We start from the raw sequence: 269,845 nt of genomic DNA on the forward strand, positions 1-269,845 counted from the left end.
GGGTAAAGAGGCCTTCATCTCCCACTTTATTCCCCCCTCCCAAGCCAAGCATATTTTTTCCTAATCAGTTAGCAGTTTTTATCCACTAATAGATTCAACTTATAAATATGGTAAATCAGTTCTCTTAAATATTCAAACGCTGTTTATGAACTTAGATTCGTTTATATACTATCTCAGTTATCTTTTGCTGCCTCAATAAACCACTGAAAACTTAGTGCCTTAAAATAACAACCAGGCCTTTGAATCAGCAGTCTGGGCTAGGATAAGCAGGAAGGTTCATCTGCTGGTCTTGCCAGGGTCCCTCATGTGACTGGCAGTGGGTGCTGGCGGTCAGCAAGTTCCCTTGGTTCTGTCCCACTTGGCCTCCACGAGGCCAGATTGGGCACCTTCACAGCACGCTGGTCTCAAGGCCCTGCTCCTAGAGGACCACAGCAGAGGCTGCAAAGTGCCTCTTGAGGCCCAACTCAGAAGTCATACTGCCTCGCTGACATCACATTCTGTCACACAGAATTCACACGGTCGCAGCATTCAACACACGTCACAGGACCAGCCCAGAATCCAGGAAGTGGAGAAACAGACCTCACGTCCTCATGGGAGAAGCAGCCAAACCCCGTTGTCACGGGTGGGCACGCTGGGATGTGTGCTCAGTCGCCCAGTCGTGTCCGACTCTTGCGACCCCATGGACTGTAGCCTGCCAGGCTCCTCTGTCCATGGGATTGTCCAGGCAGGAATACTGGCGTTACAGGGGGCACTATTACAGTCACCACTGCAGGCTGTCTCCCACCCATTCCTCTCTGATGAGAATCACAAATCAAATAGGGCAGGCTGACGAAAGTGTTTCAAAACACTTAATACACTTGGGTATCTGCACAGTGATGACAAAACTTCCTAAACTGGCACCAAGATTCTGGGTTTGCTTTCCTGGCTTCCACCCCATGCAGGATTGTAAAGCTACCCAGAGGGACAGAGTCCCCATCTCAGCAGGGCTAAACGTGCAGCAAGGTGCAGGACCACAGAACAGTGAGAGAGTTTCCTGCTTCTGGTCTGAGATTTAAGACCAGAGCAGGACCCAGGAGAACTGCCAGATGTAAATAGACCTCCAAGGCAGCGCACGCCTCTCCCGAGGCTTGATTTTAAAGCCCAGTGCGTTACGGTTTTTGCCCTACCCCATCTCACCTCGCCATCTTTCTTCTTTATACTGCATCATTCAGGTAGATGAACCCCTGCACCTCCCGGGTCCCCTAACATCTTTGCTGTGTGATCACAATTTTGCACCTCCCTTCATCCAGGTTGTCATGCGATCTTCATATTTTATCACCTGCCTAGTTTCATTTTACTATCTGCTTCAGTGGCCAATATTGTATAGTTGTTCTGTTGAGAGGTGTGAAGGGGAAGGATGGGTTATAAGGTATTAAACGTCCAAAGTGTATACCTATAAACTATGGGCCTGCATGGCAGAGGCCTCTCCATCTGCCTCCTCTCAGGGTGGGTCTGAGGACCTGGCCAGTGATCCAGAGGGGCTCACCCTGTCTTCCTCAGGGACAGGCCTCAGAGAGCCCTGGAGCTGGCTGGGGGAGGGCATTGGCTGCCCCTCTCTAACTTCAGAGAAGGCCTGGAAAGGGGTGGGTGCTCTGGGGACATTTGTCTTGAAATATACAAAACCCTCCAATAGTAGTGTTCGTTGTAACAAATTTTAACACCATAATAAAAATTGAAAACCCCTGTTTTGGGCTGAATTGTGTCCCCTCTCCAAATTCACATTTTAAATTCCCAACGCTCAATACCTCACAATGAGACAGTATTTGGAGACAGTTTTTAAAGGAGTGGTGAAATTAAAATGAGACCCTCAGGGTGGGCCCTGATCCAATCTGATTTGTGTCCTTATCAGAGCAGGAAAGTTTGGGAGTTCCCTGGTAGCCTAGTGGTTAGGATTCTGGGCTTTCACTACCTTGGCCCAGGTTCAACCCCTGGTTGGGGAACTGAGATCCCACGAGCCACGTGGTATAGCCAAAAAGAAAGGAAAGTTGGACATACACCCGGAATGCATGCTTGCACAGAGAAAAGACCACGTGAGGAAACAGTGAGAAGACAGCCGTCTGCAGGTGAAGGGGAGGGACCTCAGAAAAAGCCAGGTCTGCCAGCACCTTGATCTTGGGCCTCCAGAACTGTGAGAAAATTTCTGTGGTTCAAGCGACCAAATCTGCACTATTTAGTTATGGCAGCCCTACCGAACGAATCCAGCACCCCGTCCCCTTCCCCATCCACAGGAGCAACAACTTGAGTAGCTAGCTGTGTATCTGTCTAGACTTTTCCCATACACATCCCATGTATATGAAGACCTACACCTTTTTTTCCCTCATACACACTGCTCCATGACTAACTTCCATCATTCCACAGTACATCATGGGCATATTCTCATGTCAGTATCCACCAGAGTGTTCTTTTGAACACGACTAATACTCCATCCCAGGGATGCAACACTGTGGTTCCTGGTATCCTCCACGGGTATATGTGGGGTCGGGTGCTGTTCCCTTTGCCATCACAAATAGGACCATACCATAAAGAAGGCTGAGTGCCGAAGAATTGATGCTTTCTAACTGTGGTGCTGGAGAAGACTCTCGAGAGTACCCTGGACTGCAAGGAGATCGAACCAGTCAATCCTAAAGGAGTGAAAGTTGCTCAGTCAAGTCCAACTCTTTGCCACCCCATGGATAGTCCATGGAATTCTTCAGGCCAGAATACTGGAGTGGGTAGCTATTCCCTTCTCCAGGGGATCTTCCCAACCCAGTGATCAAACCCAGGTCTCCCGCATTGTATTTGGATTCTTTACCAGCTGAGTCACCATGTAAGCCCAAGAATACTGGGAGTGGGTAGTCTATCCCTTCTCCAGTGGATCTTCCCAACCCAGGAATCAAACTGGGGTCTCCTACATTGCAGGTGAATTCTTTACCAGCTGAGCTACCAGGGAAGCCCATTCTAAAGAAATCAACCCTGAATACTCATTGGAAGGACTGATGCTGAAGCTGAAGCTCCAATACTTTGGTCAGCTGATGTGAACAGCTGACTCACTGGCAAAGACCCTGATACTGGAAAAGACTGAGGGCAGGAGGAAAAGGGGGTGACAGAGGATGAGATGGTTGGATGGCATCACTGACTCAATGGACAAGAACTTGGGCAATCTCTGCTAGATGGTGGGGGACAGGGAAGCCTAGTGTGCTACAGTCCAGGGGGGTGGCAAAGAGGGTCTTGGTGACTGAACAACAAAATACTTCCTTGTGCCATCAGGCTAGGCCCAGGTGGAAGAAATCTGTAAGCCTGGAGTTGCTTTCTGTACTTTAAATAGATGTTACTCAGTGTGACTTCCCATCAGTAGGATATGACAGGGCTGGTTTCCCCATGCTCACACTCTGGAGCACTTGGTATTTCTCAATAAACAGATGTTGGAAAGAAAATAATGGGACTGGGACGTTTGAATCTGAAGACCCAACCACTTGACCCAGAGAAGGTTGAACAGAATCAGGAGCAAGGAAGTCTAGAGATGGGGAAGGCCAAAGAGCCTCCCTGGGAGGGACTGAGGGCCCCATGAGGGAGTAGACAGATGATAGCTCTGTTTACTCATTCACCAAACTTACAGGTATGGACTAGGTCCTAGGCCTGAGTGCCCACACAGCAATGGATCACAGGTCCCGCCCACTGGAAGCAGCATCTCATGTGGGAGGTCTGGATATGACCTGGGAGCCCCGGCCAGCAGTCCCTTCTGCCTCTGGCCACCTACCTGCTCAGGGAGCCAACATTCCTTTCCCCTTCCCAAGGCCCGGAGATGGATGGGGACTTGGAGAAGGGTCCCTGTCGATCCCTGATGAACTTTGCTGAAATGGACATGGCTGTAAAAGATGGGAGTCAAGGACACCTCCAACATTTTCAGCGTGAACCAGCCCAAAGATAGCGAGGCCCTGACGAAAGGGAAGTCAAGGGAAGAACAGTTTCAGGGGAGTATATTGGGAGCTCCGATTTGAACACATTTTGAAGTCCATTTGCCATCCAAGCGGAGACGTCGAGGAGGCAGCTGGGTAGACAAGTCTAGAACTTGGGAACAGATCTGATCTGAAGATAGAAACGTGGGAGTCATCCAAGATGGTATTTATAACCACGAGGCTGGCGGAGATCACCCTGGGATGGCCCGTGGACAGCGAGGTCCAGGACTGGGCTCTGGGGCTCTCTGATGAATACTTATTAGATAATAATTACCATCGTTTTATTCCTTGAAGTGTCTGGCACAATTCCTGGCTCTATGAGTTCACTGAATTGAGCAGAACTCTATAGCACTTTATTCTCCCCACGCTTTTCCTGCTATTCAGGACTTGTGTTAGTGGGTAGCTGAAAGTAGGAATCACTCAGTTAAATGGGAAATGAAAATATTCTTTAGGAATTTCTCAGAACCCAGAATGGAACTTCACTCTCATGTGGAGAAGGAAACTCAAGGTTAAGTTTCCACTCCAACAGTGCAAGTTCTTATAAAAATGAGACTTCCATGTTCTATGGACCCCAGAATTCTGAGCCGAGACCTACCCTTGACCCCCACTCCTCACTCCCATGTCTAAGCTTCCTGACCTCCAGCTGCTTTCTTTTTCTGATACTGGGAGAACTTTTTTGTTGGCTGCGCCTCACTGTATGTGGTATCTTAGATTTGCCACCAGCGACAGAAACAGCTCGAACTGCACTGAAAGCGTGGTGTCTTAACCCCATCACCACCAGGCAAGTCCTCTGGGAGAACTTTAAAACTAAGAATTTGCTCCGCAGAGAATTTGGTTGTATGTGGTGACTCCTCCTGTCTCTCGTTCGCGGCAGGATTTACAGCCTCAGCGTTGACTCCGGATTCAGCCCTTGCCATCTTGCTCCCCACCTTGAGAGCAGCAGCACCAAAAATAGCAACATGAGTCACTGAAGCGTCGGGCATTGTCGTCAAGGGCCAGGAGGCCTGCTGTGGCGGAGCTTCTGCTTGAGTTCCAGGGACCTGGGCAAGGGGACCCTGGCCAACTGGCCCCCATCACTGCCTCCTGTACCCCAGGGGGAGAGCTGAGTTCACTGAGAAATTTGAAGCCTGAATTGGTGGAAATGTTAATGTTCTGAAGTGGCTTTACCATGACTGCATAAGGACCTCAGGGTCCCTCATTTGCATCCGTTCTAAGTTCTATACTCCTTTATTAATTTTTTTTTTACTGTATTTTATTTTTCTTTTCTGAAAGAGGGCTTTCCAAGTTTCATGTTTCAGGTCTGAGAAAACAAGCATGTGTTAATTTTGTTTAATTCTCATTGTGACCTTGGGAAACCATTGTCATGTCTTTTTCATTTACAGACAAGGATACAAGAGCGTAGCAAAGCCTTCCTTGGGTTCCTGGAAAATTCCAGATTTGTTTCAGCCTCAGGGCCTTTGCACTTCCTATTGCCCTGTCTTGAACTCTGTCCCTGGTTTGGGGATTTTACTAACCACCAACTGCTAGGCATTCCTTCCTTCCCTGCCTCCCTGGTAACTCTTTATTCTTACTTTTTGTTTTCTTTATATAGCATTCACCACTCCAAAATTATCTTCATTTGTGTATTTACTTTTATTTAACAAATGTCTATGGTACTTATTCTGTCATCAGGCCCTGTTGTCAGTGCTTTATAAATATGAAATCATTCAATCCTCACTACTCTGACACGTAAACTTGTTGATCCACATTTTAAAATGAAAGCAACTGAAGAATGGAGAGCTTAAGCAGATTGCCAAAAGTCACACAGCTGGTGAGTTACAGTCCCACCTGTCTCCCCCACTGGAAGACAAGGTTCACCTGTGCAGAGCCTGCAGCTGAGGCCTGCCCTGCTCACTCCTGAGCCCCTGGACCCAGAGCAGTGTGCCACACACACAACCGTACAAACAGGCTGGGAGACAGCTGAGGCCAGCTCACAGAGGAGGAGGGACGAGAGAGAAGCCTGGAGAGAGGCTGTGGGGGAGATGATGGAAGGCCTCAAAGCGCCCCCAGCGGTGGGGGACAAGCCGGGCTGGGGGCAGCATTGAGACTGGCAGGAGTACGGTGGTCTGGGCCCAGTGCCAAGAAAGGCAAGATCTCGTTGACAGACTCAACTTAGCAGGTTGGTGGGCAAACGCCTTGGAGTTAACCTCCTTCCTTCATGCCCTGCATCCAATACATGAACAGACCCTGTCAGCACCTCCAAAACGCATTCCTAACCCCATTTTTCTCACTCAAATTCTGCTCCCACCTGGCCCACCGCACCATCACAGCTCTCCTGGAATCCTGCCACTGCCAACTAGGAGGTCCCCCTGGCTTTCATCCTCTTCACTGATACAGCAGTCAGGGGGATCCTGATAAAACTGTCAGATCACATCACTTTCCTACTTAAAATCTGCTGGCATGTTCCAAAGTGAACACAATGGCGTCTCATACTGCAGGGCCTCCTTCCCACCCCTAGTTCCTCTAGTCCCCCCTCCTTCCTACCCCTGCCATTCTGGCCACCCAAGGCCTTTGCATTTGACCTTTCCTCTGACCCGCAAGCTTCTTCCCTAGGAGTTCCATGAATCTCACTCTTTCACTTCCTCAGTTTTTTCTCAAGTATTAGCTTCTCACTGGGGTCTGATCTGGTCCCCCTGCTGAAAATGCAACACTACCCACTTGCCCAGTGCTCTGTCTCTACTGCAGATTCTACATGCAACCTTTTTTTTTTTTTTAAGCTTATCTCTCTCACTGAGCACTATAAAAAGTGATTTTTTTATTCCTCACTGCATTTCCCCAGTGCCCACAATCATACCTAAAACACTACAGGGCATATTTGATTAATTAAGCTAGGTGCAAGACACTGTATAATGTACCTGGAAGACAAGGATATAAACGAAAAGAGACATAAGGCCCTTGTAGGCCGTACAAAATACGCTATGGATATTCACAGCAGCAAAGTTGCTGCTGTAATTGGACACATGTGTGGCCCATGGAGTAGTGAAAGCAAATAAATTGGGGGACGGAAATGAGTGAGCTGCTTGCAGGCAGGTCGCCAGAGAACCTTGACAGCTCTTATCAGCCTGCAAGACCTGGCAGAGTCGGCGGCAGGGGGCTACCAGCAGAGGCAACATCCTGCAGGCAGGCCCAACGTGAAGGAGCCCGCCAAGCGCAAGGGACAGGAGGGAGAGGGCGCCTGGAGTTTGGTGCTGAAGGGGGAGAACGGGCAGAGACAGATGGGAAAGTAGGCCTGCCATGCAGGCCCAGATCCCCAGTCTAAAAGCTTCCAAAGGGCCAAGCAAGGGAGGGGGTTATCAAGGGAGGCATGCTATCTGCAGTGACCTAGGCTGCAGTGTCTGAGAAGCGGGTCACACAGCTGTGATGGAAGAGGACCCTGTGACAACCTATTAGCATAAAGGGCAGCTAAAACACAAGGAAGGGATGGCATTACCCAGCTCGGGGTGAGGAGGTGGGGCGGGCACAGTAGGGCCCAAGACCCTCATCCAAGCTCCCTCGAGACCCCAGACATACGGGGCCTTTGTTCCGTTGTTATGCCCGCTGTCCGAATCCCTGAGCGGGAAGAGAGATGGCCTCCAAGACAATGCAACTCGCAAAAGGGGAAGTTTATTGCTGATTCAAGTCAGGGCTCCTGCTGCATCCAACACAGTGGTGTGGGGTCAGAGAGCCCCGAGCCCAGGCTGTTACACAAATTTATAGGGTGAGCATAAGCGGTTGGTAGCTGGCTTAAGCGGATTGGTTACATGTTTGCAAAGCAATATTATTGGTCCAAACTTTCGTGGGCTTTTTTCAAACTTGGGCGTTCACTGGCTTTTCAGCTTTCCCCTGATAGGTTCCCTTTTTCTTACTGGGCACATGTTGATTGGCTGGCTCCAGGTGGCCTGATGGGGGTAGGAAATCTTACCATTTTGGGGGAAACCGAAACTTAGGTCTGGGCTGCCTGTCATGGTGTTAGCCCTGGCAGCCTCACATTGCCCCCTCTCTTGTTGTTTCTGTAGAGGAAACTTTCTCTTCATCCGGGGCTACCATCTGATATTGTTGTCTCAATACCATAATCTGAATGGTGTTTAGACGTTTTTTAATAAATGATACTAGCCAATTTAAAACACAAGGGCCAAACGTGAGTATTAATAATAGCACTATAAGTGGGCCCAGAGGGTGGAAACTAAGGTGGTCAGCCAGGGGGAGCGTTGAAACCAAGACTCAAACCATCTCTGCTGGGCCCCCCATTCCCTCTTTCGTTGTGCCAATCTTTCTCTCACTTTTGCCAGAGATTCTCTTACCATTCCTGTATGGTCTGCATAGAAACAACATTCTTCTCCCAGAGCTGCGCAGACCCCACCCTGCTGGAGAAAAATCAAGTCTAATCTTCTCTTATTCTGCAAGACCACCTCAGATAAGGAAGTCAGAGACCTCTCCAAGTGGCTGATTGATTCTTCTATGCGAGTTATATCTTCATCTATAGTGGCTCGTAGGGAGGAAAACCCTTGGCCTTGCAGAGATAGTGAAGCTATTCCTGTCCCTGCTCCTGCCAGCCCAAGACTGAACAAGGCTGCCATGGTGATCGCACTGACTGGCTCTCTCTTTTGTCTTAACATTTCCCGGTCCCAATGTGAGTACATAACCTCTTCAGAGTGGTATAAGATTTTTGGCATTACAGCAACCAGGACACAGAACTCTTGACTCTGGTTAAAAACCTTCACATTTAAACATGGGGTTAGCCCAGTATGTGAACAAATCCACCAACCCCCAGCCTCTGGCATAATCCAATTTTTGCCGTGTAAGCATAGGTTACCAATAGTCTGGGCACAAAGGGGAGTTTTATCACATGGCACTGTGCCCAGAGTCCCTGTCCCCAAACCTCATTCATTGTGAGGCCAACCTTGCGTTCTTCCCATCAGCATTGGAGTGGGTTCTGGCCTGAAGACAAGTTGTAAGAGACATTGAGGCCTATGGCCTCATAGAAGGGGGGTGAAGATTATAACAAAGCCAGCAGCATTGGGTCGCATTAGGGTTGGCATGGTTTAAGACTGTAAAGGCTGCATTCACTAAGGCCCATAGGGGGTCCTGAATTGCTGAGTTAGTGGTAACAGTCAGAGGGCCAGGGGTTTCCATCAGGTTGCCTCCAAGGCTCGGGGTAGAGATGTTAAATGTTCTCGGCGAGCTTGGTCTGGAGGTGGTTGGCTTGGGGGTCACCTTGTGCCCCTGTGATGTTTTGACCAGATTGGGACCTAAACTATGTACCTGCACCAGCTCAATAACCTGTTTAATGATTAAAACTCACCTGGGTAGGGGCCGAGCCAATCTACGTGAAGCTGAAAACCCCAAGTCAGTCCTGAGGTCCAGCGGTTTTCCTTTTTCGCCCATTCTTGGTTAAATTGTACTCGTACCTGAGGCCCCTGGTGTCTGTGGTCATTGAAGGTGAAGTTAACTAGATCTCTGTTTCCGACATCCCACCTCCGGGGTCCATCACAAGAGGTCACACAACTCAAGCTCCTGCAATAATAGCTTTCTATGCCACCACAGGTTTTCCAGTTATTTCTTATGTTGCCCGGGCAAGCCCAGAACCCCTCTGTTCATGCCCCCTGGGCTCGACCCCAATGACTAGCCACGGCTCGTTTTTGTACCTTTTTCCCTCCCACCACCCCTATATGTCTGAAGAGTCCCCTGATGTCAAAATATAGATCTGGCCACCAGGTGTTTGGAGGGTGGATTCCTGAGGTCTCGTTGAGCAGCTCATGAGTCTGCCCGTCGTTGAGTTTCCAGGTGATCTTAGCAGGTTGATGGGGGTTGTGACTGGTCACTCCTGGGTTGATGAGAGCGGCCATCAGCAGGAGAATTAGGAGGCCTCCCGGCGGGCAAGTTTCAATTTCAAAGGATTTGACGGGTGAGGACTCGCCTTCCATTCTGCTCGAGCTTTTTCCTGTTCTTCCGGGGTGACTTGCCACACGTGATTGCAGTGAACCCAGGGTCCAATCCCGTCGACCTTGACAGCGGTAGGAGTAGTAAGGAGAAAAACATAAGGGCGTTTCCATCTAGGTTCTAATACTTTAGATTGGTGCCGTTTTACCCAAACCCAATCACCTGGGCCAATGTTATGTGAGGGGATGGCCCCCTTATTTTGACTCTCGTGTATCTCTTGAATCAATTTCCAAACATGGTTATGCACCTTACTTAATGCCATCAGAGTTTGCTGGAATTGTCCCAAAGTAGGGGGTGGCAGGCATTTTCCTTCGAAAATAGGACACACAGGAGGGGGTCTTCCATACAGAATCTCAAAAGGGGTAAGATTCAGCTTATAAGGGGTGTTACACGCCCGAAAGAGTGCAAAGGGAAGGAGGGTCATCCAGTCCCCGCCAGTCGCTATTGCAAACTTTGTCAAAGTTTCTTTTAGGGTCCGATTCATTCTCTCAACCAGTCCTGAGCTCTGGGGATTATATTCACAATGTAACTTCCATTTCATCCCCAGAGCTTGGGCCAGCCCTTGTACAATCTGGCTCACAAAGGCAGGTCCATTATCAGAGCCCATAGTCACCGGCAGCCCGTACCTAGGCACTATCTCTTCTAAGATCTTTTTAGCAACCACTATTGCTATCTCTCCCTTAGCAGGGAAGGCTTCCACCCACCCCGAGAAGGTATCTACCAGAACCAACAAATAGCGATACCCGTACTTGCCTGGCCTTACCTCAGTGAAATCTATCTCTCAGTGTTGCCCTGGCTTTTCCCCTCGGTACCTCGTTTCCGTGTGCTGCTTCTTCCCTGCCCTCATTAGCTGGCATGCTTTGCAAGCCTGAATTATCTCTCGTACAGTTGCATTTTGTCGAGGGAACCTCAGGCAGGCCGTCTGGAGAAGTGTCAAGGTCTTTTTTTCTCCCAAGTGTGTAGTTGTGTGCAGGTGTTCACAGAGCTGACTACCCAGGGTGGCAGGCAATATCAGGTTGTTGTTTTGATCTCGGTACCATCCATCTTTGTCATCCTTCTGGAGGGTGGTATCCTCATTGATCCAGGCGAGATAAGGGAGGGAATATTTGGGAACTGGTGGCAAGGCCCCCATACCAGGAGGTGGAAGACCCACGGCTAATATGGGGGCAGCATAGTCCCAGCTAGCCGCTTCTCGAGCGGCCGCATCAGCGGCACTGTTGCCCCGTGCCTTAGGGTCTTCTCCTTTCTGGTGACCGGGGACATGTACTATTGCTACTGCCCGGGGCAGTTGGACAGCTTTCAGGAGCCTGCGAATCTCGGGCAAATTTTTGACCTCCTTTCCCTCAGCTGTCCGAAATCCCCTTTCTTGGTATATTGGACCTTGAACATGGGCAGTGCTGAAAGCATATCAGCTGTCAGTAAAAATGGTGACTTTCTTCGCTTTGGCTTGCTCCAGAGCCTGTATTAGGGCAATCAAGTCTGCTTTTTGCACAGAAGTGTTTGGGGGAAGTGTCTCAACCCATATCGTCTGTCCTGAATCATCAACTATGGCGGCTCCCGCCTTCTTTTGCCCGTCTTTTACAATGCTGCTCCCATCACTGAACCATACTAGCTCACTGTTGTTTAGGGGTACATCAGTTAAATCTTTTCGTGCCGCCAGGGCCTCAGCTAGTATCTCACTGCAATCATGGAGAGGGCGGTCTTTCTCTGGGTTAGGTAGGAACGTGGCTGGATTCAGGAAGCAAGGGGTCTGAAAACGCACCCGTGGGGCATCGAGCAGCAAGGCCTGATAATGTGTCAAGTGGGCATTGGAGATCCACTTACCCGGCTGCTGCTTCAAAACCCCTTCAATGGCGTGGGGGGTGTAAACCAAGAGTTGCTGTCCATACGTCAATTTGTCAGCGTCGCGGAAGAGGAGGGCAGTGGCTGCGATGATGCGAAGGCAAGGGGGCCACCCAGCGGCCACTGGGTCCAATCGCTTTGAAAGGTATGCCAGTGGCCGCTTCCATGGTCCCCATTGTTGCGTCAAGACCCCCTTTCCTATTCCTTGCTTCTCATCTACAAACAGCTGGAATGGCTTATTTGGGTTAGGCAGGGCAAGGGCTGGGGCTTCTAGTTGGGCCCGTCTGAGTGTCTGGAAAGCCTGTTTCATTGGCTCAGTCCAAGTCCAGTTTGGGGTCTCTTTACTTCCCTCATACAAGGGCCGGGCCTTCTCAGCAAACCCCATGATCCACAGTCTGCAATATCCAACAGTCCCCAGAAACTCTCTCACCTGGCGGGGGGTCTTGGGCTCTGGTATCTGCAATATTGTTTCCTTCATGGCCTGGGTTAGCCACCTTTGCCCCTGCCTGATCTTATACCCCAAATAGGTGACCTCTTGCCGGGCTATTTGCACCTTCTTTGCGCTAGCGCGTACCCCAAGGTGCCCAGGGTCTGTAAGAGGTCCCCGGTGGCACGGCTGCATGCCTCCTCTGTGGTTCGAGCCAACATAAGGTCATCTACATATTGTAGCAGAATGACCTCTGGGTGGCAAGTTCGATATTCATAGAGGTCCTCACTCAGAGCCTCATTAAACAAGGTAGGGGAGTTCTTGAACCCCTGTAGGAGGCAGGTCCAAGTTAATTGTACCACCGGTTGGCCTTCCCCCTCAGTCCACTCAAAGGCAAATATCTCCTGGCTCTGGGCCACCAGGGGTAGGCTGAAAAAGGCATCTTTCAAGTCTAACACAGTGTACCAAGTGTACTCAGGCAGCAAACTGCTCAGGAGGGTATAAGGGTTAGGGACAGTGGGGTGTATGTCACTCACCCGTTTGTTGACTTCTCGCGGGTCTTGGACAGGTCTGTAATCTGTCCCCCCTGGCTTCTTCACCGGCAGTAAGGGGGTGTTCCAAGGGGATTGGCACCGCTTGAGAATTCCGGCATCCATAAGACGTCGAATGTGGGGAATGATCCCCTGCTGAGCTTCCTGGCTCATGGGGTACTGTCTCACCCTCACAGGAATTGCCTCAGCCTTCAGCTCGATGACGACCGGATGTCTGTTTTGCCAGTCCTACTCCTGCCGTTTCTGCCCAGGCCAATGGGTATTTATGGACCCAGGGTTGTACATCTGGTGCTATGACCTCTGAGGGCTTAGGTGCAAAGAGTCAGTATTCATCTCTTAAGGCTAGGGATAAGACATGTATCAGCTGTCCAAGTCCATCCGTGACTGACATTCCCCCAGGGTCAAAATGGATCTGAGCATTAACTTTAGTCAACAAATCTCTTCCAAGTAGAGGGGCTGGGCATTCTGGTATCACCAAAAACGAATGGGACACCTGGTGGGTCCCCAGATTTACTTTTCGTTCTGTAGCCCAACAATATCTTTTTGTCCCCGTGGCTCCTTGCACCAAGCTGGTTTTCTTAGACATTGGTCCCAGTTTTTGATTTAAAACAGACTGTTGGGCGCCAGTATCTACCATGAAGCCAACGGGTTTCCCCTCCACATGTATGGTTACCCAGGACTCGGGGAGGGGTGCCGAGTCTCGACTCCCCTAGTCACTGTCTTCCCCCGCATATAGAACTCGAGTTCCAGGGGAGATTTTCTCTCTGGGTCGTTCCTCCCCACGGGTCCCTCTTAGGGCACTCGTTTTCCCAGTGTCCCTATTCTTTGCAGTAAGCGCACTGATCTTTCTTTAAGGCCTGCCTCTTTGGCCTCTCTTTTTCTCCCATCCGGGGGTCTCGAGGTTCCCTCAATTCTGTTCCGGCCTTTATCCCCGCAAAAAGAATCTGGGCTAGCTCCCTCTGGTTCTTCCGGTTTTCCCTCGCCCTATGTTCCCTATCTTCTTTCCTGATCTTCTCAGCTAATTCCCTTTCCTCCCGTCAAATTCGTTCTTCTCTTTCTTCTGGGGTCTCTCTATTATTAAATACCTTTTCAGCTGCTTTCAGTAAATCCTGTATTGTCTGTTCTCCTAACCCCTCTATCTTTTGTAATTTCCTCCTAGTATCTGGGGCTGCCTGATTTACAAACGCTAACAGAACTGCAGCGCGTGACTCCTCAGCCTGGGGGTCCATAGGTGTATATTGCCTGAAAGCTTCCATCAGCCTCTCTAGGAAGGCTGCCAGGCTGTCAGTGGGCTCTGGCCTTACTAAATTTACCTTCGCCAAATTTGTCGGCTTTCTAGCTGCGGCCCGCAGGTCGGCCATTAGGGTCTGGAGGTACACTCGGAGATGCTCCCTACCTTCCACCCGCTCAAAATTCCAGTTAGGCCGCAACAGAGGAAACCCCTCGTCCATGAGATGAGGCTGCACGGTTGGCCTCCCGTCGGCCCCCGGGACCCGTTTCCGTGTCTCTGCCAGAATTCGCTCCCGCTCTTCTGTGGTGAAGAGCACCTGCAACAGCTGCTGACAATCGTCCCAGGTGGGGTTGTGAGTGAACAAAATGGAATCTAAGAGGTCAATGAGGCCTTGGGGTTTCTCTGAGAAAGGAGGGTTTTGGGTCTTCCAATTGTACAGGTCACTCGTGGAAAAGGGCCAGTACTGATAGGGTCACTCTCCATCTGGGTTAGCTGGTCCCACTCGGATGGGGAGCACCTGAACAGTGGATGAAGGTAATTCTGGGTCCCCAGGGTCTTGCCCACCCCTATCTCCCCTAGTTCTCCCCTGGGTCCCCAATGCAGCCCCCCCCCCATGGTCGGTTCCGTTGGCCCTCCTAGTCCTCTTGGTTCACCCACGGCGCAAGGGGGGGGGCACATATGGCGGAGGCCTCATCTCCATTTCTAGATCTATCAGGTTTGGATAAGATGATTCCTGAAAGACTAGTTTTGGGTCCTTTTTTTGGTTTCCTCCGGGGGGGGGGGGGGTCTCCATCACCAAGACCTGTGAATTAGAAGAACTAGGAGGTTTGTGAACGAAAGGTTTTAACCACTTAGGAGGATTTTCCACTAGATCCTGCCAAGCCATGACATAGGGGACCTGACCTGGATGGCCCCAGGGATCAGGAGCCATAATCTTCTCCTTCACAGCCTGTATGATGGATGGTTGAAAGGTGCCTTCCGGAAGCCATGCAACGCGGAAGGTGGGCCACTTTGCAGAGCAAAGGGTTATTAATTTACTTTTCTTGACTAGCAAAGACAAGTTATGGGCCCTGGCCCTGACATCCAAAAAATGGTCAGTCATGAGGGAAAGTGGGGTAGATTCTCCCTGACCCACGGTCAAAGAATAAATGGTAGGTAAGAGAGAGAAAGAGAAGAAGTCACTGAGAACGACCACCAAAAATCCAACCGGAAGTGGTGGCGGCCAAGAGGTTGGGCTTATGGTATGCTTTTGGAACTGTTTATATGCCTGTGTCATTGCACAAAAGTTTTCTTGCTGGGGGTGGGCACCCTAGGGGTTTCTAGCCTGTCCCGTGACCCCCTTATCCTCTCACAGGAGTCTTCAAGTGGCAGGCGCCCTAATGGCCTTTAAGTGCCTGACCCGTGCCCACACGAAAAATGTTAGGCCAACATCAGTTAAGAATGTTAAAGGAGAGTTTCACCCGGTCGGGCTCTAGTTACTGAGGCTTACTTATTGTAGGGCCTTCAGAGTCCGCCAGAGTGTAGCCCTGGCCGGGACTCATCAGTTGCCCCCACAACCGTTCTCCTGTTTACTGAAACTCCTGAAAAGAAAAGGAGTTGAGGGCAGATCAGAGAAGAAGAGGAGGAGAATAAGTCAGAAGAGAGAGAAGAGAACGATGCACCAGAAGAGAACAAGACCAGAGACAATGCCGGCACACACACAAACACGGAGAGCCGAAGACACGGACAGACAAACATTGGCCGACAACACAGCGCTGGGTTTTCAAGCTCCCTGAATTTTCTTGCCCCCCCCCCCCCACCCCCGCCCCCGGTACTAGGTTCACCTTACCGAATGGCGTCCACTGCTCACCAGACTCGGGATCAGGAGAGGAACTCTCCTTCCCACAGAGCCGGCTGCCTTCCAGCACATCCGCTGGCCTCGGTCTTACGCCGGCTGGAACGTCCCCCACCAGACCTAATGTCAGGGTGAGTTCCTAACCCCCTATAGAAAGCTTTCTCCTGTGCCAGATAACTTCCTGCCTCACAGCAGGGCCTCGGATTTACACTGGACTTCTTGTCCTGCCTGAGCACCGGTGCTATTATCTGTCCTTCCCCTCTGTCCTGGAAGTGTTCTCTTCCCCCGGTCAAGGGATCCCGGACGAGCCCCCAAATGTTATGCCTGATGTCTGAACCCCCGAGCGGGAAGACAGAAGGCCTCCAAGACACTGCAACTCGCAAAAAGGGAAGTTTATTGCTGACTCGAGTCAGGGCTCCTGCTGCATCCAACGCAGTGGTGCGGGGTCAGAGAGCCCCGAGCCCAAGCTGTTACACAAATTTATAGGTTGAGCATAAGCAGTTGGTAGCTGGCTTAAGCGGATTGGTTACATGTTTGCAAAGCAATTTTATTGGTCCAAACTTTCGCGGGCTTTTTTCAAACTTGGGCGCTCACGGGCTTTTCAGCTTTCCCCTGATAGGTTCCCTTTTCCTTACTGGGTGCATGTTGATTGACTGGCTCCAGGTGACCTGATGGGGGTAGGGAATCTAACCATTTCGGGGGAAACCGAAATTTAGGTTCGGGCCACCTGTCATGGTGTTAGCCTTGGCAGCCTCACACCGTGAACCACACACTGACCCAGAGCGAAATAATTTCTCTCTGACCCTCTAGCCCTTTCTGTTTTTCTGCGGGTACCTGTCCTGCCTTTTGCAAGAGGGCAGCGATTTTAAGGACCACTCAGGCCGCCGCCGCCCGCCAGGGGATCAAACAGCTCAGTGAGGTGTTTTTCTTTCTTTCATCCCCTTACTTCCGAATAACGCAGGCAGAGCCCCTTCATTAAGAGCTAAAAACTCTACTGCACAAATGTGAACGATCCCACGCCATGGCCCTAGATTACCAAACTCTCTACCTGAGAAGTTCAGGGAGGGTGTGCGTCTCCACCGAGGAAATCGGCCAAGATGAAATCCCAAGCCTGTACTACCCGAGCCCCAGCGCCTTCACCATCACGCGGGATTTTGGGACACCCAGAGCCCAATATTGGGATTCAGGGACGGGCCAGGGTTCGCTCCCGAAGCCGATCCAAACGGTCACCCCCACTGGCTGGGACGCCTGAGCCTGACACTCCGGTGAAGGACCAAGACAATGCCGCCGGAGAGAAGCGAACTGCTTCAGACTGACTCGCCGCAGACCGACGGAGGAAGCGGCCCGGGCGGACCCACCAAACCCACACATCCCTAGAAACCACCACCGCACAGGGTGTCTGCGGCCTCGGACTCCCATAAGCCACCGCTGCTATTTAAAAAAAAAGAGGGGGGGGGAAACCCTGCTCTTTGAAAGGCAGCAATTTAAACCTATCAGAGCAAAGTGTCTGCAACTCACCGACCAGTTAAAATTTTTTTAAATCTGAAGGCGGTTCTGTCACGGAGTGTGTCAGTCCAATGGGAGAGGTGGAAATTTCCAGAAAGAACAGGACCAATGGGCGCGGCCAGCGCGGCCATGATTGGCGGGCTAAGTGACCAATCGGTGCCGCAGAGGTCCGCCCCTCCCTCCAATCGTAGAGTATATGATGGGTGGGGCTTTCAGAGCAACGTCCAGTCTCGAAACGCGGGGGAGGCAGTAATCTCCTCACTGTCCAATGAGAGAGAAGCAAATATGATGGGCTAGACTTCAAGCCAATAGTAGGAAATCTTAGAAAGCCATCTAGAGGAGAGCGACCAGTGAGCCGGCGAGGAAGAGGCGGGATCTGGGGGTCCCGGCAGCTTCTAGTAGGTTCCAGAAGGCGGCGCGTGCGGTTGGGAACGCCGAGCAGACGGAGTCTATTCAACGGGGTTCCGGACCGGGCTATGGAGCAGGTGAAGGGGGAGGGGCGGGCTGAGGCCCGTGGCCGGTCTGGGACCCGCCAAGGCCCGGCCGCGGGTGGAGGGGCGGGGCGGGCGCCCGATTGTTGTGGCCTGGGCGGGGGCCGGGGTCGGCTGGGTCGGCGGAGCCGTGGGGAAGGCGAGGGCGTAAGGGCCGCGGCGGGCGGACGGGGAGCGAGGCCTGGCGGCGGGGAGCGCGGGGTCGCCTCAGTGCCCGTAGCCACTTCACTCGGCGAGATGGGCCTGGGGAAGCCCCAGTTCGGGTTAAGTCCGCCCCGCGGCGGGAAGAGGAGCCACGGCTTGGGCCCCTGAGGCCTCCCAGGACGTGTGTCCAGGTTGAGCAGGGGGATGGCGCCCGCGGCGTTCGGAAGGCTGGAGGTGGGCGAGGGCCCTTGGCGAAAGGCGAGAGGGATCACGGTCAACCTCTGGGAATTCGTCTTCTGGGAGAGAGGTCAGAGATTGCAAAGAGGTTACCCAGGACTTGGCCCCAGTTAACTTGGAGGAACGCGGGGACGGGAATATACTGTAAGTAGCTGATGGACTCTGTAGCCAGTTGCGGGGAAACCCTGCTTCTCTGCATGGAAGGCCGGGGTGGAAGAGTGTTGAGTGAAGGTATGATGAGCAGCAGGCCGACTTCTTAGCCTGATTCGGGAAAGGAGAGGGTGCAACATAAATCCTTGGAGTGCATTTCATCTCTACCAGGGTTTTACAAATCGTATGTGCAGCATCTCCCCCTCTTCGTTTTTTCTTTCTGTGCGTGTGATTCAAGAATTAACCGAGGACTGATTCTCCTAAAACGTGGATTTTTCATTGCACGAGGAGGAATTAGTTGCTGAAGAAAATTTAGAATATGTAGTTAAGCAGCGAGAAGTAAGTTGACTCCGTTCAGCGTTACTGGGAGGCTGAGTTTGAGGCTGTTGTGGGTTACTTCTGTGAGTTAATTGTGTCCTCTGTGGCCTGAGGGTTGTGAGACACCTAGAGAGGTTTTATTGAATTGGAACCTGTTATTGGGCTATAATGGTTGATTGGGGGATTGGTGTGATACAAAACTGAATCTTTTACCCTGGTATACCTTTTGCTCCCTTTAGCCAAATTTGGAGCCTCTTTGCTAAATTTTTAAAAAATTAGAGTGGAAACTGAGAGTTTAAACATTTTGCACCCTCATGATAACCAAATTGTGTCTGGAATTGAATAGGCTATGATATAGACAAGAAACTGATTTTAAGTTCAAGAAGAGCTCTCATCCTGAAGTTACCAAAATACGGGGAAAAAATTTTGTTTTATCGCACTTGCCCATAGTAGAAGTCTACATGCAGGTAGACTGAGTAAACTCAGGGACTGCATAGATGGCCAGGTGTGTTAAAAACTACTGTCCTGCACCCATTAAATAGGTAACCTTTTTTCCCCCTCTTAGATCCATGTTTCAGTTTTAGGAAATACTCAAATTGGATAAATATGAGTGTGTAAAATTGTGTTTTTTTAAATTAAGTACCTTTCAAATAAAAATCTCACAGTGATAAAACTTACATTTTGACCACATACAGGTATACAGCTGTATGAATTATGTGTCAGATGATATAAATTTATTTACCAGTTCAAATGCACGCGCTTCAAAACTTTAGCGCACAGTCATTTTGTTTAGTCGCTAAGTCACGGCGGACTCTTTGCAACCCCTTGGACTGTTGCCTACCAGGCTCCTCTGTCCATGGGATTTTCCAGGTAAGAATACTGGAGTGGGTTGCCTTTTCCTTCTCCATCCACTTGATGTTTTCAAGTGCTGATTTCCTGCTTACAGAAGAGGTTCGCTCAGTTTGGAAAATGTTCCCTAGGATAGGCAAGAATGTCACCAAGGTATTCTCAGCTGCCTTGTGGAACTATGTGAGTTTAACTTCTCACCTTCTGGCCTTCATTCTGTATTCTAAGATTTTTTTCCTTGCTCGTTAAATTTGGTAGTCTCTCTTTTCCTCTTGGAGGTTGTCTTAAGATCTTTCTGGCTTGTGGAGGGCCCCATTTGGTGTCCCTCGGGGTTCTGAAGTCATTTCTTACGGCAGAATTCTTTCTTGCATCAGTACACTGGATGGGCATACCAAGAAAGAATGGCTTGTATCCTGAGTGACACAGCTGTTCTCACCCGTGTGTGGGCATTTGAGAGACGGCCCTCCCCTCTTGTTGGGCTCCCTGATTTGGAGAAGCCTTTTCATTAGGACCCTGTTTTGATGTGGCCGAGGTCCATTTCACACCAGTTAAACTTTTTGGTGTGTTGCTGCTGTTTTCGTTCTGGGTGTTTGAGAGAGTAGGGAATGGAACTGCAGTAGTGTTTCTTTATCCTCCTTCCATCTGTTTTGTTGCCGTTTAGTCACTAAATCGTGTCCGACTCTCTTGTCACCCCATGGAGTGTAGCCGGCCAGGCTCTTCTGTCCATAGGATTCTCCAGGCAAGACTACTGGAGTGGGTTGCCATTTCTTTCTCTAGGGGATCTTCTTCACCCAGGGATCGAATCTTCCTCTCCTGCATTGCAGGTGGATTCTTTACCACTGAGCCACCAGGGTAGCCCCTTCATTCGTTTAAGTATGTTTAATACTTAAACATGACAAAAACTGGTTTTTATCCTAGCTTCATTTTTACCTGTTAAGAAACAGCCATAATCTGCCATGTTGTGACATCTGCCAGTGGAAAACAGATTGTTCTCTGATATTAGGTGAGCATCCTGATGCTCCCGAAGGCCATCCTGGCGCCAGCAGGTTGCTGGAGCATGTACCAGTGCGTGCTTAGTCCTCTCTGTTCCTGGCTCCCTCTTCAACTAGGCCTGTGTTCAGTTTATCATTTGAACTCTGGAAATCCATGGCAAAGAAATTTTTTTCCACAAAAGGAATTCATGCATATGTCCTAGAGTGGTTTCATCAGTTCAAAGTTGAGACTTTTGGAAGAGTGGCTGGAGTTGTTAATCCCCAGGGGAGCCAGCAAAGAGCAGAGACAGGCCACTTCTTCCCTGTTATTTTATCTTTTCCTTGCTGGTTCCCACAGGTGTGGGAACTGTAAATTAGTTAATCTGTGATTTGTTTTTCTGATCCATAAAGTGACCAGTTTGTCAACAGCTACAGAAAGGAATGAGTGTCACCTAAGAAATAGTTACTAAAGAAGGATTTTATGGGGAGAAACTGTATTGGTTCCTCTCTTCTCAGGTAAATGAGCTCAAAGAGAAGGGCAACAAAGCCCTGAGTGCTGGCAACATTGACGATGCGTTACAGTGCTACTCTGAAGCCATTAAGTTAGACCCCCAGAACCATGTGCTGTACAGCAATCGCTCAGCGGCCTATGCCAAGAAAGGAGACTACCAGAAGGCTTATGAGGACGGCTGCAAAACCGTTGACCTAAAGCCTGACTGGGGCAAGGTAAGCTGTGCGTGAATGGGGGCTTTTCAGGTGCCCAGAAACTCCTTTGGGGATAGTTCTGGCCTGCCTGGTACCTATCCTGAGAGACTCATAGTTGGTTACTGCCCTCTCGCCAGTCCTCCTACCTGTTTGAGAATGTTCCTCAGAGTGATGACATGTTTTGTCAAATCTGAGGTACTTTCAGTTAAGACGTTTTATTTTCTGTACTAAGAGAAAACTGCTCAAGAAACTAACAACACTTAGCGTCATAAGATGAACTGGGGTGAAGCAGCCATGTTCTTCAGGGTCAATAGATACTACTGTTGTATCGTGGTCCTCTGTTTGTTTGTTTGTTTTGTGGCCTTCATGTGAATACCCATTTTGTTCCATGAATTGTGAAGTAGATTGTTTAGAGTTCATGTTTGAAATTTATCTCTGAGTGTCTTTTATTTTTTGTCTGTCTTTGCTGGTTTAAGGGCTATTCACGAAAAGCAGCGGCTCTTGAATTCTTAAACCGGTTTGAAGAAGCCAAGCAAACCTATGAGGAGGGTTTAAAACATGAAGCAAACAATCCTCAGCTCAAAGAAGGTTTACAGAATATGGAGGCCCGGTTGGCAGGTAGGCCCCAGAACACTGCCCTGCCCCTTTTATTTACTGTTGTTCTATAGTTGGGGTAATATTGAGGCTCCCCCCCGCAATGTTGCTTTAGTAGGCTATGGGGGCACAGTGACCAACTTCCTGGTGGTGTGTTTTCCTTTATTCGAAACAGAAAGGAAATTCATGAACCCTTTCAACATGCCTAATCTGTACCAGAAGTTGGAGAGTGATCCCAGGACAAAGACTCTGCTCGCAGATCCTACCTACCGGGAACTGATAGAGCAGCTGCGGAACAAGCCGTCTGACCTGGGCACGTAAGTTCAAGGGGGCAGGTTTGTCTCTAGAAACGAACATGAGCGTTGTGGTTTCTTCCTAGGATCCTGTGGCAGGGGTTCCCTAGACCAGACTGGGGTTTCTGCCTTTGTTTTTTTCCTCCAAAGAGTAGTCAGAGTTTACTGCTTTATTGTTTATCTGTATTTCTAGAAAGGGTCAGGGGAATCACGTATTAGAGTAATCTGGAGTGTTTGTTCTAATTCTCCCCACCTTCACTGCACTTTTGCAGTGCTGACTTAGCATCAGCTCTTTCCTTTCTGTATACATAGGTATACATTTTCACATAAGGGATATCTTTGTGCCGAGTGTATGTCAATAGCCCATTGATTCTGTTTCACAGAATACCTTGATAGTGATAAGACACCATATCCCTCCCTATTGGTGTGTTGGAGTGGAAACTCATGGTTGAAAGCACATCAAATCTAAAGATCGGCTTTCTAAATCTTGTGCTGGTGTCTGTGACTGCCTGGGTGCCTCTGACTCCTGAGATCAGACAGAGTATATCTGTAACTCACTCCTTTGTGTGTCTGCTGGCCTTGAGGAAAATCCCATCTGCGTTCTCATATTTTATGTGGATTTTTGAGGGGTTGAGTATTCCACAGTTGTAACTCCTGGGTAGTACAGAATCTAGCAACCTTCCCATGGGTGAGAATCTTTTCTATACAGTAATCCGAGCTTTAATAGTAAGTGGGGTTTAAGATGAGTTGTGTTGAAGACTTAAGTGCTGTTCTGTTTTTCCTTTTTTTAACCAACACTAGGAAACTGCAGGATCCCCGGATCATGACTACTCTTAGTGTCCTGCTTGGAGTTGATCTGGGCAGTATGGATGAAGAGGAGGAAGTTGCAACACCTCCACCACCACCTCCTCCCAAAAAGGAGACAAAACCAGAGCCAATGGAAGAAGACCTTCCAGAGAATAAGAAGCAGGTTGGTGTGTGTCTGTCTGTCTGTCTCTCTGGAACACTTTACGATCATGCATTTAGAAACTGCCTAGTAGCCAGAAATATGTGTCAGGTGGGACCATCTTTAGACTTCGGATGGCTGTGGTGGTTTTCTGAGTGCTCAGTGTGCGGTCCAATTACTGTTATTAATAATTAAAATGTTTAGTATATTAAAAGGTCCATGTAACAAGCAGTTCCATAGGAATTGTGTGTCTCAGCGTCTCAGGCAGTGAGTGCTACCACAGGGTCCCACGGCCACTGTGGTTCTGGCTCATGGTTCTGGCAGTGTGGGCATCAGCCAGGGTCAGCCTAAAAACTGTGTGGTCCTTGTTCTTGTTGTGATCTAGAAGAATGTTGTCTGTTACCTCATATGCTTCTGTTTCGTGGCTGATCGGACAACTTTCAGTCTTTGAGAGCAGCAGCCCTGTGCTGAACAGTTTTATTTCCCTTCTTATAAATGGGAACAGCAGATTGTTGCCAAATTTAGTACCGTTAAATGGGTAAGCGTTGGTTGCTCATGGTGTCTCAAAGCTGGAAAAAGGCCCTACAGTGTGGGTGGTCGAGAGTCTGCCGAAGGCTCCTGCCGCCAGGACAGCCCCTCCCCCTCTGCCGATACTCCCTGGCGGCTGGGACCCTGAGAGTGTGTGAGAGAGCCCGAACTTGCTTAGCCTCTCAGAATTAAACCCAGCGCAGAACTGTGCTGTCCACTCTCAGGTTGTTTCAAGCTGAGGGGATTCCTCTTCCCTGAGGAAACCCTCACTTTCCGACAAAGATCCAGGAGAGTAGTTGGGATAAGGGGGTGTCTCGGAGGAAGCAGAGAGGAAACCAGTTTTCCAGTCTGACAGCTGGTAATCCCCTGTGGGTGTGGAGAACCTGCTCCCCGTAGCCTCATCAGAGGTGTGTGCTGTGCGGGAACTGTGACATCCCAGGTGCTGGCTCCCTTTGCTGTCTGGGTTAGATGTGCTCAGCCCTCCTTCCACACCTCCTCTAGGCGCTGAAAGAAAAAGAGCTGGGGAATGAAGCTTATAAGAAGAAGGACTTTGACACAGCCTTGAAGCACTACGACAGAGCCAAGGACCTGGATCCCACCAACATGACTTACATAACCAACCAAGCAGGTGAGGCCTGGGCCCGGGCGCGGGACTGGTCCCAAGGTCCCCGGGAAGAGGCAAGGGCTGACTCTTCGTTCTTGATCCTCTGCTTGGCAGCTGTGTACTTTGAAAAGGGTGACTATGGGCAATGCCGGGAGCTTTGTGAGAAGGCCATTGAAGTGGGGCGAGAAAACCGAGAAGACTACCGACAGATTGCCAAGTACGATTGACCTTGAGTGCCTTGAGTAATGGGGAGGGGGCTGGAAAGGAGACTGCAGGAGCCGAAACAGAAGGTGTTAGAAGGGCGTGGTGCCGGGGGCAGTGATGTGGGCCTTGTATCTAGATGTTTTTCCTCTGCAGAGACTGACCTTGTCTGTGCTCTGCCCTTAGCAAATTCTGTTTCCTTGTGTCTTTGTCAGAGCTTATGCACGAATTGGCAACTCTTATTTCAAAGAAGAAAAGTACAAGGATGCCATCCATTTCTACAACAAGTCTCTGGCAGAGCACCGAACCCCAGATGTGCTCAAGAAATGCCAACAGGTGGGTAGGGAATGAGGAATGTTTTCTTAATTCGATTTATTGTAGTCATTTTTATTTAGTAATGAATTGTTGTCTTTGGTTATTTTATATGATGCATCCCCTGTTAATGATGACAACACATAGAAATAACCCAGTTTTTCTGCTGTGTTTCTTAGTTAGCAAGGGTTTTGACCTTAAATTTGTTGAGGGTCAGTGCACTGACAGTGTTGTGGTTTTTATTGTAAGTTAAGACCCTGATGCTGGGAAAGATTGAAGACGGGAAGAGAAGGGAACGACAGAGGATGAGATGGTTGGATGGCATCACCGACTCGATGGACATGAGTTTGGGTAGACTCCAGGAGTTGGTGATGGACAGGGAGGCCTGGCGTGCTGCAGTCGATGGGGTCACAACTGAGCAACTGAACTGAAATTTTTTCTTACTTTATACAACCAAATTTTGTAGGAGGGTGATTTTATTCACAGATTAGCCAGAAAAATAAGAGCTGTTAATCCATCATTTTCACATAAGGCATATCTTTGTACCGAGTGTATGTCAATACCATTTCTTCTGTTTCATAGTACATGTACCTTGATAATAAGAAATATAGAATTCTTTAATTGAGGTAAGGTTGATTTACAACATTGTATTTCAGTGGTATAACAACGACTCAAAACTTACAAACTATAGTGTGTATTTAAAGTTACAAGACATTGGCTATATTCTCTGTGCTGTACTATATATCTTTGTGGTTTGTATATAGTGTAAGGAATATAAAATTATTAATCCCCAAATTAAATCTCACCAGCAGTACCTCATAGTTCAGTCGGTAAGGAATCTGCCTGCAATGCAGTAAACCCAGGTTCAATTCCTGGGTCAGGAAGATCCCCTGGAGAAGGAAATGGCAACCCACTCCGGGATTCTTGCCTGGAAAAGTCCATGGACAGAAGAGCCTGGCAGGCTACAGCCCATGGGATCGCAAGAGTCAGACACAACTTAGTGACTAAACCACCACTACCAAGCAGTACTTTCTGAAAATTAAATTCTAATCAGACTTTTTATTAGCCCAGTGTTATGAGAATTTAAATTACTATTCCGAGAATTTTTTTTAGGCAGAGAAAATCCTGAAGGAGCAAGAGCGGCTGGCCTACATAAACCCTGACCTGGCCTTGGAGGAGAAGAACAAAGGCAATGAATGTTTTCAGAAAGGGGACTACCCGCAGGCCATGAAGCACTACACGGAAGCCATCAAACGGAACCCCAAAGATGCCAAATTGTACAGCAACCGGGCCGCCTGCTACACCAAGCTCCTGGAGTTCCAGCTGGCGCTCAAGGTGAAGGCAGGGCGACCTGTCCGCGAGGAGTGTGTTCTTCCTCTTCCATGTGTTCATCAGCATCAGCTTGATGTTCTTACTTTGATCATAGTTTCAAGGTGGTGGTGCATGTGTGAGATTTGTGAAAGTACAGGGCCTGTGTGTACCCTGTCCTGGCCCATGCGGTGTTATTTAGCATGTAGGAAGTATTTGGGAAAGTAGATCCTTTTCCCTTCCCACTGCGTTCCTTCATGTGTTCATTGTTTTGCCTTTTCCGTTTTAAATGCACGGTTGAGCGCATGGAGTCCATGCGCACTGTTGTACAGCCGTCCGCACCCTGTGCTGCAGAGCTTTTATCTTCCCAAGTGGAGCTGCGTCTTCTAAACACTAAACTCCCTCCCCCTTCCTCTCTTCCGGCCCCTAGCAACCAGTGTTCTGTTTTCTGTCTTTGAATTTGATCACTCTAAGAACCTCCTGTAAGGGGGGATCATACAGTATTGGACCTTTTGTGCCTGGCTCACGTCACTTAGCATAGTGTCTTCAAGGTTCATGTTGTAGCATGTGTCGGCATTTCCTTTTTCGTGGCTGAATAGTATTCTGTTGTATGGATGGACCACGCTGTTTGCTCGATTCATCCATCAGTGGAGATTTGGTTGTTTCCACTTCTGGGCTATGCTGAACAGTGCTGCTGTGAACGTGGGTGTACAGATACCTGTTTGTCCCTAGTTTCATGTATTTTATGCAACAGTGGAAGTATTGCAGTTCTGTGTTTAATTTGGGGGAGGGGTGAACTGCCTCGCACTCTATAGGAACCTTACCATCATTCCTTTCTTCGGTACTCCGTAATATAGGTCTGCTGTTGTAAGTCACATCGCACATGGTCAGTTATGCTAATGTTCAACACTGGAGGAGTTCCTCTCCATTGCGCCCTTGAACATGAGCTAATCTGTGCATCTTGGCAATTTGATCGATCTAAAGACCCCAGTACCTGAGTCCATGATGGTTTTTGTTTGCTGACCCAGATCTTTTGGGTCTGTCTAGCCTAGAGACATCACTGCTGCTAGTAGGACTGCAGAAGGGCCATGTCAAAAGCAAAGAATAACACTGTTAATCACCTGAGAGATAGCGTAGGACTTTTCTCAAACTGCAAATGGGAGGAAGGAATGAATAGAATTGCTTCTTGTCTTAGGGCTTCTTGGCAGCTGTTGATTGGACTGCAGTGCACACGGTACACTGCATAGCATTTTTTTTTTAATATGGATACATATTTTCCTTTATTCAAAACAGGGTTTAATACAATGTCTATGGCACTCAAAATTAGGTTTTCATTTTAAGAGTTTTGTAGATGTTCTTTCTCTCCTCACTGTGCATAGCATTCTTTGTCCTGTAATTTTATGTTTTGAAGATACATCGAACAGGTATACAGAATACCTGTGTTTTCCTTCATTTTTCAACCGTAAACACTGACGCTTGCTAAACTGTTTGTGAAAGGAAATGATACATTTTGACATTTGATCTCATAAGTTTTTGAGCATACATTTCCTGAAATGACTCTCCTTATCCATTCACAACATTATTAGCACCTATTAATAGCAAAGCTAAGGCCATAATGTCGTCTGATGTATGTGTTTATTATATGTATGTATGTATGTGTATATTAAGATTTCCTCATTGGTCTGAAAGTTTTGGAGTTGTCAGTATCAGGGTCCATTCATTTCCTCTGGTGATCATTGTCCTCTTTAATTTTTCAAAGTAGAAGTTTCCCTACATTTTGGGGTTTTTTGCTCATCAACATCAGCCTTCTGAGGAGTCCACACCCCTTGCCTTGTGAGATGGTTCAGGATCTGGTTTGTAGTGTCTTAAAGTTCTCCGTACTGTGCTTCTCTGCTCCCCTTGTGTCCTTTCTCTGGGCCTGCTATTGAATCACCATGAGGCCAGAGTTAACAGAAGTACTGCGGTAGGGGTAAATAGGAAGATTGGGACTGACATACACACTATAGTAGATAAGGTAACTAATAAGGACCTGCTGTGTAACACAGGAAGCTCCACTCCATACTCTGTAATGGTCTATATGAGGAAAGATCTTAAAAGCAGCGATTGTATGTATGTGCGTGACTCACTTTGCTGTACACCTGAAACTAACCCAACATTGTAAATCAACTATAATTAAGTTTTAAAAATAAAACAAGGGGCTTCCCTGGTGGCTCAGTGGTAAAGAAACCACTTGCCAAAGCAGGAGATACGGATCCAATCCCTGGTCCAGGGAGGTCCCACATGCTACAGAGCGCCTAAGCCAGTGCACCACAATTATTGAGCCTGTGTTCCAGAGCCCAGAAACCACAACTGCTGATGCCTTAGAGCCCGTGCTCTGTAAGAAGAGAAGCGCAGCAGTGAAAACCCCATGCAGCCAAAAATAAGTAAAAGTAGCACTGGAACAAAAGTTGAATGTTCTGTAATGGCCCTGGGTGAACAGTTAGGTTTGTGATTCCAGGTGATGAGTCACCTGTGGGGTAGCAACTCTGAAGGAATGAGCCTGATTCATTTCTGCTTTTCCTTCCTAGGACTGTGAGGAGTGCATCCAGCTGGAGCCAACCTTCAGTAAGTGTCTTCCTGTGCTGCGCTTCTGCCCCGTCTGGCCAGAGGGTTGAGAAGAGAGCGCATACTCTGCCTGTGTATCTTTGGAGGTTACAACATCTTGAAGCTAGTGTCAGGCTGAGGACTGATGGTGTTCAGAGGAGGTGAAAGCAGGCTTCGGAAGTGTGTTCTGGGTGATGCCTCACCTCTCCTTTTCTGTCTCCAGTCAAGGGTTATACTCGGAAAGCAGCCGCCCTGGAGGCCATGAAGGACTACACAAAAGCCATGGATGTCTACCAGAAAGCACTCGACCTGGACTCCAACTGTAAGGTAGGGCTGCTCTGGCCTTCAGGGATCTCTGCCCTGCCTCCCTTTCTCTGATTCTCCCGTCTCACCTTCCCCCTCAGTGACCCCTGTTTCCTTGGACCTGCTGCAGCAGTGAGCCAGATAGCGCTAATGCTCTCCCCTTCTGGCTTTGCCGGAATGCAGGAGGCTGCAGATGGTTACCAGCGCTGCGTGATGGCCCAGTACAACCGACACGACAGCCCCGAAGATGTGAAGCGGCGGGCCATGGCCGACCCGGAGGTTCAGCAGATAATGAGTGACCCGGCCATGCGGCTCATCCTGGAACAGATGCAGAAGGACCCGCAGGCGCTCAGCGAGTGAGTCGAGCTGGGGGGTGATGACCTTGGAGGGAAAAGGGGGACAAAAACAGAATGCACAACTTTGGCAGCAGTGTGATCCACCTAAGTGGAATGTGTACCGTCTAATTCTTAGTTAAAAGGTTAGCAGGTGGTGGTGAGCTGGAAGGGCTTTGTTGGTGATAATGGTTAGTTAGAAAGGCCAGTTTTGCCGGGAAAAGGTCTCAGCTTATAGCTGTGTACAGTGAGAGTGGTCAGGTTCTGGCTACTGGCAGAGGAGGCCCGTGCGGTTCTTCCACAGGGCAGTTTCCGCCAGGACTCCCCTCACCACCTCTTGCTGATAGTGTCCAGGGTGGGTTGCATTGGGGCTTGCTCTGCGAGCAGGTTAAAATTTTTAGGGGTTAAGTCTGATTTCAGATAACTTTGCCTCTTCTTTGTCAGACACTTAAAGAATCCTGTGATAGCACAGAAGATCCAGAAGCTGATGGATGTGGGTCTGATAGCCATCCGGTGATGACTTGCTCATCATCCCCTTCCCTTCGCCCTCACGTGGAAAGAGGAGCTGGGACCGCGGCACGCAGCACGGAGCAGAAGGAAGAGAAGGGGAGACCAGCGAACAGCTTATCTATATATTTATACAGACCTACATGGAAGATTCAGAGACTTATACTCGCGTACTCGTGCAGCTGCTGCCTCTGGGCCCTCCCAGCACACGCATGGTCCTTCCCCTGCCCCCCAGGCGCTGTCTCAGCTGCTCTCCCATAGTTGGTTATTTTTTATTTGGGGCAGTGGGCTTGTATGGGGAGGGGAGGGTGTTCTTCCCAACCTCAGGTCCCAACTGTCTTCATTCACATTGTTAACTCCACGTCCTCTTCTCCAATAAAACAAGCCAGTCAGGCGTGGTTATACATTGTTATGTCTCTGAGCGATTTTTTTTCTTTTACCAAAAGACTGAAGCAGCTGTCCTGCAGGAGTCACAGCCTGGGTTGGAAGAGGTGCGAGTGCCAGCTGACTACTAGGAACCAGGCACGCTCTGTCTCTCTTCCTAAATGGTGGGGCGGCTGTGAGCTTTTCTCGGTTCCACCGCCCGGCCTGGTGGCTCAGATGATAAAAAGTCTGCCTGCAGTGAGGGAGACCCAGGTTTCATCCCTGGGTCGGGAGGATCCCCTGGAGAAGGGAATGGCAACCCACTGCAGTATTCTTGCATGGAGAATCCCATGGACAGGGGTGCCTGTATGGTGGCAGGGTCGGACATGCCTGAGCGACTCACTGCCTCTTGAGCTGGCCACTAGGTGGTGGTGTTGCCTAGCGGACAACTTGAAAGGAGATGACCTGACTCAGAGTGGCTCCTGCTCCAGAGGGTCCCGTAAACATCCAGGTGATTCCCATGCTGTCGGTTCTCCACACTCAAAGCCAGAAGCCACTTTGATCAGAGAACAGTGGGTCCCATCCAAGAACCAAAACCAATTTCCATTGCAGGAGATGCTTCAAACTTCCCTATTGGATTGAAAGCCCTCAGCTGCTGTATGTTCTGCTCTCAGCTGAGCTTAAAGTAGGTTTTAATTAAGTTTTCCACAGCTGCAGGAAATTTTCTAAAAACCCTCGACTTGGACTGGGGTGGCTTATGGGGCTGGAGTGAAACTTCCTCATTTGCTCCAAGGGTGAAGCTTTGGGGCTAGCAACCTGCTGAGGCCAGCAGCTGGCTGTACTTCCTGCTGCATAAACTGAAGCTGGCCTTCGCCAGGAATTGCCCCCGCCCCCCTCACCCCTGCTGGTGGCCTCCCCTGTCTGGTTGGTGCAACCCTCCACGGGGATTCTGCAGCATCTTTGGTACTACGGTCTCTTCAGGTTCTGGTCAATTTCCATCCCCAAATTGATTGCCTAGAAAGGCTGAATTTCTGTGGGAGCCAGGGGTGAATATAAGGCCCTGCTCTCCTGAAGCTTACATCCTGATGCACCAGAAAGATGGGCCCCCAGTAGCCCTCCAAGTCACGTTTGCATAGGGGTGGAACAGGAGTGAGCCTCATGGGCACTGGCCCCAGACGAACATGATGCAGGTGGAGGAACAGAGGGAGGTGGCAAGTCTGAAGACTTATAGAGTTCAAGGTGTGGGGGCAGTCAGGCCATGAAACATTAGCGGCCCACTGGCTCAGAGTAAAGCGTGTGCCTGCAATGTGGGAGACCCGGGCTCGATCCCTGGGTTGGGAAGATGCCCTGGAGAAGGAAATGGCAACCCGCTCTGGTACTCTTGCCTGGAAAATCTGTTGGGTGGAGAAGCCTGGTAGGCTACAGTCCATGGGGTTGCAAAGAGTCGGACACGACTGAGCGACTTGACTTTCATTTTCTGTTCAGCTATTCCCCTGGTTAGCTCTGAGGTTAGCAGGAAAATAGGCCCTTACTGGGAACAGGAAAGACAAAGTTGTTTCACTTGGGGCCTTTAAGGCTCTACTTTGTGGTGATAAAAGGCATCCTTGGGCTTGAGCTGACTTGACCTGCGTGTATGCTCAATTGTATCCGACTCTGCGACCCCCATGGACTGTGGCCTGCCAGATTCTCTCCATGGAATTTTCCAGGCAAGAATCCTGGAGTAGATTGCCATTTCCTTCTCCACGGGATCTTCCATTGCAGGTGGATTCCTAGCTGCTGCACCACTTGGGAAGCCTCTGGCTTGACCTGCCAGGTCCCTAAATAACCCAGATCTCATCCTTTGAATGCCTCCGCTATCGCTCTTGGCAGCCGGAAGACCCTACCTCATGACAGGCCTGAGAAGGAAGATGGCTTCCTACACGGGAACCTGAGCAGGTGGCTTTCCTAGTTTGAATCGAGCCTCGCTCCAAGTGAGGGGACCCTCTGTGGGGTGCTGGGTCCACAGGCCCCACTTGCTTCCTGTGCAGAGGCAGGGCTGTGTTGGCAGTTGCTTCCTGCACCCAGCGCCCGCCCTGGGGAGGGGCGAGCCCGCCCTGCTCGTGATAAGCGAGGGCTGCCCTCTGAAGGAAACTCCAAAGAGAAAGCGGAGGGGGAGGAAGCACGCAGCGGTCTGCAGGTGGTGTTGGTGTGCGGGCTGCGGCCAGGAACGGCTGACGCGCCGACCCGCCCCTGCAGCCCCAGCCCCTTGCAGGCAAGGTAAGCCGGCCGGCAGCTGGAGGCCCAAGGACCCTCCTCGTCCTCGCCCTCTGGCAGCCCCCTCTGCCCAGCAAGCCTCTATCAGTGCGGCAACCTGGACTTTCCACAGCCTTTGAGAGGCGTCAGTGGCTTTGGGGTGGTGGCGCTGAGCTTTGGGCCTGATGGGGACTGTTTTCTGACCTGGGTTCACCATTTCTAGGGTGGGCAGCTGCCAGGGCGGGCTTGGGCTGGGCTGTCGGCTGGGCAAGCAGGCGGAGGGTGGGCCCAGCTCTGGCACTGAGCTGGCTGATGTTGGGGAGCCCCTTCCTACTCTTATGGGGCCTCGTCTTCCCATCTGCACAAAGGGAGAGGGCTGGGCAATGTGGTCTCTTGAGGGGCCCTTGCAAAGCTCCATCATTGTGATGGAGAGAGAGGGGTCTGAGTTTCTCACCTGGAACAACCCAGCTCCCCAGGTCTTGCTGCTGTCGCGGCACTCTGGCCTGCAGGCTTGCCCTCTGGCCCCTTGCCTGCCTTGGGCACCACAGGCCACCTCCCAGCTGCCCACTCGCCTCCTTCCCACCCTCTCCTCAGCGCCGCCGCAGCCATGGCGGGCATGAAGACAGCCACCGGGGACTACATTGACTCGTCCTGGGAGCTGCGGGTGTTTATAGGAGAGGAGGACCCGGAGGCCGAGTCGCTCACCCTCCGCGTCACAGGGGAGTCACACATCGGTGGGGTGCTTCTGAAGATTGTGGAGGAGATCAGTGAGTGCCCACTGCCCCCGCTGCCCACCGGGTACCCCAGGGCTTCCGGGCCGGCCCTGCTGCGCGGCTCTCGATAATGGAGTCACGGTGACTCAGGCACCAGCTTAATCATTTGGTTCCAAAAAAGACATTTCCCCAACTCAACTTCCCCTCCTTCCCACTGTCATCCTGCCCTTCCTCCATGCCAGCTGGTTCTGCTAAGACCCCAAGGACCAGACCCGGCCACGGTCCTCTGGGCCAGGAGAGGCCTTGCCTGGGCTGAGGCTGAGGTCCCATTCTGGGGGTCAAGGGGAGGCCAGAGGGGGCTCCTGGTGGCTCAGGGACCTGCTCCCACGTCCTGTCCCTGGGCGGAAGCCCTCAGCGTGCTGATGACAGGCCCCAGCCTGGGTGGGACGGCCCTGCCCCCACAGGAAGTTACAGCAGAGCCTCCTGTGGTGTCAACCCTGGAGGGGAGCAGGGCCAGCGACAGGGGGCTTCTCATCGCCTCTCCTGCTGGGGAGGGGGGGCGCCCCTTCCTGGGAGGGCGGCGGGCTGGCTCTGATAGCCAGAGCCGGAAGGCAGGCCCACGATAGGCCCAGCCAGCCTGCGACCTGGGCCCCTGCGGGTGTGGGGTGGGGGCGGGCTGCCTCAGACCCATCCAGCCCTGGCCCCGCCACGTGAGGCCCAGGAGGGAGGTCAGTGGCTTGTGGAGAGTGCGGGCCCCCCCGGACCGCCCGGCCACAAGGCTGAGGTAGTGAGGGGAGCCTCCAGAAGGCAGGGCCCCAGGAGGTTGTGAAAGCAGAAGTGGGGAGCAGAGGGTCCCTCAGGAGACTGGGTGACGAGACTCAGGCAGGCCTGGCCGAGCAAGGCAGAGAGGGTGAAGACCAGGTGCCCCCAAGAGAAGGCCCAGCTTGCCCCAGGGGATGGTCCACGGCAAAGCAAGAGGACTCAACAAGGAGCGCGCAGGCTGCGTGCTCCTTGTTGGGTCCAGAGTCAGGCCTGCGTACATGCTAAGTCGTGTCCAACTCTTTGCAACCCCATCGACTATAGCCTGCCAGGTTCCTCTGTCCAGGGGATTCTCCGGGCAAGAATACTGGAGTGGTTGCCATTTCCTCTTCCAGGGGATCTTCCATACCCAGGGATCGAACCTGTGTCTCTTTGTGTCTCCTGAACTGGCAGGTGGATTCTTTACCACTAGTGCCACCTGGGAAGCCCCCCCAGAGTCAGGCAGAGGGAGATTAAGAGGAGCCCCTGGGGGGCTGGGACTCAGTATTGTTGCATTCATAGTCCCAGAGCCGGCACGTAGGCAGGTGAACAAAGGTTTCTGGAATGATCAAAGCCAATGGATGTGCTCCTTCGCCAGTGGCTTGTGGGTTTCTGGTCTGGGGCTCACGGCAGAAAGACGAAGCCATAGATTAGATGAGACCGGCCCCCCTTCACCCTGGGAAAAGGCATGGCCAAGGAGGGAGAAGAAGGTCCTCTTCCTGAACCAATGGGGACGGACAGGGGCTGGCCTGGAGAGAGAACAAGGGCAGAGGGTCAGGAGGAGACAGGGAGTGGGTGCCACAAAACCAAGAGCAGAGTGAAGGCGCCACCACGGGGTGACTTCTGGGCCAGAGGAGGCTGGAAGGACGTGGAGCTGGGGAGGGGGACGGGACCACTCCCCAGGAAGGGCTCGGACACTAGGGGACTCTCATTCGCGCTCACCTGGCACCAGTTCAGACTCCTGGGGGGAGGATCAAGAGGGGAGTGTGTGTCTTCTGTCACTGGCCGCGTGAGACCTAGAGGCGCTCACATCTCTAACCGAAAGCCCGTGCTCTACTGATGCGGCCACATGCCCGTGTCACAGGCACCTTGCACTCACCACGTGGCGGCAGGCCCTGCTCACTGTCCATGGCTGCTCACATCTCAGGAACTAGAAAACTGAGGCTCAGAGAGGTTCAGGTCTTGGCCAAGGTCACAGAGCTAGAAACCACTCGCTCTTTGTGGGGCGCCTGCTGCTGTGTGCTCGGCATAACTCCCAGGCCTCCCGAGCTCCCAGAAATGCCAGAGAGAAGCCATGAAGGCGGGGCTTACGAGAGGACACAGGAGGTGCTGCATGGGGAAGCCCAGTGCCCTGAAGTGTGAGAGGCAGGGCGCTGGGTTCTGGGCTGGGGGCTCCCCCAGGGAAGTGACTCCCCTCCGTAGCAGCTGAGCCGAGGGGACAAGCAGGTTAGCCAGCAAACGGCCGTCCTGCCACGACCTCAGTCCTAGGCCCCCAGCCTGGCCCTGCTGCTGGCCTGGGCCGGGGAGGGGCTGCTCACCACCTCTGGATCCCAGGCTTGTGCTCAGCACTGGGGGCAGGGCCCACTCAGGCTGACACGGTCACCCTTGCCTGTGGCCCCGCAGAACGCAAGCAGGACTGGTCAGACCACGCTATTTGGTGGGAGCAGAAAAGGCAGTGGCTCCTGCAGACCCACTGGACGCTGGACAAATATGGGATCCTAGCCGACGCCCGCCTCTTCTTCGGGCCCCAGCACCGGCCTGTCATCCTGCGGCTCCCCAACCGCCGCGCCCTGCGCCTCCGCGCCAGCTTCTCCCAGCCCCTCTTCCAGGCCATGGTTGCCATCTGCCGGCTCCTCAGTGAGTCCCCGGGTGGTCCCCACGCTGCCCCCTGCTAGGGTCCAGCCAGGGGGAAGGTCCCCTCCCTTGCCAGGCCCAGCCACTGTCACATCATCCTAGCCGAGCTGTCGTTCCCCATCCATCTTGGGGGGCTCGGACCCGCCCCAAACTGCCCATGGTGGGGCGGGAGGTCACAGGGCAGGACCCTGGCGCCCCTTGAGGCCCTGGCTCCCCTCAGGTATCCGCCACCCTGAGGAGATGTCTCTACTCCGCGCTCCCGAGAAGGAGAAAAAGAAGAAGAAAGAAAAGGAGCCGGAGGAGGAGGTGTATGACCTGACAAAGGTCGTCCTGGTCGGGGGTGAGCGCAGGCTGGGGCAGCCCAGGGATGCTGTAGGCGGGGGGCCCAGGAGAGGCCTGGGTGGGTGGGGGGTACCAGGCCTAACTGAACCCCACCTGCACTCCAGGCGTGGCCCCCGCGTCGTTCCGGGGGATGCCAGCCCACTTCTCAGACAGTGCCCAGACGGAGGCCTGCTACCACATGCTGAGCCGGCCGCAGCCCCCACCGGACCCCCTCCTGCTGCAGCGCCTGCCCCGGCCCAGCTCCCTCTTGGACAAAACCCAGCTCCACAGCAGGTGCGTGGCCCGCTGGGTCTGCATGTGCCCTGGCGTCCTATGCCACGTGTCCTGCTCCCCGGGCCCACCCCCTCCCCCGCGGCCTGCTGGCCCTGTCCCCAGCTCCCATTTTCTATGTGTGCACTTGCCCCTGAGCCAGTCCGGCCCCCTCCACCACCCCACTGCCCCCGGCCCAGCCCTGCCCCTTGCCCCTCCCAACCCCCCACCCCATCCTGCTGCCCCCAGCTCAGCCCTGCCCTGCCCGTACCCGCCGACCCCTGATCCCGTCCTGCTGCCCCCGGCTTGGCCCTGACCCCCCACCTGTGCTCTGGTCCAGGTGGCTGGATTCGTCGCGGTGCCTCATGCAGCAGGGCGTCAAGGCTGGGGACACGCTCTGGCTGCGCTTCAAGTACTACAGCTTCTTTGACCTGGATCCCAAGGTGGGCCGGGTCAGGGAGAAGGGAGCCTGGGTCAGTGGGACACGGGGGACCTCGCATCTGAGGTCTGGGCTTCGTGAAGGTTAGACACTTGTGGGAGTCTGTCCAGCTGTCCGTTTGTCGGTCCACACCCCCATTGGTTAGCTCCACCAACGTGGTGCTGGGCCCCCGTGGATGCCAAGGCCTGTTCCTCGAGGGTTATCAGGTAGAGACAGCTCAGGGTAGACTGTGGTAGGTGCTGGGAAGCCTGCTCCGGTGAAAGACGCCTGCACCTGGGCTCAGGGAAGGCTTTCTGGAGGCAGCGGCACTGGGACCTGCAGGAACTAGGCCAGGTGAGGGGTGAAGCTTTGCAGGCAGACACGTGTGTGTATCGTTCCCTCCCTGCCTGCCGAAGGCATGGAAACAAACAGGCTCCATGCATCTGGACTCAGAAGCCCCACTTCTCTGTCCCCCCTTCCCTGCAAAGCTTGCAAGCATCGTTGTCTACAGAACCCTGGGGTGCAGTGTCCTTGCTCCCCGGAAGCCTTTCCTGTGGGTACTCCTTGATGCCCTCTCTCTCCTCAGCCAACTCCATCCTGGAGTCTTCCTTCCCCGTCCTGTTGAGGTGAACAAGCCCTCCATGCTCTTTTGTTTCGGCTGTACTGCGCATAGGGCATGTGAGATCTCAGTTCCCCGACCACGGATGGAACTCGTGGCCCCTGCAGTGGAAGCGTGGAGTCTTAACCACTGGACCGCCAGGGAAGTGCCCCAGTCCACTTCTTACTTGATCCCCATGCGCTCGGGGGTCTGCAGCCGCCCTGCCCCTCTGCCCTTCCTCCTGTCTACACAGCCTCTGGGAGTTGCGGGCTCCAGGGCTCCATCTCCAGCCTCCAGTCTCCACCCTCTCTCCCAGGAAGCTCCAGCCTCCTCTCTCCACCCTCTCTCCCAGGAAGCTCCAGCCTCCTCTCTCCACCCTCTCTCCCAGGAAGCTCCAGCCTCCTGGATTTAAGGATCATCTCTGTGCTCTTGAAGCTCTCAGTTTTACCGCCTCCAGCCCAGACCTTTCTCCTTGAGCTCTAGACTCTCATGTCCAAGCCCTAGACTCTCAAGTCCAACTGGCCATCTCTGCTCTGGCACCTAACAGGCATCTCAACTTCTGTTTGAAACAAAACTCTTGATTCCCTGTCTGCCCAGTGCTTGCCCCTACCATGGACTCATGGCAAAAACCCTGCACTTACTCTTCTCTTGTGACTCCCAGGCTCTAGAGTGTAGGCTCAGTAGTTATAGTACTCACACTTAGTTGCACCAAGTAGAATCTTTCTGGACCAGGGACTGAACCCATGTCTCCAGCATCAACAAGCGGATTCTTATTCACTGCGCCATCAGGGAAGTCCCATTGTAATTATTTAAGCTTTAATAACCAGTCCATTATTTTTTATTAAACTTTTGGTTTTGAGGTAACTGTAGATTCACTCACAGACAGTTGTAAGAACCAGTACATGAGATCCCAGACACCTGGGACTCATTACCCAGTTACCCCCCAACCAGTATCACGACCAGGACCTTGACCTGATACAGTCAAGACACAAGACAGTTCCCTCAATCAATTGTCCTGCAAATCCATTTTTTAAATATGAAAAGCAGTCTTTTCTCTCTGCCTACACACACACCATTTCCTACGCTCTTTATCCCAGTGTATAGATTCGGATTTCCAGCTGGTATCATTTTCTGTCTGCCTGAAGGACTTACTTTAACATTTCTTTTCAAGCTGATCTATTGGTGATGAATTCTTTCAGTTTTTGTTCATCTCTATAAGTCATTATTTTGCCTTTGATTTTGAAAAATACTGTTCTTTGGTGTAGCATTCTCAGTCGACGTGTTTTTTTTTTTCCTTAAAAGTACTGCCTCACAGTCTTGTGGCTTGTTCCTTTGTAGGTAATGTGTCTTTTTCTGACTGCTATTATGATTTTCTCTTTACCACTGGCTTTAAACAATTTGATGATCATGTGCCTTGGTTTGCTTCAGGTTTCTCATGTTTGGGGTCCATTGAGCCTCTGGAATCTGAGTTTGTAGTTTTCGTCAAATTTGGAAAATCTTTGACCTTTATTTTTTCATGTATCTTTTCTGCTCCTCCGTTTTATGGGAGTCTGATTACATGACTATTAGACACTGAAAACCGTCCCATAGTTCACAGATGTTCTGTTCAGTTTTTTTCTTTCCCCCAGTCTTATTTTCCTGTTTCATTTTGGATAATTCTATTGCTCTGTCTTCAAGTTTACAAATCTTTTCTTCTCCCTTGTCTAATCTGCCATTAATACCCTGCCTAGAAGTTCAATTTGGACATTTTTAACATTTTCCATCTCTCCTTAACATGCTCATGCTTTCCTCTATCTCCTTGAACATACAAGATATATTTAAAATTACATTTTAGGAACTTCCCTAGCAGTCCAGTGGTTAAGACTAAACCATCCCTGGGTAGGGAACTAAGATCGTGTATGCAGCATGGCCAAAAAATAAAAACTTTTTAGTGTTTTTGTCTACTAATTCTATTATCTGTGTCTTTTCTGGATCTACTTATATTGACTATCTCCTAATTATGAGTTGTATTTTTCTGCTTCTTTTCATGCCTGATAATTTTTAATTTGATACCAGACACTGCAAATCTTACGCTCTTAGGTGCTGGATTTTTTAAATACTTAAAAATCTTATTTGGGGATAAAGTTAAAGACACTTGGAAACAGTTTGATCCTTCTAAGGTTTGCTTTGAACATTAATAATTGTAATTTATAATAATTAATTGGGACTCCCCAGGTGGCCAATTGGTAAAGAATCTGCCTACCAATGTAGGAGACGTGAGAGATGTACGTTCAATCCCTGGGTCAGGAAGATCCCCTGGAGTAGGAAATGGCAACCCACTCTAGTATTTTTGCCTGGAAAATTCCATGGACAGGGGAACCTGGTGGACTGTAGTCCGTGGAGTCACAAAGAGTTGGACACAACTGAGCATGCACAAAGGCAAAGGCAATTATTAATTAGACTGGACAAAAATTTACCCTATTTCTGAGGCAAGAGCCTTCTGAGTATTCTGATGTGTTATATATATGATGTTTTTCTAATCTATGTTGGGAATATGAACTATTCCTACCCTGATATGAGCTCTGGCAAATGTCCAGGTGTGACTTTCAGTGTTTTCTTCCATCAGCCTTGGGTTGTTCCCTTACACACACACGTATACTCATTAATCAGCTAAAGGCTTGAAAGGAGCCCTCTGCTGATTCTGTGCAGTTCCCTCCTCTGCAGCACTCTGCCCTGTGAATTCTAGCTGCCTTGGACTCTCCAAATTCTCAACCGCCCCTGCTCACCTCTCACCTCGGGGAATATGCTGGGCTCCATTTGGGGTCCTCCTCTGGCCTACAGCATTCACACCTGCTCCAGGTAGCAAGCTGGGGAAATCTCACCGTTCATTCACTTGTTTCATAGCGATTAGTCGTTGCTGTTCAGGGTGATCTGTTGTCCAGTGTCTAAAATCCATTTGGTCTTTGTTTTGTAAATTAATTTTTTTTTTTTTTTTGGCTGCACCTATGGTATGTGGGATCTTAGTTCCCTGAGCAAGGATCAAATCTGTGACCCCTACTGTGGAAGCACAGAGTCTTAACCACTGCACCACCAGGGAAATCCCTTAAATTTTATTTTTAATCAAAGTAACAGCTTAAAAAAAAAAAAACACAAAGTAACAGCTTAAGGAGTTGAATAGTCCCAGTAGTAATAACAACAACAGAAAAACAGTTCCTTACTCTACCTCTCCTTATCCCAGATTTCTGATCCCTAGAGACTGTAGGTTTTAAGTCTTTAGCTTTTTATTCTAGTGTTTACCTCTATATGACAAGCTTAGATATGTCTATTCCCTTGATTTTTTTTTTCATTCCTTGAATTATCTATTCACTTTGTGTGAAAGATGAAAATTTAGCTGTCTTATATCCTCCCTCCTTCCCCTACAACATACACCTCTTTTACATCTTCCCAATTGAGCTGTGTTGTAGTTTTTAGTTAAGACAAATGAATGTGATTGTAAATGGTGGCACATATAAATAGCATTCTGAGCTAAGCCACAGAGTGACTATACTTCCTTCCTTGGTTTATTTATTTTCTGTTAATTGTTTGTGCTGTGTTTAGTTGCTCAGTAGTGTCCGACTTTTTGCCGCCCATAGACTGTCACCAGGATCCTCTGTCCATGGAGATTCTCTGGGCAAGAATACTGGAGTGGGTTTCCATGCCCTTCTCCCGGGGATCTTCCCAACCCAGGGATCAAACCCAGGTCTCCCGCATAGCAGGCAGATTCTTTACCATCTGTTAATTGTCTATCTGTGCACAATTAGAAGTGAGACGCCAAAAGGCTCTCTGGACACACTCTGTGAATCTGTGGCCTGCCATGGGAGTTCTTCAGAGTGATGAGGTGGGTGGGATGTTCCATAACCGAGTCCCTCCAACACTGCAACTGGAGCACAATGCCCCTTTCAAAATGATTGGTTACTTTAGGATATCAATCAGTGTTATATCTTGGTGAGAACCATGGAATGGTAGCAATCTAGACCCATTGATTGACTGTTGTCCTTGAACTTCCCTTCACTATTTCCTGGTAATTCCTATAGTTGACTTCTTGATTCCTGGATCTCGTTTTCCTTTTTCTTGACTGACTCCCACATGTCAATGGAGCATATATTTAATGACTTCCCCTACAATGGCAAAATGGTAATAGCTTTCCCTAAGTGATTTGAAATCCTGTGTGTTTGAAAAGGTTGCTGGTCTACCCTCACTCACATGAAAGTTTGTATAAGTCTAGGTTTGAAACATTTTCCTGCCAAATTTTGAAGCAACCTTCCCATTGTCCTCGAGTTTCTATTGAAATCTAAATGTTTCTGTTGAATCTAAATCCATTTAATTTTCAGTCTTTCCATATGTGACCCTTTCGATTTTTCTTGGAGGGGTAGGAGAGGCCCCAGAAACTTAAGAATCTTCTTGGGAGTTGCCTAGTGGTCTAGTGGTTAGGATTCAGCAATTTCACTGCCATAACCTGGATTCAATCCCATGTCAGGAAACTGAGATCTTGCAAGCCACGCAGCACAGCCAAAACAAACAAAAAAAACAAACAGAAAAGAATCTTTTCCGTATCTCTTGATGTTTAAAAAATCTCTCAACAGTATGTCCTCGTATGAATCTTTCTTCTTTGATTGTCCACACACTTGCTGAGCCCTTTCAGATCAGAAGCCTGGGTCCTTGAGTTCGGGAAACGTGGTCTATACAGTCTCTTAAATAATTCACTCCCTTCCATTTTTCTGGGGTTTTTTTCCTCTTGAACTTAGTAAATATTATACCTCCTGGATTTATTTTACAAGAAAAAATTGGACATTTATCTTTTCTTTCCTTTTTTATGTTTTTTGTCTTTTTGTTCTACTTTCTGGAAAGTTCCTTGACAGATCTTCCAAATGATCTATTATTGACTTTATAATTTCTGCAACTGTCTTTTTAAATTTTAAGAGCTCTTATTTTCTGACTGTCCCTTTTTGGTGTTTTTTATTTTATTTTGCTTTTTTACTGTAACATACATTTAGAAATATTCACAAATGTTACCAACATATCAAGCAACAGAACGTTACCAGCGTTCAGAATCCAAGCAGTATCTCCCACAGGGGGAACCATTAACGTTACTGCTAACGCCATAGATTAGTTTTGCCCATATTGAAATTTACATAAAGGAAATCACACATTCTATATACTCTTTTGTGTCTGTTTTTTTTCACTCAGCATTATGCTTGTATGATTCATCCATGTTGCATATAGGGTAGCATATTTCTCATTGGTATGTAATATTTCAGGCTGTCAATATACCACAGTTGATTTTAATTTTCCATTCTATTGTTTTATTATTATTATTAATTTTGGGTTGCACTGGTTTTTCACTGCCATGTGTTGACTTGCGGGCTCTAGAACATGGCCTCAGTAGTTGTGGTGCATGAGCTTAGTTTCTCCATGGCATATGAAATCTTCCCAGACCAGGGATTGAATTCGTGTCCCCTGCCTTGGCAGGAGGTCTCTTATCCAGTACACCAGGCAAGTCCTCCATTCTATTGTTGATGGGCATTGTACAATTTTTAGATTGGGCTATTATGAATAGAAGCATTATAAATATCCCAGCCTATGTCTTTTGGTGAACATATACCATATTATCTGTAATACTGCACCAAGAGGTGGAATTGCTGGGTCGTGGGGCAGGCACTAGTTTGAAAAGTAAAAGTGAAAGTGTGTCCTAATCTTTGTGAACTGCAGCCCACCAGGCTCTTCTGTCCATGGAATTCTCCAGGCAAGAATACTGGAGTGGGTAGCCATTTCCTCCAGGGGATCTTCCTGACCCAGGGAATGAACCTGGGTCCCCTGCATTGCAGGTAGATTCTTTACCATCTGAGCCACCAGGGGTTATGGGGCAGGCACTGGTTTAGCTGTAGTAGATAACTACACCCCCATACACCCCTACCAGCAGTATATGAGAGTTTCAACTGTTGCACAAATTCACCAGTACATGATATTTCCTACATTTTCCATCTCAGCTATTCAGGTAGGTGTGTAATAGTATCTCATATGATATTTTGTTTATTCAAGCAGTTTTACTGAGATATAACTTATATACCATAAAAACCACCCACTGTAAGAGGTTTATTTTTAGCAAGTTATATAGCTATGCAACCATCACCACAATCCAATTTTAGAACATTTCCATCACCCAGAAAATTCTCTAGTGCCCATTTGCAGTCATTCCTTCTTCCACACCCAAACCCAGGCAACCACTGATTTGATTTTTATGTGGGTTTAATTTACATTTCCCTAATGACTAATCAAGTTGAGAACTTTTTCATATGACTGTTAGCCTTTTGGATATCCTCTTTTGTGAAGTTTCTGTCCAATGTTTTACCAGTTTCTACACTGAGGTACTTATCTTTTTCATATAGCTTTGTAGGAGTTCTTCATATATTCTGTATGTAGTACTTTGACAGATAAATATATTGTGAATGTATTTTCACAAAGCACAGAATATTTTGCCTTTTCATTCACTTAGTAGTTTATTTTGAGGACACACGCTCCTAATTTTAATATATTCTGAGTCATACTTTTGTTTTATGATTAATATATTTTGCATCCTGTTTAAGAAATCTTTTATTCTAAAATTGCACAGATGTAGTCCTATTTTTCTCTAAAGATTTTACTGTTTTCACTTTGATATTCAGATCTGCAACTCAACTGGAACTGATATTTTTATGTGGTGAGAGGCAGAGATACAAACACTTTACATTTTTTTAATTAAAAAAAATTTTTTTACCTTGTGGGTATCCAATTGACCCAGGTCCATTTATTGAAAAAAACATCCTTTCCCCAGTGATGGCAAGATCTCCCTTGTCCTAAGGTGAATATACATGAATCTCTCTCTGACTCTCTCTTTAAATATTAAAAAAAAAAAAAAAAATTTATTTGGGAGTGCCAGGTCTTAGTTTGCAACATGCAGGACCTTTGATCTTCATTGCAGTATTCAAGATCTTTATTTGCAGCATGTTAACTCTTAGTTGCAGCATGTGGGATCTAGTTCCCCGACCAGGGATGGAACCTGGGCCCCCAAGCACTGGGAGCAGAGTTTCAGCCACTGGACCACCAGCAGGGTCCCTCTCTCTAACTCCCTTTGATTCCACTGGTCAATTTGTCTCTGTCAATACCATGTTGTCTTAATTACTGTAACTTTATGATTACATTCCTTTTCAAAATAGCCTCCTGTTATTGTTTTAAGAGTGCAGAATTTTGTCTCTGTAAGGATTTCAACTAGTGTTTGAAGTTTTTCTGCTCTCTACATTGTCTTTATTTCCTCCAAGTTCTTTCTTCTCCTTACTGTAGTTCATGCCAGCAGCTTTTGTTAAATGTGGATAATCCCTGCCTGCCCTTTCATATTTAGTAAGGCTCTAAGAAGCCAATTAGAAACCCCGAGTGGATGAATAGGGCTTGGCATTTGGGAGGGTCTCCTGGGGAAGATGGGGCAGGAATGCCCCTTGTTATGGGGGGTTTCTCTTTGGCTTCTCAGCAGTGAAAGCTCTGATCTCCTGACTGGGGAATAGAAGGCTCATTGCCAATGTCTTTGATAGCAAATGAAGGGCTGAGGGTGTCTCATCTTTCAAAATGCCAACTTTCTCTTCATTCAGCTGTTTTCAGTACAACGTACTCCCACCCAGCTGTGCCAGGAGTGCCAGATGCACTGGCTCAGCATCTTGAGAGAGTGAATCTCTGGTTTCTACCAGGTGCCAGCTGGGAGCAGGGACTCACTCGGCTGCAGGGAGTAGGGAGGGACCTTTCCATTTACAGACTTTCTGTGGTCCTCATCTGAGCCCACCCTCGCCTCCCAGAAAGGCTTTCCTGATGGCTCAGACAGTAAAGAACCCACCTGCAAAGTAGGAGACGAGGGTTCAATCCTTGGTGGTTTGGGAAGATCCCCTGGAGAAGGGTGTGGCAACCCGCTCCAGTGTTCTTGCCTGGAGAATTCCATGGACAGAGGTGTCTGGCGGCTACAGCCAATGGGGTCATAAAGAGTAGGACACAACTGAGCGACTAACACCTTCCCCTCCCAGACCTGAGCCTGTCTACCACATGAACTGGGATGCCTTTGTTCAGATCTTAGTTCTTTTTGCTGTTTGCTTTCTGATTTTTTTCCAAACTCATTAGTGCCTTTGCCATAGAACAAGAGAGGGAAAAGAGTGTGAGAACCCAGCTCTCCTTCCCTGCAGCTCAGTCCCTGTCCATGTTTCTGCTTTTCATCTTCCAAAATTTTGTTGGTATCTCTCAACCTGCTGTAGTCCCCTCTCTCTTCTTAATCCTTTTGCCTTTATCCTTGTTATGCCTTTGCTATTGATGTTGGTGGGTTTCAAAGGGAGTGCGGGCTTAGTCTTACTTCTGTGGATAACTGGGGTTGCCCCTTTGAGCGCCCTGCTCCTTCTCTCTGGAATGTTCCTCCTACCATGCTTCTCATCAGCGGATCCTTGTCATTCCCAGATGTCAGTGCAGCAAGCCACCTCCCCAGGGAAGCCTTCCCGGAATGCTTCCTTCTGGGGAGTAGCAGCCCTCCCCACCCTCGCACCCTAGTTCCATTCTCTCTCATCACCATCAAGCTCCTGGGCTTCTTGCCTGAGCACATGAGTGAGCCCCTGCTTTGGAAGTTACTTCCTTTATCGCTTTGAATCACTTATTTATTGAGTGGTTTACTCTGCCCCCCCATCCCTTCACACAGGGCACACAGTAGACGAATAGTCAATAACTGCACAGAAAGGTTTAGAGGGAAGAAGCCTGCCTGGGCAGATGGGGTTGGCAGGCTGGGGTTGGGGTCTGCTGCCCATGTGGAACCACTCCAGGAGCTTGCACAGCACAGGCTGGGCTGAGGCCGGAGGCTTGCGGGGAACTGGGTGCATGGGGTGCTCAGGACAGATGTCACCCAACCAACCCAGCCTCCCCCTCCCTCCAGACAGACCCAGTGAGGCTGACCCAGCTATACGAGCAGGCTCGGTGGGACCTGCTGCTGGAAGAGATTGACTGCACTGAGGAGGAGATGATGGTGTTTGCAGCCCTACAGGTGCCGGGCAGGCCAGGGGACCCCGGGGGCTGGGTGCGGGCCAGGCCCAGGGCAGGGTCTTCCAGAGGGAACCCTGCATCCAGGACAGCCCAGCTGAGGGCACTGTTGGGCGAATGGGCTGTCGGCTCAGCTGTCCCCGGCCACGTGTCCCCTCCAGTACCACATCAACAAGCTGTCTCAGAGTGGGGAGGTGGACGAACCGGCGGGCACCGACGCAGGGCTGGACGACCTGGATGCAGCCCTGAGCAACCTGGAGGTGAAGCTGGAGGGGTCAGCGCCCACGGACATGCTGGTGAGGAGGGGCTCTGGTCAGGGGCTGGGGTCAGGGCAGAGCGCAGGGGCCCGACGCCCCCGCTGACTCCTCTCCTCCCCAGGACAGCCTCACCACCATCCCAGAACTCAAGGACCATCTCCGGATCTTCCGGTGAGTCTGGGTCCAGCCTTGGCAGCCCTGCTGGAGCAGGGCCCAGTGCGGAGAGAGGATGGGAGGGAGGGAGGGGGCCTGTCCTGAACCTCGAGCCACACCCTCAGGCCGCGGAAACTGACTCTGAAGGGGTACCGCCAGCACTGGGTGGTGTTCAAGGAGACCACCCTGTCCTACTACAAGAGCCAGGACGAGGCCCCCTCGGAGCCCATCCAGCAGCTCAACCTCAAGGGTGAGTGATAGCAGTCTGCAGGACCAGGGCAGGGGCGGGCCAGGGGCGGGCAGGGGCCTCACTTGGCCCACCTGGGACTGGCCAGGTGAATGCTCCCACCTGTCTCCAACTAGGGGCTGGAAGATGCCCTCTGACCTGAGGCCGCTGTGCAGGGCTGGCATTCACTCAGGGCCCTCGCACCAGGGCTCCCCTCCCCAGCCCCCTAGCCCATCCCTTCTTCCTCCAGGCTGTGAAGTGGTCCCAGATGTCAACGTCTCAGGCCAGAAGTTCTGCATCAAACTCCTGGTGCCCTCCCCTGAGGGCATGAGTGAGATCTACCTGCGGTGCCAGGATGTGCGTGAAGGGCAGGGACCAGGGCCCCTGGAGGCTAGAGCTAAACCGGCGCTGGGCAGGACCAGACCAGGGGGGCATGGGGCGGGGCCAGGCCAGGGGCTGGGGCGGGCCCGGCCTGGGGCAGGGCCCTCACCTCCCTCCCCCGCCCCTCCCACCCCAGGAGCAGCAGTATGCCCGCTGGATGGCTGGCTGTCGACTGGCCTCCAAGGGACGCACCATGGCGGACAGCAGCTATTCCAGCGAGGTGCAGGCCATCCTGGCCTTCCTCAGCCTGCAGCGGACAGGCGGCGGCGGCGGGGGCTCCGGCAACCATCCCCAGGGCCCCGATGCCTCTGCCGAGGGCCTCAACCCTTACGGCCTTGTGGCCCCACGCTTCCAGAGAAAGTTCAAGGCCAAGCAGGTGCCAGGGAGAGTGGGTGGTGGGACCGACCAGAGGCTTTACCTGGCCAACCTCGGCCCCTGGATCTCCACAGAGCCTTCCCCTGGAGATGCATGCGCTCACTCACTCCTTCTCCCTCCTGGGTCCTGAGACTGAGTGTAACCCTCTGGGAGGGGTCACAGTCCAGCTGCCCTGTCCTCCTCAGCGCCTGGCTCAGCTCATATTGCTGAATGCAGACAGGGCCGGTGGCCCCACGCTGGGCACTGTCCCCACCCCAGGCTCCACATCCTGTCTCCTTGATGGGGACAGGCAGGGGGTCTCAGGGACATTGGCAGCCCCTCACCAGTGTGGTCCTGCAGCTCACTCCACGGATCCTGGAGGCCCACCAGAACGTGGCCCAGCTCTCGCTGTCTGAGGCCCAGCTGCGCTTCATCCAGGCCTGGCAGTCCCTCCCTGACTTCGGCATCTCCTATGTTGTGGTCAGGTAGGAGCCCCACCCCAGCCTGCTCTACCAGGCAGGGCCCTCCCCTGCTGCCTGGGGGCAGCGCCTGAAGCCTTCCTTCCTGTCCTCTGCGGGGAGTCCTTACTGAGGGCAGCCCGTGTGCACCCCCTCCATCCTGCACCTGTGCACCAAACACTAGAGAGCGATCAGGCCAAGAGAGCAGGTGGCCCCCTGCACCCATCCCAGCCCTGCCACACACCGTTCTCTCTCTGGACCTGGGGCAGCTGGTCTATAGGGCAAGATTGGGTGGCTGTTATGAAGGGAGCGCCCCCTTTGACTGCCCACTTTCCAAGCCTGTAAAGACAGGAACAAGTTGAGGATGATGCTAAAAAAAAAGGTCCTATTGAAAGGCATGGCCTATTTGCCTGATGCTGCTAAATGCTATCATTGTGATTACATCAGTGAACCCCCATTTTCCACATGAGGAACTAGAGACCCAGAGAAATTAAGGGACTAACTTGCCAGCTTGCTCCTGAGTGCCACACCAGGCTCTCTGGGTGGGCTCTGGGACCATGCAGAGTGGTGGGGGAGTCCCCCCCTCACACTCTCCTCTTGGGCACCAGGTTCAAGGGCAGCAGGAAAGATGAGATCCTGGGCATCGCCAACAACCGACTGATCCGCATCGACCTGTCTGTGGGTGACGTGGTCAAGACCTGGCGCTTCAGCAACATGCGCCAGTGGAATGTCAACTGGGACATCCGGCAGGTGGGACCAGAGTGAGGGTGGGGGAAGGAACCTGGGACCACCAGGCCAGACCCAGCCAGGGCAAGGTACCAGCCTTCTGATCGCCCGCCCCGCAGGTGGCCATCGAGTTCGACGAGCACATCAACGTGGCTTTCAGCTGCGTGTCCGCCAGCTGCCGCATTGTGCATGAGTACATTGGGGGCTACATCTTCCTGTCCACGCGGGAGAGGGCCCGGGGGGAGGAGCTGGACGAGGACCTCTTCCTGCAGCTCACAGGAGGCCACGAGGCCTTCTGAAACCTGTCTCACTGCCCCCGCCCGCTCACCACCTGCCATGACCACTCCTAAGTCCACACCCACTGGGACTCACTATCCACACACTCTCCAGACATGCAACGACTGAGCTGGGCCCATTCACTCACTGGCACTGGCTTTGTGTAGACCAGGGTCCTGGCTGGGTCAGACTCTGCCATCCCCCGGGAGGGTGGGCCCTCATTTGCACAGCACCCTCCCTTCGCTTGTCTGAGTGGCCAGGACCAACACCTCTGACCCAGCTGAAGTCCCTGAGCACACGAGGAAGACTGGCTGCAGCCACAGGATGATGACTCATAGTTTCAAACAGGAGTTTCTTTTTTATTATCTTTTTACATTTTTTAAAAAATAAATATTTTATTGTTGGGTCATCCCTCTTCCTCTGGAGCCATGCTTGGGGTCTCTCTGATGCTCTGTCTCTTCATTACCAGCCAAGGAGAGGGGCTTTCCTGAGATATAGAGGAGAGTTGGTTAGAGAAGGGTGAACTAAGTCAGTCTGGGGTTGCAAGCTGGGAAAGAGGTGAGGGCAGAGGGCACAGGCCTCAGGTCCAAAGAACAGGGCTGGCTGGGGTGATGGTTCTTACGGGTAGGGCGCAGCTGCAGGGCCTCCTTGAAATACTTGGGAGGCAGGACGCCGTCAGCATTTCCTGGAGTCAGGATCACCCCATTGGCAGAGCGAAAGAAGGGGATTCCATCTGCAGACAGAGCCAGACATGTGACTCAAGCCCTCTCAGAAGGCCTGGGGTGGTCCCTGCTGTGTCCAGACTCACCTGCCAGGGCCAGGGGCCCGTTGATGAACACAGCCACTTCACAATTTGGCCGCATGCCTGAGTGGACAATTGGAGCTGGGGCCTGGGGCGTCTGGATTGTAGTTATGGAACCTGGATGGGCTGGGTCCTGGGCTCATTTCAAGGGGTGGGGAGGGGGTTTATTCCTGCATGCAGGCTATGGGCTGGCTCTGGACAAGAGGCTATGACCCTCGGAGGGGGACCTGAAAGGACAGATTGCATAAGAGTAGCTTGGGGGAGGGGCACTGACCGCTGATGACACCAGGGTCCCCAGGCAGTCCTGGGGCCAGGTGGATGTGTGTCCTTCCCCAGCGGGATAGGCCCTTGAGCAGGATGGACGGCCAGTGCTGCCGGAATGTGCCATGGACGAGCAGCAGGGGCAGGGCCTGCGGGGTCTCCAGGGGCTCCAGCTCCAACTCAGGCACCTGGGATGAATGCGGGGGGGAAGGGCGGCAGTGACCTCCTCTCAGGCAGGGATCTCGCATGGCTCTGCCACTTGTCCCCTTAGTGCCCACCTGCAGGGAATGACCCTGATTGGCCCGGATGAGGGGGCCAGTGCTGGGGTCCCCTGGCTGCAGGGCAAAGCGCTGCTTCCCATTGGTGTCCACCACGCGTTGAATATCTTCAGCTGAGAAGCTGCGGAACTGGGGCAGCTGCAGGAGGGCGTCCAGGGGCACGAAACCATCTGTGGGAAGGCAGGGTGGTAAGGAAATGACCTTGCTCTGGCCTGGGCCAGAGTTCACAGGGGAAGCCTCAGACCGCAAGACCAGAGCCTGTGTGACCTTTAGAAAGTCTCCCCTTTCTGGGCCTCAGTCTCTCACCTTACATGAAATAGGCTCTGTCTCACATGAGACAGGACCCTCCCTGTATCACGGAGGGTCACAAAGATCAAGGGACGCTTTTGAGGACAATGTGGCCCAGAGTGGACACTCAATAAACATCAGTTGCCTCATCACCCCGTGCCCAATCTTGGCGTAAGTGTTTATTGGGCCACTGGGCTGGAGGTATCACCAGGCCTGGCCAGACACAGGCTCCTCTCCTAGTCCGTCCTGGACATGATCCTGGGCTCTGGGCCTCAGCCTTCCCTGTACATGGCGGGGATGTACCTTCTGTGCTGTCCCCACAGGACTGTGGCGGGAGCCGTGGGGGAAGGCGATTACCGACCTGCTCACACTACTCCCTGGGCTCCAAGCACTTCTGGGCCCGGCCCCTAAGACACTCACTTACCGGCCCTCATGGGAAGGCCCAGCTTCAGGGCCCCATGACGCAGGGCGTAGGACAGGGCCTTGGACAGCTGTACATCTCGGTCCTGAAAGAGCCCAGCGGTGACCCTTAGGCCCAGTGGTGACCCCACCTGCCCAGCTGCTCACCCTGAAATCTGAGTGACCTGCTGCAGAAGGAGACCAGAGGGGCAGCAGTCCCTGTGCTCCTGGGAACAGTATGACCCAGCAGCTCCCGCTCCCACACCATCAGCATTTCCCAGGGAGCAGGGCTCAGAGCTGCCCTCCCCTGCCCTCCCACATGGGGAGAAGGGGGGAGGGTGGAGAGGGAAGCACCTGTTCCCTGGGGGGTCTGTGAGCCCTTCTACCCTTGGGCCCAGCTGCTTCCCGCCTCCTTCCTCCAGAGGAGTTCATGGCCAAGACCTGTGGGGAGCAGTGACATGGGAGACAGTTAAGGACCCTCCCACGTCCCAATGCTGCCCAGTGCCACAGAGCTTCAGGACGTGAGAACTGGGAGGGGTATATTCAGATCACTAAACTCACTTCCCACCCCAAACTCCCTGGAGCCGATAGGGAAACTGAGGCCCAGCAGGCAAGACTTGCCCAAGGTCACACTACGTCAGCCACGGGGCCCAGGGAAGCCGAGATCCCGTGACCCAGGCTCGCTGATCTGCTCCGCAAGGCGCGCCTCGCCGGCATCCAGGCTAAGGGGCGGAATTGTTTGGGCCGGCCAGACAGATGGAACAGGGACAGACAGGAAGGCTCACCGATTCCGGGTGTGGGGCAGCTGATTCGGCGGGGCCCTGAGCGCCGGGACCGGCCAATGAGAAGCCGAGAAAGAAGGGGGCAGGCACTTCCGCTCCGAGGAAAGGGGCGGAGCCTGAGGGAGAGTGGGCCGGTGAGTGCCGGCTGGAGGCTGGAGCTTCAGGACCGTGGGAGGGGGTCCCGGCGTGTCTAGGGTTGGAGCCAGGACCTTTGGTTTGAGGAGACAGGGGCATTGGGGGGGAGGCAGGACCTTTGGTTTGGGGAGACAGGGGCACTAGAGGGAGACAGGACTCAGGACCTCTGGGTTGTAGGGATGACGAGGAGTCTAAGAGATGTCTGGTAGCAGGAGCCTTGGAGCTCTTGCTGGGATGATACGACATTTTACTGCCCAGGGAGTGGTCAGGGGGGTGCAGAAGGGCTGGGGGTACCCTCAGGAAGTCTGTGATAGAGGGGACCAGCTGCCGGGCCCAAGGGAGGCTGTGGGTCCCCCGAGGTGACAGGCTTGGCTGTGTCCTCCCCAGAACTGCCCTCTCCAGGCCATGGACCCTGAGGTGTCCCTGCTGCTGCAGTGCCCCCAGGGGGGGCTGCCTGAGAAGCAGGTACAAGCTGAGCTGAGCCCAGCCTATGACCGTCGCCCGCTGCCAGGAGGGGACAAGGCCATCGCCACGATCTGGGAGAGCCGGCTTCAGGCCCAGCCCTGGCTCTTTGATGCTCCCAAGTTCCGCCTGCACTCCGCCACACTGGCGCCCACTGGCTCGCCAGGGCCACAGCTGCTCCTGCGCCTGGGCCTTACTTCCTATCAAGACTTCCTGGGGACCAACTGGGCCAGCTCAGCTGCCTGGCTGCGACAGCAGGGGGCCATCGACTGGGGTGACAAGCAAGCCTATCTGGCGGACCCTCTGGGTGTGGGCGCTGCACTGGCCACTGCTGACGACTTCCTTGTTTTCCTGCGCCGCTCTGGCCAGGTGGCTGAGGCACCTGGGCTGGTGGACGTGCCCGGTGGGCATCCTGAGCCTCAGGTGAGATGCCAGGCTGGGCACAGAGGCACAAAGACCCACAAAGTTCAGCTTTGTCTTCCTCATCTCTTAAAAGGGGAGTTGGCCTGGTGCTTCTCTGAAGTGTCTTCTTAGGGGTAGCCTCTCAGCCTCTCTGCTGAATTCTGCCCCAGACCCATGGGAAGCTAGGGAACTGGGGATGGGAGTGGGGATGGAGAACCTAGCTGAACCTGTGGTTGCCCAGCTGGAAAAAGAGGGCTGGGGTCAGAGAAAGTGGCCCTCAGGGCCAGTGAGTGTGGGGGGAAAGCAGGGCAGAAAGAGGGTAGCAGAGACTGAGCTTGACTTCCTACAGGCCCTGTGCCCAGGTGACAGCCCCCTGCACAAGGACCTCCCTGGGGAGCTGGTGGTACACGAGCTCTTCTCCAGTGTCCTCCAGGAGATCTGTGATGAGGTGAGTGAGGGGCAGGCAGAGCAGAGTAGTGGGCAAGGAGGGAGGAGGTAGGACAAGCCAGAATTCCACAGGTCCAGAGTGGCACATGGCTTGTGGGATCTTAGTTTCCTGACCAGGGATTGAACCCAGGGCTTCGGCAGTGAGAGTATGGGACTCCTAACTACTGGACTGTCAGGGAAGTCCTAGGCATCCGGCATTGAGCAAAGAGCTTGGCTTTGCAGCTAGGCACACTTGAGGTGGAATTCTAACCATTTCTCTATGTGCCTCAAGGTTTTCCTCCCTACAATGGGGATAATGATAAATGTCTTGCCTACTCTGCTGCCAGGTTTGTTGAAAAGAGGGATAAATAGGAGTCCCAGTTACTAAATCAACTTCCCCTGGGTGACTCTGGGCAAACTGTTCATCTCTCCAGTTCTGTTTTTCCCACATGAAATGAACGTGTCCAAGATCTGACTTTCTGTGACTCCTGGCACTTGAACTACAAACTATAAAATGCTGTATTAGGGTAACATGCTGTTCTTCACTGAGGGGGCAGGGATGTGGGCATTGGGCACTGAGAGGTGGTACCCCTGGCCCCAGGTGAATGTGCCGCCACTCACCTTGAGCCAGCCGCTGCTGTTGGGCATCGCCTGCAATGAGACCAGTGCCGGCCGTGCCAGTGCTGAGTTCTACGTCCAGTGAGTGATCTCTGGGGGACAGAGTCCTGGGTCCTGGAGTAGGTGGGTGGTTGAGGGGCATGGCTGAGGGAGCCGGGGCTCCACAGGGACCCTCTGGGGCTAAGCACTCACCAGGCCACTCTCACATCCTGTCCAGGTGCAGCCTGACTTCTGAGCAGGTGAGGAGACACTACATGAGTGGGGGACCTGAAGCCCACGAATCCACAGGAATCATCTTTGTGGAGAAACAGGTTCGAGGTGGCCAAGTGTGTCATTTGGATAAGCAGCTGGGTTGGGGCCTGCAGAAGCCTGGTGATGCACGTGTCTCCCAGGCCTGGGTCAGACAGGGCTCCCAGATCTCAGAGCTTCTCTCCAGAGCCACAAGTCCTCACGGGGTTGCCTTCGGCCCAAGGGAGAGTGCCGGAGACCTGCTCAGGCCCCTTAACATGAGGCTCTGAGGCTCAGGAACTGTGGGCACGGCTCCCCCAAGAAACCTGAGGCTGAGATGTCTGGGTCTCACTGTCTCTCCCCACAGAGTATGCAGAGGTTGCCAGAGACTGAAATGTGGGCTGAGCTCTGCCCCTCAGCCAAAGGCGCCATCTTCCTCTACAACCGGGTCCAGGGAAGTTCCACCTGAGTCTCCTGGAGTTCCCAGCCCTATCACCACAGCTCGGAAGACAATAAAGGACTTTATTCTTGGATTCCTTTGGCATCTGCTGTTTCCATGAGACAGAGGGGGCCACTGGGAGAGCCCAGGGTGGGTGAGAGAGACGGGACAAGTGACTTGGGTTAAAAAAAGGCCCAGCCTCAGTTTTCCCCCCTGCAAGCTGAGGGCCGTGCCCCTTTGCCAGGTTCCAGTGAGGTTCCAGGCTGACTATGGGGTGGGTGGAAGGGTTTCCCGAATCTGCCTGCAATGCAGGAGACCGGGTTTGATCCCTGGGTCTGGAAGATTCCCTGGAGAAGGAAATAGCTACTCACTCCATTATTCTTGCCTGGAAAATCCTATGGACAGAGGAGCCTAGAGGGCTACAGTCCACGGGGTCGCAGAGTCGGACACGACTGAGCGACTAATTTTCACACTTCACTTTACGGGTGGAAACTGCTTTGTGAAATGTTTCTCGGCGCAGAGTGGAGTAACAGCCATGTCCGAAGGAGTGAGCAACAGAGCTGAAAGCCTCAGGACTAGTCCCGCCGGCTCCCCGGGTGGGTCCCAGCGCCTTTCTGCAAGCCCTCCGGCCTGGGTGAGGCGTAAAAGGCCAATGGGCGCTCGGGGGCGGGGCTTCGCCGAACGGACGCCCCTTCGGGCTTGTGGGCGTGTCTGGGTGTCTAAGCCAATAAGAGTGCGGAGGCGGGGCCTGGGTAAGAGCAGGAAATGGCGGCCGCCGCGGAGTCCGTGAGTGCGGTGAGGGCGGGGCTTGGTGTGGCTCCTCCTGCACCCGCCCCCCACAATACTCCCAGGGTGGGGAGGGGGTCTCCGAGTCCCGGGCTAGTGGTCCAGACTCCGAGACGAACGTGGAGGGGGGCCTTGGACGCACGGGACAGAGGCGGGGACCGGGCTAGAACACAGGTCTGGTTTTCAGCAAGAAGGCTCCAAACGCCCCTGAGCCCCCCGGGCCTGCTTCAGTTTTCCTTCGCATTTAAACAGGGCCAGCACGCCCCCGCTCCTCATTCCCTCCGATTCAAGGGGTCCCATCCCACCCCTCTTTGTGGTCTCTTTTCGCCAGCTCCCCGCCTGCCGCCATGCTGCCCCTGCGCCTATGCCGGCTGTGGCCCCTCAACCCTCACTTTTGGTTCTTCGCAGCGGCCGCCCGGCAGCGGTGAGTCGGGCCCCCGGGATCAGGCCCGGTTGTTCAGTAGGTTCTTGTTGCTGGCTTGCCCAATTCTAGGCGCTGGGCTAGGTGCTGGGATAGCTCTGTGTCAGGCGCCTTACAGATTTGTCGGGTTACTCTCACCTTCACTGCTGAAGACACAGTATCAGAGATTAAGGGATAACCCCTAAGGTCATATAGATCTGAAATTTGAACCCAAGTTAAACCTAGTGCCCTTCCTACAACTCAGGTGGTTGTTAAGCACTATTGTGCATAACACAGGCGGGGGCCGGGGGGGTGGGGTGGGGGTGGCTGCGCTTACAAAATTGCAGATTCCTGGGCCCCACTTGGAGATTCTGATTTGCAGGAATGAGGTGGGGCTCAATAATTTTTTCATTTTTTTTCTTTTGGGCGCACTGCAGGGCATGTTCCCCTGACCAGGGATGGAACCTAGGCTCCTTGTGGTGGAAACCCTGAGTCTTAACCACTGGACGGCCAGGGAAGTCCCAAGAATTTATTTTAAAAAACATGATCAAAACAAAAAACAAAATATAATTTTCAGGTGTTTCTGATGCAAGGAATTTGAAAACTACACTTGGAGACATTTTGATCTGCCCCATTCCTGGAACACTCAAATAGGGAGGGATGATTTACAGAGACTATCCTTGGTATCTGCCTCAACCCTGAGCACCAGGATGCTGAGTCAAAGGGTGGCCCAAGTGGGTAGGGAAGGGGTATCCTGTGTCTTCCTTAGCCCTGGCAGGATTGGGCCTTTCTCCACAGGTCTGGCCCCAGTAACTACTACGAACTCTTGGGGGTGCAGCCTGGTGCCAGTGCTGAAGAAGTTAAACGAGCTTTCTTCTCCAAGTCCAAAGAGGTACCCGTGGTTTTAAGTGGAGAGGGGGAAGGGAAGTCTGAATCAGATGGGGTATGCTTCAAATTCTCAGAAATGGAGCTGAGAAGCTCACTTTGGCTGGTGCATATTCCCTCAGCATTCACAGGGAGGGGGAGGTGCCCCACAGGGAGAGATCTGCCCAGTGGGAGGAAAGGCTGGGGGGCAGGAGCCAGGAGGCCTGTCTGATGGGCTGGGCTTGGTTCTCTTGGCCTGCCTGCTCTTGAGAAAGCTGGATCCAGGACTTCCAGTGAGAGCCAGGCAGCAGGTGGGAAGCACTTACACAAGGGGAGGAGGCAGAAGCCTGTGCTTCCTGACTCTGTGGTGTTTTACAGGGATGGGCAGGCCTGGGCCTCTGGGAATGGCATGAGCCCTTGGGGGTGGACATTATCAGGATGGGTCCCGGGAAGGGGCATGGAAAGGGAGATGAGGGGAGTCTTGCTCCACCCCAGCTGCACCCTGACCGGGACCCCGGGAACCCAGCCCTGCACAGTCGCTTTGTGGAGCTGAGTGAAGCATACCAAGTGCTGAGCCGTGAGCAGAGCCGCCGCAGCTATGACCACCAGCTCCGCTCGGCAGCCTCCCCAAAGTCCCCAGGAACCACAGCCCACCCCAGGTCTGCTCACCAGGCTTACAGGTACAGTGGTCTAGCCCCCAGCTCACCACCCCCAAGTGTTGAGCCCTTTGGCATGGACATTATCAGGATGGGTCCCAGGAAGAGGCACGAACAGGGAGATGAGGGGATTGGAGGGGTGAGGCGAGGCTGGGGAGCAGAAGCCAGGAGGCCTGTCTGGATGGACTCATCCTTACACTGTTCCTTCTTCTTCCTCCAAGCAGTTCTAGGGCACCCCCCAATGAACAATACTGGGCCCAGTTTCATAAAGTGAGGCCTCAGGGACCAGAGTCCAGGCAGCAGCAGCACAAACACAACCGGCGAGTGCTGGGGTACTGCCTCCTGATCATGCTGGCCGGCATGGGCCTGCACTACGTGGCCTTCAGGTGTGTGCCTCCCTAGGGCGATGGGCAGGGGGCAGAAAGGTTTGCGAAGCCCAATGTCAGCCACCTAACCACACCACCCCTGTGACCTGCACCTTTGTGTCTCCCAAGCTAAGAACGGCATGAAATAGGTCTCCTCCAGAGCCCCTTCTGACTTGGCAAAGGCAGCTGTGCACTAAGAGCTCATGTCATTTCAGTTTTTTTTCATTGGAATTTAAATCTTTGGTGCTGATCGCCAGAGTGCTAGAGCAAACCAGAAAGCCTGCACAAGAAGGAAATGGGTTGAGCTGGGCCTTACCAGCAACTGCCCTCATTCATTCCTGCCACCCTATCACACATGCCATGCCACTGAGCTTCAACAGTAGAGACACCTAAAGGCTGGTGCCCACTGCTAGCAGTGTGCCTAGTTCAGTGATCAAGTTAGAACAAACCTTTCTAGTCTCCTTCAAGGACTTCTCTGATGCTCAGAGCTGCTGTCATGACCATCAGGGACCTGGGTCGCCATGAGACCCTGGACAAGTCCCGACCACTCTGTGCCCGTCTCCTCACCTAGCACGGGCAGTTCGGCTGAGGTCCCCACAGGTGTAAAGCTGTGAGAGCCTGGAGTGGAGGGGAGGGGACTGAGACTTGGGGGACAGCAGAGATTGGGGGTCCCAGTGTTCTTTGTAACCCCTTTGCAGGAAGCTGGAGCAGTTGCATCGTAGCTTCATGGATGAGAAGGATCGGATCATCACAGCCATCTATAACGACACTCGGGCCCGGGCCAGGTCTGTCCCAGCTCTTTCCTGCCTCCCTTCCCTGTGCCAGCACCACCCCCCAGGATCCTAGTCCCGACCACTCAGATGCTCTCCCTGCAGGGCCAACAGAGCCAGGCTCCTGCAGGAGCAGCGGCAGAAGCAGCAGCTGCAGCCACCACCCGGGCCACCCCAAGGCCCCGGGGTCGTGCCCCCGGGCCCCTGAGCAGCTCACCTTGGAGAGCTCACCTCGGATGGGGCCTTCGGGGTGCCCCCTTCTGGGACGCCCCACGACCCAGAACGCGTGCAATAAAGTGATTCTCAGAGCTCTCGTCTGGCTCCCTCCTACAGGCCCAGCGCCCCCCGCCCCGGCCCCGCCCTCCGGGTTTTGGTGCCGGCAACCCTGGAGCCCGGCCCCCTGGGCGGTGCGTCCCCTTTCCCCTGCAGCGACGGGAGGGTGTGTGTGTGTGTGTGTGTGTGTGTGTGTATGTAGGGGGCGGGCCCCGCCGGCGGCCTCGCCCCCCCCTCCCCCGCCCCGCCCCCGCCCCGCGGCCCGGTGGGGAGCGCGTGTCTGGGTCACATGAGCCGCCCGCCCGCCAGCCCGGGCCCGGCCCCCCGCCGCCCCCGCCGTCCCCGCCGCCCGCCACCACCACCGGCCGCCCGCCCGCTCGGCTCCTCCGGCCGCCGCCGCCGCCGCCGCTGCGTTGCGCTGCGCTGCCTGCGCCCAGGGCTCGGGAGGGGGCCGCGGAGGAGCCGCCCCCCGCGCCCGGCCCCCGCCCGCCGCGCCCGGGCCCGCGCCATGGGGCTCTGGCTGCCGCCGCCCCCCGCGCCGCCCGGCTAGGGCGATGCGGGCGCCCCCGGCGCGCGGCCCCCGCGGGCACCATGAGCCCCCTGCTCCGCCGCCTGCTGCTCGCCCTGCTCCTGCAGCTGGCCCCCGCCCAGGTACGTGCGTCCGCGACATCCCGCCCGCGCGCCGTGCCCTCTCTCAAGGTTGGCGGAAGTGGGAAGGCGCGGGGTTCTTGGGGGTCCACGGGGGCGTCTCGGGAGCCCAGCCCAGGCATCCCCCGGGAGGAGTCCCTCCTCGCCTGCCCGCCCGACTCCGGGGCCACTCCCCCGCCCCACCCCGTCCCCTGGGCGCAGCCGGGGGCGGGGCCGCCTCGGTGACTGCCGGACGCATTTCGGCGCCCACTGTGCCCCTTCCTGATCTGGGTCCTGGAGAATTAGCCCGGACCCCAGGCTTGGAGATTCGAGGCTGCTGCCAGAGCGGGCCTGGCGGGTAGTAGCCGGGGCAGGTCCCAGGTGGCCTGGAGAGAACAGGTAAAGCTAGAGTGACCCAGGGGGGAATTTAAGCCTCCTGACTGCAAGGGCAGAGCCCTGGAGAGAAAGACATTGCCAGCCCTTCCTGGAGTGCAACTTGGGTCCAGCTTTCTTCTCTCCTACAGGCCCCCGTCTCCCAGCCTGATGCCCCTGGTCACCAGAAGAAAGGTAATAGTAACAGAACTTTGCACCAGCCGGCGCTCAGAACATTTGCTTCCAGCCCTGATTGCAGACTCCATGTATTTCTCATCTTGTGTAATCACAGCCTCTCTGTAAGATGCAAACTCTTAATTCTGCCCATTTCACAGAAGAGCAGATAGAGGCAGTGGGATGCCTGGTATCTGGATGAACAGGGCAAGGAAGATAGATTGGGTGGGCAGAAATGGGGGCTAGTGGAGGATGGCTATGATGGGGGAACTAAGAACAGCTTCTGGACGCAGGGGTAGAGGAACCAGGGGGCAGCTGCAGGAAACCCTGGGGGGACTTAACCCTTACGCATCTACCCCCAGTAGTGTCATGGATAGACGTGTATGCTCGTGCCACCTGCCAGCCGCGGGAGGTGGTAGTGCCCCTGAACATGGAGCTCGTGGGCACTGTGGCCAAGCAGCTGGTGCCCAGCTGCGTGACGGTGCAGCGTTGTGGCGGCTGCTGCCCTGACGACGGCCTGGAGTGCGTGCCCACTGGGCAGCACCAAGTCCGAATGCAGGTAGGGGGCAGGGGGTGTGCCTGGCTGGACGCTGGGGACTGAGGGGGTGGTGGCCAGAGCCCTGGGCGGGGGGCGAGGTGTTCTCACCCCTCCAGCCCTGGAGCGTCCCCTTCCCATCTCTCTCACTGTGTCTCTCCCTATTCTCCTGATCCCAGATCCTCATGATCCGGTACCCAAGCAGTCAGCTGGGGGAGATGTCCCTGGAAGAACACAGCCAGTGTGAATGCAGGTGCCAGCGAGGCCCCGCCTGGGAGTTTGCAGAGATCAGGCTTGGGGGGTGCTGGGTGTGGCGGTACACCGCAGCGGGGACAAGGTTTCCAAGGGTAGAGCCGGGCAGGCCTGGGATCGAGGGCAAGAGCGGAGAATGCTTGACTTCCTGATCCTCTCTGTCCTTGTCTCTGTTCGTCTCTCTTACTTTTCAGACCAAAAAAACGAGAGAGTGCTGTGAAGCCAGACAGGTGAGTCTTGGGCTCTTGCTGGGGTGGGGTTGCAGCCCAGGCCCAGTGCCCAGAAAGTCACGTGTGGCTGGGGCAGGGGGTGTTAGGGCGTGTCAGGAAGCTGTGGTCCCCTCCCTTCCTTCTCCTCTCCTGCCTGTCCCCCCTCCTCTTTTTCTCTGCTCTCCAAGACTCTGTACTCTTCCCTGACCCCAGCCCCTGGGAAGACTTCCTTCCCACCCGAGACATGTTGCTTCTCCTCCTAGGGCTTCCACTCCCCACCACCGTCCCCAGCCCCGCTCTGTTCCGGGCTGGGACCCTGCCCCTGGAGCACCCTCCCCAGCTGACATCACCCATCCCACTCCAGCCCCAGGCCCCTCTGCCCACGCTGCCCCCAGCGCCGCCAGCGCCCTGACCCCCGGACCTGCCACTGCCGCTGCCGACGCCGCAGCTTCCTCCGTTGTCAAGGGCGGGGCTTAGAGCTTAACCCAGACACCTGCAGGTGAGGAGTCGGGTGGCGGCCAGGCCCATCCTGGAGCAGGTGGGAGAAGAGCCAGGGAAAGGGAAGCTTTGACCGGGTTGAATAAATATTGACCCAGCACCTAGTTGGCACTGGGGTCAGCAAAAACAAGGCTCGTGTTCTAATGCGGGAGTCAGACACATGATGTCAGCAGAGGATGTTGGGCTGTGGTGAGCGGTACCTGACTTTGTCTTATCGTCTTTGAGAGGACATCTCTAGATGTCCTGGAAGAGGTGACATGGCCAGGAATGGCAATGGAAAGACAGGCTTCCAATTTGTAAAGCTCTGAACTGTCTCAGAAATGTCAATGGTAGACATTGATGTTCTACATTACGGGCTCTGGGAGGCCAGGAGATGTAGTGGAACCCTGGTCCACCCTCATCTTGTTCTCACCACCCCTCCCTTCCACAGCGGGGTCATGGGGTGGCCTTGTGTGGGTCGGGTCAGCTGGGGCTTCCCAGGAGTGTTAGAGGAGAATGGGGTTCACAGAAGTTAACAAGCGGGTGCATCTAGAGAAACAGGGGCTCAGCTTTGGTGCCAGTGTGAACAGATCCCTTCTTCCCTTCTCAGGTGCCGGAAGCTGCGAAGGTGACAAACTGCTTTTCAGACTCAGTGGGGCCCCTAGCCTCACAGCCCTTCCCCCCAGGGGGGCAGGAGGGCAGCCTGGTGAGAACCGTCCAGTCCCCAAGACCTCAGCCTGGGCAGAAGCTCCTCCGGGACCTGGGCCTCTCGGAGGGCCTTCCAGCTGCCCCTTGTCTCTCCAAGGCTGCCGTCCAACAAGGTGGACAGAGTTGGACGAGGAGACCTGGAGGCAGCAAGAGGGGTCACGTGCCAACCTGCAAGAGAATGGGGTCCCGACTCAGCTTTTAACCACCTTGTACAAGTGAGCATCTAACAGCTGGCTCCTCTGTCCCCTCACTAAGAAGACCCCGATCCTCTACAAAAATGTGGGAGTTGGGCTTCAGCGCAGGAACTGTGAACCCCAGTCCTGATAAAAAAAGATGGAAGGAACTGTCCCTGCCTCTGTCACTGTCTGTCAGTGTCCAGGCTGGCTGGTTTGGACATGAACGTCTGCGTTGTACTGCCTCCTAGACATGGAGCTTGAAGGAGATGAGGTCCAAAGACCCCTCCCCCCCAACACACACAACAGGTCACAGTGCCAGAATCGTGCATCCTTCACTTTCATGTTGCGCTAACGGGTCCTGCCCCTGTGTCCATCACAAGGGTTCCTTTCTGGAAGGAGATGGCCAGTGAGCTTGAGGTGGGACTCAGCTCTGCCGAATGCCCTCGGCTGTCACTGCCCCTCTTTCTGAGCCTCGTGTGTACACACAGAGGGAGCAGATGATCACTGTGGTCTGGGCCCGTGGGTGCCAAGAAAGTTAAGAGTCATGTAACAGAAAAGAACACTCATCTTCCCTGCCAGGTTACACTCTGTGGTTGCAACTTCTGCTTCATGGAGCTTAACTCTCTTTTTTCAATTGCAGTCTTCACTGTCACCTCCCTTGCACCTTGAGTTCCCCTCCCCATGCTTTGCTTGGTACTCTCCTGACCTTTATCTGACCCAGCCCAAACTCAGTGGTCAGCTTTCTGCCTGCACTCTCTAGTGCCCCTGGGGCTCAGTTGTGAGGGGAGGGGGTGAACTGAAAGGCAACCTTGGGCACCAGTACTTTGCCCCATCAAGGCAGAACATTGAGGGCAGAGTAACCCAAAGCAGCTACCTAATGGAGGCCTCTGAAGTCATTGAGGAAGGGGTAGTGATCTTGTTAGGCCCAAACCAAGAGTGGTGTTAAACCAGAAGAGATGGTTTCTGACAAGTGACTGCTACTTTGAAATCATTTTCTCAGCTATGCTGTTACCAAAAATGTGAGAGTTCAATTAGAGTGAGACACATGAGGGTTAGGGCCATTAGCTACTACCTCCTAAACCCATCTAGCTTGTCCAATGAGCATGTGCTTCGTATGCGCCTTCTCACCTAACCCTCAATTCTGAGGTCAGTGTTGTGATTATCTTCCTTCTTCAGTTGAGGAGATAAGCTCGGAAAGGCTGATTGACCTGAGGATTTGGCCTCAGATCATCCATCTCCCTAACATTCAACTTAGGTTTAGCTGCCTCTCAATTGCAGGTTGTCTGCCTGCAATGTGGGAGACCTCCTGGGTTCAATCCCTGGGTTGGGAAGATCCCCTGGAGGGCATGGCAACCCACTCCAGTGTTCTTGCCTAGAGAATCCCCATGGACAGAGGAGTCTGGCGGGCTGCAGTCCATGAGGTCACAAAAGAGTCGGACAGGACTGAGCACCTAAGCACAACTGCAGGTTCATTACTTCAGTGGAACCTCCCAGGTGTATCAGTGATAAAGAATCCACCTGCCAATGCAGATGCAGGTTTGATCCCCTGAAGTAGGAAATGGCAACTCACTCCGGTATTCTTGCTGGGAAATCCCAAGGACAGAGGAGCCTGGTGGGCTACAGTCCATGGGGTCACAAAGAGTCGGACGCGACTGAGCGCACACATGTTTATCCCTGGGTGCTGAAGCGACTAGAAATAAGTGCATGGGGAATGGACCCAGTCAGACGGTTACAGTCATGACTCAGGGTCATTATGCCCCAGGTAGAGGCAGGCGTGGATGCTGGAAGAGAAAAAAGCTAAGAGCATTTGCTGTGGGCCTAGCTGTGCACATTACTGGGGGACTCCAACAGGGACCCTGTGGGGTGGATGTTATCAAGCCCGAGTCAGCAGGCCAAGAAACTTGTTCAAGGTCACCCAGTCAATGAGTGGCAGACCCAGGATTCAAACCCAAGGCTCACTCTGAAGCTAGGCTCTTTCCACAGCAACTGAGGACTGTGGATCAGAAGAGGCCCAAGGGCAATCAGGAGCGTCAAGCTGGGGGCGACATAAAATGGCGTCTCAAGACCCCCTCCGGGAACCCACGCCCGCCTGACCTTAACTTCACCTCAAACGGAAGTGCCTTCAGCCCTTTCGGAAGTCACTTTCACCTCACCTTAAGGACTACAAAGCCACCGGACGTGACGTATGGGTCACATGGTGCCCCGGGGGCGGGGCTAGGGAAGAAACATCCCCAGCGGGCGTGTGGCCGCGGGTTTTGCATGGTCCAATGAGGGCGAGCGGCGTGGCCAGGGCTGGTGGCGACGATGATGCGCCTGCGCACAGACGGCGGCACGACTGGGTTGACTCCGGGGGCGCGGCGAGGAGGTGAGCGGGGGCCACAGCCCGGGCTGGGGGGAGCCGGGGTAAACGAGGGAAGGCTGGATCAGGCAGGGCAGGAGCGGGCTGGGGCTCCGAGTGTCAACGAGGGATAGGTCACGAGGAAATTGACTGTTGGGGGGGTCCGAGCTGTCCGGGGATGCCGCAGGGGGAGGGTTCTCACGCCTCACGGGGCGGGGCTCCGGGAGTTGGGGCGGGAAGTCGAACGGCGACGGGTGGAACCTCTCAGCTGGTGCCGGTGGGAGGCGGAGCTCGCGACCTGGGGGCGGGGCTAGGACCTTTGGTGGGTGGAGACTGGCCCTTGGAGGAGGAGCTGGAAGAGGCGGAAGGAGGAGCCTTGGGTTTGGAGGCCGAGGAGGAAGGAACCCAGGCGCTGGGGGCGGGGCTTCAGCCGGTGAGTGGCGCGGCTACGGTCCAGGAAGAGGGGTCTAGTTCTGTCGGGGGCGGGGCTACAGGGTTGGGGGCGGAACCACGCCCTCTAAAAGGTGGGACCAAGGAGCCTAGCGAAGGGGTAGGCCCAGGTAATGACCCGGGGCGTCCACGCGGGGGCGGTCTCCGCGGTGGCCGTGCCTGGGGACGCGGTAGGCCTAGAACTCCCCCGGGAGAGGTGGTATGGGTGGAGCGGGCTCGGCGGCCACCCGACACGGGACCAGTCTGGGTGCCCCGCAGGCCCCCGAGGGCTCAGAGTTGGGGCGGCGCCTCGGGCGGAGGCACAGGGCCAGCTTGGGGGGTACCCCCGGAGGACAAGGGCTCCCCGGAGCCACCCAGTGGCGACGTGTGGGTGCCTCGGGGCCGACCCCCTGCGGCAGCCGCAGATGTGTGGGTGTGTTGGGCGGGAGGCAACTGGGTGTGGCGTGAATGGGGTCGCCCGGTCGGGGCAACCGCTCTGCAGCCAGATAGGGTCTGGACTTTGCGGAAGGGGACGGGTGGGAATTGAAGAGAAGAGCTGGGGACTGGGAGGGACGGAAGGGCAGGGGGTGAGCAAAGGGGCGGGACCCTGGCTGCTGTGGCCTCCCCTGACCCCCTCTCCCCGCTGCTGGGGTCCTCGGGCAAGCCCCCTTCTCACTGGACTGGTAAGTGTGGCCGTGGAGCCTGGGGGAGGGGGCGGTGATCCCGAACAAGGGGATCCCCAGGGGCAGGCAGGGTCCACGGTGGGGTGGAATCCTCCCGGTACCTGCCGGTATTCCATGCCCTCCCGTTCCTCTCCCCCGGTTGGTTGGTCGGGGTCTGTTCCCACAGAGAGATGAGGCTGAGCTGGGTCTTGACAGTACTGTCCATCTGCCTGAGCGCCCTGGTCACGGCCACAGGGGCCGAGGGCAAACGGAAGCTGCAGATTGGAGTCAAGAAAAGGGTAGACCACTGTCCCATCAAATCTCGGAAAGGGGACGTCCTGCACATGCACTATACGGTGGGTGAAGGGGTGGAGCTTTGGGGGGCGGGGCCTTTGGGGACCAGAAAGGAACCGGGAGCCGGGTTTCTCTGCCAAAAGTGGGATCTCTTGGGCAAGTCTTCTCATCTACTATGCATGGTTCTGTCTTGCTTTTCACTGTCTACTCCCAGGTTGGTATCAGCAAGCAGTGACAGTGTACTGTGAGCTGCCCAACGTTCTGTCTCCTGCTATGACTATGGCCACTAATGCTGTGGGGGGGTGGCACCTTGATGGGAAGAGCACTGGGGGTGGGGGTGTCAGAGCAGACCCTCCTCCTCACTGGCCTTCCCATGGTCTCACAGGGGAAGCTAGAAGATGGAACAGAGTTTGACAGCAGCCTGCCCCAGAACCAGCCCTTTGTCTTCTCCTTGGGCACAGGCCAGGTCATCAAGGGCTGGGACCAGGGGCTGCTAGGGTGAGTCGTGGGACCATGGCTGTGGTCCAGGAGGTAATCTGGGAGGCAAGGCCCAGGGATGGGGGGAGGGAGCAAGGAGCCTGGTTGTTGCCACATGCTGAACATGTGTTGTCCTGCAGGATGTGTGAGGGAGAAAAGCGGAAGCTGGTGATTCCATCAGAGCTGGGTAAGAGGCTCTTTCGGAGTGGGGATAGGGAGTTCAGGGTTTATTATCCCTGTAAGGGTGAAGGCTGATTTAGTCTCTGCATCGATCTCCACTCAGTTCATTCAGTCCATGCCACTTCCAAGTCTAGCCTTGTCCAGCAATGAGGACAGGGCAAGACCATCGGGACACTTGGCTCTGGTGCCAACTCTCTGACCTTTTGCAAGCCCCTCCCATCTCCCTTGTGGCTCAAATGGTAAAGAAGATGCCTACAATGCAGGAGATCCAGGTTCAGTCCCTGGGTTGGGAAGATCCCCTGGAGAAGGAATTGGCAACCCTCTCCAGTATTCTTGCCTGGAGAATTCCATGGACAGAGGAGACTGGCAGGGTGTAGTTCATGGGATCGCAAAGAGTTGGACATGACTGAGTGACTAACTTTCCCTTGTTTTTTTTTCCCCCGTTTCCCATTTCTGGCGTAGTGCTAGGATGGGTAGAGGCTTGGCTTCAGCCTGGTTGTCTGCGAACACCTCACTCTGCCTGGCCACAGCTCATTCTGTTTCTTTGTGTTATCTTTGCAGGGTATGGAGAGCGGGGAGCTCCCCCAAAGATTCCAGGTAATAGACCTTTGTGTCCCCCTCCCCATCTACTGCATCCATTCCATCTCCTGGTGGCCCTAGTTCTCATTCTACTCCCACCTCTCCCCTGCAGGTGGTGCAACCTTGGTGTTCGAGGTGGAGCTGCTCAAAATCGAGCGACGTTCAGAACTGTAGCCAAACTGGAGAGGGGCGGTGGAGAGGCCCTCATCAGGGACCAGACTGTTTAAAGAAAAAAAAAAAAACCCTTAAAACCCATGAAGTGAGCCTGTGTTTCTTTGTGGGCCCTGAGAGACTTAGAAACCACAGGTTCAGCCTCCTCTCTCCCTCGACCTCCTCCTGTCCCTCCTTCTCCCTCTGGGCTGCAGAACCTTGGGATCTAGAAGGCTCAGTGGCATCGAGGTCACGATGGCCAAGCCCTGAGTGGCATGGTGGCCCTTGTCCAGAGGGGAAAAGAGTATTCCTGCCTGCCGGCAGCAGCATGGCTCCTCCCCAGCTCCCCAGCCACTTCCAGCTCCTAGTCTGGGAGCCAGCACTGGGCTATCGCCATGGCTACGTGGCCCTCAGGAAGGCCTGCGGTCACCTGGGGAGAAGCTGAGCTGGCAGCAGTCAGAGAGCAGTGTGTCCCCCCAAAAGAGACCAGGCGAGCCTGTGAACTGCACCAAAGGCGTATCCTAGCTTTATTAAAGGGCCCGCGCTGCAGTCAATATAAAAACACAAAAAGTCCCATCAGTTTAATAATAATAAAAAACCCCAAAAATGGAAAACTGAGGGGGCAGGGAAGAGGCCCCTGGGCCAGGGGCACGGGGAGCCCTGCTCGTGGCACCAGGCCTGGCCGCAGGGCCCCCTGGTATTGCTGTTGCTACGAGGTCAGGGGGCAGCGATTGTCCTGTGGAGCCACCATTCAGCTGGGTCGAGGACCCTTACTTCTTCTGGGGTGTGCTCAGCTTCTGCATGCCCCGGATCTTGTCCAGCAGGCCAGAGATGAAGGCCTGGAGGGAGGGAGGACATTAAGGAGGCCAGACCCCATGAGGACAGGACCCCAGGCTCCTCACCCCACCCCTGGGGAAACCACTTCCTTACCTCAGTGGGTTTGTAACAGTCAACCAGCAGCTCCTGGTGGGGCAAGGAGGGGAAGGGTAACTGAGTCTACAGAACACGGACCTAGAGTTCACCCGTACCCTCTTCCAAGGCACTGGACATGCTACTGAACAGCTCGGCAAGTAACTACTGGCCCCCTTTGGTGGACGCCAAAGCTGAGCCCAAGATCACAGAGCTGACTGCCGCAGATCAAGGCAGGCCTGGCTCCAGAGGCTTGCCGACCCAACGACGGGCAGACCGCCCCCAGCTGCCCTCTAGCCCCTGCTCCCCTGACCTGGCCCTGCTGCCCTCCAGCCCCTCTTACCTTGACCCTGGCAGCCCGGGTATCATCGCTCTCCATGTCCAGGAGTTCATCCACGTCGATTTCCAGCTCTGGGATCTCCTCTTCCTGGGGTAGGGGTGGGGGAGGAGGGAGAGACAAGGGCCTGAGTTGGGAGAGAGGGTGTGAGAGGGGCTCTGGCTGAGGCCCCTGCCCTACTGCAGACGGGAGCCAGCCCTCTTTGCCCAGCAGACAGCGGCAGCTGCTCCGAGGAAGAAAACAGATCAGGCCTGTGCCAAGGCAAACTGCCCAATGTGGGGGGGAGCTTCCTGTCCCTGCCAGTTGGGCACCCTGGGTGCCAGACGGCCAGGGCTGGGGATCCTAGGCTGGGAACCCTGCAGATGTGTCTCCCCAACTTCCGAGCCCCCCATCTCAACCAGAGCACAGATGGGGCCAGCTGCCCCAACTCATCACGGCCCCCTTCCCCTCCCCCAAACACCTGTCACAGCTTCCCAGGAGTGGGGAGGAAGTGAAGGGTGAGGGGTCAGTGGGAAGGACCCAGGCCTGGTAAAGGGGAAACAAAGAGCCCATGCTTTGCCGAGGGAGGGGGTGCCTGCCACCCCTCCTCCCCCAGGAAGCATCTCTCCTGTCTGGAGCCAACTGCATTCCAGGGCTGGGCTAGGGTAGGCAGCACAGGGCAAGCCCACTCCTCCACCCTGGCCCCCGGGGCCTGAGTCACCACTTGAGCAAGGAAGGAGTCACAGGGTGGAGAACCAGAACCCACAGAGTGGGCTAGCTTGCCCCCCATGCCAAGATGGACTCCAGATAAGCCCATTAGAAACAGGCAAGACACATAAACCCCAACAACGGGGTTGGCTAGTGCCTTAAACTGGTCTAGGCTAGCAAGCGATAAGTAGCTCTCCTTCCCCAGCCAGCCTAGACTAGCCCCAGGTCTCCTGTCCAAGGCAGCGAATAAGAAAGAAGTGACTTAGGTTAGACAAGAAAGAGCATACATTGGGGGCGGGGAGTACAGAAAGCAAGGGAGCGCGCTTAAGCGGGGTGCCCACTGACTCCGGGTGACAGGCGGGCTCAAGGTGGGGTTTCCAGGAGGCCCGAATCGGAACCGGTTTTAGGGTGTCGGCGCAGGGTGGGAGACACACCTGGCAGTCGTAGAGGCGAGTGAGCTGCTCCAGGATCCACTCCTCCAGGTTGAGGCGCTTCCGTAGCTCCTTGCGGTCGTACTTGACCGTGACCTTCCCTTGGCGCCTCACTGGGCCCTCATCGTCCGCGCCGCCCGGGCCCTCGCCTGCAGCCCCAGGGGGGCTCTGAAAGTAGACGCGGGGCCCTGGGCCGCCACTCCCCGGTCCGGGGGCCGGGGCCGCCAACGCCGCGCCCCCCGCGGGGCCGCTGTCCGCCATGGCGGCCGCCGGGGCCACGTGCGCGCGTCGGGCCCCTCCCTGCGCCGCCGCCTCCCGGACGCCCGCCGGCTGGCTCCCGGCCGCTGGCTCGGGTTAGCTCGTGAGCTCGGCTCCGCGCGGCTCCGCGGCGAGGGCGGCGGCGGGGGTGCCCGGGGGCAGCTGCAGCATGCGGAGCCCCCGGGCCTGGCCTGGCCGCGCCCCGCCCCCTCCCCACCGATCCGCCCGCCCTTTGTCCCCCGCGGCCGCCGCCCGAGCCGCCGCAGCCGAAGCCGCTTTCTCTGTCTGGATCGCTTCCCCCGCCCCCCGACCACACCCCCTTAAAGGGCCAGTCCTGCAGCTTGCCCCTCACCCTTACTCCGCCCCCGGACAGGGTCTAGGGGAGGATCTAGTCCTCAGAGGTTTGGGCCTAGCTGTCCCTTCTCTCTTTTAACCTTCCTGCCCTACACCCAGGCGTTCTAAGCGCCCGGTGCGAGGATTTGCGCTTCCAATGGGGAACCTAGTGTTCTGTCCTCACTGGAGCGAAAACAGGGGCCGCCTGAGAATGGAGGGGAGTGGGCACTGTATACAGGACCGAAGTCCGAGGAGGAGACCTGGGAGCGCCACCCCTCTCCCTTCTGGGTCCTCCTGTCCTCTGTCAGCGGGGGACAAGAAGCTTCTTCGCGCTGACAAACACGTGGACAGGATTCCCGGGGGTAGAGGGGTGGAGAAGACGGGCAGGAGCTGCCCAGGTCACTGGACGCCGCACTCCTTGGGGTTCCGCGCACCCCATAATGGAGGCCTAGGTTGGGGGTGAGCTGAGCCGGCCGAGCGGCCTGAAGGGCTAGACCCCGGGCAGCCACCGCCCACCGGGCAAGATGGCGGTTGATGGGATTGTGGGAAATGTAGTTCACAGAGTCCTGCCCCGCATGGCTGCCCCTCCCCCGCAGAGAATCCCAGGCGGGGAAAACTTGTTTGGAGCGCCCTCGTAGGGCTGGTCTCCACAGGGCGCGGTCCTCCGCACCCCGCAATCTCTTGTGTGTGCAAACTGAGGCTTAAAGAACTGGGAAGTGGAGGAGCCAGTACTCAGGATAACAAAGATAATAATAACTGCTGACCCTAATACGAGTTCCACATAGTCGGTTCTAGCGCGAGGGCATCTCACTGCTCTCCAGTAGATACCAGCCCTAGGGCTTCCTCTGTCCTTCAGAGCTCACAAGCGTCTTATTTGGCCCACCTCTCTCAAACGGACCCTGTGTCTTGTTCCCGCAGCAAGTTTGATTTATATATATATATAGATTTTTTTATATTTTTAAATAGTGTCTCTCATTCACTGGTTCGTTGTCCGTCTCGCATTTCTTAACTATGAGCTCTGTGAGGCTGAGACCTGTCTGGCCCTTGTTTACTGCTGATACCCATGATTGAGTGGACCCGCTCAGCTTCAAACCACATGGATATGGCAAATCAACTGACTTGCTGAACTCTCAGCACCTAGGTCAGACTCTTGAAGTGAAGTGAAGTCGCTCAGTCATGTCCAACTCTGTGCGACCCCATGGACTGTAGCCTACTAGGCTCCTCCATCCATGGGATTTTCCAGGCAAGAGTACTGGAGTGGGTTGCCATTTCCTTCTCCAGGGGATCTTCCTGATCCAGGGATTGAACCCAGGTCTCCCGCATTGCGGGTAGACGCTTTACCATCTGAGCCACCAGGGAAGTTCAGGTCAGATTCATAGTCGGTGTTTAATTGGTTGAACGAATGACTGAATGAAAGGCTTCCTGTGTGCCTCCATTTCCTCCAAAGGTTGTGGCAAAGATTAAATAGGAAAGGACGTGGAAGTTTCAGTGATTGCACCACAGAGGTTAAGTCACACACCCAGATAGCAATGGAGCTCAGCTTGTCTACGCAGGCCCCCTGACACAAAGTCACTGCTCCTACCGCCACACAAGGTTGTGCAACTGTTTCAGATGCTTCCACAGACCACAGAGGACAGGCTCACCCTCTGCAGTCCCAAGCAGAGGCTCCATGTCCTAGAGACACTAAGTCCCAGCCCCTCTGGATGCCAGAGACACCCTCTGCAGCAAATGGGGTTCAGACAGACGTTGACACTGGCCCAGGTTCATACAGCTGGTGTGATGCTGCAGACAAACCGAAACCCAGGACTTTGGACTTACCTTGAGGTTGGAGAGTACAGACAAGGGGAAGGCAGTGGCTGAGAATGATGTGTGCGGTGATGGGATTCATGCCAGCTGGGCTTCTCCCTGAAAGGCCTGAGCAGGGGGCACATGACTCATGTGGCTTGATGATGGGCTGATACCTTCTCCCTCCCTAGCCCCCCCCTCGGGCCTTAGCCTCTCTTCGGTCAGCCTCCGGGGCCAGGGAAGGGCTGACCCTTCTCCTGTGGTTTAGGCAGGACCCACCCTTTCTAAGAGAGTCCCATCCCCAGCCTGGCTTCTGACTCTGAGCTTGCCCTGATGGGAGAAGCAATTTATCAAATCCAAATTCCCCACCACACCCCACCTTACCCCACTGGGGTGGGTTTGCTCTTTTTAAACTGGAGTGCTGATTCAGGCCTGGGGGTGGTGGAGGCCTGCAGTTAAGAGGGAGGCTGTATCATAGTTCGCTGTGGGAATGAAACCTATTGGTGGTGAAGACTTGGGGACAAGTCCCAGCTGTGTCCCTCCAGATGCTATGACCCTGAGCAGTGATCTTCCTGTCCCTCCTCCCCTCAAGGCTGGTCTGAAGGCCTCCTATCATTTCCAAATTTCATGGTGTCCCCTGAGGAGTTTCTAGCCTGAACAGGGAAGACAGAGCCAGGGACGCTCTTCCTGAATCCCTCTCTCCACCTTCTGTGCTACCCCTAAGACACTCCCAGATTCCTCAGACTGACTCCCCTATCTCGTTCATCCCTCCCCATGGCCACCTACTCTTGTGTTAGCGTAGATGGCCATGATGGCCTACAGCCGCCTTGGAGGCTTGACTGCCTAGCACAAAACCTTGGAGTGGAAGAACTAGGTCCAAATCCTGCCTCTGCCCTAGGCTGAGAGGCCCTGGGCCAGTCACTAACCTACCCTGAGCCTCTTCAAAGGGGGTGATTCTGCTGACTTCTGGTGATTTGCGGCTGAGATCGGTGCTCTAAGACCATATCCCAGCCCTTGGCCTCCTATCTGAGTGCTGCGCTGCTCCTCACCCTTTCAGCCCCAGGCTGTAGCTTCCCCAGCCCCACCTCTCCTGGGGTCCTGGCTCCCCTCCCCCAGAGACCAGCTGAGGCTGCTTTCAGTGCCTCCTAAAGCAGAGGCCCTAGGGAGGGTCCTGTGGCTGAGACCGCTCCCTTAATCAAGGGTAGAGGCCGGAAAGACTGCGTTCCTTCCACCGTTATGGCTTGCCGAGAAACCCCATTACCATTACCAAGGCAGGAAGAAAGTGTGCAAGGAGGAAGGAGCCCTCTAATGGGGGTTGCCCTGGCCTCGGGAGACGCGGTGGGCAGGAAACAGGTTCCCATCTTGTTTTTCAAGAAGCTGCCACCTAGAGCTTCTACCCCTAAGCTCAGGCCACAGCTTCAGGCCCTGCTGGCCCTGGCACTGCCTGGCAGGCCCCCTAGCCCAGAGCTGACCCATGTCCTTTCCTCCCTCCTCCCTGGCATCGCCACAGCCTGCTGTCCTTTCCTTAGATATGCAGCTGTCTCAGATATCCAGTACCCAGGGGTCATTTCATACCCATTTGCCTATTTCATCCTCTGACAACATCCAACTTTTGGACAAGGTGACGGAGGTACAAAGACTAGTTTCGGCCAGTAGACCTGCCCCCAAGCTAGGGGGAGCAGAGCCCATCTCTACCCTGCATGGCTACCCAATGAGACCTCGTGGTCCCCGAGTCTCTAAGGGGTACAGCTCTGTTGCTCTCGTGAGAGAGGACAAGGATCACAAATCGGGTCCCGCTTTCTTTGCCTCTTCAAGGGCAAGGAGTAAAGACAGGACAGAGCTGGCCTTCAAGACAGAGGGCTGCAATCCTCCTATCAAGCTGTGTGACCTTGGGCGAGTCCTTTCCCCTCTCTGGGCCTCAAGTAGAGATAATAATCACACCCACAGGGCCTCAGTCAAAGGCTAGGAGATCTGTTAGGTTAGACTTGGTGCCCAACATGGTGGCGATTTTGAGGATGGCCAGTGCCAGGTAGGGTTCCCCTTGGGGGTCTGAGAGCCTGGGGCAAAGGCAGCCTGTAGGGCTGCCTCCTCCTTGACTGACCCCTTCTCGCCCAGAAACAGCTCTGTCTCTTTCTGGGTTTCTAGGTGACTTGGCTGGCCCCTCTGGATGAGTTCTACTTTAAACCTGCTGCTGCTACTGCCTCTGTATTGGGGGGGCTCCCACAGGGGCCCCCAGGCAGGAGCCCCCCCAGCCAAGCCCTGCGGGAGGGGCTGTAGCCCCCACCCATCTCAGTGCCCATGCGCCTTCCAGCTCAGGTCCCTGGCACGCCGCAGATTTCAGGGCACCTGCTGTGGGCCAGGCGTGGCAGAGCCCCTCCTCAACCCTCCTAATTCGTGGACACCCAGGAGGCTTCTGACCCCTCCAGGCAAAACGACCAGCTGTCCCCTTCTCAGTTTGCAGTTGGGAGCCCCACTGGGACAGGTTCCAGGCTGAGCTGGGGGGTGGGGGGTGGTTTCTGCGGAACAAGAAGGGCGCTGTTCCAGGGCTCGCTGTACAAAGCCAGGGTACTTGGGTCCTCAATGGAGGCGGCAGGCGCCGGGCCTCCCCGGGCTAGGGATGGGGGGAGGGCGCCTGCGGCGGGAGGCCCATTAGCTTGCTAATTGCTCCCAGGGAGGGGGACCGAGCTGCTGCAGGAGGGGGTGAGGCAATGTAAGGGCAGGGGGGGTGGGGGTGGGGGTGGGAGTGGCTTTTCCAGCACTGAGCTAAACGCTGCAGGAGTGGGGTGGAAGGCAGGTCTCTTCTCCCTCAAGCCCAGGTATTGCTCTCTGGTAATACCCCCGCCCCTGCCCCTCAGAAACCTCAGTGGGCTGACCCCAGCGCCCGTCTTCAGCAGCGCCCTCTACATCCAGTCCCCTGGGTGGGACTTAGCACGCCCTCTACACCCAGTCCCCTGGGTGGGACTTAGCACCCCAGTCCCTAGGCGCCCTCCCTCCACCCCGGGCCGGTTCAGCTGAGTTCCCCCAGCGAAGCACCCCAGTCCAGGCGCGCCCGAGTCCCATCCCTCCTCTGGCTGCAGTCGCCGCCCCGGCCGCCAGGGGGAGCCGACGCGAGGCGGGCCGGCCGGACGCGGTGGGAGGGGGCGGTCCCGCTGCGGCCCCGCCCCCGCCCCGCCCCGGCCGGGCCCCGCCGATTCTCTGGTCTGTCCGGGACAGACTGGCGGGCGGGCGGGCGCAGACGCCGCCGGGCCGGAACGGGCCGTGCGGTAGCGCGCGGAGGGAGCAGCGGCGCCGTCGGGTCCCCGTCGGGGCTCCGCGGGTCCCCGACCCGCCCCCGGCCTGGCTATGGCGGGCGCCAGGCCCGGCGTCCACGCGCTGCAGCTGGAGCCGCCCACCGTCGTGGAGACCCTGCGGCGCGGGAGTAAGTTCATCAAATGGGACGAGGTGAGTACAGGGGCCCCCTGCTCCGCCCAGATCCGGGGACTCCGTCACGCCTGCTTCGCCAGACGCCGGGGACCCCCGGCCCAGACGGCCTGATCACCGCGCCACCCCCATCCCAGCCTGGCTGCGCTCCGGAAACTTGAGTCCCCAGTCGTCCCCGTAAGGAAGACTTTGTCCCCCACCCGCCAGTCCAGCCCCTCTTCTGCGGAAAATTTGACATTTATTCCTTGGCTCGGAGATTTAGAACCCCAATAAATTCTAGCCCCCGCTTTTTCAGTCGTCCTTCTCACCTCTCCCTGCCCGTCTAATTCTCGTTCCCCCAACCCTGGCCTGGTCACCAGACCCCTGCCCGGCACTGGACGGTCTGGCTCAAGAACCATGGCCCCCACACTGGCTTAGCGTACCCCCATTCTGACTGGGTGCCTCTGGGACCCTGCCCTTCCCCGTACCCTAGTTTGAACATTCTTCTCCATTCATCACTTTTTCACCCTGTTTTGGCTGGCACCCCTTTGCCCTGCTTCTGGATCCCAGCCCAGCTCCTCGCTCTGGTGGGAGTACCAGGTCACCCCACCTGGAGACTTTGCCCCCCAAGTTCCTCCACCTCGGGGGAACTTTGCTCACCACTCATTAGCACCGGGACTTTGAACCCCAATAAATCCTGGCCCCCCTTTATCTGACCTGCCTCTGGTGCATCCCCGAGGCCCCGCTCCCACCTGCGGCTTGGCGACGGGTCCGGCCCCTTACGCTCGTTTCCACAGCGCCCCCTCCCCTGACCCCTGGGCCCCTCCTCGCCGGCCTGAGCTTCCTTGCTGCTCCTTCCCAGCCAGGCCGGAGGCCTGGAAGACTCCCGGCTCCTTTCCGGCTGGGTGGGGCGGGTAGGCGTGAGAGCTGGGGGAGGGGCTGGGGGCGTGGCCTGAGGTAACAGGTGTGCCCTAGAGGGTGTCCCGGCGCCCCTGGGACTAGGGCAGACCCCTCCCCCCAGGCCTGCTTGAAGGGAAAAGTTTCTCCTTTTCCTTACAGTGTGATAAACCCAAATAAGGAAGTGGGAACAGGGAGAGGGCCCTGGGGGTGGGGTGGGGGTTGCTGACGAGGACTTGGGGCCTGAGAGGCTGGGGCTCCAGCTGCCTTTGAAGACCGGGCCCCTGAGGAGGGTCAGAGGGAGGCCCTGGGGGCAGTGCCCACAGAACTAGCCCCTCACACTACTGGGGGCCCCTGAGCCCCAGGGCAGGGTTGGCAATCCCAGAGAAGGGCTGAGGGTGGGTGTCAGCCCACTGAGGTGGGGAGGCCCAAGCACCCCAAAAGTTTCCAAGCTGCTGTCCCCTCTGCCTCCAGCTCAGTCTCCCATCTTTCCTAAGCAAAGCCTGAGATGGGCGGGGCTAGTGCAGTCCCCATCCTCCCGCAGATGGAAACTGAGTCTGGAGAACAGAGGCTAATCCCAGGCCTCACGGTGGCGTGGTGGCTGAGGCCAGCAGCTGGGAGTTTGGCAGAGGTCCTGGTTCCCGGATTCCTAAACCTTGGGACTCGGGAACCATACTTGTTATTGTTGTTCATTGCTCAGTCTTGTCGGACCCTCCATGGACTGTAGCCTGCCAGGCAAGGGATTTCCCAGGCAGGAATACTGGAGTGCATTGCCCTTTCCTCCTCCAGGGGATCTTCCTGATCCAGGGATTGAACCCACATTTCCTGCATTAGCAGGTGGATTCTTTACCGCTGAGCCACCAGGAAAGCTTCTGGAACCTTATTAGTAGTGTTAGTCGCTCAGGCATGCCCGACTCTTTGTGAGCCCATGGACTGTAGCCCACCAGGCTCATCTGTCCATGGAATTCTCCAGGCAAAAATACTGGCGTGGGTTGCTCCTCCAGGGGATCTTCTGGACCCAGGGATCAAACCTGGGTCTCCTGCATTTCAGGCAGATTCTTTACAGTCTGAGCTGCCAGGGAAGCTCTGGAGCCATACTGCCTGCATGCACATCTTGGCTCCTTTTATGACCTTAGGAAAGCTGCATAGTCTCTCTGTGCCTCAGTCTTCTCACATGTAAAATGGGAAGAACAGTAGCGCAAACCTCATAGGATGTTAAGAGAACTAAGTGAGCTCCTAGACAGCGAGTGCTTCAACCTGTACCTGGCAAGCAGAAGGGAGGGTGAGCTGTTGTACTGACCACCGGTGAGCAGTAACCTGGGAGTGGCACCAGGGTGAGTCAGGGTCTTCTGTTGGTCTGGGGCACGAGAGTTCTGGGCTTCCCTTGTGCTCAGTGGTAAAGAATCTGCTTGCCAGTGCCTGCTAATGCAGGAGATGCGAGTTCGATCCCTGGGTCAGGAAGATCTGGAGAAGGAAATGGCAACCCACTCCAGCATTCTGGGCTGGAAAATCCCACGGACAGAGGAGACTGACAGGCTACAATCCAAGGGGTCGCAAAGAAAGACACCACTGAGCAACTAAAGAACCACAGGAGAGCTCTGCCTGTGGCTGCTTGGTCACTTGGGCCCGGGCTGAGTCTGAGCCTCTGGTGACACCACCCCCTCCCCACCGCTGCTAGTCCTGAGTCACACAGGGTGGCTCTTCTCGGAAATGGAGCCAGGGCACTCTTTTGCTGCCCTCCCACCGGCCAGGGCTGTTTGAGTGAGGGCTGAATTCACTGTCTGGGCCTGAGGGCAGGATGCGTACCTGTCCAAGGGTACTTAGTTTGTGCTGTGAGATGGGTGGGGTGAGCCTCGAAGCTGTGGGGCTCCAGTGGGATACAGAGTGGGGGAGTAATGGACTTTGAAGCCGGTATAAGGGGTGGCTGGCTGTCCTGGGGACCCGAGGGACACAGAGGACCATGAAGGTCAGGCTTCCAAACCCTCTTTTTTCATTCCATAAATATTCCCAAGGGGGCTGTGGGGGCTTCAGTCACCGAGGACTTCTCGGACCTTATGAGGAAACAGCCCAGGGTTGGGGTCTGGGGAGGCTTCTCCAAGGAGGCGGATCAGATTTCGTGGGTAGAGAAAGAAGGGAAGATATCCCTGCATGGGGACAATGATGCAAAACCTGGAGATGGGGAATGGATAGTTAGTGGTCCATGTGGCAGAGTCTTAGGGCAAGAAGAAGGTGGGGCTGGGGAGGGGCCTCGGAGCTCAACTCTGTCCTGAGGACTGAAAGGAGCCACGGAGGACCTGTGGCCTGGCTGAGCCGTCATCTTTGCTCACTGGCCGAAAGATTGGAGTGGAGGGGCCCAGGGTTCCAGGGACCAAACCTGGGCAGCAGCCCTCCCTCCCTGACCCCTGCCATCCGCCTCATCCCCAGGAGGCCTCCAGTCGGAACCTGGTAACCCTGCGTGTGGACTCCAGTGGCTTCTTCCTGTACTGGACGGGACCCAACATGGTGAGGACGGCGCTGGCGCGGCTTGCTGGGGTCCAGGGCCCCCCACCCCAAACCCCCGACACCACCCCCTGGCTCTGCCCTTGGGGGCGGGGCCCCGCTGCTGCCTGACCTCTCCCCCAGTTCCCAGGACAGGAAGTGCTAAGAACAGGGGCTAAGGCTGGGTCTGCAGCAGGGGGTGAGCGCTCCCTGGCCCGGGTGGGGAGCTTGGGGGCTCCCGGCTCCCACCCTGGAGCCTGTCAGACCCACCCTGGCACCTGGTCTCCCCAGGAGGTGGACACACTGGACATCAGCTCCATCAGGGACACCAGGACGGGCCGCTACGCCCGCCTGCCCAAGGTGCGTGATGAGGGGCCCAGGTAATGGGTGGGAGTCAGGTAATGGGGGAGGGGGACAGCCCTCTTCACCCTTGGCTCTCACCTACTCAGGACCCCAAGATCCGGGAGGTGTTGGGCTTTGGGGTCCCTGATGCCCGGTTGGAGGAGAAGCTGATGACAGTGGTGGCCGGGCCAGACCCGGTGAATACAACATTCTTGAACTTCATGGCCGTGCAGGATGATACAGCAAAGGTGGGCTGGGATCGATGGCTGGGCCTGGGGGAGCTACCGCCTCATTTGCTGAGTTAGCCATCACGTAGCAGGCACCTGCTGTGTACTAGGCTGTCCTCTGCCCCTTTTTTAAATCATCCTCTGACAAAGCGGTTTTTAAGCATTTCCTGTGGATCTGACAGTGGCTGAGCCAGCTCCTCTGTCCCCTACTCACCCCCTGCCCCTGGATCCTGACCCCTTAGGTCTGGTCCGAGGAGCTCTTCAAGTTGGCTATGAACATCCTGGCTCAGAACGCCTCCCGGAACACCTTCTTGCGCAAAGCGTGAGTCCTGGGCCTGCCCTGGGGTAGCGGGGGGCAGGAGTGCATGGGGGGGCAGGTTCAGGTGGCTGTTGTCCCAGGGCGTGACCCTCCCACCTGTCTCCCCAGATACACGAAGCTGAAGCTGCAGGTGAACCAGGATGGACGGATTCCAGTCAAGAAGTGAGCACCCCTTTCCCTCCTCAGCATCTCCTTTGCTGTTCTGACCTTGGTGACCTTTGCCCCACTGACCCTAACCCCTCCCATCTGCTCAGCATCCTGAAGATGTTCTCAGCAGACAAGAAACGGGTAGAAACTGCGCTGGAATCCTGTGGCCTCAATTTCAACCGAGTGAGGGTGCTGGGGACAGGGGTTGGGGGGTGTCACAGTGGGCGCCTGCTCTTTGAGGGCCGGCTGTCCCTGGCTTCTGACTCTCCACTTCTGGCCCCTAGAGCGAGTCCATCCGGCCTGACGAGTTTTCCTTGGAAATTTTCGAGCGGTTCCTGAACAAGCTGTGTCTGCGACCGGACATTGACAAGATCCTGCTGGAGATGTGAGCAGGGCTGACCTGCCTACCAGCCCCTGTGTGTTGCGTCTGGCCTCTCCCGGCGCTGGTGTCCCTTCCAGTCCCAGGAGGGGAGGCGGAGCTCTTGGGGGTCTCTGCGTGCTGGGCTGTGGCTGTGCTCAGGGCTGCCTGGGGCCCTGCTGTGGACAGTTCTGTGCTGACCCTTCTTGGCCAGGGCTGCTCCTGAGACAGCAGGAGGTCCCCCACGCTGGGGACCAAAATGCATTGGCTCAGATGTGTCGTGGGTGATGCTGGAGCTGAGATTGGGCCCAGGAGCTGCAGGCAGGCATGGTGTGGTGGGCCAAACCCTTGGTGGCTTCCAAAGCCCTTACTGATACTAGCGCCGGCACCAACTGGCCAGGAAGGCGGATGGGGAAACTGAGGCCCAGAGGGGCTGAGACTGGCCCCCATCCCCATCAGAGGGTTCTGGAGCTAGGCACCAGCCTTCCGACTCCTCCCCAGGTGAGGGTTTGAAACGGGCTGGTGAGGCTCCAGCCTAACATGGCGTCCCGCCCCCTCCAGAGGTGCCAAGGGCAAACCTTACCTGACGCTGGAGCAGCTCATGGATTTCATCAACCAGAAGCAGCGGGACCCGCGGCTCAATGAAGTGTTGTACCCACCCCTGCGGCCCTCCCAGGCCCGGCTGCTCATCGAGAAGTATGAGCCCAACAAGCAGTTCCTGGAGCGAGGTGAGCCAGCACGGGAGTTGGGGGCAAGGCGGGAGGGCCCCCCCGATCCTACTGACCCCACCTGTCCCCCAGACCAGATGTCCATGGAGGGCTTCAGCCGCTACCTGGGAGGTGAGGAGAACGGCATTCTGCCGCTTGAGGCCTTGGATCTGAGCGCAGACATGACCCAGCCGCTCAGCGCCTACTTCATCAATTCCTCACACAACACCTATCTCACGGGTGAGCGCACCCTTCCTGGCGTGACATCTGCCCTCTGATCCTGAGACTGCCTCCCTCCCTTTGGGGTGGCCCATGCTGGGGAAGCAAGCTGGAAATGGCGAGCCTGTCCTGGGGAGCGAGCTTCTCTGCATAGGTTTCCCCAGGGGAAGGGTTGAGGCCTGCACCTGCCCTGTGAAGGACAGCCTGTGTATGTTGGGGGGCGGGGAGCTGGATCTGGAGACCACCTGGTGCTCTTAAGCTGAAAGGAGGCCAAGAGGTGGGGTGGGGCAGGGTGGGGTGGGAGTTGGGTCAGGTATCCATGAGAGGGACCCTGGAGGCACAGAAAGAATGGAAGGAATTTGCACTGATCCTGAGTGACTGGGAAGGCTTCTTGCAAGGTGTTGAGCAGGGGGAGGTGACCTGGTATGTTTTTAGAAGGATGACGCCTGGTGCTCCGCAGAGATTGGATGGGAGGTGGGGAGGGGCCTGCTGTCCCCGGGAGGAGGTGACAGAGGCTGTCCCAGGGCAGCTGCTGTGGAGGGAAGAAAGGGAAGCAGGGGCAGTGGGGGTGTTGAGGATAACTCCCAGTTCAGGCCGGTGGGATGGGGGTGATGGGAGTTCATCTGAGAGGGGGTGAGGCTTGGAGGTAGAGGGCCCCACCTGTCAGCCAGTGGTGGTGGGTGCTGACTGCCTGGCTTTGGGGCTTTGGGGAGAGGTGGTGCCAGTTCCACAGTGAGTCAAGGCACGGTCAGCAGCTGGCCAGACAAAGCGAGCCCAGGCCAGGCCTCAACCCAGGCTCTGCGTCCCCGGCGCGGCCCCACCCAGCTCAGCGCAGGCCTGGGGAGAAGGGCGAGGAGCCAGGCTGGCCAGGCACTGGTGGTGATGGAGCCTCATCCCCAGCGGGGCAGCTGGCCGGAACCTCGTCGGTGGAGATGTACCGGCAGGCGCTGTTGTGGGGCTGCCGCTGCGTGGAGCTGGACGTGTGGAAGGGGCGGCCGCCCGAGGAGGAGCCGTTCATCACCCACGGCTTCACCATGACCACGGAGGTGCCGCTGAGAGACGTGCTCGAGGCCATCGCGGAGACCGCCTTCAAGACCTCGCCCTACCCTGTCATCCTCTCCTTTGAGAACCACGTGGACTCGTGAGTGGGACCCCGATCCCAGCTGGGGGGAGTCCCCGTGGACCCAGGGACAGCCATCTCACCATGGCACTGTTGGATTGCTCCTGTGACCTCTGACCCTGGGAGAGAGCGACCCTTTTGGTGACCTTGACGGCCTCTGACCCACTCTGGGGACATCAGCTGCACCCCAGGAACCTCTGACCTCTGACCTTGGCCCCACAGGGCGAAACAACAGGCTAAGATGGCCGAGTACTGCCGCTCCATCTTTGGGGATGCGCTGCTCATCGACCCCTTGGACAAATACCCGGTATGCGGCTCAGAGATGGGGTGGGGCATGAGGGTGAGGGCGCCCAGCAGACGCTGACCTGTCTGTGCCCACCAGCTGGCCCCGGGCGTCCCTCTGCCCAGCCCCGAGGACCTGATGGGCCGCATCCTGGTGAAGAACAAGAAGCGGCACCGACTGGGTAGCGGCGTCCCTGATAGCTCCGTGCGCAAGCGGCCACTGGAGCAGAGCAACTCGGCCCTGAGCGAGAGCTCCGCCACCACCGAGCCCTCCTCACCCCAGCTCGGTGAGATCCTGGCCTGACCTCCGACCCCAGTCCCGACCCTAAGCCCCCAGTTCCCTGAGCCCAGCCCTCCCTGGGGACGTGCCTTCTGCTCCCAACCTGACCTCCCCCCTCTCGAGACACTCGCCACCTGTCGGCTGAGTATGGGACCTCTGACTCCTGACCCCAGTGGGATGTGGTTGACCCTCCTGACCCTCCAGCTAACACCTCACAGAGGTGTTCCCCCTCAACCAGGTTGTGCCTCAGGCCTCTGACCTCTGACCTCAGTGAACCATCTCTCTCCTGACACCACTTCTGAGTGTACCTTCCCAGCAAGTCCTCATTTCAGTTCACCCTGGACCCCTCGCTTTATTGAAGTCCCTCTTCCATCTGACCCCTGACTGCTCACCTCCCTAAGCCCCCTCACGGGGTGTGGCCCTAACTGACCCCTGACTTGGAACCCCACCTTATCATCCTTCACGCCCATTGTCAAGGCTGTTGTATCCCAGTTCTCACCCTTCTGAGCCACCCTACCTATCTCCCTGAGTTACATCTCCCTGGAGTTATATCTGCACCCTGACCTTTGACCTTTGACCCCTCTACACTACCACTGGGTTTGATCCCATTCAACTCCTGACCTCCCCCCTCTCCCCAGCCACGCTGCACTGAGAGTACCCCTGGACTCCATGAGGCAGCTCTGCACCCCCCGGGCCCAACCCTTCCTGGCTCCTGAGCGACTGTGTGCCCTGACCCCTGACTCCATGGCCTTGTCCTCTGCAGGGTCCCCCAGCTCTGACAGCTGCCCAGGCCTGAGCAATGGGGAGGAGGCGGGCCTCGAGAAGCCTAGCCTGGAGCCTCGGAAATCTCTGGGGGAGGAGGGTTTGCAGCGGGGCCCTGATGCTCTTGGACCTGCCTACCGGGAGGATGAGGAAGAGGATGAGGAAGAGGAGGAACAGACGGACCCCAAAAAGCCGACCACGGATGAGGTCAGGCCTGCGAGTGGGATGAGGGGGCGGCGGCATGCCTTCACTTCCCAAGTGGGCTGAGCCCTGACTGTGCCAGGCACAGCCCTGAGTGCTGGGTCCGCCTGCCCTCCCAGAGTTCACATGTGGGGTGTGTGTGGAGTGGGGGAGGGTCTTAGGTAAACAGGTGTGGAAGCCAGTGTGAAACTGTGTTTGGGATGTGGGCTGGGAGGGGTGAGTGAGGGTGCAGAACCAGGGTGAGGAGTGGGAGTTGGACCTCGGCGAGGACGTTAGGTGAGCGGACTGAGGAAGGGGGACTGTGCAAAGGCCCTGTGGCAGGGCCAGAGAGTGTGGAGGAGGGGGGACACTGAGTTCTGGGAAAGGGAGGTGACAGGAAAGGTCAGCGCTGAGACTGGGTTGGGGAGGGGCCCAGAGTGGGGACAGGTGTGGGCAAAGGTGAGCGAACTCAGGTTGCAAGGCTTAGGGACCTTGTGAGGTACCCAAGAGGAGGTGGCGAGGTGGTAGCTGGAAATGAGAATGGGGGTTGGAATTTGGGGGCTCACCCTCATGTGAATAATTGAACCCCTGAGGTTGGCTGAGGAGTTCCAGCTTCCAAGGATCAGGGGGGCAGGCGGCAGACCGGGAAGGTGGGGTCCGGGGTCCAGGGCCCGGTCATCAAGGCCCAGAGGGAAGGTTGTGGGGTGCATGGAACTACAATGGACAGGCCGTGTTCGGGCTGGGATCTTTGCTAGGAGCCCCTGGGCAGTGTGATTGCAGGGCTGGGAAGAGGGTCAGCACCTCTTCTGTGGTGCGGGGGCAGGTGAGGGAACTTCCAACTCCTGGCTGGGGGGCACGGAACCGGTGACCCTGCGATTGGGGGCCACAGGGCACCGCCAGCAGTGAGGTCAACGCCACTGAGGAAATGTCCACACTCGTCAACTACATCGAGCCTGTCAAGTTCAAGTCCTTCGAGGCTGCTCGAAGTGAGTGGGGTGAGAGGTGGGGGAAGGGGAGGCCGTAGGGCTCTGCCAGGCCTGATCCCCTCCCACCTCCACCCCGCAGAGAGGAACAAGTGCTTCGAGATGTCATCCTTCGTGGAGACCAAGGCCATGGAGCAACTGACCAAGAGCCCCATGGAGTTTGTGGAGTATCCTTCCGCGCCGGCTGTCTGGCAGGCCGGGGTGGGGCTGCTCACGGGGAGGCAGGCTCGGGTGGTCCTACCCCTCCTGGCTCTCGAGCACCCCTGTCTGGGTTGGGAGTGGGCCTGGGAGACTGCCCAGGGCCTAGGCTGAGAAGTGGGGATTGAGGGGCAGCTTGAGCCAAGGCCGGGAGGTGGGTTTACAGGAGCCGAGGATGGGCCTGGAGCACTCGGCTCAAGGCAGGACGCGGGGCCAGTACCTGCCTGTGGTCCCTGACCGTCAACCTCAGATACAACAAGCAGCAGCTCAGCCGCATCTACCCCAAGGGCACGCGCGTGGACTCGTCCAACTACATGCCCCAGCTCTTCTGGAACGTGGGCTGCCAGCTCGTTGCACTCAACTTCCAGACCCTGGGTGAGTGCTGCCCTGCCTTGACCTTTGACCTCTGGCCCCCAGCCTCACGAACTTCTGTCCCTTGACCCTATGAGTCTTGACTGCAGGGACCTCTGACTCCAATCCCAGATCCCCACATCCAACTGAGACCTCGTCTAACCCTAACCCCTGATCTTGGCTGATGCTAGACCTGGCCCCTTGTCCTGTCTTCCCAGAGTCTGGATCCTGGATGCCATCTGATCTGACCTGAATGACCCCTGGTCCCCCCACTGCACTGCATGGCAGTGTCCTTCCTGACCCTGACCCTATTCCACCTGCTGACCCTTGCCCTCCCCATGTCGCTCCCCTAGATGTGCCGATGCAGCTCAATGCAGGTGTGTTCGAGTACAATGGGCGCAGTGGCTACCTACTCAAGCCTGAGTTCATGCGGCGGCCAGACAAGTCCTTTGACCCCTTCACCGAAGTCATCGTGGATGGCATTGTAGCCAATGCCGTGCGGGTCAAGGTGGGGCCGGGAAGGGTGCAGGCCAGGGTGTCCCGGGGTCAGGACTTTTGAGCAGCCTCCTCACCCTCCTGGCCCCCCAGGTGATCTCGGGGCAGTTCCTGTCCGACAGGAAGGTGGGCATCTACGTGGAGGTGGACATGTTCGGGCTCCCCGTTGATACGCGGCGCAAGTACCGCACACGGACCTCACAGGGGAACTCGTTCAACCCCGTGTGGGATGAGGAGCCCTTCGACTTCCCCAAGGTGAGCCCCAGACCTGCCGGGCTCTCTTGGTGGGGGAACAGGAGCACCCTGTGGTCGGGGGTCAGAGGTGGGGGTGCCGAGGCTAGGCCTGTCACCCCAGGTCCTGCTTGTCTGCGTGTCAGGCTGGAGCTCCCTGCCCTCTGTGGGGTCAGGGTTGGGGGACAGGAAGCTGAGACGGCAGGAGGTCCCTCAGCCCCCCGGGGGCACAGCCCACCCCCTCTCCCAGGCAGGAGGGACTTGCCGCAAGCTCATCCCAGCTTCTCCCCACCTCCCAGATGGATGGGCCTGCTGAGGATTCGGCCTCAGTCTCAGATGCGTGGCTTGCTCTAGGTGCTAAGTTGGCAGTGACCAGACCCTTCCCACCATAATGATGCCTGGAGGGGGTCTGTCTCCCTGTCCTCTGGACTCAGGGCTCTGGGAGACACTGGCCACTTCTGGCCAGGCTGCGGAGGTGTGGGTCCATCATTGGCTCAGGGCAATGGTGACTGATGGTCTGTGGTCGGGTCACGTGGTCCAGGGGCCCACTCTGGATGGCGGCCTTGCTGGCCATGGTCAGCTGTGGCTCAGACCAGTCTGGGCCCTCAGGTGGTGCTGCCCACGCTGGCTTCGCTGCGCATCGCGGCCTTTGAGGAGGGGGGCAAGTTCGTGGGGCATCGGATCCTGCCTGTCTCCGCCATCCGCTCAGGTGAGGCCATCTGGGCTCTGGGCACTTAGGGGGGCACAGTGTGTGGAGACCTGTGCTCAGCCCCTTTCCCGCCCTCCCAGGGTACCACTACATCTGCCTGCGGAACGAGGCCAACCAGCCGCTGTGCCTGCCAGCCCTGCTCATCTACACCGAGGCCTCCGACTACATCCCCGATGACCACCAGGGTGAGCCACAGGGGGGCTGGAGTGGGGCAGGCCAGGCAGGGAGGGTGGGGACAAGGACACCACCAGGGCCTGGGAGTGGCTGGGACTGGTGGCCCCAGGTGGGTGGTAAACAGATCTGAAGGTGGTTTTGCAGTCCCTGCGTGAGACCAGAGCTGGGGAGGGTGTGGGTCCAGGGGTTTTGTCTCTGAGACCCTTGCCCTCTGCCGCTCCACCTGCAGACTATGCAGAGGCCCTGATCAACCCTATCAAGCATGTCAGCCTGATGGACCAGAGGGCAAAGCAGCTGGCCGCCCTCATTGGGGAGAGCGAGGTGAGCCAGGGCAGGTCAGGGGCAGGCATAGTGATGCCTGGAGGGGTCTGTCTGCCTGAGCTCTTGACACGCAGGAGGCAGCAGGGCTCAGGCTCACCTGGACCCTGGGGGTCAGGGTGGGGGAGTGGTCAGAGCTGACCCCTGGGCCCAGCACTGGTGGGGAAGCACCCTGCAGCCTTCTCCGCTCTCCTCCGTCTGCACCGCCCATGCCAGTCCCAGCTGGCGGTAGGACTCTTCTCCCCGAGGGGCCTGTTCCCTGCTTACTGCCAATGCCAGCTTCAAGGGTTCACCCACGCTGTCCCTTCAGCCCTGGGCTCTACCTTCAGTACCCTTCCCCCACGCTGCATGGCTGGGGCTCCTGGGCTCTCTCGTTCAGGAGGCTCAGCTGCCTGGGCTTACTCCGCACATTTTAAGGAGGTGGAAATCCCTTCTGCATGAGAAAGGCCTTCGGGACTGTCCAGTGCTAGAATTTTTCTGGCTCCTGGCAGGCTCAAAGCCAGGGTGCAGAGCTCAGCTGCTTCACCAGGGCAGTTGGAAGCCCTAAAAGCTTTTCAAGCCTGGTCCTGGGAGCCATGAGGCAGCCGTGGCTTCTGCGGGGAGGGGTCAGGAGCAGAGGCTTGCCGCACATCTAGGCCCGGTCCCCTGGGGACCTGCGGCAGCAGGGAAGAGAGCCGGCTGCCTGGAGTTATTAGCGGGAGAGACTAGTGCCCCCTCTGCGGTCACTTCCTTCGTTGATTTAATCAGGAGCTAAGCATCGAGGAAGATGAGCAGCTGTGGGCAAGGGTGGAGGGGGACTCAGAGACAGGAGGGAACTTGGGGCTGGGCCAGGGCTTTCCAGAACAATCTAGAAGTTCCTAACCATATGCAATAAGGCCTGGCATCCTAGAGACATGATCTCACGTTCTTGTCCCCATGCCCCACGTGCCAAAGGGGGTTAGAAATGTGTATCTTGTTCTCATGAAGTTATTCTCACAGCCCTACATGACAGATGAGAGGAGTCCAGGGCCACGGGCTGAGGGAGGTTGTAAAGGACCGAGAGTCTAGAGAGGGGGGAATTCCCTGGTGGTCCAGTGGTTAGGACTCTACACTTGCACTGCTGAGGGCCCGGGTTTGATCCCTGGTTGGAGAACTAAGGTCCTACACAAGCCTCATGGTGTGGCTCCCTTCCCCCAAAATATTTAAAAAAATAAAAGGAGGGTCTGGAGAGAGTAGCATTTCTAGAACGAGCATAGAGCCTTCTACTTTCTCCACCCCGTCCTCACAGGCTCAGGCTGGCCCAGAGACAAGCCAGGAGACCCAGTCTCAGCAGCTGGGGTACCAACTGAACCCAAACCCCACGCCCAGCCCACTGGACGCCTCCCCGCGCTGGCCCCCAGGCCCAGCCACCTCCCCCACCAGCTCCTCCATCAGCTCCTCCATCAGCAGCCCAGGTAAGGGGTGGCCTGGGGGTAGGCGGAGGGAGGGGAATAGCTCTGTGCTTCTCCAGCTTCTCACAGCCAGCCCTGCCTCTGCTTTCCAGGTCAGCGTGATGATCTCATCGCCAGCATCCTCTCAGGTAGGGGGTGGGCCTGTCCTGGGGGCAGGGCTCCTTCTGGAAGGAACCGGTGCTCCGGCAGGGGTGGTCTGCCCCAGCCCAGCCCGCCTTTGCTGTCCACAGAGGTGGCTCCGGCCCCGCTGGATGAGCTCCGAGGCCACAAGGCCCTGGTGAAGCTCCGGAGCCGGCAAGAGCGAGACTTCCGGGAGCTATACAAGAAACATCAGCGGAAGGCCGTTGCCCTCACGCGCCGGTTGCTCGACAACCTGGCCCAGGCCCGCGCGGGGAGCAGGTGCCGACAGCGGCCCAGTGTCCTGTGAGTGTCCCGCCTGCCCATGTGCTTTGTGCGTGGATGTGAATGTGAATATGAATATGAGGGTTTCTGCACTAGGTGGGCATGGATGGATGGCCCAGGGTTGCCCTTTTGACCCCCAGGAAGGAGGTTTGGTACAAGGAAGACAGAGGACTCTGGTTCCAACCCTCTTTGCAACCCCATGGACTATACAGTCCATGGAATTCTCCAGGCCAGAATACAGGAATGGGTAGCCTTTCCCTTCTCCAGGGGATCTTCCCAACCCAGGGATCGAACCCAGGTCTCCCATATTGCAGGCGGATTCTTTACCAGCTGAGCCGCAAGGGAAGCCCCTTTCCGCCAGGAGGGATACCTTTTTTGAGGTCCCCATAAGAGCATGTTTCCAGGGGCTGTTGCCCAGACAGGCTCCTAACATTTGCATGGAGCTAATGGGCCTCCTCCTTGGCATAACCAATCCCACTTGTCTGGGCTGGTATCTGTCACTTCCAGCGGGCACCTGCTCTGTCCCCCTGCCCTCTCGGCCCAGGTCCATGTGATGACCTGAGTATTATCCAGAGGGGTTCTCCCCACAGAAGCGGGGAGGATGAGAGGGCAGAAGAGGAAGAGGTGAGCAGGTATCAAGAGTTCCAGAAGAAACAGGTGCAGTGTCTGCTAGAGCTGAGGGAGGCCCAGGCGGACACAGAGGCGGAGCGGAGGCTGGAGCACCTGCAGCAGGTGAGGGGCGGGCGGCGGGGGGCGGGGGGCGGGCAGAGCCTGCGCTGGGACAGGCCTGTCAGCCCAGGGTCACCTGTTGGCCACCTGTGTCTGTAGGCTCAGCTGAAGCTCAGGGAGGTTGTCCTGGACGCTCACATGACTCAGTTGAAGAAACTGAAGGAGATAAACGAGAGGTGAAGGCTGGGATCTCGTGGGCAGAGGGCGGGGGTACTCCCTGGTGCCATGAGGTGGGCAGAGAAACACACAGACACACACACACACACACACACGGGTGGGCAGAGACACACACAGACACACACACACACACCCCTGTCCTGCCGTTGACCCTGCCTGTTCTCCCACTGGCTCCTCCAGGGAGAAGAAGGAACTACAGAAGATCCTGGACAGGAAACGCCATAACAGTATCTCAGAGGCCAAGACCAGGGAGAAACATAAGAAGGAGGCGTAAGGGCATCAGGGCTGGGAGCCAGTTGCGTGCTGGGCAGGCCGGGTGGGTCCCTGGGCGCTGAGCGCATCCTCCTTGCTCTCGTGCAGGGAACTGACAGAGATTAACCGTCGGCACATCACTGAGTCGGTCAACTCCATCCGTCGGGTGAGTGAAGCTCAGGTGCCACCCTACCCACCCCTGTTCCTTCAGTCATCCTAAACCGGTATCCTGGGTGCCAACCTGGTGCTCCGTCGCCCTAGAGGGGCTTCCAGATCCTTTCTCTGTGGGTCTGGAACATTTGCTGTTAAAAGTCATCTCAGGACCCTGGTCACATAGTCCCAGGAACCTTTGCCTCCTTGCTCAGAAAGAGGGTCTGCATGACTTCTATGCCCACACAGAACCCTGGGGCCCGGGCCCCTCCCTTAGAGACCCTTGTGTGAACCCTTGCCCCCCACACACGCACAGCTGGAGGAGGCCCAGAAGCAGCGGCAGGAACGCCTTGTGGCTGGGCAGCAGCAGATCCTCCAACAGCTGGCGGAAGAGGAGCCCAAGGTGAGGCCGTAGGTGAGGGGGCAGGCAGGCGGCAGGTGGGCAGAGCACTGGGTGGCCTGACCTGGCCTCTCTGACGCTGCTCCTCCTGCAGCTGCTGGCCCAGCTGGTCCAGGAGTGTCAGGAGCAGCGGGAGAGGCTGCCCCAGGAGATCCGCTGGAGTCTGCTGGGCGAGACACAGGAGGGACTGGGGGACGGGCATCTGGTCGCCTGTGCCAGCAACGGTCACGCGCCTGGGAGCAGCGGGCACCTGCCTGGCGCTGACTCAGAGAGCCAGGAGGAGACTACAAAGCTCTGAACTGGCTGAGCAAGAGGTGGCCACCAGGCCAGGGTGGGCGCTGGGAGGAGGGCAGGAGGCTAAGACACTAAATGCTTTTTTTTTTTTTAACTTTTTATCTTTAGAAATTTTATTTTTTTAAACCAGGGCGAGCACCCCACACTAACTCCCTCCTTTTACCCCCCTGGAGCCCCATTAGTCCCCAGCCCCTCCTTCCTGCCCTCAGTCCTAGGGAAGGTGCTGGGTGGGTCACTCTGGGCCAGAAGGGCCTCACCCCCATGACACCCACACCCTAGAGTGGGAGTTGTCTCCCTCATTTCCCCAGGGAACAGTGGGTGGAGCCTTCGAGCTACGGGAAGTCACATTCTTTCTCTTTCCTTTGGGTATTTTTTTTTTATGTGAATAAACGTGGATTTCAGGGACCTTGTGTGCAGTGTGGTTTGGGGTGGGGCAGTACTGGAGAGGATTCTGGGCCCTAGATCTGGTTCTGCTTTTTCTGGAGCCTCAGTTTTCTCATCTATAAAATGGGCTTGTGGACATTGTGGGTCAGGGCCCCAGCAAAGGGTTTTGAGACATCCTTGCCCAGGAACTGCCTGGTTTTGCCAGTGACCTGACATCAGAGGCCCTCTGGCCTCCCCCAGGCTTTCCCGCCTCTCTGCCCTCTGCCCTGGACTCTCACTCTGCTTCCCCCACCCCTTACTCCAGTTACTTTTCTCCCTCCTGGGCTCTTGTCCTCCCATCATAGAGGTTCAGGCCTCTGCTTCAGGAAGCCTCCCCTGCCCCCTCTTCCTGTAGCCTGATATGACCCAAGCACCCAGTATCTTCCGCCAAGGCTGCTCTTGGCCACACAGGCAGTTGATTCCGTTATCAGAGGATAGACCTGCTAGGGGTGCAGGTGGGCAGCTCAAAACCTGCCCAACATCAGGGGACCCGGGCTCTCAGCAATAGACAGGAAGTAGATGGGCCTGGAAGTGACCCTTGGGAAAGGGGGTGCTGATGGTCACAGCACATGCAAGGGAGACACTACATCCCCCTCCTCCCTGTGAGGGAGATGTTATGCCTGTTTTGCAGATGAGGAAACTGAGGTCACAGCTAAGTCAAGACATCCTGACCTGGAGGCAGGGGGGCCATGGACCCTCTAGGGCAGACTGTCTTCGGCCAGCCTGGAGGACCTGCTCCACGCCTCCCCCTCCTGCCCTGGGACAGCATGGAGTGGCAGAGACCCCGCAGCGAGGGTGCGGCTGGGTTCTACAGCAGGGTCAGGCTGGCACTTCTTCAAGGCCTCTCCCAGCTTCCTGGCGCTTCCCGGGCTGACTGCCTGCCTCCTCCAGAGGAAGGCAGCCTCTTATCTGGGCTTATCTCCTGCCAATTGAGTGTTTTCTTTCTTTGTTTTTGCTGCAGCCTCAGGCAAACAGATGGGGTGGGGAGGCCAGAGAACAGGGCTTCCAGAGCAAGGCCTTCCCTCTTTCTGCAGTCAGGCCTTGTCCTAGCTCCATATCTGCCCCATCTAGGCCCCTCCGCAAGCAACTCCCATCTTCCTGACTTCACACAATAAAACACTATACAGTCCCCAGGTCCTCAAAGACCAGGCTCAACTCCAAACTCCTGGGTGAAAGTGAAAGTGAAGTGGCTCACTCCTTTCCGACTCTGCAACCCCATGGACTGTAGCCTGCCAGGCTTCTCCGTCCATGGGATTCTCTGAGCAAGAGTACTGGGTTGCCATTTCCTTCTCCAGGGGATCTTCCCGATGCAGGGATCAAACTCGGGTCTCCCACACTGCAGGCAGATGCTTTAACCTCTGAGCCACCAGGGAAGCCCCTAAACTCCTGGGTATGACATTCCAGCTCTTGAAAAGCCTGGCCTCCTCTGCAGCTCCCCCATCCTTCCATAGGTCTGCTATTTCCTCTGCTGGAAATGACAGCACCCTCCCTCATGTCTTCAAGTCCCAGGTCTAGCTCACCTCCTCCCTGAAGCCCTCCCTGACTTTCCTCTGCTGGAGGGAGCCGCCTTCACCCTGGTTCCAGGCCCCTGATAGAGCACTGCGCTGGCGTTAACTCCTGGCTGAGGCTGCCTCTCCCCTCGCCAGGAAGCTAGTAATAACGGGGCTGTGGCACAATCCAGATCTGTGTACCTAGTATAAAGCTCTGGCTAGTCTGTAGGGGGCGCCAATAAATCTTTCTGGAATTGAGCTCTCAGCTGGCTCCCAGGGCCTGGTGAAGCTTCTCTGGTTCCCTAGCGATCCCTCTACTCACAGCTCTGGGCCGAGCCTTCCGTCCCCTCCCCCGCCCGATGTGTGTTCTGCCAGTTCCCTGAGGAGCGCTGGCCCCAGGCCGGCCACACAGTAGCTGCTCAAAAGGACTGACCCAAATAGGAGCAAATGACCCTCCCTGGGGGACGGCGGCACGGTTTGCAGTGCGTGGAATTCCAGCGGCCAGCCGGCCTGCAGTTCTCAATTACCATATTAGAGATAAGGACCTGGATGTCCCCGAAGCCCGATCTCGCTCCGCCTCCCGGAGTCCAGGCGGCCGTAGCCCTGCTCGCCGCCTCAACGCCTCCCTAATGTCGGCCGCAAGAGCCTCAGTTTCCCTCATACGTAAAGCGGGGACATCTTTTGAAATTCTTGTCAGTGCTAGCGCTCTCTCCGCCCGAGAAGCCCCAGGCGACAGACAGAGGAGACTCCACGGCACAGACGTGGGGTTTATTAGCATCTTAGTATCGGGAGTAGGTCCGCAGCGTTACCGCGGAGGAAAGGGTTCCAGCGAAGTTAGGGTTAATCTCGGCTCGCAACTAGCGCAGGCGCCTGGGGCGGCCCAGCGCCGGGGCGGGGTCACGGGGCCGCTTCCGGCAGGTAAGGGCGGAAAAACTTCCAACTTCCGATGGGGGCCGAGCCCCTCCGTGGTCCTCGCACACACCGGAAGGGGACCGGGCTCTGGGTCAGACCTCAGTCTTCCGAAAAACCGAGCCTCCTTTTACATAAAGCCTGCAGAAAATCTTCCGCCCGCTCCCAAGATGGCCACCAGCAGCGGTTGGGAGATTCGGGATGCGGGGCGGAAGGTCATTGGGAGGGGGCGGAGCCTCCTCTCCCCAAGTTCCGGCTCAACCAGGACTGGAGGAAGCGCGTCCAGCTGGGGCTTTGTCGCATCTGCGTCGCCGTGCCCGCGCTCTTCGGGCGAGGAAGCCCCTTCAGGGTGGGAAGAAAAAAGGGTAGAATGAATTAGCTTATTCTGGCAGCCCGAATCAAGGCCCCTCCGCTTACGGAACCCCACCACCAAGTGAGATCCCGGAGGAGACAAAAGACCGTAGATCCTAACAGGCCTTGTACCAAGAGGTCTCCTGACTACTAAGCATGGTCCCTCCATGTTGCGGGCAGAAAGAGAGAACGCCTAGGATCCTGTAAGCGCCAGAGCCGGAGACTTAGCACCTGGAAGATGGGACCATAATTTGAAAATGAAAGAAGTGGTTCGGAAATTGAGGCCAAGAACCCAGATATCCGAAAGGGGTCGGCTAGGAGCACAAATGCCTCGCGCTCTGGGGACTTGGGGAACCCAGGAGCCTTGGCCTGCTGGAGCAGGGTCAGATCTCCGAATACCCTGGAACTCGGCAAGGGTCTGGCTGGAGTTCCGAAAGGAGCCAAGGAGCCCCGAGACGGAAATTCCAACGTGCACTGGAACAGCCCAGTGGGAGGAGGTCCGGGAGCACAGGTCCCGGTGTGGCCCGGGACTGCGGGGCACTTCAGCCGGCCCTCACCTTGAAGGAGACGTGAAACTCGTCGCTCATCCTCCGGAGCTCGCGGCCATATCGCTGTGCAGCCCAGAGGTTGGGGGGCGCCGAACGCGAGCGGCCCCTGAAGGGGCCGAGATCCTCCTCCTCCGTCCCTTCATCATCCTCTGACCCCGCGGGGTAGGAGCTGTGACGACTCCGGGTCTCCACAGCCCCAGTGCCTGCAGAGAAGATCATACGGTGGGGATGACGTGAATCTCAACTCCTCTCGCATCCCCAGCCCTGCAGCAGTGTTAGTGAAGTTTCGAATTAACTTCTCATTAATCCCACAAATCTCAATTGAGCCCCAATAGTGGGCTAGACCCTTTGGCTCAGATGGTAAAGAATCTGCCTGCAATGCGGGAGATCTGGGTTCGATCCCACTGGAGAAGGGAAAGGCTACCCACCCCAGTATTCTTGCCTGGAGAATCCTACGGACAGAGGAGCCTGGCGGGCTACAGTCCTGTGGGGTTGCAGAGTCACTTTCAACGGACCAGACCTTTCGTTTATAAAATGACTTCACCTCTGTGCTTGGTACAGAATAAGGGCATAAATAGTAGTTAGAGCTATGAGTGTAAGATCCTGAGGCTTCCCAGCAATTCCCTGGGAGGTTAACTCTTTCATCAGCTCTAGTCCCCTGCAGAGGAAATCAGTCTCCTGGTTAAGGAGGCACCCCAACCAAACCAGACAGGGTTGAACCCCACCTCCGCAGGTGACCAGCTGGGGCCCATTTGTTTCACTGTTGTGACCTACAGACCTAGGAGCCCTTTGAGAACAAGAACCTGTCAGCATATCTGTACCTCCCACAGCACTCACTTTGAACAAAGTGTCCAGAAAGTTCTGTTGACTTTTTATGATAACACTTATGGAGCACCTACTAGGTCCTGGGCATTACCTCATTATCCTCCTAAGCATGCCAAGAGGTAAGTATTAATATTGCTTCCATGGTGTAGATGAAAAGACAGAGGCTTGGAGAGGATAAGACTTGCCCTGAGTGACACAGCTGGGAAGCTCTGAGGTCTGAAGCCCCTACAGGTTTGTTGGAATCCAGAGTCCAGTGATAATCCATTGAGCTACACGTCTTTGTCCAGCCACCCTTCAACTCCCTGAGCCTGTGTCTTCACCTCTTTATGGGGATAAACCTAGTTCTTAATGCCAGTGACTGCCTCACATAAAGAGCGTGAAAATCCTTTGTAAGCTGAAAGTGTGTGATGGATCCTTATTCAAAGAGGTGTGTCCTGAGTTTGTCTGCCTTTTGCATGTGTTCCATCCCCCAAATTCCTGTCAACCCCACCCTTGTACCCAGACCAACAAAGACCTAGAACACTCCCAGGAGCATAAATCCAGAGCTGGATTGAAAGACAGGCATGGAACAAGTGCATGGGAACAGCATCCACAGCAAGGTATGACTGTCAGGGAGGCATTCTAGAGAAAGTATGATCTAGGCCAGGTCTTGAAGCCAGGGGTAAACTGTCTCATCCTCTCCTGAAGGCCTGTGGGCCAGCTCCAGGGCTGGAGCCTCCAAGGGTCCCAGCTCCAAATACAGGGCTGGAAAAGCCAAGAAAAGAAGAGGGGGCTGGATCCAGAAAGGCCTAGGCCAAGAGGGTGGCTGGAATTCCTAAACTTCACCAAAGCCTGGGCTCAGGTAGGCAGGGACACCATAAAGCCTTTGAGGAACGATGTGGCAGTGGGGAACAGGCAGCTAAATCAGCAGTCCAGATTGGGGCCGGGTGGGGCTAAGGAGTTGAGGGCAGCAAGAGCCCTGATGAGAACAGGCCTGTCTGCAGAGGACTCTCCAGTTCCATGGGCATCAGGACAGAAGTTCCCACCTCCACCACGTTCCTGCTTTGTGACCTTGGGCCCTTTCTTTTTAATCCCTTGGGGCCTCGGTGGTGTCCTCTGTGAAATGGGGGCAGCCCCCAGGAGCCCCATGAGGACAGATGACACAGAGAAAGAACGCTGTCGTGCCTTTTTCATGTCCTGAAGCCTCCCATCTTCCCAGTGTGACAGAGGCCGAGTTTTCCCTATTTTACACACGAGGAAATAGAAGCACGAGAGGTTAGGAACTTGCGAAGGGTCACACAGCTGGCACAGCCTGCTTGGTCGCTTAAATGCTCAGGAACTATCAGCTATTATTCTACTTTACTAGCACTAAGAACCCACACAACCTCCACACTTGACAGATGCAGGGCCCAATGGTCAGAAGGCAAGTGACTAGTAGGTAGGCACTTGGTCTGGGCCCTGCCCTCTTGCCTAGGAATCAGCACAAGCAGAACAGCAGCCCTCCCGGTGTCAGGCTGGCAGTATGCTTCCTGTATATTAATTCCTTATGTCCTCACCACGTCTTGTGAGGAAGGTTACTCACTGGCCCCATTTTACAGAAGAGAAAACTAAGGCATAGTAAGTAACTTGTCCAAAGTCACAGCTAGTCAGTGACAGATTCCAGCCCAACTAGTCTGCCTCCTGGGTCTGTGTATTTAACTCTCACACCCCGGCTCGCTTCAGCAGCACCGTGGGCCTAATGTGACTGCCAGCCCTACCAGGAGCCTACCCATGGGGTGGGGATTTTTACTGAAGCCATGAATTAACGCCAAGCCAGCCATTGTCAAAATAACACTCAAATGTGTAAACTGAACATTTAAGTGTCCTATTTACTAGGGAAAAAATCAGTACTTTTCTGTGAACTTCCTAGGGGAGCAGACATGCCTATCCACTCCATCCATCCAACCTTCAATCAGCGGTCACTCCTTCATGCCCCTAGATAGTGCAGAGGTGTCCTCTCCCAGTCTTGGGAAGGAAAGGAGGAATGAGGAGGCGTGGTTTCTGTGGCCTCTGGTTGTGAGCATGGGTGGGTGGCCAGGCCTGTCCTCTCTGCCATCCTTCCAGAGTGCCTGCCTGGGGCTGGGTGGGGAAGTGGGAGGGGCCTATGGCTGGAGGTGTCCTGAGCCCCAAGCTTTAAATCCTTTACTCACTGGCTTTCTGGGTAAGTGGGTGGGGCTGCACACATCCACATTCCCGCTCCTGTGAGCATCCTTGCACACTTCGTTAAAATAGTGCTGTTCCAGACAGCTGGCGGCAGTGAGACTGTGCCATCAGGCAGGGTTGGGTTTGGATCCTGCTCTACCATGTGGGTGGTTCACATGTTGCTCAACTTCAGCAGGAGAGCAGCTCGGCGCTCTGCCCTGAGTAGGCATGCGGCCTGTCCTGTCTCAGCCTAGGTTTCCTGTGTCCCCTAAAGCCATTTGGGGTAGGAAAGCCCCTTACTGGCATGTAGAGAACATACCCCTGCCTTGCTCAGAGCTGAGAAAATCAGAAAACACGCTAAAGCAGACGCTGGAAAATGTTTCCTGTAAAGGGTCAGAGAGGAAATATTTTGGGCATTGCAGGCCATGTAGTCTGTCACAACTACTCAACACTGGCCGTGGCTTGAAAGAAGCCATAAACAATATACAAGTGCTTGTGCACTGCTGCGTTCCCCTAAAACTGTATTTGGAACACTGAAATAAAGTACTGTTCTTTGGAGTTCTGTCAACTGTTTAAAAGTGTCAAAAAAAAAAGTGTCAAAATCATTCTTAGCTCACAGGGTATACAACAAAGAGGGATTTAGCCTTTGGCTGTGGTTTGCCAACCTCTGCTCTAAACCCAACTATGTCTGTCCTCTGCCTAAAACCTTCAATGGCTCCCTGTTGCCTATGAGATAAACTCCAAGCTGCTGGGCATGGCCCCCAGGGCCGTTATATTCTGGTTCCAGCCTGCACTCCCTTGTCTGCCATCAGGGGGGCGTTGGTTACTCATGTCTCCCTATTCCCTCTAAATGGATGGCAGTGCCCAGGTCTGCTCAGGGCCTGGGCCAACTCACTGCAACAACTGCAGTAATAGTAAGAACAGCAGACCCTCCTCTGTGCTAGGCACTGTTTCTAAGCATTTTTCCTGTATGAATGCATCCGATTCTCATGACAACACAATGAGGGACTACTTCTAGTCCCATTTTACTGGGATAAAAAAACTGAGGCACCCAATATTTATGGCAGCACCATTTACAATAGCCAAGATACGGAAGCAACCTAAATGTCCAACAGAAGAAGGGATAAAGGTTTCCTTGGTAGCTCAGGTGGTAAAAAATCTGCCTGGCAACACAGGAGACCTGGGTTCGATCTCTGGGTCAGGAAGATTCCTTGGAGAAGGAAATAGCAACCCACTCCAGTATTCTTGTCTGGAGAATTCCATGGACAAAGAAGATGCGGTATATATAAACAATGAAATACTATGCGGCCATTTAAAAAAAAAGTGAAACAATGCCATTTGCAGCAACAAGGATGGGCCTAGAGATTATCACACTAAGTGAAGTCAGACAAAAATATGGAATCTAAAAAATGATACAGGGAAAATAAATGATACAGGAGACTTCCCTGGTGGTCCAGTGGTTAAAATTCAATGCAGGGGGCGTAGGTTTGATCCCTAGTGGGGGAACTAAGATCCCAAAGGCCTCCTGGTGTGGCCAAAAACAAAACAAAACAAAACAAAAAGTGATACAAATCAACTTATTTACAAACTTGAAATAGACTCAGACATAGAAAACAAACTGCCTCCTGGTGCTGCCAAAAACAAAACAAGACAAACAAAAAATGATACAAATGAGTTTACTTGTAAAACAGAAATAGACTCAGACATAGAAAACAAATTTATGATTACCACAGGGGAAAAAAGGGGAATGGGGGTGGGGAGGATTAATTAGGGCTTTGGGATTTCTTTTTTTTTTCTTTTTTTTTGCAGCACTGCATGGCTTATGAGATCTCAGTTCCCCAACCAGGGATTGAATGTAGGCCATGTCAGTGAAAGTGCTAAGTCCTAACCACTGGACCACCAGGGAATTCCCAGGACTTTCGGATTGATAGGTACACGCAGATGACACCACCCTTATGGCAGAAAGTGAAGAAGAGCTAAAGAGCCTCTTGATGAAAGTGAAAGAGGAGAGTGAGAAAGTTGGCTTAAAGCTTAACATTCAGAAAACTAAGATCATGGCATCTGGTCCCATCACTTCATGGCAAATAGATGGGGAAAGAGTGGAAACTGGCTGACTTTATTTTTTGGGCTCCAAAATCACTGCAGATGGTGATTGCAGCCATGAAATTAAAAGATGCTTACTCCTTGGAAGGAAAGTTATGACCAACTTAGACAGCATATTGAAAAGCAGAGACATTACTTTGTCAACAAAGGTCCATCTAGTCAAGGCTATGGTTTTTCCAGTGATCATGTATGGATGTGAAAGTTGGACTATAAAGAAAGCTGAGCACCGAAGAATTGATGCTTTTGAACTGTGGTGTTGGAGAAGACTCTTGAGAGTCCCTTAAACTACAAGGACATCCAACCAGTCCTTCCTAAAGGAGATCAGTCCTGGGTGTTCATTGGTAGGACTGAGGTTGAAGCAGAAACTCCAATACTTTGGCCACCTGATGCGAAAAGCTGACTCATTTGAAAAGACCCTGATGCTGGCAAAGATTGAGGGCAGGAGGAGAAGGGGACTACAGAGGATGAGATGGTTGGATGGCATCACCGACTCAATGGACATGGGTTTGGGTGGACTCCAGGAGATGGTGATGGATGGGGAGGCCTGGCGTGCTGTGGTTCATGGGGTTGCAAAGAGTCGGACACGACTGAGCAACTGAACTGAACTGTATATAAAGTAGATAAACAACAAGGATTTACTGTGCAGCACTGGGAACTACATTGAATATCTAGTAATAACATATTATGGAAAATAATCTGAAAGGGAATATATATACGCATATATATATATAACTGACTCACTTTGCTGTACACCGAAAACTAACATATCATTATAAATCAGCTTGGAGAAGGTCATGGCAACCGCCTCCACTATTCTTGCCTGGAGAATCCCATGGACAGAGCATTCTGGTGGGCTACAGTCCATAGGGTCACAAAGAGTCAGACACGACTGAGCAACTAACACTTTCACTTTCACAAATCAACTATGGACTTCCCATAGTTACCACTGGGCACTGGGTAAAGAATCTGCCTGCAATGTGAGAGACCTGGGTTCAATCCCTGGGTCGGGAAGATCCCCTGGAGAAGGGAATGGCAACCCGCTCCAGTATTCCTGCCTGGAAAATTCTATGAGCAGAGGAGCCTGGCAGACTACAGTCCAAGGGGCCACAAAGAGTCGGATATGACCGAGCACATAAATCAACTATACTTTAATTTAAAAAAAAAAAAAAAAAAAAGCTGGATTTGAACCCTGCAGTCTGGCCCGGGGCCTGGCACTGGGTTGATTTACTGACCGCGTGTCTCCATTCACGCACCAGCTGCTCCAGGCAGCTGGCTATGCACTGGACTGTCACAGCACACAAGGCGGCCACGGGCCTGCCCTGGAGACACACACGGTTCACCGCAGCAGGGGCTTGGAGGCAGGGAACATGAAGAGTGACAGCACCCTGCCCCTGCAGAGGGGGGCAGTGGCCCTGCGGTTCTGGCAGGTTATGGGCACCTGTGGGTCTTTCAAGGAGAACCACTTGCTTTTTAGATGTTGAAAACTAAGTCGAAAGGAATCCAGGGCAGGTCTCTTGCATCCCTTGCAAGGCTTGTCATGGCTGGGCCTGGAGCTGGGGTAGGCATCCCCTTGGCTTATTGCTGCTTCAGTCCATTTTCCCTCTCTCCTCCCCAAATCTAGTTTCCTGGGCTGTGCCACCTTTCCCCCTTGGGGCCTCAGGTGCCCCCCCACCCACAGGATGGGCCCCTAGTGGGTGCAGGAGGTTTTGCTGCTCCTATTTCATTCACTCATAGCACAGAAATGGTCCTTTCCAGCTCCCTGCCTTGGCACCCCAGCTCTGATGATGCCAAGCTCCTCACACTTCGCCAGCTTACACTGGATACAAGCCAAGCCCCACACTGCCTCCCTCCCTGGGCTGATACCAACACAGCCCTGGTTAAGGCCAACTCCTAGCCCGTTCCCACATGCACCTGGGTGGCCAGCATGGCTGAAGAAAAGCTCAGCTGTGCCACCTCTGTTGAAATTCATGGTCACAAGACCCAGTGGCCCCCCGAGGTGCCCAGCACACCTTCCAACTCCATACTCTGGGCCAGACAACTACTTCAAACCTACTCTTCCTTCTCTCGGCCTCAACCTCCACCACTCTCCCCACCTTCACTCCTGGCTCAGGACCTGGCTTCCTTTCACTAAGAAATTGGAAGCATCCATGAGAGAACCATCTGCTGGTTCCCACGAGGTATCTCCTTGCCCTCCTCCACCCCTCCACTGCACTCAGCTGAGCTACCCCTGCCCTGAACACCAGACCACTCTCTCCTACTCAAGGACACCTCTCAGTAAGCTTCCTTTCTCCCCTGCATCCTCCAGTATTTTCCTCCTTCCTGGATTACTCCATCAACTTATAAACATGCTCTTTCAGGAATTCCTTGGCGGTTAAGACTCCACGCTTCCACTGCAGGGAGCATGGGTTCGATTCCTGGTCAGGGAAGTAAGACCGTCCAAGCCACATGGTACAGCCAAAAAAAAAGAACCTCTTTTTTTTTCTTTTTCCTTTTTATCTTAAGTAATAAAACAATCCTTCCTTGACTCTCCTTGGGCCTTCAGGTGTCCCTGGCTCCTCTGTTCCTCTTTGCCAGAGCTCAGCTGCCAAGAGCGGGCTCTCCTTTCTACCTCCAATTCTCTTCCCATCATCCCTCTGCACTCTCCACCCAAGCTGCCCCGACCTTAAGTCCAGTCCAGCGCTCCACTCCCAGCCCTCCTCCAGCAGCCCTCAAAGGAGCATCACCCAGTTCAACACTCCCCTCCCTACCAGGTGGCTCCCTCCTTCTCAGACCCCAGTGCAGGCTTCTCCACTTCTGCTGCCCGCTGCAGCCTTAGAGCTCCAGACTCAGCCCAAGCTCTACCCTGTCTACACTGTCTCCCGGGGCCCACAGTACACTTCATCATCAATGGCCAACTCCCACATGTATCTATCCCTACTAGAAATCTCCACCTGGATGCCCCAAAGGCACCTCTAACCTAATCTGGCCTGAGCAGGGCTCCTGATCTCACCCCACACCTTCTCAGTTCCACCTCAGTTAAGAGCGACTCCATCCTTCCAGGTGCCCAGGCCATCCTCTTTGGGCCTCACACATTTGTCTATCAGCAAATCACACCAGCTCTACCTTCAAAAGAAACCCAGAGTCCAGCTCTAATACTTACCACTTCCACCACCACCACGCTCGCACCGGCTACCCTCCTCCCCTGTGGCACCACCCCTACCTTTGCCCATTGGAGACCCGTCTTCACCCAGGGGCCCTGGTGATTCTCTGGAGGTCCAAATCAGATCAAAGTCCTCCAGGTTTTCACTCAACCTGAAAGCCAGAGCCCTGACCTGGGCCTTCAAGGCCCCGCCCATCAGCCCCTCCCCTCCCCTGAACTCCGGAGTAGTCTCCAAGCCCCTCCCCTCACTGCCCTCAAGGTCTTTGCATTTGCCCTGCCCTCCCCCTTGGTGAAGGAAATGGCAACCCACTGCAGTATTCTTGCCTGGAACATTCCATGGACAGAGGAACCTGGAGGGCTACAGTCCATGGGGTAGCAAGAGTCGGACATGATTTAGCAACTAAACCACCAACACCAAGGCCCACCCTGACCACCTCAGTTCAAATCACTCCATCCAGCCCCCAGCACTCCGGATTCCAAAGAGAAAGTCAAGGGTATGTCACTTAAGGCATCACCTTCTAACGCACTGGTCTGTTTGTTTCTTTCTTTGTGGCTTGTCTCCCCCTATCTTCTAGAATGTAGGAGACCCACAAGGGCAAGAGCTTCTCTTCTAGTCCCTGATGAACCCCTGGCAGCTAGAACACACATTCAGTGCTTGACACAGAAGATGGGAAGGGACAGGCAGGTACAGAGTGGAAAGCAGTTTCAAGCAGAAAAACTCCAAGTGCAAAAATCTCGAAGTTAAAGAAAGCCTGTGGAGTTCAGTGTGACATACAGCAGGTTGGGGGGTGAGGTGGGGTCTTTTTCTTTTAATTTTTTTTTATCCTTAATAACTGAATATCAACGTTTCTTTCTTTCTTTCTTTTTTTTTTTTTTTTTTTGACTGTAATCCTAGTTCCCTGACCAGGCATTGAACCCCAGGGTCCTGGGCAGTGAAAGCACTCAGTGTTAACCACTGGACCACCAGGGAACTCCCTGGGGTAGGGGTATTAATAAGCCTTCCTGCTCCTGAAAATGGAAGGGTGTCACATCGGCAGCAGTTAAGGGACAGGAGTTGTGTTTTCAGAAGATTTCTGTGGTTGTTCCAGGTGCCAAGGCTTGTACTGGGCACCCAGGTGGTAGGGAGTACTAAGACATGGCCGCTTCCCTCCAGGGCCCATCCCTCCATCTCAGCTGGGTCTCCCTTGGTAGATATGGAGGACAGCTGATGCTTTCCCAGTCCCACACAAACCCGCTGCCTGGTAGGGCTGTCTGCCTCTTGGGATTACCTGGCCCTGGCAATGTCAAGGACAGCCTTGACATTGGGTGTGAGCCATAGGGCGGGAAAGAACAGAGCCTGGGGCAAGGCAGCACAGAGTCTTTGAGCCCAAAGGAAATGCCGAGTGAGTGTCACCTTAGGCAAGTCATTTCCCCTTTCTGGTGGCCTCTCGGTGATTCCGTTCTGGTCCTATGCTAAGAGCTACATACTTGGAGCATTTACTGAACACCAGCTCTATAATTAAGTGCTTCTAAGGTATGTCTGTTAATCTTCCTCACAGCACTACAAGGGTGGTGATGAACTGCTGTTTTACAGAAGAGGAAACTGAGGTGCAGAGCAGTGAGGGACTTACTCAACCCCCCCCACCCCGAGTGTGATGTGGCTGGGGTGCAGAGAGCTACTGGGCTGGAGGCAAGCTGGACAGGCAGGTGGTTGTTGGGGAGGGGGGTTGCCTACCTCCATGGTGGCTGCTGCCGGCCGGCTGCCCCTGCTGGTGATCAGCTTCCCCCAGGAGGCCTGGGGCTGTTAGCCAGTGCTTACTGAGACCTGGGGGCCTGTCCCCTGTGGGGCTGGGGCCCAGGCCCCTATCTGCAGGGCTGGAGTCTTCCTGCTCACTCTGCTCAAACTCTGGGATCTGGAACATGCTCTGGGCTGCGGGGGGGCAAGATGGCAGGTAATTAGAGAACAGCTGGGGCTAAGGGTGGCTGGCAGGGTTGGGGGCACAGGTGTCCCTGGCTCCCTCTCCCAAGTCAGCACCCCAGGTTCACCCTGCCTCCCCGGCGCACATCTGTCCGTTGAGTCTGGCCCGGCAGGAAGCTCGACTTATCCACCCAGGATCTAAAACTCTCAGCCCTGGGGCTGGAGAGAAGCCTCAGGCCCCTGCCCAGGCTTCGGCCAGACCCTCCCGCGGTAACGTCACACAGATCTCACCCCAAGCCCGATAACGAGGCCCCTGACCCGGGCCCGCCGCGTCCCTCTAGCAAAAAGAGAGCCCGGCCCTAGTTGCCTGGGTAACGGAAACTGTCACCGACCCGGCCCAATCAGTTCTTGAAATGTCACTAGCTGGCCAGCAGGCGGGGCCACTCCCCGGGGCCCCGCCCACTGCCTTCCTCCTGAGTCCCTTCTACGTCTCCGGATGCTCAGCTCCCGACTTCCTTAGGCTTTGGGCGTTGTGGGAGCCACTGAGGGATTCTCCGGGGTCCCCATTTGGGAGCCAGCTCCTGCTGACAAGTCCTTCAGCCCCTCTGGGACTTAATTCCCACTCCTGTAAAATGGGGATAATGACACCTCTTTCAGGAGTCAGTGATCCTTGTAAACTGGGCGGTGATTACTGTGGGTGAAAGCACTTCGCAAAGCCGTAATCGAAGCTCAGCCGTCGGAGGCAACTGTTGTTGCTGTCGTCACTGCTCCATCCGAACCGGGTGACCGGCTCGGGAAGCACCCCTCCCTCCTCCCCGCGGTGGAAACCTCGCATCGCCCGCGTCAGGGGCGCCACTCCCCGCGCCAACTCGGGGGCACTAGAGATAAGCGAGGGAGCCTCCACCCGGGGCAGGATGACTGCCCCGGCGCAGAAGGGAAAGGGGCCCCTAAGAGGGTGACAATAGGACTCGCGGAGGCCTCGCGCCTGGCAGACCGCAGGCCAGGTGAGCGGGAAACGCCCCCAGCCAGGGAATGGGCGGGAGGGCTCGCGCGGGACGCGGCGACCCCGCGGGTTAAGGCCCGGGGGCGGGGCCCGGAGGCCATCTTGGCTGAGGGCGGAAGTTTCCCTCAGAGGCCGAGTGAAGGGAAGTCGTTACCGCCCCGGGTCGGCGGCACAATCTCGATTTGGGAATGGGGAAGAGAAGCATGGGAATCGCCAGCTTCCCATGGAAGCGAGGGCCGGTAGCTCCGGGCAATGCCCACCCGGGCGCTGGCCGGATGCGGCGCAGCCGGAACGTCAAGGCCGCTCGCCGCCTCTAGTAACCCCTGGCGCCCGGCGGTGGCGCAAGTCGCGCCAATTCTCGAACAGCTCCGCGCCGGGCGCGGCGCGGGCCTGCGTAGCCAGGACCAGACCCTGAGCAATTTGCGTTGCGAACAGCGGCCGCGCAGGCGCAGGAGGGGGCGGAGCAGCGGGAGCCGGGGAGCCTGAGCCCCGGGTCCCAGCGACCGGAGCCGGCTCCCCCAGCTGCGGCCTGAGGACCGGGCGTCGGCCTCCTCCCGCCCCCCCGCGGCTGGAGAGTGGACGCAGTGGGGGGTGGGGTGGGTCAGCGTCCGGAATCCCGAGGACGGAAGGCAGAGGCCCTCCCCATCCGGATTGTTGGAGGGGAGAGAGCCCTCTAGTTTGGGGAGGGGGAGAGCCAGACGTTGAGCGTCCCCAGCAGCAGCCGCTGCTCTGAACAGACTGGCGTTGGCCGGCTCTCCCCCTCCTGCCGGGACGACTACAGCGACCGAGGCCAGGGACCCCCTCTCCTTCGGCCTCTGCACCCTCATCCCCCCATCCCCGGCTTTGAGGCTGGCCCGGAGAGGAGTACTCCCCACTTTGCCACCCGCCTCTGCCCTGGAGAGGAAGGGCTGTCTTTCCACACCCGGGAGTGAGGGACCCAGGTTGCCCGTGCCCCGCAAAGGCAAGGGGCCCTCTGTCGAGGGGTGGAGGGGCCGGCCAACCACCACTTCTTTCCGCCTGAGCACCCTACAACTCCCACCCCTCCGTATTTATTTCCCTGGCGCCCTGCCGGCCCCTCCATCTCTGTCTTCAGGGTTCAGGCCTCCCTCCCTGACATGGAGAGTAACCTGTCTGGCTTGGTGCCTGCTGCTGGGCTGGTACCTGCGCTGCCGCCCGCCGTGACCCTGGGGCTGACTGCGGCCTACACCACCCTGTACGCCCTGCTCTTCTTCTCCGTCTATGCCCAGCTCTGGCTGGTGCTCCTGTATGGGCACAAGCGTCTCAGCTATCAGACGGTGTTCCTGGCGCTCTGTCTGCTCTGGGCTGCCCTGCGTACCACCCTCTTCTCCTTCTACTTTCGAGACACACCCCGAGCCAACCATCTGGGGCCCCTGCCCTTTTGGCTTCTCTACTGCTGTCCTGTCTGCCTGCAGTTCTTCACACTGACGCTCATGAACCTCTACTTTGCTCAGGTAACCATGGTGATGGGTGGGGGTGGGCCCCTGGGGTAGCAAGCCCCAGGGCCCCAAAGAATAATGGGCCTCTCTGCCCCCAGGTGGTGTTCAAAGCCAAGGCAAAGCGTCGGCCAGAGATGAGCCGAGGCTTGTAAGTACTGGTGGGCTCAGTCAGGGGCAGGGAAGCCCAGTGTCCATTCCTTCCCCCCTGGTAGGGCTGAGGGGAGTACAACCCAGGATGCTTGGGGAAGGCTTGGGAACACTAGGCATCTGGTGCAGATGGCTCTGCAGAGGTGTTACATATGTGAAGCTCAACTATAATAAAAACCACTGAAATATGGTGAATGGAGAGGATACCAGTGTCATCCACGATGGAGGAAGAGCTGGAGGCTCCGGCCCTCGGAAGCTCCAAAGGGCACTTCTGGGTGACCTTGGGTAGTGATAACTCCTGTCCTTTGTACAACATCTCGCAGTTTATTAAGAGCTTTCACAGACACCTTTAATTTTTACAACTTACCTTCGAAGCTGATGTGTCCCCATTTGAGAGATGAAGACACTGAGGCCCACCAAGGTTAAGGAACATGTTCAAGGTCGCACACCTGGCAGGAGGTAGAGCCAGGGCTTAAACCCAGATTTCTGACTCCCAATCCAGGGCTCTTTCTGCTGTACCACAGCTGTCAGTCATCTTCTGACCTCTTGAGCCTCAGTTTCCTCATCTGTAAACCCGGAGGAGTGGGGTTCAGACTGGGTGGCCTGAGGTTCTGACTGACACCCGGGTCTCCTGGGAAGGGTTGGGTGGTTGGGGAGTGGCAAGGGTGGTCGCCTGGGGCTGACTCTGCTGTGGGCCGCAGGCTGGCTGTCCGAGGGGCCTTCGTGGGGGCCTCGCTGCTCTTTCTGCTGGTGAATGTGCTGTGCGCGGTGCTGTCCCGCCGGCGCCGGGCACAGCCCTGGGCCCTCCTGCTGGTGCGTGTCCTGGTGAGCGACTCCCTGTTTGTTATCTGCGCACTCTCTCTTGCCGCCTGCCTCTGCCTTGTGGCCCGGCGGGCCCCCTCCACCAGCATCTACCTGGAGGCCAAGGTAGGGCCACAAGCGCTGATGCCTGGGTGTCTTTGGGGTGTTCAGGGTCTTCAGAGTAGAGACAAAGCTGGAACCTCCCCTCCCTAAGGGTCCCCTGTTGTCATCTGTGCCAGGGGACCAGTGTGTGCCAGGCAGCTGCAATGGGTGGCGCCATGGTCCTGCTCTATGCCAGCCGGGCCTGCTACAACCTGGCGGCCCTGGCCTTGGCCCCCCGGAGCCGGCTGGACACCTTCGATTACGACTGGTACAATGTCTCTGATCAGGTGGGCATTCGACACATCTGCCCCCTCCCCAGTAGCTGTGGCTCCTGGCCCCCAGCTAGCTTGGGTCCTGTCTGGGGGCCCCATTGGCACGACTGCAGATTGGCACAGCCCCTGCCTCCCCACAGGCGGACCTGGTGAATGACCTGGGGAACAAAGGCTACCTGGTGTTTGGCCTCATCCTCTTTGTATGGGAGCTGCTGCCCACCACCCTACTGGTGGGCTTCTTCCGGGTGCATCGGCCCCCACAGGACCTGGTGAGGGCCAGTGGAGAGGGGCGGCACTGGCGATCCCTGGGCTGGGTTCTGGGGGTGTGGGAGGCCAGTGGGGGGAGGCAGAAGGGAAGCATCAGTGGTGGCTCCCTTCCCTAGAGCACCAGCCGCATCCTCAACGGGCAGGTCTTTGGCTCGCGTTCCTACTTCTTCGACCGGGCACACTGCGAGGATGAGGGCTGCTCTTGGGAGCATAGCCGGGGCGAGAGCACCAGGTAGGAATCCTGGCCCCACCCGAGGACCTGGGGGCTCCCAGGTTGCTCCATCAAGCCATGGGGACCTAGAGCTGGGTGTTGCCACCCACCCCTGCCCGTGCCATGGTGTATACTGGGTGAGGTCCCCTCTGGTGTGCTGTTGCTGAAGTCCCCACCTAATCCCTCAAGATGCAGTTTGCCATAGTCAGAGAAGTCTGGGTCACTGAGCCCTGTTCTCAGTCTCTCTCCTCCCCCAACTCTTGTGACTGTGGTCCTAGTGACTGCTGGGGGGCTGACCCTGTTTCTCTGCCTACAGCATGTCAGGTAGCCTAGGCTCCAGCAGCTGGTATGGCACCATCGGGCGGGAACCAGGCTGGTGCGGAGGCAGCCAGACTCGGACCACGCCCCTGCTCTTCTCCCAGGTTCTGGGACCAGGCGGCCACCACCACAGTCTCTACTCCACCCCACAGACGTGATCTCCTTCATCTCCCCACAGAACACCCAACCCCCCAGCCCCTCCCACCCTAGACCCCTGTGCCAAGTTCATCTGCTGCTTCTTGCCCAGGATCCTGGGGGCTGTAGCTTCCCCAGGCCGGCTCCTTGCTACTCCTGTTGCAGTGAGCTTGTGCTGTCCCCTAGGATGGGGTGGCATGGCCCTGGCTGCCAGATGCTCACGGCGCCCTGGCATGACCCGCCACCTCCGCTTCCACTCCGGAGCCAGCTACCTCTCCTGCGTCTGCCACTCAATAAACAGTGTCTGTGCCCCAAGTCCCTTCGCTGTCCGTCAGTTGTCTGCTTGTGTTTCTCACACCATCATCCGCTCAGTCTAGGGCTGATTGGACCCTGGCCCTTGAAGGGGGCTACTGGGCTGGGCCGGGGTCATTTACCTCCCCTAAGGCTGGTGGGTAAGGAGAGGGATGAGCCTGCTTCCAAAGGAAAAAGAGACCAGAAGAACCCAGTCCCCGCTCCAGTCCCCTCCCTGCATGAACAATTGCTACTCTTCAGGAACTGCTTCAAGTGTCCCCTCCTTTATGAACCCTGCCACTTCCAGGTCAGGGAACTGTGTCCCTCCGCAACCCACCCCAGGTCCCTTGGCACTGTGACTGCATGGCTGTTATGCCTCGTGCTCTCAGTGGATCAGGGTTTCTAGAGACCCTGTTTCACTGTCTTTATGCCCAACCTGGCCTTCAGGTCCAGGAGTTAGTCCAGGACTGGTGGAGGAACAGCAGCGCCCATCTCCCTAGCCCGTGTAGATTTGGCCAGGCTGCCCCCACACAGTCTGCCTGGGGAGCCCCTTCCCTGACTGTCCCTGGTAGTGCAGTCGCTGCCCTCTGTAATCACAGGCCTTACAGATCTGTCCTCTGTCCCCTGGCCAGGAGTCATTTATCAGAGAATCATTTATCTCGCCCATATATCTAGCCACTTGGTCCAGTTCCTTGGACCTAGCACTGAGCCTGCCTTGAAACACTTCACCTGGGACTGTTCTGAGCCCCAAGCCTCAGTACCTCCAGAGATGGGCCTCTGAGACTCAAGAGAAGCAGCTCAAAGCTGGACAATCACTTTCAGTTGAAAGGGAAATTGCTGACATTTGTAGGGCACTCAATTGTGAATGCCAGGCTCTGTTTGGAGCATTTACAGATACCAACCTCGCTAATCCTCGGCACAGCATCCTGAGGTGATAATTAGTCATCCCTTTTCTGTAAGTGGGGACTGGGAGGCCTGGAGAATCTGGTCACCAGTCTAGGCCCCCTACTGTTAGGGAGTGGTCAGCCCTAGAGCCCATACTTAAAACCACCCAAGTGAAGGCTGAGGACCCCAGAGGAGGGGAGGGTCTTTGGCAAGATGAAAGTTGTTAAGAAGCAAGCAAGAGAAGAGGGGAGCTAAGTTCAGGGCCCTGCTGTTCAGACAGTGCGGGAGAAGTGCTGGCACCCCTTCTAGGCTGGGATGGGCATGGAACTGAGGAGCTAGGGATGGGGATACTGAAGTAGAGGCAGGCAGTGCCCAGCTTGATTTCTCAGAGCTTGGTCCCAACCCTACCTCGGCCAATTCCAGGTTTCCTCCGTGGAATCCCCCATCCCTTTGTCCCCTGGGGTCTCTCCCTCAGAAGTGCAGAGCCCAAGGGCAGGACTGTCCCTCGGGGCGGGGAGTTGAGGGCCCTTCTGATCTGGTAGTGGGCCTGGAAGATGCTGGGAAATTAGCGTGGAACCCGCCCAGAAAGGTGAGCCGGCTGATGTCCAAGTTGGGGCCGTGCCGCTGGCCACACTGGCTGGCCCACAGGGCAGTCCCAGGGCCCCAGTCTGAGATTCCAGGCCTGACCCAGCGGCGACCCCTCTCGGACTCCTCTGCCACTCACCTCCCGGGACGGGCTGGGTTTGGGGGGCTGGGCAACTTCAGGTAAGGGGCTGCGGAGAGCCGAGCCGGAGGCGAGGGAGGCACCGAGGGAAGCGCGGTGCTGGAGGGGTTAAACGCGGGAGGAGGGGGGCTTCTGGCGGCAGGAGTGGGGTCTCAGCACCAGCGCCCGCCCGCTCCGCCCCTGCCGCCGCCTCCGCGGCCCCGCCGGCACCGGCGAGGCCGCGCGGGAGCCCGGACCGCAGCCGCAGCCGCAGCGTGGCGGACAGTGAGTGCGGGGCGGACCGGGCGGGCGCGCGGCCGCGGGGAGGGTGTGCGGGACGGCGGGGGCCGCAGGCCCGGCTCCCGGGCTGGGGCGCGCGGGGGGAGACCGGCCGGGAGGGGGCCCACCTCCGGGAGTCCTGAGGCCGTGCGTCCCGCCCGCCGCCCGTCACGCTCCGAGGCGTCGGCGTGAAGACGCGGGGAGGCGGTGGGAGCGAGTGGCGGGGTGTGCGGTGTCTGGGCGGCGGGCGCTGCGCTGTGGCCCCGCGATCTGGGTGTGCGTGGACGTGAGTGTGTGCACACATGTGTGTGGGCCTCTGGGGGCCTTGGCCCGGCGCGCACGGCCCTGAAGGTCCGGTGTGCCCGGGAGTCCGGGGTGTGTGCAGGTGGACGGTGTGCGTGCAACTGGGGCAGCGAGGCCGCCTGGAGCCGCAGGGCGGAGCGTGGGCGCGCGGGTCTTTGTGCCCGCGTGTGTGCGCGTGGGCGTCGCCGCGCGCTGTCCTGGGGGAGCCAGCAGCTGTCCTGGGGGATGCCGCGCTGGTCCGGCCCTGGTCGCCCCCACCCCGCTCCTTCCGGGAACCTGGTACCCTCCCTTCCCCTCCACCCTGCCTCGCCTCTGCGCAGCGACCGGGACCCGCCCCTGGGTTCCTCGAAAGCCCAGCGGGGCGCTGGGGACCCTGGGGGCTCCCTGCCCGGCCCATCGCCTCTAGAAGCCGAGCAAGAAGAGGCAGGAGGGGAGGGAGAAGCCGCGAAGATGCTGCTGCAACCTCGGCGGACGAGCCGGACCGCCATCCCCGTCCCCGCCCGGCGGGGTCCTCTGCGCCCCCTCAGCCCCCAGCATCTCCTCTCTGGCCCCGCCTCTCCCTGGGCAGGCTGTCTCTGTTTCCACCTTCCACTCTCCGTCCTTCCCCTTCCCTGTGCCCTCTCACACCCTGGAGTCCAGGGCCGGGCAGCGGAGGTAAGGGGGAGGACCGAAGTGGGGGTGGGGTGGGCACTGGGTGTGTCCTGGTACCAAGCGTCAAGTTGGTCAGAGGGGTGTCAGGAGAGACCCTCTGCAGGTAGTAAGGTTGGGAGCCCCCAGGACCTTTGGGTGTGTAGGGGTTGGAGAAGGAGGGTGTAGGGGTGTCAGGCCAGGTGATTGACCCCAGCATCCCTGGTTCTGCCCGCAGTGACTGCAGCTCCCCAGGAGCCCCCTGCCCAGCCTCCCCAGGCGGGCAGTGGGGTTGGCCGGGCCCCTGGGCGCGCCATGCGCAGCACCACACTACTGGCACTGCTGGCTCTGGTCCTGCTCTACTTGGTGTCCGGTGCCCTGGTGTTCCAGGCCTTGGAGCAGCCCCATGAGCAGCAGGCCCAAAGGGAGCTGGGGGAGGTGCGAGAGAAGTTCCTGAGGGCCCATCCATGTGTGAGCGACCAGGACGTGGGGCTCTTCATCAAGGTGCGTGGGTGGGGGAGAGACCCTGCAGTAGGCACCCATGACCCCCCTGACACCAGCTGCATGCCGCTGGGGCCCTGTTCTGGAGTGCTGCTTCCTGACCCACACCCCTGAAGGCAGGGTGCAGCTGGAGGGGTGCGGGGCAGAGGCTGGGATCCAGGTCTCTTGTGTTTTCAATATGGCGGCCATGGGCTGCATTTGTTTTCCTGGCTGTGCCCCGCATTGGGTTCTCGTCCTAGCGTGTGATAGTGATTGCATGAAGGAACCCATGAAGGAAGAAATGAATAAATGGCTATAGCATATGAGATATGTTATGTCTTCCCAGGTCTAACTCATAGGTTTAGGGTTACCAGATGAAGGCTGGAACACCCAGTTAAATGTAAATTTCAGCTCAAGGATGAATACTTTTAAAATACAAATTTGTCCCATGCAGTATTTTTATTTGCTAAATCTGGCATCTCTACACTAGTTCCTGTGCTTCTTTGGAGTCACAGATGCCTCAGAGAAACCCAAGAACATTGTGAACACTTCCCCACCCCCTACCTCCAGAAAAGTGCACATATAAACACTTACCCTTGATTTCGGAGGGTTCCAGGTTCCCCTAAGCCAATCCATGCCATCATGGATGCCAGGTTGAGCACACCTTCCTGCGAGAACACATGCTTGTGAAGTGAAAGCTAGAGGGAGTGCAAGGTCCAGTGACTAAAGGAAGAGTGGGCTGCAGCCTTTCATGCTACTGTCAGGCAAGCACCTCTGCTCTCTCTCTGATTTCTGAGCCACTGTCATATTAAAAAAATAAAATAAAAACACCTAACATTTAACTTGATTACATTAATGTGTATTGTTATTGAAAAGCTACCCCCACCCCTTTCCTTTCCTGCCTGTTATAATGGAAGGAGGAGGCATCAGCATGGAGACTCAAGTGTTCCAGCTGATTCCCAAGGTGGCAGGACCTGGAGCAGAGTTGAGGGTGGGGGTGGGGGGCGGTGCCAGGACACAGGCAGCTTGACATTGTCTCTGACCCAGAGAATGCCCAGAAAGGCTCTCTGATACTCTGGGTAGGAGAGTGTCTGACCACACCACAGGGCAGGAGGAGAGAGGGAACCTGACCTATTTTATCTTTGCAAAGGAATTGCTTTTTTCCTGGATATGAAAAAAGAAGAAAAGGAAGGGCAGAAACATGCAAGGCGGGCAACAGCTGCTTTATTTCTCTTCTATAATTAGCCAGTCAGGCAGCAGTTGTGCACCTACTGTGTGCTAGGTGCCATGCTGTCCAGGATAGGGTGAGCAGGGAAATTGATATCGGGGTGGACAGATGCAGGCTGTAGCCTAGAGGATGTCACATCTAGGCGAAGGGGCCGATTCCAGGGAAAGTTCACTGTAGGATTTAGTAGAAGGGGAGCTTTCCTTACTTCCTGCTTTGTTAACTGCCAGCTGTGTGCTAAGCCCTGGCCTAGGTGCAGGGTGAGGCTGATGGCAAGGAGGGAGATGCCCTAGGGTCTTTGGGAAGAGCTGGTAATTGATGAAGCAGATGAGATGGGTATAATTTAGAAAGGTGTGATTGGGTTGCAAGAGACTCTCAGGCAGAGGAACAGCATGGAAAAAGGCGTGGAAACTGGAAAGCTCAGAGTGTTTTGCAGTTCTTGGATTTAGCAGATGCCTAGTCATTTGAAGCAAAAATTAGAACACCCAGAATGACAAAGGGTTTTTTTCCAAGTTGTGAATTTATTGGAAAAGTGTTGCAAAATAAAATTGAATAACTTTTAATCATACACTTCACTTCTTGGCTTCATGAAGAGATTATTACAGGAAATGGAATCATCTCAAAATCTGGGGATAAGGTCACTGTAACTTGGGTTCCAAAATGGAAGTTCCAGGAGAGAAGACTCGGGAGAGGGAGGTTAGGACCACATGGAGAAGGGGCTTACAGGCTGGGCTGGGGAATTCAGACTCTATTCTGCAGATAGCAGAGAGGGATGGAAGATTTGGGGCTGTCACTTTAGGAAGATTAATTTGGAATGTGTCTTGCTAATGAGGACTGCAGTCAGAGAGAAAGAAGGTGGTTTATGACCTCCTTCATACTACCGCCTGTGTCCTGGCTCTGTGCTGCTTGGGGAAGGGCCCCCTGCACTCTCTCCTCACTGTGCTCTGACCTCCATCACTTAGGGCAGGCACTCTCAAAACACAGACTCCACCTTGGGAGGGAGGCAGACTGGCTGGCAAGATGGGCAGACACATGGCCATTTCACTAATGTAATCATATTTAATAAGCATCTGGGCTTCCCTGGTAGCTCAGCTGGTAAAGAATCCATCTGCCTGTAATGTGGGAGACCTGGGTTCAATCCCTGGGTTGGAAGATCCCCTGGAGAAGGGAAATGCTACCCACTCCAGTATTCTGGCCTGGAGAATTCCATGGACTGTGTAGTCCATGGGGTCACAAAGAGTTGACTTTCACTTTCACCTTCAGTGGGCATCTACTGTGTAGCACAGGGTTTGGTTTGGGCTTCAGCAGGGCGGGGAAGGGTTTGTCTGTCCATGACCCTCCCCAGATTGGATGCAAAATTTGTTGGTATGAGAACCTTCCTGGAGGGAGGGTCCCTAACGTTCATCAGATTTTTGAAGGCAAGAGACTGACTCAAAGTCAGCTTCCTAGGGGGAAGTAGGGGTGGTGGGGCCCCTGGAAAGCTGAACTCACTGAGCATGCTGTCTACATGGGTAATCATTTAACAAATACACAGTGCTTGCCTTGTTGTGAATGCTTTAACTCTTCACAATAACTCTTTGAGGAAGGTACTATTATCACCATCCCCAACTGATAGATGCAGAAATGGAAGCACAGTTCAGCTTCACTTAGCACCAAGATGTGAACCCAGGCAGTCTGGTCCCAGAGTCTGTGCTCCTGACCACTGTAAAATTGGAAATCTGTTATGTGAAATTAAGGGGCTGATAACTCAAATGTCTCCAAAGCAATGTGTTGGTCGAACAACAAAATTGGGCTGCCCAATCTGCAATGTCTGCTCTGAGGGACTGCCTTGAAGAAGACCAGAGGGTAGGGTAGAGCTGGGAGGGGTAAGGAGGGAAGTACTCAGAGACTGGAGGGCCAGGGGTTGGCCAGGATAGGAGGCAAGGACTGAGGTTCCTCCTTTTGCGCCTTGCCCTGCAGGAGGTGGCTGATGCCCTGGGAGGGGGCGCGAACCCTGACACCAACTCAACCAGTAACAGCAACCATTCAGCCTGGGACCTGGGCAGTGCCTTCTTTTTCTCGGGCACCATCATCACAACCATCGGTGGGGGAGGGGATTGGGCATGCAGAAGGGGCAAGGGGTGGCTGGGCTTTCTCATGGGGGAAGGTGCAGGGGGGCTGGGGGGTGCCAGGTAGCCCCTAGACCTGCTGCACGGCCCCTCTGCCCAGGCTATGGCAACGCAGCCCTGCGCACAGATGCCGGGCGCCTCTTCTGCATCTTTTATGCGCTGGTGGGGATCCCGCTGTTTGGGATACTGCTGGCCGGGGTCGGGGACCGGCTGGGCTCTTCGCTGCGCCATGGCATCGGTCACATCGAAGCCATCTTCCTGGTGAGCTGCTCCACGCCCTGTGCGCCCTGGCGTTGGGTTTGGGATACCCTTACCTACGTCCCAGCCCAGGCATGTGAGTGGGGTGGGGGGCGCCTGAATCCTGTGAACCTCGAACACTGGTTCCGAGAAGAGGGGATGTGGGGTGTGAGACTGGAGGTTTTGGTGACTCCTCGGCCCCTCCCTGCAGAAGTGGCAGGTGCCACCGGGGCTGGTGCGAATTCTATCCGCCGTGCTCTTCCTGCTGATCGGCTGCCTGCTCTTTGTCCTTACGCCCACGTTCGTGTTCTGCTACATGGAGGGCTGGAGCAAGCTGGAGGCCATCTACTTCGTGGTGGTGACACTCACCACGGTGGGCTTCGGGGACTATGTGGCCGGTGAGGCCACCTTTTTTGGGTTGCTCTTCCCTTCCCACGGGCTCTGCGATCTGGCTTCTCCCTCGAAATTCCACAGGGCGCTTGTGCAGCTCACACACGCTTGCTCCACGCCCTACATCCGCTCACTGAATGCACCCTCACGTTTTGGCGGGGCTCCTACCTACTTATAGTCTTGCATGCCTGCACCTCCATGCATGCTCACACGTATATTAAGTGACCCCTTAACATTCTTGTACACGTGCACCCCTCACACAAGCTCACATTCTTGCGCGTGAGCACCTCCACTTACTCTTCTCTTGCACACCGTCAAGTCACTCCCAGTCTGTCTCCTCGCATCCATTCACGCACTCTTGCTCAGACCCCTGGCCCTGGGGAGGGCGGATCCTCTCCAGGACTTGGGAAGAACAGTGAACCCGAGACTCAACGGGCTCAAGGCATGTCTCACAATCAACTTCTTTCTGCCCTCCCCGGCGGTATCCCAGGCGCCAGCCCCAACCAGAACTTTGCAGCCTACCAGCCGCTGGTGTGGTTCTGGATCCTGCTCGGCCTGGCCTACTTCGCGTCAGTGCTCACCACCATCGGAAACTGGTTGCGAGTCGTGTCCCGCCGCACGCGCGCAGAGGTAGGCGCCCCTGCTTCGACGCCGCGCCTGAGCCGTGGTGCTGACGCGCTGCTCCCCAGCAGCCGGTGGACCACCCCGCCTTCCCTTCCAGAGTGTGGGCTCCCCAAGACGGGGACTGAGGGAGCCCCGGTGTGCACCGGTAGGGAACAAAGGGATAAGCTCCGACAGGTTTGCAGGGGAAATCCAGTCTCTACTCTCACGGTTAAAGGTTACCATTTAGCAAATAAAGATGAAGGAATCCTAGTTGGATGTGAATTTTGGATAAGTTGCAAATATCTGAGTACAAGTATGTCTGAAATATTGCATGGGACATCCTTATACTAAAATTGTATTTGTTGCTGCGTTTTGTCGTTGTAGGTTTATATATTGTTGTATTTTGTAAACCCCCCCCCCCGCCCCCCGCCTCCTGGCCGTGGAGTGGGTGGAGTCGCAAAGGTGTCTGGGGACACGGGAGAGCTGATACAAAGCCTCGGGTCTTTTCTTCTGGAGAAGGGAGCATTTCAGTGCAGGAGGAGGAAAGGAGAGGATGTGGCTGGTGATGAGTTTTGCCCTCCCTCCTCCGGCCTTTCCCCCACTCCTGAGGCGGGAGGACCAGGCGGAAAAGAGGGGCCGTGCCTGACGGGTGACGGCGCAGTCTCCCAGGGTTGCGGAGAGACGGTCGAGGCTCCCTGGTCGAGGATTGCCTTTCCTCCCCGCGCAGATGGGTGGCCTCACGGCGCAGGCCGCCAGCTGGACGGGCACGGTGACCGCGCGGGTGACCCAGCGAGTTGGGCCCACGGCACCACCGCCGTCGGAGAAGGAGCGGCCACCCCTGCCTCCGCCGCCGTGCCCGGCGCAGCCCGCCAGCAGGCCCCTATCCCCGGCGGCCCCGGAGAAGACCGAGCCGTCCTCCCCGCCCACGCCGCCCACGCCGCCCACCCCGCCCACGGCCTCAGCGCTGGACTACCCCAGCGAGAATCTGGCCTTCATCGACGAGTCCTCGGACACGCAGAGCGAGCGCGGCTGCGCGCTGCCCCGCGCGCCACGGGGTCGCCGCCGCCCCCTCAATCCGCCCAGGAAACCGGCGCGGCCCCGCGGCCCGGGGCGCCCCCGGGACAAAGGCGTGCCCGCGTAGGGGGAGGACCCCGGTCCCGGCCTCTCAAAGGGCTTCGTTCTCGCCCTCTCACCCCGGCATGCTCTGCTTGTCTGACCAAAGAGTCCTCTCTCGACCGACCGGACCGAAACCTGGGGAGGAGGCCACGGGCTGCTTGTCTGCCACCCCCTGCTCCTGGCCCTGTCACTTCATCCATTTCCAGACTCCCACGGCTTTCTGTCTCGCTGTCCCGGCCGAGCCTGTCCCTCACAACACCTCACGACTGTGCCTCAAAGCCCGCATCAATAAACGGAAACAGTCTGCACGGCTGCGGGCGTGGAGCTGCGGGAACGCGAGAGGGTGTGCGAGTGCTTGCGTCGTCGGCCACCTCCCGGGCAAGTCAGGCCCCGCTCCCTCCCTCCCCTCCCGCCAGGGGCCCCAGACCGAACCCCTGCCCCTCCCGTCGGTCAAGGGACCGCACTCTCGGGGGTACTTGGGCCGGTGTTTCTGCCTGGAGGTTACCGGTAGGGTCTGGCGTGGGAATCAGCCCGGATGCGCGGGGCGTCCATCCCCCGTGCGGCTATGCGGCCAGGGATGGGGAGACGGAAGAGCATCTAGTGTGGAGGGCTGTAGCTTGAACTCCCCGCGCGTGAGACTCCCAAGGGCCGTTCCCGACGGGATCCTGCCCCTCCCCCTTCCTGGAGCGTGAACCGCCCCCCCCCCCCCCCCTCGCCCGGAGGCCTGTGGCAACTGGGTCCGTTGGGGCAGAAGCATGGAGGGAAAGGCTTTCAAAGTAAGAACTCTTTCTGGTCCTCCTCACCCTGCTAGCCCCCAGGCTCACCCTGGGCCCCTGACTGTCCTCTCACTCAGCCCTGGCTCAAGGCAGCTCCCAACAATCACCCCCCATCTCCACCCGCCGTCCCCCCACCCCCACCCCCCCGGCAGCAGGGGCGTGTCGGCCCTGGTTGGGTTCAGGATCCCTGCTCCCAGCCTGCTCTCCCTCCCCTCCCGATTCCCCACGACCCTCGGCTTCCCTCGTTGTGTGTGGCCCACAGGCATCGGCCAAGTCTTCGAGTCACCCTGGCTCGGGCAGGTCGAGCCTGCAGGACATCCGGAGCATGTGGTCCACGGCTACTCTGTCTCAGCCGAAGCTGAACGTGCAGCTGCCCACGGTCCGCGAGGACTCGGAACTGGAGGACTTTAGCGTAAGCGGTAAGACCCGCTGGTCCTACGACCAGAAGGCTGGCCACGACGCGGAGGGTGGCTGGGAAGCATCCGACGGCGGAGAGGACAAGGACCGCTTCAAGCCGGAAGAGCCGGAGCTTGGCGGCGACAGCTCCCAGGGAAGCCGTTTAGAGGAGGATGCTTCTAAGACCGACAACGGTCAGTGTGGCCCCACCGGGTTGTGGGCGCCCACCGGACAGGGGGCTGGCCAGAGCCTCAATGTCTACTGCGTTAAAATGGGGGAAAACACTCGGACCCAAGTTTCTAGGATTCCCTGGGAGGGGCGCCCACGCTAATCTTTCTTGCTTTAGGAACGCCCCCTACCGGGCAGGCGTCTCACAAGGTCCCGGGGCCATAGAGACAGGCAGGAAAATACGCCAAGGCAGCGCGGAGTGTTTGCCATGGAATCCCCGAATAGTTGAAATGAGGGAGTTAATGCCTTTTCTGTGGATTTGAGCTGTTTCAGGGGGTGCCTACCTTTCATTCATTGTCACTGGTTACAATTTTTATATTCCAGCTGTAAATGCTATTTACTGGGCTGTTTGGGGCATGCCCTTCTCCTTCCCACCTCTGCTCTTCAGGCCTTCATCAGGGAATTGGAGCAGACAACAATATGCTATTTATTGAGCACTCGCTGTTGTGCGAGGCACTCAGCTTCCCTTGTATGATCGCCATTAAACTTCACAACCGCCATAAGGGGCCGATTTTATTATCCCATTGTACAGATGAAGAAATTGAGGGTCAGAAAGTCAGTCACTGGCCTTAAGTCTCACAAAGTGGGGTAGAGTCTGAACTGGCACCTCGGAGGGTGGGACAACAAAGCCCAGGCTTGTCAACCACTGTCCCATACTGTTTTCCACTCAAGGGGTATCTGGAGCTGGTCTCTGGAGCCCCCTGACCCTCAACCTACCCCTATACCTCCTCTGCTCCAGGGAAGCCTGAGCAGTCTACAGATGACTAATCCCTCTTTTCTCTTCTCCCAGAAAAGTCTACCTCAGAGTCATCGCTCAATATCTCGAGGCACACGCCCCATCGGGCCTACTGGGTGGAGCAGCAGAACAGGGTGGGAGGCTGGGAGAGTTGTGGGGGTTGGAGGGTGAGCAAGTTGGGTGGGGGTGCTTTGTAGGGTGGAGGGGCAGGCAGGTCAATTGGGGGTCTTGGAACTGGAGGGCATAGGTGGGGCATTTCAGCTGTGGGCAGAGCTGGGGTCCCTTGTACATCTGAGTCTCTTGCTGTCTCTCCAGCTGCCCCTGCCCCTGACTGAACTGATGGAGAATGAAGCTCTGGAAATACTCACTGAAGCCCTCCGGAGTGAGCCTCCCCACCCCCTACTCCCCGCCCCCAACTTCCGGAAGAGACCCTGGGGGACTTTGCAGGCCTTGGTCCTCTATGAGTGGGGTTTCAGGATGTGTCTGCCTATCAGATTCCCTTACCACCCACAAATATTCCAGAAGCTTTAGGAAAAGCAAAAAGTCAGAGTACCGGGTGACTGTCACAGGACTGGGCTGTAGCCTCAGTGCAGCTCCTCTTAACCTGCTGTGGCTTTTCTAAGGCCATTTCTCCACTTGCCTATTGGGAATGACAGCCTTCGTGTGGCCTTGGCGTCTTCCTAGAGCCTTTGGACAGTGGATTATTGGAGTAAATTTCCTTTGGCTGCCCTGCTTACTTTATGAAAGGGTAGGGTGGGGAGGGCTATGGCTTAGAGGGGGTGGTCCAAGAGGTATCCCCAAAGCTTCCTGCTCTCAGTGCCCTAATTCAGGCTGGCAACATCTTCTCTAAATTTGCCTTCCTCATCCATCCTCCACCTCAGCACTCCATCCCACTCTGAATCTCCTATCTGTTTGGAGCACAGGTCTCTGACTTGACCATTTGAAACAAAACCAGCAGGTTCCAGTACCCTGAAGATCCAGTTTCCCCAAACTAACGTAGACTGGCTGATGGGGAGGCCATGCCCCTGCTCACTGCCCTGAATACAGCTCTGCCCTCCAGGTTACCAATCAGAGATCGGCCGGGACCACTCCCTGACCAAACAGCTGCAGCGATACATCGAGGGGCTCAAAAGGCGCCGGAACAGGAGGCTGCAAGTCTTGGCGATATGAGAGCACCGCCTCGGGCTCCAGTGACTGCCCGACTCCAGCCCTGGTCCCTGTCCAGTCCCAATCCAAGCTCGACCCTGTCCACGTGGAATTTGAGCCCTTAGAGAAATAAAAGAATCTGTACACGGTCCGTGAGTCAATGCGTGGCTGCCCGCTAGAGGCGGACGCACGTGGCCCCGCCTTTCCCTGTGACCTTCACTCGGTCACCGCAGTGACCTTGAGCGTTCTCCGTTCGGGCACTATGGGCTCCGCCTTCCCAGGACTCGAAATCCAGGACTTCTTTCATGTCCTAGGTCTGCTTCTCCCACTCCGGGTTCAGCAGCTTTGCGGGGATACTCGGTGTGCGGTGCCAGTGCCCCGTTGGTGTTATCTTGGAAGGGGGTAAAAAGGAAAGAAGCAGAACCTCCCTTCTAACTTAGGCGCGCTAGACCCCGCCTCTTATGCATATGCAGATACACAAGCCTCGGCGCTCCTCCCGCCCTCCTATTTGCATATGTATGAAGTCTCCCGGCGGCCACTCAACGACCGTTCCCATTTCTCTCGCGAACAGCGCGCCCCGCCTCTCCCTTTACGTAAGAAGGCTCCTAGCCCCACCCCCTCCCCGGAGCCACTCAGCGTCTCCTCTGAACACGCCCCCTCAGCCACCTCCTACGCAAGCAAGTGCGCCGCCGCAGCCGGCTTCGCTGGCCCCGCCCCGGCACGTCCCGGCGCGCAAGCGCTTGCCCGCCCCATTTGTCCGATTAGCATAGGGCGCTGGGCCACGCCCCCTGCTTTGCATGCGCACGGCCAGCCCCGCCCCCGCTGTCAGCTGGAGGAAGCGGAGTAGGAAGCGGCCGCGATGTCCTTTTGTGTCCTACAAGCCGCCGGCGGCGCCGCCGAGTGAGGGGACGCGGCGCGGCGGGGCGGCGCGGCCCGAGGAGGCGGCGGAGGAGGGGCCGCGTGCGGCCCCCGGCTCACCCGGCGCTCTGGGCCGCTCGGCCCCCATGCCTGCCCGCCCGCCTTGCCGGAGCCCCAGGTCCGGGGGCGGAGGGGAGCGCCGCTGGGGGGTGGGCGGGCGGGCGGGGCGCGGGGGCCATGTGCAAGCGCGGCTGGGAGGCGGGCGGGGGGCGGGCTCCAGGCGGGGTCCAATTCTGGGTCCGGCCCAGGTCACGGTCGGCACCCGGTCGAAAGCCAGACGGGGTCAGGGTGCGGGCGGGATCTGGCGTCTAGGGCTTAAGGCTCCGGCCCGAGACCCGGGGCCCGTTCTGACTCGGGTTGCAGGTTCTGGCCAGGGTCGGGCTTGGGCTTCGGATCCAATCCCAAGGCAGGGTTCAATCCGGCACCTAGAGCATGCCGAAGTCCCGGGGGCGGGCTAGGGTGGAAGATGGGAAGGGTTCCCGGTCGGGGAAGGGGCTTTGAAGACCACGTGGGGGCGCTCGAAGGGGCCTCGGGCCACCCTTCTCTCTGGGTCAAAGGTCATCTCACTGGCTGGGGAGAGCTTCCTCCTCCTTGGCGCTCCCCCATTACTTCCTGATAACCTGATAGAGGGCCCCCGCGGGCGGAGGGGGAGGGAAGGCGCAGTAACTTTAGGCAACTTCCCGTAGGTGTGCGCAGGTTGGGGGGGGCGGGGCGCCCCGTGGTGGAGGATTCTGCGGCAGCAGGAGTGTAAGAGTGAATGTGCGGAAGAGTGTGCAAGGAGGTGGAGCCGCGCCAGCGGGTGTGCCTGGGGCTGGAGGGGAAGATGTGTCAGGTGTGAGAGGGTCCGAATGTGTTTTCATAAGTGTCTAAACCTGTGTGTGTGTGTGGGAGGGGCGGTCATGGTGAGAGTGTAACTGTGTTTGTGAGAGTGTGATTATGAGCCTTGAGTGTGACTTTGTTATGAAGTATGCACTTTAGTAGGAGTGTGTGTAGGCAAATGGGAGCATGAGTGAGAGCTGGGGTTTGAGAAGGCCATGTGAGTGTGAACCTGCCCAGTAGAGTGACTGTGTGTGAGCACGTGAGTGTGTGTGTGCAGGTCAGGACACCTGAGGACCCAAGTGAGTGGGAGGGTGAGGATATAAGCACACCTGTGTGAGCACATGGACTGCCCTTGGGTTTGTATGTCTCTGTTTTGGCTCTTGAGTGGAGGATCCCCAGGTGTGGGGGAGATTGCTGAGATCACCAGCATCTGGAGAAAACAGAGGTATCCCACTCTTGGCTGAGGATTCCAGATAGGGTTGAAGGTTGGGGATAAGGTTACCCTATTGCTTGGCCTGGGTGGGGGTAGGGGGTTTCCAAACCTATGGTAAGTTCCCAAGTGGGAGACCTGCTGTCAGTTACTGGCCCTGGAGGCTCTGGAGACTCTGTTGCTATGGCAACAGCTGGGGGGGCCCTCTTCATGGGCAGCCTTCCTTGGACTCTGTCCCCCCTCCACCCTCTGGCTAAGCCTGGAAGCCTGCCTAGGCCTGGGGTTGGGCAACCAGGGTGACAGGGTGTCTCCATCCCCCATCGCAGCTCCTCCCTGTGACCTGACGGGTCTCTTCCCGCAGGTGACCAGCGCCATGTCCAGCCAGGTGGTGGGCATTGAGCCTCTCTACATCAAGGCAGAGCCAGCCAGCCCTGACAGCCCAAAGGGTTCCTCGGAGACTGAGACCGATCCCCCCGTGGCTCTGGCTCCTGGCCCAGCTCCCACCCGCTGCCTCCCAGGCCACAAGGAAGAGGAGGATGGGGAGGGGGCTGGGCCTGGCGAGCAGGGTGGTGGGAAGCTGGTGCTCAGCTCCCTGCCCAAACGCCTCTGCCTGGTCTGTGGGGACGTGGCCTCCGGCTACCACTATGGTGTGGCATCCTGTGAGGCCTGCAAAGCCTTCTTCAAGAGGACCATCCAGGGTGAGCCCCCACCCCCTCCTGTGCCCTTTGCCCTCTGGGCCTGGGGCTGCCTAACTGGTGCACTGCTGGGTGCTGTGGTACCACTTGGGATTGGCAGCCTGGAGTTCCCAGGTCCTCCTATGTCCCAGGAATGCCCTTTCCCTTAAGAGTTAAATAAAGCCACCAGGACGTGTTGATGGATCGGATGTGGGATGTGAGAGCAGGACTCAGGATGCCTCCTAGGTTTCTGGTATGCCAGGCCCAGCACCATCCACAGCAGCCCCTGCCTGCTTCTACGCTTGAGCCTTCTGGCCGCTGCTATCCTCTCCCCAGCAGAGAACATGCCCTCTGTTGGTTGATTTCCTGAAGCAGTCCCAGCACAAGGCAGGTTTTTATGGTTAACTGAGGGAGGGCTACATCATATTTCAGCATCTACCTTTAAAAAGACTGTTAGGCCAGGGAATTCCCTGGCAGTCCAGTGGTTAGGACTCCTCGTTCTCACTGCCAAGAGCCCATGTTCAAACCCTGGTCAGGGAACTAAGATCCCAGAAGCCACATGGTGTGGTCAGGGGAAAAAAAAAAGATTATTAGGCATCCCTTCCAATAGTACTCAGTGAATTTTTCCACTCAGGAAAGCATATCAAAATATGAGTAAGCAAGATGGCGATGTAAGAAGCATTATTTGGAATGTACCTGTTACTTATATTTTTATATAAACCATTGGTTACTTTGGGGCTATAATACATAGGCTTTGTCAGTGTTTCTTGAGTGACAGGCACCGTGCCCTATTACACTTAGGCTCTGGTACCCCCCACAGCAGTCGCTAAGGTACCAGCACTACTATAACTGAGGCCCAGAGAGGTTTTTGAAACTTGGTTCAGGTCCCATGGGTAGCAAATGGCAGCAGTAAGATTTGAACTTGGGTTGATTGAGGTCCAGAGCTAAGCTCGTAAAGGCCAGACTGTTGCCTCTGCTTATTACAAATAACTGGGCAGATGCCTCATGGCCAGTTGTGACATTCTAGCAAGTTTTGACTTGGCTAAGACCCACTGGTCTAAAAGCTCTGTGTCCCCTTCTGGCCCTGCAGACGTGAGGCAACAGGTCTGGGTTCAAATGTCTCCTACCCACCCTGGAACACTTCGTTCCCTGTTGACAAGTATTTGTCCAGCACTAGCCATACATGGTGATCATTGTTGAGTATTTAGCTGCTGGAGCCTGCTAAATGTCTTACCTCGATTATCCCATTTTGTTCTTACAACCCACTTTTGTAGGAAGTAGTTTTTAATCATCCCAGTTTTACAGGTGGGGAAACTGAGGGTCGAGGGCATAGGTGTGGGGCTTGCCCAAGGTCACCCACTTGGTAAGGGGCAGCCTCCAGGATCCTCACACTTCATGAACTTGTGCTCTGCTGCTCTGGCCACTGTGCCAGGTATGCGGACACAGCTGGGACTAGGGATTGCTTCTGTCCTCAGTTTACATCCCTGCAGAGCAGGAGAGAAAACTGAACTGAACACAGTTGTTATTAACAGCTGTGTACGTGCTGGAGGGTCAGGAGCAGGGTGTGCTAGGGAACCTGGCTGAGTCTGAGATGCTGGAGGGCCTCCCTGAGGAGGTGTCTTAAGCTGAAGAAGCCTAGGAAGGGTGGAGGAGAGAGCAGATTGTGAGGAAAAATTCACTTTGTGTATATTGGCCGGTTGAGCCATTTAGTCCTGTGGTCGCCCCGGGAGCTGGGAGGGCCACCATGCATTCATTCAGCCAGACCCTGTTCCTAGCACCGGGCACAGTCCTGGCCCTCATGGAACTGGCACTAAAATGGGTAGACATAACAGAGAAAATAAATATGTACAGATGTTGCATATTAAACGGTGCTAAGAGCTCATGGGGAGAAGGCAATGGCAACCCACTCCAATACTCTTGCCTGGGAAATCCCATGGAAGGAGAGGCCTGGTAGGCTACAGTCCATGGGGTCTCGAAGAGTCAGACAGGACTGAGCGACTTCACTTTCACACACTGGAGAAGGAAATGGCAACCCACTCCAGTGTTCTTGCCTGGAGAATCCCAGGGACAGGGGAGCCTGGTGGGCTGCTGTCCATGGGGTTGCACAGAGTCGGACACGACTGATGTGACTTAGCAGCAGCAGTGGCAAGAGCTCAGGAGAAACCATAAAGCAAGGGCAGGAAATATACAGCAGGGGCAAGTGACCAGAGGTGTCTGTGGAGGGGCTCTTCCATTCTTACCCAGTGGCTGGGAAGGCCTCCCCAGGAAGCAGAGATCTGAAGGAGGTAAGGGAGCCATGCTGAGGCAGGGCCTGTTTGAGGAACACCGAGTTAGCCAACAGAGCCGGGCAGAGGGTAAAGGGGATGAGGTCAGAAAGGTGGTGAGGACCTAGGATGCAGGTCTCAGGCCATGGGGTTCACCTGGAGGGTTTTTTAAATTTATTTTTAATTGGAAGATAATTGCTTTACAGTGCTGTGTTGGTTTCTTCTGTACAACAGTGTGAATCTGCCATAACCGTACATATATCTCCTCCTCCTTGCGCCTCCCTCCTCCGCATCTGGAGGGTTTTAGGTAGGGAAGGGACATGATCTGTCTTAGGGGTTTTTTTTTTGGCTTTAGTTCCCTGACCAGGGATGGAGCCCAGTCCCTCAGCAGTGAAAGTGTGGAGTCCTAACGACTGCACCACCAGGGAATTCCCTGTCTTAGGTTTAAGAGGATGCCCCTGTGTTGATAGTAACTGAAGGAGGCAAAGACAGCAGAAAGGGAGGTGACAGTGACTCTGGTCAAGGGAAGAAACGGTTGCCAGGGGAGGAAGGGGTGGCTTCTGAACATATTAGGAGGTAAAGCCCACCAGGACCTGTCAGTGGCTTGGATTTGGGGTGGGAGAGGAATTATAAATATCTCTTAGATTTCCGCTTGAGCAGCTGGACAAATGAGATTGCAGGTTTTGGAGGGGTAGGTCGGGGGCTCCATCTAGGACAAGATAAGTTTGTAGTGCCTTCTAGACGTGCAGGATGCCGAGGAGGCAATGGGATGTGTCCAGAGTTCAGACAGGTCTAGGCTAGAGGTACAGATTTGAAAGCCTGGGTGAGATCACCATGGGAATGAGTCAGAGGAGACAGGTTGGAGGGCCGCCCAGGGTGTCTTCAATGGAAGGAGTGTGGGCAGATGCATAAGTCACAAAATAGCAGTGACGTAGGAGGAAAACCCAGAGCGAGGTGTCCTAGAAGCAAAAGAAGAAAAGTGTTTGTTTCTAGGAGGGATCAGCAGTGTTAGATGTTAGTAATATAAGGATGAGAACTGACCGCTGGATGTTGCAGTGTGGAGGCCACTGTGGCCCTTGATGAGAACAGATGAGGGCAGCACAGCCCAGAGGTGTGACTTGACCAGAGGCTGGGGCCGGATGCCGCCTGACTCCCCTGGTCCCAGCCCCTCCCTTGCCCAGGCTGGGATTCCCAGCCCAGCCGCCTTTCCCCTCAGTTCCCGGGCTTCCCTGCCCCATTCATAGCATCCCGCTCTCCCCAGACCTGTGCTTGCCTGGAGTGGCAGGGCCCTCCCCACTGGTAGGCCCCCTCTGGGCCCCGGGAGGCCGCCACTGGAGCCCTGCCTCTTCCCTGGCAGGGAGCATCGAGTACAGCTGTCCGGCCTCCAACGAGTGTGAGATCACCAAGCGGAGACGCAAGGCCTGCCAGGCCTGTCGCTTCACCAAGTGCCTGCGGGTGGGCATGCTCAAGGAGGGTGAGCGCTGGCGGGGGCCTGGGTGAGGCTGGGGGGCTGGGTGCATGGGGTCAGGCCGGTGAGGCCTGGGAAGTCCTGGCGGACTGGGCTGGGCAGGCGGGCTCTAGAGAGGCCAGCCTCAGTCCTGTGGACACAGCAGCTGTCTTGCAATTCAAGGGGTACGTCTGGACCGTGTCCGCGGCGGGCGACAGAAATACAAGCGGCGGCCAGAGGTGGACCCGCTGCCTTTCCCGGGCCCCTTCCCTGCTGGACCTCTGGCAGTAGCTGGAGGCCCTCGGAAGACAGGTGAGAGCGCCGTGGGGTCCTTGGGGCTCTGAGGTCGTCTGTCTGATGTCATTCACACGCGATAGGAGTTATCTTGGGTGCTGGGACCTACGTCTTCCCTTCATCTGTTCCTTCACACATTTCCCTCAAGAAGTATTTACGAAAATACCCTTTTCTGTGTCAGACCTCGAGCAGTACAGCTGGGAGCAGGGAAGGTTTTCTAACGCTCAGAACCTGTCCACAGACAGACGCTTTCTCTAGGAGGTAGTGCGGCGTTTCCCGGAGAGAGGTGTCCAAGCCAGGCTGGCCAGTGGCTGTTGAGGAAGGCCACAGGGGGACTGACTCTGGGAAGATGTTTGACCCTGAAGGGCTGGCAGAGGGATGAATGCGTGCCTCTTCCAACTGTCACTGCAGCCCCGGTGAACGCACTGGTGTCCCACCTGCTGGTGGTTGAACCTGAGAAGCTGTATGCCATGCCTGACCCAGCGGGCCCCGACGGACACCTCCCAGCTGTGGCCACCCTCTGTGACCTCTTTGACCGAGAGATCGTGGTCACCATCAGCTGGGCCAAGAGCATCCCAGGTAGAGGGCCCAGGCAATGTGGGGCTTCCCTGGGTAGGCCGGGCCCTGACCGGCTCCGGTGCAGTTGCTTAGCCAGCTCTGCTCCCCCTGCCCTCCAGGCTTCTCGTCACTGTCACTGTCTGACCAGATGTCAGTACTGCAGAGCGTGTGGATGGAGGTACTGGTGTTGGGTGTGGCCCAGCGCTCCCTGCCGCTGCAGGATGAGCTGGCCTTCGCCGAGGACCTGGTCCTGGACGAAGAGGGGGCACGAGCCGCTGGCCTGGGGGAACTGGGGGCTGCCCTGCTGCAGCTGGTGCGGCGACTGCAGGCCCTGCGGCTGGAGCGCGAGGAGTACGTTCTGCTGAAGGCCCTGGCCCTCGCCAATTCAGGTGAGTCTGGGGCTTGTACTGATGAGTTTCTCCATAAGGCACTTTGGTTTTTTAACTGTGATGGTAGCACGCTCCCACTTTGCAGACAGGGAAAACAGGCTTAGGCACAAACAGTGACTTGCTGCAAGGCATGAAGCCAGGCGAGGACAGGTCCAGGAAATGCATGCTGAATTCTGAGCCCTAGTGCCCGTGGTTCTGTAGACAGGTGAACCACTTAGGGGGAAGGAAGGGGAAGGGGACCGGAGGTGGCCATAGTTGAGGAAGGAGTGGGCCCTGGCTCATGGGCAGGAGCAGCGAGTAGTGCTTCAACAGATTTTGGTGTGGCTCCTTGTGCCCCTGCCTGGCAGTACCCAGGTCAATGTGGCTCTGCCCCATCTGGAGATGGCCCATGTCAACAGTTTTGTTGTCTTGCCTTGCAGACTCTGTGCACATTGAAGATGCTGAAGCAGTGGAGCAGCTGCGAGAAGCTCTACATGAGGCCCTGTTGGAGTACGAAGCTGGCCGGGCAGGCCCCGGAGGGGGCGCTGAGCGGAGGCGGGCAGGCAGGCTGCTGCTCACACTACCGCTCCTTCGCCAGACAGCAGGCAAAGTGCTGGCCCATTTTTATGGGGTGAAGCTGGAGGGCAAGGTGCCCATGCACAAGCTGTTTTTGGAGATGCTCGAGGCCATGATGGACTGAGGCAAGGGGTGGGCATGGGTGGGGGTGCTGGCAGGACCCGCGCCAGCACGGGGTCGGCCCCAAGGGGGCAGAGCTGGGGTCTGGGCAGTGCCACAGCCTGCTGGCAGGGCCAGGGCAACACCATCAGCCCCTGGGAGCAGGCCCTACACCCTCCCCTCCCCCCTCCTTGGGGGGTGTTAGAAGCTGGGAACATGTGCGCCCAGGCTCTGGGCACAGTGCTGCCCCTCGCAAGCCATAATGTGCCCCCAGGGTGTAGGGGGCCTTGCGGAAGCCATAGGGGGCTGCAGGGCACGTGTGTGTTGGGGGGAGGGGTGGGCAGAAGCCTGATCTCAGGGAGGGAAGGGAGTGGAGGCCACAGTCTCCCAGTGGGTGATGCTTTTGCTGCTGCTTAATCCGACTTCCTCTCCAGAATGGAGGGGGATTTGGAGAGCAAAGGCTCCTGCTCCCTTTGCTCCTCTCTCATCATTTGCATTGGGCATTACTGCCCCCCCCCCCCCCCCACCTTGAAGCAATAACTCCAAGCAGGCTCCAGCCCCTGGACCCCTGGGGTGGCCAGGGCCCCCCATCAGCTCCCACCCAGTCTCCTCAGGGGGCAGGGAGAGCACTGCCTCTATGCCCTGCAGAGCAATAACACTATATTTATTTTTGGGTTTGGCCAGGGAGGCGCAGGGACACGGGGCAAGCCAGGGCCCAGAGCCCTTGGCTGTACAGAGACTCTATTTTAATGTATATTTGCTGCAAAGAGAAACCGCTTTTGGTTTTGAACCTTTAATGAGAAAAAAATATATATAATATCGAGCTCAAAAGCACTGTGTGTGGTGTGTCACTGGGTCAAGGGTTAGGGATACACAGGATAGGACTAACAAACAAGACAAATGTAAACAAAGATTCACACAACCAGAGTGAAAAACCAGCGCCTGGCACAGTTTATGTCTCAGTTTCCTCATCACTCAGCAGCATATTGGGGATCCCACGGCTAATAGGGAACAGACGTCCCGACTCTGGGCATTGCAGGGTGCCCTCCAAGACCTCCACCTGCGGGAAGAAGGGACCAGAACTGAGCACTGGCAGTTGTCAGGTGTGGGTGTATAGCCAGGAAGCAAGCGATGGGCCGGTTCTCACCTCCAGCAGCACGTGGTGCATCTTTCTCAGAAATTCCTCGTTATGCTCATATCCCTGAATCGGCTCTTTAGGCACCTCGACGAGATGCAGCTGTGGGCAAGAGGCTTAAATCATCTCCGTTTCCCAGACGCTCGCCCTGAGGCCTGGTGTAAAGGGCTGACGTTAAGACTATCCCCTCCACAACCCGCCACCCACGGTGTGCACGGGGCTGGAAGGGTGGGGAGGAGGGTCCTCACTGTGTCCGCAGCCTCCAGAAGCGCCGCCCACTCCACTTTGGGTATCATACGCGCTATGAAGTCGGGGTTGAACTCCACAGGGTTGATGCGGACCTCCGTGGCCTGCGGGGCGCAGAGATTTAGTTAGGCAAGGACCGGATCCTGGTTGCCCTACCCCAGCCCCTGGGAGAGGTGCCCGAGACGGCCGGTACCTGGAGACGCAGGGGGAAGCCACGGGGCCCCACCCCCCGCACGTGCGAGCTCAGCAGGTTGTGGGTGAGCAGCCTCATGTCTATGCTACGCGCTCCCGCAAGCCGGAACCGGAAGGAGGGTGGGTTCTACGTCATTTCCTGAGCTGTCCCGCTCTATCCTATTGGACACCTGGGAGGAGCGGAAACGGCAAACCTTCTGAACTTCCGGTGCTCGCCGGCGCCGAGGTCGGTAGGTATCATGTGCTGCTCCTGGAAGCGTCTCGGCAGGAGATTGCTACGGCGCAGGCCCAGTGGTTTTGGCTGAGCTAAACCTCAAGTTGCTACAAATCGTGTACAATGTAAATCATACGTAAAACGGCTACAATGCAAGGATCTTCGTGGAATGCAAAATAAGTACGCTTTACTCCTACAGAGGCTCCTGACACCACCGTTTCCTGCCACTTGCTTGCGGTTAAAAATGGAAATACTGCCCCAATCCGTAAATTACACAATCAAAACAGCGGCAATCTGGCTTTGTATGCAAATAAGCTCCGCCCGCTCGCACGCGCGCCGGTGATCCAGCCCCTAATACTGAGCTCGTCGGAAGCCCCACCCATTCGTGCGCCGTCCGCGCCTGCGCGGTGGCGGCGCCTCGCGGGTGGCCAGGTAACCTACGCCTCGTTCCACCCTTTGCCCTGCCTTTCGCAGTATTGGGTCGTAGCGCTCCGGTTCCGCCCAGCCTTCTACCTCAGCCTCGAGGCGTGGGCGGGGCTGTTCTGACTTTATGACTCGGCATGCGTCTGGGGTGGTTACGCGTCCTGGGCTGCAGACCGGGCTCGGTGGTGTCCCGGGCGACCATCGTTGAGGGTGCGTCAGCTACAGCGGCGGGATACCGAGGGTGCCTGGAAAGAATCCTCGAGTGGACGTTTGGCGGGGTCCGAGGTTTCAGAAGCGCTGCTGTAGCCATGGCCCCGATCAAGGTGACCGCGGGCCCAGCCAGGCCTGACTTCTTTGCCTCCCCAACTCCATTCATTTCCGCACGCCCCTTCGTCCTGCTTGTCTGGGGGAAGTCACCATCTTTCTTACCTTCCCGCTCATAGAGACTCCTCCAGCCGTCTGTTCCCCTTGTTTCCTTTAACAAGACCCCCGTGGCTGCAACGATGTCGCCAGTTTTAGGGGTCTCGTGCCCCATCTCCTCTAACAGTTCTCAAGGCTTTCGGGCCTTCCTCTCGTCTCCCTGCCACACCCACTCTGGGACACCTGTGATGAGTCTCCACCATTTACAAGTGGAGTACCATGGCTACCCCCACATTATGGAACTATCTCCTTTACCCTTTTTAACTCCTATACGTGCTCTCCTCCACGCCCTCCGGCTGCTTTTGTCAAGTTATTGGGTGTTACTCTCACCCCATCCTTTGAAACAGGTGATGTCTCTTAGAACCCTGTTTTGTCTCCCCCACTGCACCCTTCTGCTGAATTTTTCAGCCCTCATATCTTCTGGAACCATCCCCAGCTCCTTGGGGCTCCTCCTTGCTTCACTGTCTTCTGAGATCCCCTCTTCCTACTTCATCCTACCACCCACTGCTGGGTTTCTCCAGGCTCTACCCTCACCCCTGACTTTGCTCCCTTTGTCTACTTTTTCTGGCCTGTGAAGCCCGCACAGGCTCCCAGGAACACTGATCCCTCCCCTTTGAAGGGAGTCCTTCTATACTTCTATACCTGCTGGATGTAGGGACCTGCACCCTGCTCCCCAGCCTTCTGCTGCCCTCCCATTTTCTCGTCTTGAACGTGGCACACTCAGCTGTGCCCAGCGTCCTCTCCCTCCGTGTTGTCAGGGCCTCCTCCTGCCGCTCTGTCCCACTTCTTTCCTGTAATTCATTTTGTTTACTCAATCTCTTGCGACATCCAGAGAGGCCGTCTCTCCTTTTTTCTGTGGTCACCAACCGGCCCATAAGACGAATAGGGCCACCTTGAAACTTGGAGGATGTGGGGTAACCAGGTGGTCGCAGGAAAGGGACCTTTGGAAGCTCTGACAGCGGTGGACTTCCCTGCTGGGTGTCAACCCTGGCTCCACGGGACCAGGCAGGGCTACTCAGCCCTCTCTCTGTGGGCACCCCCCCCCCCCCCCCCCCCCCCCCGCGCTGCCCTGCCCCTGCCCTTACCTTGGAGTCATTCCTTCTAGGTGGGAGATGCCATTCCGTCAGTGGAGGTATTTGAAAAGGAGCCTGGGAACAAGGTGAACCTGGCAGAGCTGTTCAAAGGCAAGAAGGGAGTGCTGTTTGGCCTCCCTGGTGCCTTTACCCCTGGTTGTTCCAAGGTGAGGCCTGCGCTTCTGGGGCTCAGCAGTTGGGATCTTGTGTGCATGTTTGTATTGTTCATGAGTCCTGCATAGTCCTGGGACAGCTTGTACCAATGGGACGTAGGTGATATGACAGTTAAAAAGCATGTCAGGTTTTTAAGAAATAAGTTGTGACTGTGAGTGTAGGGATGTAGGAGAAAAGGTGATGCAGTGCCTCTCTTTGATCCTGCTAGGTGACAGGGGCTGTGGAAGGGACTTGGGACTCGGGTCAATGAGACAGTCCTGTTCATGGGGCGTTCATGGTGTTGACCAAGGAACACTTAAATTTGGATCCGAGCTTCTTAGTTGTTGTTGTTTAGTTGCTAAGTCGTGCCAACTCTGCAACCCCATGGACTGTAGGGCGCTAGATTCCTCTGTCCGTGAGATTTCCCAGATGAGAATACTGGTGCGGGTTGCCATTTCCTTCTCCAGGGGATCTTCCCGATGCAGGGATTGAACCCGCGTTTCCTGCGTTGGCAGGTGGATTCTTTACTGTTGAGCCACTAGGAAAGCAAAAAGGGACTGTGGCTTACACAGTTCTCGTTGTCTGATCAAAGCTGTTGACGTCGGGAAATGAGGAGGGAAGGGTGGGCTGAGGAACAGAAGCAGTTATCCACCTGCTAACTCTGGTTCTCCTCTCCAGACCCACCTGCCAGGGTTCGTGGAGCAGGCTGATGCTCTGAAGGCCAAGGGGGTCCAGGTGGTGGCATGTCTGACGGTTAATGATGTCTTTGTGACTCAAGAGTGGGCACGCGCCCACAACGCAGAGGGCAAGGTGAGCTGTGGATCCTGCAGGGGATCTGGGGCCAAGGTGGAGATTTTTTTGTGACTTTTGCTTTCTCCTTAGGTTCGGCTCCTGGCAGACCCCAATGGGACCTTTGGGAAGGTGAGTGCATTTCCAGCCTCCATCCTGGAAGCAGGGACTTGGAGGGACACGGCCAGTGTGGGGAGTGGCCAGGGGACCTGGCCTGTTTTGGGGGTTCCTGACCTTTTTTCTGCTTCTCCTTTCAGGAGACAGATCTGTTACTTGATGAATCACTGGTGTATCTCTTTGGGAATCAACGACTGAAGAGGTAAAAGTGGGAGGGTCCCCTGTGGGGCGTTCACCTGCTACCCCGCCTGTCTCCATTGCCAGCCTCCAGGCCCAGGCTGTTTCATGTGGCCCGGCCCTTCTTTCTGGCAGGTTCTCCATGGTGATAGAGGATGGCATCGTCAAATCCCTGAACGTGGAGCCAGATGGCACAGGCCTCACCTGCAGCCTGGCCCCCAACATCCTCTCACAGCTCTGAGGCTTGGAGCCCAGATATCCTCCTTTGGCCGTTTCCTGTTTTTCCTGCCCAGTCCTGGGCAGAGGGCCCCAGCCTAGCCTCACCTGTGATTACTTAGCTGAAATCTTGGCCAAATTTCTGCAATAAACACTTCTGGTTCATGTCTGTCTCCTTGGTTTTGAATTGCTGCTTTGCCCAAGGCCAGGCCTCACTGACAGTCCAGCTGTGAGGATAGTGGGCAGAGGCTGAAGTGGGGGCTCATAAAGGACTCTGATTTAACTTAGGAGGCAGTCAGAAAAGGCCTCTTGAGGGAGGTGTCATGAAGCATCCATCTACAAGCTAAGAAAGGTCCAGTGGTCTGAAGAGTGAGGGAAGGAGTGGTTCTGCCACGGGAGCTCCTCGGGGAAGGCCCTGGACAGACCCGAGCTTGGCTAGGGCCTGTGACCTTTTGTATTTGATATCTGGATGATGGCCGATCTCATTTTGACTGCAGACCTGAGGGTGGACACGTTGGCCCAAGGCATCCCCCCCTCATCTGGGCCAAACCTCAGCCTAAACATACTCTCAAATTCTGCTGAACCCCTTTTGGGAGCACCCACATCCCAAGAAGGGCCCCTGGCGCCTTGGGACCATCTGATGGGCGAAAAGGGCTCCGTCGGCAGAGCGAGGGGTGGGAGGTGATGAGTGGTGCAGGGTCCCCGCGGGCAGAGCTTAGGTGAGCTATGGAAGAGAGGAGGCGCTGGTAAGGTCGGCCCAGCGCTGAGTATGTTGTCTGTTGCTAGGGCGGGGAGTCAGGGAGGCCAGTAGGGCTTGAGGCTGAGGAGCATTCTGTCTGCAGGCCTTGCCCTTGGGCCTTTGCCTCTTGTCCTCGGGAAGCCCTGTGCTTGGAAGCAGGCTGATTATTAGGCACCTACTGTGTTTAGGAGCTCACAGTCTAAGGGAGGCAGATGCTTGAGGTATGTTAAAAGTCCTCACACGATCCTGGGAAGTGTGAACTGTTAGGTTAAACGAGTGGACCTGGCTCATCCAGCCACGTATGAGGAGTTTGGATTTGAGCCAATCAGTTGGCCTCGGGGAGCTTTATAGCCCTGCTCGGGGCCCTGTCAGCACCAGGTTCCGAGGGGTTCTCCCTGGCCTTCCAGGCCATCTGGGGAGGCTCAGGGCAGCTCAGAGCTGGCTAAGGCAGACTGAGAGATCTCGGGAAAGAACAAGGAAAGGCATCTTAGAGGACACAGCCCTTGAGGCAGTGGGACTGCATCTGGTGGAGGGAACAATGTGGCCGTAGTTACAGAGGGCAGAACAGCCCCAAGGTGGTGGAGCATCTGAGTGAGGGGATGCTAGGAGGGCAGGGGGGCCTTTGAAGCCCTGTAAGCTGCTTACATTTCACCCTGCGGGCCCTTCAGACCAGCGAAAGATATCTGTAGGGCAGTGACAGGTCAGATTCATACCTGGACTCCTCTGTGCAGGTAGAGCTGGAGAGGGGCAGGCGGGAGGCAGAGGAGAGGCCAGCATGGGGCAGGACTGATGATTGAGTGTCCAGGAGGTGGGGGCTGGGACAGGGGACCTGTGGGTGTTGGAAGCGTGAGGCCAGGGGGCCACTTGGCTGGAGGTCTAAGGGGCGGGTGGTTTGGGGAGAGGAGGGCCCTCGGGAGGGGGCCAGCCTCCCTGCAGGGGTCCCAGCTGCTCAGTCTGCCTGAGCCAGCCCACTCACTGACCTTTGTCCCTTCAGTTCTCTTCCACAACCTGTCACCGCTCAGGAGTCCTGGGCTGGGGCAGGAGAGCGGGCTGACCACCCCTCCCAATCCCTTGTGACCTGTCGCCGCCGAGCCCTAGGTCACAGTGCTGTCCTGGACTGGATGGCAGGAAGGCCCTTTCTTTCCGGACACCATCTCTCAATTCTCTCATCATGCAGATGAGGACACCGAGCTGTATGTAGACCTCCCGCCACGGTCACTTTGTGCACCCTGGTGAGTGGTCTGGAGGCTCCGGGAGCCCGAGGGAGAAGTGAGCGTCTGAGTTGGCAGCTGGGCTCTCGGAGCCTGGGGTCTGCTGGTGTAGACGGTGGGTCAAGGGGGCCCCTCGCGGGCCGCACCCTATTCCTCTTCCCAGCAGACCTCAGGCCGCCCTGGCAGCTCCTCACCGTCAGGGCAAGCCCAGTCTCCATCAATGCCACTCAGCTGCCTCTGTCCCTCCACTCCTGACCTCATGTCTGGGCAGGCTTTTCTGTAGTTGCGGTGAGCCGGGGCTACTCTCTAGTTGTGGTTCTCGGGTTTCTCATTGTGGTGGCTCCTCTTGTTGCGGAGCACAGGCTCTAGGGCGTGCAGGCTTCAGTAGCTGCGGTTTCCGGTCTCTAGAGCACAGGCTAAGTAGTTGTGGCACATGGGCTTAGTTGCCCTGCAGCATGTGGAATCTTCCCGGACCAGGGATCGAACCTGTGCTCCCTGCATTGTCAGGCGGATTTTTAACCACTGGACCACCAGGGAAGTCCCGACCCCACTTCCCTTATCTTTAGAGTGGAAATAGTCCAACCGACCTCATAGGGTCATTGTGGGGAACACATGAGACAGTTTACGTAAAGCATTTGGTACAGTGCTTAGTACACAGTCAGTGCCCAATAAATGATTGTAAAAAGAAAAAGAACCCCTGCTCTGCACCGTTCAGCCTGCATGTTGGTAGGGAAAGATCTGGGAGGTAGCAGAGAGGCCAAATCCCAGGCCTGTCCTTGGTGATTACTTGCTGTGACTCCCTGGGCCTCAGTTTCCTCATCAGTATAATGGGGCTAGTGATGCTGTTAGGGCAAGGCCCCCAGTATTCTCCTTAGGTTGCCTGGCACTCGAAGGCTCACTTGAAGGAGCTGGGAAGATATCTCTGGGGGAATCTTTGTCATCTCTTAGAGAATTAAACCTGAGCTTCTGATATCAAGAGACGGTTGGAGGGGGTCCCAGCCTCTCTAGCCTAGAGTGGGCTTGGGCTGCAGCCATGCAGGCACTATGATTGGGAGCCCTGGAGGCTACTGGCCCCAGGGGAACACACCCTGCTGATCATGGTTGGAGTTTAGCCGCACAGGCATCAAGGAGTAACAGAGGAAAACGTGTATGTGTGTGTCTGTGTGTGTATGTACATGTGTGTCTGTATAACATCTAGACAAATTTGAGTAACATCTGTGTAAATGCATAGCTTTTTGGTGTTCACAAACATGCACATCGTCTGCTACGTTATTTTTTCCCGCTTATGTAGGATGCACTGCATGACGTACAGGATCTTAGTTCCCCTACCAGGGATTGAACCCCTGCCCCTTGCAGTGGAAGCAAATGAACCTGAACTACTGAACTGCCAGGGAATCCCCTGCTACATTATTAATATTTGCACCAACTCTTCCCATTTGAGTTTGGGATATTTTTTTTTTTAATTTAACACAGATAAAGTAACCTGCTTAACATGTGTTTTGGGAAGAAGTAAAGAAGTGCAAGGAGGCAGACAGAAAGCTATCTTCTCTTCAGCTTCTTGGATATTGGTCCCCACTGTTTCACTATAAACTCGACTATGTGCTGTGCTGTGCTTAGTATTTCAGTTGTGTCCAACTCTGCGACGCTGTGGACTGTAGTCCACCAACTTCCTCTGTCCATGGGATTCTCCAGGCAAGAATACTGGAGTGAGTTGCCCTGCCTTCCTCCAGGAGGTCTTCTCAAGGGATTCAATTCCCAGGGATTGAACACAGGTCTCCTGAATTGCAGGCGGATTCTTTACCATCTGAGCCACCAGGGAAGCAAATTTGACTACAGTGGTTCTGAATTAGAACTAGAGTTTCTTGAGAGTGATGTAAATACCAGTGACTTAATATAGAGGCTTAGCTTACAGACATGCAGTGGGAAGGCTGATAACATAGGGCTAGTAGGGCAGCTCCATGATTATTCCCAGCCCTTGTACATTCTGTCTTGCTCTGCCGTGTTAAACAAGTGACTTCTACCTCACAATCCAATGTGGTTGCTTGAGTTCCAGCTATCACAGTCAAAATCCAGCCAGCAGGATGGAGGAAATGGGGAACAGGAGATAAAAGGCCCCTACTAGCTGTTGACTTTAAAAAAAAAGCACAATGTGAGAGTTGTGAGTTAAGTTTTATTTGGGGCAAAATGAGGACTGTGGCCCAGGAGACAGTATCTCAGATAACTCTGAGAAACTACTCCAAAGAGGTGGAGGGAAGGACAGTATATATGTGATTCTGATGAAAGAAGAGTACATGCAATAAAGCAACGTATTTTTTCTAGAAGGTTTCTGCTAGTCTCATGAAGCTTTCCTGCTAGTCACGATAAACAGTCATCATCATGAAGGATTTTAGTGCTTTTCTAGATATGAGGAGATACGAGAATTGGGCTCATAAAATCAGCTCCTGAAAATATCTAACCATCTGAAGACCTGTCCTGCCGGTATTTCCCCAGCACAGAGTGTCTCATTTCTGCTCTCCACCCTAAACTCCTTTCAGGGGATGTTAAAGGTCAGCAGCTGTAGCAGCCCAGGATTTAATCCTTGTAGAGGCAGATGGCAAGCACCCACGTCAAGCGCCAGTTTGTAGTTGCCAGAGCTGTCTTTTAAGAAATTCTTCTGGGGCTTCTCTGGTGGCTCATTGGTAAAGAATCTGCCTGCCAATGCAGGAGGCATGCATTCAATCCCTGATTCAGGAAGTGCCCACGTGCCATGGAGCAACTAAGCCACAACGGTCGAACCCATGTGCTACAGACTGAAGCCCACGTGCTGTAAAGTCTGTGCTCTGAAATAAGAGAAGCCCATGCACCATGCACTGCAACTAGAGAAAAGCCCATACAACGATGAAGACCCTGCATAGCCAAAAATAAACAAATGTAAAAAAAAAAGTTTTTCTGGAAGCTGCCATGTTATTTATGCTGAAATCTCATTGGCCAGAACTTAGTCACATGGGAAACACTGATTTTATTCCACACTGTCTTGTATCTAACTAAAAAGCCCATGATTCTATTATTAAGGGAGAAAGGATTTGGAGTGGACAACAAACAGTGTGAGCCACATGGGGGGGACTGCCTCTGAGACTTTAGGGGCTTCAAGGCCTCCCAAGGGACAGAGTCACTTTCTGGCTGCTTCCATCAGCCTTGGTAAGGGCACGTACTAAGCTATCCTAGGGACTGAACTCAAGCCCTTCTGCAGTGGAAGCATGGAATCTTGACCATTGGACCAGCAGAGAAGTCCACAGATGAAGGGGTTTTTTTGACACATAATTTACACATCGTAAAATTCACCCTTTAAAAACGAACAAGTCAGTGGTTTTCAATCTGTTCACCAAGTTGTTCAGCCATCACCGCTACTGAGATGGGTTTTTAATCTCAGTGACTTCACCCAAGAGGAAGTTGATGCTTATCTCGCTGAGCGTCGCAGTGCATGTGTGTCTCTGTGTACTTATGAAAGCAGGTCTGGACTTTCAGGGGTTCCGCTTGCCCTGGGGAACCCTCAGCATCACATCAGTACCTTGCATCCAGCCACTGTTTGTTGAGGGTAACCTCCGCACCAGGCACTGTGCTGGGCTCTGGGACACAGCTAGGCACGAGCGCTGCCAGCGCCACGACCAGACATGACTCCCAGCACAGGTCTCCTGGTCTGGGTGGCACCAGGGCAGCTCTGGTTCTCACCTCCAGGTGCTTACAGTCTTGGAGAGGGCATCAGTAAGCACTCCAGGTGAGCGCTTACTGCCAGTGTGGTGAAGCTTCGAGGGAGCAGCATCGGTCAGGTTGTTTGGGGTGTCACAGAAGGAACCTGCCCATTACCTGCCCTTCCTGTGGGGGAGAGGAAGGGAGAGAAGGACTTCTAGCTGCGGCCAAGAAATGATTAGGCGGACTTGCTTGGTGGTACCGTGCATAAGAATCCGCCTGCCAATGTAGGAGACACGGGTTCAATCCCCAATGTGAAAGATCCCACGTGCCTCACACCAGCTAAAGCACGTGTGCCACACCTACTGAGACTAAGCTCTAGGGCCCAGGAGCCGCAACTACTGAAGTCCACCTTCCTAGAGCCTGTCTTCCACAAGACAAGCCGCCGCAGTGAGAAGCCTGTGCACCTTAGCAAAGCCTAGACCCTGCCCACCGCAACTAGAGAAAGCCAGAGCGCAGCAAAGCAGACCCAGCGCAACCCCAAATAAACACATCAAATAAAAAATGGAGTTTTTCTTTTAAAGAAATGGTTAGGCGAGAACCAGGTGAGCAGAGGTGGAACAGGCTTTCCAGGTGGAGGGAACCTTGTGTAAAGGTTAGAGGTGAGGCAGGTGAAAGTGTTCTGGACTGAGCAGCCCAGGGGAGGGAATTCTGTCCTCAGGCACCCCTGGGTTCTCTTGGTGGACATCTGCGCGCCTCCCGGATTTGGTTAGGAGCAACGTCAGACACGTTCCTGATTTTCTTTCCTCCTGGGCTCCTTCCTGGAGGCATGTTCCCAGATGCTGAGAGTGCTTGGGTCAAAGGGCGCTGGTGGTTTTACCGGTGTCTGGAAACCCCGAGGCCGTTTTAAGAAGCAGTTACTTGTCTGGTGGGGACGTGTTTTTATGTTCCTCACCCCACAGTGCGCCAACCCGTTTTACCTTCTGGATTTATTTTTTTCTTGCTTAATGAATATTTAATGGTACCTTGGAGCGGTCTTTGATGGGTGTGTCTTTAATTATAAGGCAACCTCGGGGCTTGGCGCAGGGCCTCCCCGCGCTCACTAACCGGGCTCTGGGCGCCAGCCTTGCCCTCCTACCAGGCAGCAACAAGGCACTGGGATGGTAGTGTGGTGGGATGGTGGGATGGTGGGATGGTGGTGGGGGGGCAGAAGCAGCAACTCTCAGAGTGAGGCCTGGGGTTTACCCTCAGTCACCCGACTGACCCTCACACCCCTCTGAGCCTCACTTTCCACATCTCTGAAACAGAAGTCCAGTTTGCTCAAAAACATTTCCTGGCTGTGTGGCTTGAAGCAAGTGACTTACCTTCTCTGTGTTCGGTTTCTTCACAAAAGGGAGATGGTAATAATAGCACCTGTATTTTACGGCTGTAGAAGGCATTGAACACATCATATGTGTTCACACTGATGAACACGGATGAAGGGCAGAGTTGGTATGGGCAAGCTGTCAGCATACGCTGTCACTCTTATGGTTTCTTCAGCCCAGACCACGTCCCTGGACAACCCCACGGCATCCCTGGCCTTGGGAGCTTCTGTTCTAGTGGGGAGCAGATGGAGCAAACAAGGACAGATGCAGTGGAGGAAGACTACGAGGGGAGGACTTCCCGGCGGTCCAGTGGTTAAGAATCACCTGCCAGTGCAGGGAACACGGGTTCAGTCCTCGGCCTGGGAAGATTCCACAGGCTACAAGGCAGCTAAGCCCATGTACCACAACTTCTGAAGCCGGTGTGTCTAGAGTCTGTGCTCCGCAACAAGAGAAGCCACGGCAAAGAGAAGCCCTCGCAGAAAGACTGGAGTCTCCTTTAGAAAGGGAAGATCTTTTCTGAGAAAGAGGCCCTTAGAGAGGCCAGTAGGGTGAGAAGGAGCTAGATAGGGGAGGCAGAGGGTGTGCATGTGTCGGGTGGACAGGGTTGTTCCAGGCTGAAAAGTGAGAGTGAAAGTCCCTCAGGCGTGTCCAGTTCTTTGGGACCCCAGGGACTATACAGTGCATGGAATTCTCCAGTCCAGAATACTGGAGTGGGTAGCCTTTCCCTTCTCTTCCCAACCCAGGGATCGAACCCAGGTCTCCTGCATTGCAGGCAGATTCTTTACCAGCTGAGACACAAGGGGAGCCCAAGGATACGGGAGTGGGTAGCCTGTCTCTTCTCCAGTGGATCTTCCTGACCCAGGAATTGAACCAGGGTCTCCTGCATGGAAGGTAGATTCTTTAGGAGAACAGCAAACGCAAAGGTCCTGAGAGTGACAGAGAGACTGAGGAAGCTGGAGCAGGTGTGCGGCTGAGGAGGTAGGGGTGGGGGGGCCCTGCAGGGCCTCGGAGGTCATGTGAAACTCTGGAAATTGACACAAAGTCCAACAGAAGGGTCACGAGCCAGTCAGTGTCTCCCAGCGACTCCCTGGTCACAGGCGGAGCCCACCAGGACGTTTGCTGTCAGGGAGCCAGGCTTGGCGAGAGGCCTGGGGCAAGGCGGGGCCCCAGGAGAGGGGGGGCACCCTGGGGAGAGCAGGGAGAGCTGTCTGAGGGTCAGGTAGTGGGGGCCGGGCTGCACCAGGCCCTCTTCAGTGCTGGGGCCACACCCCGAGTCCCTGGGCATCTGGCCCACTTGGCAGGTGGCCCTGGACCCCACCTCCCTGGCTCTGGCTCCCCACTGCCTCCTCCCACCTGGGCAGCTCGTTTGGGCCACAGCCCTGAGCATTTCTGCTCTTGTTCAGCTCTGGCTATTTCCACTCCTAAATGGTGAGTGGGAAAACCACCCCTTCCCAGACACTTGGGTGGGGAGGAGGGCATCCCTCAGACCCCACACCAGAGGGCCAGGTGCCCAGAAGTCCCTGGAGGCTGTTTTAGGATTTTAGTTCTTGAGCCTGGGGCCCTTAACCATCTGGCTAGGGAGCTGGGCCCCAGCCAAGCTGCTAGGGTGCCAGGCAGGGCACTGGGCTTGCCATAGGCAGGGAGAAAAAGCTGCTCTCTGACTCAGCCCTGGTCAGTCCTGGGCTCTGGCTGAACCTGGTTGCCAGCTGCCCTGGCCTCCCTGGCCTCTACTTTCCAGAGCTCCAGAACACTCCTGCCTCTGGCCTTTGGGGTCGGACCAGGGATACCCAGAGAATTCAAAGCCAGAGGGAAGTGGGAGTCCTTCTCTGTGCAGCTGGGGAAGCTGAGACCAGAGGGAGGAGGTTGCAGGCAGTAGATGATGTTGTCCATTCATGCGTCTGTCTCTGCTTCTTGCCTGTCTCTTGGGTCCACATGTTGGCAGCAGTGAGAACTAACCCCCTTAAAAACCTCCAGAAAAAGATATTTGAGAAGAGCAGTCATTATGGCCCAAAAGATGCAAATATTTAAAATCTTTGTCAATAAGAGACCGTTGACTAGAAAAATGATACAGATGAACTTATTTGCAAAGCAGAAATAGAGACCAAGGGGAAAGTGTGTGTGGGGGATGGGAGGAATTGGGAGATTGGATTGACATATATGCACTACTATGTATAAAATAGATAACTAATGAGAATCTACTGTACAAGCTCAGGGAACTCTACTCAATGCTCTGTGGGGACCTAAACGGGAAGGAAATCTGAAAAAGAGGGGGGATCTATGTATACATATGGTTGATTTACCTCACTGTACAGCAGAAGCTAACATAACATTGTAAAGCTGCTGTACTCCAATAAAAATTAATTTAAAAAAAGAGATAGTTGAAATGATGATGGGATAACGTCATGGAATACTATGCAGCCATTCAAAAGACCAAGGCCAATAGTTCTGAACAGAAGAGAAGCAGATTGGGAAATACATTTCAAAGCATGGAGGTGCACACCTGTGTGTGGTTGCAACCACCTCTGATAGACAGACTTGGGCAGCTGCATCTCAGAAAGAACACAGAAAATGCTAACTGGGCCTTGGGGACTGGAGTTAGGAGTGATGAAGGGGAGAAGGACTTAATTTTTTTTCTCCATATACTAATGTATTCTTGATATATATATATGTACACACATATATAGATATACACACATATATACATATACACATTACACATATATACACACATCCACATATACAACATATACATATATACCACACATATACTCACAGACACATATACACACATGTGTACATATACACGTATATACACACTATCCACATATACACACATACACATATATACAAACATATAAACTCATATATACCACATACATACACACATACACATATACACACATATATACATATACACATCTATATCTATATCTACATAAAGGGGGTTTCCCTGGTGGCTCAGATGGTAAAGAATCCTCCGAAATATCTTATATATATATATATATATATGGCTGCACCAGGTCTTAGTTGCACATGAGAGGATCTTCAGTCTTCATTGCAACACAAAGGGTCTTTATTTGCTGCATGTGAACTCTTAGTTGTGGCATGTGGGATCTAGTTCCCTGACCAGGGATTGAATGCCAGGTCCCCTGCATTGGGGGCATGGAGTCTTAGCCGCTGGACCACCAGGGAAATCCTTCTTTACATTTTGATCATGCACCTGAACACTGTTTTAAAGAACATTTAAAAATATATTATTTGTCTGCATCAATTTTTAGTTGTGGTGCATGGGCTTAGTTGCTCCAGGGCATGTGGGACCCTAGTTCCCCACAAAAGGATCAAACCCATGTCCCCTGCATTGCAGGGCTGATTCTTAACCACGGGACCAGCAGGGAAGTCCCTGAACAATTTTTTAAAGGAAGAATCTAGCCTAAGGATGAGGATAGCCAGCCTCTGATGAGCATCCCTCAATGGTTAATTAAGCCTTGAAATCCCAGGATCTTGTCCGCTGATGAAATTTCTTCCTCCCCCATGAGCCTCCCTCTGGCTGACTCAGCTGAACCAAGTCACAGAGCCAGACTGAGAGATTGAGGTGCAGCCGGGCATGTCTGGGGTGACAAATGTGAGAGCAATCAGCGAGAGCAATGGGGCGACACGGCCCAGCCTCCAAGGAGGCTGGAAGAAGGGTGTGACTCACAGTGTTGAGCAAGGCAGGGGCCCGTGGCTGCAGGCCCCCCGTTACCACATTACCACGCTTGGCTAACCCAGAGAAGGCTCTCCGGAGTGATTCCTGGGCTGGAATCCCTGAGGGATGCAAATAGGTGTAAGATTCGCAGAGGGTCAAATCTGGACGGATACTTGATATTATTAACACTAAAGATAATAACCACACCAGGGACCATTTAATGAACGCTTAGGCCGGGCACCAGCTCGTGGAATCCTCGTTAACAGCCCTCTGAGAGGATTATCTGCATTTCCAGATGCCTCCAGGGAGGCTTAAACAACTAGATGTTCTCTTCTGCTAACAACTCCAAGCAGTTTCCCATTGCCCAGTCAGGCTACAGTCTGAGAGCTGTGTGACTTTGGGCAAGTTATTAACCTCTCTGAGTCTCACTTTCCTCCTCTGTGAATTGGAGATAATCCATAATCCTTGTTTCATAACCTGCTGCTGCTAAGTCACTTCAGCCGTGTCTGACTCTGCGACCCCATTGATGGCAGCCCACCAGGCTCCCCCCTCCCTGGGATTCTCCAGGCAAGAACACTGGAGTGGGTTGCCATTTCCTTTTCCAATGCTTGAAAGTGAAAAGTGAAAGTGAAGTTGCTCATTCGTGTCCGACTCTTAGCGACCCCATGGACTGCAACCTACCAGGCTCCTCCATCCATGGGATTTTCCAGGCAAGAGTACTGGAGTGGGCTGCCATTTCCTTCTCCATGTTTCATAACCAAGTCCTATGCAAATAGGACAGTCATCGTAAAATACTTGTAACCAGGACTGGCTCGTGATAAGCCTGTGTTTTCACTGTGGCCCCGTGTTTTAAGCAAATCCAGAATGTCAACAATTGTAAAAGCTGCCACTAAAGAAAAGAGGAATGCTGCCAGTTAACTATGTCCCGAGGCTCTTTCATCACTAGACTCTTTATTTTATACTCCCGAAGGAGCTCTTTTTGCCTTAGACATAGATTCTCATCATACATAATTCGAATGCACACATAAAAAGGAAAATAGAAGCAAAATAGTTTATGGTGTTCAGAAAACTCCTTTACATTTGGAATCTGACAGAGGCGGGATGCTGGTGTGTTTCCCTGTCACCCACTCCTGTGAGGTGAGAAACAGGAGAGCACTCTTCCCCATCACCGCACCCCCCCAATTCATAAGTGTAAGTGTGAAAGTGTTAGCCTCTCAGTCCTGTCTGACTCCCTGTGACCCCATGGACTGTAGCCCACCAGGCTCCTCTGTCCATGGGATTCTCTAGGCAAGAATACTGGAGTGGGTTGCCATTCCCTTCCCTAGGGGATCTTCCTGACCCAGGGACTGAACCCCCGTCTTCTGCATTGCCGGCAGAAACCCACCAGCAGCCATTGGAGTCCTAAGCCAACCATGCAGGTCTGCAGAGCAAGCTGACTCTGGATTCCTGCTTCGGGAGTGTTGCTGACAAATCTGGTTCCCCTCCACTGGGAGCCCCCACCATTTGGAGCCTGGGATTAAGAGTGCTCTGCTCTTGTCTCTGGGGTTTTCTTCCAGGCTGCTGACGCCCTTTCTGCAGGGTTGGATGCTTTTGAAGTGTGGGCAAGTGCAGGCAATGACAACGATGTCAGGACTGCCACCAGCTAGCCAGCGACTCTACCATGTAACCCGACTTTAGAGATTGAAATGTGAGAAATAAAGTGTCTGGAAATCTATGAAACATGAATAATTTCTGGACTTCACACTTCCAGCTGCCACAGAACCCTTGCACATTCTGCTTGGGCCTCTGGGAATGCCCTTCCTTCATCCCACATCACCTGCTTAACCCAGTCATCCCTGATCACAGCTGTGCAGTCACTGCCCTCCTCCCTCACCATGCGTCTCCTGATCATCCCACTGAAGTCAAATCCCTCCCCTGTCAATGCACATAGCACAGCTGCAACATTACCTTTTGGGTGTGTGTGTGCGACTTTCTGCATAGCTATCTCCCCAGCGTGCTGTGCATCCCCGCGGGGGGGTGGGGGGGAGCAACGTGACTTTTTACTACATCTCGGTACCCAGCAGTGTCCTATGCGGCGCCCCCTAGTGAGCAGTGGGGCAACTAGAGTATCCTGGTTTATCCCCAAGACATACCTCTGGTCTCTGCATTGAACTGCATCCCTCAGATGCTGGATTCTAACCCACTTCTTTTACAGACGGGAAATCAAGCCTCGTGAGGTCGCTAGCACATGGAGTAGACGTCGTGTTTCAGTCCGGTGTATAAAGAGGCTGGGGGAGGGTGGGGTCTGAGGAGGGGTACTCACTTCTGGTGGGGATTCAGAGGAGGCTTGATGTGGGAGGCGGCCCCTCCCTAGAGTCACAGGTTGGGAGGGTGGTTTGGGTGAGTTTGAGAAAGGAAAGCCAGGCAAGTTGGAAGACGCACCGTGGGTGCCTAGTGTCACCATATAAGGCCTGGAACCCTTTCTGGGGCCCTGGAAGATGCAGGGCTGAGGTCACTCTCTTCGGTTTCAAGTTGGGCAACCAAGGCCCAGAGAAGTGGAGGACTCACCCACCGTTGTCCACGGAGCCAGGAGAGCGGTGGGCCTTGCTCCTTGCTCCTGGGTGGCCCTGAGTCCACTTTCGCCGGCTGACCTCTGGGCCGGCCCTGCCCGAGATGCTGGGAGGATGTGGAGTGGCGAAAGGGGGGCTGAGGCAGGACTCTGGGGGTGCATAGGCCCGTCAGCACCCGGAAGGCGGAAGCGGCACAGGGTGTCTGTGGCTGGGCCTGGGATCTCCCCCTCTTGGGGACTTCCTCTTCCTCTCAGGGCAGGTGTAGCTGCCGCAGCGGGACCAACACCCTGACCCCGTCATGGATGGGGGCAAGGGGCCCAGGATCAGAGACTTCCTGAGTGGCAGCCTGGCCACCTGGGTGAGGGTGCAGTGGGAGGGGGGCCTTGGGGGAGGAAACGAGCAGCAGGGGGGGCTGGTGTGGGCGTAAGGGGAGAGGGGGCAGAGTGGGGCGTGGTGGGGGGAAGGGGCTGAGGGGAGGGGTGGGCTTAAGTGGGGACGGAGAAGTCCAGGCAGCTGTGGGAAGGAAAAGGTGTCTGGACCCAGGGCCACTGACATTCAGGGAACCGGTGAGGAGGGGACTATGTGGGTGCAGGGCGGCAGGTCAGAGGGGCTCAGGATTCACTCTGGTAGTGGGGGTCTCCCCCGCCCCGCGCCCGGGCAGGACAGATGACTCGTTTGTGCTCCCACAGGCGCTGGGACTAGCTGGGCTGGTGGGGGAGGCGGAGGAGCCGGAGGGGGAGGAGGAGGAGGAAGGAGAGGGGCCTCTGTGTCCGGAGAAGAGGTTCTTGCGTCTCAGCGATGGGGCCCTGCTCCTGCGGGTGCTGCGCATCATGTAAGGGGCATCAGAGGATGACCTGGAGGGGGGCGGGGCGTGAGGGGAGGGGGCCAGGTGGCCTGGGGGGAGGAGCCTGAGGGGTGGCTGGCAGAGCCTGCTTCAGAGGAGGTGGGTCCTCAATCTTCCCTTCCACCGGTTGCTCCCCACCCCCCCGTCCCGTGCCCACAGTGCTCCCAGTTCCCGAGGGGGCCCTCGAATGATCAGGGGCCATGACGGCCCGGCAGCCTGGCGGGTGTGGAACCTGAACCACCTGTGGGGCCGACTGAGGGACTTCTACCAGGTGAGGGGTCGGGAGGGGGAGGCTGGGCCCTGGAGCCCCCCTGGGGGGAGGCCCATCTCTTATCGCTGGCCCCCTCCACCCCAGGAGGAGCTGCAGCTGCTGATCCTGTCGCCACCCCCAGACCTCCAGACGCTGGGCTTTGACCCCTTCTCAGGTGCTCTCTCCTACCACCCCTCCACCCCTTCCTGCTTCTACCCGCTGTCCCTCCCGGTTAACCCCTTGTGGCTTGTGCCCTGCAGAGGAGGCGGTGGAGGAGCTGGAAGGCATCCTTAGGCTACTGCTGGGGGCGTCAGTGCAGGTGAGCGGGGCAGGGAAGGGCAGGGTCCAGCTCTGGCCGCAGAGGTGGCGGGATGCCCTCTGGCGCCAGTCTCACCGCCCTCTCCTTGCCCCCCTGCAGTGTGAGCACCGGGAACTGTTCATCCGCCACATCCAGGGCCTCAGCCTGGAGGTTCAGAGCGAGCTGGCTGCTGCCATCCAGGAGGTAAGATGCTTGGGCTGCCCTCGGGGACACTGGCCCCCTTCTTCTTCTTTGGCTGAACTGCTCTCCCTGGGCTCCAGGTGACCCAGCCCGGGGCGGGCTTGGTGCTGGCGCTGACTGGGCCGGAGACTGGGGAGCTGGCAACTCCGGAGCTGGAGATGCTCTCCCGGAGCCTGATGGGGACACTGCTGAAGCTGGCACGGGAGCGCGACCTGGGGGCCCAGGTAGGGGGCAGCAGGCCAAGAACAGGAGGACCATGGGGATCCAGACATGTGGGGGAGGGGCACCGGGGTCCAGGTGTGGGGCTGGGGTTGTGGGTCTTGGGTCCGCAGGGCTGCAACAGCCAGGTTTAGCTTGGGTAATTGGGGGCGGATGTGGAGGTCCTGGGAGGGGTTGCTTCTGACCCTGGACCTCCCACAGCGGCTGGCTGAACTGCTGCTGGACCGGGAGCCTGCCCCCTTGTTGCCTGAGACTCCCGCCAGGATTCCCTCCGAGGGGGCCTCGCACACCTTGGCCCTGCAGCTGGCCAATGCCAAGGCCCAGCTGCGGCGCCTCCGGCAGGAGCTGTAAGTACTGGAAGGGACCTGGGGGCAGGCGGCAGGATGGGGTCCCGGTTGGGATCAGGGCTGGAGGAAAAGGGCTGGAAGGGGCAGGTCCCCAGACCCTTCCTGCGTGCCTTCCCTCCAGTGAGGAGAAAGCAGAGCTGCTGCTGGATTCCCAAGCGGAGGTGCAGGGCTTGGAGGCCGAAATCCGAAGGCTCCGCCAGGAGGTGCGCTCAGATGTCCCCAGGCATGGTCGCGCATTCCTTAACCCCTTTCCCGCACCTTCCCCGTCCTCCTGCCTCCTCCAGCCCGGTTCCTTCCCGTCCCAATCCCTGTGGCTGGCGGGTGGCCTGTCCTAGCTCCGCACCCGTCTGGCTCAGGCCCAGGCGCTGACGGGACAGGCCAAGCGGGCCGAGCTGTACCGCGAGGAGGCAGACGCGCTGCGGGAGCGGGCGGGCCGCCTGCCCCGCCTGCAGGAGGAACTGCGACGATGCCGAGAGCGCCTCCAGGCTGCCGAGGCCTGCAAGGGCCGGCTAGAGGTGAGGCGGGAGGCGGGGCTGCGGGGCCGGGCGTAGGGTGGGCGTGGGCGCTGGGGACCGGGAGGGCCAAGAGAGGAGAGAGTTTGGCCGAGAGTCAGGACTTAGTGGAGGCCCCAAGCATTGCTAGGAGAACGGGGTGAGGGGGTGTCTGGGGCTAGGCCCTTTGGAGGATGGGGCAGGTGGAGGGGAGCGGTGGAGGCTGTAGGCAAGGCTAGGTCCTGGAGAGGAGGGTGGGAGCGGTAGGGGAGGCAGCGTCTATAGCACCAGCAATGGGGCTGAGGGGGGCCTAGAAGGGTGCCACCTTGGAAGGCCGTTCTTGAGAAGGGGCAGGGCCTACACAGGAGAAGGGCGGGGCCCGGTGCTGGGGAAGTGGTCCCGGGAGAGAACTTGGAGAGGGTGGGGCAGATGGAGGGGAGAGGCGGGGCCTGGAGAGCCACTAGGGTGCGGGGTCAGAATGGGCGGGGGGAGCCTGGAATGTGCGCGGGGTCGGCGGGGGTGGGGGAGCATCCTGCCACCGACTCTCTGCTCCCCACCAGGAGGAGCGGGTGCTCTCGGGGACTCTGGAGGCCTCCAAGGCGCTCCTGGAGGAGCAGCTGGAGGCCGCTCAGGAGCGCTGTGCTCGGCTGCACGAGACCCAGCGTGAGAACCTGCTGCTGCGGACTCGGCTGGGCGAGGCCCACGCGGTGAGACCCCCGGTCACTCAGTGATCCGTGACCTCAGAGGTCCCTAGGGTACCTTGGTGACCGCTGACTCCTACTCCCTGATTCCTCTGTGTGTGTGTGTGTGTGTGTGTACACACTCAGTCATGTCCAGACTCTGTGACCCTACAGACTCTAGCCCACCAGGCTCCTCTGTTCATGGGATTCTCCAGGCAAGAATACTGCAGTGGGTTGCCTTTTCCTTCCAGTGACCCTCTAGCCCCCACACTGGGGCTGGCCATAGTGGGGAGGGCTTGCCTGACCCTGCTCTCCCCTCCAGGAGCTGGACTCCCTGCGGCATCAGGTGGACCAGCTTGCAGAAGAGAATGTGGAGCTGGAACTGGAGCTTCAGCGGAGCCTGGAACCACCCCCAGGCTCCCCTGGGGAGGGTGAGTGGGGCCCCAGTGGCAGGGCTGCGGGTGGGAGCTGCCTCTGTTTCCCTGTAGCTACTGGGGCTTCCATAGTGGCTCAGACAGTAAAGAATGTCTGCAATGCAGGAAACCCAGGTTCGGTCCTGGGGCTGGGAAGATCCCCTGGAGAAGGGAATGGCTACCCACTCCAGTATCCTTGCCTGGAGCATCCCATGGACAGAGGAGCCTGGCGGGCAACAGACAAGGGGTCGCAGAGTCAGACGACTGAGCAACTAACACTTTCCCTCTTTTTTTTTCTTAGTGGGGTTGGCTTCTGGTTTCATCCCCTCCCCCCAGGTCTGGTGTCAGAGGTGGGGGTGTATGTGAGGAGTCGTAAGGGAGCAGGGGGTACCTGACTGCATCTTCCACACCCCAGAACCCCTGCCCGGAGCCGCTCCTTCGCTGCATGATGAAGTGAGGGAGGCAGAGGCTGGGCGGCTGCGGACCCTGGAGCGGGAGAATCAGGAGCTTCGAGGCCTGCTCCGGGTGCTGCAGAGGCAGCCAGGTGGCCAGGTGAGTCCCCTTCAACCATCTGCAGGCCCTTCCTGGCCACCTCCTCTGGGTTTGACCATCCCTCTCATGTGCCCTCATGAAAAGACCCTGTGCCCTCATTTGAAAAGACCCTGATGCTGGGAAAGATTGAAGGCAGGAGGAGATGGGGACAACAGAGGATGAGATGGTTGGATGGCATCACTGACTCAATGGACATGAGTTTGAGTAAACTCCAGGAGTTGGTGATGGACAGGGAGGCCCGGTGTGCCGCAGTCCCTGGGGTCGCAAAGAGTCAGACATGACTGAGTGACTGAACTGAACTCATGTGCCCTCAGCCCCCCCTACTGGAGGAGCAGAACGAAGACTCGGTGATTCAAGAGCCGGACTCAGCTCCGCAGACTTGCCTGGCCTCAGACCCCGACCCCCAGGCTTTGGCTGCTCAGGCAGCGGATGAAGGCCCCCAGGCCTCAGACCCAGCTCCCCTGGCATTTGAGTCAGCCCTCGAGGGGGCAGCATCTGATCTGGACCCGCAGGGGGTGGAGAGGCCTCTCCAGACGGATGTCGTGGTCCCTGCAGACTCCATGCCCCAGGAGTCAGACCCCGACACAGAGGCACAGGAGTTCCCAAAGAAGGCTGGCCTGGGACCCCCTCTCCGGACCCCTGCCTCTGTGACCCCACCTCAGGGTCCTGAGGTTAACATTCAGGCCCAGCTGTCTCTGGGAGGAGAGACTGGGGAGTCGGTGCCGGAGGCCCCGAGGGTAAAACAGGAGGACCCTGAGAGCAAGCTGGGACCCTCGGAGACCAGCCTGTGTGTGCGGTTGGAGGAGCAGGGGACCCTAGACCAGAGGCTGGACCTACCCGAGGGGCAAACAGAGGCCAGAGAGCATGAACAGAGGGTGGGGGGGTTGGTCGGGGATGCAACTGAACAAAAGCCGCAGAAGAAACTGGAAGGGGCTCCTGAGGTCCGGACCCGGGAGGCGTGGGCCCCCGAGGAGATCCTGGTCAGTGGTGTCCCCCAGCGGGAGGCCCTCCAGGAGGAGGCGGTGCGGCTGAAGCAAGAGGCTGAGGCCCTCCGAGCAGATTTGGAGGCCCAGGCCCGGAGGCTGGAGGCCCGAGGCACGGAGGCTGCCCGCCTCTCGGAAGAGCTGGCTCAGGCCCGGAGGGCAGAGGCTGAGGCCCACCGGGAGGTGGAGGCCCAGGCCCGGGAGCTGGCCCGCTTGCGGGAGGCGGTGGAGTCTTCTGCCCGGGAGCTGGAGGCTGCGTCGCGGGAGCGGGAGGCGCTGGCGGAGGCGCTGGCAGCAGTCGGCCGTGAGCGGAGGCAGTGGGAGCGAGAGGTGCCCAGGCTGCGGGCCCGGGCCGAAGAGGCCGAGGAGCAGCTGCACGTGCTGGAGGGCGAGGGCCGCAGGCACCTGGAGGAGGCTGAGAGGCAGCGCCGGGAGAAGCAGGCCCTCCAGGAGGTATGGTGGGGCTCACGGCCAGGAGACAGGGTTCCAGGCCAGTTGCTGGGGCTTGGGGGTTATTAATTCCGTCAGCAACCACCGAGTACCCAGCACTGAGCTGGGGCTGGAGAGGGAAGGGCAAAGTCCACTCCTGCCTCAAAAGGCGCACCTGGCCTGGGACCGGGGCAGATGGCCCCTGCCTTTGATGGGATGGCTGTAGGAGGTGGTGGGCATGGAGCTAGATGGCCTGGGTGCAAATCCTGACTCTCTGACTGTGGCGGTTTACTCAGTTGCACCCCAGTGCCTCCCTCTGTAAAAGGGGGGTGCTCTTCATAGCTGCCTCGGTGGGGCTTTGGAAGGCGGACGGAAATAATGGTGTGAAGAGCCTAGTTCATGGTGGGCAAAGGCTTAAGATACGTTGGTTGTCCTGGGCAAAGTGCTTTGGCAATCCATGGGAATGGGAACTGATGCCAGGGTCGGGGCAAGAAGGCTTCAGGGAGGGTTCTAAGGAAAGATCGAGATTTCATTAGGTGGGGAGGGATATTTCATCCAGGCGGAACAGCAAGTGCAAAGACTTGAAGGTGTTTGAAATGCTGAGGGGCCCGGGAGACATGGGGGTAGGTGGAGAGGTGTGTCAGGCCAGCTTTGTGTGTATTGGTACTTCATCCCCAGGCAGGGAAATTCACCCAAGGTGTGGGCCAACCTGTGTGATGCTGGGTTTGGGGAGAGTCACCTTGGTGTATAAGGGGACCTGGGGCCATTGGAAGGCAGTGCCCGTGGTCAAGTTGGCAGGTGAGAGAATTCCCTGGTGGTCCAGTGGACTCTGCATCCAGTACAGGAAGCACAGTTTCGATCCCTGGTCAGGGAACTAAGATCCCGCAAGTTGCATGGCGTGGCCAAAAAAAAAGAAAAAAAAGTGGCAGGTGAGGTGGGCCGGAGCTGGGATGGGGGTTGGAAAAGAGAGAAAACCTGGAAACCCCTGTATTCATTCATTCAAGCATGTTTTCAGGCATCTTCTTGGCACCAGGCCCTGTACTAGGCAGCCAGCACTCGCAACCTCTGGGAGACACTTACTCACAATCTGGGGTGGAGACAGGACTGTGCGGGGAGCCGTAGGGGTCCAGGAAGCACACTGGACTCGGGCTGGGGTTCATCAGGGAAAGCTTCTTGGAGGAGGAGAGAGAATGGCAATGAGCCGGGAGGAGGAGCAGGCCTGTTTGCAGGGGTGGAGCGAGAAGCAGGGAGTGGAGCGAGGTGACATGAAGACTTCCTTAAGCAGGTTTCCTATTGGGCAAGACTTCATCTTCCTTCCAAGCAAAGGAAGGAGTTGCAGCTGTTTTCACTAGGGTGACAAGGAGTCAGTGGAGGGTATAATGTGAGCAGAGTGGTCAGATCTGCAGGTCTGGAGGCTCCTCAGAGGAAGCAGAACAGACCATGAGGCAAGGGGATGGGTGTTTGGGCCAGTGTGGCCCAGGGCTGGGGTGAGGGTATGCTGCAGCACACGTGTGCTCAATCATGTCTGACTCTTTGTGACCCCATGGACTGTAGCTCGCCAGGCTCCTCTGTCCACGGAAGTTTCCAGGCAAGAATACTGGAATGGGTTGCCATTTCCTACTCTAGGGGATCGTCTGAACTCAGGGATTGAAACTGCGTCTCTTGCATCTCTTGCATTGGCAGGCAGATTCTTTACCACTGGTACCACTTGGGAAGTATCAAATCTTCTGGAAGCTGAGCAGTTTCCCTGTTACACAGAGCAGGGACTGAGGTTCAGAGAGGAGAAATTATTTGTTTCGAGACACCTCCTGATGGTGAGGAGTCAGCAACATGCTGTTGGCTGGGTCTGGGGCGTGTGAGAATTGAGAGTGTGGGTGAGAGGGTAAGGCCAAGAGCTTGTCTCTGGGGTCCACTCTGGAGGAGCTGAGAGATGCTAGCAGAAAGATCTGGGTTATAGCTCAGCTCCCCTAGTCAGCTATGTGGCTTGGGGCCAGTTACTTAACCTCTCTGAGTCTCCGTTTCCTTACCTGTAAAACCAGAATAAAAATGATACCTATGTCACAAGATCCTGGAAGATAATGAATGTAGAGCGCTTGGGGCAGCGCCTGGCACTCAGTATGGGCTTAATCAGCAGACAGGGAATGCCAGCCGGTGGGTAGGGAAGAACTGGTAGAGCTGGCCAGCCAAAAGAGCTGGCTTTGAGGACTAAGCGGGTGGAAGACATTAAGGACAAAGGGGAATTATGTGAGATTTCCTGGTGGAGCAGTTCCTGGTGATAACTGGGCGTGGTGCGGGAGGAGGTGGCTGGCCAGGGGAGGGAGGTTAGGGAACCAGGGGCCAAGGGGTTTGTCCAAGAGGGCCTCCCCGCTGCAGGGGCCAGTGAGGGGGAGGAGGCGCAGTGGGTGGCGCCCTGGGGGCTGCGGCCAGGGTCTGGAGGGGGCAGGACAGGGGTCCGACCTGAGATGCAGGTCTTGTGGGCATCCCTGTTCTGCCTGCTCTCCGTCCTGGGGCTCTTGTGGCTGGGGGCTGTGGGCAGCATGGCCTTGTGGGACTTTTAGTTTTTCAGCAAGAGGCAGTGGTCAAGGGTGTCTGGAAGTGCAGTGACCCCGGGGGCTGGCCCGGGTGGAGTTGCTAAGCCAGGATGACCAGAGCACAGATGGGTAGGCTCCATTTCCAAGAGCAGGACTTGGTGGGCGGCTGTCATGGTTGGCCCTTCTGCGTGGTTTCATCCTGCTGGAGCCCCCCCACCCCCACCCTGTACCTCAGAATGGTTCGACCTACCTCTCTGGGGGCAGGGGCCACAGGCCAGAGCGGGTCTCCTACCCACTTCCTCAATGGTATGGCCCAACCGCCACAGGCCTGGTCAGCAGCAAGCATCCTGGCCCTCCCCCTCCCAGCTCCCACTGTGGTTAGGCCTGGCCTTCACCAAGTTCCTGCCCTCTGTGGCCATCCCCCTGTGGCTGAGAGTATTCTCCAGACCCGCTGCCTCTGAGCCCCTCTTCCCCTCAACTGCCCTGTGTGACCTCAGCACGCAGGGAGCATCCAGCTGTCACTGGGCACATGAGGAACCATGGTTTCAAAGAGGTGAAGACATGTGCCCAGCGAGTGTCTCTGAGCCCTGGTCCAGGGGCTTCCTCACTTCTTGGCAGGCTTATAATCTCCGGCTCTTTCATACCCCCTCTGCAAGGTCATCAGGCTTTGCTCCCATTTTACAGATGGGGGAGTAGAGGACCAGAGAGTTAATGATATTTGCTTGGGGTGACAGAGCAAGGACAGAAGGCCAGGTCTCCTGACTCTCAGGCCTGGTGAGGGTGGCGGTCTACCTTTCTGGCCCTGAGCCCACTCTGCCTGCCCTCAGGAGCTGGAGAAGGCTGTGGTGCGGGGCCGGGAGCTGGGGGCCCGGCTGGAGCGTCTGCAGAATGAGCTGGAACGGGCAGCCCTGGAACGCCAGGAATTTCTGCGGGAACAGGAGTTCCAGCACCAGAGGTGGGGCACTGCCCGAGGGGCAGAGAGGGGCAGGTAAAGATTTGGGGAGGGCTGGGTGCTAAGACTTCTCCTGGCAGGTACCAGGGCCTGGAGCAGCGGCTGGAAGCTGAGCTGCAGGCGGCGGCCACCAGCAAGGAGGAGGCACTGATGGAGCTCAGAAAGAGGGCCCTGCAGTTGGAGGATGAGCTGTTCAAGGTGAGGCCACCGCCCAGGTTGCTGGGGCCTGAGCCCACCCCTGTCTCCATCCTCGGGTAGGTACTTCAGGGCTCCCCTCCTGTCTCGCCCCTTGCACCCCATTTCAGGGCCTGTAGGAGGAAGCGCTGTGCTGGGAGCCAGGTAGCTCTGCCCGGGCCTTGTTGCCTCTATTCTTCAACCCGACTGAGCCTGGCAGCTTGACTCTGAGGCACCTGCTGTGTCTCTCCTGCGGGGGCCCCACCACTTCCTGAGCTCAGCGCCGACGGTCATAAGTCAGGAATCATTTCTGATGCCCTTGTTGCACATGGCACGGCACCAGTGTGGTGCGGGCCCCATACCAGGCCGCCACTGCCCTTGGGGGGCTCGCTGTCCGCCTAGGACAGAACATAGCCAGCGGGTCCCCAGCAGACCACCCGGCCGGCAACTGTGGGATTGCCAGGGGAGGTTTGCTGTGCTGCCCCAAAACCCCGCCACGCCCTTGTGTGACCTCCCTGGGCTTCTCCTTGCAGCTGCGCCAGGGCGCTGCGGGGCTGGGGTCCCAGGAGAAGACGGAGCCCAAGGGCACGGAGGCCCAGAGCGTGCGGCTTATCGAGGTGGAGCGCACTGTGAGTGTCAGGCTGGTGGGCGCAGGGCTGAGGGGGCAGGCGGCAGTGTCCCGGAGACCTGGCCCCCTGCTAACCACCCTCCCTCCCCACCCACCCGACAGAATGCCACGCTGGCAGCAGAGAAAGCTGCTCTTCAGGGCCAGCTGCAGCACCTGGAGGGGCAGCTGGGGAGCCTGCAGGGGCGCGCCCAGGAGCTGCTGCTGCAGAGTCAGCGGGCCCAGGAGAACAGCAGCCGCCTGCAGGTGGGCCCCGCCCCCCATCCCCTCCTGCCCACGGCCCTCCCCCGTCCCCCGCTCCTACCCGCCTGCTGGCCTCCAGCACCCCCGTCAGTGCCCCTTTCACCCCGTCTCCAGCCCTCCCCTCCACGGCCGGCCATCAGTCCCTCTGGCCTTCCCTGCCCCAACCCCAGCCCCATCTGTCCCCTCCCCGCCTTGTGCCACTGGCCGTCGGCTCCCCGACACTGTCTCTCCTTTCCTCCACCCTCTGCCTTCTGCCCCCCCATCCCTTACCCCCCTTTCCGGCTTGGGATGCCCCCCGAAGCAGCCCCCTACTCCGCTCCCCACTCTGGCCTAGGCCGAGAAGTCTGTACTGGAGACGCAGGGCCAGGAGCTGCACCGGAAGCTGGGGCTGCTGGAGGAGGAGGTGCAGGCGGCGCGGCGCTCCCAGGAGGAGACCCGCGGACAGCAGCAGGCCCTGCTGCGGGACCACGAGGCCCTGGCGCAGCTGCAGCGGCGGCAGGAGGCTGAGCTGGAGGGGCTGCTGGCCCGGCACCGCGACCTCAAGGCCAACATGCGGGCGCTGGAGCTGGCCCATCGGGAGCTGCAGGGCCGGTGAGCACCCCCCCCAAGCTCACAGCTCCTCTCCCGGGCGCCCCCTGTCCGCCCAGAGCGGGCCCCCTGTTCCCTGAGAACCACCAGCAGGCTGTGCCCTCTTGTGCGGCAGGGCTCCCTGCACTTCTGGGGTGGGCTCACCCTGGGGCTTCATCGGTGGTCTGGAGTGGTGGGTGCCTGGCACAGCATTCTGCCCTGTGGCTTTGCCCCCCTGGGGCCTATGCTTAGGAGATGGAGGACTTCCAGACGGTCCAGCTGCCTGCTTGCCCTGGCCCCGGTCCTTGCAGCCCCCTGAGCCCCTGGTTCATCGCAGGCACGAACAGCTGCAGGCCCAGAGGGCCAACGTGGAGGCGCAGGAGGTAGCCCTGCTGGCAGAGCGTGAACGCCTGGTGCAGGATGGGCATCGGCAGCGGGGCCTGGAGGAGGAGCTCCGGAGGCTGCAGAGTGAGCATGACAGGTACCAGCCCGGGCACAGCCCCTCCTCTCCTGGGCCAGCCCTCAGTGTTCCCATCTGCGAAGTGGGTTGATGGTGAGTTAGTCCCTTTCCCCACGGGGTCCTGCTTTGTCGCCTGTCCTCTTCTTGGTTCCTCTGCCATCAGGAAGGACCCAGTTGAGGCGGGGTTGGGGGGAGGTTCCTCCTGGAGAGCAGATCTCCTTGCCTCTGCAGGGCTCAGATGCTGCTGGCGGAGGTGTCCCGGGAGCGCGGGGAGTTACAGGGGGAACGCGGGGAGCTGCGGGGTCGGCTGGCTAGGCTGGAGCTGGAGCGGGCACAGCTGGAAGCCCAGAGCCAGCGACTGCGGGAGTCCAACCAGCAGCTGGACTTGAGTGCCTGCCGGCTGACCACGCAGTGCGAGGTGCGGTGAGGGGTGGGTGGCTGGGGAGGGAGGGCGGCTGGAGGGGAGGGTGGGGTTGGAAAGAGCCAGGATTGGGTGGAAGGCCGCTGCCCTGAGCCCAGTTAAGCGTCCCCCAGCCGCCCCTGCTTGCTTGTCCTGCCGTCTGCCTGTGACAGCTGTTGATGGAGCTCCGGAGCACCCAGGAAGAGGAGAACCGGCAGCTGTTGGCCGAGGTGCAGGCGCTGAGCCGGGAGAACCGGGAGCTCCTGGAGCGCAGCCTGGAGAGCCGGGACCACCTGCACCGCGAGCAGCGCGAGTACCTGTGAGGGGCCACGGGGGCTGGCGTGGCTGCCCCTTGGGACGTTTATGGGGCAATTTCCTGGGAAGGCCTGGGGAAAGGGGAGGCTGACCCTCCCGGGGGCTCGGGCAGCACAGTGTATCAACCCATCCTGGGGCATGTGGCTGCTTAACCAGCAGGGGTGTACCCGTGTGTACCCCGTGTTCCTGCCCAGGCCTCAAGCCCACCTCCTCCCTCCCCATCCTCCCAGGGACCAGCTGAACGCCTTGCGCCGGGAGAAGCAGAAGCTGGTGGAGAAAATCATGGACCAGTACCGCGTGCTGGAGCCTGGGCCCCTGCCCCGGACCAAGTGAGCGGGCCCCTCCACCCCGGAGGGCAGGAGGTCTTCCCTACCTCGCCCCTGCCCTGCCCTCTGAGCCCTGGCCCAGCCCGGGTCCAGGCCCAAGTGAGGGCTGGCCTGGCCTCTGCCACCCCCAACATGGCCTTCTTGTCCTTCTTCCCTGGCATGACCCCCTTTTGTGCCCTCTTGCCCCCAGGAAGGGCAGCTGGCTGGCAGACAAGGTGAAGAGGCTGATGAGGCCCCGGCGGGAGGGGGGCCCCCATGGGGGGCCGCGCCTGGGGGCCGATGGGGCTGGCAGCACCGAGAGCCTGGGGGGCCCCCCAGAGACGGAGCTCCCCGAGGGCAGGGAGGCAGATGGGACAGGTGGGTCTGGGGGGCCCCCGCCCCCAGGGGCTTGCCAGTGCCCCCGGTCTTCCTGTGTGGTTTGTGCATGTGTCCCCCACTGGCCTTTCCTGCTGCAGCTTCCCCTCCCCTGCCCTCCCCCCATCAGATGGTTCCAGTGACTCTCTGCCCTGGGTCCCTGCTGTGTCCCTCTTGGCTGTCACCTCCCTCCCACCCGCACTGCCACCCACCCAGTCCTACCCATCCAGAGTGGTGCCTAGGACCTCGGAGCAGCGGGGACTTTAGTCAGAGGTCACTTATCCCAGACAGCAGACGAGGAAGCCGAGGCTCAGGGAGGGGAAGCACCTTGCCCAAGGTCACACAGTGAGTTAGTGTCAGAGCCAGCACAGGGTTCTGCCCCCAGTCGCCACCTCCATTCATTCAACCTTGCCCCACCCCCCGGCTCCCAGGCCCCATCTCTGCAGCCTCCTGTCCCCTGTGGTGCCCTGCAGCTTCCTCCTGCCAGTCCCGCACCCCCCCCCCCAGCCCCTGCCCCTGCTCCCCCCAGCCCCGCCCCCGGCACTGCTCGAACACCCCCACACCCCTGCCTGTGCCTCTTGCAGGGTCCCCCTCACCGGCACCCATGCGCCGGGCACAGAGCTCCCTGTGTCTGCGGGATGAGACACTGGCGGGTGGGCAGCGGCGGAAACTCAGCTCTAGATTCCCCGTGGGGCGAAGCTCTGAGTCATTCAGTCCTGGGGACACCCCCCGGCAGCGATTCCGACAGCGGCGCCCAGGGCCCCTGGGGGCACCCAGCTCCCATGGCAAAGGTGAGGGAGAAGGGTCTCTGGGGGCCCACCAGCTCCTTGGGGGAGGGGGCTTCCCTCCTGGCTCCGGTGTCTGCCCACCCGCCCTGCTGCCTCTGTCTGGCCCTCATGGCCCAGTGGCCGCCTTGTGTCCCCAGGACCTGGTGTGGGATGGGGCGGCTCCATCGAGACCCTGGCGGAACACGAAGCAGATGCCAACAGAGAGAGTGAGTGGGGGTTTGGGAGGAAGGTGGGTATTTGCCCTTCCTGGGCCCCTTGCAGGCCTTGTTCACCCATTCACTCATCTGACCATGAGCCTTTCTGGAATGCCAGGTGATGTGTTACTTGGGAATATAACAGAGAACGTTGCGGTATGGGGAGCTGGGAGACAGCACATGATATGCATAAAAATAATAATTATCTACAATAACTTGTCCAATAGAACTATGACGTGAGCTCCACGTGTAATTTAAAATGTTTAGGTAAAAAAATAAAATAAAATAAAATGTTTAGGTAGCCTCATCAAGGGATCTTTGCGACCCCCATGGACTGTAGTCTGCCAGCCTCCTCCGTCCATGGGATTTTCCAGGCAAGGATACTGGCGTAGGTTGCCATTTCCTTTTCCAAGGGATCTTCCTGGCCCAGGGATCAAACCTGGGTCTCTTGCATTGCAGGCAGACTCTTTACCACCTGGGCCACCAGGGAAACCCCCATCAGAGGAAGTAATGAGACATGTAAAATTAATTAATATTAGCATATTAATACATTATATAAATATATGATATATTCAATATACTATATATCATATATTTAATACATTTAATAAATTATACATAAATACACCAACATACTCTATTAATACATATTAATATATATTATATTAATATATTTCAATATCACAACATATATTGATATGTTAATAACATTATTAACATATATTTATATTGATTACTAATATATGTTAATAACACATCGTTAACATATATTGATATTAGAATATTAATATATTTTGTTTAACTCAGTATGCCTAAACTATTACCATTTTAGACATGTAGTCAGTGTAAAAAATCCTTAACGAGATATTTCATTTTTTTCACCCTAAGTCTGAAGTCCAGTGGTAGTTTACACCCAAGCACATTGCAGTTCAGACTGGCCACATCTCAGGTGCCCATTCCTGTCCTGAGGAACTCAGCCCTACAGTATTAGGAGGTGACAGCGTCCTGGGAAAAAAAGGAGAGCAGGGTGGGTGAGATCAGGAACCCTGGGTTGGCAGGTGGCGAGGTCAGGTAGGGTGCTCAGGGCAGGCCTCCAAGAGGAGGTGAAGCTGAAGCAAAGGCTTGGAGGGGAGAGTGTGTCCTGTCCATGTGTCTGGGGAATGGCGTTCTTGGCAGAGGGAAGAGCTGAAGCGAAAGCCTGGTGTGTTGGAGGCCCAGCCAGGCGGCTGGGACCCCTTGGAGAGGGTAAGGCTGAGCTGAGCTTCTCCCTCCAGGCCTCGAGGTGCAGGACCCGGAGAAGCGAGCTCTCGCCCCTTCCCTCAGCCAGTGACACCGCGTGGATGGAGAGCGTGGGAGCGGAGTGTTCTCAGCACTGGGGTTTCAGCGGGGACTCCAGGCAGCCCAAGAATACGGGGAGGCAGGGCACTCATGGCGAGTCCTTGAACAAGGAGCCCTGGGCCCCCAGATCCTCCACGGCCTGCACGGGAGGCCCGAGCTGGAGCTGGGACGAGTCTGAGGACAGGGGGGACGGCTGGCCCCCACAAACAGCTCCCTGCTGGGGCTCTGCCCTGCGGCCCTCACCGAGGAGAAAGTCCCTGGGGAAACTCCCAGCAGAGGGAGGCAGGCAGGAGTGGGCAAGAGCGCCCCCTGCCCGGCCTAGGAGGGGGGCCAAGGACCATTCCCTGGGGACTGTGACCTGGTTCCATTTCTGAACCTTGGCTCAGACGTGAGGGACAGGAGAATAAAGCCGGGATGCGACCACTGACTGCGCTGTGTCTACCGGCCACGTCCAGGAGCCACTCGGTGCCAGGGACATGGGGCCTGGTGTTCTCTGCTGACAGGGGCCTGGTGGCTGTTGGCTTCCTTGCCCTGTGTGGGGCAGCAAAGGGCTTTCCTCACGGGAGGGGCCGGTTGGGCTGGCGGGGATATCCCAGCTCTGGGAGGCTCTGAGTAGCCAGCAGTGGGTGGGGGTCTGGGTCTCGGGTCCTGAGTGTGGGGCAGTGAAATACCCAGAGGGCCCCCCCACCCCGCCCCCTGCACCCTCTTCTGTCCTTTTACTGCTTCCTGCCTCCTCATCTCTCATCTCCACCTCTTTGGGGCTGAGCCCCTCCCCAGGGAGTTTACAGCCTGCGGGGGGTGGGGTGGAGGGGGGCACTATTGCGGAGCTGGGAAGGATGTTGGGGTCTCTGACCAGGGCCTCTCGGATGACTGACGCCGGGGAGGGGAGCAATTAGGCTGGGCGATAGGATGACAGGACGTGAGTCAGGGCACCTGGGGCCACCCAGAGTAGGGTGGGGCTGCACGGCTGAGGTGAGGCCGCCTGAATCTGGGGGTGGCAAGAGCCGGGAGGGGTAGCCAGGTCTGCCTCCCCAGGGTGACCTACTGTAGCCTGACTCACTGGGTTTCCACAACGCTCCCCTTGGGGATCACCCACCGCTCTGCCCTCCTCTCAGACTGAGTTTCTGAGGTTGGTGGCATGGGAGTGGACCCCTGCCCTGGCCTCTAGAGGGGCTGAGCAGCTGGAAGCCCTCTCCCATACGGCCTCTGGGTGGGCACTCTGATGGCCGCCCCACGGTCGGTGGCCCCTGTCAGCTGTCAGGGAGGGAGATGAGGCTCTGGAGGACCAGCCGGGCAGGGGTGCTGAGTCTGATGGCGGGGAGGCCATCTCTATGTGGCTCTGACACCCCTTTTTGGGGTCCACTCTGTACCAGGCTTGGGGACGACAGGGGGCAAAACCACACCCTAACCACTGGACCACCAGGGAGTTCCCTGAGGTGCTTTTAAAGGCCTGATCGCTCCAGAGAGATTCGGTCAGAAAACGGGCTGCCCATCCCTGCTGGAGGTCGGGCTGGGTGCCCTCTTAGTGCCCCCTGTAAGCACCCTCATGGGTAGGGGGAGCCCAGAGAGAAGGCCCGGCCCTCAGGGTGCCTGCCCCTACCCAGGCCTCCCCTGCAAAGGCAAGTCCGCAGGGAAGAGGGCTTCGCTGGCGGCCGAGGATACAGACAGGAAGCTGGGCTGGGCCACGTGGCTTCTGGGACCCTCCTAGCCCGCCCAGCACCAAGAGCAAAGAGCCACACTGAGTGAGGCGTGCGGGGCTGGGGCTGTGCAGGATGAGGTGGCCTGTGGCCTCCCGCTGCTCATCCGTCAAGGGGACTGACAGATCCCCTCCCCTATTTGCTGCAGTCAAGATGTGATCAAGAAGAACCAGGCAAGAGGGTTGTGATCTGTTTGAAGTTCCTCACTTTCACTGGTGGCTAAGAATTGGACAGAGCTGCCTGGCTGCCTTGGCGAGGAAGGTGGCTCTAAAGCACCGGAGTGGGACTCCCACCCCCTTGGGGCACAGCCTGCGGTGGACTTACCGCCCTGGGGCCGATACCTGGCTGGGGAGTGTCCGCCCCACAGAGGCTCCGGCTTATCCACAGACCCCAGGCATGGCTCCCAAGGGGGACTCCCGGGTCCCCAGGAGGGTCGCCCGGGGTCCCAGAGCGCACACTCCTGGCGGCAGCCCCCTGCGCCCGCGGGAGACCGGACCGCCCCCCCGCGCGCCCACCCGCAGCCCGGGCGCTGTCACGTTCCAGCGCCTGACTCAGGCCGCGCGGGGCGGGGAGCCGGGAGGCGGCGCCGGCGCCCGCCTCGGCCCCGGAGGCGGCACCAGGAAGCTCCCGCCCCGGCCGGAGCCGCCATGTAACCGGCGCCGCCCGCCCCGGAGCCGAGCCGCGCGGGCCCCAGCGACCCGCCGGCCATGGGGGACGAGGACGAGGACGAGGGCTGTGCCGTGGAGCTGCAGATCACCGAAGGTGGGGCAGGGGGTGGCCCGGGGTGCCGGCCGGGTGATGGCTGGCCCTGCCGGCCGGGGAGGATTCATGCACTGGCTGGGTTCATTTGCCCCCTGTGCCCACAGCCAACCTGACGGGGCACGAGGAGAAGGTAGGCGTGGAGAACTTCCAGCTGCTCAAGGTGCTGGGCACGGGAGGTGAGGACCCCTATCCACCGGCAAGTGCCCTCCCCCCGCAGGGTGCTCTGGGCCTGCTGCGCGGGCACACCCGCCTGGGTTGGGCCAGGCCACCAGCAATGCCCCCCACCCTCTCCCGGCATAGCCCGCCTTGCCTGCTTGGCCCTGCCCTGCCGGGGTTGGCATGCCCACTCCCAGGGCTGCTCCACATTGAGCAAGGTCCTCCCCGGATGTGCCAACACTCTTGGGGGCTTGCAGCCCACCCCGTGTGATTTCACAGCTCCCCGCACCTTGCGAGATATGAGAGCCGCCTTCTTCCACTTTGCAAACTGCCCACCTCGGGGCTGACTGTCCTTCCTCTGCCTGCCCGCCCCTCTGCGTCCCCTCCCTGGCTTTGCATCCTCTAGACCTTCCCCAGGTCTGCACACACCCCGCCCCCACCCTGTGCTGCAGGCCTCCGGGGAGTTGCGTGCCCCCACCCCACCCAGTCTGGTTTGCACATCCCCTCCCTAGGTTTGCTGAGCACCCTCCCGGGGGTGTGCACGTCTTTGCCTTAGAAAGCGCTGCCAGCTTTATGCACATCTGCCTCTCGCCCCAGCTCCTTCCCCCACCTTGCACACCCTCCTGGGTGGGGGCGTCACTACCCCCCCACCTTTGCACCCACCCTTCTGCTCATGGCCTACCTTCCGCCCACTCGCTGCCCCCACAGCCTACGGGAAGGTGTTCCTGGTGCGGAAGGCAGGCGGGCACGACGCGGGCAAGCTGTATGCCATGAAGGTGCTGCGCAAGGCAGCCTTGGTGCAGCGTGCCAAGACACAGGAGCACACACGCACCGAGCGCTCCGTGCTGGAGCTGGTGCGCCAGGCACCCTTCCTGGTCACGCTGCACTACGCCTTCCAGACTGACGCCAAGCTGCACCTCATCCTGGGTAAGGGCAGGCCCTGTGGGGGCAGGTGGGGCCACCCGTGGGGGCCGCTTCCCAACGTCCACTGCCACCCCCTCCAGACTATGTGAACGGCGGCGAGATGTTCACCCACCTCTACCAGCGCCAGTACTTCAAGGAGGCCGAGGTGCGCGTGTATGGGGGTGAGATCGTGCTGGCGCTGGAGCACCTGCATAAGGTGGGTGAGGACCCGGCCACCTGGCCATGGCCCTGGGGACCAGGTCCCTGCCTCCGGAGGGGCCTGTGAACCTGGCTGCCTCGGGCTTCCTGGGAGGGGGTGGCCATAGGGTGAGGTGAGGGGGGGACTGGATCCACTTCCCCTAGCCTCCTGGGAGGAAGGCCTGGGTGCTGCCTGCTGGGGTCTCCTCCACTGGCGCCTCCTCGAGGGGGCTTTCCTCTCACGGGGAACTCTCACAGGCTGCTTCCTGGGGCCACGTTCACAGAACTTCCTCAAATGGAGACCTCACGCCTTGGTTCCCAGAGCCGTTGTGATTCGGGGCTCCTCACACGGCTTTCCTCCCGGGGGCCTCTCCGCGGTGTTTCTCCGCCCCTTCCATGCTTTTTGGAAATTGACTGACTGATGGCGGTGCTGGGTCTTCATTCCTGCACTCGGGGGCTGCTCTTGGTTGCAGAGCTCAGGGTTCTCGTTGCGGTGGCTTCTCTTGCTGTGGACTCAGCAGTTGCGGCCCACGGGCTTAGTTGCTCCACGGCATGTGGCACCTTCCAGGACCAGGGCTGGAAGCCGTGTCCCCTGTATTGGCAGGAGGATTCTTAACGACTGGGCCACAAGGCCCCTACGCTGGTGCATCTTAAATGGCTTCTCCTGTCCCATGGCCCCGGCTCATCCTGCCCCCCACCCCACTGGAGAGCCCCTGCCCCAGGGCTCTGGTGCGGAACAGGAGCTGTAGGAGCGGGCGGTGGGGGTGTTGGGGGAGGTACCCTCAGCGCCCTCTTCCCTCCTGCCAGCTGGGCATCATCTACCGAGATCTGAAGCTGGAGAATGTGCTTCTGGACTCCGAGGGCCATATTGTCCTCACCGACTTTGGGCTTAGCAAGGAGTTCCTGACAGAGGAGGTGAGTGAAGGGAGGTCTCAGCCTCCTGAGTCCCCCATGCAGGGCTTCCCATCCTGGCTCCAGCTTCACGCCTGGCTCTGCATTTCTGGGGGGGTGCAGTAGCTCTGCCTTTGGGAAGTTCCCACTGCTCCAACTCTCACAAGTCCGGCGAGTCTTACTCTGGGCCATGGTGGGGGGCTGCTGGGTGCCCAAATGGGTCCTCTTGTCCTCCCAGAAAGAGCGGACCTTCTCCTTCTGCGGCACCATCGAGTACATGGCCCCTGAAATCATCCGCAGCAAGTCGGGCCACGGCAAGGTGGGTTGGCCCGGGAGTGGGGTGGGGTGAGGTGGGGGTGGCTGCAGGCCCTCACCCTGGCTCTGCCCAGCAGGCTGTAGACTGGTGGAGCCTTGGCATCCTGCTCTTCGAGCTGCTGACAGGGGCCTCACCCTTCACCCTGGAGGGCGAGAGGAACACGCAGGCAGAGGTGTCTCGGTGAGCAGAGCTGGAAGCAGAGGGCGGCCGAGGAGCCTGGGCAGGGCTGGAGGGGGGGGGCTCGCTGCCCCTGACGCCCCCCCCAATCCTCCCAGACGGATCCTGAAGTGCTCCCCTCCCTTCCCCCCCCGGATCGGGCCAGTGGCACAGGACCTACTGCAGCGGCTACTCTGCAAGGACCCCAGGAAGCGACTGGGTGCAGGACCCCAGGGGGCACAGGAAGTTAAGGACCACCCCTTCTTCCAGGTGAGGCTCCTGGCTCACCCCCATAGCTCTCTACACACACCGGGGCTGGGCTACTGCTCTGGGTTGGGGGACACTGGAGGGGTGGTCTGAGACTGGACAGTTGCACTTGATTTAGAAAACTTTGCAAGAAAATAAAGCAGGCTTGTCTTCTCATTCATCTCTATTAAAATTTGCCCTCGTGGGAAAGAATTCTAGGTTCATTGCCTGGCAGGACTGGCAGGGACTGGAGAATGGACTTTTCATTGGACAATTCAGAGAAGCAAGGTGATCTGCCAGAGATCACACAGTACAAATGTAGAGCTGGGAACAGACCCCAGGTCTACTGTCGGCCCCAGTCTCATGACTGTTAGCATCCACTCAGGGTTTTGGTCTTTGTACCTGTATAGTGTGTGTGCCTATACTTCAGATGGATGTGTCTGAATCAGCCACGTGGGATTTGTCCTAAGCAACTTGCATGCTGGTTAGGGTGCAGTGCAGAGTGAATTCTGTCCTTGTGAGCCCTCGCTGGTTTGTGCACTGTGTGTGGCCAGAGTCATTGCATAGCATGTGTGCATGCTCAGTTGCTCCGTCATGTCCCACTCTTTGCGACCCCCTGGACTGGAGCCCACCAGGCTTCTCTGTCCATGGGAGTGGGCTGCCATTTCCTACTCCAGGGGATCTTCCCAACCCAAGGATTGAACCCACGTCTCCTGCATTAACAGGCAGATTCTTTACCACTGAGCCACCTGGGAAGCCCCCGTTGCCTAGCAGGACCCTGTAACAGTGACTGTGTCTTGGCCCCTTGCTTGCATAATTTCATGTAAGCCTCAGAACCAACCTGATTATCCTTATCTTCACAGACAAGGAAACAGGTTCAGAAAAAGTGAAAGTGAAAGTTGCTCAGTCCTGTTTGACTCTTTGCGACCTCATGGTCAGAGAGGTTAGGTAATTTGCCCAAGATCACTGAGCGAAGTGACAGAGCTCAGGTCTAGGTGGCCTGAAGGCCCATGCTCTAAAGTGTCATGTTCTGTTTACATGTGGGTATTAAATTTGCCTTGTCTGATGTAGTAACAAAAGCATCCATTTTGGGCACTTACTGTGGGCTGGGCACCCAGTTACCTTTGCTATGAATACCACCTCCTTGGATCTTCCCAGCAAGTACTGCCTGGAAGGGCCCTCAGAGAAGCTTTCTCAAACAGGAGTCTTAAGTGTCCACGGTGAAGGTGTTCCATTATGGGCAGAGTGACTGAGCAGTGTCAGTTTCCTTAAGTGAATTCCTCAGCCCACCCTGAGTGCATCCTGGGCCCTGGGTGCTTGGGAGCAGGTGAACCAGTTGTCAGACTAGAGAGCGCCCGCCCCTGCCCAGGTCTTTTGAGGCCTGATGCTATTTTCCCTTCTCTTGAGACAACCTCTTTGCTGATAGCAATGCTGAGGTCCCTGGTGCCAGAACTGGGGCCTTTAAGCCCAAGCCATGCCTCTAGGCTGCATGTGACAAAAACTGCACTGAAGATGGTGATATCTGTGGAATAGAGTCTGGCTTCTAAGAACAGAGATTGGAATGAATGGTAGACTAAAAAAGATAGAGATCTATCTGTCTGTCTGTCTGTCTGCCTGTTTATCTATCTACATAAAAGAAATCCAGAGGTCAGCAGTCTAGGGCTGCTATGGTGTCGTCAAGGAGCCAAGCTTGATTTTTTCTTTTTAAATGCTTCTTCATTTTTAGCATGTAGCCTCCATTCCCATGGCTTTCCGGGTGGCGCTAGTGGTAAGGAGCCCATCTGTCAATGCAGGAGACATAAGAGATGCGGGTTCAATCCCTAGGTCAGGAAGATCCCCTGGAGGAGGGCATGGCAGTCCACTCCAGTATTTTTGCCTGGAGAATCCCGTGGATAGGGGAGCCTAGTGAGCTATAGTCCGTGGGGTCACAAGGGTTTGACATGCCTGAGCAACTAACACTACACTACAGCCTGCATTCCCAAGGTTGCCTCCTGGTATCAAAATGACTGCTAGTCCTCTTGCTGTCTAGGTTGCTCTGTAGGTGGGAAGCATGAGGAAGAAGGAGGGAAGGGCAAAAAGGGTACTTAACAACTGGTCACCCTCCTTTTCAGGCTCTTTCTCTGGATTCCTCCCTCATAATTTTTGCTTACAAGTAATTGGTCACTGCTAACTGTAAGGAAGTTTGTAAAATACTATTTTTTAGTTTGTACATTGGTTCCTGAAATAAAACAGGGGCTATAGTCCTAAGAATGACAGAGAGAATGGGTGTTGGACAGGCAAAAAGAACAAGCTATGCCATACTAGTTTAAACATAAAAAGGAATGTTTTAGCTACCATAAATGAAAAGTCAGGAAAAACGGTCTAATTTCAGGCAAGGATGGATCCAGGTGCTGAATCTATATTATTAGGAATTTCTTACTTTGTCTCTTGCTTCTGCTTTTCTGCCTGGGCCTTTCATCACTAGACACTGAGGGGACCACAGCAGTTCCAGACCCATATCCTCCAAGATTTAAGTCCAGTAGAAGAAAGAGCTTTTTTTTTGCATACCAGTTCTATTAAAAGTCTGAGAATTGGCTGAGTGTGGTGGAGGGTGGTTCTCCAAGGGAAACAGGGATCCTGTTATCAGAGGAAGGGAAACAGAAGCTGGGGAGGCAGGAAGAACAGCCCTGCACACAAGTGCCAGGGAGACCTTTGCCTCACTGAGGAGTTGCCCAGTGAGAGTGGCCCGACTGGACAGTGTTTCCACTTCCTGCCCTTTGATCCCTTATCTTTCATTCCTTTTCTCCAGGGTCTGGACTGGGCTGCTCTGGCTGCTAGGAAGATTCCAGCCCCATTCCGACCCCAGATCCGCTCAGAGCTGGATGTGGGCAACTTTGCAGAGGAATTTACCCGACTGGAGCCTGTCTACTCACCCCCTGGCAGCCCCCCACCTGGGGACCCTCGCATCTTCCAGGTGAGTGAGAGCTCATGGAACCACAGATACAGGGGAAGTGGGGTGCTGCTGCCAGCCTCAGCCTCAGCTGACCTGTGGACACTACATAGCCCTGTGTCCTGAGGGGGACTCAGCATCTCCCTTGCTCTCCATTCATGACGAACTTTGAATTGTCAGTCATCAAGACTGCCTTGGCAGGACACATCTTTGAATTTCCTGGTTTATCTTGAAATTTCATGTCGATTTTCCTTCTCCGTCATCTCTCTTTATTGTTAGGTAAAACTATTGTTTTAAGGGGACACCTAGGAAGAGATGCTTTGTTTATACTGTGGCATACCATATCACATTCCTGGGGCACAGGCCCCCTCTACCCAGTTTTAGAAGCTTAGGCCTGTTGGACAAATCCAAGCTCCTTTGCTTGGTATACAAGGCCTTGCATGATGTGGTCTTTTTTTTTTTTAACTTTTTCTTTTATATTGGAATATAGCCGAATAACAATGTTGTGATAGTTTCAGGTGGACAGCAAAGGGACTCAACCATACATATGCATGTTTCCATTCTCCCCCAAACTCCCCTCCCATCCAGGCTGCCACCTAACATTGAGCAGAGTTCCCGGTGCTATACAGTAGGTCCTTGTTAGTTATCCATTTTAAATATAGCAGTATATACATGTCGATTTTAAACTCCCTTGTTGTTGCTCAGTTGTTAAATCGTGTCTGACTCTTTGCAACTCCATGGACTGCAGCACACTAGGCTTCCCTATCCTCCACTATCTCCTGCAGTTTGCTCAAACTCATGTCCGTTGAGTTGGTGATACCATTCATTCTCTGTTGCCCCCTTCTCCTCCTGCCTTCAATCTTGCTCAGCATCAGAATCTTTTCTAACAAGTCGGCTCCTCTTCGCATCAGGGGCCCAAAGTATTGGAGGTTCAGCTTCAGCATCAGTCCTTCCAATCAATTTTCTTTAGGATTGACTGGTTTGATCTTCCTGCTGTCCAGAGGACTCTCAAGAGTCTTCTCCAGCACCACAGTTTGAAAGTATCAATTCTTTTGTGTTCAGCCTTCCTTATGGTCCAGCTCTCACATCTGTACATGACTACTGGAAAAACCATAGCTCTGACTATATGGACCTTTGTCAGCAAAGTGATGTCTCTGCTTTTAATACGCTGTCTAGGTTTGTCATAGGTTTTCTTCCAAGGAGCAAGCGTCTGTTAATTTCATGGCTGCAGTCACCATCTGCAGTGATTTTGGAGTCCAAGAAAATGAAATCTGCCACTGTTTCCATATTTTCCCCATTTATTTTCCATGAAGTGATGGGACCAGATGCCATGATCTTAGTTTTCTGAACGTTGATTTTTAAGCCAGTTTTTTCATTCTCCTCTTTTACCTTTATCAAGCGGCTCTTTAGTTCCTCTTTTCTTTCTGCCATTAGGGTGATATCATCCGCATATCTGACGTTGTTGATATTTCGCCATGCAATCTTGATTCCAGCTTTTGATTCATCCAGCCTGGCATTTTGCATGATGTGCTCTGCATATAAGTTAAATAAACAGGGTGACAATAAATAGCCTTGACGTACTCCTTTCCCAATTTTGACCCAGCCCGTTGTTCTGTGTCTGGTTTTCCCTAACTATCCCTTCCCTTCCCGGTCCCCCCGCCCCCCCCCCCCCCCCCCACCTGGTAATCAGAAGTTCATTCACTAAGTCTGTGAGTCTGTTTCTGTTATGTAAATCAGTTCATTTGTATATGATGTTGGTCTTTGCTCAGTACTCTCTGTTATTTCACCTGGTGCTCCAGCACCTTGGAACTTCTCAGAGGTTCCAAAACATACTTCTGTACCTTTGCACATGCAGTTTCCCCCACCTGGAGTTCTTTCCCTACAGTTGCCCACCTGGCAAAATTCAAGCCTCGTTGTCCAGCGCTGCCCTGTGAGAAGACTTCCCTGCTCCTCTGGCCCTAGGTTGCCTTTTTCTTGGGCACCAGCCCTCTGAAGACAAAACCTCCTTCTGAGCAGTTTGTCAGGTTGTATACTAACACTGACGGAGACCACCTCGCCTGGTCTGAAACTCTCAGAGGGCAGGGACTATGTGTTTAATTTCTGTGTCCCTAGGTCCAGCTTGGGGTCATGGCTGGGTAGGACGCAGTCCATAAATAGTAAATAATAGGCCAGTATCAACTATGGATGGATCAGTCCCCTCTGTGAAGCTCTCACAAGTGACAGCTCTGTGCTTGAATATCCCTCGATCTACTGGGATCTATCTTTGATCTCACAGTCCTAATGAGCAAGTTTTCTTGCTAATTGATGGTTACTTTCTTTTTTTTTTTTTTTGATGGTTACTTTCATTCATTCATTTAATGATTCAAAAATATGTACTGAGTGCCTTCAAAGTGCCAGGCACTGACTTGGGTACTGGGGACATATCAACAAACTTAATAGACAAAAATCCCACCTGTGTGCATCCTAGTTAGGACTGCATATGGTGGCGCTGTGTTTTTAGGAGAAAACAACACATCCTTAAAATTACCCTTGAGAATTCCTTGAATTGCCAGGACATGGATCCTTAGGAAAGGCAAAATAATTAACTTTGGTTTCTCTTTACATTTCCTCAGTAGCCCCCCTTGTAGAGGAGGCCAAAGTTTGATTTGAAAGTAATAAAGACTTTTTGTCCTGCGTGGGTAGAGCTGAATTCTCCTAAGCTAAGCATGTATGATACCAGGCCATAGTTCTTTCATTCATTCAGCCCATCATATTCTGGGCCATTACATTGTGCCAGATGATGGCCTTGGCACTTGGGGGACCACTGTGACGAGAAAGGTGGAGTCCCAGACTGCTGAGGGGATAGACATGGTTCCAAGGGATCACAGACCAAGGTGGAATAAAAATGTCCACAACAGCCTGTGTACATTGAGATGCAAAAGCAACACCCCCAACTCCCTACTGCAGGGTCTTTCCTCTGCCCCCTGCCCTCCTTCCGGCTGGGTCTGGGCCTTCAGGGTCTCCTTCTGCACCTCCAGCCCCCGGATGCCCATCCAGCCCTGACAACCCCCCTCCTCCACCAGGGATACTCCTTCGTGGCGCCATCCATCTTGTTTGATCGCAACAACGCGGTGATGACCGATGTGCTGGAAGCGTCTGGCGCTGGAGACCGGCCCGGCCCGGCGGCGTTGGCCAGGAGCGTCATGATGCAGGTGGATCGGGCCAGGGTGGGGAGAAGTGGGCGTGGGGACTCCAGACCTGTCTTCACCAGGCGCACACGGAGCCTCTCTGAGGTGGGGCGTGGCATAGCCGCAAGGCTCCGGCTACGACCTCTGACGCTTATCCTTCGCCCCCAGGACTCGCCCTTCTTCCAGCAGTACGAACTGGACCTGCGGGAACCCGCGTTGGGCCAGGGTAGTTTCTCCGTGTGCCGCCGCTGCCGCCAGCTACAGAGCGGCCAAGAGTTCGCGGTCAAGATCCTCAGTCGCAGGTGGGCGGGCCCGGGGTGGGCGGAGTCCGGCAGAGCGGACTCGGGGAGGGTGGGGCCGGAGGTCGGCTCATCTGACCCCGCCTGCCCTGCACCCAGGCTGGAGGAGAACACGCAGCGTGAAGTGGCTGCCCTGCGGCTGTGCCAGTCGCATCCCAACGTGGTGAAGCTGCACGAAGTGCATCACGACCAGGTGACGCCTTCCTGGGCTGGGGCGGAGCGCAGGGGTGCTGGAGGCTGCCCGAGGAGGGCGGGGAGGGGGCGGGGAGGCGGGCAGGAGGCGGGGCCTGAGCACGCCGTGGGAGGGGCCTGAGGACCTGGAGGTGAGGGAGGCGGGATTATGGTAGCTCAGCAGGTAAAGGAGTTGCATCAATTCAAGAGATTCCTGGGTCGGGAAGTTTCCTTGGAGAAAGGACAGGCTACTCCAGCGTTCTTGGGCTCCCCTGGTGGCTCAGACGGTAAAGAATCCACCTGCAATGTGGGAGACCTGGGTTTGATTCCTGGGTTGGGAAGATCCCCTGGAAGAGGGCATCCCACTCCAGTATTCCTGCCTGGAGAATCCCCATGGACAGAGGAGCCTGGCGGGCTACAGGCTACATATGTATAAAGAGTCAGACACGACTGAGGGACTAAGCACCTAGGAGGGCCTGAGGACCCGAAGGCGGATGTGGGAATGGACAAGGGAACAGGGCAGGGGGACGATTTTTGCGTGTGGGTTTTAAGGTGGCCACAGCAGTTTGTTGTGTGGATCACAACAAATTGGAAAATTCTTAAAGAGTTGGGAGTACCAAACCACCTTACCTGCCTCCTGAGAAATCTGTATGCAGGTCAAGAAACAACAGTTAGAATCGGACATGGAACAACGGACTGGTTCCAGATTGCGAAAGGAGTACATCAAAGCTATATATTGTCACCCTGTTTATTTAACTTATATGCAGAATACATCATGCAAAATGTGGGCTGGATGAAGCACAACCTGGAATCAAGATTGCTGGGAGAAATATCAATAATAACCTCAGATATGCAGATGACACCACCCTTATGGTAGAAAGAGAAGACCTGAGGAGCCTCTTGATGAAAGTGAGAGAGAAGAGTGAAAAAAGCAGGCTTAAAACTCAACATTAAAAAAAAAAAACCTCAACATTAAAAAAATGAAGATCATGGCATCGGGTCCCATCACTTCATGGCACATAGATGGGGGAACAATGGATACAGTGACAGACTTTATTTTCTTGGGCTCCAAAATCACTGCAGATGGTGACTGCAGCCATGAAATTAACAGATGCTTGCTCCTTGGAAGAAAAGCTATGACAAACCTAGACAGCATATTAAAAAGCAGACATTAGTTTGCCGACAAAGGTCCATCTAGTCAAAGCTATGGTTTTTCCAGTAGTCATGTATGGATGTGAGAAAAAGCTGAGTGCTGAAGAGTTGATGCTTTTGAACTGTGGTGTTGGAGAAGACTCTTGAGAGTCCCTTGGACTGCAAGGAGATCAAACCAGTCAATCCTAAAGGAAATCAATCCTGAATATTCATTGTAAAGACCGATGCTGAAGCTGAAGTTCTAATCCTTTGGCTACCTGATTCGAAGAACTGACTCATTGGAAAAAACCCTGATGCTGGTAAAGATTGAAGGCAAGGGGAGAAGGGGACGACAGAGGATGAGATGGTTGGATGGCATCACTGACTTGATGGACATGAGTTTGAGCAGACTGCAGGAGTTGGTAATGGGCAGGGAAGCCTGGAGTGCTGCAGTTCATGGGGTCGCAAAGAGTTAGACAAGACTGAGCGACTGAACTGGACTTTAAGGTGGCCAAAGGGACTGCTGCTGCTGCTAAGTCGCTTCAGTCGTGTCCAACCCTTCGCGATCCTGTGGACCGAAGCCCGCCACGTCCTCTGTCCGTAGGATTCTCCAGGCCCAAGAATACTAGAGTGGATTGCCATGCCCTCCTCCAGGGGATCTTCCGCACCCAGGGATCCAACTCGCATCTGTTACCTCCCTTGCATTGGCAGGCGGGTTCTTTACCACTAGCGCCACCTGGGAAGGAAAACAGTACGGGGTAGAACCGCGAGTCCTAAGGTGGTTCTTAGAGGGTGGGGTGGGGGGGTGGTAGTCTTGAGATCAGGGTTGAACGTGGAAGGCGCCTGAAACTGGGGGCGGGGCTCGATGGTGACCTCGGGGCGGGATCTGGCGGGCGGGTGGGGTCTCGGTAGGCGGTGACCCCGGCCCGTCGCGCTGCCCGCAGCTGCACACGTACCTGGTCCTGGAGCTGCTGCAGGGCGGGGAGCTACTGGAGCACATCCGCAAGAAGCGGCACTTCAGCGAGTCCGAGGCGAGCCAGATCCTGCGCAGCCTCGTGTCGGCAGTGAGCTTCATGCACGAGGAGGCGGGCGTAGTGCACCGCGACCTGAAGCCCGAGGTGAGCGCGGGGGCTCAGCGCACCGGGAGGGCCTCACGCGGAGGGCCTGGTTCTGACGGCCGCCTCGCCACCCTCGTAGAACATCCTGTACGCCGATGACACGCCCGGGGCCCCGGTGAAGATCATCGACTTCGGGTTCGCGCGCCTGCGCCCGCAAAGCCCTGCAGGGCCCATGCAGACGCCCTGCTTCACGCTGCAGTACGCGGCCCCCGAACTGCTGGCCCAGCAGGGCTACGACGAGTCCTGCGACCTCTGGAGCCTCGGCGTCATTCTGGTATGGGACGGCATCTCTGAGGGGATGTCAGGGTCCTCCGAGCCTGGGGACAGCAGTCCTCTTGGTGGGGGTGGCAGGATTTGGTCTGAGGCTGGGATCAGAAGATGCCCTGATACATAGGTAGGGTCGCTCTGGTACTGGGGTCTAGGCATCCTAGTTTGATGGGTAGAGTTCATCACCCACGGGCCTCAGTTGTTAGCCTCTTGGAGAGAGTGCATGGTCCTGTGGTGGGCTGAATTAGTCTCCTGGCCTCCATTGGCCCCATAGTCTGGGCTGGTCTCACTTTTCACCTGTCCCCCCGCCCCCACCCCTAGTACATGATGCTGTCGGGCCAGGTCCCCTTCCAGGGGGCCTCAGGCCAAGGCGGGCAGAGCCAGGCGGCGGAGATCATGTGCAAGATCCGCGAGGGGCGCTTCTCTCTTGACGGGGAGGCCTGGGAAGGCGTGTCTGAGGAAGCCAAGGAGCTGGTCCGAGGTGCGGAGCTGGAGGTCACAGGTTATGGTTGAGGAGGGGGAGGCCATGGGGTCATGATGGAGCAAGGAGTGCCCCCGGGTCAGGTGTCCCGGTGGGGGGCTTGTCAGGGAGGAGAGTGGGGCTGCCTTCTCTGGGGTGCAGCCTCTACTCGAGGTCCGCTAACGCTGCCCCGCCCCGCCTCCAGGGCTCCTGACTGTGGATCCCGCCAAGCGGCTGAAGCTCGAGGGGCTGCGGGGCAGCTCATGGCTGCAGGACGGCAGCGCGCGCTCCTCGCCTCCGCTGCGGACGCCGGACGTGCTGGAGTCCTCGGGGTCAGCTGTGCGCTCTGGGCTCAACGCCACCTTCATGGTGAGGGGCGGGGCCTTCGGGGCGGGGCCTGAGCCTGGGGGCGGGGCCTCCGGAAGGCGACTCTGCGGAGTCCTGCCAGGTTGAGGTCCGTGGAGTCCAGACCCGTGACCTGCCGGGGCCCTGAGCTTCTGAGAGGCTGTGGAGGCTAAAGACCTGTTGGACCTGACCTAGTGGGATGGGAAGGAGGGCCTGGGACGGGGCCAAAGCCGGGATCTGGAAGTCGAGGCCAGGCCGGTGGGACTTACCCTTTACTTTCCGCCAGGCGTTCAACAGGGGCAAACGCGAGGGTTTCTTCCTGAAGAGTGTGGAAAACGCGCCGCTGGCGAAGCGGCGGAAACAGAAGCTACGGAGCGCCGCCACGTCCCGCCGCGTCTCGCCCGCGCCCGCCGCCCCGGGCCGGGCCCCGGCTGCCAAGGGAGGCCCCCGACGAGCCAATGGCCCCCTACCCCCCTCCTAGCCCCTGCCCTTGTGATCCCCGCCTCCCCTATCTTGTCTGTGATCTAGGAGGCCGGCTCACTGCCTCCTGCATTGGCGCCGCCCCCTCCCCAGGATTGTTACCCTTTCTCCCCCCCCCCATTCCCCCTCCCTACCCCCAGACAGAGCAGAAGTATTTTTATAAGCAGAGAATTCTTTTTTAAAAAATGTCTTACCAGATTACAGTTAGAGATGCAGGGAAGGAGGGGGCTGCTGGGGAGTGGGGTGTGGGGCCCTCTGCCAAGATGCTGTGTCATCTGGTGGAAGGCCCTTCTACCCCAAGGGGCTGCTCCGGTTGGGAAGGGCTCCTGCATTTCTAAGCACTGAGTTGCCACAGGGAGAAACTGGGACCTCTCCCCTGCCCTCCCCTGAGGACCTGCTCTTGGGAGGGGGCACCTCTCAAGCTGTCACTTTATGGGCTGTCTGTGCAATTACGTCCACCAAAGACCTGTGTTGGGGGGGAGCTCAGCGAGAGGCCCTGGGGGACCCCCTGAAGCATTTCTGCCTCACTTTTTGTCACCTGCTTCCCCCCCCATTGGGGCTAAGTTAGGAGGTAGGTGACCCTCCCTAAAAGGGGCGGCCCCCTTCTCATCCGTCCCCTCCCCTTTGGCACAGCTGCCCCTAGCTGCGGGGTGGGGCCTTGGGGGTCTGGGCTGGGCTTCCACAGTCACTGCCTCCGCCCAAACAGGCTGTGCCTTTGACTTTAAAATAAAAGTCTCCTCAGTGCTGTGTGGCACCTGTGTTTGTATGTGTGGGGGTTGTGGAGGCAGAGGTCTGGGGGCTCAATTCCAGGCACTGGGCCCTTGGGCCTCAAAGAGGAGGGACAGGGCAGACCCTCCTGGGTAAGATGATACCCTTTGTCCTTGGTGTTTTTAAACTTTATTTTTAATTGGAGGATAATTGCTTTACAATTTGTGCTGGTTTCTCTGTACAACAACGTGAATCAACCATATGTATACATATATCCCTCCCCCCCCCCCCCCCCCCCCCCGAGCCTCTCTCCTACCTTTCCCATCCTACCCCACTAGGTCATTCCAGACCACTGAGCTGAGCTCCCTGTGTTATAGAGCAGCTTTCCACTAGCTGTTTTACACGTGGTGATGTATAGATGTCAATGCTACTTTCTCAATTTTTCCCACCCTCTCCCTCCCCCACTGTGTCCACAAACCTGTTCTTTACATCTGCATTTCTATTTCTGCCCTGCAAATAGGTTCATCAGTACCATTTTTCTAGACTCCATATATACCCATTAATATATGATATTTTTCTGACTTCACTCTGTGACAGACCCTAGGTCCATTCACCTCTCTACAACTGACTCAGTTTTGTTCCTTTTTTATCACTGAGTACTATTCCACTGTATATATTTACCACAACTTCTTTATGTATTCATCTGTTGATGGACTTCTGGGTTGCTTCCATATCCTGACTAGTGCTACAGTGGACACTGGCGTACATGTGACTTTTTGAGTTATGGTTCTCTCAGGGCATATGCCCAGAGTGGGATTGCTGGGTCATATAGTAGTTTTATTCCTAATTTTTTTTTTAAAGGAATCTCCATACTGTTCTCCATAGTGGTTTTCCCACCAACAGTGCAAGAGTTTTCCCTTTTCTCCACACCCTCTCCAGCATTTATTTTTTGTAGATTTTTTTATGATGGCCATTCTAGCTGGTGTGAAGTGATTGCTTATTATGGTTTTGACTTGCAGTTCTCCCTTGGACAGCAAGGAGATCAAACCAGTCAGTCCTAAAGAAAGTCAACCCTGTATATTCATTGGAACAACTGATGCTGAAGCTAAAGCTCCAATACTTTGGCCACCTGATATGAAGAGCCGACTCACTGGAAAAGATTCCGATGTTGGGAAAGATTGAGGGCAAGAGGAGAAGGGTGGGACAGAGGATGAGATGGTTGGATGGTATCACTGACTCAATGGACATGAGTTTGAGCAAACTCCAAGAGACAGTGAAGGACAGGGAAGTCTAGCATGCTGCAGTCCATGGGGTTGCAGTGGGTTGGACATGACTTAGTGACTGAACAACAATAATAAGCAATGTTGAGCATCTTTTCATGTGTTTGTTGCCATCTGTATGTCTGTTCTTGGCTTTTGACATGAGGGTCAAACAGTCACTTTAAGTGTTTATCTGAGAGCTCTGCCATGTATCATTTAGGATTCTCCTGGTTGTAAGTAGAGGAAAACCCAACCTAAACTTGCTTCAGCAGAACAGGAGTTTTAGGCCTTTTGAACTACACAATCCAGGGGTCGCTTCAGGCAAGGCCTGAAAGTGAAAAAGTGAAAGTGAACGTATTAGTCGCTTGGTCCTCTCTGACTCTGAACCTCACACACTGTAACCTGCCAGGCTCCTCTGTCCATGGGATTCTCAGGCAAGAACACTGGAGTGGGTTGCTGTGCCTTCCTCCAGGGGATCTTCCCTACCCAGGGATTGAACTGATCGCAATGCAAACATATGATCAAGACTCAGCTTCCCAGTCTCAGCTTTTTATTCTGTGTGTGTGTGTTTTGGTGTTGCTACAGACTGGATGGCTTCCCCTTCGGCCCCAAGATGGGGGGCAGGTGCTCCAAGTTGCTACAAACTGAAATCTAGTAATAAAGGGAATCTTTATTCCCGGCAGGAATCCTGAGGTGTACTCTGATTGGATCCATGTACTCTGGGAGGTCAGAGGCTAGATCTGGGTCATGGATTCCCCTCTGCAAGCTCATGGGGAGGACCATCCTTTGGTGATCCTTAGAGAGAGGTCAGTCGGACAGGGCTTGGTGCCTGTCAGGGAGGGAGAGGAGCAGAAAAGCAGCTCATACCCCTGGCCCTGGCAGTGAACAGTGTGGTCCTCTCAGGGGGCCTGAGACTGCCCCTGTGTGATCCCTGCTGGGTGATTTGGCTGTGGGGCAGTTTGGCCTGAGCACCTCTGTGCCCCCCAGTGCAGGGCTCTTTGTCCACATGGTGCAGCTGTCCCGAGAGCCCCCGCCCGCTTGGGCTGCTTCAGGCCTTCTTTCCCCATAGTCACCCGGGGGGTCATCTCAGGGTGGACCTTTCCCCTCCTGTTCTGAAGTTTGCCCCTTAGAGAAGGAAGTAACTGGAGGCATGGGGATGGGAGCTGGGTAAAGCTGAGTGAGCCTGATGGGCAGGTGGGACCCCATGGGTGTGAATCAAGGGCCATTGGGGTGTGAGGACACCCAACTGTACCCCATCCTATGGGTCTGAAGGAGGAAGGAGGGGCCCAGGAGGAGGGCTTGGGTAGGGGAGGGGAAGGCATTCCTAATTCTGACTCTTGTTTTATGGACTGTGTGACTTGAGTAAGCCACCTAACACTCCCCAAGTTTTCCCATTTGTCAAAAGGGGGTCTTGTGACTGTTAGGATGAATCAGAGCAGTGGTCCCCAACCTTTTTGGCAGGAAAGGGGACCGATTTCGTGGAAGACAATTTTTCCATGGACCAGGGAGGGGAAGATTTCAATTTTGCCTGCTGCTCACCTCCTGCTGTGTGGCCCTGTTTCTAATCAGGCCATGGACCGGTACTGGTCCCTGGCCCAGAGGTTGGGGACCCCTGAACTAGAGAATGTGTGCAGGTGGGGTTGTTTGATCATCAGCATTTAGTGAGACTGACTGAGGTCTTCCAGTGCGCAGCGACCACACTGAACACTCTGCACAGGTGATCTTCTTGTCTCCCCACAGCTCACTGATGAAGAAAGCACCATTTCCATTCAAGAGGTGAGGAAAGTGAACCTCAGTGAAGGTCAAAAGCTTGCTCAAGGTCACTGACCTAGTTGTGCCTTCCATCCCAGTGGTCCAATTCCAGACTCCCCTCAACCATAGGAGTTCTGCAGTGAGGATGGGCTTTAATTTTACCCCAAGGCTGGATATTTGGATTGTTTAAAACTTTGTTTCTTTCATAAATGATGTGGAGACAAGTTTGTACATAAATCTGTGCATTAAAAAAATAGCTTTATTGAGGGAATTCCCCAGTGGTCCAGGGGTTAGGATTTGGTGCTTTCACTACTGGGGCCTGGATTCAATCCCTGGTCAGGGAACTATTAATAAGATCCTGCAAGTTATAAGATTTGACCAAAAAAAAAACTTTATTGAGATATAATTTTTAATTGAGATACAATTCATATACCATATTATTCACCCATTTGAGAGCACAGTTCAGTGATTTTTTTTTTTTTGACACTGGCTCATGGCTTGTGGGATCTTAGTTCCTTGACCAGGGATTGAACCCAGGCCCTGGCAGTGAAAGTGTGAAGTCCTAACCACTGGACTGCCAAGGAATTCCCTAGTGATTTTTAGAATAGTCAGAGTTGTATATCTATCACTGCAACCTAGTTTTAGGACACTTCTTTCACCTTCAAAATAAACTCTGTACCTACTGGCAGTCATTCTCCCTTTTCCCTCCATCTTCCAGCCCTAGGCAGACATCCATCTAACCTCGTTTTGTAGATTTGCCTACATACTTTGATATATGCTTTGAAATATACTTTCAAATAGCCATTCACAAATGTACTGGCATACAGTCTCAGAAGCAGGGTTTGAAAATGTCCCATTATAAGCTCATGAGCCTGGAGTGTTATCACTCAATGATAAAACCTTTGCTGCTTTGATGCATAAAAAAATAGTCAGTTACCTTCAGTTTCCTTACCCTTCATTTCGCACAACTCACAGTCACCCTAAGAAAGAGGTCTTTCTAGCCTCATTTCTTGGGACTCAGGATGGGAGTAAGCCCAAGGAGGGAGCCTGTTGGATGGAAAGTGCTGGGGCTCAGAGGCATGGGCAGCTTTGGTTTGAGTCCTGCCTCCGCCCCCTGTAGTCAGGGAGTCAGCAGGGCAGACAGGAGACTTGGACGGTAGTCAGGACAGGGTGTGAGCCAGCGGAGTGGGCGGGGAGAGGGCGGCCGAGGCAGAGAGGTGGGGAGCCCAAAGGCAAGGGATCAAGGCCTGCGGTCTGGCAGCCTGCTTCTGCACCTTGACTTTGGCCTTGACTTTGGCTTCTGACCAGGTCAGCCTTATGTGGAGGTTCTCTTTCTAGAGAGCTAGAAGGGCTGGCCTTTCTACACTGGACCTCTAATTCCATTCTTTTTCTATATTTACAGGGAAGCCTGGTGTGCTGCAGTTCATGGGGTCGCAAAGAGTCGGACATATCTTTAGCGACTGAACAATTTATTTGGCTGCTCCAGGTCTTGATTGAGGCACTCGGTTCTTGCGTCGTGGGTATGGGCTTTTCTCTAGTTGTGGCACATGGGCTTAGCTGCCCCAGGCTTAGTTGTCTCATGACATGTGGTATCTGAGTTACCCGACCAGGGATTGAACTCTCGTCCCCTGCACTGGAAGGAGGATTCTTAACCACTGGGCCACCTGGGAAGTCCCCTAGTTTCATGTTTCACTCTTATATGGCCTCAGAGGGCAAGCTTGAGCTCCCAGTTCTGTTAAAATCCTGATGCCTCTGAGAAGGCCTGGGAGCCCATAAGTGTTCACCTCCTTCCAAGTTACTGTTAATCAACAGCTGGTAGAACTGAAGTTGGGATGCCGGCTTTTAGTCTGTGCCCCACACGCACCATTTGACCCCTCCTTAGGTTCCTTGCATCTCTCAATCAGAATATTCCACAATAATGTAGTAGGGGACTTCCCTGGTGGTCCAGTGGTTAAGAATCTGCCTACCAGGGCTTCCCGGATGGCTCAGTGTTAAAGAATCCGCCTGCCAACGCAAAGGACACGGGTTCAGTCCCCGGTTTGGGAAGATCCCACATGCCGCAAGGCTACAAAGCCCATGTACTACAACTACTGAAGCCTGCGCTCCAGAGCCTGTGCTCTCCAACAAGAGAAACTGCCACAATGAGAAGCCCACACACCGCAGCTAGGGAGTAGCCCCTGCTCGACTCGCTGGAGAAAGCCCACGCGCAGCAATGAAGACCCAGCATAGCCGCCCACCCCCACAAAATGTAGTAGGGATTGTGCACGCCAGTACCTGGCCTATAGAGACTTAGTTTTTTGGGGGAGGGGACAGCACATGTTTTAAAATTAGAAAATGCATGTGAAAGCCTGGATATTTGACTTTTACTGATGGCCTGGTCAGCTGGAGCAGAATCGTGTTGCCTCATAGAGAGGGCCCCCACCTTTCTGGTTTGCCCCAGTCCCTACCACTCTCTATTGCTCACACCAGCTGTGTCCCTCCTTTATCTTTCTGAGCCTTCTAGGTATCTGAGTTCGCAATTCCAAAATGAATAGTCTCCCTCCACATTTTTTTGTGCAGCAAAAAGGGGCTTTGTGAAATGTCGAAGATTCTCCTTAAATCTTTCATTTGTTGGCTTCAAAATTTAAATTTAGTTTATATTTGTGAAAAGATATCAACTCATGTGATTCAAAATTCAAAGGCTACAAAGGTACATAGTGAAAAAAATTTCCTTTCATGTGTCCTGACCCTTTGCCATCAACCTTTTGTTACCGGAGGCCCCAGTGTTGCCGGTTCTTACGCAGTCTTTCAGTAATAGTTCATGTATAGTCAAACCAATGTAGTAATATGTACATCTGATTGAAAAAATTCACCTTCATTGAATGTCAGTTTTAGGAAAAAAATCAGAAAACGCAAAAAGGAAAAAATGAAACTCATTATTGGTGGCATGACTCTCCATGGAGACCTGTGTTAGCTAACATTTTGATGTATTCACTTCCCAATTTTTCTTTATTGATAATGATTTTTAAAAACGTGTATTTATTTAGCTGTGTCAGGTCTTAGCTGCAGCATGTGGAATCCTTGTTGTGGCCTGTGGGCTTGGTAGCCCTACAGCCTATGGGATCTTAGTTCACTGAGTCCCCTGCATTGAAAGGCAGATTCTTAACCACTGGCCCACCAGGGAAGTCTCTGGATAGAAATTTTTAAAGGAAATGGCATCAAATCTAAATAAGTTGTTACAGCCTGTCTTAAACTCAGAAATAGATTGTGAATATCTACATCAACAAATACATGAAAAAAAATTTTGCAGTCGTATAATATTCGGTTGTGTGATTATATTAAGATTTACTTACACTGTTCTCTATTTTTGGCTGCTTGGGCTGTTTTAAGCCATGCTGCAATGAACATCCTTGTACTCTATCTCTGCTCAACTATCCAGATATTTCCTCAGGATAGTTTCTTCAAAGTGGAATTAATAGGCTAAAAGATGCACCCTTGCTTGCACACTTTAAAGGCCTTCTATATACACGATCCAACTACCCTTCAGAGATCCTATCATTTTTTATGACTTGTAGCAGCATGGGTAAGATCCAGTACCCGCTGTCTCCTTGAAAATGAAACGACGCGTCTCAGCAACTGAGTGTGTCCTTGCCCGCCGCCCGCCCGCGTTTTTCTTGGCAGAGCTGCTGGAGGTCACCAGGGGGCCCTTCTCTCCTCTGCTTGCAGGCTGGCTAGGCTGTGATGGTGGGGGGCACAAGGCCGTGGGGCGGGATGGTGGGAAGCCCCTCCTTCTCCTCTCCAGGCAGGGATGGGCTGGGGTGTCCCAGTGGAGATGTTGGCAGTGAACCCCAGGGAGTCCGGGGGAGTTGGCGAGCAGTGAGGGCTGGTGGGATGCGGCTGGAACACCAGGGAGCCATTCACAGGCTGGGTCTCCACTGCTGACTGGGTGAAGCGGGGCCAGAGCTGCGCCCACGGCAGAGAGCTGCAAGGCAGCCGGCCGGGCCCCCAGGGAGACTCTGGGCGCACTGTGAGCCGTTCACAAGCAGCAGCTTGGCTGGGAAGAGATGAAGAGAACCCGGGGAAGATGAGGACCGGCTCAGGCATGCCTGGGACAGGGACCCATGTCTTGGCAAGACGGTGGGCACGCTCTTCCCACCCTCCTTCCAGCTTCTGCCAGCGCTGATGGCGTCCCCGCCTCCCCGAGGTGTGGGGACCAGATGGGCGCCCCTCCTCTGCCGCTCACCCTCCAGCGCGAGTCCGGCTCGCAGCTCTCCTCACTGACGTGCTGTCAGCAGCTTGGAACAGACTAACCAGCTGGGCGTGGGTGACGGTTGGGAACACACCCGCGTGCGTGTGAGTACACGAATGTGTGTGTGTGTGAGGGCATACGTGTGTAAGCATGAGGATGTGTGAGTGTGTGTATGTGACTGTGAGAGGAGGTGTGTGTTCTGAGAGCATATGAACGTGTGCAAGCGTGTCTGCACATGGGTGTGTGTTTGTGCACCATGAATGTGCTGTGTCAGTGTGAGTGTGAGGGTGCAAATGTGTATGCATGCATGAGCAAAACGTGTATTGGGTGAGTTTATTTGAGTATATGTGAGTGAGAGCATGCACATATATGTGTGAGTGTGTGTGAGTGTGTACACACTGGGCTCTCTGAGGGAGGCACACAGCCTCCGGGAAGAAGCTTTGCAGCAAATACCTTATTCTTCCTGTTTGTCACCACCTCCCCCCACCCACACCAGGTTCCTGGATGTGCTTTATTAATAACAGGGGTGTATGGGATTTCAACCTGGACCAGGATGAATGGTTTCATGGTCCTGGGTGGGGCTGTGGACATGAGAGCTTGAGGACACGCGGTCTCATAGCTCAGCCTCCAGGAGCCTCACTGGTGGACTGCAAAGCCCAGCTCCACCAATTCTTAGCTGGGTCACCTAGGGCGAATTACTGAACCTCTCGGTGCCTCAGTTACCTTATCTGTGAAATGGGGACAATGATTCCAGCTACCTCATGGGCTTGTTGTGGGGATTAGATGGGGTGAAACACGCAAAGCCCATAGAACACCTCCCAGGTAGCACTCAGTGCTGGTGATGGAGCAGAGTGGGGGCTGGAGAGATGGCAGAGGGCAGAACGGTCCCTGGGGGCCAGGCTGGGAGGTTGCTGCTGTCCAAGCCAGTGACCCAGGCTGGCTCCCACAGAACAGTGCACACCTGCCTGTGAGTATGGGCTTGCACCATATCTCCCTTGAAAGAAAACCCTTGCTTCTTGCTTGAAGGGCAGATGGAGTCCAGATAGCTGTTCTTTTCAGATTTGTGAAAACCTCCAAGGTAAGGACTTTTCTGCAGGAAAGGCAAGGAGACCAATTTCCATAAGGTGCATCTCCCAGGGGTGCCTGCAGCTGCCCTGATGGTGCCAGGGAAGGTGGACTGGGGGTACCTGGCCAGGGTGGGTGATGGGTTTGGTGTGATGTGCAGATGATAGTCACCAGGCCAGGGCCTCTGGGACCCTCAGGCCCCTCTCTGCTCCCCTCTTAGACCCTCCACTCCCTCTGATTCTCCCTGGGGCCCGGGAGACAGTTGTGCTCAGAGTGAGCCTCTGGGATGCCTGAAACCACCCGCTGGGTGGCAGCCAGAGATGCCCTGTCCTTTGGGAGGGGGCTTGGGTGATTTCCTGGGCCCGGGGTGTCTAACTGAATCTGAATTTATAGGATGGCGTCTTGGAATCCGCCTTTGTTACAAGCTTCCCTGATGCATGTTCAGCTTTTAGAGCTGTATCTAAATCTAGAGTGTGGATCTGACCACCCCCTAAATTTTCCTGATGGGGAGACCGAGGCATCTGGAGGGAAAGAGACTCGGCCACAGTCACGGGGCTACAGAGGGGCAATGCCAGGTCTCCTGATGCTCCCAGCTCAGGTTTCCTGCCTCATCGGGCATGCTTCCTGTAATGTGGAATTTTCCGTAGGGACACAATCAATTTTATGGCAGGAGCTCTCAGAAACCAGTATCCTCTGCGAGAGATTCAGGCCATCACAGCTCTACTGGAAGGAGGGTATCCTTTGGGGTATAGGGGTGTCTGCCCTGCCCCCTGCCCCTCACCCCCAGATCCTCTGTGTATGTTACTTTTCTGCCCATCACATGCCAACAGGGCCTGCTCGCTGACTGTGTCCCAAAAACCTGTCACAAAGCAGGCTTCTGGGAGGATGCTGGACACAGAAGGGAGTGGGGAGAAGCTGCCTTTGAGCCCATGAACCCAGATGGGCACTGCTGGGTCAGCAGAGGGACAGGGGGTGGGAGTCGCAGACACCAAGGGGCTTTGCATCTCAGCGCTCCTTAAGCTTCCCCACAGGGGCTGCTACGCCCTGCTTCTCCCCTGCCTGAGGCTTGGAGGCTCACACCGGAAGGTTCTTCTTGTTGGAGGGAACCAGGTCCAGAGGTGGTGTCTTTTGCTTTTTTGGGCTGTGTCACACAATGTGTGGGATCTTAGTTCCCTGACCAGGGATTGAACCTGCATCCCTTGCAGTGGAAGTGTGGAGTCCTAACCACTGGACCACCACAGAAATCTGGGAGGCATTGTCGATCGTCACCTGTGGAAAGAGGAAGCACTTTCTGGATATTTCCTCCATCACCAACAAGGATAATACTGATGTTGAACCCATTTATCGAGATTTACAAGCGAGAGCCTGTGCTAAAATCGTTCATGCCATACAAGACAAGTCAACATCCTTATCATCACTAACAATGTTGTTAAGCAAGTGATAGTAATTGCTGATGTTTTGGGCACTTGCCCTGTACTAGGAGCCAGGCACTGGCCCAAGTACTGTGCATGGGTGATTTCATCTCACGTATAGATTTTACATTATTGTAATTATCTGTTATTGTTCCATTTTATGGATGAGGAAAATGAGGCTCAGCAAGACAGACTGTCTAAAATCATACAATCATATCCAGTGGTGCTGAGCCTGGAACTCAGCTTTCTCTACTGAGGTCTTAATCATAATATCAACCTGTCTCCCAAAGTTATCTCTGGCCTTTAAGACATCTCCCCCTAAAAGATATGTGGTTATTTGCTCCCTTGTCTAGAAGTTTTAGCTTTCTTTGCACCCAGAGTCTGATTCTTGCCTCAGCTCATAGAGCCTGAAGAGCCTGGACTTTCTTTATTGGAGGCAGATGTGACAGCTCAAAAAGATAGACATGGCAGTGGCCCTTTAAAAATAAATCACACTGGTCATCACACGATTTTGCTGCATCCCTTATCTGAGCTCAGTTTTCCATCCTGATCAACAACTTGGTACCACAATGAGAAGACTGTGGTCCGGAAAGACCAGAAACAGGATTCTCGAGTAGGTTGTTTCAAGGAGAAGAGCAGACCACATGAACAAAAGATGGATGAGGAGGAGTGAATTCTGAAAAAGTTTGGGAAACAAACACCCCGAGGTCCTAGTAGACCACCAGCTGAGCATTAGCAGGTTAGCTCCTGTTTTAAACACCTATTTACCAGGGGAATATGGTAGTAGAATTGTTAGGGTGAGCACCACAAAACGGCGCCCCATCTCAAGTGTAGAATGGGCTGAGAATACCCTACACAGCTTCTTTTTTGATGCCGTAATCACTGCTTATGGACTTACACTCATCTGTGGCCCTCCACAAGAAACTAGGTAAGAAATTAGTTTGATTTTCACTTAACTCTCAAGAAAGTGTGTTCAGGGCTGCTACTTGCTTATCCAAAATTCACACCCCTGTCTTCCTTAGCAATAGAAAACTTAAAGTGTTAGGTGTGTCACTGGACTTTTACAATACCACATTTCCTTGCTGCTCAGAAAGAAGCCAAGAAGATGTAAGCAAAAGTTATTGGGTGAGGTTTCTGGGAATGCTCTTTGAAGCAGGCTGACTTAGTTGGGAGGCATGCCCTATTGCCCCATTTCTACTCACTGCTGCCTGGAATTTGGATGTGATGTCTGGAGCTACAGTAACTATATTGGGATCATGAGGTGACCTCAAGGACATGGTCCTTGTGTTAATGATGGCAGAGAGCAGGATAGAGGAGACTGTCAGGGATGGGCTATAGAGCTGTTATATTAACCCTGGACTGGCTGCCTCTAGATTTCTTTTTACATGTAAGAAAAGTTTAATCTCTTTCTTATTCCACCTACTGTAACTTATCGCCAAGTGCAATTCTTAACTGATACCAATTTCCCACCTCTCTTCATGAATAAACAGGAGTTTGATATGGATGTAGGAGGATATCCAAGAGTTGTGTATACTGGGAGGCAGAGCCTGTAGTTTGCAGGCCTGGGGGCTTGTGTCAGCCTGGTCCTCTTTGTAGGAACGGACACACATGTGGTTTCATCTCTTAGAACTGGAAGGGTGGATGAAGACGTTTGGTGTAGAAGTGCCCAGAGAGAGGAGGAGGCAAGAATGATGGAGCATGATGGGTGGGGAGGGGAGGGCTTGGGGCCAGAGATGCATGGAACTGTTTCTGGGAGAGGTGGTGAGCCTCTGGGCCTGGGCAGTGTCCCCTCCAGGTCTGGGTGACAAAGGACAGCACAGCTCTGGGAAGGCCACAGAGCTTTGCATGTCTGCCCCGACCCCCGCCTGACCTGCCAGCAGCCTTGCATCACAGAAGTGGTGGAGAGGGGCCCTGATGGCCGGTAGTGGGAGGCTGCTTTCCTGGAGGATGGGTCAGCAGGAGCAGGAGACACAGGATGAGGCCAAGGAGGTGGACAGTTTGGGGCTTATACCTGAGCACTCGCAAAACACATGAGAAGGCACGAAGATGGGCCATGTCCCTGCGAGTGTACAGCTGGGCGCTAAGATGCTTGGCAGTTTAGACATGGGTATGGATGAGACTTCCTTTATAGCCTCAGACAGCTGAGTGGGTTATCCTGGGAGTTGGAATCAGATGAACTTAATTAACATCATAAATCCTGCCAGGCTCCCAATGTGGTAGCCTTCTTATGACCTAGTAGAGACTTACCCCCTTGGCAAAGCTGGTTTCAGCAACTGCTCCATTAACATCCTTGAAGTTCACAGCCTTCTTTGCTGTCTTGGAGCTCGTAAATTTTTCTCCGTCTGTTCTATATTTGCTTATTGAATCGGCAATTCAACTGAATGGATTTAAAGGTATATACAACTTTTATTTTTAAAGCAAAAACCTCTATCTCAGTCCAAGTAGCTCTGTCTAGCCTAGGGTTTGCCAAAGGACTCAGTCCTCAGAAACATCCCTTTGCCAACTGATGCTCATAATGAGAATCTGAAATACACAGTGAGGGTCAGAAACATAACAGCCAACCTCTTTGCAGTTTATAAAGCCTGGTTTCTTCTCTGAGTTACTTTAATGCTCATTTTCACAGATGGAGAATCAAAGGTGGGGCCTTTTTAAAAGAAATGTTGATTTATTTTTTCATACTGGGTCTTAGTTTTGGCATGCAAACTCTTAGTTGAAGCCTGTGGGATCTAGTTCCTTAACCAGGGATTGAACTCAGGCCTCTAGCATTGGGAGCGTGGAGTCTTAGCCACTGGACTATTAGGGAAGTCCTCATGGTTGGGTCTTCTTTGTGATGAGGTGGACAGTGATTGATCACTGATTTTTTAAAAAAATTTTTAAATATCATTTTATCTACACAGTACTTTACTGTTTAACAGAATACTGAAAATATAGTCCAACATCCCAGTTTTAAGTGCAATAATCAGAACCACCATTGTATTTAGGAAGTGAGAGTGAAAGTGAAAAGTTGCTCAGTTGTGTCTGTTTGCGACCCCATGGACTGTAACCAACCAGGCTCCTCCATCCATGGAATTTTCCAGGCAAGAGTACTGGAGTGGGTTGCCATTTCCTTCTCCATGATCACTGATTTAAAGAAAAGATATCAGGGCTTTTTATTTTTATCATGTTCTACCACCCTCCAAACTATCAGCAGCAAAGGAAGATGGACTCACCAATAGCCAAAATATGTGTTTAAATAGAATAAAAGTGTTACTTATCTGTGAGCATCAACTGTGAGCCTGGCACAGCACCAAGTGCCTTTGAGATGTGATTTCATTTAACACGTACAGCTTACTCAGCGTCCTTGTCTTCGACTTACACCTGCTTAAAAAACCCTGATTTTCTTGCAGGCATCCACTCCATCCCTCTGCGGCCTAAGCCCATTCTCGGTCACTTCTTGGCCAAAGTCACAACATGTGGAATACACACTCCCGGGTTTCCACCAGTCATAGCCAAGGAAACAGACAACCCCGGTGTGGTCTATGGCCCCTAGACACATCACAACTATAAACAAAAAGTCCCACCTGGGCAGGGGGGTGTGGCTGGCAGAGGGAGTAGGCTGGGCGATGGCAAAGGTGCCAAGGCAGCTGGCCCAGTGTGGGCATTGGCCAGCCTAGAGGCCTGGAGCTCCAGAAGACAGCTGATGGCCAGGGGTGGGGCCGGGTGCCTTCCCCTGCGCCCCACTGCCAGCCTCAGGTGTGATGAGCAGGACCCTGGAAGGTGTTGCGACTTCCCTGCGGGGGCTGAGCTTCTCCATTTACCTGCAGTGAGTGCTGCTGAGGGGCCTTCCTGCGGCCTGCAGGGGGCAAGGCAAGGGTGGAGAGAGTCTTGGCTGGAAGGGGGCGGAATGTCAGTGTGTGGCCGTGGAGCCTGGGGACTTCTGTGCCTCGGTGGCCTGGCTGGAGCTAAGGGGGTGCAGGGAAGGGCCCAGAGGAGGAGGCAGAGGCCCCTTCACACCCCAAGCCTGCATTTTGGCTCAGTGGGCTCTGAGATGTCATGTCATCGGGAGAGCCCCAGAGTGGGGAGAGCAGGTTGACCCCCCTACTGCTCCCAGCAGGAGGTGGGCCCTCAGTCTCCTTAACAAGAAAGAGGTGGGAAATTTCCCTCAATGAACACTTTGCAAACTGTGTTCCGTGAAGCTCAAGGTATTTGTAAGAAATAATAGATACTCTGTTCAGAGCTTTTGTCATCCAGTCTACTTTGCCCCCTCTTTTGAAAGTCATGAAGTTTATTAGTACATTCAAGGATCTGACAAGTCCTGCACCACAATGCCCATTTGACTCAGAGTTTCCCACGCCCCCCCACGCCCAGGAACGCCTGTGAGGTACCAGGGTTCCCTGGAATGCGGTTTGGGAAACTGCACTGGAGGTGGCTCACTCTGAGGTGCTACATTTTCTTGGGAACTGGCCAGGCTTGTCACTGGAGGTGATTTATGGGCTTGTGAGCCAATTCATTAATCTGCAGGGCAGCTATCTCTGTCCACCTAATCGATCGATGGCAGCAATTTGCCTGAGGCAGTCCCTCCTGGCAGTGAATTGAATGCAGAGGCCAGGGAGGGCTCAGAAGTTGCTTGGGGGAACTTGAGAAGGAGAAAGGGGGTCGGCGTTCTCCATCAAGTCTGTTTCTCCCTCGGCAGGCAGTGCCTAAACAGACTCCTCACGGTGGGATTCCCCTACATAACCATCCTCAGGTGTCACCGTCTGGGAACCTCGTGGTGACCAACAGGCAAGAAGCGGTATGAGCCCCTGCTATATGCCACACACCTCACAGGTGTTACCTGCTTTCAGCCTGTGGTGGGTCTCATGAGAGCCCCATTTACAGATGGGAAAGCTGAGGACAGGGAGGTTTCATCTCTTGTGGCCTGGGTCAGGGCTGAGGCTTTCTAAAAACCCTGTTGGACCCCAGGGCCCAGGTGCATCACCATCCCATGCTGCTTAAGTCCTGGCCAGTCCTGCCCTCCCCCACAAGTTTGGGAGACCGGCCTTCCCCTTTGGAAACAGTTGTCGTTACTCTGCTTCCTGGGGGCTTTGCTGGTGGCTCAGACAGTAAAGAATCTGCGTGCAATGCAGGAAAACCGGGTTCGATCCCTGGGTTGGGAAGACTCCCTGGAGAAGGGAATGGCAACCCACTCCAGTATTCTTGCCTGGAGAATCCCATGGACAAAGGAGCCTGACAGGCTACAGTCCATGGGGTCACAAAGAGTTGGAGACCACTGAGCAACTTTCACTATTCACTACTCTGCTTCTTAGGATTTCTTTATGGGAGAGAGACTGTTATCCCCGAACTCTTGCTTCTGTGTGGTTCTCACAGCTCATTGGGTGATGCAGAGGGGTCAGAGGCCCCCGAATCTCAGGCAGGTCTTAGAAAGGCCATCACTGAGCTGGTTCCTGATTTCCTCTTGGGGGCCGTTTCCTGAGTCCTGCTTCTGCAGTGTTGGATCTGGGGGATTCTCAAATCCTGCACCCTTCAGCCCTTGAGTCTCCCTGAAGGATGGGGCCTTCGGGTCAACATCCTCTCAGGTTGTTTCTGTTCCCAAAGAGTCAGACATTCATTCAAAAATAGAAGCATTTTCTTGGGTTGGGGGCTGGGGGCTGGGGTAGAGAAGTGAGCAAAGACATGGTCCCTGTTTTGGGGGCTGTTAGTCTGGTGGGGGAAACAAGAGAGGACAGAGAGGGAAGTGGTCCTAGGGAGCACCAAGAGGGCCTGACCTCACCGACAGGCTGGAAGGGATTCTTCTGGGTGTAAGTAAGGAGGCTGGAGAACCAGGCACCAGAAATGGGGGCTCCAGGACCCAGGAAAAATCATGCACAGGACCTGTCTGCCGAGGCCACTGCTGAACATAGGGCACCACATCTGGCCCTGCTGCTACCTCTGGCTCTGTGCCCAGGTACCACCCTGACCCTGCAGCTCCTACTGTCCCTGACATTGGATACCGTCCCTGATCGCCATTGTCTTGATTCAGTTTAGGTTGGGTGTGTGTGCTGCTTGAGGCTGGGCCAGGGAGGGAAGGAGGCCAGGAGAGTGAGGGGCTGCTTCTCTGCTTCTAGAGAGGATGGTGGTCTCTGCCTCTTATCCAACCTTTATGGTGAGGGATGCCCCAGAGATGGGTAGCGGGTGGCCAAAGTGACCAGTGTCGTTCCATGGCACCCAGAGTGACTCAGCTTAACTGCACCCCTGTGTGGGCTCTGGACCCCCCCAGCACAGCAAGAAGAAATCTGACAAACTGCATTCTCTTGCAGCTTTAGCATAGAGCCTCACGCATTCTTATGATTTCAATGTCCTCTTGACACTGATGCCACCTCAGTCTGCATCTTCAGCCCCACCTCCACGAATGGACTCCAACCTGGGAGTCCACCCTCCTACTGTGGACAAACTCCCCACCTCAGGATGCCCTATAGCCATCTCCACCTCATCCCGCCTGGAATACAATCAGCATGGCCATCAGCCCCTCCTCCCTGCCTTCAGGAATGGCCGTGTCCCCCTCCCTGCCCGAGCAGTCCAGGCAGGATGGTGAGACTCATCCCTCCCTATCCCTTAACTTAAAAAAAAAAGTAATTAATTCAGTTTTGACTGCCCTGGGTCTTCATTGCTGTGTTCAGGCTTTTTCCAGCTGCAGTGAGCGGGGTCTGTTCTCTAGTTGTGGTGCTCGGTCTTCTCACTGCAGTGGCTTCTCATTTTGTGCTCTAGGGTACAGGCTTCAGGAGCTGTGGCCCATGGGCTTCGTTGCTCTGAGGCACACGGAATCTTTCCACACCAGGGAGGGATGGAAGCTGTGTCCCCTGCATCACAAGGTGGATTCTTAACCATTGGACCCCCAGGGAAGTCCCTCCTCCTACCTTTAAAAGGGTCACACCGTGTGTGTGTTTAAGGCCGGAAGAAGGGAGAAGGGTCAGTGATGGTGGAAGCAGTGCCAAGGCTGATTCAGCAAGTACTTCTGGTAGGACCCGTCCCCTGGTCGTTATGATTTTGAAATACCTCTGACCAGCTGGTAAACAGCTGCTGACCCCAGCGCTCCTCTTCTGCCCTTGAGGACACTCAACCATTTCCTTACTACTTGGTAATAATAGGGTTAATTCCAGGCATGGCTGGGGCTCAAAGACTCTGCTCCCAAGTGGCATTCTGATCAGTTGGTGACTGAATCCTGTATATTACCACTGGGTGGCTCTTGGATTAAGGAAGGAAAGGTTATTTTCTCAGAATCTCCTACAGACCTCTTAGTCTCATGGGTCGGTTTGGCCCCTATGGCCATTCAAGCTGCAAGGGAGTCTGGGAAGGCTCGGATTCAGTTTGCAGGCTCTCTAATAGAGGAAGTTAGGGAAAAGGAGGTTTGAGTGAGCTGGCACTATCTGCCTTCTTTCCTTGACAGACTGAGCTCTTATTATCCATTCAACCCATTCCACACCCCACCCTCCTCCCAGCTATTCATCCCTAAATGCAGCATGTGGGATCTAGTTCCCTGAACAGGGATGGAACCCAGCCCCCTGCATTGGGAGTGGAGCCTTAGTCACTGGATCACCAGGGAAGTCCCGAGCAGTTCATTCCTTACTCTTCTCTTGTTCCCTTCTACCTTCTGACCAGTGGAGACCACACAGGAGACACCAAATGGGGATTGAAGTTTCATTAAATCATTCCCGGAGAACACGGCCTCCTGTCTCATTCGGAGATCCTACTGCAAGGCCCCAAAGCAGCTGCGCTCACCCAGGAATCCCCCAGACCTGAGCATCCCAGGTTTGGGGAACACTGTCCCACAGGTATCTCAGCTGAAGGATCATCATGGGATATTCCTGATCCAAAGCAGGTTTCGAATCCTGGTGTTCCTAGAGGCCCTGGGATGGGAATGTACCTTTTCCCATGTGCTTCTGAATTTTCTGGGGCTTCCCAGGTGGAGCTAGTGGTAAAGAACCCTCCTGCCAATGCAGGAGACAAGAGAGATGAGGGTTTGATCCCTAGCTCGGGAAGCTCCCCCAGAGAAGGGCATGGCAACCCACTCCAGTATTCTTGCCTGGAGAATTCCATGGACAGAGGAGCCTGGCGGGCTACAGTATATTGGGTCACAAAGAGTCAGACGTGACTGAAGTGACTTAGTACTCCTGCACTGAATTTTCTAGGATTTGAGAGATGTGAATTATTTCCACAGAGACTGCAGAAACCTTCCTTTCTGCCCCTCCTGTGTCTGCAGCAGAGGGTCAGGCTTCCAGAGTCTATTTCCACCCAGGGTTCCTTCCCACTGACATTCCCAACTCTGGCAGCAATTGAAATCACAATCACACCTACGCTCAGGTCCCACTTTGGGTGACTCTGATGAATCCATCTGGGATGGGATGCAGGGAGTACATCAGTGTCTCAGCTGGAATTGAGAACTGGGGCTTTTCTGAGGGCTCAGGGAGGATTTTAAACATCAAAACCACCTTGGTCCTTTCTTTTCCTTGTTTGCATAGTCTTACACTCTTTGCTGTGTTATAGAGCCTTCCTTATTTAAAAATTATTTTCCTTATTGCAGATCCCCGGTTAAAATAGAACAAGTGATAGATGGAGTTTGGGTCTGAGTTCCAGTCATGGTGGACCCATGGACCCCTCCCAAGGTTACTTCCCCGGCTCCTAAATGTACAGTTGGGGGAGACGTTCTTGGGGACAGGCGGACTCCCCATCTTGTCCCTCCAGCCTCTGAAGAAATAGCTGTGAGGGTGGAGGGTGAAGTAGGAGTCTCTGGAGCTTCCTCTCCACCCCCTGAAATGAATAGTAAACCGGATCAGTGTGGCTCCCTGGGCAGCTTTCAAGATCAAAGGCTTGAAGGTTACAGAGGAAATGATTCCTTGCGCACCCCATTTACCTTGTCTGTCGCTCTGCACAGAAGGTAGGTGGATCTTGGGGAATCTCTAGGTGAACTTCATCAGGCGGTGACTCCAAATACAGGTGCTTTTCGAGGTAGAGTTTTCACAGAGCAAAGCAGCTTGCACATGGTCCCTGGAAGCAGCACTCGACCTGCCAGATGTTTTGTTTCTCTCTACGGATTTCCAAGGCCTGCCCGTGGCAGTTTGTTCTTACCTGTCCCCTTCCCAGGCTTGCCTCAGGGTCAGATCAACTCTCCTGCTTTCTTTCTTCTCTTTTTTCTTAAGGATAATTTTATTTATCTATTGGCTGTGCTAGGTCTTCGTTGTTGCATGGGCTTTTCTCTAGTTGTGGCGAGCCGTCTTCTCATTGTGGTGGCTTTTCTGGTTGCAGAGCACAGGCTCTTAGCCACGTGGGCTTCAGTAGTTGTAGCATGTGGATTTGGTAGTTTTGGCTCTGGGCTCTAGGGCACAGGCTCAATAGTTGGGGTGCATGAATTTAGTTGCTCTGCGGCACGTGGGATCTTCCCGGACCAGGGATCGAACCCATGTCTCCTGTGTTGGCAGGTGGATTCTTTTCCACTGAGCCACCAGGGAAAGCCCCCAACCCTCCTGCTGTCTGCCGCAGTGTGGTCGGCAGAGACCTCCATCTCTGACGGCCCGAAGAGCATGACGCTGGTGCTACCTGGAGGCCGGCTGGTGTGCTGCTTGGGCCCGGGGAGCGAGGGCTTCTTAGACGCATGAGTAAGACACATGCAGGTGAGATGGAAGAGACCAGCCCCATAAAAATTCAGGGGCCAGATGCTTCAGTGAGGTTTCTGGGGATCCAGGGGTCAGGATATCCTTCCAAGGTGGAAGACAAGTTGCCGCACCTTGCACCACTCACCGCAAAACGATGGAGATTGGCTTTCTTTCTTTTTCTTTTTTAGTGTGTTATTTATTTTTAATTGAAGGATAATTGCTTTACAATATTCCGTTGGTTTCCGCCATACACCTGCATGAATTACCCATAGGTATACCTACATCCTCTTGGTCTTGAACCTCCCTCCCACCTCCCAGCCCATCCTACCCCTCTGGGATGGAGATTTTTTTTGTTGAACCCGGAGGCGACATTACCACATTTGAGTTAGGCCGATTGTTTACTGAGTGGGCCGGAAGGTGTCCGTTTTGCGTGGGGACCAGATCAGGAGACTCTGCGGCAAGTCCAGACTGCCCCATAAGCCGCCCTCCGTGGGGCCTTAAGTCCCAGCCCACCCACGGCGCTCCAAGTGCGTGTGAGGAGCAGAATGCTGCCGGAGCTGCTGGCAAACCTCGGCAGGAGAGCCATGGCCCAGGCCCCCAGGACTTGGGAGCAAACCAAGCCCTCTTCTAGCACACCCTGTTCTCCTTTAAGCATACCCTGCTGGCCGAGGGCTGGGCAGAGGCTGAACATACGGCATCAAGTGGCCATGTGGCTGGGCTTCTGTCTCAGGCCAAGTGCCCCTGAAACAGACTTTGGGGCAGAGATTTGTGGGCAGGAGGTTTCTTGGGGAGTACTCTTAGGAATAACCCCTGGGGACTTCCCTGTGGTCCAGGGGCTAAGACTCTGTGCTGTCAATGCAGAGGGGCTGGGGTTTGATCCCTGGTTGGGAAACTAAGCTCCCACATACCACAGCTAAGAGTTATCATGCTACAACTAAAAAAGATCGTTTGTGCTACAACCAAGACCCAGTGCAGACAAGTTAAATAAGTATTTAAAAAAAAAAAAAAAAGCCCTGTATGGCAGTGAGGAATGTGAAATTGGGCAGAGGGAAACGCTGAACTTTTCCTACTGTTCATGGGGTTCATGGGGCCATTCCCTTCTCTAGTCAATCCTAAAGGAAATCAACCCTGAATATTCACTGGAAAGACTGATGCTGATGCTGAAGTTCCAGTACTTTGGCCACTTGATGTGAAGACCTGACTCACTGGAGAAGACCCTGATGCTGGGAAAGATTGAGGGCAGGAGGAGAAGACAGTGGCAAAGGATGAGATGGTTGGATGACACCACTGACCCAATGGACATGAGTTTGAGGAAACTCCAGGAGATGGTGAGGGACAGAGAAGCCTGGTGTGCTGCGGTCCGTGGGGTCACAAAGAGTTGGACACGACTGAGTGACTGAACAGCAACAAGAGGTTGAACTACAATGAAGCAGCAACAGAAGGCTCAGCCAGTCCCAGGGCAGCTCTGGAATTGGGTTGGCCTTTCAGCGAGGTCCCACTTTGAGGCGGGGGAGCTAGGCCATTGTCCCCTCCACTGGCCGTGCCATCAGCTTCAGACTTCCTTCAGGGTGGAGTCATATCCTTGGGTGGAGGCCAGTCCTGGACTGACTTAGCTGTGAGCTAATAATTAGTAAGCACTGTCCCTGTGGCTGGGGAACAAAGGAATCAGTCCTGGAGGTAGGGGCCTTGTTGAATAGCTCAGCATCTTCTAGAGCATCCAGTTGGAAATTGGGGGTCCTCAGACCCACTGAACCAAGAGGTAGCCCTTGCGGCAGGACCAGCTCCCAAGTGGGGATGTGCTCAGCATAAGGATACTGCACGAACACGTGATCCGTCTGCTTCCATGTTGACACCGGATCCAGTCTCCCCCGATCTGCACCTGTGGCCTTATGAACATTTGATCGAGGAGAAGATATTTGTGAACCTGGTTTACAGATCTGTGTGCTGAGTGGTCAGTCATGTCTGACTGTAGCCCACCGGGATTTTGTGTCCATGGAATTTTCCTGGCGAGGATACTGGAGTGGGTTGCCATTTCCTCCTCCAGGGGATCTTCTTGACTCAGGGATCGAACCCACGTCTCCCATGTCTCCTGCACTGCAGGCAGATTCTTTACCACTGACCACCGGGGGAGCTGGATGATTCTGCTTCATGTTCTGAAATCGACTGGAAGTGGATGCCTGCAGCATTGTGGCCCCGTCCAGGGTTGCTCCCAAGAACATGGTGAAAGGAGATCCTTCTGGGTGGCAGACATTCAAGCAAAACACTGAGTTTTGAGGGTTTTTTTTTGGACTGATGGGAAACCAGAACTCTGGACCTAGAGTACTTCATGGGCCGCTGAAAATGGTTTAGTTCCAGGAGGCCAAATCCAGCCAGCGTCTGATTTTGTAATCAAGTTTTATTGGAGCACAGCCACATCCGTTTGTCTGCTTTCTGTCTCTGCTTTTTTCATGTCATTACGACACAGCTGAGTAGTGGTGACAGAGAACTTCTGGCCCACAAAGCCTGAAATATTTATAACTTGGTAGAAAAAGTCTGCTATCCCCTGGCCCAGCAGAATGACCTGGGCTTTGGAAAGAACTGGAAGATGGGTGATGAAGAGGTGACAGAGAAGGACTTCCTGGTGGTCCAGTGGTTAAGAATGCACCTTCCAATGCAGGAGACATGGGTTCTATCCCTAGTCAGGAAACGAAGATCCCACATGCCAGGGCAACTGAGCCCGTGTGCCACAACTAGAGGGCCCATGCGCCGCAAGGGAGACCCAATACAGCCAAAAAACAAGGAGGTCTGGGTAAGGAATCAGTGGTGGGACTTCTCAGAACAGGCAAACTACCCTGACAGCTCCCAAGGGGTGCCCCCAGCTGCAGACGCGGCTCTCAGGAGTCAGGTGGATGGAATGACGTGGGAGGGAAGGAAAGGGTTTCTTGTGGATGTCCAGGGGTCTTTTCCCCCTAGTCAGGGCCTGCTCACACAGAGCACGTTCACGTGGCTATGGTGTCTCCTCTGGAAGAGACACATGTTCTGGAGATGGATTTTCCTTCCTTGGCCATCCTGCTTCTGCCAGCGCCAACACTGTGGACTCTGCAGGGACTTCATTTACTGCCTTGTACAGGATTACTCCTGATCAAGGAGTTGGTTTCATGGCAAAAGAAGGGCGGCCAATGGCCTTATGCTCATGGGGGCTCTCTGTTCTTATCAAATACATGACCACCCAGAAGCCGCTGCCTAGTGGGACCATGGGATGGTCTCTGAAGACTCACTTAGATGTCACCCTGAGAGGATGGAGCTCTTCCTTACAGGATGCTGTATCTGATTGACCCCAGGACCCACTTTGGGGGTTGTTTTCCCATGGCTGGAATACACGGGTTCAGGAATCAAGGGATGGAGTGAGAATAGTTTTCCTCATCACCCCTAATATCCCACTCAGGGCTTTTTTTTTTTTTTTTTTTTTGCTTCTCCTCCCAACAACTCTGAATCCTGCTGGTTTGGAGTCTTTAGTTCTCAAGGACGGACTGCTTCTTTCAGCAGATGTGATTAGTTAGTGAACTGAGTTGGCCTCCCTGGGCTCCTCTCCTGCTAACCAACAGGCAAAGGGGATTAGTTACTCTGCTCCTGGGGTTACTGAGTCTGATCACCAAGGGGAAACTGGGTTCCTGCTCTGTAATGCACATTTCTTCTTTGTTCTTTCTCCTCCTTTTCCTGATTTTATCATTATTTGACAAGCTGGAGGTTAATTTTGATGTTTTCAAATTGTGGTGCTGGAGAAGACTCTTGAGAGTCCCTTGGACAGCAAGGAGATCAAACCAGTCAATCCTAAAGGAAATCAGTCCTGAATATTCACTGAAAGGACTGATGCTGAAGCTGAAGCTCCAATACTTTGGCCACCTACGCAAAGAGCCAACTCATTGAAAAAGGCCCTGAAGCTGGGAATGATTGAAGGTGGGAGGAGAAGGGAGCAACAGAGGATGAGTTGATTGGATGGCATCATCGACTCAATGGACATGAGTTCGAGCAAACTCCAGGAGGTAGTGAAGGACAGGGAAGCCTGGTGTGCTGCAGACCATGGGGCTGCAAAGAGTAGGACACAACTTATTGACTGAGCAGCAATAACAGCAAGGTTAATTTTCTAATTTATGTAGCAGAATTTTCAGATGGGGTTGCAACCAAATTAGCAAGAAATTAGTAAGTCCTGGAGGAGAAATTAGCAAGTCCTGGAGACTGAGAGTGTGCTTGCCTTTGGTGATGAACACAGTATTTGTTAGGACTTTGGTCCTCATTAAACATTTAGGGGAGAGGATGAGCTTGCATGAAGAATCGTTTCACCTTGTTATGTTACCAGAGAGTTATTTTTTGTTGTATGGAAGTTCAAATGTGAACAGGGAGTGTATATGGATGCTGAATAGGCAAAGGGTAGACGTCACTCATCAACAAGTTAGCGCCTTTCAGCTTCATATCTACCCTTCAGTACTCATCTATGATGTGATGCCAGGGCTGGGACTCTGGTCCCACTAGGGATGTTGGAGGGAGTGACTACGAGGCTGGAGGAGGAAGGGTCTTGCTCCCTTCTTTCCCTGTGAGCATCGCCCCCATAAACCTTTCACTCCAGCAGCAATAGAGCTGGGCCCAGTTGTGGTTTTTCCAGCATGTTAACTCAACCTAGACAGCATATTAAAAAGCAGAGACATTACTTTGCCAACCAAGGTCCATCTAGTCAAGGCTATGGTTTTTCCAGCGGTCATGTATGGATGTGAGAGTTGGACTATAAAGAAAGCTGAGCGCCGAAGAATTGATGCTTTTGAACTGTGGTATTGGAGAAGACGCTTGAGAGTCCCTTGGACTGCAAGGAGATCCAACCAGTCCATCCTAAAGGAGATCAGTCCTGAGTGTTCATTGGAAGGACTGATGTCGAAGCTGAAACTCCAATACTTTGGCCACCTGATGCGAAGAGCTGACTCATTAGAAAAGACCCTGATGCTGGGAAAGATTGAGGGCAGGAGGAGAAGGGGACGACAGAGGATGAGATGTTGGATGACATCACTGACTCGACGGACATGGGTTTGGGTGGACTCCAAGAGTTGGTGATGGACAGGGAGGCCTAGCGTGCTGGTTCATGGGGTTGCAAAGAGTCGGACACGATTGAGCCACTGAACTGAACTGAACGGCTGAACTGAACTGAACTGAACTCCGCCTACATACCAGGGGTCTGTGCAGTAAAGGTTTAACTCAGCAGAAGAGGAGGAGAGGGCTGCTCCAAGCCTGCCTGAGCCAGAGAGAGAACTGGCCTTGACCAGCTCCTGGGGGCTTATCCTTGGGTCCTCGGAATATCCTTCCTGATAGAGTATCTTTGTTCATCTGGGGTCTCAGGCCTGCTAGCTAGTTCCTGCCAGCAACGTTTTTGGCGGCTGTTTTTGTTCACCCGGGTACCCGGGGCCCTGGCCACACTGTAGCAGTCTGGGTTCTATGGAGGCTGTGCATGAGTGGTTAACTTCAGCCATGTGGGTGCTGCCTGCCTGCAGGACTGACCCACAGTACAACTCTGAAGGCTCTGTGAGCTCCCTGCTTGGCAATACTTCAGATGTTGTCCCAGGTTGTTACTGGGAGAATTCAACACTATCCTTTCTCCAGTTTGTGCCCCACTAAATTCTCCACTGGGAGAGGACAGCTGGAAGCTTGCACCTGGTTTCTTTTTGATCTTGCCCTATGTGCCTATTTCCTTTGCTGATTTTCATCCTCCCCGCCTCCCCAAACCCTAGCAATCTGTACTCACACTTTTGCATTCTTTTTCTAAGGATACCCCCAGCCCCACATTGAGTGAGGTGAGGTTCAGGCCGCAAACTCTAGCTCCCCCATGCCCCTCCCTGGCCTTTGGAAGGGGCCGCTCAAGGGAGGGGACTGTTGACGTCAGGGTGAATCCTGCTCTTTCCCATGGCCACAGTCCCTAGAGCTTGCACAACTGAAATTCCAGTTGTGTTGAGTGAGCTGGCTTAGGAATTGAACGAAAAGGGAAAACAGACAAACGTGCAAGTGAAAATCTACTTTATTCCAACTGCCTCCTGGGGCCCGTGTCCCCATAAAACTTTGTCCCTAGAGGTCAGCTGCTGCTCACACAAGCTTGAGCTCTATCTTAACCCAGGGTTCTGTTTGTGCTTACAGAGTTCCTGGACAAGTCTCGACCTGTCCTAAGATGAAACCCTTCCCCCATATGTGGTTTTTTTTTTCTTCTCCTGAATCCTTCCTTATTCCACCTGACATTATCTGCCCCGGCACACCCTTCCATATCAGCAGTGACTGTAATAAAGGCCAGTCACGTTCTGTGCAGACTCACAGCCTGTGGATGATCAGAACAGGGTCCCTTCCACGCGGGACATCACGTGGGGCACCAGAATCCCAGTCCCTGTGAGTCACTGCGCAGAGAGGGAGGGGTCGCTGAAAGTCAGTCAGCATCACCCCCGCTCTGAGAATGGACCCAGGGACCCCAGTGAGTCTCACAGTCTTTTAGTGGAAGCTTGGTAGCTTCTGGACTGTGGGTCAAGGGTCTCTGCCAGCCCCTCCGAATCGAGCCTTGTCTTCACAGGCAGATGGTGCAAGCTGATCTCCTGGGGCTCAGGCAGGTTCAGGGAGGGGTGGGAGCAGACCCCCATCTCTCAGTGTGTGATACTGGCCCTGGGGAACCAGGCCGTACAGGATGACTCCCTGAGAAGCCAGGTCAAAGGCGTCTCTCTAAGACTTTGTGAGCGGGGAGGGGAGTCTCACCTGTGGGGGGGTCCCACTACCCACTGGGCTCTCCCTCTCTCACCCTGTAACTTTGTACACTCTAGCCCTTCAGCCTAGAGGGCCCTTCCTCCAAGTCTTGGCCTATTAAACTTCTGTTGACCCTTCAAGCAGAGACATCACTTTGCCAACAAAGGTCCGTCTAGTCAAAGGGATGGTTTTCCCAGTAGTTATGTATGGATGCGACAGCTGGACCATAAAGAAAGCTGATCGCTGAAGAATTGACGCTTTTGAACTGTGATGCTGGAGAATACTCTTGAGAGTCCTTTGGACTGCAAAGAGATCAAACCAGTCAATCCTAAAGAAAATCAACCCTGAATATTTGTTGGAAGGACTGTTGCTGAAGCTGAAGCTCCAGTGCTTTGGCCACTTGATGTGAAGTGTAAATTCATTTGGAAAAGACTCTGATGCTGGGAAAGATTGAAGGCCAGAAGTGAAGGGCGCGACAGAGGATGAGATGGTTGGATGGCACCACTGACTCAATGGACATGAGTTTGAGCAAACTTTGGGAGATAGTGGAGGACAGAGGAGCCTGGCGGGCTATAGTCCATGGGGTTGCAAAGAGCCGGATGTGACTTAGTGACTGAATAACAACAACGACACTTTTGGAGTCTGCCTGGATACCACTTCCTCCAGGAAGCCTTCCCCACTTCCAGGATGGTTGGGTGTCCCTCTCTCCATTCTTGTTCACCCTTCCCATTTCCCTGGCTCATTCCATGTATTCAGTTATTTTATTTTCTTTCACAACCTGTTCCAATTTATATTCTCTAGCTGTAGTTTATACATTCTCATTAAGCCACCTCAACTCCCATCTGGAACAAGGCTGGACGAGGCCAGATATGCCTGCTCTCTGACCACTGAGTTTGATATAAATCATCCATAGCCTGTGTCCTGTGACTGACAGATCTCATGATTAGCTCTGCAGGTACCCCACATCCCTCAACCTCTGCAAGCTTGGGGGGAGAGGAGGCCCAGCTGCCTAAGAAACGTGAGCCTTTCTCAAGTTGCTGCCACGAAACATCTGTCCAGGAAAACATTCTTTCTGCAGAGTCGTGCTGTGGTTCTGAAATGAAGTTGACACCTTAGCTTGGCTCACAGGTATAGCTCACCTGGGAACTGGCAGAAAAGAGGCTCTGGTGGTGGAAGGGTGGGTAGTGCAGGGTTAGGGTGAAGTAAATGAGGGGTCAAGAGCAGGGGAATTCAAGGAGGTGCTCATGTGAAGAGCTGACTGTTTGGAAAAGGCCCTGATGCTGGGAAAGAGGAGAAGGGGGTGACAGGAGATGAGATGGTTGGATGGCATCATCTACTCAATAGCCACAAGCTTGAGCAAACTCCAGGAGACAGTGACGGACAAGGAAGCCTGGCGTGCCGTCCATGGGGCTGCAGAGAGTCAGACTAAACGAGGGATAAACGAACACGTTCAGAGCCCCGCCCCACAAGAGGCCCCTTCCTCCCATGCGGCCTCACCCCAGGCAAAGGCCCTCAGCTTTTTGCCCAGGCTCTGCCTGTCTCAGGATGGCGGTGAGAATGTTTGCATCCTTCAGGGTAGCTGCTGTCAGCACATGTCACTGGCGTGGAACATTCCCTGAGTCTGAGTAATCTGCTTTTGAGTCACATCCCATATGGGACAGTCTAAGCCAATCCCGTTCCGTTTACATCCTTCCCTCTTTGCTGGCAAGTCTTCCCAGCTTTGCACTGTTGGTTTCTTACCAAATTTCTACGAGCAACAGTTTCACACACACACACACACACACACACACACACACACACACCCTCTGCAAAACAAATACAAATAGATGGGTCAGATGAATTTGAACCCTTTCATTCATCTGACAAATATCTATTGGGCGTGTTCTCAAGGGAATTTCCCCCCTCCGCCCCACCACCGCCCAAGCTTATATTTCAGTGGAGGAGACAGACTGAATACAAGGTTAAGAGGTAAGCTGTACAATATATGAGACAATAGCAAGTGATAGAGATAAAGCCCCATTAGAGGAGGAGGCAGAGGTGCTGGGCTGCGTGGTGCTGAGAGGAAGGGAAGGGATGGAGGAGGGATGTGTCACACAGACAGTGGGGGGGCACTCTGCAGGGAAAGGAGGGTCTCTGCAGGGCCGGGGAGGGAGGTGGCGGGCCCGGGACAGGGGCAGTAGGAGGCTGGCATGGCTGGAATAGTGGAGATGAGGGGCAACGGGGACAGAAAGCTATGTGGGCCTTGGATTTCCGTGAGGATTTTGGCTTTTTTAAGAATTTTGATTGAACTGTAGTGGATTTCCAAGGTTCTGTTAGTTTCAGGCGTACAGCAAAGTGGATCAGTTAACACGTACATATATCCACTCTTATTTTTAGATTCTTTTCCCATAGAGGCCGTTACAGAGTATTAAGTAGAGTTCCCTGTGCTGTATGGGAGGTTCTTATCAGTCATCTATTCTATATACAGTACTGCGCACGGGTCAGTCCCAATCTCAACTTGGTCCCCGTTTCCTGCTCACCATAAGTTTGCTTTTCACATCTGCGACTCTATTCTGTTTTGTAAATCAGTTCATTTGTAACCTTTTTAAAAAATATTCCACATGTAAGCAGTATCACATGATATTTGTCTTTCTGTCTGACTTACCTCGCTCTGTATGAAAGAGGACTTTGGCTTTGACTCTGGGTGTGATGCTGGCCCCGGGGAGAGTTTAGAGCAGAGGCGGGACGTGATCTGACTCGTGTTTTAAAGGATCCCTGGATGCTGTGAGGAGTGCAGGCCAAAGCTAGGAGGGCCCTAGAGTCCTCTGATGAGAGGGGGCAGTGGCTAGGACAGGGGTTGGGGAGAACAGATTTTGATGGCGCTTGGATGTAAGGGTGAAGGATAAGGGGAAGAAGGGAAGCTTGTTTACTGAGGCAAAATTCACACAGTATAAAATTAAATGGGGCTTCCCTGGTGGCTCAGTGGTAAAGAATCCACCTGCCAATGCAGCAGACTCGGGTTCGAACCTGGGGTTGGGAAGATCCCCTGGAGAAGAAGATGGCAACCCACTCCAGTGTTCTCACCTAGAGAATCCCATGGACAGAGGAGCCTGGAGGGCTACAGTCCATGGGGTCGCAGAGAGAAGGACATGACTTAGCGACTAAACAACAATAACACAATTAACCATTTTCCAGGGTACGACTCTGGCCTTCCGTACATTCAGTGTTCTACAGTCATCACCCAGATCTCGTTCCAAATCATCTTCCTTATCCAAAAGGAAAGCCCTGTACGCATCAAGCAATCACTCCCTGCGTTCCCTCCACTCAGCTCCTGACAACCACTAATCTGCTTTCTGTCTCTATGGATTTACCTATCCTGGGTGTTTCTTATTCATGGAATCAATAGGCTGGCCTTGGTGTCTGGCTTATGTCACTCAGCATAATGTCTTCCAGGTTCATCTGTGTTGTAGCCTGTGTCATAATTTCCTTCCCTTCCCCCCTCCTTGTTTCTGGCCACGCTGCCCAGCATGTGGGATCTTAGTTCCCAGACCAGGAATCGAACCGATGCCCCCCTGAACTGGAAGAACAGAATCTCAACCACTGGACTGCCAGAGAAGTTCCTACAATTTCCTTCCTTTTTAAAGCTGAGTAATACACCATTGTACGGTTACACTGCATTTTGTCTATCCATTCATCTATCGATGGACATTTGAGTTGCTTCCACATTTTGGCTCCTGTGCACGGCGCTTCTATGAACACTTATATACAAATTTTTGTTAGAACACTGTTTTCAATTCTTTTGGGTATATTCCTAGATGTGTAATTGCTGGGTCGTATGGTGATGTGATAGTTGCTCAGTCATGCCTGACTCTTTGCAACCCCATGGACTGTAGTGGGTTGCCATTTCCTTCTCCAGGGTCATATGGTAACTCTATGGTTAACTTTTTGAGGATCTGCCAAGCTTTTTTCCCACCATGGCTGCACTCTTTTGCAATCCCATCAGCAGTGTGTGAAGATTCCACTTTCTCTGCATCCTCACCAACACTTCTTATTGTCTCTTGCTTGTTTACATTATAGCCACCCTAGTGGGCGTGAAGGGATATCTCATTGTGGACTTGACTGGCATTTCCCTGATGACTAATGATGCTTGAGCATCTTTTCTTGTGCTTTTTGGTCATGAGCGAAGCCAAAGTGAGGGTCTGAGTAACCAGAGGGTGGAACTGTCGATAAGTGAGACTGGGAAGGCGGTGGGAGGGGAGCTCAGTTGGCCAGGTTAAACTTTATGTACCTGCTTGAGCCCCAGTGGAGCCGTGGGACTGGCAGCTGGCCGTGAGTCAGGCGTGTAGGGGGAGGCCTGGGCTGGGATGCCAACTGGGATGTGCTCAGCATATGGTGGCGCTGAAGCCGCAGCGGAGGCTGGGCCGTGAGGAAGGAGGAAAACCGGTTGAGCGGCAGCCTGGAGGCCCAGCGGAGGGGGCCTTTCCGGACGGGGGCGGGGGCGGCAAGGAGCTGGAGGTGTGATACCACAGGGCTTACTATTGACTTGCTAACGTGGGATCGATTGAGCGACCTTGAAGAGCAGCTGGGCTTCTGAGCCCGCCTGGAGCGGGTTTAGGGGAGGGTGGGAAGAGGGCAGAGACCAAGCCTCGGAGGGGCTTTGAGGGAAGGGAGGAGAGAAATAAGATGGCAGTTGAAGAGGGAGCGAGATCAAGAGGAATCTTTAAAATGTAAGACAGGAGGGTGAGCTGCTGATGGGAATGCTTGAGCAGAGAGGACAGACGTGGATGCCGAGGGAGGGGGAGACTTACCGGAAGGATGTCTTTGAGCCCGAGAGAGGGGACAGGCTCTGGCATGCACTGGGGGACAGACAGATCCTCCAAGGACAGGGAGAGAAGGCTGCGAGGACGTGCAGGGGGAGCTGAGGAAGTTCTCAGCGAAAAAGGAAGCAAGGTGGCAGGCTGAGAGCAAGGGAGGGGAGGATGAAGTAGCCCCTGGCTGGGAAGGGGGTTTGTCCCCACCAGGGCAGTAGCGCCGGGCAGCACCAATGACCCACTTGAGATGAGCCCAGGAATCCAGATTTAGAAAAGACACTTCTGTCTTCAGTGAGCATAACCTGCAGAGATGTAGCTCTGCTCCTTGGAAAGTTAATTGTTTACATTTGCAAACAGAACACTTTAGATGCCATAGAAAAGCCACTGCACACCTCTCTATTCTAGAAGCTTTTGAGCTACCTCCGCTGAATACAAGGTTTCTAACCTGGAGTCCACGGGCTCACTGAGGTCCCGGACAAACATTCAAGATTCACGAGTTCTTACTTATTAATTTATTGATATATAGTTGATTAACAATGTGTTAGTTTCTGTTATACAGCAAAGTGATTCACTTAAACACATATATACATTCTTTTTTTAATACTCTTTTCTATTATGATTTATCATAGAATTTTGAATATAGTTCTCTGGACTGAGCACTGGAGAATTGATGCTTTTGAACTGTGGTGTTGGAGAAGACTCTTGAGAGTCCTTTGGACTGCAAGGAGATCAAATCAGTTGATCCAAAAGGAAATCAGTCCTGAATATTCATTAGAAGGACTGATGCTGAAGCTGAAACACCAATACTTTGCCCACCTGATACGAAGAACTGACTCACTGGGAAAGACCCTGATGCTGGGAAAGATTGAAGGCAGGCGGAGAAGGGAATGACAGAGAATGAGATGGTGGGATGGCATCACCGACTGGATGGACATGAGTTTGAGCAGACTCCTGGAGTTGATGATGGACAGGGAAGCGTGGTGTGCTGCAGTCCGCTGTGTCACAAAGAGTTGGACATGACTGAGCGAGGAACTGACCTGACCTCTGTGCTCTATAGTAAGACCTTGTTATTTATCCATTCTGTACATAAACGCTTACACCTGCTAACCCCAACCTCCCACTCCATCCCTCCCCCGAAATCCCTCCTCCTTGACAACCACCAGTCTGTTCTTTATGCCTGAGATTCATGGGTTTTTTTAAACAAGGATTCTTAATTTAGGGTTTCACGTTAACAATAACTTAAAACACTTGATTCTGGTTCACCTGCATGACCATGTGTGAATGCACGTGGCCATGTGGTTTCATGATCACCGTGTGTGTTTGTGACCATATTGGAGTATTAAATGTCACAGCTGATGGAAACAGAAGAGTCAGAGTAATGTGGGGCAGACGTATTCAGGCAGCGGTTCCAGCGGAGAGCCGTGGTGAGCCGTTCAGCTGAACCTAATGTGCTCTTGCTGAGCGACAGGGATTTTGTTTCAGTAAAATAACATCACCCCTTGTGTTAATTTAGTGCTGTTTGAATTTTACTGGTCATTGGTTTTGTTTGTGTTTAATTTGTATATTCACTCTGGCTTACAGTTCTGTAAGAACAGTAAACAGCTTTTTTTGTTTGTATAAAAAGAATTTGTTCAACAAATGGCACTGGGAAAATTGGATAGCCACATTCAAAACATTGAAGTTGGACTCTTACTTTAGATCATATGCAAAAATGAACCCAAAATGGAGCAGAGACCTAAGCTTAATGGCTAAAACTATAAAACTCTTGGAGAGAAGCATAGGGGAAAAGCTTCAGGGCACTGGATTTGGCAATGATTCATGGATGTGACACCAAAAGCACAGGCAAAACAAAAGAAAACTAGATAAATTGGACATCAAAGTTAAAACCTTCTGTGCATCAAAGGACACTACCAACGAAGTGAAAATTTAGCTCATTGAATGGGAGAAAATATTTGCAAACCATATATCTGATAAGAGGCTAATTGTTGTTCAGTCACTAAGTCGTGTCTGACTGTTTGTGACCCCGTGGACTGCAGCACACCAGTCTTCCCTATCCTTCACTCTCTCCCAGAATTTGCTCAAACTCATCTCCATTGAGTCGGTGATGCCATCCAACCATCTCATCCTCTGTTGGCCCCTTCTCTTCCTGCCCTCAATTTTTCCCAGTATCAGGGTCTTTTCCAATGAGTTGGTTCTTCACATCAGGTGCCCAAAGTATTGGAGTTTCAGCTTCAACGTCAGTCCTGCCAATGAATATTCAGGGTTAATTTTCTTTAGGATTGACTGGTTTGATCTCTTGCTGTCCAAGGGACTCTCAAGAGTCTTCTCCAGCACCACAATTCAAAAGTCTCAATTCTAGATACTAAGGGGTTAATATCTAGTATATAAAAAGAATTCCTACAACTGAACAACAAAGAAACAAAGCATCCAATCAAAAAATGGGCAAGGACTTGAGCAGACATTTCTCCAAAGACAATATACAAACAGTTAATAAGCAAATGAAAAGATGCTCAGTATCACTAATCATTAGGAAAATGTGAATCAAAACCACAATGAGATACCACTTCACACCCATTAGCATCTCATTACTAAAAAAAAAAAAAGAAAAAGATAAAGAAGGTAACATCTGTTGGCAAGGATGTGGAGAAATTGAAATCTTGTGCACTGATGATTTGAATGTAAAATGATGCAGCCACTGTGGAAAATGGTTTAGTGGTTCCTCAAAAACTTCAACACAGAATTACCATATGATGCAAGAATTCCACTGCTGGGTATATACCCGAAGGATTTGAAAACAGGGTCTCAGAGAGATACTTGTGCATGGCATTTGACTACTCACAAAAGCCAAAAGGTGAAAGCAACCCAGTGTCCATCAACAGATGAATGGATTAACAGTGTGGTCTATTCACGTGATGGAATTTTATTCAGCCTTAAAAAGAAAGGAAATTCTGAAACATACTACAACAAGGCTGAACCCTGAAGAGCTAAGTGAAATAATACCAATAATGCCAAGTGACATAAGACAGTCACACAGAAAGACAAACGCCGTATGCGTCCACTTGCGTCAGGCCCCTAGAGAAGTCAGATTCATAGAGACAGGAAGTAGCAGGGTGGGTGTCAGAGGATGGGGAAGGGGGAAATGAGGAGTTAGTGTCTAACACGTGCAAAGTGTCAACCTGGGAAAACGGAAAAACTTTGAAGGTAGATGGTGGTGATGGTTATATACCAACATGAGCATACTTAAAGTCACTGAACCATGTTGTCATTGTTCGGTTGCTCATTTGTGTCTGATTCTTTGCGGCCCCATGGACTGCAGCACACCGGGCTTCCCTGTCCTTCACCATTTCTCAGAGTTTGCACAAACTCATGTCCATTGAGTCAGTGATGCCTTCCCACCTTCTTGTCCTCTGTCGTCCCCTTCTCCTGCCTTCAATCTTTCCCAGCATCAGGGTCTTTTCTAGCAAGTCAGCTTTTCACATCACGTGGCCAAAATACACACTGAACCATACACTTCAAAATATTTTAAATGGTAAATTTAATGTTATGTCTATTTTACCATTAAAAAAAATTAATTCCACCCTGGGAGACAGGGGGCAGTTCACCAAGGCTTCCAAAATCCCAGGGTTGTCTGGTCTTGACCGGGTCTCCAGACTGAGCATGCATCCCCAGCTGCTCCCCCCAGCTTGCCTGTGCCCATGGATCACCTCACCTAGGGGGACGTGGGTCCCCTCCACCTCCCCAGAGGGAACAGGGCACCTCTGCCCTGCTCCTTGGGTGAGGAGGAGGCAGGACTCAGAGCATCACAGAGCCTGGCAGAAGGAGGGGGAGCAGGGATCCCCAGGCTCTAGTCTCTGTGACTCTTGGGCCTTCACGTACAGGCCACACCAGTCTCCTCTCCTCCAGGGGCATCCCCCCAGGGACCCCTCGCCAGGGGCCTGCACCTTGCCTGGCAAGCTAGGTTCAGGGGCATGAGAGAGTTCTCTAGTCTGGCTTTCTCAGCAACAAACCAGCGTTGACATCCAAACTGGTCCTGTACATATGTCCTAGTCCGTTCCGGACCCTCGACCTTGGCAGCCAGTCCTAGAGAGCCCTGCATGAACCCAGGAGAGACAGTGCAGGGTCAGTCATGCTGGTCTCTGGAGGAGAAGGGCAGGAGGCAGCCTGTTCGAGGCAGGGCCTCGCCGAGGTGGGGATGGTTTTCTGGGCTCTCAGATGCCCCCTCTTCCCAGTGCCCTGCTCTTTAGATGATTCCCCTTCACTTGGGACATCACCCCATGAAAATCTATAGTCACCCTTTAATCTCTCCCTGGTTCTTTCTGCTTTACCTACAAGCAACACCAAGATCAACATCAGCATCAGGAACTACTGTCCACAGAGTCCGCACTACACGCCTTACTGACAAGCCTGCGAAGTTAGCAAATTACTAACCTCAGTTACCTCTCCTGTAAAATGGGCATGTAAATACTGCTCCGGCAGAGCGGTTTTGAGTTGGGTTGTGCCTGGGAATCTGCCTGCAATGCAGGAGACCTAGGTTCGATCCCTGGGTGGGGAAGATCCCTTGGAGTAGGAAGTGGCAACCCACTTCAGTATTCTTACCTGGGGAATCCCAAGGACAGAGGAGCCTGGCAGGCTACAGTCCACAGGGTCACAAAGAATCGGACACAACTGAGCGACTAACACACTGGCGCTGTTTGGCCTTCAGAATCTGTTGTTTCTTTCATTGATTCGGCCTCGTTGCCTCGTTTGCTCATTTGGGTCTGCTGTGGACTCAGCAGCCATATCATCAGGCTCGTTAGGTTGTAGGTTAAGATGTTTAATTTGGCTCCAAGGAGGCTAGAAGGCTGTCCTCAGGGTCAGGTTCCCAAGCCTTAGAGTGTTGTCTCGTGATGACGTCTTTTGGTTCCCAGAGACATTCTTCTCTAGCGATGTAGGAGGTTTCCATGTTCCAGATTGTGAGGGTGCCAGAGAGCAGAGTCCCCCAAGTTTCGGGAAGCTTTTGAGTGATTGTGTGACACTTAGAGCTGAGACACTCTGAGCTGCTCAGCCACCATCGGGATGAACCCTGGGAGCCACATTTGAGGAAGAATGATCAGCCAGAAAGCATTCTGAGCCAGGAGAGGAGGCTCCGAAAACGGCATCCCACAAGGCTGGTGCAATGTTACTACATCATCCATCGGCTTTTGCTGGGTTTGTTGAGTGATCAACAACCACCAAAACAGAGTGGTTATGATGCCAAAAAGTCAGCCTCTCTGCACCGGTGCTGAACTGAATCTCGAAGACAGAGTTCTGGGTGAAGTAGAAAAGAATAACTTTATTGCTTTGCCAGGCACAGGGGGACACAGTGGGCTCATGACCTCAAAAACTGTGTGTCCCCACCCAGGGGATTTGGTGAGGATTTTTATAGCTCAGGTTCAAAGGTTAAGGTTGATAATAAGGATCAGGGTGTATGTATTCCTTTAATCTGACCTCAGATGGCTTCCTGATGAGCTTCTGTGGTTCTTGAGGTTATCAAACTCTGATCTCGCTGGAATAAAGAATGCTTCATCAAGTAATTCAGTTCAGTTCAGTTATTCAGTCATGTCCGATTCTTGGAGACCCCATGGACTGCAGCACACCTGGCTTCCCTATCCATCACCAACTTCTGGAGCTTGCTCAAACTCATGTCCACGAGTCGGTGATGCCATCTCATTCTCTGTTGTCCCCTTCTCCTCTTGCCTTCAATCTTTCCCAGCATCAGAGTCTTTTCTAATGAGTCAGCTCTTTGCAGCAGGTGGTCAAAGTACTGGAGCTTCAGCTTCAGCATCAGGCCTTCTAATGAATATTCAGGACTGATTTTCTTTAGGATTGACTGGTTTGATCTCTTTGCAGTCCAAGGGACTCTCAAGAGTCTTCTCCAACTCCACAGTTCAAAAGCATCAATTCTTCGGCGTTCAGCTTTCTTTATGGTCCAACTCTCACACCCATCACGACTACTGGAAAAACCATAGCTTTGACTATATGGACATTTGTCAGCAAAGTAATGTCTCTGCTTTTTAATATGCCGTCTAGGTTTGTCACAGCTTTTCTTCCAAGGAGCAAGCACCTTTTAATTTCATGGCTGCAGTCACCATCTGCAGTGATTTTGGAGCCCAAGAAAATAAAGTAGTTAATATCAAGTAGTTAACATCTTCCATTTGTTGGGGGTTTTAGTTCTGCAGAAGAACTCAAAGATACTGTTATGTGCATCCCTTGTGGGGGAACCAAGACCCTGTCCCAAGGCTGTGCTGTTGCTTTTGTTGCATGTGGGGTCTTAGTTCCCCGATCAGGGATGGAACCCATGCTCCCAGCACTGGAAGTGAGGAATCCTAACCCCTGGACTGCCAGGGAAGCCCCCCTGCACAATTGCCTCTTGGCTGCGCCTCCTTTGTCTCTGTGGCCCCTTTCTTCCCTGATTAGTGACTGTTTGAACCTGCCTTTTGGATCTCAGGGAAGGTCATGGAGGCTGAAGTCTATTCCTTACAAACAAGAAACAAGGGACACAGAAAGGGTCTGGAGCCCAGGAGCCCCACAGCATCCTGCTCAGTCTCAGTGGTAACAGCAAAAGTTTGCTCTCGCTCACAGGCTTTCTTGAGTTGCGGCGGGCAGGGACTACTCTCTACTTGTGGTGCCTGGGCTCCTCATTGCGGTGGCATCTCTTGTTGCTGAGCACGGGCTCTAGAGTGCGTGGGCTTCCATAGTTGAGGCTTGTGGGCTCTAGAGCAGGCTCAGTAGTTGTGGAACCCGGGCTTATCTGCTTCGAGGCATGTGGGATCTTTCTGGACCAGGGATTGAACCTGAAGACTCCCATTTTCTCTTTTTATGCTTATCCTGTTTTATTTTTCTTCATGATCCTTTTCACCACCTGACAGTATGTTATACATTTATTTGTTTATTATGTGATGGACTCTAAGCATCAAATTTCTTCAGTCCCCTAGGACTGGACACATAGGTTGGGGCCCCAGAATACAGCAAAGGCTGGCTTTTGTATGGAAAGATGGAGAAAGGAAATGAATGTGGTGGAAGTTTTACGTGTGTGTGTGTGTCTGTGTGTGTGTGTGTTTAGGAGGCGGTTATTGCAGGGAATGAGGGCAGCGGTTTCAAAGCAGACAGACCAGGTTATAAATTTGACCCTGCAAAATGTGATCTGAGCTGGTAAAAGGCTATTTATAGCTTTTATTCATTTCACTCAATGTGAATATTCATACATCTCACTGTGGAGATATTAATATGTCTGATTACAAGGCATTGCCCAGGCTCCCCTGGGGGTGTTTCATAATACACAGTGTATGCCTCACATTACCTTTCTAAAATTTGAGGAAATCTGATTTCTGCAATCCTTCTGGCCTCAGGGCTTTTGGAGCAAGATGGGTGGATCTATAAAAGCACTAACCTCCCAGGGTTAGTGCAGGAGAACATGGGAAAACAGATACCAAGCGCCAAGCACAGGGAAAGATCGTAGAGAAGATGGGCAGGTTTGGTGGTGACGGAAGGAAGACAGAGATCCATTTCTGGAAGAGGCTGTGAGGTTAATGACTCCTGAGCAAAGAGCTGTGTCTCGAAGGATGGATGCTGTCCTTTGGAAACCAAGGATAAAAGACCTGGAACATTCTTGGAGTTGCCAGTCTCTTCCCTGTTGCAGCTCTAAGTCCTGTTAGATCTCTGACCATTGAAGGGTTTGGCCTGAGGTGAGGCTGTAACTTAGAGTCTGGGTAGGTTGGATGATGCTTCCCTTTGAATGGAAGCTAATTAGTGTGGATGTATTCATTTCTCTTGGGTATACTAAGAAAAAATATTGCTGAATTATATAGTAATTCTGTGAGCTTCCCAGGTGGAGCTACTGGTAAATAACATGCCTGCTAATGGAGGAGACATAAGAAATGCGATCCCTGGGTGGGGAAGATCCCCTGGAGAAGGGAAAGGCTACCTACTCCAGTATTCTGGCTTGGAGAATTCCATGGACTGTATAGCCCATAGGGTCGCAAAGAGTTGGACATGACTGAGTGACTTTCACATACATACATACACGCTAACTCTATGAGTTTCCCAGGTGGCACTAGTGGTAAATAACAAATCAGCACTTGAAAACATCAAGTGGATGGAGAAGGAAATGGCAACCCACTCCAGTATTCTTGCCTGGAAAATCCCATGGACAGAGGAGCCAGTTCATGGGGTCGCAAAGAGTCGGACACGACTGAGCAACTTTACTTTACTTTAATGCAAGAGACACAAGAAATGTGATCCCTGGGTGGGGAAGATCCCCTGGAGGAGGGCATGGCAACCTACTCCAGTTTTCTTGCCTGGAGAATCCCATGGACAGAGGAGCCTGGCAGGCTACAGTCCATAGGCTTGCAAAGAATCAGACATGACTGAAGCGACTTGGCACACACACACGCACAGTAACTCTATGTTTAACCTCTTGAGAAACTTCCAGACTTTCTTTTTGGCTGCATCATTTTACATATCTACCAGTGGAGCACAAAGGTTCCGATTTCTCCACATCTTTGCCAACACTATTATTGTTATTCTTATTTTTATAAGTCCTCCTAGTGAGCGTGAAATAGTATCTCATGGTGACTTTAGTAGCATTTTCTTAATGGCTAATAATGTCGAGAATATTTTTTTCATGTTTGCTGGCCATTTGTATACAGTCTGGGGAAATGTACATTGAGCCCCTTTGCCCATTTTTTAATTGGGTTACTTGTCTTTTTATTATTAAGTTGTAAGAGTTCTTTATATATCCGGCCAGCCCTTCATGGAATATATGACCTGCAAACATTTTCTTATATTATGTGGACAGTCTTTTAACTTCTTCGATGGCATTCTCTGAAGCACAATTGGTTTTAATTTTGATTATGTCTAATGTATCTGCTTTTCTTTTTCTTTTGTAGGCTTGTAATTTTGTGTCATATAAAAAAATCATTGCCTAACCTGGGGTCATGAAGATTTATGCCTGTGTTTTCTTCTTCTTCTTTTTAGCAAATGTTATCAGAGGGCTTCCCTGGTGGCTCAGTGGTAAAGAATCCTCCTGCCAATCAGTGCAGGAGACAGGGATTTGATCCCTAATCCAGGAAGACCCCACATGTCGTGGAGCAAGCAACTAAGCCTGTGCGCCACAGCTATTGAGCCTGTGCTCTAGAGCCTGAAAGCTGCAACTGCTGAAGTCCACATACCACAACTACTGCAGTCCACATGCCCTAGAGCCTGCCCTCCGCAACAGGAGAAGCCACTGCAAGGAGAAGCCCATGCGCCGGAACTAGCGAGTAGCCCGCACTCTCTGCAACTAGGGAAAAGCCTAAGCGGCAACGAAGCCTGAGCACAGCCAAAAATAAGTAAATAAAATTCTTTTTAAAATTTTATAAGAGACAATGTGTTTTCTTCTAAGTGTTTAATAGTTTTAGTGCTCACATTTAGGTCTTTGATCCACTTTGAGTAAACTTTTGTATATGATGTAATTCTTTTGCATGTGAATATCCAGTGGTCCCAGTACCATCTGTTGAAACAACGATTTTTTTTTCTTACTGAATTGTACTGGCATCCTTGTTGAAAATCAACTGGCCATAAAAGTGAGGATTTATTTCTGGACTCTCAATTCTGTTCCACTGATCTTAAGTCTATCCTTGTGACAGTACACTGTCCTGATTACTGTTACTTTGCAGTGAGTTTTGACACCGAGAAGTGTGAGTTCTCTAATTTTTTTCTTCTTTCTGAGAGTTGTTTTGGCTATTCTGAGCCCCTTAAGTTTCCATAGGAATTTTAAAATAAACTTATTGATTTTTGCAAATATACAGGTTAGGATTTGATAGAGATTGCATTGAATCTGTAGGTCAACTTGGAGAGTGTTGTCATTTTAACAGTGTTAAACCTTCCAATCCATGAATATAGTGTCTTTCCATTTACTTAGTTCTTTAATTTCTTTCAATAACATTTTGTAGTTTTCAGAGTATATGTTTTATGCTTCCTTTCCTAAATTTATTATGAAGTATTTTATTCTGCTTGATGCTATTCTAAATTCTTGTGTTAAGTTTCACTTTTGAATTGTTAACTGGCAATGTATAGAAGTACTATTGATTTTTGTTGGTGATCATGAATTCTGCAACTTTGCTGAACTTGTTTATAGGTTTTAATAGCTTTTTAGTGGATTTCTTAGGATTTTTTATATACAAGGTCTTGTCATCATCAAATAGAAATAGTTTTCTTTCTCTGCGGTATAAATACCTTTTGTTTAATTTTCTTGCCAATTGTCCTAGCTAGAACTCTAGTAACATTGAATGGAAGTGGTGAGAGCAGACATCCTTGTCTTGTTTCTGATCTTATGAAAAAGCCTCCAATCTCTCAACAGTGAGTATGATGTTTGCTGAGAGACTTTTCTAGATACCTTTTGTTCAGTTGTGAGAATTCCCTTTTATTCCTAGTTTGTTGAATTAAAAAAAAATTTATTTGATTTTGACTGTGCTGGGTTTTTGTTGCTGCACTGGCTTTTCTTTATCCGGTTGTGGCGCACAGGCTTCTCACTGCCGTGGCTTTTCTCATTACAGAGCACAGTCTCTAGGGCGCGCGGACTTTAGTATCTGCTGCTCCCAGGCTCTCGAGCCCAGGCTCAGTAGTCGTGGTGCAAAGGCTTAGCCACTCTGCAGCAAGTGGGATCTTCCCGGACCAGGGATCGAACCCGTGTTCCCTTCAGTGGCAGGTGAATTCTTTACCACTGAACCACCAGAGAAGTCTGAGGATAGTTTTCTGATTCCATGTCTTTACTTGTTATAGGTGTATTTAGGTTTTCTATTTCTTCTTGAGTTAGTTTTGGTAGTGGGTGTCTTTGTAGGAGTTTGTCTATGTCATCTGAGTTTTCATTGCCACTTGCTGGCTTTCTCTTGTTTTTTCAGCGAGCAGGGGCTACTCTTGCTTGTGATGCGTGGGCTTCTCGTTGCAATGGCATCTCTTGTTTCGGAGCACAGGCTCTAGGGTGCACAGCTTCAGCAGTTTGAGTTTGTGGGTTCCGTAGTTGTGGTGTGAGGGCCCTAGAACTCAGGCTTAGCAGCTGTGGCTCACGGGCTTAGTTGCCCCATGGCAGGTGGGATCCTCACAGATCAGGGATCGAACCTGTGTCTCCTGTTATCCGCAGGCGAATTCTTATCCACGGGGCCACCAGGGAAGTCCATACCCCTCTTTTAACAGAGGAAGAAGCATCATCCAGCCTGAAGGAGGACTGGACACCTCTAGTGAGCTCCCACTGAGTGTCTCCCCCTGCCCTACGCCCTCCTGGTCGTGTGTGTTGGGAAGGGCGTGCACACATGAGCTTGCACGTGCCAAGTGTTTGACCTTCTTCCCTGATGCCGTGTGTGGCCTGCAGGATCCATGCGATGCCCGTGTCACTCCCCGCCCCCCACCCCCCGCAATGGGGACAGAACGCTGGGGACAGGCCGTGCTCGGGGGACCCTGCTGTTCCTTAGGAGGTAAAACCTGCCGTCCGGCTGAGCAGAGCCTCCTTGAACAATAGGAGGGGCGAAGGCAGGAGCTCAGAAACTCGGCCTCTGGCTCTGCGAAAGGTGACTTTGAAAGGCTGCCTGTGTTCTGGACGAGGTCTGGGCAGCTGAGCTTTTACTGTGACAAATGATTTCAGTGAGAGGCCGCGCTGTCAGGAGCAGCGGGGATAAAAGCCTCCCTCTCAATGGCTCCCCTTTAAACTTTCCTTTTTATTCTGAGCTATTTCCAACATACACACAAGTGGAAAGCATAGTACAATAAAGCCCCATATGCCCATCCCCAGCTAGAGTGGCTCATTAGCAAGCTTTTGCCACATTTACTTCATCTGCTTACTCCTCTCTCTCTCTTTCTTTCTGTTGAAGTACTTAAAATAAAACCTCAGTCATAATGTGACTTCACTTCTATGTATTTTTCTAACACACATAGAAACATACATTCTTATATAACCACAAAACCATGATCATACCTAACAAAAGGAATAACAACCCCTTGGGATCATTCAATACCCAGTCGATAATCAAATTTCCCTGCTTGCCTCAAAAGTGTCTATTTATATTATGGTTGGTCTGTTTGGATTCTGGATCCAGAAGAGCCCTGTATGCAGGGTTTTGTCTTTCTGGTTCTTAAAAAAAAATGATTTTATTTATTTGTTTACTTTTGGCTGTGCTGGGTCTTCACTGCTGCTCAGGCTTTTCCCCAGTTGTGGTGAATGGACTTCTCATCGCAGTGGTTTCTCTTGTTGTGTAGCATGGGCTGTAGTGGGTGCGGGCTTCAGTGGTTGTGGCTCCCAGGCCCTACAGCACAGGCTCGATAGTTGTGACGTAGGAGCTCAGTTGCTCCACAGCATCCCACAGCGGGATCTTCCCGGATCAGGGATCAAACCCGTGTCTCCTGCATTGGCAGGCAGATTCTTTACCACTGAGCCACTCGTGAAGCCCCTAAGATTCTTAAAGTCTTTCCATTCTAGGGCTGGTTCCATCCCTTCTCTCTTTTAACTTAATGCTGTTGACTTATTGTAGAAGCCTAGTCTACAAATCAATCTGTGAGGATTGCTCCACGTCCCGAATCTCCCTTTTCCTCCTCACGGTATTGCTACCTCTTAACCCCTGCAGTTCTGGGAAATAAGGTCTCAATTAGAACTGGGCTCAACCAACACTCCATGGTGGGGCTGGGGTGTCCACTGCCCCATGTCAGGAGGCACGCACATCAGCCTGTCCCTTTCAGCGATGCTAAAAATGCTTCGTGGATTCTGAGGGGGACAGTCGTCCCCTCCATGGTAAAGCTCCTCATTTGGCAGCTAGTCTCCAACGATGCTCCCCCACCCAACTGAGTCAAAGTGTCCACATCTTTTTGTAGTCCTCAAATCTTGCTGGCTCTAAGCCTTGTCATCGACCCTAGCATGCGGTGAGAGTGACACTGTCATTTCCGAGGAAGTCTCGGGGCTTCCCCCTTAGTCATTCGGAACCTCACTCTGGGGGCAGCCGGCTGCCATGCAAGAAGCTTGGCTGCCCTGAGTCTGCGATGCTGGGAGGAAGCCCAAGCCACGTGGATGAGAGGGATACTGGATACCCCACCAGCCCCCACTGTTCTTGTTTTTGGAACCATGTACAAGCCCCTGTGTCCTTGTCTTCTGAAGTAGAATACTGTCTCAAGAGTTAATGACTGGAAAATGTGAAGGCATAGAAACAAAGAATAGCTAGCTGTTGGTCTGGGGAACTGGTAACAACTTTAGGCTATAAATCTGCCGCATGGCACAATCACCGAATTCACAGTTCCCTGAAAGATATAGATAAAGGCCTGACACACATACGTAAGTTGTTTTTACAGGAAGCAGACCCCCTCCAGATGACAACTGCTGACCACAAGAACAAGACCTTAGACTGGTTGAAAGCAGAAAGTTGATAATGCTTGAAACTTCACCCTGATGCCAACCAATCTGAAAATTGTCCATGAGCTGGTCACACCCTGCTCCTTGGACACTGTAAACTCCTCTCTGCCTCCTCCATGGGGGCACAGTTTCTGAGGTGATAGCCTGCTGTGTTCCCTCTTTGCCTGGCAAAGCAATAAAGCTACTCTTTATTTCTTTATTTCTCTCTCTTCCAAAACTCTAACTCTGTATTTCTTTTCGGCATTGGTGCAGAGCGCCAGGATTTTGGCAGCATTATCTCAGCTGAGGCATCAGACTGTAAGATAGATAGAGATGATGACTAGATGACTCCAGTTCCGGCTGCCATCTGACCCCAAATGTCTGCGAGACTCTGAGTGAGCCCCACACAGCTGGACCCACTATGACTGTGAGAGAGCCTGTGAAATGGTTGTTGTCAGCCACAGTGCTTTGGATGGATTGTTATTGACCGGAACACCCACTGACTTATCCTCAAAATGTTTTAACTATTGATGATTACTGCCTGAATCCAGTATTTTATTGGAAGTTATGAAACAGTGCTTTCCTAATCCTACCATTTGTCCCACATTTATTTGCAGGAATTCTTTGCTTCAGCAACTAGGGTTCCTTGGTGACCCTGAAGTATGGAGCTTACATGAAAGACAGGGAAATCATGGGGTTCTTTTCTCTTAATTGGTGGAAGGTCGCCTTTTAAAAAAGCAGCCACCTGGCCCTTCTTGAATTCATGGTCCAGATCAAGGCAGCAGAGGGGGAAGAAGAAGCCGAGGGAAGGTGAGCAGGGGGCTCGGTTTCCAAGGAAACCACAAGGTAACCGTCAGTTCCTCTGAGGATTATTACTTCTTTGTCCTGCTAAAAGCCAGATGCTGTCACTGTCCAAGCCAGCTCAGACACTTGCACAGCATCAAAATGGATCCCCAAGAGAGGAGATGAGAATTGGAGAGCCTTTGGGGTGCTGCTCCCCCCCCGGGTCCTGGCTGCCTCTCATAAACCCTCCCTTTCTTCTCAAAGCTCCCTCCTTACCTCCAGATCTCCTCGGGCCATGGGGAGAGCCTAATTTAGGGTGAGGGGTACATGGAAAGTTGTCTTCCCTGGGGCTCGGGGCACAAGGGTGTTTCTGCTCAGAGCCCACCCTGGGACTTCATGTACGAGGATTCGAGACTGAGGGCCTAGCCTGGTCCAGAAGTGGGGGGATGGGAGGCCTGAGTCTCGAATCCACCAGGAAAAAACACAAAGAGCAATGATGCAGTGCCTGGTGACGGGTGATCACCGGTGGTGAGGTGGTCTCTTTGCAAGAGCTGCCAAGAGTCACGATGTCACCCGAGCTTCCCTCGTGGGCTCAGAGCTGTGCTGTGCCCAGTGGATTCAGGCAGTCCGACCAGGCTTAGCAGCAGGCATGTAATCTCACAGATCCTCCCAAGAACTCCCTGAAGGGGGCGCTGTCTTCGCCCTCCTTTACCGAAGTAGGAACGGAAGCCCCGCAAGGTCGGGTCACCTGTCGTGGGTCACTCAAAGCGCCCCCTGCTGCCTACCTGTAGAACTGGTCCCAGAACGTCTGCCCTTGTCAAGGTCCCCCCTGCTGGGAGCGGGTCTGGTGATGGGCGTAAACTTCCTATTCATCTCTAACTGCGTGTATCTGGATTTTTTCAGCTGATCATTAATGTGTATAAAGGGTCCACTTGTGACACAGCCCGGGGTGGTGCCCGAGTTCTGACCGTGGCTCAGACAGGAACTAGCGTGCGTGGCATGGGAGGGGAGGAGGGTGCTGCTGTGGTGGACCCGGCCTGAGCGCGGTCACACAAGGAAGTGCTAGGTGGTGGGGCCGGGCCTGCATCCTTGACAGCTTCCTCAGCGCTGGACAGACTTCAGGGGCTCTACAATAGTACCCGAGAGCATCCAGCTCAATGTCCCCAAACACGATGTCCTCATCACCAGAAGCACATGTGACTACTGAAGTGGTGTCGCGAGCACTACCTGGCTTCCGAGGCCGTGGGAGGGGACATCCTTAACCACAGTGGCCACACCGTCCCGGCTCTTGGGTGAGGAGGGAGGGGTCCGGGGTGACCCAGGGAGGTTCCTGTCCCTGCGTGGCCTGGTTCACTTTAGGACAACGTGGTCTCCGCGCTCGGTGGGGATCCTGGGCCTGCCGCGGGTCGTCTCTCCTTGGGTTGCCTCTGCTGGCTTCCTGGAAATTTCTGCTGCTTCCATGACCTTCCCAGTCCTTGTCCCCTGTTGCAAATGGAAGATACCTGTCTTCTGGCGCCCAGACCTCTGCGCCCTTGCTGGTTCTCCTCTTGTGGGAAGCACCCTCTGTGGCGTGGGCTGCTCTGGAGCTCTTTTCACTTGTCTTCACATCCCTGCACATGAGGCCTTCTTGGGAGGGGCTGGGGGCACTGGGAGTCTCCTGGGTGGTGCTGCCGGGTGAGGGGCTTCAGAGGGTTATGTGGGAGGAGCTGGGTGCGAAGCATCACCTCCTACGGCCTGAGGATTAGGGGCTCAGGCACGGGCCTGCCCCGTGTACGGCCTTAGGGGGGTCAGCTGCCTCTTTAGTCTTGCTCTGTCATCTGTCAAGTGGGCATAAGGATTCCTCCCTCAGAGGGGCTTGGGTACCCTAGGAGGAAGACCGACCTCCCCCTACCCCAACTGAGGACCGAGGTCTGGGCCTTGCTGGAGAGGCACTGCCCTGGCAGAGAAGTTGCTGTGGTGTCACACCAGTGGGACTTGCTGGAAATCCACCTTGGAATTTGCTGGAATTATGCTCTCTGCTGGCTCGGACAGTAAAGAGTCCGCCTCAATGCGGGAGATCTGGGTTCGATCCCTGGGTTGGGAAGATCCCCTGGAGGAGGGCATGGCCACCCACTCCAGTATTCTTGCCTGGAGAATCCCCATGGACAGAGGAGCCTGGTGGGCTACAGTTCACGGGGTCAGAAAGAGTCAGACACGACTGAGCGACTAAGCACCGCACAGCACAGAAGCTCTCTTGGGGGCTTTGGGAAGCCACTCACAAGGAGTGTCACAGTCCGCAGAACCACCCCGGGGTCGGTGCCAGCCAAAGCTGATGGCCACTGGAGGCTGCTAGCTGCCATGTGCTGTGAAAGTGGGGCTGTGGAAAACCCACCCGAACTGCCGGAACCGGATCTGGAGAAGACGCCTGCCCTGGAGAAACCCCCTGAACATCCACATCAGAGGATGGAGTGTGCGGTGACCAGGAAAAATCAGATGTCACAAACTTTAGTTGGTGTCACTCTGTCAGGCCTTTCTTTGCATCCGGTGAAGTCGGCCTGGGCTGGGAGCGAATGCAGTCCCAGCCCTGAATGGCTCCTCCTCTCCAAACCCTGCCACAGGGACTTTGCACAGCCCGCAGCTTTCAGGACCAGTCTCTGGTCTACACGGTCACCATGGAGACACATTTTGCCATGCTCAGTGGTCTCCTGGAGCCCTGTATTTCTGTGGCTCCTTGGGGTCAGGGTCCAGGCTCTCTGTGGACACCACAGCCACCCCCTTTCTTGGGTTCTGGGAGTCAGGGCCTCTGGGAGCCCGCTTCTCAGAGGACCTGGGGGTGCTCCCTTCCCCAGCTCTGGGGATCTTTGTTTCTGCCCCCACCCCTCCAGTACTCCCAGATAATCTCTGTGTGTTTAGACTTTTACAGAAAGAAACTGCAGGTTTCTTGCAGGTAACTTCAGCTTTGGTCCAATCAGTGTCCCGCAGAGGTAAGAGAGCTAATGCCTGGTTTCCTCCCTGGACTTGGGAGCCAGAAATACAGAACTAAACCCTGCTTACCTCCATTTAGAGACCCTGCCCTCAAAGAGGGGGTGTCGGGGCTGCCCTTCTCTTCTTCAGGGACTCCTCCTGTCCCTAGCCTCCTACTGTTCATACCTGGCCAGGGGCAGGAAATTGCTTGTCACTTCCCACGAACCTGGAACAATTCTGGGTGCTTTTGCCTGAGATATTTTATCTCATTCCCTGCAATAGACTTGAGAGAGAGCGACCATCTCACACCCATTTTCCAGATGAGGAAGCTGAGACTTGGGGCACCTGCTCATTCACAGTGGCGCAGTCTGTTTATTAAACTGAGCCAGGGTTTACTGTCTGATCTTGGCTTCCCTGGTGGCTCAGATAATAAAGAATCTGACTGCAATGCAGGAGGCTCAGGATTTGATGTCTGGGTTGGAAAGATCTCCTGGAGAAGGAAATGGCAACCTACTCCAGTATTCTTGCCTGGAGAATTCTATGGACAGAGGAGCCTGGCAGGCTACAGTCCATGGAATTGCAACCAGGTGGATATGACTGAGCAACTAACACTTTCACTTCCTGGAACCCCCAGACCTTTCCTCCCCTGACAAGAAAGCCTTAGCATCACTGATTAATTAAGACCTTAGATTATAGTTTGCCTGATCACAAGGCAATACCTACCTAAATATAGAGATTTTGGAAAAGACAGAGAAAGAGAAAGCGTCCCCTCATCCAGAGATAAAACATGTATCTTCTCAGGCCAGTGGTTCTCAAGCTGGAGAGTGTGCTAGCATCACTAGGAGGGCTTGTGAAGACTCAGATGGCCTGAGCCCACCCCAGAGTGTTTGCTTCAGGAGGTCTGGGGGGTGGGGCCAAGAATCTGCATTTCTCATGAGTTGGCAGGTGATCCTGCCGGTTCCGAGGATCCCACTTTGAGAACCACTGCTCCATCTCAGGCTCCCCCAGCCTTGGCACTATTGACATCTCTGTTGTGGACCTGTTCTGTGCACTGCGGGATGTTTAGCCATCCCTGGGCCCTACTCACTAGAAGTCAGTGGCACCCCTCCCCCCAGAATGACAACCAAAACGTCTCCAGACATTATCAAATGTCCCCTGGGAGATGAAATCGCCCCTCGTGAGAACCCCTGCTCTGTTCTTGTTTCTTATGATCATTTATATTCACACAGACACTCCTGCCAACACATGCGCGCGCACACACACACACACACACACACATTCTCACAGACACATATATATTTCCCTTCCCTCAAGAATGTCAAACTTGAAATACGGTTTTGTAACTTGCTCTTTTTCACCTAACAACACATTGCCAATTAACTCAGCAATTAACTCTGCCGGCAGCAAAGAGAAACAGGTTTCTGCACAGATGATGTGGGAAGGATCACTTCCAGCCCATCACACGCTCTGGGCCAGGAGGCGGGAGCTGGAGGGGGGTTCAGGTCTGCAGTCGCAGCCCCCGCCGGGTGCCGGAACCGCCAGCTTGGCGGGCCGTGTTAGAGCTGGACTGTCAACGTCTCATCAAGCCATCTTTCTAACAGGCTTCCCAAGGGTACGGACACAGCTTAAAAGAAAAACGAGCCACCTGACAACATGGTCATAAATCATGACAGAGGTGGTTGGGATACCGGTCTCGAAACTTTCTCCACCTTCAGTGGGTTCAGAGGTGGTCCAAAAGACCCAGAACCTGCAGACTGGGAGTGAAGGGGTACCAGTTGCCTCCTCTGGCCTGGACGTCACCAAGCTGATTGCACTGGGCAATGGCTGTCTCTACTGTTCAGCAGGCAGCCTGCCTCCATGCAGCCGTGATGAAGATCCATGCCACAATTCCTGGAACTTCCATGGGATATTGGCTTTTGCTGTCCTTGGTTATCCCTGAGTTCTTTGGTCTGCTTGTCTCATGGCTTCATTGTCCCGCAAACCAGAAATCAGCCACTGCCCACCACCACCCTGGGTGGGGTCTGCTGGAAGCTGCAAGATGCTGGCTGGGTGGGAGTGTTGGGAAGGGAATTCTGGGAAGGTCCATCATGGTGGCCTCTCCCAATATCTGCTCTCCCCTCTTCCAGCCCCCACTGTGCAGCTGCCAAAAGGTTTGGGTGGAGGTGACCTTGCTCCCAGGCCAGAGTCTAAACCAGTCCATGTGATCCCATCCTCTGTCCATGAAGATTTTCCATCGGTTAGGACTGGCTTGCGAGAGTCCACTGAAAGCATCTCTTCTCAACTATGTTGTCAAGTTGGTAGGTTGCAATCGACTGTGGTGGGAGCATTTACACCACAGCAATTAGTGAAAGCTACAAATCAGAGCTCCACCAAACCCTGCCCCTGAGAGCTGGCTAAGCAGTAACCCACTGATCCACCAACTGGGATCCAGGAGCCAGGCAGCCCCAGCTGCAGCTGGTGGCCACTCTAGGACCCTCAGAGAGGCTGATGGTAGGATGAAGCTAGTGCCTTGGAAGACAGCAGAAAAATTGAAAGAGCATGCTTTTTAAAAATTTAATTAAAAAAAAATTTCTGGCTGTGCCTTGCAGCATATGGAATCTTAGTTCCCTGGCCAGGGACTGAACTGATGCCCACTGCAGTGGAAGTACAGAGTCTTAACCACTGGACTGCCAGGAAAGTGCTAGAAAGGGCGTGCTTTTAGCTCACCTGAGCACACGTTGCCTCTAGACTTCTGGGTTACATTTCCCCATTTTCTTGAGGGCATCCTAACTGATATTGCTTGGGGTGGGGTATTACCAGGGCAGGACCTTCAGCCCCCAGGGCACTCTGTCTGGCACAATGAGAGTTCATATTTGTTAAAGAGCAGAATTCTGCAGCACGTGAGTGCTGCTGGACGGTTCTCCCTTGTCCTCCTGCCTCCTGAAGGGACTTCTGTCCTGGCTGGGTCACCTTCTCTGCTCTTGTCCTTCAAGATGAAGCTCGTCCCCGCCACGTCAGTTCCTGGACCCCTTGATGCAAAACTGAGAGGGTAGGAAAGAGACCCCAGGAGATGATGGGGGATGCCCTGGTGGATTTGGGAGATTTGGGGTGGTAGGGAGAGGACAGGAAGAGAGAGTGGGGAGGCCTGGGATATGGACAGCCCGTGAGAGAACAAGAGAGGAGATTTCACGAAGTGTCATTTTCTGAGGTTATCTTGATGACTTCAGGAATATGACTCTGGCCCTGCACAGAGACCGGACTGGACTGAACGCTGTGTCTTGTCTGACCTTTGGCTCCACTCATGCCCCCTACTCGATCAGGGTTGGGTATCCAGGCAGAGGTAGGATGGGATGAGTCTGGGTGACATTTTGGCTTGCTCTCCTGGGATTTGTTTAGAAAAATGGTGATGGACCCAGGTATTTAGGGAGTAACGCTTTCACAGCTATGGAAACCAAAGTGTTTCTGGTTTGTTTGTTTGTTTGTTTTTCAGTCTGGGAAATCTCCCAACTGTATTCATGTACATTAGTCTCTTTTGTACTAAAGAATGTGGAACAAAGCAAAATGGAGTGACCTGGGGAAAAATGGAGGAAAAACCCAGTTTTAGGAGCATTTCTGGAAGGAGTGGAGAACCTGTTTTCAGTACAGCATCTCTGGGTGTACACCAGTCAGTGTGTGGACAAAGCTGAAGCCTTGTCCAATCAGTCTTCATGCAGCTGGCTTCTGGTCTTAAAAAACAACAAAAAAACCAAACCCTTTGCAGCCTGGCTCCTTGCTTATGCTGCAGAATCAGTTTTCTCAGAGGTCATGGTCCCCCTCCTACTGTCCGATGTGGGGTCTTTGCTGGGATGTCCTCTTCTTAGCCCCTCAGCAGCGTCTGCAGCATCCTGCCCCCTGGAGACAAGGCTTCTCTTGGCCTCTGGACATTTGTTTCTCTTCTGAGGGTCTGGAACCTCACTTCCTCTCCTGGGAGTCCCCTCCATCTGCCCTTGGCTGTCTTCCACAGGTGCCTCTTCACCATTTCAGCTTCTCTATGGTTCCAGCTGTCCCTGCTCTCTGCAGAGAGGGCTGATACCCCTGGGGAGTTGTGAGTTCTCAACACAGAAACAGTCCCCTTGCTGCAAAGACAGATTGTGACTCACTGCAGGGCTGGTAGAGACTCAGCCACCTGGCAGAGCAGGGATCTCAAACTGCCAGAAAGGGCTGAGAAGGTACTTAGAGGGGTGACCTGGGCCCCGTGGGAGGCATGATGGAGTGGAAGGGGCTGTGGTGAACTGGATGAGGGGCCCGTGGAGGGGACAGGCACACCGCCTAGCTCTAGCTGGCTGTTGTCTTGTGGGAGTGAAGAGGCTCAGCATCCCCAGCAGGACCTTGCAGAGACAGTGATGAAGATAAACGAGAGGCTACACACAGTACCCAACAGAGCAGGCTGCCAATATGCAGAACTACCTTCTCTGGGAAGCTTCCAGATTCTTATTCCACATTGATATCACCCTCCTCTGAATGGCTGTAACAGCTGTTATGGCCTCACATGGTCCTGATCACATAGTCCTTGAGTGATGGGATGTATTAGTCAGCTAGTGCCACATAACAAAACAAATCATCCTCCAACTCACTGGCTTTGAACAACTTATTCTCATGACTTCTTGGTTTGATTGGCTTGGCCAATCCAGCTGGGCTGTGCTGCTCAGGCCCCGCTTCTACTGCAGGGTCAGCTCTGTCAGCCCCATGTGCCTCTCATCTTTCTTGGGCTGGTGGGTCAGTTGGGCATGCATCTCTATGATAGGGGCACCAGAGGGTGAGCAGGACACATGAGGCCTCTCGGGACCCGGCTGACTGTCACTTCTGCCACTGGCAGGGACAACCTCAAAGCCAAGGAGCAGAAGAGTGTCCTCACCCACAATCAGGCCATAGCAAGGGTGTGGGTTGGTGCCAACGCTTCCAGTCTACAAGATGGAATGAGCACCTCCTGGTTTGGGTCAGCATCTCATCACAGTGACTGACTGGCACTAACCTTCCTGAGAGGCTCCAGGACCCTGCTGGGAGCCATTGCTGAGACAGGGGGACAAGCAACCCAAGCAAATGGTTAGACCTGGCTTTTCTGTGCAGAAGGTGGGGAGGGGAGGGAAGGACACACCTGGTGGTGTGGTGCATGCAGTAGGCGCCTAATCAATGTTCAACTAAGGAAGTTAAGTCTAAGTTCAAACGTCCTGTCTTCTGTCCAGGAGTGAAGAAAGTAGATTTTCCCTTGGGTGGAGGTGGGAAGGAGCCCAGAACAGGGATCTGGGGGGCTTTGATGTCTCTTTCTAAGGACTTGCTGGTTCCTTGTTTGTCTGAAACAGACGTGGGGCTTGGGCTCACTTTGGCCCTCATCTCAGCTGTGTCTACTTGGTGGAAGCAAGGTCACAGGCAGAACTGAGCTGCCAGGGAGGCTGGGAAATGCATTTCACCTTCAAGCCATCAGCAAGGAGCTCTAGGAGGGGTTGGAATGCTGGGACTTTTCTGGTTACCTGATTCTGTTGCTGTTTTCTTTTTTTCACTTTCTTTGGCTTCAACAATTTCGTTTTTATTTCTGCTCTCCCCCACCCCTTCTGCTCCCAATTTAGAAGTTTCACTGAGCTCCTGGATTCTACTAGTGGTTAACTTTCCATCCTAAATAACCTTGTTTGAACCTGGAATTCCCTCTTGCCACATCCAAGCTCAGTATTAAAAATACCCTACTCACTAATGTTTTACTTGTTCACTCTGCCCACACCCCCCAAAACTAAGTTTCTGGGACACTTCACTCCCGCTCTCTTGCTCTCTTGTCACTGCCACCACCTCCATGCCTGCATATTGGTCATAGAAATTTTAGTTCCAGTCTCAGGCTATTTGTTATTAAGATTTCTCTTATAGTTTGTTCCCTGGCTTTCAAAAAATCCTTCCTGAACAATTATATTCTATTTCTCAGGCACAGCATCATCCCTTGAAATGTGACAGTAACCAAGCTTTGTGCTCACTGCCATTTTTTGCATTCTCTCTCTTCTACTCTTTCAAGACTTCTTTGATTTCCAACTTGTCAGAGTGCTTCCTGGTCTGTCTCCCTCCTCGGTGGTGAAGGAGGCTTTCTTTTCCTGGTCTGCCGCCTCCTCTCAACAGTTTGTGGATGGATCCCTCCCCTCTCACTTCCGGGGGCCACAGGAGAAGCCTGCCTCTCTGTCTGTCGGGAACCTTTCAGTCTGGAAACCCCGAAGGCTTAGTCTTTATCTGCGGAGTTCAGACGTCTCACTGGGCTGCGTCTAAGTGCCTGTTTTTTATTCATCCCTCCTGCCTGCAGCCCTTTCAAATCTCGAGATTCGTGTCTCTCTTCCACTTGACTATTTCTTCAGTTCCCACATCTCCTTTTGTCATTTTTCTCCTTCTAGAAACGCTGGCACTTGCACTTTGGGATCCTAGCCCTGATGATTCTATTCTTACGTTTGTTTCCCTGCGTCTTGGCTCTGTACTGGGAGCCTTCCGTCTCATCCTCTAGAAGACGGCTTCTGCTCTCACAGGATCTTTCCTTTTTTCACTTCCTCTATTAAACTTTAATTCTGGAAATTGCGTGTGTGCCTGTGTGTCTGTTTTGAGATCTTGACCGTCTCCTTTCTGTGTGCTGTGTGCATCTCCCGGGGGGTTCTCATCCGTATCATTAAGGCCCCTTCTCTGGGCGCTGAGAGCGAAGGAAGCCCCCTCCAGCGGGGTGTCTGGTCGGTAGACGGAGGGCTGGTGGGACCCGTCACCGAGCCGCGCTGTGGGAGGGCACGGGATACTCTCAGGCCTCCACAGAAGGAGCAGAAAGCCAGAGGCAGAAGCTGCCCAGATCCCGAGGTGGGCGTGGCCCCTAACCCCCACTTCAGTCCTGGGCAGGGAGGTCAAGGCAGAAGGACCGAGTCTATGAGGAGTACGGGCAAGAGAGCTGTCCTGAGAGAGGAGGACTAAGGCCCTATCGGGGAGTGCCCTTTATGTGGGAGGAAGGGCCAAATGGATATGTGATGACCAGAGAGGGACTGTGGCTAGGACAGTGCTCGGGGTGCCTAAATATGGCTTGTTTTCTTCAGCACACAAACTACAGTTCCCAGCATGCCCTGCAGCTGAGTGGGTCCTAGTGACCATGTGACCTGCTCTAACCAATGGAATGTGAGCAGGAGGCATGGGCGGAGTGATCTGAGAGCATAGCTTCAGGATGGCGGAAACACACCATGGAAGGCTCTTACGTTTCTGAATCACTCTGCAGGGCAGAACTGCACGGGCGAAGGAGTACCCAGCCAGGAAGGCCCATAGTAGACTTTGCATGAGCAAGAAACGGGCTTTGGCTGTGTCAGCTGTAGGGATGTGGAGCATGCTTGTTGTAGCAGCTGCTGCTGCTTCTAAGTCGCTTCAGCCGTGTCCGACTCTGTGCGACCCCATAGATGGCAGCCCACCAGGCTCCCCCGTCCCTGGGATTCTCTGGGCAAGAATACTGGAGTGGGTTGCCATTTCCTTCTCCAATGCATGAAAGTGAAAAGTGAAAAGTGAAAGTGAAGCCGCTCAGCCGTGTCCGACTCCTGGCGACCCCATGGACTGCAGCCCACCAGGCTCCTCTGTCCTTGGGTTTTTCCAGGCAAGAGTACTGGAGTGGGGTGCCATTGCCTTCTCCGATAGCCTGTGCTAACTCGGAAATCTTTTCTGGAAGTCTCTTGTTAGAGCTCATTGGCCATAACTGAATCGCCCGCTCTCTCCTCTGAGTTGTCCGGAGGTGGAGTTGATAGCTGAACAACATCAGGGTTTTGCGAGCACCGAAGAAGGCGGGAATTGATTTGGAATCGGTGATCACCAGTGGCTGCTGTGTTAGTGAGGCTAAACAGCTTTTTATATATGTATGGTTTAATTGCAGTTTTTGTCAGTTGCCTCTTTGTGTTACTTTGACTCTTTTTCTATCAAGGTTTTCATCTTTTATATATCAATGTGTAAAGTCGTCTGATGTATCATGAATTGTAGTGCCCATCTACCATTATTCTTGTCCTTCTGACATTCGATTCCTCTTCCTCCCTTGGGAATATCCCCTAATTTCTTCAGTGAAAACTCTAAATGTCATGAGCTCGACTTCCAGTTCCCACCTTGGAGCGAGGATGCAGGCCTGTGATTGAGACTCTGCCACTCAAATCTCTCCTCCCAGAAATGCAATTGTACTAGTGAAGGGAGGGAGTGGAACTGTGCAGACTTAATTCTGCAAAGGATGGAAACAATGGCAGCTGCTGACCTGTGGCCCTGCTGGTGCCCAGCATGGGGGGGACAGCATGCGATTGTTCCCTGTCTCACTATAGCCCAATAGCCATTCCTGTCTGGGAGGACAGCCTCCTAGTGAAGTGAGTCTATACAGGACTCAATATCCATCCCTTTTCTGCTTAAATCAGCTAAAGTCAGTTTCTGTTGCACAGAACAACAACAGAACCTAACCGTGATGTTAACCCTTTGTCCACAGCGTCTGTTGCAAATCTTTTTTTCTGATTGTGGTGAATCTTGCAACCTTATACACACAATAGCTTTTCCCAGGAAGACATTTTAGATTCTTATGCAAATAGGCCAACCATTTGCATAGTTGTTTCTGATTTTCTTTTTAAATAAGATTGATTTATTTATTTGGCTGTGTGGGTATTTGTTGCAGCACACAGGCTCAGCAGTTGCCCTGCAGCATGTGGGATCTTAGTTACCCGACCAGGGATCGAGTCTGTGTCCCCTGCATTGGAAGATGAATTCTTATCTGCTGGAGCATCAGGGAAGTCCTTGTTTCTGATTTTCAAGTCATGTTTAGAAAGGCATACTATAATCCAAGAGTATAAAACTGTTCACCTGTATGTTAATTTAAAAATTTCACCTTATTCTTTCATGTAAATATTTATATTTAAATATTTTATGTTTAAATATATACATACTTAAAGTCAAACACTATCACTGGACTCTGAAACCAATTATTTCTTGGCTTCATTCTTCTGATTCCTGCAACCTCCTCTCCTGAGGCGTTCAGCTTTTTAATATATGTTTCCTCTTTTTTTAAACCACCACATCTCAGTGAAGTGGTTTTACTTTAATTCCTGGTTTTCAGTTTTAGATATATTGCTTTACTTGCTACCGTAGAAAACGAGGTCCACTTGGAGAGAGAGAAAGACTTTCCAAGTCTATTATCTGTCACTGCCCAGACCTTTTCAAACCCATAGGCCCGATCCATTTTCTGTTGTTGCAAATTGTATACTGAAGAAGCTAGTAGTTTGTCCTATGGTTTCCTGCAGTCTGGATTTTGCTGGTCGCATGTCACTGGCATTGTTAAACACGTTCCTCTGTCCCCTGTGTTTCCTGTAATTTGGTGGTTGAATCTAGAGCGAGGATGGGGGTGGTTTTCTGTTAAAAGCCAGAGAGTAAATATTTTAGGCCTTGTGCGCCACATGGGTTCTGTTGCAGTTCCTCAAACCTCTATTGTACCATGAAAGCAGTGTAGACAATACGTAAACAAACGAGCAGGGATGTGGCAAAGTGGACTTGGGGCCCCAGCTCACAGACCCTTGATCTAAGGTCGGTCAGGTCCAGGTTTGGTTAGGCACATCTTTGGTGCTACTGCGTTAAGGAGGCAATTCATGTCCCATTGTTTCCAACTTTTCCCCCCCTCTTTTTAAAAAATTGTGATAAAATACACATAACATAAAACATCATTTTACCCATTTTAAATGTACAGTTCGGTGGTTACTAGATACATTCACATTGTTGTGCAGCCATTGCTATCATCCATCCTACAAACCTTTTTATCTTGTAAAACGGGAACCGTGCCTATTAGACACTCACTCACCACGCCCCTCTCCCCCAGCCCCTGGCAATCATCATGATACTTTCTGTTTTTATGATTCAATTACTTTTCTTTTTTTTTTTCCAATTACTTTTCTTAAAAATCTTTTTTGAATCGTAGTTGATTTATAATGTTGTGCTAGTTTCAGGTGTAAAGCAAAGTAATTCAGTTATATCTATGTCTATATCTATTTTTTCAGATTCTTTTCTATTATGGTTTCCATTATGGTTTCATATTAGGGCTTCCTTGATAGCTTAGTTGGTAAAGAATCTGTCTGCAATGCAGAAGACCCTGGTTTGATTCCTGAGTCGGAAAGATCCCCTTGAGAAGGGAAAGGCTGCCCACTCCAGTATTCTAGCCTGGAGAATTCCAAGGACTGTACAGTCCATGGGGTTGCAAAGAGTCGGACATGACTGAGTGACTTTCACTTTTCATGAGATATGCTTCCCAGACAGCGCTAGTGGTAAAGAACATGCCTGCCAATGCAGGAGACCTAAGAGATGCAGGTTGGATTCCTGGGTCGAGAAGATCTCCTGGAGGAGGGCATGGCAACCCATTCCATTATTCTTGCCAGGAGAACCCCATGAACAGAAGAGCCTGGCCGGCTACAGTCCATAGGGTGGCAAAGAGTTGGACATGACTGAGTGGCTCACACACACACACACAGATATTGAAAATAATTCTTGATGCTGTACAGTAAGTCCTTGTTGTCTATCTGTCCCGCTGCTTTTTAACTTGAAAAATACAAAATGAGGTCAAACTGAAAGTGGACTGTTCACCCATGATCCCACCACATTTTTGGGGAAGTGTGTAAACTGAGAAGTGAAAGCCGTCTTCTGCCCCTTCTGTACCACTCCCCACCCCCGGAGCCTCTACTAACAGCTGGGTAGTTTCCTCCAGACCCTTTGATGTACTTAGAAGAACATGTATCTTGTAACTGTGGAGGCTGCCTCCTTTCTGCCCGCAGGGGTGTCTGGAGGGGAAGGTTGGAGGACCCGCCTTCCAGCTCCACTTCTGGGTGTCCCTTCGCTCACTGCTGAGGGGGTGGACCAGGGCCCCCCAGTCCACTGTGCAGCGGGGACAGCCTCTCCCCTTTCTGAATTTCCCTTTCCTCTTTTCGTGGAATAATGCAAACACAACTCACATGGATTTTAAGTTTCTCTTTCTTGGCCTGTTCAGGAAGTTTCCCCCAGAAGACAAGGGGTGGGGCAGAGGCTACAGGTCGTGGCCCCGGGCGGGTCCATCCTCTCCCTTGTGTGGGCAGAGGTGGGCTGGGGCGGGGTTCCTGGCGCTCCGTGGAAGCGCCTTGGTTTCTCCACTTACCCATCCTCCGCCTTTCCATCCTCTCATCCAGGGTCGGCCAGGTGGTGCTAGTGGTAAAGAACCTGCCTGCCAATGCAGGAGACATAAGAGACACGGGTTCGATCCCTGGGTCGGGAAGCTCCCCTGGAGAAGGAAATGGCAACCCACTCCAGTATTCTTGCCTGGAGAATCCTTATGGACAGAGGAGCCTGGCGGGCTACAGTCCATAGCTTCGGACATGACTGAGCACCCCTGGGACACTGTCTCCCAGCTCCCTTTAGGCACCTGCAGACGCCACCTCCCCTGCCGTCCACTAGGTGGCGCTCTCCTCCTCTGCGTTCCTCCTGGCGGTGGGCGGAGGGGCAGAGCTCTGGTCCCTGTTGCTGCTGATTTGGGGGGGATGGGGGTGGAGGTGGGGTGAGCCCAGATGCAGGCGATAAGGGATGGGGAGTGGGGAGCTGGAATCAGATGCAGCTCACACACTAAGATAACGGGATGTTATCGTCAGACTTTCTGGCTCCATTTAAGGTAACAGGCCAACAAGTTGCCCATTCTTGCAGAATTGGTCATGGATAATTGGCTTTGGGACTCCGAGATAAGCCCTGGCTGTCCAGCTTCTCAAGGAGGTCAGAGAGGCTGTGAGTGAAGTGGGAATTTGAGGGGCTTTTCTTCAGAACAGAACAGTGTGGCCAGTGGCGCCCCCACCCACCTTATCTCAAGGTGCTATGGAGAGGCACCCGCGGAGCGCTTAGAGGGGATGGTCTGTGCCCCCTGTAGCTTGGGTGGGCAACTGACTTCCACCGGAGACCCTGAAATGGTGATGCCTACCTAGTGAGTCAGCCTGAGGCAGAAGTGAGGGCTGTCCTTCTGGTAGATGCTGTGGTGTCCTGACCAGACCTCCTCTCCTGGGCTGGTGCACCCATCCTGTTCCCTGGAGAAGTGCCCTCAGCTGACGGAGCCACAATGCTTGGAAGGTTAGGGGATGGCCAGAGCCAATGGCTAACTGCTACAGAGCGTGAGAGGCTGTCCCCTCACCTCCAGATGAGGGTAAGTCTGTGGTACAGTTTGTGCATCAGGCCCACCAAGGCTGGCCTTCGCCTTCCCTCTTCCCCACCCTGTTTCCCTCACTCCCAGACAGGCTGGTCCTGACAAGCTCCCTCTAGGAAATTCCTGCTCCTGAAACCTGGTCTCTGGCTCTGCTTCCCGCTCCTGAAAGCAGGTAGTACCGGAGTGGCCCTCGGAGGCTGACTCCAAGGATGAGGAGCTGCATTGGATGCCTTGCTGGCCTGTCGTGATGAGGCCCCGTCACTGGTGGAGGGTGGTCCCCGCCACTCAGCTTGGCCACACTTCGGACAGGACTCAGGCAGACAGGGACGCGCTGGCTTGTGCGGTATCCCTGGTGCTTGGGAGACAGCGGGGCAGAGAGTAACTGTGTGGACTCTGGGGTGGGAAGCCTGTTGCTGGGACCACTGATGCTTGGAAGGAAATAGCCCAACAGTTCAGGCCACTGATCACCCATTTAAAGCAACATCAGGAGGATTCTTTGGCAGCATTTAAGGAAACCTTCTCTTCTTCAGCCTGAGGGCAGCTGGGGAAAGACAGACGTGGGATTCAACTGTAACAGAATTTCAGGGAAGACTGAGTTCCCAGCCTCGGAAGTCTCTCCGGAGCGAGGGCCCCCAGGGAAAGTGGTGGGGTCCCTGAGGCTTGCGATGACACTATCGGGGAGATACTCGAGAACTGCCCCAAACACAGTGCAGCTCTGAGGGAGCCAGAGCCCAAAAGTTGCCCTTTATAGGGATCCCTCGCTGGGAGGAGGATGCCAGGCCCTGCTGTCTGTGCTCCCTGACCTTGAGCTGCCAGGGGAGGATGTGGCCTTGGCTCCAACACTGTGGCTGCGTGTGGAGGCTGTGAGTGTGTTGCCTTGTGGTCGCTTCTCTCTCTTTTTATTTATTTTTTTCTCTCTCTCTTTTTAAATTATTTATTTGGCTCTACTGGGTCTTAGTTGCAGCATGCAGGCTCTTAGCTGTGGCATGTGGGATCTAGTTCCCTGGCCAGGGATGGAACCTGGGGCCCCTGTGTTGGGAGCGTGGAGTCTCTGATACTAGACCACCGGGAAAGTCCCGTGGCTTCTCTCTTGAAGGAAGAGCTGAGTGACTCATGCCCCAGGCTGCCACAATGGGTCACTGAGATTGTTGGAGGGCTGTTGGATATAGGGGCCAAATTGACATTGACCCCCATGGATTCAAGGCCCTTCCTGTTCTAATAGAGGAAGAATGCATAGGGATTAGGTGATAAATAGAGGCCTGGCCTAAGTTCATCTCACAATGAGCCTGTCATATCCAGAGACCCCCTGGGTGGTCATTTTCCTTGTCCCCTTAACTTGTGAATGAAAAACAGTGCTCGGCAGTTGGCAGAACCTTCGTGTTGGTCCCTTGAGCTGCAGAGCTTGAGCAGCTGTATTAGGAAAGACCACGAGGCAGCCCCTGATCCTCCTTTCCCCGCCCCATCCCAGCTAAGATAGTAAATCCAAATCAACATTGCTTTTCTGGAGGAATGAGAGAGACTAGAGCCATCTTCAGAGACTTAAAGGATGCAGGAGTAGGGGTCTTTGTCACACCCCTCTTGAATTCACCACTGGCCCCTGCAGAGACCAGATGTGTCCTGGCAGACCACAGTGGACAAGCAGAGACTCAGCCAAGTTGTGGTCCCCGGTGCAGCTTCTGTGAAGGACTGTGTCTTTGCCAGAGCTGGTTAATATCATCCTGGGTTATGTGATGCGGCTATTGATTCGGCCAACACAGGCATCTTGGCTTTTCCCCAGGGCTGTATTCATTCTCCTGCTGTATACACAATAAAATCCCAAGGGACCGGCCTGTCTAGACAGCCACTGTGGTCCATTTCAAAGGCACTGACCTGTCTGGCCAGCCACCGTGGTCCAGTCCAGCAGCAGCAGCAGCATGTTTATCAGACCCAAAGAGTGAGAAGTGGTAGGTGTGCGGCCAGCCTTGGGAGAAAGTGTGTGCTCTGGAGGCTGGAGGGAAGTAAACCAAGACTCAGGACCCTGCCCATTGAGGAAGTGGCCTGCGTGCTGGGTCATCTCCCAAGCAAGAGTCAGCTTATTGCAGCCGGTACCTCCCACTGGTAGCAAGGAAGCAGGCCTGCTGGTGGGGCTCCGTGGGTCTGGGGACAGCATCGTTGTTCAGCACATGCATGTTCAGCGCTGCTTTGGCGCGTTGTTTAGGTGACAAAGAAGGCTGTTGGTTCGGAGCTACAGTGAAATGTGCATCTGTGTGTGGGACAGGTGACCCCCCCCCAGACCCCACGGGACTAGGGGTGTCTGTGATAGGAAAGTCGCTCTATGGGAGGCTCCCCAGGAGCTGGAGCAAGGCTGGGCTGCCTCCAGCAGAGAAGGGCTCCTAGCGTGCCATCAGCCCTGTAGGAACTGAGCTGCAGTGGCCAACTGGTCAGTGTTGAGACTGCTGCGACCAAGTGGCCTCAACTTGTCACCACAGGCTGATGACTCAACCAGATGACAAAGCCAGGCCTCTGAGACGGAAGTGGATTGGGTTCGCTAAGGTCTCAGGGTGCATGAGCAGGTGGCCCAGTTTCCTGTGCCAGCTCCCATCTGGTGGGGGCCTCCCAGGGAGCAGCTGAGAGGAGGGCAGGGGAGGTGGGTTGGCGTATGGGTCAGCTTGGTATGCTGGTGTGAGCTGAGGGGGGCAGCCGCTGTGTTCAGGCTTGGCAGGGGTCCCCAGCTCCCAAGAGATGGAGTTTGAGGGGGTGGGTGCATTGGTCTAATCGCTGTGTCTTCCGCAGGGCCTTCCCTCTGGGGCCAGAGCAGGTCATGTTCAGCTGGAACCGAGACCCTTACTCTGCCATTTTTCCTCCCTCCATCACCTTCCAGCTTTTGCTATAGCATGTGCCCTACTAAACCACCTGTCCTCCAATCCAATCTTAATGGGGTCGGGGCTTTCTTCTGAGTAACAGAAAGACTTTGGAGTTGGATAGAGGTGGTGGTTGTGTGGCACTGTGAGTTACTAAATGCCACAGAAAGGATGCTTTAGAACTATTAGTTTTGTTATCGGAATTTCACCTTAGTCTAAGGCCATACCACCCAAGTGGTATGTGCCCGATCTCATCTGATCTCGGAAGCTAACCAAGGTCGGGCCTGCTTAGTACTTCGATGGGAATTTCATCTTAATTAAAAAATGGTGTATGGAAAGTAAGAACCCCCTCTCCCATGCCACAGACACACACAGACACCCATACACACACACACATACAGTCCCCAGCCCCACTGCCCGCGAGCTTCCAGGGGGCCGAACCGCAGCCTTAAAAGACATGTTGTTGTTTGGTCACTCAGTTGTGTCTGATTCCTTACGACCACATGGACTGCAGCACGCCAGGCTTCCCTGTCCTTCACCAGCTCCTGGATGGTTGGTCAAACTCATGTCCATTGAGTCAGTGATGCCTTCCAGCCATCTCATCCTCTGTGGTCCCCTTCTCCTTCTGCCTTCAATCTTTCCCAGCATCCGGGGCTTTCCTAATGAGTCAGCTCTTCATATCAGGTGACCAAAGTATTGGAGCTTCAGCTTCAGTGGACTATTACCTGGTCTTGGGTGTGGCAATTGCTTCTCCAAGACTGTTCTAGGCTCTCAGTGGTAAAGAATCTGCCTGCCAATGCAGGAGATGCCAGAGAGGCTAGTTCGATCCTTGGGTCAGGAAGATCCCCTGGAGAAGGGAGTGGCAACCCGCTCCAGTATTCTTGCCTGGAAAATCCCATGAACAGTGGGGTCGCAGAGAGTCAGATGTGACTGACCACGTATGTACGTTTCCACCATCAGGTTTATTGTTAGCTGTAGGTTTTTCATAGAAGCTGGGGGATGATACATCATCCAAGGTGCAGGGCTGCAGCCTAGGTCCTGCTCTTCCCCTGCACAGGCTACGTGGGGTATGGATTTCCTTCCTGAGATCCTCTGTGTCTCTGAAAGCCACCACTTCATTAACATAATGTTTACTTTCTTCCCTGTGAACGCTCACCCCAGCTCAACGATTCATCTTTTTCTAACCACCTGGGTTATTTACAAAGCTTTCCCTCTCTCATGGACAAGCACGTGTCTAGAGAGGAGTCACCTCTCGGCTCTGGGGGGTGGGGGGGGGATGGGCCTGAGAGTGTTGGGAGGTGAGTGGGGGGCGTTTCAGGACATGTCATCACTGCTCAGGCCGCAGGTCCCCCCTTCTCCCCGAGCCTCCCCTCCCCATGCTCTCCATCTCCTGGAGGCCCCCTCACCATCACACACCCCCGCTTCATTGTCCCTAGTTTTTCTGTCACACTTACCACTTGGAATTGTTTTATGTCCATGCTTGTTTATTTTTGTTTGTTTGTTTGCTTATTTATCATCTGTTTCTTCCACTGGAAGTTGACCGGCCCCAGTATTCACTGGGCAAATGGACAATTCTGTCTAGGTCGGTAAGTGTTATCTGCCTCTTACCTTAAAAATGGTGATAAAATATACACGGCATAAAATTTCCCATTTTAACCATTTTGAGTGTACAGTTTAGTGGCACTGAGTACATTCACACTGTTGTGTAACCGTCACCATCATCCACCCCCAGAAGGTCTTCATTGTCCCAAAGTGAAACTCTGCCCTGTTAAACACGAAATCCCCATCCGCCTCTCCCGGGCCCCACACCCACCACCCTGCTGTCTGTGCCCGTGAACTTGACTACTCTAGGGACCTCATGTAAGTGGAGTCACACAAGCCTGTCTTCTTGTGATTGGCTCTTTCTCTCAGCATAATGTCTCTCAGGTTCGTTCATGTTGCAGCAAGTGTCAGAATTTCCTTTCATTTTAAGGCCAAATAGTATTCCATTGTGTATGTAACCACACTTCTCCCCTTCTTTCTAATGATGGAGTGGTATAGTTTCATTTACTTAAAAATTCTGTATTGAGAGACATTTAGGTTTCCTTTAAAATTTTTCTGTTTACTAACAATTCAGAAAAACATGCCCTTTAAATATTTTTAATATACTCATGCTATTAATTTCTGTAGGATACATTTCTCAAAGTGGGATGGCTGAGTCACAGGGGATAAGCATTTCAAATGTTTGTAGGTATCACCAAATTGTTCTCCCAAGCCTGTCCTTCCCCCAACTAGAAGTTTCCATCTTCTAAGATTTTTGCCAATCTGGCAGATAAAATATGATTCTCTCATTGTTTTAATTAATTTGCATTTCCTTATCCATTATTGAGGTAAAACATATTTTAATGCCTCTTGATCACTTCTGTTTTTTATTTTGTAGACTTCCTATTTCTATCCTTGGTTCATCGTTCCAATTTTGTCTTATCTTTATTCTTTCTAGACTATCCCTATGTATTCCAGTCACGATCCTTTAGTGTGATTCAAATATCTTTTCCTAATCAGTAGTTTGCTTTTCCACTTTGTTTATGGTGTCATTTATTGAACAGAAATGCTACATTCTAATGTCACACTTATCAATCTTTTCCTTTTTAATATGCTTTTTGCAACTTGTTAAGAAGTTCTTCACCCATGAGGAAGTCGTAAAACAGGTTCTCTTATATATTCTTCTTAGAAATTTTTTAAAACTTTGCTTTTCATCTTTTCATATCTGGGCCCCCTACGTACCTGGTTTACTTTTTTGGTGTTGTATTAAGTTTGGTTTCTTTAGGAGCCAGCCTGAAAGATTTGAGTGCAAGCAATGGGAAGGGGAAGGCAGAAAGCCAAGGAAGGGCATGCTGATGAACAAACACCTCCTGGGACCTTGGGGAGATGGTGGAGAACCTGTCTCACAATTGTCCTGCTTGAGTGGTGAGGAAGTGTGGTACTTATCCTTTAACTCTGCCCATCACCACCAGATCATCATTCCTGGGGCACTAACTCAGCCTGCCCTTCCAGCTTGCTGTTTTTGCAGACTGTGTGGAAGCCCCTGGGTCTCAGAGGTGTTTGCAGGTGGACACCTTTCTATATCCGCATCGAGAGTGTGAAGGGCAGGACACCTCTGTGGCCATGGCAGTGTAAAGTTGGAACCTATGTTTGTTTCATTTCAAGTGGATGACCAGTACAATTTATTAAATAGTCCATCCATTTTGTTATTGCTTTTATTATATCAAATTTCTGGGTTCACTTTTTGGGTGTATTTGTATATCCCTGGGTCCTTATCCCATTGTTTTAATTATCAGCTTTATAAATCTTGATACCTGGTAGGGGAAATCCTTCCCCTTACCTCTACTTCTCCTTCAAAATTGTTTTGGTTGTTCTTGATCTCTTACTATTCCATTTGCATGTTAGGATTAGTTGTCAAGTTCCCTGAAAAGGCCTATTCAGAATTTGATTGGAATTACATTCACTTTATAGATTAATTTGGGAAGAAATGTTATGCTGATGATGTTGTCTCTCTATTCATGAACATGTCACTTATCTTTATTTGCTCATGTTTCTTGTGTTCTGCAGTAGTATTTTATAATTTCCCCCATAAAGGTCTCTCTTTAATTGCAATTCCTATTGGCTTTTGCTACTGTGAATGATGCCTTCTTATATTGCATTTATATTGTTGGGCCTAGGATATTACCGGGTTTCTCTGGTGGCTCAGATAGTAAAAAAAAAATCTGCCTGCATTGTGAAGACCTGGGTTCAATCCCTGGGCTGGGAAGATCCTCTTGAGAAGGAAATGGATACTCACTCCAGTATTGTTGCCTGGAGAATTCCGTGGATAAAGATATTATTGATCCCTTATAAGATTGTATCTGGCAATCCTGCTGGAAATTAATTACTTCTCAAACTTTGTAGAAGCTCTGGAGTCTCTATATGGACAATCATATGAAATCTACATGTAATCTACAATGTTTTGGCTTTTTGTTTCCTATTATTATACTGTTTATTTCTTTTTCTTGTCTTACTGAATTTGCTAGCATCTTCAGTACAATGTTGAAAGAGGAGCAATTGGTGGCATTCTTATTTTATTCCTGAATTTTGATGGTAATGCTTTTAATATTTTCACATTAAGTAAGATAATTTGCTATGAGTTCTTAGTAGATGAAAGTGAAAGTTGCTCAGTTGTGTCCAACTCTTTGTGACCCCATGGATTGTAGTCCATGGAATTCTCCAGGCCAGAATACTGGAGTGGGTAGCCATTCCCTTCTACAGGGGATCTTCCCAACTCAGGGATCAAACCCAGGTCTCCCGCACTGCAGGCAGATTCTTTACTAGCCGAGCCACCAGAGAAGCCCTTGATGTTTGTTAATAAAATAAATAATATCTGTCCTTCTTATGGAATTTATGATCACTTGAGAAATAAGGCACAAAAGGAAAGCACCAAATTATTAATACCAACTTTATTATTGATGAGTGTGATGTAGAATGAAACTTACATATGGGGGCAAAGGTATTAGTAGGACTGAACCCTGGAGTGAGGCAGACTCAATGGGTCTTTATGCTCAACTTACTCTGTGGTCAAGAAGAGTAGTGAACACTTTTTTTAAAGTTTTATTTGTTTTTGGCTGTGCTGGGTCTTCGTTGCTGTGCGGGCTTTTCTCTAGTTGCAGCGACCAGCAGCTACTTTCCGGTAGTGGTGAAAGGGCTTCTCATTGCAGTGGCTTCTCTTGTTGCAGAGCCTGAGCTCTAGGGCACACGGGCTCAGGAGTTGAGGTGCCCAGGCTCCAGAGTGCAGGCTCAATAGTTGTGGTGCACCGGCTTAGTTGCTCCTCGGGTTGTGGGATCTTCCCGGACTAGGGATCACACCCAGGTTCCCTGCGCTTACCACCAAGCCACCAGGGAAGCTCTGGGAACACACTCTCGACTGGCGTGGGGAGATAGAGAGAGAGAAAGACAGAGACACAGAGGGAGACAGAGAGTGAGAGAAAAGCGGGAAGAGGCAGATGCACACATGCTTGGTGTCTGTGTCCACTTGGGAGACCCTCCGGTCCTCCAGGAAGTACAAGGTGAACTGAGAGGAGAGAGGCTGCCCTACTCCTCCTTCAGAAGTAGGGAAGAAGTAAGGGATAGACAGTCTCCCCTGACACTAATTGTCTCCGATATTTAAAAGCACCTATTTCATTAAGTTTTGTTTTATACTATTTTAATGTCATTCCTGCTAATTTCTTTGTTTTTTTTTTCCCTTTAATATTTTTCTAGCTTCTTGAGTGCTTTTAATAATTGTTCTCAATCTTCATTGTTTCTTAAAAATATAATACAGTTAAAAGTATAAACTTAAAACTAAGCATCGCTGCACTTTAACTGCATCCCACAAGCTTTGAAAAGCATTACTTCTGTCGACATGTAGTTCTCAATATTTTGTCATTTATTTCTAGGTTCCTTTATAGTCTATAGTTAATTAAGGCTAATTTATTATTTTGAAATGAGTGAGATTTTAAAAAGATTTTTAAATAGAGGCTCTCCAGTTTAACTGCCTTGTAGTCAAAGATTATTATCTATAAGATACAGATTCTTTGACATTTCTTAAGATTTCCTCTGTGACCTTGTAAGTGGTCAATTTTTACATATATTTAGTGTGTGCTTAAAAAGAGTAAATACTATCTATTGGGTCTAAATATATAAAGTAGATCAAGCCTGTATATTATGTTGTTCAGACATTATAACGTATTTCATTTTTTATCTGGCTAATCTATTAGTTTTTGATAGATGAGTATCAAAGTCTTCCTCATGCCTATGACTTTATAATTTCTTATTATAAATGAGTTAGTTTTTGCTTTGTGAATGTTGAAGTTATATTGCTAAGTGCATGCATATTCATGATTTGGATGATAGTACACTTTGTCATTATGTTGTATATTTATTTATGTATGCCTAATAATGCTTTTGGAGAAGGCACTGGCAACCCACTCCAGTACTCTTGCCTGGAAAATCCCATGGACAGAGGAACTTGGTAGGCTACAGTCCATGGGGTCGCAGAGTCGAACACGACTGAGCGACTTCACTTTCACTAATAATGCTTTCTGCCATAAATTCTTCTTTTCTTATTGCTAGGCCAGCTTTCCTTGGTTAGTATTTATCTAGTGTGGCAGAGGTTTCTAGTTGCCATCAAGTATTAATTTTCCCATTCCTTTTTAGTAGCAGACCCAAATCATGTTTTAATGTACCTGGCTAAAGACTTACTAAATAGCCTTTCTTGCAGTAGAGTGTGGCCCTTGAGATGTTGGCAGAACAGAAAGTTTACTTGAAGGCAATCAATCTGGCCGGGATGACACCCTTTTGTTCTGTTTCCCTTTCCCCTTTCAGCTACCTGGATTACTGATTGGATGGCTGGAACTCTGGCAGCCATCTTGGAATATGAATTTGCCTTGAGGGTTGCACCAAGTACTGGAATAGTGGAACAGAAAGAAGGTTTAATGCTGGGTCCCTGTTGACAGTGGTACTCTTGTATTATTTCTGGATGGCCTTCATCTGCACCTTTTTATGTGAGAGAGAAATGTACTTTTACTGTGTTTAAGTCACTGCTGTTTTGACTTTTCATGTATAGCCAAAACTAATTCTAGCACATGTCAGATATATATTTTCTGTATGTGCCTTCATTTTCAAGTTTTGTTGCTCTATTTTATTTATTTTTATTTTATTATTTATTTTCAATGTTGATTTATTTTAGGTGTATCAGTTCACATATTTTGGATATAAATGCTTTGCTTAGTCATACATACATTAAAAATTGGAACAAAAATGCAAATTGTGAATATTTTCTGAGTAGTTTTATGAGTAGCTAGCATTGTGTCTGGGACATAGTAGATACTCACTAAATGTTTCTTGACTAATGAATGTGCTACAAAGATTTTCTCCTATCTGCCACTTTTTACTATAGTTATGATGTCTTTTGCTGCATTGAAATTAAAATTGTAATGTAATCAAATATGTGAGCCTTTTCTTTTTTGACTTCTGGGTTTATGTGCTGTGTTTAGAAAGAGCGCATACCCACCCCAAACTTATAAATACACCTTCTTATGTTTCATGTAACTTATGTATGTGTGTGTGTGTGTGTGTGTGTGTGTGTGTGTGTATGTACATGAATGTTGAATTAATTAGGAATTTTTGTGTGTATGGTGTGAAGTGGACATCCAACCTTATTTCTTTCCAAATGGATAATCACACCAAAATTTTCACTGAATAATAAATCCTGTTATCAGCTAATTGGAATTTTACTATAAATTAAACCAGCTGGCTAAACCAGCTGGAGTTGTTTGGAAGACTCAGTAAGCATATCACACAGATAAGTTCCCTGCTCAGCAACTCTTGGAGTGTGCTGTAAAATTCACCCATGTGAGAAACAACTAACTTGGCTGCCAGCTTTCCTACCTGATTCCTGAGAGCCTGCACTGCGATGACTGCCCTTTCGTGACCGTCTGCATGGGTCACAGCATCCTCTGTCTGTGTCCACTCCCAGAGATCCAGCCATGTACCCCTTTCCCAGATGTCCCTGATACAGTGATCCACTCTTGTTCTTTCCCTGCCTCCTTGGCTGTGGCATAATGAGAAATATATGTTTGTTCTTTATTCCTATTTCCTGACGCTGTACTGTGCTTATTCACTCAATCATGCTTGACTCTTTGCAACCCCATGGACTTGAGCCTGTCAGGCTCCTCTGTCTATGGGGAATCTCCAGGCAGGAATACTGGAGTGGGTTGCCATTCCCTCCTCCAGGGGATCTTCCCAATCCAGGGATCGAACCCAGATCTCCCACATTGCAGGTGGATTCTTTACAGACTGAGCCACCTTGGAGGCCCAGTTCCTGACACAGAGCCCTGAATCCCTTGGAGTTTCCTGGTGATAAGAGCATCCTTTGTTCTAAACAGGGCAACTCTTGCTGGACCCCTAGGTCACTTCAGCATGGAGGCTGGTCACCAGGTGGACCAAACCCCAGTTAGAAAGTTGGAATTTTCCGGACTTCCCTGGTGGTCCGGTTGCTAAGAATTCAGGCTTCCAGAGCAGGGGGCCCCTGCCAAGGAACTAGATCCCATATGCCACAACTAAGAGTTCACATGCTGCAATTAAAAATCACACAAGCCGAAACCAAAGATTCCACAAGTCCACCACAAAGGTGCAAGATCCTGCGTGCTGCAACTAAGACCTGGCATAGCTAGATAAAATAAATGAGTAAAAAGCTTTAAGTGGGAACTTTCATTCCCCACCCTCCATGACCTCTGGGAGGAGAGTGGCAGGAGCATGTGCGCTATGCTCAGTCGTGTCCGACCCCATGGACTGCAGCCCCCCCAGGCTCCTCTGTCCATGGAATTCTCCAGGCAAGAATTCTGGAGCGGGTTGCCATTGCCTCCTCTAGGGGACTCTCCTGGCCCAGGGACTGAACCCTCATCGCTTGCGTCTCTTCCATCTCTTGTATTGGCAGGCAGAGTCTTTACCACGGAGCCACTTGGGAAGCCCTTAGAGAGGCGGGAGATTGAGTTAATCATTGGTCATGCCCACATGGTGACGCCTCCATTCAAATGCTCTAAGTGGCAGGGTCTGGGCAGCTTCCAGGTGGATAAGCTCAAGGTGCCAGCAGGGTGACTGCCTTGGAGAGGGCATGGAAGCTTGCGCGTGCACGCACGCGTGCACACACACACCATCTCTTCCATCTGGCTCTCCCTGACTTTATGTCCTTTATCATCAAGTAGTAATGGTAAATAAAGTGACTTTCTGAGTTCTGTGGGTTGTTCTAGCAAATTGTCAGAGCTAAGGGGGAACTTGTGGGAACCTTCAATTTATAACCAAACCATAAGAAATGGAGGAGACATAAGAGACGAGTTCGACTCCTGGGTCAGGAAGATCCCCTGGAGAAGGAAACAGCAACCTACTCCACTAACGAGTCGGACACGACTGAAGTGACTTACGCACGCCATCAGAAATGGGGGTGAACTTGGAACTGGAGTCTGAGGGGACAGGCTTGTGGGATCTGATGCTAACTCCAGGTAGACGGTGTCAGGATTGAATTGAATGGCTGGACATCTGGCTGGCATCAGAGAATTGGCTGATGTCTTAGTTTGCGCTGAGGTAACAAAGGACCACAGGCTGGGCGGCTTACAAACAATAGAACTCGATCTCTTGTCCCTCGGGAGTCTGGAGACCTGAGATCAAGGCGCCGGCCTGGGCTGGGCTCTGGTGAGAGCCCTCTTCCGGTTGCAGTCTGGAACCACTGTACCCTCAGATGGTCTCTTCTTACCAGGGCGAGACCCCACTCACGAGAGCTCCTCCTCATGACTTAATTACCTCCCAAAGACCCCACCTCCAAGTAGTAATACCATCGCACTGGGATTAGGGTTTCAGCACGTGAATATGGAGAGACATACTCAGTCCACTGCAGTGAGTGTAACAACCCCCCCCCCCCCCCAACACACACACATTTGGTGTCAGGAAGATAAAAATCTCTGACTAACTATCTGACTGACTATCTATCCAGGAAAATCATGATCTATACTTCCGGCTGTCTCTCCTTTCAGGCACAGTGGATGATCGTATCCTCCTCCAAAATATCCTTTTGCCCAGTGGGAAGACTTCCCTTCTCCACTATCCTTCAAGGTTTCTCTGACGGGGGCATCACTGCTCTATCAGCCCATAAACCAGGCTCAGGGGTTTCCTTTCTCAGTCAACTTATGGGCAAAATGCCACTGTATGTTTTCAAATACCTCCAGTGGGAGTGGAGGGTATCCCATCCCTGCGTGAGAACCACTAATAGGTTTTTTCCTTAGCAGGATTGCACAGGTCACTTTGTCTATATGGTGCTGAGTACATAAAAGATGTTAACAAAATGGATTGATATCCATAGCAGTACAGAGCTCTCTTTGCATCTATAGGGAATAAGCATGCACAGATTGGGACAAATTCTTCATCTTTAGGTCTTGATCCACGCCCTCAGTTTCCTGAGTATCTGCAAGTTGACTCATTATATCTTATATCAGGAATTTAATGTCAGTGTCAAGAGGGGTCTGGTGCTAAAGAATCCATCTGCCAATGCAGGAGATACAGGAGATATGGGTTCAATACCTGGGTCAGGAAGATCACCTGCAGGAGGAAATGGCAATCAACTCCAGTATTCTTGCCTGGAAAATCCCATGAACAGAGGAGCCTGGAAGGCTACAGTCCACGGTATCTCAAAGAGCTGGACATGACTTAGTGAGCACCCATGCCCATCAGGAGAGGTGGCCCTTGAACCAGGCTGGTCCTGGCATGATGGAAGGTAGAAATGAGTCTCCTTATATGTGAGTGGATTTCAGGCAATTTGGTGTCGCGGCTGCAGGAACGAGCAGGATCTGGTGCTGTGCTGGTACCTCTTTTGTGCTCTTGGGCACCTATGCCTTTTCTCTTGCCTTCATGTCTCTGTGTCTCGTGCTCCCCATCGCAAACTGCCTGGAATAGCTTCTGTTATGGATGAACTGTGTCCTGCCTCCAAAAGCTGTATTGGGTCCTAACCCCTAGGAAAGTGAAAGTCGCTCAGTTGTGTCCAACTCTTTGAGACCCCATGGACTATACATACAGTCCATGGAATTCTCCAGGCCAGAATACTGGAGTGGGTAGCTGTTCCCTTCTCCAGGGGATCTTCCCAACCCAGTGATTGAACCCAGGTCTCCTGCATTGCAGGCAGATTCTTTACCAGCTGAGCCACCAGGGAATGTGACCTTATTTGGAAATAAGGTCTTTGCAGAGGTATCAAGTTAAGATGAAGTCATTATCCAATAGGACTGTGTCTTTATGAAAAGAGGAAATTTGGACACAGAGACAGACATAAAGGGAGGGCATCATATGGGGATGAAGGCAGAGATGGGAATGATGCGTCTGTGAGTCAAGACACAGTAAAGAAGGCTAGCAAGCCACCAGAAACTAGGGGAGAGGCATGAAACAGATTCTTCCTTACAACCCTCAGAAGATCCAACCCTGCCAACACCTTGATTTTGACTTCCAGCCCCCAGAACTATGAGATGATATAATTCTGTTATTTTAAGCTCCCCAGTTGATGGCATTTGTTATGACAACCCTAATAAACTATCACCACTCTAATTCTCCATAAGTCCTTTCCTGGGACCCATCTTTCACCCTGAAATCTCCTGCCTGGTTCCTTTGGAATGACACTACATCCCATGTTTGGATTTTTCCTTTCAGTGGTGGACAACAAGCCGAGCTCACACCAAGATGGCAACCATTTTTGGGTCAAGCCTGAATGTGGGCCAGAGGATGCTAAGGACCTGGCCTATGGCTCCCCAGACTGGTCCACGCTCCTGCTGGCTACTTCTGGCCCTTACTTTGCCTCTTTTGTGATCCCGAGGTCAGTGCAGGTGGTCAAACTAAGGACTGATGGTCAATAGCAAATGGTTGGGCACGGGGCACTAAACATTCTTCTTCTGTCTTATTCTAAGTGTCGACTCTCAGAACCATGTTCCAACTTCAGGCATGTGTCACCAAAGGTGCTGGGTCTTGTCAAGATTAGAGAGCATAGCATTACCGAGGAATATATATATATATTATATATGTTTTAAATCAAGGTCTAAAGATTTCCCTGGATCACATATTCATGTAAGTCATATGAAAATAATATTCATTTTTTGAGAAAATTAAAGGTTTTATTTAATAGATTAATTAAAAATAGCTAAGTTGAGGAATAAATCGTGTTTTTCCTGAGCTAAGAGGACCAAGAGGAAATGGAGAGAGGTTGAAGCCTTCCAAATTCTGATACACCCCCATCAGTTCCATTGCTCAGTCATTCTGACTGTTTGTGACCCCATGGACTGCAGCATGCCAGGCTTCCCTGTCCATCACCAACTCCCAGAGTTTGTTCAAACACATGTCCATCGAGTCAGTGATGCCAAGTATAATATATACCCCCATAGTATCACTCTAAAACTTAGTTCAAAAGAAGACTTGTTGGGAGAGAGGTGGGAATGGAGGGGTTGCTTTTCTCACCCAGATGTATGACCTTTATTGTATTGTCATGATTTTACTAAAAGTACATGATTATTGTAAAAATATCAAACATTACAGAAAAATATAAAGAACAAAGTAAAAATTGTGTGAAATCCTACCACCTTGGTGTTACCACCATTGATGTTTTGAAGAGTACCCTTTCATACATTTGTCTGTGCATCATTCTCATATTTTGCATATGGTGGATCATATTAAGCATGTTGTTTTTTATTGTTGACCCTCTGTTTTTTGGACTTCCCTGGTGGCTCAGATGGTAAAGCGTCTGCATACAATGTGGGAGACCAGGGTTCGATCCCTGGGTGGGGAAGATCCTCTGGAGAAGGAAATGGCAACCCACTCTAGTACTCTTGCCTGGAAAATCCCATGGGAGGAGCCTGGTAGACTACAGTCCATGGGGTCACAAAGAGTCAGACACGACTGAGAGACTTCACTTCCTCTTTGTTTTAATTTTAATTTTTTCATAGTTCCCCCCCCCATACTCCCTTCTTCTCCCATCCCAGGTACTCAATAGTAAACCTTTCCTTCCATATTCATAATCATGCATAGAGTATATGTATAGACCATAGAGAGGTTTTCGACAGAATCAGTGATTAACATCTTGATATTGGCATCACATCATATGTACTTCTCTGCATTCTGCTCGCCTCACTTCATGCATCACAGAAATCCTCCAAGCCATCTGTATATATTGCTTGCTCTTTCACTGTTGCACAGAAACCCATGATGAGGTTCTCCTCCCCTTCATTCACCCTGTGAGCGGGACTTTCAGCATGTCTCAGGTATTTTCACTGCCCATACTCTCTTCCACGTATCCTTGCATGGTGCTGCCTTGATTTCCAGGGGAGAGATTTCTCTTGCACAAAAGGGGATGCATATTAAAGTTTTAATATATCCTGCTGAATTACTTTCCAAAAAGATTATATCACTTTACAAGCCCCACAAGCAGTTTGTGAGAGGATCCTTTGCCCCATACCTACCCCAGGTCTACATGGAATCTTCTTAATTTTCATCAAAACCACTCTTGTTATTACATGTGCAAATCATGCATATAATCTTGAGACTTACTTTCTGGACTCTAGGTGCTACTTATATATTTGTTTTAAAATACTGGTTACTACATTTTTTAAGAAACAAAAACAATGCTTGTTCAATGCAAAAAAACTGAAGAACATAGAAAAGCTTAAGAAGAATTCCCTGGCGGTCCAGTGGTTAGAACTCCATGCATCTACTGCAGGGGGCATGGGTTCAATTCCTGGTTGGGGAGCTAAGATCCTGCATGCCATGTGGTGCAGCCACACACAAAAAAAAGTTTAAGAAAAGTACATCCCTAAATCATAATCACCCGTCCATTGCTAGCATTTTGATGTATTTTCTATTTTTTCTTTATATATATATATTCAGGAAGACACAGGTAGAGTCTTACAAAAAGTACTTAGTTTTTACATATGGTTCTGTTGTCAGGTAGTTTTTTCCTGATAGCAATCTATTATCGCCATCTTTAAAAGCTGATAATTTTTCTCCTAGTGTTTTTTTTTTTTTAACTGTGTGGTTTTTAACAGATGCAAATTATCCTGTCATATGATTTTTTCCCCTCATTTTCTGCTGGAATTTTTTTCCCTACCATAAACAATTCTGGGATGAACATCTTTTTTCCATTATGTCAGTTCATTTGTTTGCTTCTCTCCAAGAGGTGGAATTATTGAGCCTAAGGCAATGCATATTTTCAGGGTTTTTGAACCAATCAGTCTCTGAAAGACCCACACTGGCTTTGCAAGTTCATTTCAAGCCAGAGGCAGATGCTTTGGGAGTGTCTGACCCCAGCCTTTCCTGGCCCCAGCCTCGGACGTGGCGTCCATGAGCACATACCCTCCAGTTTTCTGGGTGTTCAGTGCTTTGTGACTTACAAAGGGTTTCTGTGTCCATGGCCTCAACACTGACCTTGTGAGGTGGAGAGGGCAGGAACCCATCCCTATGGCAGATCAGAAACCTAAGGTCACATGACCCAGGCAGTGAGTGTATTACTCAGCTCAGGCTGCCGTAACAAAGTACCACAAACTAGATGGCTTAAACAACAGACATTTACTTTCTCACAGTTCTGGAGGCTAGCAGTGCAAGATCAAGCTGTCGGCAAGGCGGGTTTCTCTCTTGGCTTGTACGTGACCATCTTCTAGCTGAGTCCTCACATGGTCTTCTGTGAGTGGGCTTCCCTGGGGTCCAAATTTTCTTCTTGTAGGGACATTAGATACATTGGACTAGGGCCCACCCCAGGGGCCTCATTTTACCTTAATCAGCTCTTTAAAGGCCCCGTCTTCAGATACAGTCACATTCTGAGGTACTGGGGGTTAGGGCTTGGACATAAAAATTCAGGGGTGGGTCACAATTCAGCCCACAGAAGCGAGTGAACTGTCCCTCTCTCCAGGGCGCCAGGCCTCTGGCAGGGGCTGGAGGACTGAGTGTAAGCGCAGTGATCCATGCAGCCCTCACCGGGAACACTCCAGGTGCCGGGGGGCCACAAACACAGGCTGTGCGTCTGTTAAATTGGCTTGGGAGATGTGACAGAGGTCAGCAGGGGATTCGCTCCCCCGGAGTCCCGCTCCTTCCGGAGGGAGGAGCAATTCTCCCCGGATCAGTTTACCAGCCTTGATGCAAGGAATCTTCCAGTTCGTAGGTCCTGACCAGTCTTCCAGAGTGCTTCCCGTAAGTGGACTCTCGAGGTCCTTTGACTGCAAATTTTCATTCATTAGCTTTAGGAGGAAGCAACACGGGGACAAAGCCTTGAATTTTAGATGAGAGCCTGGAGGTTTTGGAGAGTTTGGCTTCCTAAGCAGTAGTTGAATGAGCCGTAACTACAAAATGGGGATGTCCCTGTTGTCTGGGCCATAAATGAAAGGCATTGTGAACGTTCATAATAAAAACAAAATGAAGCAAGAAAGAAATAGACACAGCTTCTGTACCATTGATATCTGTAAAGGAGAGTCAGTGAAGATTGAAACAGAAAAAGGTGAACGTGTTAGTCGCTCAGTCATGTCCAACTCTTTGCTACCCCATGGACTGTAGCCCACCAGGCTCCTCTGTCCATGTGATTTTCAGGCAACAGTACTGGGGTGGGTTAGCCATTTCCTTCTCCAGGGGATCTTCCCAAACCAGGGATCAAACTCAGATCTCCTGCATTGCGGGCAGATTCTTTACCATCTGAGCCACCAGGGAACTGTGGAATTCAAATCCATTTTCATTTGCTCTGGGCTCTAATCATTTCATTGAAAGACTTCTGACTTAGAATCTGTGCGCAAGGCTGATGCTGTGGACCCTAATGAGCGAGGCTGCCGGCAATGCTTTGTTGTGGGTGTTAGTCATCCAGCTGTTGCTAGTGTCAGTGAGCTGCCTTAAATGTTTCTCAGGGAAATCTGAGCCCAAATGGGTATTTGGAAGGGTCTCCCAGTGGGCTGATTGCCTCGGGCCAACTAGATCTGGAGTTTAAAATGCACAGAAAACCAGCACAAATGATTGGGAAAAGAAGCCAGCAACACACTGACCACTGAGATAAGAAAGAGCGTGGTGTGAGGTGGGCATTTCCCGGGAGTTACAGCAGCTCTGTGGCTGGTGAGGTTTTAATCAGAATCAAGGGCTCTGTTTAAGCATCTTAGATTATACCTATCGATGAACCGAATCCAAAGGTGGAGAGTATCCCTCAACACAGGCTGATAAGGAGAGCCTGTGAGGTTCTGGGTTGGACAGCAAAGGAACATTCCAGAGCTGGGCTTTGTGCTCAGCAGGCCTGCTTCGGACTTTTGAGAACTTGGAGTTCTCCTACGTTGAGCTTGGAGTTCTACGAGTAGGCCCAGCAAGGCCTTGGAGACTTCAAAGATGAAACATGAGGCTGTAGTTGACTGTTTTGCTGATTGAGTCAGCCGGTAGGCATCAGAAAGCATCTTTATTTTTGCCCATCACTGCCTTACTCCACCTGCTTTAGCGGGTGTATTAGTTTCCTGCATGTGTGCGTGCTCAGTCATGTCTGACTCTTTGCCACCCCAGGGACTGTAGCTCGCCAGGCTCCTCTGTCCATGAAATTTTCCAGGCAAGAATACTGGAATGGGTTGCTGTTTCCTTCTTCAGTGGATCTTCCCGACCCAGGGATGGAACCCGCGTCTCTTGCATCTTCTGCATCGGCAGGTGGATTCAATACCACTGAGCCACTGGGAAGACCATTAGTTTCCTGGTTGCTCTTGTTAAATCACCAAGTCATGTCCGACTCTTTGTGACCCATGAACTGCAGTGTGCCAGGCTTCCCTGTCCTTCATTATCTAGCAGAGTTTGCTCAAACTCACGTCCATTGAGTCGGTGATGCCATCCAACCATCTCATTCTCTGTCACCCCCTTCTCCTCCTGGCCTTAATCTTTCCCAGAACCAGGGTCTTTTCCAATGAGTCAGTTCTTTGCATCAGGTGGCCAAAGTACTGGAGTTTCAGCTTCAGCATCAGTCTTTCCAATGAGTTTGCAGGGTTGATTTCCATTAGGATTGACTGATTTGATCTCCTTGCTGTCCAAGGGACTCTCAAGAGTTTTCTCCAACACCACACATTGTTTGAAGGCATCAATTCTTCGGGGTTCAGCCTTGTTTATAGTCTGGCAACCACTCCCCAACACCCCCACTCTCCCCACAGCCACACCTCCTTCAGGTTCAGATTCTGACAGAGTTAACAAGCCCGTCCTACCCAGGAGTGGGAAAGGGAGGCGGGGAAGGAGTGTTTACCAGACCAAGGACTTATCTACTGCTGGAGACCTGGGTCCTGCCCCTCGCCCCGCCCCTGGGGAATGGACCAGAGAGCTGGTCAGGGCAGCAAGGACCACCAAGGTAGTAAGAATTGGGCAGGAGAAGGGCCTGGGGGACTAAGGCTTTGAGGCGGGACCCCTACACTTACAAGGGCCCAAACTTGGCCTAATGCTCTTTGAAATTCTTAATAATTTGGAACTGGGGCCTGTATTTTCATTTTGCCTGGATCCCACGGATTATGTAGCTGATCCTACTTTGAGGAATTTGCTGAGGTTGGTGTCAGGGGCTGTTTAGAAGTAGTTCTGGGCAAGGGGGGCTTGGGTGCATAGGGGATGGAGTTTAGCTCATATATTCTCTTCTCTGGATCAGGAAACCATGCCCCCCACATGATTGGGACCAACCTCACTGGTGTCTCTCTAGAACATGGATGAGCACAGGTCCCAGTGGTGGACTTGGATCTCTTTTTATTGCTTTTCTCATTAGAGAGAAAAATCGAAGAGTGAAGCCCTAGGAGTGAAGATCACCTAGTGATCCTCAGGCTGTGTGTGGTGGGGAGGGAGAGCTTTCCCCACTACCCCTCCTGAGTTCTCTTGAGCTGGTCCGATAATTAAATTAACAAAAGACAGAGCAACCGGAGGGACAAGAAAAAATGATTCTTACTTAAGAAGGTCTCATAGAAATGGGACCCCTGAAGTGACCAACGCAGACTGTTTGCACATCATTTTATTTATTTAAGACATTATCTAATTTATTTGTTTGGCTGTGCTGGGTCTTATTTGCAGCATGAGGGTCTTCGATCTTTACTGTGGCTTGTGCAACCTTCCAGTTTCAGCACGTGGGATCTAGTACCCTGAACAGGGATCGAACCTGGGTCCTTGCATTGGGAGCACAGAGTCTTAGCCGCTGGGCCACCAGGGAAGTCCCTATATATCATTTTTATACAAACAGTTACTTGTGAAGATTTAACACAACAAAAGAACTTGTGCTTGGGTTAGCAGGATAATGAAGTAACAATGTCTGTCTATATAGCTTTCTTAGCTTGACTTCCCTAACTCTGGTGATAAGGAGGCTTTCTATCTTGGCATAGGGAGGGTACCTTCACATGGGAGATTTATTTCTCGCTTTTAGGGGAAAAGGAGTTGGGGAGGGTCAAAGTGGTTTTTTATATCATTTTTCCCCACTGGCTATTTCTCAAGTAACTTTAATTCAAAATAATCAATAAGCCATTGTGGCATGTCTGGGGGCAGCCTGCTCTAAGTCCCATGAAGACAAAAGGAAAATCAAGCCCTTGGTGTTCCAACATGGCTTTGCCAAGGTTGATGTGAGACTGCGGCAGGCCTGCTCCTGAGCGAGCTCTGTGAGAAGCCGGTACTGGGGGTCCCAGCCCAGGAACAACCCGTCCTCCCACCCCATAGCAAAACTACAAAACGCTCAGTGTTCCAAACGGGTGACAGCTGATGGACCCCCACCTCCACCAAGTGCAGACACAGCTGAGCCTCATTACTCATGGATTCAATATTTGCAAATCTGCCTACTTGCAAAGATTGATTTGTAGCCTCTATTTAAAGTGGAGCTTCCCAGGTGGCACTAGTGGTAAAGAATCTGCCTGCCAATTCAGGAGACATAAGAGATGCGGGTTCAATCCCTGGGTCGGGAAGATCCCCTGGATGAGAGCGTGGCAACCTACTCCAGTACTCTTGCTGGAGAATCCCATGGACAGAGGAGCCTGGTGGGCCCCAGTCCACTGAGCAGCAGCAGTGTATTTAAAGTGGATAACCACCAAAGGTCTCCTGATGGCACCTGGGACTCTGCTCAATGCCCTGTGGCAGCCTGGACGGGAGGGGGGTTTGGGGGGAACGGATACATGTGCATGTACGGCTCAGTCCCTTTATTGTTCATCTGAAACTGTCAAAACATTGTTAACTGGGTGTGTGTGTGTGCGCGTGCACTCAGTTGCTCAGTTGTGTCCAATTCTTCGTGACTCCATGGACTGTAGCCTGCCAGGCTCCTATGTTCATGGGAATTCCCAGTAAGAATCCTGGAGTGGGTAGCCATTTCCTTCACCACGGGATTTTCCTGACCCAGGGATCGAACCTGCATCTCCTGCATTGGCAGGCAGATTCTCTAACCCTGAGCCAGCAGGGAAGACCCATTCATTGTCTATACCCCAATACAAAATAAACAGTTAAAAAAATAAAATGTAAAACAATATATATATATATATATTTTGCAGCCCCAAATCAGTATTTGCTGTGCTTTTGAGGTCATGCAAAAAGCAGTGTGAACTTTTGAGGTGCCTGAAGTTCAAGTTCCCAGCTGAGGCCCAACAGGGCAACTTCTGCCTTCTGGCTTCATTCCTCACACTGTAAACAGGTATCCTTTTCAAAGTCTACTTTGTGCTTTTTCTTAGTGATGTTATCATTTAAAATGACTCCCGAGGTAACGCTGAAAGGCTGTCTGGTGTTTCCATGCACGAAAAGACTGGGATGTGACTTGGGGAGAAAATATTTGTGTCAGGGAAGCTTCAAGCGTACGCTTTGGGCTGTGAGCTCAATATTGAGCCAACAATATATATTAAATAAGGTGTTTTCAAACAAAAACATGCATAAAATAAGGTTATGTTAGTGGTGTGTTGACAAAATGTAGGGAGCAGAGGCTGGCAGGAGATCCTACCCTTGTATTTCCCCTATGGGCAATGGTTGTTTTTTTTTAATCATTTTTAAGAATTTGATTATTTATTTTTGGCTGCGCTGGGTCTTTGCTGCCACAGGCAGGCTTTCTCTAGTTGCAACGAGCGGATCTTCTCTTGTTGCAGAGCATGGGCTCTAGAGCGTACCAGCTTCAGTGGTTGTGGGTCACAGACTTAGTTGCCCCATGGCACGTGGGATCTTCCTGGACCGGGGATCGAACCGCTGTCCCCTGCATTGGCAGGTGGATTCTTAGCCACTGGACCACCAGGGAAGCCCAATGTTTAGGTTTTGATAATTCAGTTCTTGTGCTGATTTTATAGAACAAATGTGTGTGCGTGCATGTTGCTTCAGTCGTGTCTGACTCTTTGTGACCCTATGGACTATGGCCCACCAGGCTCCTCTGTCATGGGATTCTCCAGGCAAGAACACTGGAGTGGGTTGCCACGCCCTCCTTCAGGGGATCTCCCCGACCCAGGGATCGAACCCGTGTCTCTTCATGTCGCCTGCATTGGCAGGTGTGTCCTTTACCGCTAGCGCCACCTGGGAAGCCCTTTATAGAACGCAACTGCCTTGAAAAACAAGTCAACTGTAATCTGAAATTCCTAAGAAGTTTAGGCATGTGTTTCTTTGTCTTGTGGAAAATAGATATAAGCTCCACTTTGTAGATGAGGCCACAGGCTCAGAGAGATTGAGCAGCCCACCCAGGGACACACAGCTGGTTGGTTATAGGTGGGGCTGAGGCTTGATCCCAGGTCTTTCTGATTCTAAAGTCAGCGCCACCCTTTTCAAATGTTCCCACAGACGCATCCTCAACACGGGAGTAACGCACATCCCGGAGAACACAGAGGAGCCGAAAACAGCCCTCTCAAGTGTAAAATTACTTGACAGACCTTGTTTTACCTGGAAAATTCTTAGGCATTGTTCACGCTACTCCAGAAAGTCTCTGTTTTGTTTTATGATAACAATGTAAAATGACAACTCGACTGGTTTCACCCCGGCGAACTAGATACACTCACTCGGGTGTCACACGCTTTCCTCCAGGGCAGGGACTTGACAAGTCCTGTCACCTCTGGATCCCCCGGGTCCAGACAGCAGAGGATAACTGAACAGAGAATGACTCACTGCCGGATGCCAAGGTGGGGCGGGGGGCGGGGTGGTGGTGGGGGGCAGCAGTGTGGCAAACTCACTTCTTCGGTGGACGCGAGCTCAGGCAAAGCCCAGCTTTGGCCACTTTCCTAGAATCCCGGAGTCTCTTGTCTCCCGGACGCGCGAGCGCCTCTGCCGCGATTCACCACTTGGGGGCGCCCCACGCAAGCCGGATCCACGTTCCCGCTGGATTTGTTTTCACGGAGGTCTGCACTCTCCTCTGTGGTCCACCATGGTTGCCATGGATACTCGTGGCCACTCGCCAGAGCAGGGTCTCAGGGCTGACGGGCTTTGCAGCTTTTAGGCCTTTAGGAGACTTTCGTTAATAAACTGCCCCGAAAGGAACCACTGGATATCAAGGCGGAAGAATGGACTCTTTCCTGGCTCAACCTCTGTGAGATGGCCGGTGTCCCCTGAGGTTGGCCGCACCCTGATGGCCCGGAGTTTCTGGGACGCGCCCCAGGGTACTTCCCAAACTGGAGGGGCCAAATCCCTCTTCGCAGTGGCTCAGAGAGAGCCTAAGGCCCTACAGGCTTTAGGATCAAGGAGAAGTCTCCTCTGCCCTCCTCCTTTCCTGGTACCTCAACTTGGCCAGTTGATGCTGGGGTCTTACTTCACCCTTACACTGACCAGTATTGGACACTGGGACATCTGATACATATGGCCAGAGAGCATCAAAAATGATGGTTATATTTCTGCTTAATGACCAAGGCACTTGATGGGTGTTCCATTCTTTGATCATCTCCTGGAAGCTACACACATGCTCGCATATGCACGCACGCGCGTGCGTGCACACACACACACACACACACCTACACACACCTGCCCACATTCATGCACACAACCTTACACATTCATAAAATCCCAGACCTCAGCTCCTGTGATTCCTCTGGTCTGTTCTGTGTTCTACAACCATCTATTTACACAGCTGTGTAGTAACCTGTGTAAACTTAGTAATTTGTGGCTCTGAGGGAATCCTGCAAGGGATCTTGTTGAAAAAGACACTTTCAGGTTTCTGAGTGACTCAGGTCATCAAGTCCAGGATTCAGCAAGAACCTGAGTCCTGCTGAATCCAATCCTCTGGGAGCCTTCCTGGAGAGGGACCATCAGTGCCCTCTGGCAGGCCCTCGCCACCACCATCCGCGTGATCTGACTTTCTTGGGCCACCCTGCAGCCTTGTGGGTCCCTATCCACCCTCTCCTGCGTCCACCCTCAACCCGGCAGCCACAGCCATTTTTAAGGAGCTACCTTAATATCACATCACCTTGTTCAGTGGCTTCTCCGTGCCCCAAGGATGGAGGTAAATGTACAGACCGTCCTCAAGTCCTGCATCCAGTGGCCTGCCCACTCCCCCGTCTAGCAATAGCATTTCACCTTTGTTAGTTTCCTTCTTGGCTTCTTTCTTTCTTTTGGCCATGTCTCACGACTTGCATGATCTTAGTTTCCTGATCAGGGATCAAACCCAGGCCCCTGGCAGTGAAAGCCCAGAATCCTAACCAGGACTGCCAGGGAATTCCTCTTTTTCTTTGGTTACTTTTCAGTATTTTTGTTTCTTTCCTAATTTATCACAATGCATATAAGATATTAATTCTTTTACTCATCTTCCTACTTTAATAGTGTAAGCATTTAAGGTAATAAACTTCCTTCTGAGTGTCTTTTTTTGAGGATTCATAGAGATTTTGAGATGGAATGTCCTCTTTTTCTTTGTTTTCAAGATAGTATGTCACTGGTGTTTTATTTCTTCTTTGAGCTAAGTGTAAACTAGGAACATGTCTCAATTTCAAAGTCATGAGTTTTTTGAGTCATCTCTGTATCAACTTTTCCTAATCATTTTGGATCATAGTTAGAAGATGTGGTCTTTAAACCTCTACTTTTAAAATAGTCTCAACTTGTCCAATGGACATGTCCTGTCACACCACTCAGGTGATATAAACTTCTAGATTTATCGTTCTCTCTTTAAAAAACAAGAAGATTTGTGTGTTTATTTTTGGCCGTGTGGGCTTCCTCTAGGTGTGGCGAGTGGGAGCCACTCCTTACTGTGGTACCTGTGCTTCTCATTGTGAGGCTTCTTTCGCTGTGGGGCCCAGGCTCTAGGGCTTCAGTAGCTGTGGCTCAGAGGCTCATTTGCTCCTTGGCATGTGGGATCTTCCTGGACCAGGGACTGAACCATGTCCCCTGCACTGGCAGGCTGATTCTGAACCACTAAACCACCAGGGAAGTCCTACCTTTCTCTTAAAGTGTTAGTCACTCAGTCATGTCCGACTCTTTGCGACCCGTGGACTGTAGCCTGCCAGGATCCTCTGTCCCTGGGATTCTTCAGGCAAGGATACTGGAGTAGGTAGCCCTTCGCCTCCCCCCCGGGGGGTCTTCCTGATCCAGGGATCAAACCAGGGTCTCCTGCATTGCAGGAGGTTATTTACCGTCTGAGCCACCATCAAATCTCATATTTTTCTTAAATGAAGAGTTTTATTGTATTTATCATATTTATTAAAGTTTTCTGCTACACTTGCATATATGTGTATTTAAGTGTATGTATATATATATTGATTACTATATGGGTATGTATATGTATATACACATATATATCTCTCAAGTTCTATCATTTCTAATAGTTTTTGTTTATATTTAGCTGCTATGCTGTTTTCTGGACCCAGGTTTACAACGATTTCATTTTCTTCATAAATGGTAACTTTTATCATTACATTGCGGCCTTTTTTTCTAGTTAGTGCTTTGATTTTTTTTAATTAAAAAAAATTAATTTTGGCTGCACTGAGTCTTTTTGCGGCATAGTAGTGGCTCGGGGGCTTGCCTTCTCTTTTGTCTTGTAGCCTTTCTTTTGTAGCCCCTAAAGTTAGACATGCTCAAACTACCGCACAATTGCACTCTTCTCACATGCTAGTAAAGTAATGCTCAAAATTCTCCAAGCCAGGCTTCAGCAATACGTGAACTGAGAACTTCCAGATGTTCAAGCTGGTTTCAGAAAAGGCAGAGGAACCAGAGATCAATTGCCAATATTTGCTGGATCATCGAAAAAGCAAGAGAGTTCCAGAAAAGCATCTATTTCTGCTTTATTGACTATGCCAAAGGCTTTGACTGTGTGGGTCACAATAAACTGTGGAAAATTCTGAGAGAGATGGGACTACCAGACCACCTGACCTGCCTCTTGAGAAACCTGTATGCAGGTCAGGAAGCAACAGTTAGAACTGGACATGGAACAACAGACTGGTTCCAAATAGGAAAAGGAGTACGTCAAGGCTGTATATTGTCACCCTGCTTATTTAACTTATATGCAGAGTACATCATGAGAAATGCTGGGCTGGAAGAAGCACAAGGTGGAATCAAGATTGCTGGGAGAAATATCAATAACCTCGGATATGCAGATGACACCACCCTTATGGCAGAGAGTGAAGAGAAACTAAAAAGCCTCTTGATGAAAGTGAAAGAGGAGAGTGACAAAGTTGGCTTAAAGCTCAACATTCAGAAAACTAAGATCATGGCATCTGGTCCCATCACCTCATGGGAAATAGATGGGGAGACAGTGGAAACAGTGTCAGACTTTATTTTTTGGGGCTCCAAAATCACTGTGGATGGTGACTGCAGCCATGAAATTAAAAGATGCTTACTCCTTGGAAGGAAAGTTATGACCAACCTAGAGAGCATATTAAAAAGCAGAGACATTACTTTGCCAACAAAAGTCCATCTAGTCAAGGCTATGGTTTTTCCAGTGGTCATGTATGGATGTGAGAGTTGGACTGTGAAGAAAGCTGAGCACCGAAACATTGATGCTTTTGAGCTATGGTGTTGGAGAAGACTCTTGAGAGTCCCTTGGATTGCAAGGAGCTCCAACCAGTCCATCCTAAAAGAGATCAGTCCTGGGTCTTCATTGGAAGGACTGATGCTGAAACTCCAGTACGTTGGCCACCTCATGCAAAGAGTTGGCTCATTGGAAAAGACCCTGATGCTGGGAGGGACTGGGGGCAGGAGGAGAAGGGGGCAACAGAGGATGAGATGGCTGGATGGCATCACCGACTCGATGGGCATGCATTTGGGTAAACTCCGGGAGTTGGTGATGGACAGGGAGGCCTGGCGTGTGCAAAGAGTCGGACACGACTGAATGACTGAACTGAACTGAAAGTTAGACATTGTTATTATTGTTTCATAGTCAGTACATGGATTTGCCCACATAATTACCAATTTCTTTGCTCATAATTCTTTCTTTTTATTGTTTTCTTTTAAAACATTATTTATTTACTTGGCTGCATCGGGTCTTAGTTGTGACACACAGGATCTCTGTTGCAGTGCATGGACTTTTTGGCGGTGGGGAGGGAGGTAGGGCTCTTTTTTTGCTTACTGCTCGCCATCTCTCTAGTAGTGGCATGTGGGCTTAGTTGCCCCGTAGCATCTGGAATCTTAGTTCCCTGACCAGTTATTGAACCCATGTCCCTGCATTGGAAGGTGGATTCTTAACCACTGGACCGCCTGGGAAGTCCCTCATCATTCCTAGTTAATGCTAAAGATAATTTTAATTTTGAAGTGATTTCATCCTTATAGAAAATTATAAGAAGAATAGTACAGAATAGTACAAATAGCTCCCCCGGCAACCATTCAAGAACACATCGCCAAGCGGCTGCCCCATCATCTCAGATAGTTTAGTGTGTTCCCTACAAACAAGAACATTCACCTGCAGTCCATGACGGTTTCTCAGTCTTTCCTTGATGCCCATGACTTTGACACTTTCACAGTAGAGGTCAGCTACTTTGCAGGATGTCCCTCCAGCTGGATTTGTTTGTTTCCTTTTGATTAGATTCAGGTTATGCATTTTTGGCTGCAGTGTCACAGACTTTGTGTTATGTTTTCCTCTTTGCGTGTGATCAGAGAGAACACAACTTTAATTTGTCCCATGACTGGTGATGTGACATTGTGACTTTGATCACTTGACTAAGGTGGTATCTGCCAGGTGTCTCCACGGTGGGGGTTCTCCTTTTTGTAATTATAAACGTTTTGTGAGGAAGAACTTCCAGACTCTTTTACCCATTGCGTTTAGCATCTATTGATACTTCTAGGCTAGATCATTAATAACTCTGGAGGCTGTCAAATGATAATTTTTCTAATTCCATCATTCCTTCTGCATCTATTAGTTGCCATTTTATTTCTTAGAGATATTGCTGGTCACTTTACTTTTATTTATTTTTGGCTGTGGTGGGTCTTCATTGCTGCCCGTGGGCTTTCTGTAGTTGTGGCAAGCAGGGGCCGCTCTTCGTTGCAGTACGTGGGCCCACGCTTGCAGTGGCTTCTCCTGTTGCAGAGCACAGATCTAGGCACACAGGCTTCAGTAGCTGCTGCTCACAGGCGCTAGAGCCCCGGCTCAGTAGTTGTGGGACACGGGGCTTAGTTGCTCCACGGCATGCGGAACCTTCCTGGACCAGGGATTGAACTCATGTCCCCTGCAGTGGCAGCTGGATTCTTATCCACCATGCCACCAGACAAGTCCATTAGTTGGCATTGTAGTGTAAACAGTTTTTCCTTCTTCTCATTTATTTGTTCATTCATTTTTAGCTGTATGCTTTTCTGGTTCATTCCAGAGGTTCCAATCTGTTACTTTCATTATTTATTTCAGTGTTCAGTGGTCTCAGAGCCAGTGGGAGCCCCTCAGAGCTGGCTCCCCTGTGCTTTTGATTTATCCCCATCAATTTCTGAGCACATCCTTATTTTCTGACACAAAAGATGTTATAGGCTCATCCTGTACTTTTCCTGCCTCTATCTTGAAATTGGCCATTTTCCCAAGAAGCCCTGGTTCCTGT

At 53.5% G+C, this 269,845-nt stretch overlaps 19 protein-coding genes, 2 long non-coding RNA genes and 1 pseudogene across 46 annotated transcripts; 15 read left to right on the forward strand and 7 right to left on the reverse strand.

Moving 5' to 3' along the window:
- Positions 1 to 13,465: 13,465 nt before the first annotated feature.
- On the reverse strand, positions 13,466 to 14,455 carry LOC139031715 (uncharacterized; annotated as a pseudogene).
- Positions 14,456 to 17,701: 3,246 nt separating this feature from the next.
- On the forward strand, positions 17,702 to 30,105 carry STIP1 (stress induced phosphoprotein 1). The gene is made up of 13 exons (XM_020887704.2): positions 17,702 to 17,808; positions 20,997 to 21,206; positions 21,662 to 21,803; positions 21,955 to 22,096; positions 22,874 to 23,042; positions 24,048 to 24,174; positions 24,265 to 24,367; positions 24,567 to 24,687; positions 25,777 to 25,998; positions 28,539 to 28,575; positions 28,778 to 28,881; positions 29,041 to 29,213; positions 29,634 to 30,105. The coding sequence occupies exons 1-13, from the start codon at positions 17,800 to 17,802 to the stop codon at positions 29,704 to 29,706; spliced, it is 1,632 nt and encodes a 543-aa protein (XP_020743363.1). The 5' UTR covers positions 17,702 to 17,799; the 3' UTR covers positions 29,707 to 30,105.
- A 2,080-nt stretch (positions 30,106 to 32,185) lies between these two features.
- Positions 32,186 to 49,554, forward strand: FERMT3 (FERM domain containing kindlin 3). The gene is made up of 15 exons (XM_020887705.2): positions 32,186 to 32,315; positions 32,886 to 33,058; positions 35,426 to 35,659; positions 35,877 to 35,996; positions 36,103 to 36,271; positions 36,588 to 36,690; positions 46,211 to 46,318; positions 46,476 to 46,610; positions 46,693 to 46,742; positions 46,850 to 46,974; positions 47,201 to 47,307; positions 47,468 to 47,707; positions 48,046 to 48,170; positions 48,752 to 48,893; positions 48,989 to 49,554. The coding sequence occupies exons 2-15, from the start codon at positions 32,899 to 32,901 to the stop codon at positions 49,166 to 49,168; spliced, it is 1,998 nt and encodes a 665-aa protein (XP_020743364.1). The 5' UTR covers positions 32,186 to 32,315; positions 32,886 to 32,898; the 3' UTR covers positions 49,169 to 49,554.
- TRPT1 (tRNA phosphotransferase 1) lies at positions 49,484 to 52,058 on the reverse strand. 4 transcript variants are annotated; one of them, XM_020887710.2, is made up of 8 exons: positions 51,959 to 52,058; positions 51,528 to 51,614; positions 51,199 to 51,280; positions 50,487 to 50,656; positions 50,222 to 50,396; positions 49,954 to 50,010; positions 49,768 to 49,878; positions 49,484 to 49,632 (listed from the first exon to the last, which is right to left on the reverse strand). In XM_020887710.2, the coding sequence occupies exons 2-8, from the start codon at positions 51,603 to 51,605 to the stop codon at positions 49,541 to 49,543; spliced, it is 765 nt and encodes a 254-aa protein (XP_020743369.1). In that variant the 5' UTR covers positions 51,606 to 51,614; positions 51,959 to 52,058; the 3' UTR covers positions 49,484 to 49,540. The 4 variants fall into 4 exon arrangements, with proteins under 4 accessions (XP_020743369.1, XP_020743370.1, XP_020743372.1 ...); XM_020887711.2 differs by lacking the exon at positions 51,959 to 52,058 and adding an exon at positions 51,795 to 51,952; XM_020887713.2 differs by lacking the exon at positions 51,959 to 52,058 and adding an exon at positions 51,735 to 51,952.
- NUDT22 (nudix hydrolase 22) lies at positions 51,988 to 54,759 on the forward strand. 3 transcript variants are annotated; one of them, XM_020887709.2, is made up of 6 exons: positions 51,988 to 52,089; positions 52,478 to 52,975; positions 53,304 to 53,402; positions 53,982 to 54,079; positions 54,216 to 54,309; positions 54,594 to 54,759. In XM_020887709.2, exons 1-6 carry the CDS (start codon positions 52,015 to 52,017, stop codon positions 54,693 to 54,695), a joined length of 966 nt encoding a protein of 321 aa, XP_020743368.2. In that variant the 5' UTR covers positions 51,988 to 52,014; the 3' UTR covers positions 54,696 to 54,759. The 3 variants fall into 3 exon arrangements, with proteins under 3 accessions (XP_020743368.2, XP_020743366.2, XP_020743367.2); XM_020887707.2 differs by lacking the exon at positions 51,988 to 52,089 and adding an exon at positions 52,094 to 52,169; XM_020887708.2 differs by lacking the exon at positions 51,988 to 52,089 and adding an exon at positions 52,095 to 52,150.
- LOC139031885 (uncharacterized) lies at positions 52,463 to 54,270 on the reverse strand. Its single transcript, XR_011484389.1, has 2 exons — positions 54,191 to 54,270; positions 52,463 to 54,112 (listed from the first exon to the last, which is right to left on the reverse strand). It is a non-coding gene; the product is annotated as an uncharacterized lncRNA (long non-coding RNA).
- Positions 54,760 to 55,302: 543 nt separating the features above from the next.
- DNAJC4 (DnaJ heat shock protein family (Hsp40) member C4) lies at positions 55,303 to 58,814 on the forward strand. Of its 6 annotated transcripts, none has more exons than XM_070457544.1 (7): positions 55,303 to 55,451; positions 55,783 to 55,875; positions 56,650 to 56,743; positions 57,211 to 57,395; positions 57,593 to 57,757; positions 58,435 to 58,521; positions 58,597 to 58,814. In XM_070457544.1, exons 1-7 carry the CDS (start codon positions 55,318 to 55,320, stop codon positions 58,712 to 58,714), a joined length of 876 nt encoding a protein of 291 aa, XP_070313645.1. In that variant the 5' UTR covers positions 55,303 to 55,317; the 3' UTR covers positions 58,715 to 58,814. The 6 variants fall into 6 exon arrangements, with proteins under 6 accessions (XP_070313645.1, XP_020743374.2, XP_070313646.1 ...); XM_020887715.2 differs by having other exon boundaries at positions 58,612 to 58,814; XM_070457545.1 differs by having other exon boundaries at positions 57,596 to 57,757.
- Positions 58,815 to 59,144: 330 nt separating this feature from the next.
- Positions 59,145 to 62,476, forward strand: VEGFB (vascular endothelial growth factor B). 4 transcript variants are annotated; one of them, XR_002312823.2, is made up of 8 exons: positions 59,145 to 59,430; positions 59,931 to 59,973; positions 60,315 to 60,511; positions 60,667 to 60,740; positions 60,934 to 60,969; positions 61,313 to 61,447; positions 62,036 to 62,131; positions 62,231 to 62,476. XR_002312823.2 is itself a non-coding variant. In XM_020887720.2 (7 exons), exons 1-6 carry the CDS (start codon positions 59,371 to 59,373, stop codon positions 61,423 to 61,425), a joined length of 624 nt encoding a protein of 207 aa, XP_020743379.1. In that variant the 5' UTR covers positions 59,145 to 59,370; the 3' UTR covers positions 61,426 to 61,447; positions 62,036 to 62,476. The 4 variants fall into 4 exon arrangements, 3 of the variants coding, with proteins under 3 accessions (XP_020743379.1, XP_020743382.1, XP_070313651.1); XM_020887720.2 differs by having other exon boundaries at positions 61,212 to 61,447; positions 62,036 to 62,476; XM_020887723.2 differs by having other exon boundaries at positions 62,036 to 62,476.
- A 2,082-nt stretch (positions 62,477 to 64,558) lies between these two features.
- On the forward strand, positions 64,559 to 67,523 carry FKBP2 (FKBP prolyl isomerase 2). 5 transcript variants are annotated; one of them, XM_070457552.1, is made up of 6 exons: positions 64,559 to 64,674; positions 65,926 to 66,094; positions 66,418 to 66,530; positions 66,650 to 66,696; positions 67,251 to 67,286; positions 67,381 to 67,523. In XM_070457552.1, exons 1-6 carry the CDS (start codon positions 64,577 to 64,579, stop codon positions 67,440 to 67,442), a joined length of 525 nt encoding a protein of 174 aa, XP_070313653.1. In that variant the 5' UTR covers positions 64,559 to 64,576; the 3' UTR covers positions 67,443 to 67,523. The 5 variants fall into 5 exon arrangements, with proteins under 5 accessions (XP_070313653.1, XP_070313657.1, XP_070313655.1 ...); XM_070457556.1 differs by lacking the exon at positions 64,559 to 64,674 and adding an exon at positions 64,999 to 65,080; XM_070457554.1 differs by lacking the exon at positions 64,559 to 64,674 and adding an exon at positions 65,121 to 65,207.
- Positions 64,710 to 65,626, forward strand: LOC139031884 (collagen alpha-1(XXIII) chain). Its single transcript, XM_070457548.1, has one exon. The coding sequence runs from the start codon at positions 64,826 to 64,828 to the stop codon at positions 65,621 to 65,623; it is 798 nt and encodes a 265-aa protein (XP_070313649.1). The 5' UTR covers positions 64,710 to 64,825; the 3' UTR covers positions 65,624 to 65,626.
- A 408-nt stretch (positions 67,524 to 67,931) lies between the features above and the next one.
- PPP1R14B (protein phosphatase 1 regulatory inhibitor subunit 14B) lies at positions 67,932 to 70,226 on the reverse strand. Its single transcript, XM_070457551.1, is given in 6 exon segments — positions 67,932 to 68,257; positions 68,349 to 68,381; positions 68,671 to 68,754; positions 69,786 to 70,067; positions 70,069 to 70,175; positions 70,178 to 70,226. Coding segments are annotated over 6 exon segments (609 nt in total). The 5' UTR covers positions 70,212 to 70,226; the 3' UTR covers positions 67,932 to 68,188.
- A 5,117-nt stretch (positions 70,227 to 75,343) lies between these two features.
- On the forward strand, positions 75,344 to 91,573 carry PLCB3 (phospholipase C beta 3). 2 transcript variants are annotated; one of them, XM_070457557.1, is made up of 31 exons: positions 75,344 to 75,599; positions 78,879 to 78,956; positions 79,224 to 79,292; positions 79,382 to 79,522; positions 79,744 to 79,823; positions 79,929 to 79,982; positions 80,075 to 80,150; positions 80,252 to 80,352; positions 80,887 to 81,053; positions 81,126 to 81,272; positions 82,152 to 82,392; positions 82,594 to 82,678; positions 82,754 to 82,940; positions 83,697 to 83,902; positions 84,765 to 84,861; positions 84,941 to 85,025; positions 85,307 to 85,431; positions 85,761 to 85,915; positions 85,996 to 86,157; positions 86,743 to 86,842; positions 86,923 to 87,027; positions 87,246 to 87,337; positions 88,602 to 88,767; positions 88,857 to 88,892; positions 88,995 to 89,187; positions 89,757 to 89,898; positions 89,995 to 90,071; positions 90,253 to 90,342; positions 90,433 to 90,490; positions 90,791 to 90,877; positions 90,969 to 91,573. In XM_070457557.1, exons 1-31 carry the CDS (start codon positions 75,501 to 75,503, stop codon positions 91,170 to 91,172), a joined length of 3,705 nt encoding a protein of 1,234 aa, XP_070313658.1. In that variant the 5' UTR covers positions 75,344 to 75,500; the 3' UTR covers positions 91,173 to 91,573. The 2 variants fall into 2 exon arrangements, with proteins under 2 accessions (XP_070313658.1, XP_070313659.1); XM_070457558.1 differs by having other exon boundaries at positions 89,760 to 89,898.
- Positions 91,574 to 93,834: 2,261 nt separating this feature from the next.
- Positions 93,835 to 105,752, reverse strand: BAD (BCL2 associated agonist of cell death). 2 transcript variants are annotated; one of them, XM_020903270.2, is made up of 4 exons: positions 105,662 to 105,752; positions 104,831 to 105,025; positions 94,899 to 95,092; positions 93,835 to 94,332 (listed from the first exon to the last, which is right to left on the reverse strand). In XM_020903270.2, exons 2-4 carry the CDS (start codon positions 105,015 to 105,017, stop codon positions 94,207 to 94,209), a joined length of 507 nt encoding a protein of 168 aa, XP_020758929.1. In that variant the 5' UTR covers positions 105,018 to 105,025; positions 105,662 to 105,752; the 3' UTR covers positions 93,835 to 94,206. The 2 variants fall into 2 exon arrangements, with proteins under 2 accessions (XP_020758929.1, XP_020758927.1); XM_020903268.2 differs by lacking the exon at positions 105,662 to 105,752 and adding an exon at positions 105,305 to 105,413.
- Positions 105,753 to 105,928: 176 nt separating this feature from the next.
- On the forward strand, positions 105,929 to 109,874 carry GPR137 (G protein-coupled receptor 137). 2 transcript variants are annotated; one of them, XM_070457559.1, is made up of 8 exons: positions 105,929 to 106,017; positions 107,110 to 107,488; positions 107,572 to 107,621; positions 108,322 to 108,547; positions 108,661 to 108,810; positions 108,936 to 109,064; positions 109,179 to 109,294; positions 109,590 to 109,874. In XM_070457559.1, exons 2-8 carry the CDS (start codon positions 107,132 to 107,134, stop codon positions 109,747 to 109,749), a joined length of 1,188 nt encoding a protein of 395 aa, XP_070313660.1. In that variant the 5' UTR covers positions 105,929 to 106,017; positions 107,110 to 107,131; the 3' UTR covers positions 109,750 to 109,874. The 2 variants fall into 2 exon arrangements, with proteins under 2 accessions (XP_070313660.1, XP_020758926.1); XM_020903267.2 differs by lacking the exon at positions 105,929 to 106,017 and having other exon boundaries at positions 106,064 to 107,488.
- Positions 109,875 to 111,681: 1,807 nt separating this feature from the next.
- On the forward strand, positions 111,682 to 119,281 carry KCNK4 (potassium two pore domain channel subfamily K member 4). 3 transcript variants are annotated; one of them, XM_070457561.1, is made up of 7 exons: positions 111,682 to 111,890; positions 113,053 to 113,318; positions 116,479 to 116,602; positions 116,728 to 116,888; positions 117,076 to 117,262; positions 117,745 to 117,884; positions 118,585 to 119,281. In XM_070457561.1, coding segments are annotated over exons 1-7 (1,293 nt in total). In that variant the 5' UTR covers positions 111,682 to 111,889; the 3' UTR covers positions 118,999 to 119,281. The 3 variants fall into 3 exon arrangements, with proteins under 3 accessions (XP_070313662.1, XP_070313661.1, XP_020758930.2); XM_070457560.1 differs by lacking the exon at positions 111,682 to 111,890 and adding an exon at positions 112,025 to 112,841 and having other exon boundaries at positions 117,076 to 117,237; positions 118,585 to 118,730; XM_020903271.2 differs by lacking the exon at positions 111,682 to 111,890 and adding an exon at positions 112,026 to 112,841.
- A 102-nt stretch (positions 119,282 to 119,383) lies between these two features.
- CATSPERZ (catsper channel auxiliary subunit zeta) lies at positions 119,384 to 122,404 on the forward strand. The gene is made up of 5 exons (XM_070457562.1): positions 119,384 to 119,749; positions 120,012 to 120,339; positions 121,164 to 121,243; positions 121,425 to 121,491; positions 122,170 to 122,404. Exons 1-5 carry the CDS (start codon positions 119,729 to 119,731, stop codon positions 122,277 to 122,279), a joined length of 606 nt encoding a protein of 201 aa, XP_070313663.1. The 5' UTR covers positions 119,384 to 119,728; the 3' UTR covers positions 122,280 to 122,404.
- Positions 122,405 to 123,136: 732 nt separating this feature from the next.
- ESRRA (estrogen related receptor alpha) lies at positions 123,137 to 131,533 on the forward strand. 2 transcript variants are annotated; one of them, XM_070457563.1, is made up of 7 exons: positions 123,137 to 123,291; positions 124,784 to 125,120; positions 128,718 to 128,834; positions 128,991 to 129,119; positions 129,513 to 129,680; positions 129,779 to 130,048; positions 130,468 to 131,533. In XM_070457563.1, the coding sequence occupies exons 2-7, from the start codon at positions 124,796 to 124,798 to the stop codon at positions 130,725 to 130,727; spliced, it is 1,269 nt and encodes a 422-aa protein (XP_070313664.1). In that variant the 5' UTR covers positions 123,137 to 123,291; positions 124,784 to 124,795; the 3' UTR covers positions 130,728 to 131,533. The 2 variants fall into 2 exon arrangements, with proteins under 2 accessions (XP_070313664.1, XP_020758931.1); XM_020903272.2 differs by lacking the exon at positions 123,137 to 123,291 and adding an exon at positions 123,471 to 124,437.
- On the reverse strand, positions 131,480 to 132,810 carry TRMT112 (tRNA methyltransferase activator subunit 11-2). Its single transcript, XM_020903277.2, has 4 exons — positions 132,277 to 132,810; positions 132,086 to 132,187; positions 131,850 to 131,939; positions 131,480 to 131,762 (listed from the first exon to the last, which is right to left on the reverse strand). The coding sequence occupies exons 1-4, from the start codon at positions 132,352 to 132,354 to the stop codon at positions 131,655 to 131,657; spliced, it is 378 nt and encodes a 125-aa protein (XP_020758936.1). The 5' UTR covers positions 132,355 to 132,810; the 3' UTR covers positions 131,480 to 131,654.
- A 117-nt stretch (positions 132,811 to 132,927) lies between these two features.
- Positions 132,928 to 136,022, forward strand: PRDX5 (peroxiredoxin 5). Its single transcript, XM_020903275.2, has 6 exons — positions 132,928 to 133,235; positions 134,438 to 134,572; positions 135,237 to 135,368; positions 135,441 to 135,479; positions 135,605 to 135,666; positions 135,777 to 136,022. Exons 1-6 carry the CDS (start codon positions 133,050 to 133,052, stop codon positions 135,880 to 135,882), a joined length of 660 nt encoding a protein of 219 aa, XP_020758934.1. The 5' UTR covers positions 132,928 to 133,049; the 3' UTR covers positions 135,883 to 136,022.
- A 13,040-nt stretch (positions 136,023 to 149,062) lies between these two features.
- CCDC88B (coiled-coil domain containing 88B) lies at positions 149,063 to 164,131 on the forward strand. 3 transcript variants are annotated; one of them, XM_020903278.2, is made up of 27 exons: positions 149,073 to 149,429; positions 149,761 to 149,903; positions 150,075 to 150,186; positions 150,271 to 150,340; positions 150,426 to 150,484; positions 150,584 to 150,667; positions 150,745 to 150,888; positions 151,085 to 151,230; positions 151,352 to 151,433; positions 151,587 to 151,745; positions 152,282 to 152,428; positions 152,724 to 152,832; positions 153,230 to 153,366; positions 153,681 to 154,802; positions 158,137 to 158,264; positions 158,342 to 158,459; positions 158,969 to 159,064; positions 159,166 to 159,306; positions 159,638 to 159,894; positions 160,208 to 160,351; positions 160,562 to 160,748; positions 160,904 to 161,049; positions 161,276 to 161,374; positions 161,562 to 161,728; positions 162,310 to 162,516; positions 162,651 to 162,719; positions 163,982 to 164,131. In XM_020903278.2, exons 1-27 carry the CDS (start codon positions 149,370 to 149,372, stop codon positions 164,035 to 164,037), a joined length of 4,389 nt encoding a protein of 1,462 aa, XP_020758937.2. In that variant the 5' UTR covers positions 149,073 to 149,369; the 3' UTR covers positions 164,038 to 164,131. The 3 variants fall into 3 exon arrangements, 2 of the variants coding, with proteins under 2 accessions (XP_070313665.1, XP_020758937.2); XR_011484390.1 differs by lacking the exons at positions 162,651 to 162,719; positions 163,982 to 164,131 and adding an exon at positions 161,856 to 162,070 and having other exon boundaries at positions 149,063 to 149,429; positions 162,310 to 162,351; XM_070457564.1 differs by lacking the exons at positions 161,562 to 161,728; positions 162,651 to 162,719; positions 163,982 to 164,131 and having other exon boundaries at positions 149,063 to 149,429; positions 162,310 to 162,470.
- On the reverse strand, positions 162,940 to 164,171 carry LOC139031886 (uncharacterized). The gene is made up of 2 exons (XR_011484391.1): positions 163,532 to 164,171; positions 162,940 to 163,182 (listed from the first exon to the last, which is right to left on the reverse strand). It is a non-coding gene; the product is annotated as an uncharacterized lncRNA (long non-coding RNA).
- A 2,153-nt stretch (positions 164,172 to 166,324) lies between these two features.
- On the forward strand, positions 166,325 to 180,491 carry RPS6KA4 (ribosomal protein S6 kinase A4). Its single transcript, XM_020903279.2, has 17 exons — positions 166,325 to 166,504; positions 166,609 to 166,680; positions 167,369 to 167,587; positions 167,665 to 167,780; positions 168,569 to 168,676; positions 168,891 to 168,971; positions 169,045 to 169,148; positions 169,244 to 169,394; positions 172,159 to 172,323; positions 175,362 to 175,490; positions 175,635 to 175,768; positions 175,865 to 175,958; positions 178,012 to 178,185; positions 178,265 to 178,459; positions 178,774 to 178,933; positions 179,118 to 179,281; positions 179,544 to 180,491. The coding sequence occupies exons 1-17, from the start codon at positions 166,450 to 166,452 to the stop codon at positions 179,736 to 179,738; spliced, it is 2,316 nt and encodes a 771-aa protein (XP_020758938.1). The 5' UTR covers positions 166,325 to 166,449; the 3' UTR covers positions 179,739 to 180,491.
- The last annotated feature ends 89,354 nt before the right edge of the window (positions 180,492 to 269,845 follow it).

Source organism: Odocoileus virginianus, chromosome 28, assembly GCF_023699985.2.
Source record: "Odocoileus virginianus isolate 20LAN1187 ecotype Illinois chromosome 28, Ovbor_1.2, whole genome shotgun sequence".
NCBI lineage: Eukaryota > Metazoa > Chordata > Mammalia > Artiodactyla > Cervidae > Odocoileus > Odocoileus virginianus.

What these genes read in the sequence shown, in the direction of transcription:
- CATSPERZ (XM_070457562.1), top strand. Translation starts at nt 119,729, where the DNA reads ATGGAGGGAAAGGCTTTCAAA. An exon ending in TGCTTCTAAGACCGACAACG is followed by an intron (nt 120,340 to 121,163) that starts GTCAGTGTGGCC and finishes CTCTTCTCCCAG; the next exon opens with AAAAGTCTACCTCAGAGTCA. An exon ending in GGGTGGAGCAGCAGAACAGG is followed by an intron (nt 121,244 to 121,424) that starts GTGGGAGGCTGG and finishes CTGTCTCTCCAG; the next exon opens with CTGCCCCTGCCCCTGACTGA.
- BAD (XM_020903270.2), bottom strand. Translation starts at nt 105,017, where the DNA reads ATGTTCCAGATCCCAGAGTTTGAGCAGAGTGAGCAGGAAGACTCCAGC. An exon ending in CGGCAGCAGCCACCATGGAG is followed by an intron (nt 95,093 to 104,830) that starts GTAGGCAACCCC and finishes TCTTCTCTGCAG; the next exon opens with GCACTGGGGCTGTGGAGACC. An exon ending in AGTTTCACGTCTCCTTCAAG is followed by an intron (nt 94,333 to 94,898) that starts GTGAGGGCCGGC and finishes CCCACCCTGAAG; the next exon opens with GGGCTTCCTCGCCCGAAGAG.
- TRPT1 (XM_020887710.2), bottom strand. Translation starts at nt 51,605, where the DNA reads ATGAACTCCTCTGGAGGAAGGAGGCGGGAAGCAGCTGGGCCCAAGGGT. An exon ending in GGGCCTTCCCATGAGGGCCG is followed by an intron (nt 50,657 to 51,198) that starts GTAAGTGAGTGT and finishes GCCTTCCCACAG; the next exon opens with ATGGTTTCGTGCCCCTGGAC. An exon ending in GGACCCTGGTGTCATCAGCG is followed by an intron (nt 50,011 to 50,221) that starts GTCAGTGCCCCT and finishes TTGTCCACTCAG; the next exon opens with GCATGCGGCCAAATTGTGAA.
- KCNK4 (XM_020903271.2), top strand. Translation starts at nt 112,187, where the DNA reads ATGTGTGTGGGCCTCTGGGGGCCTTGGCCCGGCGCGCACGGCCCTGAA. An exon ending in ACGTGGGGCTCTTCATCAAG is followed by an intron (nt 113,319 to 116,478) that starts GTGCGTGGGTGG and finishes CTTGCCCTGCAG; the next exon opens with GAGGTGGCTGATGCCCTGGG. An exon ending in CTTCGGGGACTATGTGGCCG is followed by an intron (nt 117,263 to 117,744) that starts GTGAGGCCACCT and finishes GCGGTATCCCAG; the next exon opens with GCGCCAGCCCCAACCAGAAC.
- DNAJC4 (XM_070457544.1), top strand. Translation starts at nt 55,318, where the DNA reads ATGGGCGCTCGGGGGCGGGGCTTCGCCGAACGGACGCCCCTTCGGGCT. An exon ending in TGGCGGCCGCCGCGGAGTCC is followed by an intron (nt 55,452 to 55,782) that starts GTGAGTGCGGTG and finishes TCTTTTCGCCAG; the next exon opens with CTCCCCGCCTGCCGCCATGC. An exon ending in GACACTCGGGCCCGGGCCAG is followed by an intron (nt 58,522 to 58,596) that starts GTCTGTCCCAGC and finishes CCGACCACTCAG; the next exon opens with ATGCTCTCCCTGCAGGGCCA.
- TRMT112 (XM_020903277.2), bottom strand. Translation starts at nt 132,354, where the DNA reads ATGAGGCTGCTCACCCACAACCTGCTGAGCTCGCACGTGCGGGGGGTG. An exon ending in TTCTGGAGGCTGCGGACACA is followed by an intron (nt 131,940 to 132,085) that starts GTGAGGACCCTC and finishes TCTTGCCCACAG; the next exon opens with CTGCATCTCGTCGAGGTGCC. An exon ending in TGCACCACGTGCTGCTGGAG is followed by an intron (nt 131,763 to 131,849) that starts GTGAGAACCGGC and finishes TTCTTCCCGCAG; the next exon opens with GTGGAGGTCTTGGAGGGCAC.
- STIP1 (XM_020887704.2), top strand. An exon ending in TATGGAGGCCCGGTTGGCAG is followed by an intron (nt 21,804 to 21,954) that starts GTAGGCCCCAGA and finishes TATTCGAAACAG; the next exon opens with AAAGGAAATTCATGAACCCT. An exon ending in TTCCAGAGAATAAGAAGCAG is followed by an intron (nt 23,043 to 24,047) that starts GTTGGTGTGTGT and finishes CACCTCCTCTAG; the next exon opens with GCGCTGAAAGAAAAAGAGCT.
- PLCB3 (XM_070457557.1), top strand. Translation starts at nt 75,501, where the DNA reads ATGGCGGGCGCCAGGCCCGGCGTCCACGCGCTGCAGCTGGAGCCGCCC. An exon ending in AAAAGCCGACCACGGATGAG is followed by an intron (nt 83,903 to 84,764) that starts GTCAGGCCTGCG and finishes TGGGGGCCACAG; the next exon opens with GGCACCGCCAGCAGTGAGGT. An exon ending in GTCCTTCGAGGCTGCTCGAA is followed by an intron (nt 84,862 to 84,940) that starts GTGAGTGGGGTG and finishes TCCACCCCGCAG; the next exon opens with AGAGGAACAAGTGCTTCGAG.
- GPR137 (XM_070457559.1), top strand. Translation starts at nt 107,132, where the DNA reads ATGGAGAGTAACCTGTCTGGCTTGGTGCCTGCTGCTGGGCTGGTACCT. An exon ending in CCAGAGATGAGCCGAGGCTT is followed by an intron (nt 107,622 to 108,321) that starts GTAAGTACTGGT and finishes TGTGGGCCGCAG; the next exon opens with GCTGGCTGTCCGAGGGGCCT. An exon ending in ATCGGCCCCCACAGGACCTG is followed by an intron (nt 109,065 to 109,178) that starts GTGAGGGCCAGT and finishes TCCCTTCCCTAG; the next exon opens with AGCACCAGCCGCATCCTCAA.
- VEGFB (XM_020887720.2), top strand. Translation starts at nt 59,371, where the DNA reads ATGAGCCCCCTGCTCCGCCGCCTGCTGCTCGCCCTGCTCCTGCAGCTG. An exon ending in CCCTGGTCACCAGAAGAAAG is followed by an intron (nt 59,974 to 60,314) that starts GTAATAGTAACA and finishes ATCTACCCCCAG; the next exon opens with TAGTGTCATGGATAGACGTG. An exon ending in AGCACCAAGTCCGAATGCAG is followed by an intron (nt 60,512 to 60,666) that starts GTAGGGGGCAGG and finishes TCCTGATCCCAG; the next exon opens with ATCCTCATGATCCGGTACCC.
- LOC139031884 (XM_070457548.1), top strand. Translation starts at nt 64,826, where the DNA reads ATGCCGCAGGGGGAGGGTTCTCACGCCTCACGGGGCGGGGCTCCGGGA.
- CCDC88B (XM_020903278.2), top strand. Translation starts at nt 149,370, where the DNA reads ATGGATGGGGGCAAGGGGCCCAGGATCAGAGACTTCCTGAGTGGCAGC. An exon ending in TGGCTGCTGCCATCCAGGAG is followed by an intron (nt 150,668 to 150,744) that starts GTAAGATGCTTG and finishes CCTGGGCTCCAG; the next exon opens with GTGACCCAGCCCGGGGCGGG. An exon ending in GGCTGGGCGAGGCCCACGCG is followed by an intron (nt 152,429 to 152,723) that starts GTGAGACCCCCG and finishes TCTCCCCTCCAG; the next exon opens with GAGCTGGACTCCCTGCGGCA.
- ESRRA (XM_070457563.1), top strand. Translation starts at nt 124,796, where the DNA reads ATGTCCAGCCAGGTGGTGGGCATTGAGCCTCTCTACATCAAGGCAGAG. An exon ending in CTTCAAGAGGACCATCCAGG is followed by an intron (nt 125,121 to 128,717) that starts GTGAGCCCCCAC and finishes CTTCCCTGGCAG; the next exon opens with GGAGCATCGAGTACAGCTGT. An exon ending in GGTGGGCATGCTCAAGGAGG is followed by an intron (nt 128,835 to 128,990) that starts GTGAGCGCTGGC and finishes TTGCAATTCAAG; the next exon opens with GGGTACGTCTGGACCGTGTC.
- RPS6KA4 (XM_020903279.2), top strand. Translation starts at nt 166,450, where the DNA reads ATGGGGGACGAGGACGAGGACGAGGGCTGTGCCGTGGAGCTGCAGATC. An exon ending in ACGCAGGCAGAGGTGTCTCG is followed by an intron (nt 169,149 to 169,243) that starts GTGAGCAGAGCT and finishes CAATCCTCCCAG; the next exon opens with ACGGATCCTGAAGTGCTCCC. An exon ending in ACGAAGTGCATCACGACCAG is followed by an intron (nt 175,959 to 178,011) that starts GTGACGCCTTCC and finishes CGCTGCCCGCAG; the next exon opens with CTGCACACGTACCTGGTCCT.
- FERMT3 (XM_020887705.2), top strand. Translation starts at nt 32,899, where the DNA reads ATGGCGGGCATGAAGACAGCCACCGGGGACTACATTGACTCGTCCTGG. An exon ending in TCTTTGACCTGGATCCCAAG is followed by an intron (nt 36,691 to 46,210) that starts GTGGGCCGGGTC and finishes CCCTCCCTCCAG; the next exon opens with ACAGACCCAGTGAGGCTGAC. An exon ending in ATCTCCTATGTTGTGGTCAG is followed by an intron (nt 48,171 to 48,751) that starts GTAGGAGCCCCA and finishes CTTGGGCACCAG; the next exon opens with GTTCAAGGGCAGCAGGAAAG.
- PRDX5 (XM_020903275.2), top strand. Translation starts at nt 133,050, where the DNA reads ATGCGTCTGGGGTGGTTACGCGTCCTGGGCTGCAGACCGGGCTCGGTG. An exon ending in TAGCCATGGCCCCGATCAAG is followed by an intron (nt 133,236 to 134,437) that starts GTGACCGCGGGC and finishes CATTCCTTCTAG; the next exon opens with GTGGGAGATGCCATTCCGTC. An exon ending in TTACCCCTGGTTGTTCCAAG is followed by an intron (nt 134,573 to 135,236) that starts GTGAGGCCTGCG and finishes TCTCCTCTCCAG; the next exon opens with ACCCACCTGCCAGGGTTCGT.
- NUDT22 (XM_020887709.2), top strand. Translation starts at nt 52,015, where the DNA reads ATGAGAAGCCGAGAAAGAAGGGGGCAGGCACTTCCGCTCCGAGGAAAG. An exon ending in AGTGCTGAGTTCTACGTCCA is followed by an intron (nt 54,080 to 54,215) that starts GTGAGTGATCTC and finishes CATCCTGTCCAG; the next exon opens with GTGCAGCCTGACTTCTGAGC. An exon ending in TCATCTTTGTGGAGAAACAG is followed by an intron (nt 54,310 to 54,593) that starts GTTCGAGGTGGC and finishes CTCTCCCCACAG; the next exon opens with AGTATGCAGAGGTTGCCAGA.
- FKBP2 (XM_070457552.1), top strand. Translation starts at nt 64,577, where the DNA reads ATGAGGGCGAGCGGCGTGGCCAGGGCTGGTGGCGACGATGATGCGCCT. An exon ending in TCCTGCACATGCACTATACG is followed by an intron (nt 66,095 to 66,417) that starts GTGGGTGAAGGG and finishes ATGGTCTCACAG; the next exon opens with GGGAAGCTAGAAGATGGAAC. An exon ending in GGTGATTCCATCAGAGCTGG is followed by an intron (nt 66,697 to 67,250) that starts GTAAGAGGCTCT and finishes TTATCTTTGCAG; the next exon opens with GGTATGGAGAGCGGGGAGCT.